Raw genomic sequence first — 286,974 nt, forward strand, 5'->3', positions numbered from 1 at the left:
GAACTTTCTGTTCTCTCCTTTGGAAACCAATTTAGCAGTTCTGTGCACTCAATTCAGCTCCCACTAACAACATAGATAAGGTTAGTAATAGGTGTGAGGCACTGTGCTAAGTGTTTTAAAGACGTTTTCTTTTTTAGACATTTTCTTATTTAATCTTCTTCATAACCCTGAGAGGCAGTGTGGTGAGCACCGTTGATTGCCTACTCTGCATCCAGTCTGCATTTTCTCTTTTTTTTTTTTTTTGCATTTTCTTGAAATCCAAAAATGCATGTAGCTCATGTGACTGAGGGCAGGCCAACCCCATTCTCAGCTGTGGGGGTGGGCTCTGATTGGTCTAAACTTGGTAATCCCATTTCCCTGCCTATGATTGATTCAGGAATTCAGGTCTAAGCCAGTCAGCTCCGGGCATTTTCCAGTGAATGGGTTCTCAGTCCAGTGGTGGGTGTGAGACTTACATTGGACCAATTACACTGAAAGGAAGGAATTTTATTCCATGATTGGGGTGCAGGGGCTCTCTATTGCTCATTGGATATATGATATATGTTGGATATTGCTCATTGGAACAATAAAGCATGTGGCCTCAATTACCATGAGAAGCCAGAAGCCATCTAGTAACCACAAAAGAAACTCAATCCTGACCTGACGGTGGACCCCAGATAAATTGGTCCTTGATGACCAGATTCAGCTTCTGGATTAGTCATTCCTGAGGCCACCCTATCTTGGGCTTTTTGCTGTGTGAGATGATACATTTTCTTACGGTTGACATAACTTTTTGTTCCTTACAGCCAAAAACATCTGACTGATGCATGTAGCTATTTACCTTCATTTTCACTTGAGAAAACTGAACTCAAAAATGTTATGTAATGTAAATGAGTCACTCAGCTGGTAAGTGGCAGATATGGGTATGATTTCCACACTAATGCCTTTAATTAATCACACCAACATGAAGATTACTTTGTGCATCCATGCTCCACCACCCCCATTTCTGCAATGCAACTAATGACAAGAAAAAGAAGAATGACAGCTAATATTTGTTAAATGTCTACTACACCTCAGGTACTGTTCTAAGGACCTCACCTGCATTCATTCTTGCAGTGACTATTATCCCCATTTAACATATGAGAAAACTGAGGCACAGAGGACTTAAGCAACCTGTTCAAGGTCACACAGCTAATGAGGTTGCAACTGTAAACGCTCTTACCTACTTTGCTAAATAGAGAAATGCAGTTTAGTACCAGCTTCAGTTAGCTGAGCCAAGAAACTTGTTGTCACAGTCTCCACCACACTACGCTCAGGCTGCTCCACTTATTTGCAAAGCCAGCTTCATTCCTGTAGGTATTAGCGTTTCCAAGCCTTGGAGCGCAGCAAGGAGGCAAAAACGAATGGCCACTGTTTTTCTGTGTCCATTTATTTCCTGGTTTATTTTTCTTGGTGGCTAACTTTTTCCAGTTTGCTTTTGTATCTGTAATGCCACCCACCTCCTTATGTCATGATTTTAAATGAATTACATTCTTGCAACATTCACCTCCCTTCTTCTGTGTTCCGTCTGAAGCTCAGTAAACCCAGCTGGCAATAGGTTCATCTCCTACTTGTTTCTTCTTGCACATCATTAACTTAGGAGCTGAAAACAATTCTCAGCCTATAGCCAATGTCTAAAGGGTGCTTCCCAGGGGCCCAGCACTGTTCTAAGTGTTGACCGTGACAAGGTCACACAGCAGTACAAAACAGCAAAGATGTGAACCTAGAAAGCTGACTTATCACTCCCTATGGTGGACCCTGGCATTATACTTATTAGGGAAAGAAGAGAAATTTGTATTGTATCAGAGAGCTTTCAAAATACTAGTTAAAGCACACCAGTCCTCTGCTGGGCTCGTCCCGTGTTTGCTGAAGACTCTATCAAGTGAGGACTTAACATTATTCTAACCTGATCTTTCCTACCCTGGCCCTTTGTGTTCAGCCTGATTTCCTCAGCTTAACGTGCTCTTTGGAGCCTTTCTCCTTGGATCTTTTATCCCGCTGGAGCTGGATGAAAGCTGCCAGTCACAGGTGGTTACTGAGCACTTGAAATGCGGCTAGTCTAAATTGAGATGTGCCGTAAGCCTCAAACGCACAGTGGATTTCGAAGACTTAGCCCCAAAAAAGTACGATATCTCATCAATAATGTTTGTATTGATTACAATGGAAATGACAATATTTTGTACATTTTGGGTTAAATCAAATAGGTAGCTGCAATGATTTCACCTGTTTCTTCTTACTTTGTAAATGCAGCGACTAGAAGATTTAAAATGACCTATATGACTTGCATTATGCTTCTATTGGACAGCACCCTTCTAATGCCCTCACCTCCAGGAAGCCTTCCTAAACCACTCCACCACTGTAAGCTCTCTCCCCTTAGATGGGTTCTAACCACAGGTATTTATTTCTCTAGCACCTAAACATCTAAAAGTAGGCAGTGCAGGCCTACGAGGAGGCTTCCCGGTGTCTGGAATCTAGGCTCCTTCTACCTTGTTCTATGCTGTGAATAGAACAAGCATGGTCAGGCATGGTCAGGATGGATGCTCCAACATTCTCCTTTGCAGCCAAAGAAGGACCCTTCCTGCAAAGTGCATACAAAACTGCAGCATCCATCCCATTGGCCAGGACTTGGTCACATGGCTACACTTGCTGCAAAGGAGCCTGGGAAATGCTGCATGGCTTTGTGCCCAGATAGAAACTGGGAGATCCATGCCTTTAAAAGAAAGAAGAGATATGGTGGGGACAACCAGTCATCTCTGTTCCAGCTCCTATGTGCAGTCTCTTTATTTCCTAGCACCAGTCACAATCTGTTATTATTTCAGTTATCGGTTTCCTTTGGGACACGCTCTCTCCTTTAAACACAAGCTCTAAGAGGGCAGAGGCTTGCCAGTCTTTGCAAAGCTGTGTCCCATTGCCCGATGCACTTCTGGGCACAAAGCAGGCATGCAGTAAATGTTTCTCGACTAGATCAATGTTTGTTAAAGCCAAATCATTTCTGGCCGAGCCATCATGTAGGTAATGAGTGGGGGTTATAGCATTTTGCCCACCACAAACTCAGGGTACTAAAAAAAGAATTACACAGATGATTGCTGGGCAGGCAGTTTGGCTGGCAGCACCTCTAATTTCCCTTCAATACTAAACCAGAGTGTGGCCCAGGTGGACAATTTCCAGAAAGAATGAACCTACCTTCGCGTGGCTAGGACCCTTCACCAATCTTATAGACACCTCTTGGAATGTTCCTGGAATTATTGTGACAACCCACTGAGACTCCCAAGCACCACTGCCAAATTCATCTCCCTACATGGCACTTAGCTCCTTTTCAAAAACCTCTCAGTGTTGTCATCGTAGGATCAAATCCAACTCCCATGACTGTCATTCGAGGATTTTCCTCTTTTCTGATTAGCGTCACCTCTCTTAGCACGTAGAGCATTATGGCTGTGGCATCACACAGACCTGGACTCAAATCCTGCCTCCCCTCTGACTAGATCCAAGATCCTGAGTCAATTACTAAACTGCTCTGGCCTCCGTGTTCTCCTCTGTAGAATGGGATAATAATACCCACCTCACAGAGATGTTGGGAGGCTAAGCTAAGACATGATTGTCTTGAACACAATGCAGGGTGTGTACGGCTCCCCACCCAGCACTCAGCAGCGCTGGTGCACTTTGTTCCTTTCGCAGTATTTACCCCTCGGTCTGACTGGGCTGGTGACCACGCCTGAAAGAGGAGCGGCCCATTCTTGCCGATTTTAGCAACAATGAGGAGGGTAACATGGCTCTTTTACTGAGACATATTCGGTGCCAGGCACTTTCAGGACCACATTATGACTTTCACGGTCTCTTCCAACATAAAAAAAAAAATAAAATTATATTTTTTGACAGTGCTGGTATAAAGACAATTTCATTGCTTCTCCTGATACTAAAATAAATGATTTCCATGGGCCCCTGAAAGTATCAGGACATCTAGGCCTCTTGCTTGTTGTGTCTCATGGAAAACTCAGCCTTGGACACTGTCCTAAACACAGTCTCATTTAATTGTCACAACAGTCCCATGGGGCAGGGACAGGATGGAGCAGCTTTTGTGTATAGGATGCATTCCTAAAAACTTAGTATCCTTTTGAACTTACACAATTCACCACCAAGCTGAACCCAAATTGGCAAATGTTTCTATTTCCCCAAGACATCCATGTAGCAGGAACCATCAAATCATATTAAATAGCCTAAGCCTCACCTGCCTCAGACCTAGTCACTTCTGACCGTTCAAGATTCCTGACGCATTTAAATTTTGGAGGGAAGGTGTTTCCAATTTATTGCAAACTGGGTGCACCAAGCAAGTGTCCTCAATATTTGGTCCATCGCGCTATTTCAAATTCACAAAATTCAAATAGTACTACATTACGACAGCTATTTTAGAGTTGAGGCTACAGAGGTTACCCAAGACTGTCCGAGTTCAGAACTCAAGATCTCAGCCACGCCATATCACCTCTCTCTGAGCCTTTGAGTTTTTGCACCCATCTTCTTCCGGCCCTGATGAGCTCTCTCTAATTCTCCCCATTTCTTCCTTGAGGCCAAGCTTCAGTGTCGCCTCCTCCACGCTGCCCACCCTGCCCACCCCAGGCCACAGAGTTCTTTCTCCCTTTCTCAGCTCTCCTCCTATCCCAGAAACAGTGACTCATGATTCTCAAAACCAGATTTGGACTCTTAGCACCTCCCTGCTCCCTGCAGCCCTCCACACCGGTGCTTTTTTTCTTTTCTCTCTCGTTTGGACTTCCCTCTTCCCTCTCACTGTCCATTTGCATTAAAACATATAATAGCAGCTAACATTTTTTGAGGGCTTTGTATACATAAGGAATGCCCCTAGGAAATGGGGACTATTACCCTCATTTTGCAGGCACTGAGAGGTTAAGTGGCTTGTCCCTGATCACACAGGGAGTAAATGACAGAGCTGGGACTAACCGCATACTACCTAGCTTCAGAGCCTACAGTACACTCTAAACCACCTCAGTATGCAAAGGGGGTAGGTGATTGTTTAAAAAAATTCAACCATTACAAACGTGTTTAACTTAAAGTTGAAAAAAAAAACCTCTCTTATGCCACTTCATGTGTGTACGTCACCTCTCTCTCTCTCTCTCTCTCTCTCTACCTGGGTCCAACCAGCAGATGGAAACTGTATGACAATTGGAATAGGGAAAGTTTAACATAAAGTTTGATTAACTACAACAGGGAATGGAGTAAAGAGGGATTGGCTCCTAGGGATGAGATAGAACACCCCAGGAAAAGTCCCTGTATCCCCCAGGGCTGAGATCCAGACCTTATTGGTGAGGCTGTAGATCTTTCTGGAAATCTGCCTTCTGGAACTTGCTGGAAATCCACTCTCTAGGGTGCTGGGGAGAGCTGCTCACAGGAAGGTGTCTCCCAGGAGACTGTCCACTACAAAACATCAGAGGGGGTGTCAGGGGGAGGTTGGTGGCCACCGGGGGCTGCTGGACACCTTGCAACACCCCAAAGAGCTGAACTCTGAAAACGACGTGTTGCTGGAGGCCCGCACTGGAGGGGATGGGAGAGTACAGGAGCTAGAGACAAGTCTGCTATAAAACTGCCCACAGAGGTGTGTTCAGGGAAGCTGCTAGCCTCTGGGTCCTGCCAGCCATGGAGTAGGGCAGGAGCCCGGCCCTTGAGAGGCCGCAAGTGAAGCAGGAGCTAGAGGCACTTTACTCCCAAACCACCCAACGAAGGTGCTGGGCATAGCTGCTGGCTGTTGGCTGCAGCTACACACTGGAGGAACTGGGCACTGGAGAAACATTTAGGCACCTTCCAAGAGCCTGCCCAGTGAGCACAGGGAACCAGGAAGTAAAACCCTTTCCTCCTGAAATGTCTCGCCAGTGCCCTCTACTGGCAAAGTTTCACCAGCGGGCACAGGGAAAATATTGAAAGGGCCCAGACTGATTTTCACAGAGCAGGTAAAAAGGATGAATTTCAATAACTGGCACACACTACGATTAGGATGCTTCCGGTTGCAAGTGACAGACACCCAATTCAAACCTGCTTTTTAAAATGCCATGTGTTTGGGGGAGCGGGACGTACACAGTCTCAAAGTACCACCCCACAGAGTACAAATGATAGAAGATGCTTTTGCAGTGGGTAAGTCTTACATAAACGACCAAATTTAACATCACTCATGATGAGAAAAAAACCAACAGGAAATGGCTTCTGTTGGTAGAGAAACTAGGAGAGACATGACATCACCTAGCGAGTATTCTCCCCCAAGACACTTCACCAGAATGTAATCAGGAGGGAACAATTTTACAAATCAAGTTGGGCTATTCTGCAAAATACCTGTCTGGGGAAGGAAACAACAACCACATCGATGTCATGAAAGGTAAAAAAGGTTGGAGAACAGTTTTAGGTTGAAGACTAAAGAGGTCCAACAACTGAGTCCAACACATGACCTTGAACTGGAGCCAAAAAGAACATTATTAGGACAAGTGGGGCAATTTGCACATGGGCTATATATCAGAAAATAGCATGGTGCTAAGGTCACATTTCTTAAATATGACAATTGTATTGTACTTCTGTAGGGTAATGGCCTTGTTCTTAGGAGATAAATACTGACATATTTAGGGGTGAAGTGTTTGATGAGGTTAGTCACTTTCAGATGATGTGATTCAGCAATACATAAACGATAAATAGGTGATATAGATTAGATATAAATAGATGATAGTGACAGATAGAGAAATAGATACATATAGGTAGAGAACTAAAGAAAATGTAGTAAAAATGGTTTCTTAAAACAGGAGCAGAGAAATTGGCCCACACAACTGAAAAGGGATACACTAGCTTCAGGCATGGTTGGAAACAGTTGCTCAAATAATGTCTCAGGCGTCTGGAAATGTTTCTGTCTCTTATCTCTGCTTTCCTTCAGTTGGTACTCCCAGCTCATCTCCTACCAGCTTGGCAATGCCAGCAGACAGAGAATATCTCATGCCAGGGCTGGTGCTCACTAGACACACTTGGGTGGGTTACATGTTCACCCCTGAATCAGTTATGACCAGCAGGATGGGATTCTCTGATTGGTTAAGCTAGGTCATGTGGCCACCCCAGGAATCTAAGAATGTGATCAACCCCACATAAACCCCATGAGTTAAGAATGAAGGACTCGTCATTTCAAAAGAAATGTGCAAGCATGTTACCAGAAGAAAGGAGAATCAGGGGTGAGCAGGTAAAAAAAACATGTTTACCACATGCATTTTTTTTAACTGCATATACATTCTTTTTTGAAACTCGTGTTTTTCATTCATCAAAATATCATGGACAATTATATCTCAACAAAGCTTGACCCCAAAATAGCCTAGACAAGAACAAAATCATGGACGGTGGAGAAACCTGATAGATTTACCTCAACAAGGTCATCATCAAGGTCAACATCCACAGTGAGAAGCCACGCTGATAATCTGTATCCTTGATTTAATGCAATGAGAATGGCACTTCGTCTGGGGTCTTCCTCCCCAAATCTATCACCCTAGGATTTTCATGAGGAAAACAGGAGACAAATCCCAATGGAGGAACAGGACCAGTACTTCTCAAAACTGTCATCAAAAACAAAGAAAGTCTGAGAAACTATCACCGCCAAGAAGAGCCGAAGGTGACGTGACAAATAAGTGTAATGTGGAATCCTGGATGGGATGCCACAGCTCCAACCATCAAACTCTTAACAGCATCCACAGCAGGAAGGACAAATAGAGCCACTTTCTTCTCAGGCTTGTCTTTCTATCAGGGTGGGAAAGCTTTTCCAGAACTCACCCCCTCCCAGTGGACTTCCCATTATGGTTCATTAGTCAGAGTTGGTTCTCATCCCACCTCATGCCCCAGTCAGTCCTGTTAACGGGGAGCAAAATCATCCTGACCGCCTTAGACCAGCGGTTCTCAGTCCTAGCTGCCTCAGAGAACCACCCAGGCACCTTTTAAGAAACACCGATGCCCAGAACCTACCTTCAACTCAATTTAATTATAAGCTCCGGGAGAGGAGCCCAGGGTACTGGCTTTTTAAAAAAGATAGTTTCCCCAAATGATTCTAATATACAGCCAGGGTTCAGGACAACGGACTTACTCCAGGGGTCAGCAAATTTTTCTACAAAGGTCCAGATAATAAATATTTTGGTTTTATGGGCCACAGGCTTTCTTGCAACTATTCAACTCTGCCTTTGTAGGAGTCAAAACGATACTGTAATGAATGGGTGGGGCTGTGTGCCAATAAAATCTTATTCACAAAGGCAGGTGTCAGGCTGGACTTGACCTGTGAGCTACTAGTTTTCCGCCCTAGGTTCAGACAAATCATGATTCACGCCCTGGAATTGGGCTCATTTCAACCTGCACAAAATTCTGTGAGTAGGAACAAAGGGAAATTGCCTGGGGGAGCCTTAATTATGAACTTCTTGTAGGCAGGGGCAGTGTTTTGTTCATCTGTTTTGTACAGTCTCTAGCACAGGGACTCACAGCTCAGGAAATGTTTATTGGGAAAAAAAATAAAAGAACTAAAGGGAGTGTTTAAGAGCTTGAGGAACATTTTTCTTGAAACATCATTCATGATTAATCTAACCTCTAAAAATGTTTTGGGAAGAAATATGGTCGAAATCAATAAAGTGTCTTTCCTTCTACCTACGGCAGGCAGAATAATGTCCCCAGAGATGTCCACGCCCGCATGCTTAGCAGTTATAAAGACGTTGTGTTACGTGGCGAGGGGGAATTAAGGGTGCAGATGGAATAAGGCTTGTCAATCACATGACCCTGAGATGGGAAGATTATGCTGGATTATCCCAATTGAGCCAATGTAATCGCAAGGGTCTTTATAAGACGACGCAGGAGAATCATAGAAGAAAAAGGAGCTGTGATGATGAAAGCAGAGTTTGAAGTAATGCACTTTGGGAATGGGGAGGCACCACAAACCAAGGACTGTGGGTGGTCTCTAGAAGCTAGAAAAGGCAAGAAAAAAGATCCTCTCTCAGAGCCTCTGGAAAAGAAGGCAGCCTGGGCCCAGGGAGACCTATTTTGGACTCCTCTCTTTCAAGATTGTAAGATAAAAAATGTGTGTTGTTTTCAGACATTAAATTTGTGGCAATGTGCTACAGCAGCAATGGGAAACGAATACACCATTACGGTGTCTAGTTCCTAACAGTGGTCCCCTGTGAGCCACATGGCTGGCATTCGCTCTCACAGGCAGGTCCCTCCCCGGATGATGACAGATGAGACGTAGTGTCAGCTTGAGACTCAAGCATCAAGAGAACTGGGCAGCTCCACTTTTGCACTTTTGGGAGTCTCAGGATACAGTACGTCAAGCTTGGTAGTCCTGCTGGAGAGGCCGTGTAACGAGGACAGGCCCTGAGGCAGCGTGGAGTGGAGAGGGTCCCAGTCTTCCCAGGGTCCCAGTTTAGCCTCCAAATGACGTCAGCCCATCACACTGCAACAGCATGAGAGACCCCAAGCAAGAGAAGCTACGGAACAGCCCAGCGAGCCCGGTTCACCCACAGGACTGGAGGAATAATATAATCACAGGGCTCTTCCAAGCCACTGTCTAATTTTAGTTACCACGTGCTAAGGCCCTGCTGTGATGGGTGCCAGGGAACCATTGTCTCACATCACTGTCATGCATATCATTCCCACTTTCAAGGTGAAGAAACCGAGGACCTGAGAGGTAAGGTACCTGGACCTGCTGGTAGACGGGAGAGCTGGGTTTGAACCTAAGTCTGTGCAACTCCAGAGCCCCAGGTCCTTTGCACTTCCCAGGGCCACCTCTTCTCAAGGCTCATTAGATAAATAAAATTCGAAGGCCTAGGTTGGTCCCCGTCACTTCTTTGGGGACTACTGACTACCACCATGTTGGTTGCAGCAAACTCATAGCTCTGCTCCTGCCCTTTTCCTCCTCTTGTTCTCAAGTCTCATCAGAGAAGCAGGATTACTTACAGTAAATGAAAACCAAGACTTGTACAGGAAGCACAGCCCGATCCATTACAGGGTTATTCTAGCCTGTAATGTACCTGTGCGCTCTCAGACACAGCCAGACTGTCTGGAGAGGGGCTGGGAGGGTTCAAACTACCCTGTGGTGGCTCAGTGGGGTCAAGGCTCAGGAATGCAGAACTGAGGCGGAGCAAAGACCCCTTGCGGGTATGCCTCCGGGTCTCCTGGAACCGACACCCCAGACTGCCCTCAGCTGGGCTGGATCAGATGCCAACAGATGCCCCCATGCGGGGGTGTTTATCTGCAGTCCTGGGGCTTTCCAGAGCCTGCGCTTCATTCCCCCAGGAAGCAGGGAGGCTTCGATGCTGAATCACGCCGCAGCCCTGACCCCAGCTGCCTGGGTTGCCTCAAGATTCAGCCGCTGCTGGGGTCCTTGCACCCTCTAGTGGCCATGAGGAGAAAAGAGCCACTTCTTAGTAGGTCAGCGGAGATTAGGGAGCTGGGTCCTAGCTGGTATTGAAAACTCAGACTCTCCTGTTCCTGCACTATCAGGTAAACAGAAAACACAACTCAGAAGAATGGACAACCCCAGTCCGACAACTCTTTTTTTAAAGAACAATGGCTCTGAATAAACACAGGTGTTTATGGCCTTATCTAATAGATGTGTCCCAGCCACATTAGCTATAAAAAAATCTTGTTTTCTCATTTTTCTTAAAAGACATTTTGTAGAGCAGTTTGAGGTTCACAGCAAACTTGAGGGGAAAGGTACAGAGATTTCTCTTACATCAAAATCATTTTATAAACAAAAATGATACATATTCTTTGATTGAAACAATGCAGAATGTGTTACAACTTTTTTGAACAATTAACATATAATGGCTCATGTATTTTAAGTGTGCGTTTTGATTTTGAATTTTGACACATATATACACTTGTAAAACCATCACCATAATTAAAGCTCCATCACCCTCAAATGTTTCCTGTGTTCTTCCTTCCCACTCTCTCTTCCCTCCTTCCCCTCTGCAAGCAACCACTGACACCTACATCTAGTAAGACGAAAACACACCTGAATTGGCTGCTGGTAGCTGCATGTCTACACCAGGGATTGCTGGGGTTTGGGGACCATTTCTAACCCAATGAAATTCCTGATTGCCTGTGTTCATAAGCTAGGAGATTGTTCTTTCTATAGCTTTTCCAGGGTCCCAGAAATACTAGGTTGTAACATATGAAATTGCCAATATTCAGCTATTTTTGACCCACAGAAAGTCAATTTCATGATTCCACTTAAAATCCAACAATTTACATACTTATTTATTCACTTTCCCAAAGGGATCATCGGAGTTTCCTTCCTGAGTTATTAAGACCCACAGCAAGCAAAAATGATAAAATAAAGAAAAAAAGAGTCACCGCGAACCACTTAAAAGGAAGACGGGCTGGTCCGATGGCTCAGGTGATTGGAGACTCATGCTCCGAACGCTGAAGGCTGCCGGTTCGATTCCCACATGGGCCAGTGGGCTCTTAACCACAGGGTTGCTGATTTGACTCCTCGACTCCCGCAGGGATGGTGGGCTCCGCGCCCAGCAACTAACAACGGCAACTGGACCTGGAGCTGAACTGCGCCCTCTACAACTATGATTGAAAGGACAACTTGATTTGAAAAAATCCTGGAAGTACACACTTGTCATGCAGGGTCTCTGGTCCCGCTCCCCACATAAGAATGCAGGACATGGTGAGGCCAAAAAGGAACACCCAGGAGCCATAGATAGGGGAGTCATACCACTATATTCTCGCTGGCGGCTGGGTTGGAGACACAGGAAGCAGGAGCCACACGATCTGCAATCCACACTCCGCCACATTACGCGCTTGCCAGCCCAGCCACCATCCTCTTGCTAGCCCCCATTTACTGCTAGCGTAGCCACAGCAGTTAGATTAGTGGCCAATGGCTCACTGGTTACAGCTGATGGCCAACTAACCACAGTTGATGGCTATTTACTACCCGAGTGAGCACCTTTCCACATGAGGCCAAGAGCCTGGAAACTGCACTCCTGGCTCTGTCCCCACAACAGTGTTCCCCAGTAAAGTCCTGTTCCCTTTCCCCACTAAAATCTTTAAAAACAAGGAAGACAGAATGATTGCACAAGGAGCCACTGACAAGATGCACTTCATAGTCATTATACGTAACATTGAGTTTTCTTTCCAGGAATCTGGATGAAAAGGGAAACAGAGAGTGTAGGCTTTTTGCCATCAGGTGAAAAGAACTACCGTGTTTCCTCAAAAATAAGATCAAGCTGGACAATCAGCTCTAATACGTCTTTTGGAGCAAAAATTAATATAAGACCCGGTCTTATAAGACCAGGAATATAATATAATGTAGTATGATATGGTATAACATAACATAATACAATATAATATAATACCGGGTCTTATAATAATTTTTGCTCCAAAAGACGCATCAGAGCTGATTGTCCGGCTAGGTCTTATTTTCGGGGAAACACGGTAGTAAAATGTTGGGAGAAAACCTACGCTCAGAACCCTTATGAAGCCCACCGCCCTTTCTGCCCACAGCTACTGGAAAGGGGCGAAGACGTCCCAGGTTGTGACAGACACACCAACCGCTGTTAGCAGTGCAGGCTGGGAGTCCAGCACCACACCCTCTTGTGTGTTCCTGTGATATGGGGGTGGGGATGTGTTGTCTTGGCTCTGGCCACACGTCAGCCGTCTTCACAACAACCGCCAAGGCTGAGCACACTGCATGGCACTTCCCAGGGAGGCATCTGGGCCGGCCAGAGTGACCATGACCGGGACATAAGCTTGGAGGCTGAGCAACCTGGCTGGGCTCTCAGGCATGCTATGTGTGGAGCGGGCCTGGAGACTAAATGTCACCACCACTGCACCATCCGGCGGCTGCCCCCCTTTCAGATGAAAGCTGCAGGTGCCCAGGGCAGGGATGTCTCCTGGCCACACCGCCCAGGCCACACTCCTGGCAGCCCCCAGAAGTTTGTGCAGAGACCAACCTTGAGCTTGGAGAAGCCAAGCTGATTCTTAGGGAAAGACGTGCGTGAAGAGAAGGAGGCCGCCACCCCCATGTGCCCCAGCCTGGTTCTATGTACCACACCTTTGGTCTGGGTCCTGGACCTGCACAAGCCGCGTCTGGGGCTCCGCGTCTGCCCCCGCAAGATGGGGCGGCACTGCCCTCTCGAGGCGGCGGTGAGCATTACAGCTAACTGTCTGCCACATTTCAGGAATGGACCGACCTCACAGGCCCTTATTTCTCTCACCTGCCCCCTAATTCTTCTCTCACTTGCCTTCTGCCTTCTCTGTGAAATTAACTTTAATTGAAAAGATGGGTGGGATCAGAGTTTTTATATTTTGCCAAATAAAAACATCGCTTAGCTGTGCCCTGGGTTTTGCTTTAGCCCATCCTCGCAGCTGACCTCTTTCCCAGGCAGACCCCAATTTACGCACAAGGGATCCTGTCCCTAAGCCAACTTGGGGCCTTTAAAATGGAAAGCTGCCAAGTTTCTGCATAGCTGCCTTTATAGCTAGTATACTGTAGCCATGAAGGACTTTTACAGATTAAACCTCTTCTTGGAGGGTTGGGGACAGATCGGGGAAGATTTCCTTTCCTCTCCCAGCTTCCATAAAGCCACCTGTTCCTGCCAGGCCTTGGGGGCACCAGGGCCTGAGGAAGTGACAGAGACCTAAGAATGAGCAATGACACTGCAGAAACAGCAAGGGGGAGAGTCTGGACGCGTGGTGGGCGGACAGCGCAGAGTAAGGGAGGGAGGCAGACATCACCTCCCAAATGGCCTCAGGTGACCCCATGTTAAAAGTGGACTCGGTCCTGAGGGCGGTGAGTTCTCGGCAGGTGTCCGGCATAATCAGACCTGAAGTTACCAATTCTTACCTGTGATAATTGAGCTTACTCTGTCAGCTGGTGACAACAGGAAGGGGCAGGCAAAACACGGGGCACGGAGGCTGGTGGGGGGTGTTGCCTCCGTCAAAGAAGGGTGGGGTAACGGTGGGAAATCAATCATTGCAGGGCCAAAAGGATAGGATTGAGGTTGGTGCCTGGTCAGGTGTGCAGGGACTGGACGGGTCTGGGATAAGAGGAGGGGCTACACAGAAGGGGGCCATGCCATCCCCAGCCACCAGTGCCACTGAGGAGATGGGAAGATGTCACCTTGAGACCTGTTGGGTTTGCAGGAACCCTGGGGTATCCAAGGGGAGGGCTGTAGGCTGCAGGTGAGAAGAGGAAAGGCCTGAGAGGATCCTGAGGGGCATCAGCTGGACAGGGCATCCTGACAGGGGGCACAGGCGTGGCTGGGGCACTGCTGCAGTACAGGTGGGCAGCAGCCTGAGCATCGGGGTCTGCAGAGAAGCCAGGAAGGTAGGAAGGGGAAAAGTGTCCGGTGGATGTTAGGTCTAGCAACAGGAAACCACTGGTCAATCCGGCAGGGCAGGGGGCCAGGTGTGGGCGTGGATGTGGGTGGAGGCGTGGGTGGCCAATGAGCATGTAGATAACAGGAAGTATAGGTACTGCCCCACCCCCAGGAGTTGCAGAGAGATTCCCACCAAGATGCAAAGCTTGACCTGACAGGAAGGAGCCGGGAAAGATGGGAGCTGACCGATGGATTATGGTTTGTCAGAGCTCAGAAGAGGGTGGGTCCTGTGAAGGGGGGGCTAAGCTACCATGCAGCCATCATTCATTCACCCTCTGCTGAGCACCTACTACGTGCAGCCCTCGGTCTGAGCGCCAACCTGACCTTCCAGGGGGACAGGCGGGCAGAGGGAAGGGCGGTGGGCACCACCTCAGTCCCTTAACACCCCCATGGGGCAGGGGTGGGGTGAGGGAACCCCAGCAGGACACACACGGGTGGGCAAAGGTCACTGAATCGACATTTATTTTGCGGAGGTTCACAGGCGATGGTAGCGGAAGATTTCATTCCGGCACACGGGACACGTGTGCCTCACATCCATCAAGCTGTCCACGCAGAAGGGGAGGAAGCAGCAGCCCAGGGAACATCTGCAGCCTCAGGAGCAACGGGCCGTTGGCTGGGGCCGCAGGGCCCTGGACTGGCCCAGAGTCAAGCCAAACCTGGGCACCCCCATCCTTGGCCCTGCCCGGCCCCCCTCTGCCTGGAGCCAGCCCTTCCCACCCAGCGGGCCCTCCCCCGTTGATACTCAGGGCCCCCACTCACCCAAACATGAAGAGGCCCATGCACATCAGCCAGGTGAGGACCCCCGGGACCCGCGTGGTCTCTGTGACGACATAGTTTCCACAGTACGGACACGAGAAGTGTACGGGGATGGAGGATGCCATGATAGGCATGTCAGTGAGCACAGCTTGCGGGGCAGAGAAGGGGCAGGTCAGACATCACGCCCCCTCCTCCTCCCCGATGTCCACCCCTGGGGGACCCGCCCATGGCCTCCCCCTCTGCAGGTGCCCCGTGCTCCCCTGAGGAGCCCAGGCCATCCAAATGGGCCCCCATGTCCCCTTGCAATGCCTTTCCCACCTACTGCCAGCCTTCAGGGTTCAGGGGCCTTCCTCAGTTAAGACAGCTTGCCCCCTCTGGCCAAGGGACCCAGGAAATTGGGGAGCATGTCTGGGTTTATACTCGATTAAATTTCAATTCAGTGCGTTTTCCAGGACACCCGCGCGTACACACACACACACACACACACACACACACACCCCTTTTGAGTGTTCATTTAACTCAGCCAGAGCTGGTTTCTAACCCGGCAGTTAAAAAGCTCTTGGTAAAGCAGCTGTGTTTAAAAAAAAAAGAAAAAAGAACCAACCGATAACACAAACCACCCCCCAAAAAACCTTCCTGGTGGCATTCTTCTTATCTCTTCCTCTTGTGTTTGTACAGGGGGACCCAAAACAGTGTGATTAGCTCTTTTCTGAGGTGTAGGGTGTGGATGCCCCGGTTTGGCAGAGAACTAAGGAAAGAACTACTTATGGCTAGATGGGGGTGCCCCAACGGCTCCACTGGCCTTTCCAATGGTGAGGATGCCATCTTTATGCTGTCGACTGGGAATGTACGGCCCAAATTGGCAGCTCTCAACCTTCAGAGCGTTCCCGGATTCCTTAGCAAGTTCATTTAAAAATCCCAGAGCCCAGGCCCCATCCCGGGCTGTGTGGTTGGGGGTAGTGGCTTTGTAGAGTAGAGAACAGGATTTTACTCCACAAACATTTCCTGAGCAGCTACTGTGTACCAGCCCCACCCCGTACCAGTGACTTCACTTTGGAGAGAAGTGCTCACAGCCATGGGTACTGGGGGCGGGGGTCCCACAGCTGTGGGGGCAGGGGAGGGCTTCCCAGAGGAGATGCTGTTTGTTTGGGCAGAGTCTCGGCAGATGGTCAGGGCAAGGAGAGGGGCAGGCAGGAACACTCACCTGTGTGAATAAGTTGGGGCCCTGGGACACACACTGGGGAGGTGCTTGAATTCCTGGAGGTGGGGGAGGAGGGGGGGGAGGAGGGGTAAAGGAGAGGGGAAGAGGGGGAGCAGGAGGTTCTTTGGGAGAGAGGAAGGAAAAACACCCTCAGATCTGAAGTCTCACTACATGCCAGGCGCTGAGCTGAGAATGTGGCCAGCCTGGGGGAGACACCCATTTTACAGGAGAGAAAGTCGAGGCGTGGAGGAATGAATCAAACTTCCCGTGGTTGTATAGCTAATAGATGGAGGAGGGAAGAGGCGAACCCAGGCATTTCTAACTCCATAAATTGTCCTAGGATGTAAGACCTTCCTGGAGGCCATGCCAGGGAGTTGAGAATGCAAAAATAGCATGGGGCCCCAAAATCCTTTTTTGTTTTTTAAACTCAAACATTTATTCTGCGCCAAACTCTGAACTAAACACTTTATATCCCTTACTCCATTTACTCTTGCCAAAACACCAAAGAGATATTAATAGCTATGTGGCATTATTTCAATTCTGCAGATGTGGAAAGTAGGCTCAGAGTGGGTAACTAACTTGCCTGAATTCCCCCAGGAAATAAGTATCAGAGTCAAGGATGGAACTTAATATGCCTGTCTGCAGAGCCTGTTATAAGTGTCATGCCTCTTGCCTCTGGTCAGGACGGTTCCAAAAGGGGCGACATTCTATCTACTCCTTCCAGGAAGGACTGTTTGGGTCCCAGGTCGGCTTCCATTCTACCCAACCTAGGCTCCCTCCCGATCTGAAAGGGGCTCCTCACAGTATGTGGACACCCAGCTCTGTCCCTCACCTCCTAGTAGTCAACCCTTGGCTGGCCCTTGGGGACCAGGAGGAGTCCCCACACAGGACCTGTATGCAGGTGGAAGGCTGTTTGGACAAGGAATTCTGGAATCCTGGATCCCCAGAGGGGAGAGGGCAGGATGGGAGCCCCACAGTTTTAATGACAGTCTGGGCGACAGATTGGATCCCTATGTGTTTCATTGGGAACCACGTGGGTGCTTTGCATGGAAATCGGCCCCTGCCAGGAAAAGAGTCTCATGGCTTGAGAGGATCACCTGAGTTCTTCCCTCCCAGTGCCTCCCCCGAGAGTAGGAGCAACCAGAAAACAGGAAGTCCCTCCCCACTTCTCACCCCACAGTCTAGACTCCATGGGACAGGAAGAGGTTTCATATCCATCCAGTACCTCCAGCAACTCCGCTGGGGGCTGCTTTTCGTACCCACTTAACAGATGAAAAAACTGAAGGTCAGAAATTAAGTACCTGGCGCCGGGCTGCCAGCTAGAAACTCATTCTGATCTCACACTGAGTTAGCAACTGCCTGGCCCTATGGCAATCATCTCTGAATCCACTCAACCATCTTTCAGATGAGAAAGACAGATTCCAAGAGATGTGGTGACAGCCAAGCTCACAACAGCATGGCCAGGACCCCCTACCCCACCCCATCTCATTCATCTAGGTGCCTCGAGCCACACAGGGGGGAGGGAGTTGGCTGGGGGAGAGCAAGGCAGGTCATACCTGACATAGGGGAGACATTAACTTTGCTCCATGATTTTCTTGTGACACTCTAAGAGAGGGCACAGGATATCAGAGGCCCCACTTTATCCCCATTGGGTCACATGGTCCCCGGATTGGTGGGGGAAAGCAGGACTTGGTCGGGGTGAGGATTGGAGTCAGCCCCCAACTCAGCAATTCCTCCTTCCTGAAGGTCCTGCCATCGGCCTGTCCCTGGCCTCTCCCAGCCCGCCTACCTGAATGGAGGGACCCTCACCCTGGGGACGGTTCCATCTTGGTACCCTGGAGGTCCTTTGTTCCAGCAACAGTATCCAGGCAGCGTCAGGTTCCAAGCTCTGAGCGGCCAATCGCTTGTCTCCAGGCGTCCTCACTGTGGCCTGGTTGCCTGCAGTCAGGCACTGCTGGGCCTGGCTCAGGTGGCACCGACACTGTGCTGTGTGTCCTCACAATGACCAGTGGGGGTGGGCTTCTCAGGTGCCCAGCTTGAGGACCATTCTCTGCAGAAGGGGGTGGGGCCTCCCAGGTGCCCACCTTGAGGACTTCTGAAGATGGCCCTTCCCTTGTGCAGTGACACACGCGGTGTGTGCGTGGGGTGGAAGCTTGCACCATAGTTCAGACAGAGGGCAGCGTGGGAGAATTGAGCTGGAGCCTTAAAGACATGAATCTGATTAGAGCTAGCGATTCTGCTCGGAGGAATTTATCCTGCTGTATGCAAACGTCACGTCCTCTTATTTAGAAAGGCAGGTAGGTATATGCACATACGTACCCTCATGTCTCTATGTATATTGCATATATATCTATACACATGAGTCTCTACATGTACAGATGTGCAAATGCACGTATATACATGTACACACATGCACAGACACGTACACATGTACCACAGGTGTATGCACACATTTCTCTGTGTGTGTGTGTGTGTGTGTGTGTGTGTGTGTGTGTGTGACAATTCCAGCTGCCTCTCCTGCTGGTTTCACCATGTGACTTTGGGTAAGATCCTCACTTTCAGTAACCTTCCATCCCCTGGCTTACTCATCTGTAAAATGGGAATAATATCTACCTTAGAGGGTTGTTGTGAGAGCAAATGACATGCTCCAGGCGATGGGTTCGGCCAGGTACAGCAAATGAAGCCAGCACTGTCACTGTGCAGTGACTAGGGACCTGAATAGCCCAGAAGAGATGCTCCCAGTTGCAAAGGGCTGCCTCTGTGCCCAGGCTGGCTCCGTGCTTTCCCTGGGGTCACAGCCAGGATTTGCGTGAACAAAGGCATGCAGGAAGGTCTGTGCACTTGACCAGTACACGATATGGCTTCTCATGATGCTGCAAAATGTGGGGAAGGTCCGGGATAGCCCGCTTGTTTATCAGGCTGCTAGAAACCAAAGTTACGGCCAGTCTGTGGGGAAGCAGGGGATTTGGTGGTATTTAGCCGAGTTACAGCTGTGGTATTCTTTCTAGAAATCCATCCCAAAGATAGACTAGCAAAAATATCACAGGACGTAGGCACAGGCTATTCAAGACAGCAGCAAAACTGAAAGAAAATAATACTAGAAGGGAACTTAGACTATCAGGAAGGAAGAAAGAACAATAGCAATAATAAACATCTGGATGGATATCATAGACTGTTCTCTTCTCGAGTTCTTTCAAATGTTTGATTTTTGAAAAATTACAACATTGCCTAAAGTGGTTTTCAAAGTATATACATGTAATATAGATGACAACTATAACATACATAGGAGAGGATAATATAGTGCTAAGTTTTCTGTGTTGTACTTTAAGTAGTAAAATAGTGACCTTGAGTTGTCTATAAAAGAAAAAAAAGAAAGCAGCAAAAGAAGGCGGGGGGGGGGGGAGACATAAGACAAAAATCTCCACATATTACTATGCTGTAGTCTCTCTAGGACATATTGTTAAGAAAAACAGACAAATATATTTCACTACTTTCTGTGTAAGAAAACAGGGAGGGAGCTATATAATTTCCAAGAGGAAATAAAGGCAAGATGAATAAAAAACAAACACAAAATGAAAGTGGTTGCTGTGGGAGGAGACAGGGGTGAAAGCCCTCTCTCAATACACTTTGCTTTATCAGCTTGACTTTGGAACCGTATCATTATTTTTACTAATTAAAAAGGAAGTATGTAAAACAGAAAAAAGCAACACCCCCCAAAAAAAAGGAAAGCAACCGAAAACAAACAAATGTGTTTGTATATCAAGATTTTTTGACACGGGACACAAAGCACGAGACATGAAAGAAAAACTTGAAACATGACTTCCTCCAAGCCGAGAGTACTCAGTCTTTAAAAGACACTGCAGATAAAACAAACGGTATGACACAGGCTGCAAGAAAATACCTGCAATCGGTACGTGTGCCAAAGCACAGGTATCCAAAATATAAAAGAACTTCTTCGACTCAATCATAGTTATTTTTAAAATGCAATATTGAAAGTGAGCAAAAGACCTGAACAGACACTTCATGAAAGGAAACAGGAACGATCAATACAGACATGAAAAGGGGCTCAGCGTCACTAGCCATCTAGGAAATCAATTAAAAGTCAGAGGTACCACTGGTTACATTGTAAAAAAAACAGACAATCTCAAGTGTGGACAAACATATGGAACAACTACCACCTCACACACTGCTGGTGTGAGTGTGAAATGATGCATCACTTTGGAAAACTGTCAATGTCTTATAAAGGCAAACGGACACTCACCGGTGACCAGCAATTCCACTCCCAGATTTTCACCTCTGAGGAATAAAAACGTTTGTCCAGAAGAAGACCCCTATGAGAAAATTCATAACAGCCAAACTTGAGAAACAAAACAAATATTTGTCAACAAGTAAGGGGATAAACAAATTGTGTACATTCATACCAAGGATTATTGCACAGCAATAAAAGGAATCAACTACTGCTGTACTCAGCAAGACGAACACATTCAAAAAAATCATTTTAAGCGAAAGAAACCTGACCGAAAAGAGCACGTCTTTTATGATTCTATTTATTGGAAGTTCTCACACAGGCCACACTGTGAGGTGTGGTGAAAGCGAAGGTACCATCTGCAAAGGGATAGAATCAGCATGCAGGCGGGTGTGCCCGGCATAGCCAGTGCCACTGACATCATGGACACCAAGATTAGTGACACAATCGTTTTTTCAGCTGAGGGGGGGGGGGCGGGAAAGCATCTTGAGGAAGCCCTTTCTGAATTCCCAAAAAGGTGTTGTCTTCCTGGAAAAAAGAAACGCCTGGATCCAGCAGTACCCCTCACTCAGCTGACCTGCTGACCTGATCTCTCTCCAACTCCTTACCAGTACCCATAGCCTCCACACCCCCGTAAGTGTTGGTGTCTGAAAGCCGATGCCTACTGAATTCCCCCAGCGCCTGGCATGGAGGAGGTACTCAATAAATACAGGTTGAATGTGCGAATGAATGAACGAGTGAATGAGTGAACGAACACATGAATGAATGAATGAATGAATGAGTGAATGAATGCTACATTCATCACAGCTTACCCCATTTGGCTTAAAATCTGGCTATCACACCCCAGGACCCAGGGTCCTTGCCTTGTTTAGACTTGAGGTTACACATCTTGGGATAGGGTTCGGAACTGCCTCCTTCTCCGGAGATTTTTGAGAACCACCGTGCCCCCAGCAAAGGGTTGGGATCCTGACTACGGGTCTGAATGGGTCGTTCTGAGTGTGAATGAATGAGGGAGTTGACTGGCGATGCACGCGCTCGGGCGCCGACATCCCGGTCATGGCCACCAGGGGGCAGCACCAGTCAGCCTAGCCTCCTGCCTCTGGGCTCTGCTGGGCTGAGAGGTAGGTCCCCATCCTGGGCAGGGACCTGGGGAGCAGGGTCGCCCCTGCCATCCTCCCCTTAGGATTAGTCTAGTGCCCTTACTCTGCCCTGGGGTTGAGGACCCTTGTCCCACACTGTCTCCCTCAGGCCAAGCTGAAAGAGGTGAGGAGTCATAAGAGGGCTTGAGGTTAGCCCAAGGCCACTCAGCAGGGCTGTGGGGGAGCCAGGTTTGACCCCAGTCCCTCCGCACCCACACACAGGGGCCTTTGGGGGAGCCATGAGACTTGGCTGGGCTCTTCCTGGGCCTCTTCTGTGAGGATGTGTTCTCTACGAGGGTCAGGGCTCCTGGAGGACTGTTTTGTTATTTGTTTTTGACCTTTGTGTCCCCAAAGTAAGGTCTGGTATAGAGGAGGGGGAAGATGATTAAAGTGTGAGCTCTCACTACCAGCTGTGTGACCCCAGGCAGGTGTCTGCACCTCTCTGAGCCTCAGTTGCCTCCTCTGCAAAATGGGTCTAATATGAAAATTCAGTAAGGCAGTTTTACCTTGCTGGCTTCACTCATGCCTACATTCTGTTCGTTCCATCTTGCCCTTGGGCCTTTGCACTTGCTGTTTGTATGCTTGGAATGCTCTTTCCCAAGATACCCCATGGTTCACTTCATTGTCCAACTCTGCGCTCACATGCCACTCCTCATGGACGGCTGCTGTAGACCCCTTGGCAAGAGGAGCCAGCCACACTCTGCTATACCACCGGGTTCAATTTTGACAAGTTACCTCTATCTGGAAGTAACTGGTTCATGTAGGAGTTTACTTGGCCATTGTCTATTGCCCTTAAAACATCAGCTCCACAAGGACAAGGTCCTCGTTGATTTTGTTCACAGCTCTCTCCCCAGTACCCAGCACAATACCTGGGACATAGTAGATGCTCAGTAAAGATTTGTTGTATGAATGAAAGAATGAAACGCTTAGCTCCGTGCCTGGCACATAGAAAGCTTGCAGCAAGTTAGCAATTAATAAGAATAATCATGACAATGATAAATAAGCAGAGTCACAAAAGCCAGGGCAGGGGGTAGGCCATTCCAGGAAAGGAATGAGCCTGGAGTTTTGGCAGCTGAGGGTCCTGGGAAGCCCCCTTGTTCCTCTTGTTCCTTGTTCCTGTGTGACCCTGGGTACTTGACTCACCCTCTCTGGGCTATGCTTTCTTCTCAAGCAATAAGGAAGGAAGCCTGGGCTGCTTAGGGAAAAATGAGATGGGACATTTTCTTCCTTCCTGTTCATCCTGTCTTCCCAAAAGGGCCCAGCTCCCAGGGAGGAGATAAGAAGGAAGAAATCAGTGGAATGAGTTGTAACTGTAATCATTGGGCAAGTGTCTTGGGAGCAGGGCTTGTTGAGGGGCCTGTGGAGGGGCTGGGCTTTCTCCAGAGCCCTCCTTTCCCTCTCCTCCTGCTTCATGTGCATGGGGAGACTGGCGCCCTGGAGCTCTGGGTAGGGACCTGCTGGGTCATACTGGGGTGTCCCCGAACCTCTCTGGGTGGAATTTCCAGCTCTGCCAATCACCCTGTCTGCTTTCTCTTCCTCCCAGCTTGTGGTGAGCTGGGAGCGGGAGGTGTATGAGGCGTGTGGGCTGCTGTAGGCACCCCTACCGCAAGCTCCACTGTTTACTCGGGAAGAGAGAGTGAAGGCGAATTCTCATTTCCTGGGCACCAATGGAGTCCCTCCGAGATGGAGGAGGGTGACAGGGTCACCACTTTTCTGGTAGCTGTCATCTATCCCCTGTCCTCGGAACTCTTGGACAGCCCCCTACCCGCTTGCCTGGGAGAGGAGGGGGTATTATTTCTAGACTGAGAAAGCTGTTGGGACCTGGGGTTTGGGGGGGAACCCAGGAAGCTGTGTGATGGGACAGTGTGTGCTTCTGCATATTGCTATGTGCGTGTGTTTGCACGGGGGGTATGTGTGTTTGGGAGATGGGGGTGGTGTGTGTGTCCATGAAGATCTCAACTGCATGGGGTGTTTGTATGTGACACAGATTTGTATGTGGAGGTATGTGTGTGTGGCCATGCATGTTGGGTGGGCTGTGTGTCTGACTGTGTCCATGTGGGAGGGGTGTGCAGAGGGATACCTGGGTGTGGGGTGTGCTCACACAGTGGGCTCCTGGGTCCATCTTCTCCCCCCTTCAGCCAGTCACTCTTGGACCTCACCCTGAGCAGGTTCCAGCTTCAAGAGCTGCCCAGAGGGACCAGTCCAGGGGGAGGACAGAGGGCAGGACACCCCCTCCACGGGCCTCCCCACTGGGTCCACAGTAGAGTTTTTAGCTCCCTCTCAACTGTAGGATCTTCCAGTGCCATTTTACATGAGGGAAACTGAGTCATCCACCAGGCCCCTCAACCTCGACAAGTCTCTCTACATCCCACAACACTGCTGCAGCCCTATGTCTTCAATGTGTTATTTATTGAGCACCTATTACATGTCAGGCATAGGAAACCAAGCAAGGCAGATGAGGTGCCTACCCGCGGAGCTCACATTTTAGTGGGGGAAGCAGATGCCAGACATGGTCATATGGAAAAAAGGATGAAATGACAATGACGGGGGATGGGACAGACTGATGGGGGGTTACCACCTTTGGTTCAGGGTCAGCAGAGGGGCCCCTCATTTGATGTGTAATGACCAGAAAGAGGCATTCTGGGAAGATGTGGGGGAAGAGTTCCCCCAGATCTGGACACTGGCAGAGTCCAGTCACCTGCCACCTGACCCTTGAGCTTACACAACTAGCTCAACATAGCTGGATGCAGCCCCTCCTCACCCTCCTCACCAAAATCTCTCCAGAAGATGTACAGCGGGCTTCTCAAAATGGTGAAAGAATTAGAAGGGAACAGGAAATGCTGCAGAATACTTGTCTGACCTTGGCAGCAGGGCAAAACCCCCAGAAGTGAGGTAGTGTTTCGTCTCCACATGTATAGGGTGGGGTGCTGCAAGCTGTTTATATGTGGGTGAGTCTTCCTTACACAAGACTGCCCAGCATTTCAGCACCTCCATAACTACGGCCTTTGGTTCACCGTGCCAGGGGTGCCCTCCCGAATCAGTCGGATGACCCTTGAGGCCCTATCACATTCCCAAAATGTCCTCTTGGGGGCAGTAGTACCTGCTTGGGCTGGAGGGAAGATGAGAGATGGCCTTGGAATATGCAGATCTACGGCTTGGAATGCTCTTCCCACCTCTGTCAAGACTCTGCTCTGGCATTTCCGGCCGAAACCCCTCCTGGAAGCTTGGGGGCAGAACCAAAGAAGAGCTTCACTCCAGTTCCCCATTCAGCATTTCTGTGTATTTGGAGAAAATGAGAAAAAGGGCTCTGTAAGAAATGGCTTCACGCACACATGAATGGCTTCACATTCATTTCGTCCATTTGTGTATTCAGTCACTGATTCAAGAATGCTTATAAGTAAGGACTCTGTGCAGGGCTGGGCACTGGACGTAGGAACTGAGTCCAGTGGACAATGTTTTGTGTTCCCAGCGTTATGGTCCACTGCGGAGACCGAATATTAACTGGTAGACAAAACAATGAAAGGGTTACATGAGAACTCTAAGGGCAGCCCAGAGAGTGGAAAGGCTCCTCTAGACAATGGTGTTGAGACTTGAGAGATAAGAAACTCTTTTACCTCTCCCTACTAAATGAACATACTGATTGTGTGATGGCTGGAGCTCCAGCAGCTGTTTTGGCCCATCAGGCAACCTCGAGGCTAGAAGCCAGACTTAAAGGGTGTTGGAACAAGAATATAGGAGACACCAAAGTCTTTGAGGACTATAGATCTGCTGTATCAACCCTAGACATATCAACCCCAGCCTTCTTTTACATGACAGAGATATAAACCTCCAACAGGCATAAGCATCTTATTGGAGTTTTCTTATATTCAGTTAAGTCAAATCTGGTGCTACAGCAGAAGAGTTGGGATTTTATTTACAGAGCAATAAGGAGTTACTGAAGGGTTTTGAGCAGGGGAGAGACATGGTGACAAAGATTCTCTCCTTGACCCAACTTTCGTCACGCTCCTCTGAGCCCTCTGCTTGACTAGACTTGACCTTGGGCTCCTGTCTTTGTCCTTGTAGAGTCCAGTGTTAGCAAGAATCCTGTCAAGTTGGTTTTGCCAGAATCCCTCAATATCTGACCAAATTTCTTATCTCTCAGCAACCCCCAGGTGATGTCTGGTCATCCTGGCATGGCTTCGGCAAGAATCCTGCGAGGCCAATTTAGCCAGAATCGCCTCAACCACTGATGTTTCCTCTTAGTAACCCCTCCCCATCCTGCTCCTGAGCTATGAATTCCCACTTTTCCTTGTTGTATTTGGAGTTGAGTGCAATGTCTCTCCCTTACTGCAAAACGGCACTGCAGTATTCCCTGTACCTATGACGACACTCCCAAACAAACTCTGTCTTACCGTTTTAACAAGTGTCATGAGTAATTTTTTCTTTCACAATGGTTGGATTTTGAAAGTTCATTCTGGCTGCTGTACAGAAAATTGGAGCGTGGTCAGGGAATGAGGGGGAGGCAGAAGGGATGGGTGGTGGCTGCTGTTCCTGAGACATGGTGGGAAGAAATGGGGACAGGTAGGTTGACGGGAGTTACGCTTTGGAGGAAGGAGTCTCCATTTCATCCCTGCTTTAAGCCCTTATCTGGCTGCCATCACTCATAAAGGTGAAGCTCCCTATTTGAGACCCATACATTTCGCCCATTCTGACAATTATCATCTTATCCCACACCCCCTCTCACCTCTGGGCCTTTGCACATACCCTGTGTAATCTCTCTTGGGAATGTCCTTTCCTTTGTTTAACTTCTGATCTTCTGGAAGATCTCAGGTCAATTAGCACTTTCCAGAGAAACCTCTCCTGGCTTCTCCAGCACCGTGACTATCCCTGCTGTGGGTACAGCGGGATTTTATACCATTGTGTGATTAGTGGTTTAACATCAGCCTCCCCTATTAGGCTGTAATACTCCAAGGTGCAGGGCCACCATGGGTTTTGTTTGATCCGGGGCTTGGAATACATATTTGTGCAATTTGGCCGATTGGTAGAAAATTTAGCCCAGATCTCTTCATTAGCTGTTGGCTTAGAGTCTTGCCACTTGGCTAGTGACATTAGATGGGGCTGAGAGGATGGGCTGATGTCACTGGCTGCAGAAGGCTTAACCCTGGCAATTTTGGAGAGAACTCCTCCCTGAGACCAGTCTTGTCTGAAGGACCTGAAGGTGGGACACTCACTGAGTCTTGGAGGCTTATCCAGGCCACCACATGACATCTTGGTTATCTGTTATCACTTATGGGCCTGTCTGCCACTTCACCAGGCTGTGACTCCTCTGGGGTGGGTACTGGGTGGGCACTTATTATTTCTGGGTGCGGAGTGACCAACACAGAGCCTGGCATGGACGACACAACCAGTAAATGACTGCAAACCAGAACTGCACTCAACTCGGGTGTGAAATTCTGAAAGGCTTCAGTTAGTTGAGAAGGACGTTTGGAAGGTGGGGGAAGGAAGGCAAAGGGGCAGCCTTAGCCTCTTTCAGCTGCTATAACAAAAACCATAGACAGGGCAGCTTAAACAACAGAAATGCATTTTTCACAGTTCTGGAGGCTAAGAAGTCCAAGATCAAGGTGATGGCCAGTTCGATTCCCGGTGGAAGGCCCTCTTCCTGCCTTGCAGACAGGTGTCTTCTCACTGTGTCCTCAGTGGTCTCTGCGTGCGTGTGTGCGTGGCGGTGGGGTGGGGTGCGGGGTGGGATGGGGAATGAGGGTGGGCTTGCGCAGAGACCCCAGTACCACCCCAACCCCTGGTCCCTGTGGTCCTAGGACAGTGGCAGGATACCTCCTTTCTCTCCCACCTTTCAATTACTAACCTGAGTCTGGGTCCAGGGCTGTACTCTGTGTTCAGGGGCTGCTCCAGACTTGCTGTGATGGGGTGCGGTGGAGGGTTGCGGGGTGGAAAGGTCACCTCTCTGTGCCTCATTGCCCTTCCTGTAAAATGAGAGCAACATCTTTTATCTCCAGAGACAGAGGACTCAAGGAAGGAGTGGAAATTAAGAATAAAATGAAACAAAAAAAACCAAACCATAAAAGAGAATGAAATCAACAGCGTTCCCTCTTTTGTTTTTTCTTTCTTTGAATTTTCTTGTTTTCCTTTCCTCCCCTTGGTGCTTTGCTTGTTTCCTTCCCTTCTGCCTTTCTCTTTATTCTTTCCTGTCATTCCTTGATCGCTTTCTGCTAAACCGGAGGTGCCCATATGGATTTGGGGGCAAAGGTAAGGTGGGGGCTAGACCCAAGTCGGGGGGTTAGGGGAGGGACTGCACCGGCGCGAAGACCAGATTCTCCGACTTTTCAGGGGAGCTCTCTGCAGCGCAGGCGGTCACTGATCCCCACCCCCGCGCGGGGTGAGGGGCCGCGTTCCCCCAGGCCGTACGTCCCGCCATCCCGCCAGTCCCGGGCGTGACACAAAGGTCCATCCCGGCTGCTCCCGCCCGCGGCTCCCCAGCGGCTCCCCCGCTGTCCCGGGTTCTGGCCCGCGCGGCCCCATTGGCTGGGAGCTCCTGGGGACGTGCCAGGGGCGGGGCCTCAGCGGGCCCTCCCCGCGAACCACGCCCCCCCAGCCCCCCCAATTTCCCTCGCAGTCGGAGTACAGCAGCTGGCAGAGCGGAGCCGGTCGCCAGGTGAGGACCTTCTCCCGGGCACTCAGGCGGGGTGTGGCGGGGTCCCCCTCCGAGACCCGCCAACCACCGGTGTGGGATCTCGGCCACCGCTGCCCCCATTCCACCCCCTGGTGCAGGGTCTGCCCCCTCGCGGGCAGGGGCCTCCGGGCTGGGTCTCTCTGGGCCCCTAGGACACGTCCCGGCCGCTGGGGCCTGTCTGGGGAGAGCGAGTTACTATTCTCCACGGGCGTGGCAGCAGCTGGAGGGACTGGGAGCGGATGTCGGCTGTCACTTCCCGCCTGTTTCTGCGCGCTCGGCAGCTCCCCACTCACTCTTGGCCCCCTCCACTCGCTGTCGCCGGTGAGCTGGCGCGTGGATGGGGTGACTCGCGGTGCGGTGGGGCGAGGCGCCGGGGTGCCTCTCGGGGAGGTGGGGCCAGGCCCGCCGCGCCAGCTGTGGCTTCGGCGGCTGGACCTCGGCCAGGCCCGGCGAGGAGGGGGGGCGCTGGCCTGGCGCCGCGCGATTGGCCGCCTCTGGGGGAGGAGGAGGCGCTGGACGCTCGCCGAGGGTGTTTGCGCGGGGATGGAGGCCCTTAGGCGGAGCAGAAAACTTCGGTTGCCTGCAGCCTCCCTCCCCTCTGGCCTCGCTGGCAGCCAGTTTGCAGGCCGGAAATGCACTGTGTGTTTTTTTTCGAATTTTAAAGAGGAAGGAAGCCCCTGGCCGCCACTGCCTTTCTGGGATTGGAGTGGATGCGTGTATTGGGGTGCAGGGAGCGCGGGTAAGCCCATTCCAGGCAGGGCCTCCGTCTTCCTAGGCGGCGGTGTCTCTCTGCGAAATAGGAGGCCCCGGAGCCTCAGTTTACCCTTCTGTAGACTGTAGACCTTTTCCTATCGTAAAGCGGTGTGTGAGACTAAAAGATGGGTAACCTAGTGTGGGGCGGAAGGTTAGTGACTTACGTTTTTTAGTTGCTCTTTTGATATTTCTCAGTCTCTTCGCTTCCAGTCTTGCCCCTCCAATTCATTCTCCAGGGGGACCTCGTAAAAACAATCGGTTCAAATCAACCCCCATTTTAAAATCGTCCACTGTTGTTCCCATTGTCGTCTAAGTGCCAACATTCTTGCCAGAGCTTTCTCTTCTGTTCCACCGCGATCTTTCCCGCCTCTCTGCCACCTGCCCTCCCTCCCACTGGGCCTGTGCCCGTGCAGGTCCCTCTACCAGGAATGACTTGCCTCCTCCTGAAGTGATCCTACCGGCTCTGCCGGGCCAGGGGCCTCTCCCAACTCCCTCTGCTCCCCTGTTCCCTGGGGTCCTTGATGACCTCGGCTTTTCAGTGTTGGACTGTCTGTCCCCACTCCCCAACTGACTCCCCCAGCCCTTCAAGAGCAAAAAGCAGGGTCTCGGAGCCAGGCTTGGATTAGATACTGGGAGTCGGATGAGCTGATATGGGTCCAGCTTGGCCCATGGCTTGGGATGGGACCGGTTTTTCTTTGTCCTGCCGAGTGGCAAAGTCAGGGGATTTGGTTTATGTCCTATCAGCAGGGACAGGAATGGGAGGGATGATTCTGGATGGCACCGTGCCTGAGAGTTCTACCACGAGCTTGTTGACCCAGCCTACGTCCGGTCTGTCTGCACAACGTCCCTTGGGCTGAGGCGTGGGGAGAGCTGCACCATTACTGTCTCATTTGACAGGTGAGGAAGCGGAGGTGTTGAGCGGTGAGGTCACTTGCCGGGCTCACCGAGGGAGTCAAACATGTCTGCTGCCAGGGCCCAGGAAACGGAGGGGAGGAGGGAATACCCAAGTGCCTGAAATAGGGGTGCAGGGGGTGCAGAGTCGGCTTTAGTTACCAGCAGCGGCTTGGGCCCGCGCCCAGGAGGTGCTCTCAGGACTGAGCGGGGGCAGCACAGGGTCCCTGGTGGGTGAGGTGCTGGGTGATCAACTCTCCGTGGGGCAGGGTTGGGTGCTAATAGGGGGGGTCAGGCGGCAGTGCCAGGGGGCCTGCTTCTGCTTCCTGGCCTGTTGGTTCTGGGGTTTCCGGCCTCTTCCCAGCACTTGGGTGCCTCAGGGGGTGCAAGCAGTTCCGGCTGGGCCGTTCTCAGCCGTGCTCCACCCTCCCCCGCCCAGTTTGTGTTTGTATTTCTCTCTGAGGGGGCCGCTCAGTTGTTTGGTGCTTGCTTGCAGGCCACACCCTGCATCTCTCTCCTTGACTCTCCTGGCTAGACTCTTCCTTTGCCCTTTTCTGGGACTCCCTGCACCCCACTGCTCCCTTTCCCCACCTTCACTCCCTTTATCCTGCCCTCCCCCCCCCCCCTTCCCCTGGAGCCAGGCTCTCTGCCCTACCGCGGAGAGGGAGAGGAATGTGGCTGGAGAGGTCTGTGCAAGCCCTATCTGCCTGGGCTTCATTGGGGACCCCTCTGTCCTGCCTCAGCTGACCTGCCCTGCCCCTTGGCTTTCCTGCCCTCCGTTCTGCTAGGCTGGGACTCAGCTGAGCTGGAGGCCAGGAGGGGAGGGGAAGGGAAAGGTGGGAGGGTGTCTCTGCCTCAGTTTACAGACCAGGAACCTGACTCATCGCAGAGCCTCATCCCCACCCCCCAGTTTCCCTTTCACGCTCTTACACTGGCTGACAGGTGGGCAAGCCTGTCAACCTTCGCTGCTCTGTGTGCTGCTCTGTGTTCAGTGGTCTAGCGGTCATTAGAAAAGCAGACTCTCGAGCCTTACCCCCCCTTCAAAATCAAAATCAGTATTTTATCACCATCCCCAGAGATTCCTGGGCGGATTAAAGTGTGAGAAGAGCTGGCTTAAATCTGTCTATGCAGGCTGATCCACAGCAGATGAATCTAGTTAATGTGTGTAAACGCCTACACAGAGTCAGTAGACAGTAATCCTCACTGCCCGCTTCCCCCATGACTGGTTCTCCAGTGCCCTGTCTCCTTCCCTTTGTGTAGGCTAGGAGTCATCCTGGCCTGCCAGCAGTGGCCTGGCCCAAGGGCTGGGAGGGGTCTGAATGTCATGCCCAGCCCTGGCCTTCCCTAGCCGGAAACCCATGAAAGTCTCAAGACACCCCCACTTTTCAGAGTGAGGAGCTTGGAAATAAAACATAGGCTTGGAGTGTTCTAGCTTAGATGAGAACCATGAAGGCTCCCAACTTGAACCTAGCTTTTGTTCCCTCCTCCTTCCTGCCCTCGAGGATCTGGGTGCTGTCTAGAATGGAGCCTTGTGAAATGAACTGCAAACTCCCTCTCACTAAAGTGTAAATGACTGACAGTCCTGCCAAGGATCCCCTCCCTGGAGTAAGCAGCTGGCTTCTTGTTTTTAGGCAGACGTATCCTTGATGTGGTTGGTGGCTTTGAGTCAGTGGATTGGGTCTTCAGTCCCCAGATATGTGGGGTGGGCCTTGGAGGGGTCGGGAAGGCTGGATCCCGACCCCTCCACTTGGCCTGTGGAAAATTCCCAGCTATTTTGGGCTGAAGCCCCCCTTCACCCTTTCCCAGGATAAAGGCCCTGCTGACACACCCATCCCTGGGGGCAGGCAGGGTGAGAGTTGCTTCCTGGTGCCCCACTCCCCAGGGCCTGGGTTCTCCTCCCCTGGCTGGGTATTCTTCAGAACCTAGGGGTGCTGACTGGGGAAGGGGGAGCATGGCCAGCTGCTCACCTGGGACCACCAGCATTAAAAATGCAGCCCCTCACCCACACTCCCCTCCCCTGCTTGCTTTTTCTCCATAGCTTTTCCACTGTTGGACATACTGTCTGTTTCACCAGTTTGTTTATTAACTGTAGGAGCCAGGCAGGTCACTTGATACTTTGTGCCTCAGTTTTCCCATCAGTGAAATGGGATGAAATGAGCTGAGAGTGTGAAGTGCTGAGAACAGTGTATGGCCCCAATCCGCTGCTCTTGTTGTCCTGGCTGTTGTAGGTTCCCCTCTCCCTGCCCATAAGCTCCTTGAGGGCAGGAATTTTGCTGGGCTGGGTTCCGTTTCCTGTGCATAGTGGATGGCACAGTAACTCTTAGTTGAACAGGAGGCAATATTCTTTAAGGTCCTCTGGGGCCACTGCAGGCACCCAGCGTGCTTGGGGGCAGGGTGCGGCCCCACCTGGCCCACTGGTGTGCACACACAGGCAGTGACAAGCCTGGTCCACAAGCCCATGCATGCGTACACGTGTGTGCGTGTGGTCAGATGCACAGGTTGCTCTCCAGAGCCATGTGTGTATACACACGTGTACACATGTGCAAACACAACCTGTACAGTCCTGTGCACACAGACACAACCACACACGTGTACACCCCTGTACACGGACACACAAACAGCACAGCAGTTACGACGCCTTGGGCATGACATTTGGTCTGAGTTTGCTGCAGGCCTGAGGCCCATCCCAGGTCTGGCCTCAAGTCTCTTGCCAGCCTGAGCTTCAGGCACCTGTTTGCAAACTTCTCCCAGATGTAGGGAGTTGAGTAGTTCAGGGGGGCTAGTCATGGAGGGTGGGCCCTGCCTCCTCCAGGATGCTCCAAGGTCACCCCTGGTGTTGCTGGGAGAGCAGCTGCCTGGTGGAAGCCCAGACTACACCAGTGGGTGGGGCTGGGGCTGCTGAACAACCCCCACCCCCATCTGTGTGTGTGTTGAGGGGCTCACACAGATGGGCCCCAGAGATGGCTCCTGGGTGACTGGCTGTCCCCTCCCCCAGCCGCCTTCCTTACAGCTGGACTTTGACCTGAGCCTCCCCTACACAAAAGCCATTCACTTCCCCTCCCCCTCCCCCTCCCCTCCTCTCCCCCTCCCCTCCCCCTCACCAAGCCCATTGCAGCTTGGGGCGGGCTGGCCTTTGGCCCTGCCTGCTCCAGGCTGCTGCAGCTGCTCACCAGCTCAGATAGGCCATGAGAGGCGGGCGTTTGGTGGTGCGGACTCCTGGGTCTCCCGGGCTGGCACCTCCCTTCTCTCCCCCAGTCACTCGCGCTTTCAGTGCCTCAGTTTCTCCCACTGCCAGGCGAGCGTGACTGTAGCCACCTCCTGCTGGACTGTGCAAGGTGCTGGGCACACCGAGTGCACAGGGAACGCCAGCGGGGACTTCGGGATCTGATGCTGGTTAAGGAGGCTTTGGGTCATCCCCTGGACGGTGGCCAAAACTGCTCTGGGGCAGCCCTCGTGCTGAGCACTAGAGACATAGAGGAACCCCATGCTGCCTTGAGGTTGCTCACTCCGCCAAGTTATGGGCTTCTAATGGCATCTCTCAGGGATTGAGTGTTTTGGAGGCCTGGGGTAGAGAGAGAAGGGAGGCCCCAATTTGGGCCTGCTTCATTAACCCAGGGGGAGATGGGCATGGCAAGGGGCATGGGGACAGACAGACAGACAGACAGATGGGTGTGAAGCTGGCCCTGCCCCTCTTGGCACCCCCTAGTCACTCACCCCTCCATCCGCGGCACCACCAGTCTCCTTGCTGGTCTCCATCACACCTGGCCCGTATCAACATCAGGGCCTTTGCACAGGCTTTTCTCCCCGCCTGGAAGGGCCGCCTTCTGGTTTACAAATGGTTGACTTATTGTTTAGGGCCCAGCTTGTAGCCTCATTACGGAAGCACCCCCACCCTGTTACTTTTTATTTGCTTCTGTGAATTTCGTTTTTTTTTTCTGGTTTGTTTTGTTTTTAAAGATTTTATTGGGGAAGGGGAACAGGACTTTATTGGGGAACAGTGTGTACTTCCAGGACTTTTTTCCAAGTCAAGTTGTTGTCCTTTCAATCTTAGTTGTGGAGGGCGCAGCTCAGCTCCAGGTCCAGTTGCCGTTGTTGCAAGGGGGCGCACCCATCATCCCTTGCAGGAGTTGAACTGGCAACCTTGTGGTTGAGAGCCCACTGGCCCATGTGGGAATTGAACCAGCAGCCTTCGGCGTTAGGAGCTCGGAGCTCCAACCGCCTGAGCCACCGGCTGGCCCTTGTGAACCCTTTTGGCAATCTGTAATAATCTTGTTCGTATATTTATTTACCTGTATATTCTCTGGCTCCAAATTCAGCACAGTGTTTCAAGTCCCATGAACAGGGACGCACCAGGCACAAATTTGTTGAGTGACGTTATGATAACAGTTATGCAACAATCATAGCTGACAGCGCTCACTTGTTCTGGGCAGATCGTGTGCCGAGTGCTCAGCATGTATTATTTCATTTCAACTTTGTGAGGATGACGTGAAGTCAGGACTGTTATCTTCATTTTCCAGATATGGAAACCAAGGTCCAGAGAGGTTAAGCAACTTTCCCAAGATCACACAGCTGGCAAGTGGTGGGATTTGAATATCAGATGTGCCTGACTCCAGAGGAAATTATGGGTAGAAGTGGGGAGGGCAGTTCCCCACCTCACCCTGGTGTCACCAGGCCATTGTGGTTCTACCTGCTGTCCTGGGAGGCCTGCGTAGGGCCCTCCTTTCTCCAGCCCCCTTCCCAGAACCCCATGTGTTGGAACATTCCAGGACTCTATGACCTGTGTTGGTAGGTCATGCTGGAGCCCTGACCCCCAGCAGAGCAGCGGGGGCCTTTTTGAGGTGGGGGCTCCCTGGACTGGCCGTCCTCCCTGGCCGTGGCTGCAGCTGAGAGAAGGGTCAGGAGGTAGGGTACCTGTGTCACGTCCTCCAGAAGGCTGTCCAGCCCTCTCCCTTCCTAGCCAGACAGAACTGAGACCTGACACGGGAGTGCGAGGGGAAGAGGTTTTGTCCTTTGGGGGGAAGAATCAGGCTTTGCTCTTGGGTGGTTTGGGTTGGGGGCAGAGGGGACATTGCTGCGTGATATAGATTGAAAACTCCCTGGGGCCACAGAGTTACTGTAAATGAGGGAAGCAGGGTGGTGAGCTGGGGTTTCAGGCTTGTCAGAGCTGCTAGTTTGTTTTCTTGAGTAGCTGGAAACCTGGATGTTGAGGCAAACTCCTGGGATGTTTAAAAGATAGCTCACGTTTTAAACGTGAAAACCCCGTGTGAGCCACATAAAGCCCATTGGGGCTGCTTCTGTCCCCTCGCGGTGTGAATGTGGCTGAGGTCTGAGGTCAGGCCCCTCCACCTCACCTCGAGTGCCTGAGTGACGCCCACCCGGTGGCCCCCCACTTGCAGGTGGGGAAATTGATCCCAGAGAGAGAAAAGGACGTAGGCAAGGCCTTCTGGCTCTTGGGCTTTGCTCTTTCCTCTTGACCTTGAGCCAAGGCTGTGTTAGAGCAGGCACCTTCATAGTCACATGCTGGGTGTTCGTTGGGCCCAGTGGCCATGTCCTGCTCTTGGCAAAACTGCCAGAGAGGCAGTCTCTGTGGTCTCCAGCCCTGCAGCCGGCTCTGACCACACCCACCCATGATGGTGGGTCACGGAGGAAATTCAATATAGTAGCCAGTGACCCGGATGGGGTGGAAATTCACTTGGAGCACGGATCTGAGTGAGGGGCCTGGTGGAGATACTACCTTTGAAATGCCCTGTCTCTTGGGGTCCTTCAGGCTCTCCCACCAGGCCTCCCTTCTGGATGCAGGCTTGGGACAGCCCCTGGGGATCCGAACTTGGGGTCTGAGCCTCTCTTTGGTTTGTGTCCCGGAGATTCCTGGAGAGACACTGTGTGCTGTTCCCTTTTTCTGCCTCCCCCGCCCCCATAGTGTCTGGCTGTTAGCAGGGGTCAGGAAATGGTCAGTAGCTGCAGTCCGGATCGAGGTAGTTGGCATACAAACACCTCCCTCCCTGCCCCATGCCACCCCTCCCACCCTTTCACAAGGATTTACTAAGTGCCCCCAGGTCTGTGCTGGGCCTTGAGGACATATAGGGGACCAGCGGCGGCGTCCTAGTTATGGGGACAAGCTGGCATTTCCATGCACAGCTGGGATAGGAGGCGGCCCACGGCCACTGCAGAGCCCAGGGGAACACTGACCCAGCAGGGCAAGCCAGCATGTTTGCGGAGACGTGACAGTGACCTCCACGCGGAGTCAGCGGGACTGTGCGTTCCACAGCCCGCGAGACGAATGAGGCTCAGGTGGCAGACTCCCTGATGGGGTGGGGATGCATGCGGGGGCCGTTCCTGCAAGGGGTGACCCCTGAGAACCCCGTCTCTTTCTAGGTCAGCCATGTCATCTGAACCTCCTCCACCACCCCAGCCTCCCACCCACCAGGCTGCGGTCGGGCTGCTGGACACCCAACGTGCCCGTGATCGTTCACCGTCCCCTCTCCGGGGCAATGTGGTCCCCAGCCCGCTGCCCACCCGCCGGACGAGGACCTTCTCTGCGTGAGTCTCAGGCTGGTCGGGGGAGGCTTCTTGAAATAGGTCTCCTGCCCGAGGCCAGAGAGTGTCTGGCCATCTCTGTGCCTCAATGTCCCTGCTGTCAAATGTGGATACTTGGGGTTGGGCTAAGAGTGAGGAACTGGGAAAGTGCCTTGTGAACTCTGGAGGACGGCCCCAGGCCCACTCGAGCCTGCCACGAGCTGGGGGCGAGGGATGGAGGTCACAAGGGTGGGAAATCACTGGGGTCTTAAATCATTGGGCTTTAACCACACATAAGCCTTTTTGCCTGTGAGACCTTGACTTCCTCAGCTGCAAAATGGGGACAGTAGCAGGGGTGTCAACATCCTCCAGAGGCCACACACGGTGCCTGGCAGATGCGGACCTCAGGCCCCATGAATGGAGGCTGCTGCTGCTGTTAATAATTTGTCGTCAGAGATGCTCAGAGAGCTTTTAGTCTAAATTTCTCCTTTCAGACGGGGAAACTGAGGCCCGAGAAAATTTGCCAAGGTCATCCAGAGAGTCACTCTTACTGGGTTGTGTGTGAATAGCTCCGAGTTGTGCAGTGCGCAACCTGTGCAGCTATGCATGGGGGCCCTAGCCAGGACTCCCCGGGCACAGCTGTGGGCAGGGCCTGAGAGGAGCGGGGTGTGCCCCAGGGGAGTGGGTGGCTGTCCTGGAGGGCTGCTGGGGGCCTCTCACACTTTCCCCCTCTATCAGGACGGTGAGGGCCTCACAGGGCCCTGTCTACAAAGGAGTCTGCAAATGCTTCTGTCGATCCAAGGGCCATGGCTTCATCACCCCGGCTGATGGCGGCCCTGATATCTTTCTGCACATCTCTGAGTGAGTCTGGGGCTTGGGTGGCCACTGTCTTTGCTCCTCAGCGTGTGTGTGACTGTGATGGTGCCGGGTACAGGATGTGAGGCCAGGGCGGTGTGACTGTTCAGGGCTGGGGTTGTGAGACTGTACTCGGTGGTGGTGGTGTGTCAGATGCTGCTGGTGACGACGGTCTGCGTGTGCGTGCGCATGTATGTGCGCGTGTGTGTGCGCGTGTATGACGGTCAAGAACCACTAGGATGAGGCTGAGTGCCTGTGCACCTGGTGGATGGGATAGGGGTGCCCCAGTGAATCGGGGGAGCTGTGTTTGACCTTGAGGTGGTTTCCTGCTCTACTTTGGGGGAAGAGGCCTGGTGAAGCTGGGGGCTGCCTGGCCCCTCTGCTCCAGGAAGGAAGTTTGGAGCTGTACCCTTTCTCCGGCCACTTGTTCACTGATGTCCTTCCTTCCTGAGTGTCTGGAAGCCCTTGGAGGGCCCAGGCTGGGGCCCTCACAGCCTCGGACGGGGCTGGAGAACGTGCTGCAGCCGGTGCTTCACTTCCCATCTTCTCGGGAGCCTTCAGCTATTTGGGGACCCGGTCTGGCACCCCCACTCCTACCCCATCCTTTGGCCTCAGCACCCCCTGATCTTTTATTTCAGTCTATAAAGACATCCTGCCCTGCACAGCACACCTGGCATTATATAGAAAGCAAGCACACTTGAAAATAGGGTCCTATCGCATATGTCTGCCGTGATGGGAGAGTCACCCTTTCTTTTCCACCCTCCACCCCCACCCACATCGGGTCTTAAATAGGTCCCCTGTACAGCAGAGACCTGAGGAAGACGCTAAAGCAATGCATTTTATCTATGTATGAACACATATGTGGATGTGTGTAAATGTATTTCCATATTACCTCTTTCCAGAGAGGATTTGTAGTGGCTACAAGGATACACACGGCACCATGACAAAAAATAAGTTAGTAAGGAAAACGGGGGTGGGAGGCAAATATGATGGAGATGCTGAGATGCCTGGTTCCACTGTTAGCAGTGGCTGCACAGTGGTTCCTGAGCTTCCTGGTGGCCAAGTCAAAAAGGGAAGCCCCGTTTGCTATGCAATTCTTCCATCAAGACAAAGCAGTTTCCGGGGCAGCTGCCTGGCCTTGGCCTTCAGGATCTGAAGGGGGATTCCTGGGGTCTCATCAAGCGGGTGTCAAGACGGGTCCCTCACCATCATGGGTGGGATGGTGACTCATGTCCTGTGTGAAGTCAGGGGATCTTCCCAGAGGTGGCCCCAAGGGAGAGAACCCTTCCTGGAACTAGCTTTAAGCACAAAAGGGTCTTTCTCGAAGGCTTACTGGGTTTCTGGGGAACTGAAGAGCAGGTGCAGCCTGGTGTCTGGGACCCTTGGACCAGGGTGGGTGTGCTGTGGGCGCTCAGTAAAACTCTTGCCCTGCCATGTCTCTACTCCTATGTGACCGCCTTGTTTCTCTCTGGCTCAGACTGGCTCTCCCTGCTCGTCTCTCCACCAGGCCCACGGCACCCACGTTTAACGTAGTGTGAGCACCCCTAGACGGCTGAACTCTGTCTCAGCATCAGAGGTCCTAGGGAAGCAGCCGAGTGGGTCACAGGCTTCTCAGCCACAACCGTAGGCTGGGGCCGTGTGGTGGCTCCTTCCGATGGCCAGGCAGCAGGGGCCGTTCCTCTGAAAGGGGTGGCCCTCTGACTAGGAGGGGCTGGTGTCCTGGGAGTGGCATGCCATGGGGCGTTTCTGAGTGCTGTGTCCCCACTCTGCAGTGTGGAAGGGGAGTATGTCCCAGTGGAAGGCGACGAGGTGACCTACAAGATGTGCTCCATCCCGCCCAAGAACGAGAAGCTACAGGCCGTGGAGGTGGTCATCACCCACCTGGCGCCGGGCACCAAGCATGAGACCTGGTCTGGCCACGTCATCAGCTCCTAGGAGAGGCCAGCAGCACCCCTTCTCCTGGGCTTGCGGGAAACTCTGGGGGGAGGAGGAGGCAGGACCAGCCTGGAGATGACGTTCTCCCACCAGAGATACGAGACACCGCTCAGGGGGGGAGCATGGTCCCTTTCATGTATCCCGGAGGGAGGAGTGGGGGCGGGCAGGGTGCTCTCGGTCACCAGCGCAACAGCCTCACTACCTGCAAACTATTAAAAGCATTGACAAAGGGGCGGCCCCTGGCTGGTGGCTGAGTAGAGGGTCCAACTCCATTCCAGTGGGTGGGTCAGGCGGTATTTCTCCAGCTCAGAGTCCCTTGTCCCCATGCCCCTGGAGTTGGAGGCTCAAAATCCCACTGGAGGGTGGTGGTGTGTGTGACATGGATCCTCTGTGTGTCCTGGCATGAATTCCCACCAGGCACCCTTTTCTCGGGTCTTTCCTTGGCCCTGGGCAGAGCAGGCTTTCCTGATTCTCGGCTTGGTTGGTTCCAGGAAAGCTGGCTTCAGGGGATAGGGGCTGGGAGAGCAGGGGTCTTAGGTGCCTTTGCAGCTGTGTTCCGAGCTGAATTCCAACCCTTAGAAGCCTGGTCTTTTCCGTCTGTTTTCAAGTCGAGTGATCATGGCCCAGCAGCCATTTCCTATCCCCTGTCATTTAGGCATTGCAGGTGGTGTGGAAGACGGAAGTGTGGAGAAGGGAGGGGGTTTGTTTAAAAACAGATCTTCTGATCCATCCAGAAAAAAGTGGGGAGCTTGCTTTCTGACAGCCTGGTCAAGTTAAACGTTGAAGGAGACACGCACGTTTGGTGAACAGGTTTTCTTGAAAACAGGTGTGAAGAAATGCTTAGGATTTTTTTTGTTTTTTTTTTAAAATAACTAAAGCTCTCACCCAGAGCCAGCTCTGTTCGTCCCTTGCTGTCAACATTGTGAACCTTTGTAGATAAATGCTTAGGATTTTATTTGCTGTGGTTTGGTTGGGCTTTAGTTGTGATTTAAAAATAGAAATAGCTGGGGAATGTGTTTTGAAATATGTGGCTTATACGTAGAATCCATTTGTCAACGCGTGGAACCAAACCCTTTACAGCTGGCTTTTGGGCAGAGCAGGATGTTCCAAAAGACAGAGGGAATTGGACGCACAGAACAGTACCAGCCTCAGCAGGGGTCTTCATTCCGGGGACGGGTCTGTCTTTCAGCCTGGGCACTGCATCTCAGTCTGGGGACGGCTTCGTTGGAAGCGGGTGGAAGGCGGGAACTATTGTGCCGACGCCTGGTTTAAAACAGGCAAATAAGTGTGTTGGTGATGTGTGTGCAGTGAAGTGAGTTGATCCGCTTTTTCATGGCCTATCTTACCCCTTGGAGGGTCCTTCCCCTCCTGCTTCTGCTGGGTCCAAGGTGGCCTTTCCCCCTCCGGCCTTGGATGTTCCCCAGGTGGCCCCTGAAGGCCTGTTGTGTACAGGCCACGCTTGCAGAGCCACTTCTGCCGAGAGCCTGCGTCTTCGCGCTGCTTCTCCCAGGTGTGCTGACCTTGAAGCCTCTGGGTCCACTCACTAGGTAGAATCCTTTGTAAGTGGCTTTTGCAGGCCTTCCTGGGTGCCCATATCTCCTTCAGTTGATTATTCCAGACCCGCAGGATATTAGAGCTGGAAAGGACGCCCTCCTTACTCAAAAAGTTTACAGAAACTCCTAGAGGCTCTGGGAGGACCTGGGGTGTTGGTGACCGAGGTGGGAGTAGCACCCAGGATCCCTAAATCTAGATCTTTCCTCTCAACACCTTCTGCTCAATAAAGTTTGTTTTGTGCAAGGCCGTGTGTGAGTAAGCTTTTCCTTTAAGCCAGCAGATAAGGGCGTCTCCCCAAAGCAGGCTGACTCAGTCCTCCTTTGCGGCCCAGTGGTTTTGCGGGGTAAGAAACTAGGATTGTCCCTTTCTCCTGACTCATAATCGTCAACGTAGGAAAGCTCAGCCGTAGAATGTGGCTTCGTGACAACAGAAAATGCTTTAGTCACTTGTGGAGGGGTGCCCTGTTGACACGTTTACACTTTGTGCGAGGATGAGCCCTGAGAACAAGGCAATCCAGACGGACGGAAGTTCAGAGCAGGAGACGGCCCGGTTCTTGGTTTCCAGGAGGGTAGGGGGTGGGACGTGCTCTGGGAGGTACTTTGTGTCAGGCTGGTCGCTTCCCGGCCACTGTTTCTTAAGGGAGGTAGGTAATGATTTTTGGTGGTACACAGGCAAACATGTTTATTGTAAGACTACATTGATTTTCAAAGTGTATTAGGAACAATTAGAACCAGCCCATTGAACCTGTTCATGCAGAGGCCACTGTGAGCGGAATTTAGCTCAAAACTATGAGATTTGTGGACGTGCGACACTGAGTATTACACAGGTGGCATGAAGTAGGGCTGGGGAAAACTGCAGGTGCTTCTGGAAAGGAGTGAAGGCGCAGAACGAGGTCCAGATGTGCCAGAGGGGTAGGTGGGAGGGAGCCTGGAGGCCTGGCTGCCCGAGATCTAGGAGCACTTGGGGGAAGAGGAAGAGGAAGCACTTCTTGGAAAGGAAGTGATTCACAGCCCCCTCCACCCGCCTGCCCGAAGCCGCAACATCTGCCCCAGTCTGCAGGCCCCTCTAGTCACTCCGCATCCTGCCGTCACACCTCGTTTCCTCCCTCAGGATCGGGTTCAGGAGGTGCAGAAGGACCTTTCTGGTGGCCTCTCCAGTAGCCATGGCACCTTCCACCCACGTGTCCTCTGCGGAGGCCTAGCCCTTGCAGCTTCCTAAGCCCTGAGTGACCTTGAGTCCAGGGTTAAATAAATACCCGCTCAGTTTCCATCGTGCTGGGGCGGGGCTTGCTTTCTTACCAGCTCCAGGCTGACTCCCACTTGCTTAACACGTAGCCACCATGTTCACGTTTGTGGTGATGGGGTCTTTATCCTGAGAACTCCACAAGGCTGAGGGAATGACAGCTCGTCCTTATCTGTCAAGTAGGGCTGAGTCCGGCCTTACAGGGTTCCTGGGGGTGGGGTGTCCAAAGGGCTTTACTGAAATGAATCACCTATGTCCTAGGGACTGTATCCCATTTGACAGATGAGCGAACTGAGGCTGAGACGAACATCCTAAGTTACACAGCTGGTCAGCCGCAGACTAGGATTGGAATCTTGGCAGACCTGCTGTTTCCTGCCGACGACAGAGCCTGCCGCTCGGGGAGCATCTGTAAGGCACCAGTCAGCGCCTCACACTTGCGTAGCTATTACTCATGCCCCCACCACAGTGCTTGGCTGGGGGAGGTTACGAAATGTCTAAGGAGAGGAGATGGAAGAAATGATGGGAAGGCTGGACTGGGATGAGAAGAAAGTTGCAGGTTGAGGCAATTCTGACAGTGCAGAGGCAAAGAGCGGGGGATGATGGGGCAAGGGGCCCAAGGGTCTGAAGTAGCCGCTGGTAATCCGAAGCTCATGGCCCGGCCTGGCAGCCTGTGCAACGGGACCGTCTCCCATGACAACGGTTAGGACAAGGTGGAGCGAGACTGGTTGTCTTGCTTTGATCCAGGATGTTTGGGAACCAGTGGGGCTGAAGAGTATTGGAAGGGCCTGCACCCTGCAGTCAGCGTGTACAACAGCCTAAAGGCGGACAGAGCATCAGAGAGGCGCAGCCCTAGAAGGGCTGAGATTTCCTTCCAGATCCAAGGTTAGAGCTAAGCTTTCACTTCACCACTCATTTAACAAGGAGGAAACAAGTAATCAAAATGAGAAACAGGAAAGTAAAAGCATTTTAATTTGCTACTTTTCATCTTGAAAGGTCATTACAGTATCATTTGCAAAATTCAACAAGATGCCACCGATGGCACATCTTTGGGACCACTGAAGTGTCAACCGTGTGTGGTAAAGGTGGGCAGGTTTCACCCAACTTGACCCAGAACCAAGACAAGCTGGGGCTCAAGGTTGAGGGGGGGCAGGGTCCTCTGCGATGGAAGCACCTGGTAGATTCAGGTTGGTGGGAGCTGCCAGCAGAGGCCCTGCTGTGGCCTGAAGCAGCACCAGTCTGTGGAGGGTTTGTGGGTCCCAACATTTCCAGATGCTAAAAAGTGACATGTGAACCGTTGCCTTGGAAAGCTGTCTTCCAGTTTCACAAACTTGCAAAATGTGGAAGGGAGGAGAGGGGGTCCCAGGCCCAACCATGGCTGCTCCCAAGCGCTGAGGTGGAGTCTGGTGACAACAGGGTGAACATGCTTACTTGTTAAAAGCTGTTCTGTGAAGTATCCAGACTTTCACCTGATCCCTGAAAAACTCGAGGCGCATGAGGTGCACAGGGCCCTTGGGAAGCCCCGCAGGCCCAGTAACGAGGTTCTTTTGGTGAAGTGATGCCCTAATTAGTGTTCCTGAACCTGGGCTCAGAGCCAGCACCCAGGGAAGGGCTGTGTGCCCATTCTCCACGGGGGCTGTTGAGACTTCCTTCCTCCCATTTTGATGCTTACAGAACCAGCTCTTCGATGTGTAGTGTATATAGAGCTAACCTGCGTGCCAGGCCAGCTGAGATGCAAACTGCTCGGGGTCAGTTCCCTTGGCGGGCCACCTGGCCACAGGCCATGCTGAGCTTGGTGGCTCCTAGCCAAGAAGTGAGGTGGAAAAACAGCACACACGGTCACTTAGCTGAACAGCACCTGATGACCGCAATGCCCTGGGTTCAGAGCCCCCATCAAGCGGATGCTTCGCAGATGCTTCATTTCAGGAAGTGTTTTTAAACTTTTGTCCCAGGTTGGTTATAAATGTCCTGTGGGCCTGTGAGGGTGGGATCTGGGTGGGCCACAAAAGGACTCTTTCAGGCTTGTCAGCAGGGCCTCCCTCCCAGTCCCCGGAGGGGACATCAGGAGAAGAGCTCTTTACAGATCCTGCACGTGTCCTCGGGTGTCGTCACAGTGTAGCCCGTGGTCCTGGGGTCTGTGAAGATCTCATGGTCATTTCCACCCTGTGAAGACATGAAACGGATGCAGCCACTGCTGCTGTAGCCCTGGGGCTGCCAGAGAAATGAGGGACTTGCCATTTGATGGGCAGGGAGGGGCTTTCTTGTTACCTTGTTTCTCTGGAAACTGAGAGACAGTCATCACTGAGAGAGGGTTTATCACCTTCCACTGAACGGCAATTTAGCTGGGAACATGTAATTATGCCAGTGAAAGAACTCATTATGTTCTGCAGAACTGAGGCTTATTTTTTTCTATAAAGAAAGCGAGCATGACAGGTGACAGACTTCTCACTGCCATCGGTTTGTTTTAACCGTGCCCAGACTTTTCTCACAAGTGCCAGGGAGTGTGGCAGGGCTCTGCCCTCGGAACATTCTGTGATGGTGGACCCATTCAGCTCTGAGCGGACAGAGGTCACTGGCCACGTGAATATGGAGCACTCACTGTGTGGCTGGACAGAGAAACGGAATTTGATTTTGATTTAAATGGAAACAGCACACGTGGCTGGTGTCCGGGCCACGGTGAGCCGGGCGGCCCTGGACTGACATCCTGGTTGTACCCCTGACTAGGGGTTGCTGCAGGCAACTCCCCACCTGTAAAGTGGGGGTTACTGGAAGAGAGCATGGGATCTGGGGAAGGCCCCTAGAAAGCAATCACTGTGTCAGCCCCTAATTCGGCTTTCTGGGTGTTTTCACACCTTATTTCACTGGGTGTGCCTCCAGGAATTGTGCTTTTGTGAGGACACGTATGTGGGAGGAGCTGGGCACGCAGCTGGGGGGGGGGGGGTGTCCTGTAACTATGGGTCCCCCGTCCCGCTGGTTCCCAGCACTGCAGGAAAGCCCTTGCTTGTCTTCTTAGGGAATTTCCTGGATTTTCCTCGTAAAATTGGATAAGCAGTCTTCATTCACCATCTTGGAAAAGTCAATTAATTCATTATACCATGAAAATAATTGCTGAGAATGTTTGTTTGTTTTTCCTCAAATATTCTGGAGGAAAAGCTGACATCCTTTTAAAGGGCTGCCTGACACCTGAAATGACTACTGCTCTCATTTTTTAAGAAGAACCCATCCCCCAGCAGACGGCTTCCCCAAGTAGAGGTGAAGTTCCCGTTTTCAGGAGGCACCACTGCAGGGGCCCAAGGTGCAGTGTGAGGACGACGTGACCTTGGCGCTGTGTTCAGGAAAGTCCTTCCCCGAGGCCCACTCAGGAGCCTGTGGAGCGGCCGTCACTCAGAGGCCCTGAGTCTCACGGGCAGCACTACTACCTAATAAACAAGTGAACATGACACCAGTTCTAGTCCTTCTCATTAAAAAAACACCACCACAGAGAAGTATGCTCAAAGGAGAAACCAACGCCTGCGCCGTCCAGAAAAGGCACACATCTGTCTGGGACACATTCACTGCCTGTCACTCACCGACTTAGGAGGGAGGAGTCAGTCATCACCTATGAACCAACCCAACACACCCGGCTGTGCAACCGCTCCCTGCTTGGCATGCTTTCAGCAAAGAGACAGAGGGGGGCCGACAAAAGCACAAACGACAAAGGGCTGCCTTCCAGCTTCATCGGCAGGAAAGGGCTGCAAAGGACAGAAGGGAAGGGAACCTAGAGGGACGACGGTGGAGCCTTTGAGCAGAGACCTGAAGGAAGTGAGGGGACGGGCCACGTCACTGACTACCTGTGGGGAAGGCAGCTCAGCTCTCGAGAACCTGCTGGGTGAGGCTGGAAGGGCAGGCAGCAGCCAGGCCCCAGAGAGCCTCGCAGGTCATAGTAAGGACCTGCGACTTTCTGCGAAGCTACCAGAAAACTGCACCAGTGAGGACACAAAGGCAGAAGCAGAGCGGTTAGGAGGGCCCTGCAGACGGCCAGGGTGCAGCGTGAGGGCAAAGCCACTAGCTGGGGAGAGCAGCCTCAAGCAAAAAGGACTGACAGCTGCCAGGACGTCACATGCAGGGATGGGAGTGGAGCTGAAAGATACCTAACTTTGCATGAGGCTCCATGGTCCTGCTGGGATGGGGTGTGGAGCTGCTGTGTAACTCACCTTCACTTAAGGAAGCCGGGTTGAGGGTCAAAACCTCCCCCTGCTGGGCTGGGCTGTGAGCCCCCTCAGCTCTGCTTGTTTTCAGAGGGCAGCGGAGCTGGCAGAAGTGCACCCCACGCCCCATCAGCCTTTACCATCCTTTCCTTCCTGCCAGGATACCTGGCCTCCTCTTTTGTGACTCTCAAGGCATTGGGGGGGGGGGGGAGATAAGGTGGGGCTCCTTCCTGAGGCTGCACAGAGCTTGCAAACCAGAGTCAGAGCGAGCGACGTGAAGAGAAGAGGAGCTGAAACACTGAGTTAGTGAGAGTGTGGCCTCTAGAATAAAGAGGCCTCAGACAACCAGAAACTTCAGATACTGGACTTGCACGTGCACCAAAGGTTTCCAGACTCTGGCGAGGAAGCTCAGCCTCCTCCAAGACCCAAAACAAAAGCCAGTTCCCGCGAGAAGATCGAGGGAGTGAAGGGGCAAAGGGATGCCTAACCCAGTATTCCGTATTCTGTTAGAGTGTATGTGATGGGCCCACAGGAGAGGCTCAGTGCAAACGGCCCATGAATATTTAAATTCCTCCCAGGCCAAGGCCGGGACGAGAGACAGAAGGCTATCTGCTGTGTTCAGACGGGGCGGGGGTGGAAGGGCTGAGGAACATCTCTCCCCCACCCCAGCTCTGCATACACTGTCACCGCAGTGAGCCCTGACTATTCTGATGCTGGAGACACAGGGGACTGTGTTGAGAGTGTCCCTGTCCTGTGTGCCCTGCTCGCCAGCCTGCCGACTTCCAGGTCTTGGCTGCGTGAACACCGGCCAGAGGCACAGGCAGACTCTCTACAGCTTGGAGTTCAGACTCGTGCTGCTGGTGCACGTTGCCCCGGCATCAGTTTCACAAGCGTTTATCAAATGTCTAGGTAGGATGGCTACAAAACTGAGGGCTCTGCCCTGGGCTGGCGGCAGCTGACAGTCACTGCGGAAGCTTTACAAGTGCTTCAGTTAAAACTGGGGAAAGAAAAGGTACTGGGTCCAGAGACCCAGGATGTCCTCAGAGCTCCTGAGCCACACCAGCCAAGTGCTGCCAGGTGCTCAGCGTCCCCTGTGCCACAGCGGGGCTGGTACATACACTAGGGCACGAGGGCAGGCGCTTGAGTGCAGGGTGTGGCTGCTTTCTTGATGTGTGACAATCAGCTGGGGTCGACACTAGTCACAAACAACTTATCGATTTGAAAATGTATGCCCTTAGATAACTGTACTAAATTTTCCTAAAAGACAGCCAATATTTATGCTTTAAAACAATAAAAACCCTGGCCTGAGGGTCACGAGGGTTTCAAAGCGATCACACGATTCTAATGTACTTCAGGACTGAGAACCAGTGGCTTGGGACCTAGCGATGAACAAGCCTGAGGCGTGATGGAAAGCGAGCTGGCTGGCAGGCCAACGTCCCTCGGGTGACCTTCAAGCTCTGCTGATAGCTCTGGCACAAGCGCCTCATGTATAAATGGGGCTCAGAGCTACATGGGGTGCCTTGGCACGGGAGTGCACCCAAATGCTGATTCTGGGGACTCTGGGAGGCCAGCCACACTCCAAGGGGCCCGAGGCCTGTCTCCCTGAACACAAGAGCTGTGGCTCCTTCCTCAGGGCTTGTCCCCTCAGCCACTGTCCTGTTCTCAGCACCTCTGAGGCCATGGAATCTGGTGTTCAGAAGGGAGGCAGGCAGGTCCGCACGGACCCCAGTGAATACGAGCTGCCTGTGGTCCGGTGAGCACCCTGCCTCCCGCCCTCCCACAGGGGAGCCAGTGGGGGCTCCTCAGCCGGGTTCAGAACCTCTAACCTGGTCCAACCCAAAGGGGAACAGCTGAGTCAGTCCATCAGGGGTTCACAGTCACAAAGGGTTAGAATGTTTTCATGCTGCAAATGCCTTAGAGCCAAGAAGTTTTGGCAACAAGCAGCAGACCCGCAGAAGCGTCTTGCCTGAGAATTCAGAAAGGCTGCAGGCGATGTGGAGGGTGTAGCCCCGGGAAAGCCATGCGGAGCAGTGTGGGGGTGTCTTTCCATGCCCTGGCCCTCTTCTTCCCTGCAGCAAACCAAGACCCCCAGCCCCAGGCTGAACTCAAAGCTGGGTTTTAACAGACCCTGGTTGTTGTGGCTGATGAGAAGGGTGAGGGGGTTTCCAGGATGGACAACTATTTAAAAGTGAGGGCCGACACCTTCCACCCTTTGTGTAACATCAGATCCCAGCAGACGGAGGCTGCGTGGCTGGGAGAGGGGAGGGGTCAGGCAGGCTTCTGAGCCTGGAGTGCCCAGCAGAGAAGTGGCTTTTTAGTGACAGCTCTTAGTTCGGATGCTCTGGAAGCCAGCAAAAACATTTACCAGAGAAAACAGCCTTCAAAATGTCTATCCCCAAATATGAAAAGAGGCTTAAAGCCTGTATTTGAACTGCTCTGTGCCTCAAGTGGCAGGCACTGATATGCTGTTGAAAAGTTTGATAGCTGGACCATTCACTCCCGTTTCCAGGACATCACTGACTAAAAGGATCCGAGTGGAGGACAAAGAATGATGGAGAATGTTGACCAGCGTTAGTTACAACAGCAAAAAAACCACAATCCCAAAGTGCCTCTGCTAGGGGAATGGGTAAATGAGCTATGCCTAAGTGACAGAATGTTCTACGGCCATCCAAACCTTGTTTTCAAAGACTCACTAACGTGGGGGAAATAAAATATATAAGAGAACAAAAGCAGAAAATAAAACAGTGGACGTGCGGGGGGGGGGTGTCCTACATTTGAGACCGTGTCGGTCAGAGAGGAGGCTGGGAGGCACGTCGGCTGTGACTACAAGTGGGTTATACTTCTTTCTTTATACTTTTTCTAATTTTCTACAACGTGTATGCACATGACTTAAGAATCACGGGTGAAAACACTGAATAACATCCATTTTTAAAAAGATTTAGATTTAGAAAAACCACCAACGTGCGGTAATGGCAGTGGTTAGACAGAATAGAAAACCTCTAATTCCCACATGAAGAATTCCCAAAAGAAGCCACTTTCCAATCCTCTCCAGAACCACATTCCTTTCTGTAAAGCCCCACCTGACGCTTCCGACAGCTATTTACACAGAGCAAGACCATCATCAGTTCAGAACACTCGCTTTTCGCCTGAGAACTGTCCTCAGCCTGTAAGAAATGGCACCAACTTGGCAGGACCGAAGACGCTGCTGGCCGTTCCTTCACTCTTGGGTGTAATTTCACGAGCTTACTTTTTCTAGAGATATCGAGTCAAGATAGTGGGTTTTGTCAAAGAATGCATTCAAAGTACTTCTGCATCCAGAGCACAGCCACGAGAGGATATGATTATACACCATTCTGTCATTCAGAAAAAAGGCTGACTGATAAACCACCTGAAAAGCACCACGGTCGCCTGGGAAGCAGAACAGACTCTTTCCCGGGCCACTGGAGGGAGGGTGTGTAGACTGGAAAGCAGACTCATTTAACGGGCAGCTAGTCCGTTCTGGAGCCGCCAGCTCTGTCATTAGCTGTGTGACCTTGGGCAAGTTACTTATCCTTTGGAGTCCCCGTTTTATAATTCTGAACGGAGGACACGACACGTAGCTATACTATCCGGAAGTCCCTTTCATGCAGGAAGACGATGTGGAGAGCCTGCTGAAAGGCAGGTCTACCGGGGATAGACCTCAGCAGAAAAGCAAGCATTCTGGCGTGAACCAGAGAGCGGAGGGATGAAAAGGTCTGGACAGGCAGCACGTACGATGCAACTGCTGGGAGCAGTGGGACGCCTGATGGCCAGGTAACCACCAGGCTGGGCGGCACGTGAGAACAGCAGGAAGGCACAGAGGGCAACAGGAATTTAAAGGGAGACACCGAGGCTGAGGCTGGGCAGCGAGAATGGGTGCAGCACCTCTCCGACCTCCGTGGGGACCCACGTGTCCCAAGTAGAGCCACGATGCCTTTGGGGAAACTCCTCCTATGGATTCCTCCTGCGGTGCTGGACTTGAACAGCGGACCCTGCTGGGTTCAGATTCAGTCCCAGACCAGGGATTTCCGACACCCCCTGGGAGGGCTCCCATGTCCCGTGTGTGATGCCCAGGACTGACACTTCACCTCTTAAGTGTCCCTGGTGCCTGCTCCTGAATTTCAGACTGTGAGACTCCCTGTCTGCCTATCACGAACGACTCCTAACTGGCCAACTGAAATGAATGCCCCTGGGAAACAAAACACTGCGGAAAAATAAAAATGGCCGGGCTCTGAAATGCAGAGAATTTGACAGCACTGGGACAGGTGTTCTGGAAGGCACTTGAGGCGGGTAATATTTAATTCAAAAGCCAACTGAAAGGCTCGATTCTCCACTCAGGTGTCAGGTGTCTGAGCACGGAGGGGACGCGGCCTTAATCACACCCCCCTCGTAGGACAGAAGCATCACTCAGGTTGAGCTGCGCCCGTGGGTAAAGCGTGGGTGGAGGGGAAGAAAGCCCATTCGGCCATTTTCTCCCTGCAAGCCCAAACTGAACAACGAAACTGCAAAATCGCTTCCGTACTCACTGGCATGGTTTTGTCTCCAAAGAAATAAATGGTCTGATAGCCGTCCTTTTCCACATGTCCCAGGCAATACCTCTTGTCCCATCCATCAGGAAAGACATCAATGCTGATCTGGCCTCCTGCCAAGGGGGGAGGGGAAACACAAAAGCTAAAGGTGAAAAGGGGGCTTAATGATGTGTCACTGAAAAAAAAAAAAGTGCAATTTACTCGTCAGCAACGGGCTTGCCACAGACGATGTTTGATACTATACTACTCCAGGGATGGGTGCTAGAAATTCATCCCACGTTGTGTTTTTCCAACATGATGTCACCTACAATCTAAAAAGGGGTATCAGCTCAGGGTGAGAAATGCCTTTGCATTAAAGCTCTGTCAGGCCGGTGGGTTTAAATGAAGCATGCTGGGGGGGAAACAGCTGCTGAGATTCTCATTCAGTTGTGTTCATCTCCAGCTTCAACATACTCTCCGTGGACAATGCCCGGAAGCAGCCGGTCCATCTTGCAGGAAAAATAAAACTCACGGGAGGGGATTTACAGGCAGCTTTCACCGGCAACAACAACTCTTTGAAAGCTTTGTCAGAAAGATGTTCACCTCACTGTTCAAGAATACTTAAGAATCCACCCCTTCATCTATTATACATATTCCCTCTGCAATTCCAGTTTCCCTACAACCAGTATTTATTAGAACTAGTCAAATGAGAGCGCTTTAGGTAGTGATTCATTGGCTCCGAAAGGAGAAATCAGCTTGCTGATTTCCGACAGGCATATTCTACCAAAGAAACGAGCCTGAGATGAGTGTTGCGGGAAGAAGTCTGTCAGCCACTGGAAATATCCACGTGCTGGTCAAGGTTAATAAAAGCTTGGTGAACCCAGGAAAGTCCCTTTTCCTTACTGGGCCTAAGTTTCTTGATTTCTAGAACCAACCCAGCTGGTGTCTAAGTTTCCTTGCCGTCCAAATAGTATATAAACATATACAGTCTAACTTCTCCAAGAGGCTCCCACACCTCTCTGCTATGGAGCTCACTAACGTGTTTGTCTCCTGCCCCAAGGTGTGAGAAGTTCTTACTCTCCACTAAAGCAAGAAGCTCTTGTTTTGACCAGGAGAATTCTGCTAGGTAAGAACTGAGAACCAAGCCCGGTAGCCGAGAAATAAGTCGCTTCCTAGCTGGGCAAATCTCTGCCACGGCTGATCACGTTGGAGCCTGGTTTTCCCCCACAGACTGGGCATAGCCCACAATTTCAAGGACACACCAGCCCACCACCAACTCCTGGCAAAGCTTGAAACCCATTTGGATATACAATACCTATGGAAAACGTGAGGCCTTTCCCTGCAAACTCTTTCCGCAGATCCGCTACAAACTGTTGTCGTATATTTTCTTTCTGAGAAAAACAAAAAAGATACTGATTGTCTATTGCGTTGATGTGTAGAAAGCACACTCCCAACTACGGCTACAAAGCGGCACACCCGATCTTCACAAACCCGGGCCATTTCAGAAGGACTCACTTTATCCAGTTCGTAGAACTCAATCCGTTCCTCTTGGCTGCAGCTTCTTCCAATAGGGGACACATTTAACATCCCATTTCGGAATTCAATGAACGTCCCCCTGGAGAGGGAAACAGGACAGAGGTCCCAGAAACACACTATTTAGTCAGGCAACACTGCAGATGGATAAACAGGCAATTCCAAAGGCAGAGGATGGCGCTCTCTCTGACTCCTCCCTGAAGTCTTACTGCGCCTGCCTGACCTATGTGGGGCCCGTGAGTGCTGCTGAGAAATGTGGGCAAATGCTGATCAAGGTGGGTCTCCATTCTGCCTCTCCAAGTCACTGGGCATCTCATGCTAATTTGGAATTACAGCTGCAAACATTGGTCTCCCTCACTGGATGACAACTTCTCCGATGACAGGACTCTGCCTTCTCTTTTTAAAAAATCCTCCCTTAATGCTTAGTCCAAAGTAAAGATTAAGCTGACCTGGGTTATACGTTACATTTTCGTTTTTTCCTATGGAAAATTTCTAACATAGACGAAAGTAGACGGAAGAGAAAAAGGAATCTTCACGTGCCATCATCCAGCTGCAAGCTGGGTCTGGCCTGTCTCATCCAAACCCCTCGGGGGAACTGATGTGACGAGGGAAGCCCTTGCCCTCTGAGCAGGGGCACATATCCCATCAATTCTGATAGTCTTGAGAGTGCAGCACATCCTGAAGCTTAACGGCCATTTAAAAACCCTTTCTCCCCCTGATCATCCGGGTGTCACATATTAAGTGCAGGGAACTGAGAACAAAATGATAAGTTTTGCAAAGAAACCACTTGTTACCCTCACCACCAAGAAATAGCCACCGAGAAATAGCCGATGTTAGCATATAGGTCCATTTCCTGCCAATCTTTTAACTGTGGGTGTGTATGTACATTACTGTTATTATTATTTTTAAAAGGGAATTGAGATAATAGAATCCAGAGCAAGAGGCAGATCCTCAAATCAAATGCCTGCAGAGGTCAGAAAAATGAGAGCAGTGGCCTGTGAAAGACGGGTGGGGGAGGGGCTGCCTAGCCGACGGCTGCCATGTGGGCACGGGCGCCGCTGCCAGGTCAGATGCAACAGAAGCTAGAAATCTAGATATTTTACAAGGTGAAACCAGACTGTAAATGATAGCAATTAATTCCGATCGAACAACTGTGACCAACCCAACCTAGCTTTGTGTGGGGACTCAGCGTGGGGGCCTCCAGATTGAGACTTCCAGGTGGGGTTTATGTAGCCTTTTTCATCTTGCTGTTTCACAGGCATTTCCCCCACTGACGGCCTCTGAAGGCAGATGGTTTTCCACTTCCATCCTGTGGACACGCTGTTGTTGATATAACCATCCTTCTGCCGCTGGCTTTTACAGAAGGTTTCCAGTGAGCCCTTACTGGGCTTTGGACCTCACTGAGCACCAACCCACCACCATACGACATCACTCCACACTCCAGTGGAGCCGCTCGGTTAAAAGCAAACCCACCTCTTCTTTGGGAGTTTAATTTTCGCAATGTAGCTCAGACAGTAGTTGATTAAATCTTGGATTAGGGCCTCACCCAGCTGACCTTGAATATTCTAGATAAAGAAAATACTGGAGTTACTTGAATCCGTGGGAGGCATATAAATAATGGCTTCACAACAAACCCAGGTCTTAGACCCACTATCAGCTGAGGGTCGCAGCAGCGAGGGTGACATGCTCCACTGCTTTTCCCTCTTTCCCTTTGCTCTCTGGTTGAAAACATTAGGCAAATCAGCAAGGACTCGTCAAAAGCATTTTTTGCTTCATTAGTCAAGATGTTTATATTCATTATTTTTCAAATGCTTCATGGAAGGCCAAAGAGTTTATCGTTGCTGCTTTTATTCAATTAAAGTGTCTACAGATACTGGCAGAAAATGTACTTGTTCCACTCTGGCTTTCTCTTATGTCTGAACAGAATGATCTTAATACTCATAAGAGTGACACAGTCGCTCTAATATACTTGTAGTGAAGCAGCCTGCCCTAGTCTCTGCTCTCAACATAGAAATATTAGATTAAGTATCCTGAAAAGCAATTATACAAATATAGTTAACAATCTGGAATATGTAATAGGCCTATGGTTCGACATTCAAAATGTAAAAACAGGGTGAAGATTCATTTCCACTCCTGCTCCTCTGCTCCCAAATATCCTTCCCCAGATGCACTCAGTGTCAAGCATCTTTTTGGAAAACATTTTCCTAGTGGTATCTAGTAGTTTGGATACTCAAGCACCTACCTGTTTACACAAGAATTTCCCATCTTTGTAAGCTACCAAGCCATTTTCTGGAAACACATAATCGTATTTTTCAACCACTGCAACCAAAACAAAAGAAAACAGAGTGCAATGAACTGAAACGTGTGTTTCTATTTCTTGATTAACAATTAACACCAATAAAACTGCTCAACGCCAACATGAACTGTGAAAGAATACCTTATCTTCATAGAGTGGGGTGCGTGGGAAAAAGCTCCTTATTTTTTTTTTTTTTAAAGGTTCTTAATTACAAATTTAAAAGATGATGACTAGGAAGGAGATCGGAAACTTGGTGATGGGTCATTTCATGTCTGTCGTCAGTCTGGCCGTCTATAAAGATGGGCTCCCCGTGAATTCGCATCACCAGGGTGGGGGAGGAAAATGTGCAGATTTGCAGGCTCTGCTTTCTGAATTAGAATGTGCAGGGGCCAGGCTAAAAATCAGATTTTTTAAAAAAAAGCTCTTCAGGTGATTCTCACATGCAGTCAGATTTGGAAACCCTGCCCATAACGCTAAACGGATTCTCAACCTTTAGGTGCTAAAATGCAGATGCCCAGTGTGTGTACTGGGTGGGTCCCCACCTCTGGATCTCGGCAGGTGATTCTGACACAGGTGGGTCTTCAACCTTCTTGCAGTTGTGAGTGTTTTTTTTGGGGGGGGGCGGGGAAGGGGAGCAGGACTTTATTGGGGAACAGTGTGTACTTCCAGGACTTTTTTTTTTACAAGTCAAGTTGTTGTCCTTTCAATCTTAGTTGTGGAGGGCGCAGCTCAGCTCCAGGTCCAGCTGCCATTGTTAGTTGCAGGGGGCGCAGCCCACCATCCTTTGCGGGAGTCAAACCGGCAACCTTGTGGTTGAGAGGACACGCTCCAACCAACTGAGCCATCTGGCACTGGCCCATGTGGGAATTGAATCGGCAGCCTTTGGCGTTAGGAGCACGGAGCTCCAACCGCCTGAGCCACCAGGCCAGCCCAGTTGTGAATGTTTTGACTGTTGTTTTGGCTCACATGCTCTGAAATGTACGGACACTGTCCTACATTAACACTAAGCCCCTGAGTCTGAGGCAGAAAGAACAATCAAGACGAGGTAAGAGATTTCTGGGCCTCAACGTGCGTCATTATGCGATTTACAGCGTTTCTAGCAGAGCACCTAGAAGGCAAATTAAGTGTAAGGGAGATGGAGAGTTTTAAAGGGAATGCATAAATTACTCTTCTAGGAATGCGTTCAATAAATACAGCCTTATACTGATTTGGACTGTGAGATGCTACATCCAGAACAGTGGTTCTCAACTGGGGGTGATTTTGCCTCTGGAGGACACTTGGGAACGTCTGGAGACATTTTTGATTGTTGCACCCACTGGGGGTGAGGGCGCTACTGGCATCCAGTGGGTGGAGGCCAGGGGTGCTGCTCAACATCCCACAGTGCACGGGACGGCCCCCGACAACAGAATCATCTGGCCCCAAATGAAGCCAACAGCTAATCATAACAGACTATTAGAATTTAGCTTTTAGTTAAAATGCTCACATTAGCCCTTTTTAAAAATCACAGCTATGCTGGAATGTAGTCATGTCCTGGGGCTCACTCGTAGGCTTGCTGTAGCAAGTTTCCGAGGGTACACTCTGCTGAAGATAACAGAAGAATGTAGCCTGTGAAGCATGAAATGTGTGGCTCTGTTCTTTTTCTGTTCTTGAGATAATGTCACTGGCTCACAACCTCAAGATGTCTTAGGGACCTCTCCTTCTGCTCACAGCCACCTGGCCACAGGCAGGCAGCCCCGAACAGGTTGCCACTAGAAGGTGAATAAATCAGATTGCTGACGCTTGCATAAGAACTGACCAATCTGCGACAACATGGATGGACCTTGAGATCATTATGCTAAGCAGACAGAAACAAATCGAGAACCATACGATTTCACTGATCTGTGGGATATAAAACTGAAGGCAACAAAGGAACAAGACAAACAAAGAAACAAAAACTCATAGACATAGACAATAGTTGTGGTTACCAGAGGTTAACGGGGGAGGGGAGTGGTAGATGAGGGTAAAGGGGATCAAATAAATGGTGATGGAAGAACTGACTCTGGGTGGTGAACACACAATGTGATATGTAGATGATGTATTACAGAACTGTACACCTGAAATCTATGTAACTTTACTAACCACTGTCACCCCAATAAACTTTAATTAAAAAACACACACACACACACACAAACTGACCAATCAACACAGCCCACGACACTAAACCCTTTACGCCTGACTTTTGCTCTATAAAACCCCTTGTCTGTAAACCACTGGGGGTTTCAACTTTTTCCAGCACAGGCTGCCCATGCCCCACTGTGTAGTGCTATACAATAAATGCCAATTTCTTTCACTGCACCCGTGTCAGTGTAATTGGCTCTGTAGGGCTGGGTGGACAAACTCTGCTCAGTTACAAAAATGCCAACAGTGGCAAAAAGAATGATCAATTCATCTGTCTTTCTGCCCAGTCTTCTGATAGGCCAGGCACCCTGGCGGCCCTGGGGCTACGAGATGAATAATCCACAGTCTAGCCTTCAAGATAAACTTATAACCAGACAGTCTGCAATACTCAGAGTGCTAACTACACTAGCAGGGCTGGGCATTAGAATCTACTGGCTGTTGTTGCTAAAATCCAGTTCCGAGGCTCTGCAGACCTGTTCAGTCAGACTCTCCAGTGAAGGGCCCAGAGGCATCTCCAGTTTCCTGGGGTTCAGTAAGTGGGGGAAGAGCCCAGGTGACTCATGACTAAGGGAACTCTGGGAAACACAGTGCTAAGGCAACAGACAAGAGGCCCCTAGACCCAGAGGGCACCTCAATGCCTGGGTGACAAGGACAGTTAGGACATGGGGCCCGAGCTGAGACTAGAAGGGCAGTGGATGGGGACAAGAAGTTGTTCCGGAAAAGACACAGACACACAGACACACAGACACGCACACACACACGCACACACACACCCCCTTCTAGGTGAATCGATCCATGTACCTGAGCACCAGGTGCTCCACCAACAACTCCAGCAATTGAGTTACAGGATTAAAAACAGAGGAAAAGTCAAAGGCAGAGAAAATGTTTCCCCCAAGAAGCAGGAAGCCTGCCACATGGGAATGAGGCTTACGGCTGCCGATGCTACTTCATGGCCACAGGTCCCAATACCCTCATAAGAAGTGAATCTTTCCTCAAAAGGTAACTGGCAAAGTGTCGTTTACCATCATTCCCCAGCTGCTCCTGCACCTTCTCGAAGTCCGAGCCGCCTACGACTCCAATTTTGACCTTCTGCCTCAATTTTTGTAGAAAGTCATCCATTTCTTTGGTAATTTTCTGCATTGCAAAGAGGAAAATACAATAGTTATAAGCCATAAAGTAAGCAGGAGACTAAAATCACAACATAATACAACCCTTCCTCATTCAGACGTGCCAATTCCGTTTCTAGGCCCGTAGCTCAGTCCAACTAGTTGAGCTATAATTTGGGGCCATCAACTTCTTACCAGAAAAAAAACTTGTTAAATTTTACTTCTTTTTACCTTATGTAAGACAAATGATAGGTTAACAGCTGTTGTGTACTGGTCCAGCTACTTTTCTATGCATTTATATCCTTGGCTATATGCACGTACAGAAACAGGTCTTACGTTTTGAAACACAAGTAGACTCATTCCATGTCTTGTGCAGTGACTTGCTTTTACAGCATTAAGCTGTGGTCATTCCAAGCCCCGTACACATAGATCGAGTGCATTTCTTTCAAGTACTACACTGTATTCCATTTATGGATTTAAAGTGTTGGGTCGAAAATAAAATAACAATCAGATTAAAGAGGAAGTCCATAGTCGGTTTACCATAATTATACAAAAACAAAGCCTAAAAGGTCACTAGATTTTTTTTAAAATTGAAGTTTATTGGGGCGACAATACTAGATTTTTTCAGTCTCTCCTAAAAGAAATGCTTCTTTCTATAAACAGTGGTTTCAATGGTATAATTTTATGCTCATTAAATTCCAAACTGTGTACTAATTCAAAACAAATTATAAACTAAGATGAAAGGATATCCTTGTAGTAAGACAAATCACAATTAATTTTTGAGTCTGATTTCATTACTTTTAGCCATCTTAACTGTACTTTTACATGGACTATCTTTACAAATGAAGTCAGCAGACATTAAAAACAAAAGCCAAAAAACCACTTAAGTCCATTTCAGTATATAAACATCTAGAGTTCAAGCTTCTCTTTTGCTAAAAAAAATGTTTTAGAGTAATACAATCACATGATTAATAAAATAAAATTGTACAGAGGGACTTAGAGTGCAATCTTTTCTCCATCTTCCCGTGGAATCACGACCTACTACACAAAAACTACAACGGCGCAAGCACCCTCGGTGAGTCAATGACCTTTGTGAAAAGGGGTCTCTGAGTCCCCCAAGAAGTTTACTCAGACGTGATGGGCAGCATGGGAGGAAGTGGGGAAGACTCCTTTGATTGCAAAATATTAAAAATGTAATACTAACAACAATAGAAGCAGCAACACTTCCATCTCCAAACAGAAGCCTAAGGGTAAAATTTATCTTCACTCTTGTGTACACCGCTGAGCTAAATGGTACTGTGGTCAGGAAGAGGCAAATATTTAACAGGAAGTAAGAGCCAGCTGCTTGTGACCACAGCAGAGTATCTAAACTACATCCCATCATAAGAGAGAGAGATCTTTAGAGCAAAATTATTGTGAATAACTCTCTGTGCTGACAATTACAAGGAACTCTTCATAAATCCAAAAAGATCCAAAAACTTGAAATTAAGATGGAAAAAATGTGAAAAATTCACCTTCTGATAAAGCAAACAATTATAAAAGACTTTTTTGGGAAAATTAAGGAAAACTGACTGGAGTAGACAAAGGGTCAACAAAATACCAACTATGGGCCAGAATCAGCCCCGTTGCTTGTCTGTGTGAAGCGTGACTGGCACACAGGCACATCCGCTCACTTCTGGTTACAACATCAGAGTTGAGTGGTTGTGACAGAGACCACATGGCCTGCGAAGCCTCAACTACTTACTATCTGGCCTTTTACAGAGAAACGTTTGCTGGTCTTTGGGTATTAAATACTGGGGAATTGGGGATGGTTTTCTGTGGTGTGATGACGATACTGTGGTTACGATACGCGTCCTAAAGAGATGCCGGCTCAAATATTTAGGGGCGAAATACCGTGATGACTGCAGCTTAGGAAGTGGTACAGCAAAGATGAAAAAACAGAAAGAAGACCAAGTCAATGGCAACCACTGTGGAATTTACGTGGTAGGGATATGGTTATTCTGGGTACTGTTTTTTTCAGTGATTCTGCATGTTTGCAATTTTTCATGATAGAAAGTTGGAAAGCAACTCCCCTAGATTTATGTCTCCCTTTGTGTAGGCTCAACTGTTTTCAGATAGAATGGCATTTCTTGGGAGTGTTTAGTACAACATAATTCTATTAAAACAGCGAAACGGGCCAAGCTCAGGGTTCTATTCTAATTAGAATTTACCTGTTTAGGTTATATCCTGTTTTAGCAGCTGTGAGAAATAATACTTAGTCTTCTGCTTCCTGATGGTATTGTGCTTTTCAATGTTTGAGAATGCACGTATCAAGGAAGGGAAATTTGGAAAATGAATAGATCTGTTGCTAAAATATTTTTATTTTTTACGAAGAGCACCCAGCACATAGAAACAATTCTCTCTTAATTACAGATTTTTTGGAGTGTTAAAATTATTTATTTTCACTGCAATGAATGTCGTGTTTCAAATGTTTGAAGGGAATACACTGTGGGTTGCCTGCTTTTGTTGCTATTTCATGCCTTATGCTTATATAACCTGATTCCGTTTGGGAGTCAGGGCACTTCCCCGAATGACATATCCAGCAAGCAGAATAGCTTCCACCTTAGAACAAGAGTAGAAAATGGTAATCTTAGTAAATAACAATGTGCTGAGGCCCGGCGACAATCGTGAGTCTGTTTCCTTATGCTTAAAATAGTAATAACATCTATCCTACCTGGGATGAAAGAAGAAAGTTTGAAAATGTCCAATCATATTGTGTAAAGAGGCTTGGAATATAAACCCTAGATCATTACAGCCAATGAACCAAATTGAGCAGTTGTTTTTGTAGTAAGTGAGTAAAGTTTTACTGGAACACAGCCACGCTGTGTCTACATATGGTCTATGGCTGCTTTTGCATTAAAGCTGAGTAGTTACTACAGACCTTATGGTTGGCAAAGACAGAAGTATTTGCTATCTGACTCTTTACAAACAATGATTGCTTGGCTCTAGACCACTATGGGTTTTTGACAACCCACAAGTGTGTTTTGATCACTGAATCTGAGTCAAAGGGGACCTTTGGAGAACTTGCAGTTGAATATCTTCACTAGATACATCAAACACGTGGCCCTGAAAGTTAAAATGACGTGTCTAAGGTCACACACATTTGCTGTGGAATTCTGCAGCACACCACTGCTGCCATCCAGCCAAGACTAAGGGAGGTAAAGGATAGAACCTGAAGCTAGTGAGGCCATTTGGGCCCAGTCTCAAGTGCGAATGGCTGATGGTCGGTGACCAGTTTGTGCAAGGGGGAGGTCAGAGGGTGCTTCCTCAAGGGGGAGGTCAGAGGGTGCGTCCTCACGAATGTTGGTCTTAACTGAAACTTGTATGTGCCTGTAGGAAAAAAATCTGGACGTGGGAAGCAAGTTTCCAGGAGTCCTAGGAGGCTCTCAGCAGGCAGCCTGTAACAATCTAAGTCTCCTCAATCACCCCAGCCTATTCTAGGGGCGGGTGAAGAGAGTAATGGAGGCGGCTAATATGTATTAAGTACTACTGAACACAGCCTACTGTGTGCCAGGAGACTTTCAAGAACTTGTTTGATTTCATTCAACCCTCACAAACACCACATGGGAACAGGTAACGTCCCCATTTAAAGTCCTAGATGCTGAGGCTGGGTAACTTGCTCAAGGTCACACAGCTGTCAAGAGGTAAAGCTGAGAACCTACCAGGTCTGTTCCACCTGAAAACCTATGTGAAATCTTCATAACAGGCTACAAAGCACAGCCCATAGGTGCCGGGACTGAGGAGGGCACATGGCTGGTAAGGGGGCTGAGCTGGGGGTCAAACCCAGGGCTTGCAGTGACAGTCCACAACTGCGTTTTCCAACCCAATACAAGTTTCTTGCTCTCAAGAGATTTCCGGCCCTGTTCCATCTCCGAGCACCCTGAGTGATGAGACAGGTAAAGAGTGAACAGGAACGAGCTTAAAAACTAACTGCTTGGCTCTGACCCCCCCCCGCCCCCCCAGCTGTGGGACTAGAACGGCTCCCAGAAGAAACCAGTTATAACGGCTGCAGGCTGACGAGCACCCTACATCCCTGCATAGACAAAAATAAACCTCCAACACACCTTCTCATCGGTGCAGCCGTCGACTCTAGACTCCCCCCCGCCCCCCGCATCTCCTCCGTCGCCGCTTTTTTCCTTAAATAAGCAGAAACCGGCTGCAGCCGTCTACTCCTCCAGCAGCCGCGCGCCCACGACACTGAGGTCTTCCTCTCATCCCTCCAGGTCACCACCCAGTATAGACTTCAGCTCCGCCAGAAAAGGTGGGCGGTGCTTGGCCGCCCCTCCACGCCCACCTTGGGGGGGTCGTTAGCCCCATTTGAGAGCAGCAGGAGGCTCCGCAGCCTTTGCCTCCAGCCTGCCGGGCGTCGCCTACCTGCCGCGGAGCCGTCAGGGTCCCGTCCACGTCGAAGAGGCAGAGCGCTGGGCCGGGCAGAACCATGTCCCCAAATTCCACGCTGCACCCGCTAGGACACGTAGGCTCCTGACACTCGGCCCGGAACTTCCGGGTTCGGCCTCCGTGCGGCAAGGCACGCCGGGAGGAGGAGAAGCCACGCCCACAATGCCTGGGACTGGCGGCCCCTATTCTCACTGGACCACAAATCCCAGAATACAATGCGTCCACTCAGTCCAGTTTCGGCCGAGCATGCGCTCTTAGAGTTCCCGGGTGGCAGGTGGGATTCGCTTACGACCGCTGGCGGCAGAACCATGGTAAGAAGCAGGGTGGTGGGAACGGAGGGAATTGACGCGCTTTTGGGGTCGGAGTCAGGCCTACGGCAGGCAGGCCGACGCCTGGGGTTGTGATTCGGGGAATGCGCGGGAGAGGCCTCCGGGGTGGGTTACGATTTGTTATTCCCGGGCTTCCTGTGCACTCGGGTCACGTGGGTCAACAAGAGCAATAACTAAAACTCACTGTGTATCAAGTTTATCAAGTCCATCAAGTGCATTTGAGGCCTTTGAAACCATTATCTCATTCAGTATGTTCTGAATCCCCATTTCAAAGACGAAGAAACTGAGGCCCAGCGAGGTGGAGTAACTTGTCCAAGGATCCACAGCTAGTGACTTTAGGTGTCAGGATTGGAACCCAGATCTGTTGATTGGCACCCAGATCTGATTCCACAGCCCAAAGCATCTTTCATTGCACTACTCAAGGTGTAGCACTGGGCCCCTAATAAAATCCTCGTGCTTCCGTTTGGTGCCTCCATCCTTCCCTCCTCTTCCATTCCTTCCCCCTCCCCAAACTAGGCTCAGGAAACACCCAGATGACTCTTTAACCCATCTTTAAACACCCAGATGACTCTTAACAAGAGATTCAAAAAGTTATTATGCTATTAGCTCACGAATTTGTTGTCCACAGGACATTGACTGTTTAGTTTCCTGCTTGGGGAAGAGTTCACATCGCCTAATGGTTCCAGCGCCCAGCCCAGAGTAGGCTCTTCCTGGGTATTTGTTGAATGAATGAAGGCTCCATCTCCTTTCCTATACCTGCTTGAACTGCCTGGAGGAAAGAGGGCCAGTGTGAGAGTCAGACTCTGCCCCACTCACTAGCTGTGTGTCTTTGGGTAAATCTCTTACTTCTCTGGGCTTAGTTTCCTCACTGGTAATGTGGAAGTAGTGGTTCCTGTCTCACAAGCTTTTGTGAAGATCACGTGAGGCAAAGCATCTGGGTTTACCTTTCCTCGGGCTTTGGCAGTAGTGGTGACCTTACAGGGTTGGTGGGAGCCTCCGTGTAAGATCTTTGCAGACGTTGGTTGTGTCACGGGCATGGTTGAGTTCTTTGAGAGAAATGGTCTCCTGTCTCCCTTCCAGGCGGTCCTGCTCCGAGCTGTGCCGCGGTGGCCAGGGCCAACCGTGTGGGGAAGGCCACTCTACCGTCTGTGGTATTGCAATGGGCAGGATCCGAGGAGGTGCGTGGGGGGCAGGTCGGCCACCTCGAAGGAGAGACCACCGGGCACAGAGACGGAGAAATTCCACATGGTCTACCGTTTGGATGCCATCAGAGCCTTCGGGTACTTGTCTCAGCTGAAGGTGGCACAGACGGCCCTGACGGTGGTGGCCCTGCCACCTGGCTTCTACTGGTATTCCCAGGGCCTCATGACTCTCAACTCCCTGTGCCTCGCGGGGGGGATAGCTGGCTTCGCCCTGACCATGCTGTGTTGGATGAGCTATTTCTTCCGGAGGCTGGTGGGTATCCTGTACGTGAACGAGTCAGGAACTGTGCTGCGGGTGGCCCACCTGACCTTCTGGGGCTGGCGGCAGGACACATACTGCCCGGTGGCTGATGTCATCCCCCTGGCAGAAACCCAGGACCGGCCCCAGGAGCTATTCGTGCGGATCCAGCAGTACAGTGGGAAGCAAACCTTCTACCTTACCCTGCGCTATGGACGCATTCTGGACAGAGAGCGTTTCACGCAGGTGTTTGGGGTACTGGACACGCGCAACTGAACATCTGGACGCTGGGCTTCCGGGTAGCACTTCCGGGTAGCACTGGGCTGCCTGGGTCTCTGACAGAAGCCTGAGGGTGTGAGTGAGGCTAAAGAAGGAGATCTGGAAGTTGGAGACTTTGCCAGGGCCCCTGGGAACTTGTGTTTTGGGGTGAGGACGTTCCCAAGGTGGATGCTAGTAACCTAGTTTAGGAAAGAGGCCCGTAGTGCAAATTCTTACTGCACTGTCGATGACATTCTGTTAGGTAATGGCCAGAAGTGGCTGTTTAGAGCCAGTTTTTGGAGGAAGCTATGCCAGCTTCCCTCAATACAGGGCAGTGACGTGGGAAGAGAGGTGTGGCCAGGGGAACATAGGACTTGGAGTCAGAAGACTTGGGTTCTGTCCGTTCTCAGCTCCCTGTCCTGGGGCAGGTAAGTCAGTCTCTGAACCTTGGTTTTGCATTTTTTAAATGGAAACTCCGGCCTGTCTTGTGAGATGGGTGTGAGAATAAACAATAAATGTCAAGTGCTTTGCAAACTCAACGGGTGGGAGCAAATATTAAGCGTTAGTTAATTCAGAGGTGATGGTGCAATGGACCCAGCAGCAGACGGGACTTGAGATGAAGCCTCGTGCTGGGTCCTTTCATTCTGCCAGGATGGTAGCTGCACCATGACTGAGGGAACAGTGTCATCCCAGAGAGCACAGCACCCCTGCCGGGACGATGGTCACTACCCAGAGGTCTAGGGGCTTGCACGCCAGACGCCTCTGTGGACTTTGTGTTCCTGGGCCAATTTTTGCCTAAAGAATAGGTTCTCAAGCCCTGGCTCCATGTGCAGAATCACCTGGAGAGCTATTTACAAATAAATCACTCTCCCCAGGTGATGTTCATGTGTAGCCTGGGTCTACAATCGCTGCCCCGAAGTGTCACCACCCTGGGAGATGAGAGCTGGCTTCTCACCAGCCTTGGCATAAAAACCTTCACGTCGATACATGATCGATACAGTACCAGCAGAGGGCACAAAGAGTAAATGCATTATCCCTCCCATTATTCCCGAGCTAAAGTCACAGATCTCCACGTGACAATGGCAGTCGGCTTAGGGCTCCTGCAGTGCACGTGGGGCAGCACTTGGGAGCTGTCCAAAAAAACCCCAAATCAACATCAGCAGAGACAACAAAACTCGCCTGTGTTTAGTCCCTGTAGATTCTGGAAGAAGCTGGGTATCTGTATTTTTATGCTTCCCAGGTAATTCCAAGGCACCCCAAGTTTTGAGGATCCTTGTGTGGGGTTTACCCTTCTTCCCCAAAGCCATGCAGCAGCTTCTCAGCAAAATGGAAGTGGTCTTTAGATTCAGGCGGTGGGGATGTTGGCAATTTCCCCCTTTGACAATTCCAAAATGGTAACCTAACAGAAATACCCAAGCACACATAGGAGGATGTTCACTGAATGTTTCTAATGGCAAAACAAAACAATAGTACAGATGAAACTGGAAGTAAATTAAGTCGACAGTGGGAAACATTCAGTCATTGAAAGTGTCAGTGATGTCACCATGTTTGTCCCTTGTCGACTGCTTTTCCTTCCTGTCTGCTGAGAGAGAACCTTCTGGACTTTGCACCTCGCCATACCCTGGGCTGTGTCTAATTTAGATGCAGGGCGTGGGGTGGTCTGTAGCGTGTCGGTTTTCAAGTGGTAGTTGCTATGGGCCGAATGTTTGTGTCCTCCCTAAAATTCATGTTGAAAGCAGCCCCCCAATGTGATGGTATTTGGAGGTAGGTGGGGCCTTTGGGAGGTGATTAGGGTTAGATGAGGTCATGAGGGTGAGGCCCTCAGGAAGGGATTCGTGTCCTTATAAAGACAGGACAAGATTGCATGCATAAAGGAAGGAAGAGCATGGTAGGACAGAACCAGGAAGAGGCCCTCACCAAGAACCCAACCATGTACTTCAGGCCTCGAGAACTGTGAGACGTAAATGTTTGCAGTTCAGGGGGCCCAATCTGTGGTATCTTGGCCCGAGTTAAGAATCCCGCAGACTGGACTCTAACTGGGGACGTTCATGGTGTACGTGGCTGAGAGCTACTGTCCTTGCTACAGCTGTTACCACAAATGACTTACCTTGTCCCGGAGCCAGGTATCCCACCGCAGCCCATCATTGAATGATTACGTTTAATACACTCCCCAGAATGGATCTGGCAGGTTTAGCTGCTTGTGGGGCCAACCTGGAGTGAATTGCCCAAATAACTAGGGTTGGTGCTTTCCTTGGGCTCCTTTGTGACTCCAGGACTTGAGTTCCCAAATGGAAAACAACAGGTCCCTTTGAACCCCAGGCAGAGTCTAACTTTTATGGCCTTGTTTTGATCCTGCAGTATTCAACTGTAAAATCTTGCCTGATTAGAGTTCCTCAGGTAGGGCCGATACCATCTGCCTCCGCAAGGGAACTGATGGGCAGAAAATCAACTTTTTTATGGAGTATTTGACCTGGAGGTTCTGGCACCTTCCACCCGCCTGCCTTAGGACTGTTGTGTGTAGGGTCTCACACAGATGTTGAGCAGTTCAAATCCACGTTCCAGTTGGAGGCTGGGAGAAAGGCCCTTGAGTGTTGACAACCCCTGTCTTCAATGAGTCCCAGCCTGTGTGCACACACACTCAGCTGTGTACACACGAACACATCAGCTTTCCTCTGTGTGCATTCTGGCTTCTAAGCCTGTGTGATTTGGGGCAGGTTCCCTTAACCTCTCTGAGCTTGTTTCCTCACCTTAAAAACAGGCATAGAAATACCCAGTTCATAGGTGTGCTGGGAAAATTATAAAGCGCCAGTAGAATATGCTTGCGCATTACAGATGCTCAAATGATCAGTAGCGCTCTGTGATCGTTTAAAAACTACATTTAATGGTAGATGCTGCCTTCCAAGTCAGTTGTTTCATAGACATGTTGGACGTCTGAGCTGGAAATCCTGTGATCCAAACCGCATGTTTTACAGGTGAGAAAACTAAGGGTGACTGAGGGCCACTGAGAGCTGGGGGCAGAAGTGAGACAGGAGCCCAGGATCCCCACGTCCGGGTCAGGGACACCAGGAGGGTGAAGGGCCAGCTCACTGCCACGGGTGCTCAGCGAGCATCTTTTCTGTGCCTCCCCACTGAGGTCATCCATTTACCACCTCACTCGACTGAAAGAACCTGATTTAATTGGTCTGGGGGGAGACCCAAGCTTTGGGATTGTTTAAAAAGCTCTCCGGCGGTGACTAAAGTACATCCAGTGTGGAGAGTCTGTCCTGAATGCTTTGGATTTGGTATTTTCCTGTCCCTCTCCATCCATCCCATTGTTGTCCTGGGCAGGCCACCAGCTCATCTTGATTGTGATCAGGTCCCATCCGGCCTCCGTTTGTCGCAGTGAGCACTCAGGACAATCTCTCTATACCACACGTCCAGAGTCTCCCTCTGCTCCGGACCATGGCTGGCTCCATCACTGCACGGAAGGCCCCTCAGATCTGAGGCTGCCGATTTCCCTGGCCTCCCTCCCTTGGTGATCTAGTAATGCCGAACAGTGTAGACATGCCTCCTGCCTTTGTGCCTTCGGTTAGTGACTCTGGCTCTGGAATGCCTTCCCGCCCTCCTCTGCGTCACTGGAGTAACCTTGAAGAGGAAATTTGGGCTCAACTTCCACCCCAACACAGGGCCTGTCCTTTGCGCACGTACAGCATCCAGGGTCTTCCTGCATCCTGGTCCTCACACTGGGTCGCTGTCACCTTTGCCCCACTAGAAGGAGAGCTGAGGGTAAGGCGCATGCCTTGTCCACCCCTATCAGATGGTACGTCCTTGATGAACACTGGTGAAATGAACAGCCTTCACAGTGTTTCCCGAACCCAACGCAGACTTACGCAGGTCACGTGTTCACCACGACACCCTAAGACGTATGTAATTGGTGCTTCATCAGTAGTTGCCAGACAATTACCACCATTTCCAACCAAAAAGGCCACATTCACTCTGTTGTTTCCATTATAAATATATTGTTTCAATTTAACAATACTGATTAACAAGGGAAACACAGTTAATGAAGGGACTTGTGCATATGGGCGTCAGTTACCTTGTGACAAGTTAATTTATCATTTATTGGCACTGTCAACAGGACACTGTAAACAAGATCGTAAGTCGGCAATGCTCCCTAGCGATGGTTTTCTACCACGAGCTGACGATAGATGATAGGTAACTGTTATGCAGTTTTGCATGGTTACTGAGTGTCAGTAAAAATTATAAAAAAAAAACACCCATTTATAATAAAAGGGAGGATGTGCTAAGACTTGCTATTACTGGACCTTGTTTTCTGTAAAAGTGACAAGATTTGCTAGAGACATTTCCTAAACTCTATGGCACGAATGTAGGATGGATTGATTCATTTCCAGTCCGTCAGCCACAGAAGCACTTCTCCCTGGGTTCTGCCCTCGACGGCAACCTGTCCGCTGGGTCCCCTGTGTTTTCACCAACCTCTTCCAAGTTGCTACGACCTTGAGCTCTGCTGAGAATTCTTTTCCTTGAAATTCTTCCAGCTAGGCCCCTACCCCCAAAAGCAGATGTCTTAGGAACTCATTACGCCCTGAGTCAACAAGAACTTGATAAATGGCTTTAAAAGTTTTATGAGAATAACTTCCCTTTGGTAAGGAGTGAATAAATCTGGAAATGATTGACCAGATAAAATGGTGGTTTCATTTCTCTGTGAATTCCCCCGGGGGAAAGAACAAAATATTGGAGCCACTCTCTCCACCAAAGAGCCAAGTTTCTGGTTGTGCCCTGGATTAAAAACCTTCTGGATTCCAGGAACTTTACTGTATATTTGCATCCAGTGCTCAAGTTCTCAGGAGAAAGCATACTCATGTCAGTAAATGAATTATGGTTTGGTTTGCATTTTGCTTGTTTGTTAAATAAGGCCTTGAATTTTGAACGACTGCCTATGGAATCTGGATCCCAAGTGAAGGGTGTGACACTATAAACTGATGTGTCTGCATATGCTGTTCCTTTTCAGCCACACTCTTCCTTGCCTTGTCTGTTTGGTGAACTCCTGCTCATTCTGCAAAACCCTGCTCAAATGTCACTTTTTTCTTGAACCTCCCTTAAGTGGATTGGGGCACTCCCTCCAATTTCCTGATGCTTCATCAAATACCTGCTACAGCACTTGCTGCTCAGCTTTAATTGTTGGCTTAAGTCTGTTGTGCACAGTAGAATGTGAATCCCTTCAGAGCAGGGACCATGTCTTATTTCAGGTCTGTCCCCCTCGTGCTTAGCACTGGGCCTGGGACAGAGCAGGTATTTAATACAAGTTTCATGAATAAATGATTGAATAGGTAAACACAGCAGAACTTTAAAGTAACGGATTAGCACTGACTGCAAGAATGCAAAGTGGATTCAGGGATCTGTCTGTATCTGTCACACATGTTAGTGCCTTTTGTTCTCAACAAAAACAGGTCGATGACCAAGTCTGCTGAAGAGTAGAAACTGAAAAAAAAAATCACTTTGAGATCTCTGGGTGATTAGTTATTAAAAGACCAAAGTGCTGAATGGAGGACCTTGAAATGCCCGTCTCCCGACGGTCAACCAAGGCGCTGGGAGATGAAGTGGCCTTCCTTCTGGACAGAATGCAGCCAGACTTTCTCCATCTCCCCACGAAACAATGCTTTATTGCTGTAGGGCTACCAGACGCCTCAGCCATCTGCACACTCAGGAAAATCTCTAATTTGGAGTGGCAAGGTACAAGGGAACCACCTCAAACCCACAGGCTGCTTTTTTCCATGCGGAGCTCTAGTGCCTTTAATTCATGACGCTTCCCTCGAGGAGAAATCTGGTTTAGCAACTGACGGGTGTGATGGAACAGCAGAGGTCTTCCTAGGGCTGCTCAGAAGGGGAGCAAAGGTGCATGAACCAAATCTAGAGAAAGAGCCTCCTGGGCGAGGGGTCCAAAAGGCAGACCCCAGACGGTTGGGAGACAGGAGGAAGTGACTCTGTTGCCCCAGGCCCTGGGCTCATGCTCCCGGGCGACTGGCTTGTGCTTCTGACCCTTTGGCTCATGTGTGTCCTTGTGTGCCTTCTGCTCAGGCTGCAGCTTTCTTTGCAGAGGACTCAGTTGACATTTAACAGGGGGGAGAGTTTGGGGAATGGAGGAAGGCAAGTAGGAACCATCAGTGATGCATCTGGAGAGTCTACAAGAGCAAATCTCCATCAAGGACAGAATTCACAGTTTAGAGGAACCCCCAGGTGCACGGAGAGGAGTGGTCCAAGGCCTGGCTCAGTCCTAATGTCCCCACTGTCCTGCCTTCACTGAACTGTGCATGAGGCGTGCTCAGAGCTCTGGGAGCCAGGTGAGAGGGGGCCAGCAGGGCTGCTTGCATAGGGCGAGGGAGCCAGCACCCTTGACTACAGAATACGGCACTTGAGAGTGACCCAGGAGACCCAGCCATCAGTCCCAGGAGCAGGCGTCATTCCCTTTACTGGCTTTCAAAGAAATTGTTGGGGTCAAGGGCAGGCAGACATATATGGCCATGACCCTGACGACCCGTCAGGAGACTGTCCGGGGCCCAAACAGACTTTCTGGGTTTAAACCAATGAGACATCATTGGCTCTGCAAGGAGGAAAACCAAAACCAGTCCCTCCCTTCTCTCCCCACAACTCACCAAAAAACGTCCCCTCCCCACACACCACCCTTCCGTTTATGCATTCACCTCTGATACTTTAAGTGAAAACATGAATTAGGCAAACTAATCAATTTGACAACTGTTGAGATCGGGGCTTTTCCAGAGCGTAGTGGAAATGGCTTTGTTACTTGAAGTCGGCTAAGATGTCGCTGAAAATGTTGAGGAACAGGTGTGCGTGGTGATCCCTGAAGACCAGAGTGGGACGGAAACGAATGGACTTGTCCCCACAGCCCCCCAACACCACGCCTGAAAGAAATGGCAGGAAGTCGGTTAGGAGTTGGGCTTAGAGTCAGGGGGTTCGCGTACACATGTCTCTTCCTTCCCTCCCTCCTTCCAAGTTTGAATGCCTGCTGTGCTGCCCCTGAACTAGGTCTAGAGATAGAGAAATCCTGAGCCCAAGTCGTTGCCTTCCAGAAACTTGTGGTGTGGTGAGGAAAGAAAATAACAAGTAAATTACAAAGGGGTGGAAGGTCAGAAGCGTGCACGTGGGGCAGAGCCGTCCCAAAGAGGGAGGGCCCCTTATTTGAAAGGCCGACTTTAACATTGCCTTGCTGGGCGTCCTTGTCTCAGTTGCTTAGCATCTCTGAGCCTCAGTTTTCTCCTTTAATGAGGTGCATCACCCTTGCCCTTCAGGGCGGGTACAGGGGTGCCATAAGATGGCACAAATGAAAGACACCATGCTTGACACATAGTGGGTGCTCTTGTCTCACCACAATATATCCCCCACCCCACCCCAGCTTAAAACTCTTCCATGACTTCCCACAGCTCTTAGGAAAAAAGTCCAGAATTTTGAACCTGATCCACAGGCTGACGTGAGCCGGGAAGTACCTCCAGTCCCATTGGTCCCTTATCACCCTCCATCCTTTTGGATTCTCCAGCCCTTAAGCTCCATCCTACTTCAGCCAATTGCAAATGTTCCTCCCTCTGCCTGGGATGCTTTTCCTGACCTGCACCAGGCCGACCGCTGTCCATCCATCAAGATTTAGGTCAAATGCCATTTCCTCAAGGGGGGGCTCCCCCTCCCTGGGGTCCCACCAAGGGGGGGGGGGTGTGACCCTCATCCACCAGGGGGCGGGCTCCCCCTCCCCGGGGTCCTTCACTGATTTCCTGGACACTTTCCCCAGCTATTGACTCTCTTAGCCCTTTTTCCTCCTTCCTAAGATTCATAACTGCAATCTGTTGTTCACGAAGTCATCTCTTTAACGTCACCCCTTCCTGCTGGACTGTTAGCTCCTTGAAGGAAGGGACACCAAAGTTCTTCATCGTGAGTCTCCCCAGTGTCGGTGTCACTCACCTTCTCAGTGAGTATTTGTCAAATGAATAAATAACTGTATGAGGAAATCCCGCCAGTAACTTTCTCTTCTTTTGAGAAAGAACATTCAGACTGTTTTCAGCCCTGTGTCTCCCCGTCCCCCCACACCAGGGAACGCGGGGTACCGAGGAAACCCAGCTTCCGTTCCTGGCTGCCTTACCTTTGTTTCTGGATATTAAAATGAGTTTGTTCCGTATGGATTCATCTGGGGTGTCAAAGGAGCAGAATGTACCTCGTCCTCTCACTCGGCTGATGAACTGGGGGTACCGGGCCTGCAGTGGGGGAACAAGGCTGGAACTGAAGCCTGTCACCTGTGTACCAGCCAGCTCTGTGGCTGTGGCTCCTCAGACACCCCCCGTGTCCAGCCTTTGGGCCTCTGCATGGACCGCAGGACCACTGTGGGGTTCGGAGCTCTGGCCCTGCAGACATTGAGTTCCGGGTTCAAACCTTGCTCAGCCTCTTTTTCACGGTGCAACTTTGGGTGAGTCACTTAAGTGGATTGTGACTCAGTTTCCTCTTCTGTAAAGTGAAGGATATAAATGCTATTGACCCCAAAGTGCTGTGGTGAGAACTTAGTGAGATGAAGTTTCTCTGTCACGTCCTAAGCCCAGGGCCTGGCACTTGGGAGGCGCTCAGTAGATGTCAGCTACCTTCATTTATCAGCTCTTTTTCTAGAAAAGCGGTGATTCTTCTGGGAGGAAAAAAGCTCACCCTCACTCAAGTCTTGGCGGTTAAGGGCTGTACTGGAATGAATACTGCCCCCCCCCACCCCCAAGTGCATGTCCACCTGGGACCTGCAAATGTGACCTTGTTTGGAATCAGGTCTTTGCTGATGTAATAGGTGTAGATAAGGCCATAATGGAGTGGGGGGGGGGCCCTACGTCCAATGAGGGGCATCCTTATAGGAGGAGAAAAATGACGCAGACACATGACAGAGGGCAGAAGGCCATGTGACAACGAGGCAGAGACAGGAGTGAACGCCAAGGATTGCCAGTAGCCAAGAGGCCTGGGATGGACTCTCCCTCAGAGTCTCCGGAAAGAATCAATGATACCGAAATCTTGATTTCGGATTTCTGGCTTCCAGAATGGTAAGAGAATAAATTCTTGTTTTACGCCACCCAGCAGCCCCAGGAAGCGAATGCAGTCACCCAGAATAGAGGGTCTGGTTCCTCCTCACTCTCCATCGTCCATGCGAAGGACAGTAAATTGGCTTGGATCACCCAAAATAATTTCGGGTACCAGGGGCAGAGATGGGGTGCACGTGTCATTTCGTGACAGCCCTTTGGGAGAAACTGGAGATAAAGTTAGATTCTGGGGATAGTAAAGACCCACGTATACGCCAGGCACTGGACTAGGCACTTACATGCATGACCTTGAATCCTCACTCTACTAGCAAAGGGCCCATGTTGATCGCCACAGATGAGGAAACTGAGGCACGGAAGTCACTCTAGCACTCGCTCTTGCACTTGCTGACTAGCTGGGAACCAATGATTTGAATGCTCTCTCCCAATAGAGTGGAGGCCGAGAACAAGATCTCACTCATGCTTGGGGCCCTTGTCTCTTTCTCTCTCTCTCACATACACACACGCTTAGTAACTGTCAGCTTGATTAATACATGGCCGTGACCTCCCCATCCCCTCCTCACCGTAGGGCTTCGATTGCTGTCTCACCCTTTCTTCCAGCTCATTGTTTTAGGGTGGTCCTACAATCTTACCTCCTTTTTGTGTATAACTTTGTAAGTCCCCTAACTGCTCACCCCCCTTTAAATGAGAACCCACGCTGGGAAACATGGTGGCTACACCCCTTTTCAGGGCCAGGCCTCCTTGATCAGGGACCTTCAAGCTGCCTTGTCCTTCAGGACACTCCCTTGTGACTAAGGACGGGGGCATCAACTGGGACATTTAAGAGAAGCACAGGGACACCCTTCCTGGCATTCTTTCAGCTCTAGGCCTTGCTCTTCTGTGTAGTAAGACATCACTCATGGGTCCCAAGGCCTGTTTCTACTGTTTATTCCTGAGCCACACAGCTGTCTTGCAATCTGTGACACTCCCACTGTTCTCCCACTCGCCTATCAAGGGACACCTCAGATGGTCTGAAGCCTTTTGCTTCTCTTTCGTCCCACTGGTGCCTTCTTTGACTCCCTACCTTGTCCCTTGCCAGGCTGTGAACTCTTGACTGCCTGTCGCTTCTTATCCTGAGAGCCTGGCCTGAGTCTGGCTCACCAAGAAGGCTGCTATCCACGGTCTGTGTGGACCTCGGACCTCGTGGGAAGTCTGCTCCGCTCAACACAGGGAGCAGCCACGTTTGTGACAGCCCAGAACAACCAGCTCCCTCTCAAGCCCCGGCCCCTGCCAGCAGGGCCCAAAGGTCTCCCAGGAAAATAAAGGATACCTATCATTTCTCCTGCCACTGGCCCACAGCAAAGGAGCCCCGCACTGGGAAGGAAAGGCCTGACCCACTGCAGAGGCTTTTTCTAGTGCCTGCCCCTGCCCAACCTCACTTTAAATGCAAATCCAGCCCGAGAAAAAAAAAAAATCCCAACCAGACGGTCTTCACAGCCACACGTAACTCCTTCAGAATATTTGCAATCCGGCAGATCTGGGGTTAAAACCTGGCTCCCATCCCAAGCCTCCCTTTGCTCATCCAGAAAACGAGGAGCGTCACATTTTCCTAATTTCAAATTGTTCTGAGTTAGGGTATCCAGAGAAAATACAGGATGCCCAGGTAAACTGTAATTCTGGATAAACCATCTACAACTTTATAATATAAGTACGTCCCAAATGGTGCACGATATATATTCTTTTATGTTAAAAAAGAAGTCGCTGTTTTTCAAATTAAACTGGGCATCCTGTGTTAAATGATTTGCTGAATTGGGCTGCCCTGCCTGGGGGCGGGGGGGGGGGGTGTCCCTGGAGCTCTGGCCTCTGCACGTCCTGGAGCTGGAGGGATGCCGTGCTGGAGAGCTCAGAAGCTGACCTGGGGGCAGTGGGGCGCTGTGGCTGGGGTCCTGGGAGAGCGGGGGTGGGGCCAGGCCACGTGGGGGGTGGGTACCTGGAGGTCCAGCAGCCCCGTGAGCAGGGCCTTCCCAGCGTGGGCTGCATTATTCAGCAGGTCCTCCCGCTTGATGATGTTGATGACCTCGGCCAGCAGCAGGTTCTTGGATGGGTCCCCCAGCCAGGTGTTGAAGATCCGGTAAGGCTGGAACGAGGCCCGGGGAGGCGGGTTCACACATAGGCACACCCTGAGGGCACCCCCCACTTCTAAGGGAAAGAAACTAACCCAGTGAGCAGCTACTAAGGGCTGGGAGGATAACACATATTATCTCAGTGAATTCTTTCCATTACAACAACCCTACAGGGAAGTATGACTACCATGTTTCCCCGAAAATAAGCCCTAGCCGGACCATCACCTCTAATGCGTCTTTTGGAGCAAAAATTAATATAAGATCTGGTATTATATTATATTATATTATATTATATTATATTATACCCGGTCTTATATTTTATATAAGACCCAGTCTTATTTTAACATAAGACTGGGTCTTATATTAATTTTTGCCCCAAAAGACGCATTAGAGCTCATGGTCTGGCTGTCTTATTTTCTGGGAAACATGGTAGTAATATGACTCTTAGGGAGACTAACTCATCTAAGTGCTGGCAAATCCCTCAGTCCTGGAGAAATCAAGACAGTTGGGCCTTGACTATAATCTTCATTTTATAAAGAAGGAAGCTGAGGATCTGAGAGCGTAAGTGATTTGTCCAGGGAAAACATAGCTCACAGGTGGTGGACTCAGGCCATCAATTGATGGCAGTTTGACCACTCCATTTATTTCTCCATGAATCTATACGTCAACGTGGTAGTACAGTACAGTGGTTAAGAGCATGGGCTCTGGGTTTGAATCCTGGCTTTGTCACTTAACAGGCTGTGTGACCTTGGACAGCTTATTTAACCAATCTGTGCCTGATTCCTCCTTAGTGAAATGGGACAGAAAAAGAACACTGACTTGGTTAGATTGTTGTAAGGATTAAAAATACATGAGGAGTACTTAAAACTGGGCCAGGCACAGAGCAACTGCTCGGTTCACAGCAGCAGCTATGAACAATATGATTATATGTGTACACAGAGGAAACTGAGAAGACTGACAATGGGCTGCTATGAAGGCAGCTCTGCAGAGAGAGCAGGGGTGATCGTAACCATTGGCTAATTAAATTGATGTGAACTGGGCCTTAGAAAACCTCCGTGACACTTGAAAGTGTGCAGCCAGTGCCTGGTTTGTGAGAAGGCAGCAGTTACGAGAAAGCCCGGTTCCTTCGCCTGCCTCCCTCCCCTGCCCTAGAAAGGACAGAAGCGTGGGCTCAGCACTCACAGCATTGGGCCTGAACTCCTCCTTGTGGAAGAAGCCACCTGTCATCATCTTCTTGCTGAAGGTCATCACATCTGCAGGGTCGTCCAAACCCCAGTGCTCATGGGCCCAGAATTTGCCGGTGCAGCCCCCTCCCGTCTGGACCTCATCCACCAAGAAGGCACAGCCGTGCTGGAGAGAGAGGAAGGAGAAATAAACTCCCACCACAACCGACCAACCTCGGACCCCTGAGTCAGCCCAAGAGTCCTTGCTTTCTGAACTGCAAACCAAGCCCACGTTCTTGGGAACAACTAAACAAATCCTTAAGCAGGCAGCTCCCCCAGAGCTGTGTCTAATGTTTCCACCAACTGCTGAGCTGGAACCAAACGGGGACATCGAATATCCCCTGGCCCAAAGCCCAGCAGCACAGTATCTGGCCCAGTCCGAGCGAGCCGACTTAGGGGGGACCGTGGCCCAGCAGTGAGGCCTAGCTAGCCATTTTCCAGACGTCTGTCGCCATGTTTGCCCGCTCTGCTCACCATTGGACTATTATTTACTTAGTATGTGTGTTTAAATCAACTCATGTCATACAACCTTTATCTGTGAACTTGCTGGTTGGATGTGCCGATTGTACGTGCAAGACACATTCAAATGAACATATGATATTAACATCAAGTCTGTTCACTTTGCCTCTGTTGAGTGTGGACCACACTGGGCTGGAAGGTGAGGTGGGGTCTCTAGAAAGAAAAGGATGGGGGCTGAGGCCTTCCCAGGAGTGTCTTGATTACAAAAGTCCCCAAAGAAGGTGACAGGCAGCTGGTTTCTGCACTAAGACGTTAGGGAAGAATTTCCTTCCCTGTCCTCGACCCCAGCTTTGCTACCTGTGAGGCAGACAGGCAGCCTCTGAACATCTGGAAGTTTACAAGTCCCCCAAAGCTAACCCTTTGTTCTGGGAAACCAACTGGAGACAGCCGGTGGCCCCATCCAACCCCGGCCCCATGCACTGACCTTCCTGGAGATGTCTCTCAACTTCCGGAAGAAGTCATCAGACGCGTGGTTGTCTCCGCCCTCCGACTGGATGGGTTCCACGATGATCCCGGCCACCGTCTTCTTCTTTTTCCGGTATTTCACGATCAGATCCTCCACCTGGAATCCAAAGCGGGAAGTGACAATGGCTTACGGCGAGGCCACTGAGCAGCACAGTCCAGGGGACAGGCACGTGGGGTCCCGTGAACCCCGGGAAGTTACATCAAAAACGTGCTCGTGTGCCCTTCCGGGGAAGACTGACATCGCAGCCATGTGTGTGGATGGGAACATGTTCTACTTGGCACTGGTGCCAATCCTTGCGGGGATCCAGACTGATAACTGGGGGCAAATTATTTAACCTTCTGAAGCCTCACGCTCTTGATCTGTAAATGGGGTAACTGACAGCATACCCACCAAGGTCACGGAGCTCAAATCCTAAGGTGAAGAGGGAAAACCATTTTGCCCCCAGCAACAGAATCCTTCCAGTGTCTTACAGGGAACCCCAATATATGGAACAGATCAAAGGAGTGTCTTCCAGTTGAAGGGGAGGCATGGTGACAGGGGCTACACGTCCTCAGTCCCTCCCCTGTCTGAACTGTACCCCCCGTGCTTCCAAAGCAGCCCTGAATTTGGAAACTGGGAAAAGGCTGAAAAACAGTGGACTAAAGGATCCCGTAGAAACACTTTTTCTATGAGCTGCCCCATACTCTGCCCATAAATTCATTTTCTCTTATTCTAGCGTCAATGAAGCTTGCCCCCAAAGAAACTTGACTGATACTGAAATTGGTACTAGAAGTGGGGTGATGGGCGCCAGGTAGCAAAATCAACATGTAATATGGAACATTGGGACAGGAGGCCTCTCTGTCCCTATGTCCCTCTCTGGGAGCGCCACACGGACCCCAAATAAACTCTTTGTTCCTATTCTCCAGCATGAAGTCTTGGGGTGGTGAGGGTAAGGGAATGGGGGTGTGGGGAAGGTATAGAAAGTCCAGGTGTTACCTCTTCTAGGCAGCGGGCCTCTTCTTGTCGGTTCTCCTTCATAAACTCTTCCAGAGGGTATTGCAGCCGTGGAAACGGTGCGATGGGCCAGTCGAAGGAAGGGATATCGATCTTGTGAATAGCTTTGGAGTGTGTGGTCGCTAAGCAGCCTAGGACCCGAAAAACAGAAGCGCAGATGGTTGACATGGGGGAGGAGAGTGGACAGTCTTTGAAAAGGGGACGATGGGCATTTCAGGCCAAGACTTCAAATGCCCAGGGAGGCCTGTTAACCTGCAGAACCCGTTCTTCTAACGTCCTGAAGCCGAAGCAGAACTTGTGAACCTTAGTGTGTGTGTATGTGTGTTCTGCTTTCTGATTCATTGCAGATTAAGCACAGACTTGGAAGACAGAGAGACAAATCCTGGCTTTGCCACTGAATGCCCTTGGAATGTTCCTTCCCTTGCTGAGCCTTGATTTTCCCGCCTGCAAAATGGGAATCATAATCCCCACTCTACAAAGAATGGTGTGGAGTCAACGAAACACCATGGGGAAACTGCAGATATGAGGTCTATGGTAGCCATCAGTAATACTGCTGCTGTTATGCCTCTTAACTGCCGCGTGGGGATCCCAGGGGCCCCCCTTACCCATGGTCCTCCCGTGGAATGCGCCCATGAAGGAGAGGATGCTGTAGTCGGGGCAGCCAGGGGCCTAGAAGCAAGAAATAGCAGTTATCAGTCACAGCTGAGAGGTCCAGGGGACCCTGGGGTCGCCCCGGGAACCTGGAAGAATGCCAAAGTCTTTCAGAAAAACCGGACGTCCCTTTCAGGCCTGAGTTACAAACTGGACTCTGATGTCTATAGCCAGCCAATAGATGTTTTGCCTGCATAGCCCCCCAACATTATTTTTAATCAAGAGATGTCACATCAATATCTGAACTTCTATCTTCTCTCAAGTTCTGCACCCTTTGGGCCCATTGTTCTTGGCCAAGCCTCAAGTCTGGGAGGGCATGCCACCCCAGGGCTCACTGCCCGCCTTTCTCCTTTGCATCACCTGCCCTCACCTGCCGGGCTGCTGGAGCTTTTGAATGTTCAACTCCTGTCTGCAGGCTTTTCCAACTCCTACCCACCTCCTGGCTCGACTGCTCTGGCAAGCAGGTAGGCTAGGTGCTGACCGGTGCATACCTGCCGCCCAAGACGTGAGGCCGTGCTGCGTACCTCGCAGGAAACACCCCACGCTTTTGGACCAGGTCTGCTGGGCCAGAGCAGGAGGGCGGCGGGGAGGACTTGTCCCCGGCCACCGTCCCTGAGTTCAGGAGGGATACCTGAACTTCCAGTCCCCTCCCAGCCCCAAGCACATGGTGCAGCTGCATTGTTTCCTGACCCTCCACCTGGCAAGGAAGTAGACCCGTTTCTAGCTGACTCAGGTAGAACTGCTGGGGATGCAACAGAGACAACCACAGGCAACCCCTAGTCTCTGGGAGGTTGATTTGGTATGTTCTCAGGCTGGCTGGTCTCCACCCTGCCCGAGCCCCCCGGGAAAAGCTCTAAGGCTTCCTCCCACAAACTCCAGCATATCGTCTGGTCACTTTCCTTTGCTAAGGAAACATTTCCTTTGTTCCTTCGTATAAATGTAATAATACACATCATCACCCATCTTTGGCTACAGCCACTAAACAGAAGGAATGAGACCTGAAAATACTGATGGACTAGGATGTCCCTCGATATCAAATGAAAAAGAGGCAGGACATGATCCATTTCTTACATACACGCACAGAATAAATAAAACAATCTCACAACCCATAGGCATCCCATTATAAACATATTAGCAGGATTTCTTCTAGTAATTTCCTGTGTGTTTATTTACAGGGTTGGGGGAGCACAGTGTCCATTTACTTTCCACTATTTCACTACATGATAGCAGGCACTGTCTCCAGGCCAAGAGAACCCCTTCAAACTGTTTTCATGGCAGAATTTTGTGGATGCATGCAGTATGTAATTGAGCTAAGAGACTGTTGATTCCTTTTTTTTTTTTTTTTTAAAGCAGCAGATCTTTCTGTCTAAATCGTAATAGGACCCCTTCATGAAAGTGGGACGGACAGGTCTGCTCTGGTTGTAGCTGGCTGGACAGCTGTAATCTACCCACTTGGTTTTCCCTGTGGTCCCCACCACTGCTGTCCCCCAACAGTGGCCTCCTTGGCGCCCCTGGGAATGACTATACTTAAGTCCTTTTTCCCTATTATTGGATATATAGGTCTTCTCCGATCTTTTTGGTTATTATTACTCTAAATGGCAATGGATGAACACCCTGGTACATACATTTGTGTTGACATTTTGGATTATTCTAGAGAATACATTAAAAGGGGTCAAATTCAGGCGGTTGTCCTGAGAAACTGTTGTCCTGGGTCAGGAAGGGCTCCACTCGGCCTTGGGAACGGACTAGGGTTGCAATGCTTGGGGACCCCTTGCTATGGATTGAATGTTGTGTACCCCAAATTCATATGTTGAGGCTTCAACGCCCACTGTGGTGGCATTTGAACATGGGGCCTTGGGGCGGTGATTAGGATGAGGTCATGAGGGAGGCCTGCATGATGGGATTACTGTTGTTACGAGAAGAGACAAAAGAGCTTGCTTGCTCTCTCTCTCCCAGACATGGGCGAACACATTGAGAAGGCAGCCATCTGCAGCCAGGAATACAGCTTGCCCTGGGGAACCAAATCAGCTGGCACCTCGATCTTGGACTTCCAGACCCCGTAACTGTGAGAAAATACATGTCTGTTGTTTAAGCCCCCCCGATCTATGGTGTTTGTTCTGGCAGCCTGTGCTGAGAAGGACAGAGGGTCAAGTAGCATCAGCCTGAGGGGGGCTGTGGCAGCCCCCTTTTGGAGGAGGTGAAAGGGGACGCTTCACTTACCTGGTTGACCATGCACGTCTCCAGCTCCTCTTTGGAGAAACCTGTTTGACCCCTTTCCTTGTTCTGACAAAACAGAGAACAAAATCTCAGAGACATTGAAGAGCAGGAGGGGCTTCCACTTTCCACTCAAAACTCAAGAATTGCTCTTATGTGTTGATTGAGGAACAGAGTGAAGAAATAAAATAGAGTCACTGTGATCAACCTGCTAAGTGAGTAATGTCAAGTGTGCTGGGGCCTGAGGAAATGATTCTTCTTGTTTTAACTGTCTGGGAACTTAAACTTTTGAACTTCCCAGTCCCGTGTCAAGGCTGGATGTACCTCAAACCCTCAGCATGACTTCAAGAAGAAAATGTTCCGTTATCTAGTCCCCCGGACCTCTGACCATTACCATCTTGGACCAATCCGGGGGCTAAAAATGCAGAACGGATTCTCTTGATCAATGTACTTTTTATTACAAAACTCCCAGACTTTTGTTTCTCCTTCAGAACACTCTGGGTACTGCCCAGTAGTGTTTCCGGTTTGCAAACCTTAAGACCCTTGAATAAATCTTTATTTTATTTCCAGTCAAAGCCTCCTGACTCTGAAGACGTTTGACACAATTGTGACACCAAAGCATGAGACTGTTAATTGTACTTGTGATGAACTAAATAGATGAATAAATACGTAGGTGCATTACTCTTCTATTAGCAACAGTTGGGATCTGCTGAGATGGCATATGTAATTCCAGGTAAAATAGTGTAGATACACTGGGTCAGTTTGGTGCCGAAGCCTAGGTTTTTTGCACCATACCCCACCGGGATGTTTGGAAAGCCCCTACCCCCCACCTGGGCAGTGGCTCTCTCTGGATTTTGAGCCTGATCACTTATGTCCAACACTCTGGCCAGCTGGGGTGAACTGCTGGACAAGATGTGAGTGTGGGGCCAGGTGCTGGGGAGCCTGTGCGTGTGCGTTCATGCCCCAAACCTCACCCGATACCACATGAAGATGGTCTTGAAGGCGTTTTCATTGGAGCAGGAGCCGCAGGCCATGGTGATGAGCTGGGACATCCCTTTAGGAGCCACCTGCAGGGACAGAAACAGCTGCGGGCTCAGCTCCAGCTCGACTCCCCCTCCCCCAGCTGAAGGTGTGCTTCTGTGGGCTGCAAGCTGGGTCTTGGAGGGTGTGAGAGGCAGAGGGAGGCTGGGAGGGAAGCAGGGATATTCCAGAAGCTGTTGGCCTGGGAGAGTGGACTTGGGCTCTTCATGCAGGGGTGGCAGAGAAGCCCAGAAGAAAGCCCTGAGGCTGGAGGGCAGAGAGGAAAACAGGGCAAAGAAAGGCCGAGTCTGTCCCTCCGGATGCACCTGCCACCCCTTGAGACACCCGTGTTTTGCAGGTGGGAAGATGAGGTTCTGAATGATTTTATTCGTGGTAACGACGGAAACCAAAATGTTGTGGCAGGTTGCATGACATATGCAAACCTCCTGTCACGGGACAAATACTAATTTCTCCTGAGTTCCCTTTTTCCTACACATCGTTCCTCAAAAGGAAAAATAAAAATACTCTTCACGAAAGAAACAGCACAAAGAGCAAGCATGAAGGAGAAACACCCCATCCTTAATCGTTACAGATCTCAGTGCTGTCCTGCCTCTGCTGATGCCACCTCCAGAGATCAGAACTGCCTTTCTTTCCCGCAGGTGGAAACACGGGGCTTGAAGTCGGAGGCAGCTTGTTCCCAGGGACTCACCGAGAGCAAAGATTCCTGCAGTTTCTCCACAAAGTTCTCTGGGGGCAGGATTCCCAGGGCAGGTCTGTTGACGAACGTGCTCTGAAAAAAGGCCAGGGGACACACAGTGACTTTGCAGGCCTGACCCAGCTTGCTGCCCACCAACCAAGCTGATGCTGCGATGACAGATTTCCCTGCACTTTTATTAGAGAAATCCACTGGGTCACTCTAGGTTTTAAGAAGTGCCAATGTGTTGGTTAGGAGATAGGTGAAGGGTACATGGGACCTCTTCGCACTATGTTTTGCAACTTCCTGTGAATCTATAAAGAAACCCCATCCAAATGGTAAAAACCAAACCAAACCAAAACAAAACAAAGGACAATAACAAGTACTGACAAGGAACTCTCATTTGCAGGTGGTGGGAACGTAACGGTGGAGGCAGCCTGGCAGTTTCTCATAATGTTTCACATACACACACTCTGTGACCTAGCAGCCCCGCCCCCATTGGGATTTACCTAAGTGAAATGAAAGCATATGTCCACATAAAGATGTGAAGGGACGTGAATGTTTATAGTGGCTTTTATTTTTGTCAAACCTGGAAACATCCCAGATGTCCCTCCACTGGGGAGAGGATAAACAAACTGTGGTACATGCACACCCCGTGTAAAATAGTAAAAAGGAACAACCTACTGACACACACAAGGGCAGGAAGATCATGGAAGAATCTCAAAGTCACGGTGCTGAGTGAAAGAAGCTGGAAATCAAAGGGTTACACACAGCATGGCTGCATTTATACGACTCACTCTGCAAAAGGCAAAACTGCAGGGACAGAAAACAGCTCCTGGTTGCCAGGGGCTGCGGTGGGATTGACTGCAAACGGGCCTGGGAGAATGTTTGGGGTGATGAATTGTACCGTGTCTGGGTTAAAAAAAAAAATGGTGGTAAAAAACACACGACATAAAATTTACCATCTTAACCATTTCTAAGTGTACAGTTCAGTCATGTTAAGCATATTCACACTGTTGTGCAACCATCACCACCATCCATTGCCACGACTGTTTATCTTGCAAAACCGAAACTCTGTATCATAAGACACTAACTCCCCATTTCCCCTCCCCCCAGCCTCTGGCAACCACCATTCCACTTTCTGTCTCTATGATTTAATGACTCTAGGGACCGCATATAAGTGGAATCACGTGTATCTGTCCTTTTGGGCCTGGCTTATTTCATTTAGCACAATGTCTTCCAGGTTCATCTGTGTTGTAGCATCTAATAGAATTTCTTTTCTTTTTAAGGCTACAGAATATTCCATTGTATGGACAGAGTCCATGTTGTTTATCCATTCATCTGTCAATAGACAGATGGCTGCTTCCACTCCTGGGCTCTTATGAATAGTGCTGCTATGAACACGGGTGTGTAACTGTGACCAGATTTTGACAGCGACTCTATGACTGCATTTGGTGAAACTCACATAGCTATACACTACAAAGGATGGATTTTACTGCATATAAGTTATACTTTAAAACATGGAGAAAAGGCATTAAGAGGCAGTGGCAGCTCTACAATTTCTAGATGGAACAGGGCTTATGAGAGAAATCTGAGGAGGAGCTGGCTAAATACCCAGAATGGGCTGAGGAGAAAAGCAGTGTTAGAAAAATTAGGATAAGTAGTGGGGGACGTTAGGCATCCTCACTGTAGAGTTGGGGAAACTGAGGACCAGACAGGTCAAGCAACTTGCCCCAAGTCACACAGACAAGAGGCAGAACCATGACTCAAACCGAGGTTTGTTGCCTTCAGGTTCCATCCTCTGCCAAACAGTGGAGGCGGACTCTGCCTGGTAATGTTCCTGTTATGGAGGACACAAATCTGTGTGGTGCGACCAGGACTCACTGGCTGGCTTGCAGGAGCCGCCACAGGCCATTTCCTTTGGGTCTCCTAAGAAATCAAGCTCCTCATAAGGCTAGAGGCGAACTGCCATGATTGGCAGTGGGTGACGTGGCTCACACTGGGGACGGCGGCGCTGGCTGGCAGCTTGACTGCCTATCTGGGCCCAGGCAAGACCTGTGGGTGATGTTCTTGTTTGACAAAGCGTGACATTAAGAACAGAAGATATCTGGCACATTGGGTAACAGAATCAAATGAGGACAGGTTTCATGAATCCCTGCCATCAGACTCAGCTGCCCAACAGTGCAGCACGAAGGGAACGGCTCTAGTTTAAATGGCTGTGCAACCTGGGGCAAGTTATTTAACCTCTCTGGATTTCAAGGTCCCAAAAGAGGGACCCCCTTCCTGGGTGCTTGTAAGGAGCCAGTGAGATGACAGAGCACGCAGATAAGGCAGGAGCTCAGTCTTGGACAGAGTCATGCAGGTGGAAAGGCCTGGAGGTCAGGGATGGCACGTGTCTTACCTGAGCAGGTGGCTGCCCTCCATCCAGCCTAGGTGCCCCGGAGGACACACTGCATTCCTCACCCATTGCAATGTGACCATGTACATGCAATGCCCAATAATCATTGTATAACTTGTGGACATTAAATGAGGTGGCCCTGGCGACATAAGAAACTGGAACTAGAAACCAGATACTGGATCCAGAAGACTTGGCTTCGATTTTTGCAGCCACGTGAAGTAATTATGTGGGAGTTTCAGGGTGATGTGTTTGGGGCACAAGAGGGTTGATAAGCCCCTTCTCAGGACTTCAGTGACTTGGCAGGAACCTGCCCAGGACAGATAAAATGCCATCACCACCACCTGAGCGCATCTCCAAGTCAAGAATCTGGAAGATTCAATTACTGGTTGCCCAGCTTGACGCCCAGGGTATACCCACTGAGCTTATGACAGTCGGCTGCCACTTCTCTAAGGCTGTGCCAGTCACCCTGCCCTAAATCCGGCCCTCTGCAGCGTGTCAGCACAGACTCACCAGTCTGTGATCTAGACTGTAATCTAGACTGTGGTCTCACCATCAAATCCCGGCACCAGAACAGTGCCCAGCACATAGTAGGTATTCAACCAATAATCAGTGAATCAACAAATGTCAAGAAATAAGGCTGAAGAAACAGGAGGCGTATCACGAAGGGCTTTGCACTTGACGTAGAGGTGTTCAGGATGCATGGGAAGGCAGTGGGTACCAGGAAAAAGGGTCCATGCATCATGCTGTTTGAGGATGGAGGAGATGAGAATGTATATGGGGGGAGGGAGAGTTGGAGAGGGGTTGTTGGGAAAATCCAAGTGGAAGGTGCAGAGCTAGGACTGGTTCTGATTGGTTGAGAGATGAGAGGTGAGCGGGGGAAGGGAGGATGAAGTATGGCGTTCAGGTTCCTGGCAGGACAGGTGGAGGCAGGGACAGGTGGAGGCAGGGCACCCGCCAAAATCAGAATCCTTGGGCCTTGAAGTCATGTTGTTGGGGATGATTTTGCCTCCAGAGGCAGCTGACACTACAAGTATGTGTGACATGTTTGTTGGCACATTTTTTTCAGCACCAAATGCTGAGGCATCTGGGATTTGCACGACGTTTAGAAACAAGGCCAGGCTTTGAATGTAAACCCTCGCGGAGCCTGCACTCCCGAGTCACTCTTAGGCGTCCGCTACTGCAGCCCGAAACTTGTCCACTAGTGGGAGGGAGAAATGTCCCCAAGACCCTCCCAAGCAGGGCACACCCATCAGTAAAGACAGAAATGTGGTTCTTTCCCATTATCTTTCACCGTGCTGGTTAAGAGGGGAGAACATTTAAGGCTGGGAGTTGGTTCTTATCAGGATTAGGCTCTCAGCCCTCCCTGCCTTTCTTAGATTTTTTTGGGGGGATCACACTCCTTGCCATGTGTGCACACATGTCACTCTCTTAGTAAAATGAAAGCTCCCAATGACACTCCATATCGGTGAGGATGTAGAGCGGCGGGAACTCACACACTGCTGGGGGAAGTGGAATCGCACAGCCAGTGTGGAGGCTCACCGTGTGCGCACAGGAGGACGGCCCACAGCTCCACTCCTAGCCTGTGTCCCCTGGCAACGGTGACTGTGTTCCCCAGAAGACAGGTACACGGTTGTTCATAGCAGCAGCCTTCGTAGGAAGTGACCCCAATGGCCAGCAACAGTGGAACGGATAAATTAATTGCAGTGTATTCGCACTGGAACGCTTGACAGCCATGGACTAGATGGTCTCTGACTGCACAAGGACAAACCCCGCCGACGTGTTTTGGGTAAATAAGCCAGACACGACGAAGGGCGCACACTAAGTCCGTTTATGTGCCAACAGAGAATGGAAGAAACACACCTATGCTGTTAGAATAAGGGGCGTGGTCTACCTAACGTGGGCTGGGGGGAGAGTAATGGGGTGAGGGCAGGCTGGGGGGACCATTTGTAATTCCTGTATTCTCATCGGGGGTGAAAAACATCCTACTGTGATGTAGAGAGCACAGTTATATGGCATGCATCTGTCTGTCTATCCATCCATCCATCCATCCATCCATCCATCCATCCATCCATCCATCCAATCTACATCATATCACAACATGTATATATATTATATTAGATAGGTGTGTTGTAGGCACAGTCAGGACCCTAAAGAAGAAGCCACAGCCTCACCCCTGAGACTGTGACTTTGCAGATGTAATTAAGGTTCCTCATCAGTTCAGGTAGGGAGATTATTCTGGATTTTCCGGGTGGGCCTAGCGCAACCCAGGAGCTCTCTGCTACCGTGTTTCCCCGAAAATAAGACCTAGTTGGATCATCAGCTCTAATGCGTCTTTTGGAGCAAAAATTAATATAAAAGACTCAGTATTATATTATATGTAACAGCAGAAACAGAGGAGCGAGACAGACAGAAGGGCTGGACCGGGGCTGCTGGCGTGAAGATGGAGGGCCCAAATGGAAACCGTGAGAATGAAATGAATTCTGCCAACAACCTGAATGAGCCCCACAGTGGATTCTGCCTTATTGCCTCCCACTAAGAGCTGATTTCCGCTTTCTGAGCCCCTAAGCAGAATGCCTGGCTAAGCCTCCTAGTCTTCTGACCCACAAAATCAGTGAGACAGTCAATGGGAGTTGGTTTAAACCACTAAGCTGGTGGTAATAATAGGAAACTCACACGTGGTGGTATTCCAATTTCATGATGGGAGGAACAATTAGGAAAATAATGTCTAAAAAGGCTCCTTACGGGAATGATAACGAATGGTAGTCGAGAAACGCCAGGTTACTTGGGAAGATTCACTGAGGGGTCCACCTAGGATGTCTGCATATCTCCACATGTGTGTTATATTCAGTTCAAGGCTTTCCACCACGCTCAGGATAGAAATGGAAGTCTTCTACTGCAGGGGCTCTCAAATGGGGTGGGACTCTACCCCCCAGGGGACATTTGGCAATGTCCACAGACATTTTCAGTTCTCACAGTTTCGGGGGAGGGGTGGGAACTACTGGCATCAAGTGGGTGGAGACCGGGGAGGCTGCTACACATCCTGCAGTGCACAGGACGGCCCCCACCACAGAGAGTGCTTTGAATCCACTGTCACCAGTGCCGAGGCTGAGAGACCCTGGTCTACGTGGTATCCAAAACTGGAGGCCATCAGGCCTGCTTAGCTCCCTCCCACTCTCTTCTCCTTCTGGGGACCACTCTTCACACCTTCTTCTCCTTCAGCTCTCAGCTCAGACGCCACCTCCCTGGCAACTCTCCCCTGACCCTCAGCCCCTCTCTCACTGGATAGCCCAGCCCCTTTGGGTTTTATTCCCGGCACCTCATCTGGCTAATGTGACCTTGGACAAATATTTAAGCTCTCTGTGCCTGTTTCCTCATCTGTAAAACAGGGATTACCATAGTCCCGGCCTCCTGGACTTGCTAATGTTAGAGCTGTGAAGTACCGAACACAGTGTTTACACAGCAGTCTCCTCTTATCCGCGGTGGATATGCTCCAACACCCCCAGTGGATGCCTGGAACCGCGGATAGTACTGAACCGTATATATATTGTTTCCTACTGTACATACATCCCGATAATAAAGTTTAATCTCTAAATTAGGCACAGTAAGAGACTGACAACAATAACTAATAATAAAATAGGACAATCATAACAACACACTGTTATGTGACTGTGGCATTAGTAAGCAAAATAAGGGCTCCCTGAACACAAGCACCGCGATACTCGCCCATCTGATGACCGAGACAGCTACTGAGTGACCAGTGGGTGGGAAGCGTACAGGGTGGACACTCTGGACAAAGGGACGATTCACATCCCCGGCAGCGTGGAGCGGGATAGCACAAGATTTCACCCTGCTACTCAGAATGGCACACAATTTAAAACTTATGAATTGTTTATTTCTGGAATTTTCCATTTATTATTCTTGGGCTGCAGGTAACTGAAACCACAGACAGTGAGACTGCAGATAAGGGGGGACCACTGTACTCATGAGGCTCTTAATTATTGTCATTACATCATCATTGTCTGATGCCCACACAGCACTGCTTGATGCATTCTGTCACACTTAATATGGCTGCAATTCTCTACTTATGTGTGTCGTTAACTGACTGCCTCCCTGGGAGCAGGGCGGTATGTTTTTGCTCACCAAGGCATCCCAAGCGCTTAGTGCCTAGTATGTGTGCAAACTGTGCATGGAATTAATGAATGGACTGTTTGCAAAGACTGCCCCAGTGAGCCTTTGAATTGCTACGAACACATTTGGTCTTTATATAACCCAGGGGACTTACCGCGTTCTGAGGCTGTTGGATGAGTTTCATGAGAGCAGGATGGCTGTAACCTAGAGACGGAGGGGTATGGTTAGAGACCAGCATCACATCTGAGGGTCCCCGTATCCCTCCCCCATTACCTGACCCCTCCCTCTTTTCCAACCCTGCAATCTCTTCTTATGGCAAGAAGTCCTTTTCTCCTTTGGGGGCAAAAAAAAAAAAAAAAAAAAAAAAAAATTCCTGGGCCCACCCACACCCCCTGGCTCAGAATCTCTCAGGGTGCTGCCCAGAAATCTTCACCAAATTTTCTAGGTGATTCTGGGGTTCAGATCGGAGACCTAGTGGACTAGACAGACACAAGAGGAGGGGAAAGCAAGGTAAAAACAAATTTCAAGACCAGGGCTGGGAGTGCTTCCCCAGGCCGGCGTGATGAACCACAAATGTGGTCCTAGCTTTCTTCCCCAGTGTACAATGATTGAGTCAAATCCCAATAACTGTTTGCTCAGTGACTGAGTGAGTGAACAGTACAACCTGCAGTCTGTGACCAGTGTATCCGGTTCTGCCTTCCCTCACCTGCTTAGTCCTATAGTCCTGCTGGATTTACTGTCCCGTCTAGGCCTGACATTCCATGACAATGGATGGGACGTCTAGGAGGCCCCTTGATTCAGCAGTTGCTCTTCTACGAATCTATCCCACACATCTGTCTAAGGACCAGTGTGCCCATATCTTAATTGTGCCACTCCAATATCTCCAGGATTGAAAGCAACAGTCCATCAGTAGCAGACCAGTTGCTGCAAGGATTTGCACTGAACAGGAAGCCCCGCTGCACATAGTAGGTGCTCAGTAAGTGGAAGCTTTTATTATAAAGGAGGGAGGAACAAGACAGTACTGCGCAGCCACATGTCCTGGCTTCCAAGCACTTGTTTCCGTTTATCGAGCAGCTAGTATGTGCAGGGGTTTCCTGTTCATCATTGCGAATCGTGGCAACAATTCCCACAGGAAGGCCACGTGTGGAGGAGGCACCGAGGTTGGGACACCAGAACGTAAGACCCTAAAGGGAGGTGGCAAGTGTTCGACTCAACAGATTTTAGTTTAATGAATGAATAACGCAGAGATCCAGTGACATGGCAAGGACTCACAGCTGTCACATGTGAGAAAAGGCTCATCAGTGAATCTTAGAGCTGGAAGTAGAACTTGGTGAAAAACTCCTCGTCATCAAGGGTCACCGTTTTTATCATGCATACCTGGTACTTCATTTTGTTTCAAGTCAATTCACTTTTTAATTTAAATAACTTCATTTTGAAAGGAGACTTTCTATCACTATGGTGAGAGGCCCGTGGCTCTGAGCTGGGGGCCTGCTGCCTCCAGAGTAAGATACTAGCAAGTTTAGACAGAGATTAAAGACCCAACGTCACCGAGGGGAGACTTGCTTTTTCCTCGACAGAATAAAAAAGAGTGAACAGACTTGAAAAGCCTCTGTTTTCACTTTGCCTGCTGCAGGAGCACGGACTGGGGTCTGACATGGAGGGAGAGGGTTGTAACAGTCTTTCCCCACTGTCCCCACCCGTCCCCATGCCAATCCAAGTCTGACTGCGCCCAAAGCTGGAAAGTACTCATTACTCAAGGAGGGAAAACGCTGGGGTTTTTTTTCCAACTCTTTTCTGGCCAGAGGTCTTTGAACTCTGGCTCTTTATCAGGCAGCCTGGGTGTTTATGACTTTTCTGCCTCAGTAGATAAGCCAGTTAAGGGAACTCTCATTAAGCCATAGATTCTGTTTGTCTTATTGGCGTCAGAAGGACAGATGAAGGCAAAGCCAGCTCCTCTGATCAGGGAAATCCTCGCCCTGGGCTTTCCATGCGGTGGAACCCACACATTGCAGGGCAGGGCAGCTGTCTGGGAGGCTGCTACCACAGAAGTAAGCGTGGAAGGCCGAAAGTCATTGGCTCAAGTCCTTAGACTTCCTGGACGTGGCAGCAAACCCTACAACCTCTTGAAGCCTGACTTCCCATCAGTAAACTGGGGGTATGTTAAAAGCCCCAACGTTATAGGACTGTTATAGGGATTGCATGCGATAACACGGAAGGCACTTAGCAGTATGCCAGACACATGGTAAATTATAAATAATTATCAGTTAAAAAAAACCATCCCATACTACAGGTATGGGAGAAAAAGTGACCAGAGAGAGAAATTTAGAACTCTAGTCTTTTAACAACTGCTGCCAGTCCGGTCTCCCACACCCCCGTACATACGCTGGCTGGCTAGGGATTTGAACTGAGGGAGCCCTGGGGTGGGTGGGAGGACGTAGGAGTTAGCTGGAAGACACTGGTCCACAGTCCCACGGCTAATAGATGGTGAAGCCAGGATTCAAACCCAGGATAACTCCTGATCCCTTTCACTCCAACACAAAATGGAGACAGGGGTTTGTAAATCTTAGCATCCAAAATGCCTTCAAAGGCCAAGGCATCTCTGGATGATGGGACTGTCCCAAACGAATGAGTCATTCACTCACTGTCTAACTGCATCTTAATGGGAAATAAATAGGTTCCAGGGATTGGGCTGCAAGAAAGCACAGGAGGAGTGGAGACCTAATTTCGGATCTCGGGAGAAAGGCCCCAGGCGGCTGGGGGTGGGGAGCTGCTGATGGGGAACAGAGGACACTCCGTCATCACCCATGAGGGACAGGCTTCACTGGATGCTCAGCCTACAGACAGTGAATGCAGCGAGGAATCCACTGACCAAAGAAACATCAACCGTTCAAGCTGCAAACTGCGGCTGCTGCACGTTCAAACCAGCACTGTGCACGTCTGTGTGCCCTCCTACAGCAGCGAGCCCGCTCTGTGGCAGGGAGGTGAGCCTGGTGAGGCAGAGGCTGGTGGTACCCCACCAGGTCACCTTTACTGGGCAGGCCACCCGTCCCAGCTGCTGTGCCTGTGGATCGTTATGGCTCCAACTGCCTCCTCGTCTGGAAAATTGCCCTTGGTCAATGGAAACTGCTTTACCCAAGAGGTGACATGCCCTTCCTCTGGCAGCTGGCAGGCAATGACTGATTGGAACAGGGGTACAAAAAGTCCAGTCTCTTTGCATCAGTCTGGGACCTACTCCGGGGTGCAATGCCTGCTCAGAAGCCCCCTGGGGGAACAGGCCGTGGTTCGTCTCTGGCTGACAGCTCATCTTTCTTAGCTTCCCCCCTGCCTTTGGCTGTTTCCCTCCCTCCCGTTTCTCCTGAGAGCTATTCCTCTAGAAACTACTTATACAGAATCCCTGCCTCAGGCTCTTCTTCCAGGAAACCCCACCTCAGACAGCTGGCATCGGACACGGTGCTCACCCAGATCCGGGTTCACACGCGGGCTATGCTTCCTCTGCAAGCTGCTAAACCACTCCAAGCTTTGCTTATCTCTCTGAAGAACAGGGATATTAATACATATTTACCTTGTGGGTTTTGGGGAGGAGTAAATGAGAGAAGACACGTAACGTCCCTAGTAATTCACCCTCTATGAACTATGTTCCTTTTCTCTGCCCTTCAGGGAAGTGTCTGGCAACATGCAGGCATGTGTCTGCTGGATGGGACATCTAAAGTCTGGAGAGCCATGATGAAGAGAAAGGAAGTTATGTTCAAGGACTGATTTTTCAGCTCTTACCAATGGGGACAGAGGAGATCTGAGAATAAAGATCCAGCATCCGGTTGCCATCCACATCGACCAGGTAATTGCCTCGGCTCTCTTCATAATTGCAGAAGAAATGCACAGCATCTGCGTTCTTGGGGAAAGAAGAGACTGAGTCAGGCTCCCTGCGACTCCGTACATTCTTAGTGTTTTAGGATTTAGCTTCAGTTGGTGAAATAAACCATGACCTTCCTAGTCCACGGACATATGGAGGGTCTCTGGGTGCTGGCAATCTGGCGTTTCTTGCCCTGGGGGTAATTCCATGGGTGATTTGCTTTATGAAGCTGTGAATTTTTATTTTGTGAAGTTTTCTGTATTTAGTCTATGTATCACAACAAAAAAAGGTCGATCTAAAACTCTCAAGGAGATTCTGATAAGATGTATATGGTAAGACTTAGAGCACCCATTAAGAAAACAAAAAATATATAGCAATAATGAAAGAAATGAAAATGTTACAATGGAAGATACTCACTGCAAAAAAAAAAAAAAAGTAAAAGAGAAACAAATGAGATATGAGACACAGAGAACAAAAAAAAAAAAAGGAAGGTATAAATACAACCATAGCAATAATAACATTAACTGTGGATGGATTAAATAAGCCAATCAAAAATCAAACTGTCAGACTGAATAAAAAGATTCAGCTATAAGCTGTTGACATGTGACCGTCTTTAGATTCAAGAATACAAATAGGTTGAAAGTAAAAGGATGAAAAAAGATATACAATTCTCAGAGCAATCAGAAGAAAGCTGGAATGATTTATACTAATAACAAACCACAAAAAAAAATTTCACTAGAGGTAAAGAGAGACATTTTATGATGACAAAAGGATCAGTCCCTCGAGAAGATATAACAATTATAAACATATAAGCACCTAATAACACAGCCCCCAAATCCATGAAGCAAAAACAGAATTGAAGAGAAAAATACTTCTACAAGAATAGTTGGAGACTTCAATACATGGCTTTCAATAATGGATAGAACAATTAGGTAGAAGATTAACAAGGAAATAGACTTGAACAACACTCTATACCAGCAGATCTCACAAACATCTATAGAACACTCCATCCAACAACGGGAGAGTACGTATTCTTCTCAAGCACATACGGAATGTTTTCCAGGACAGACCATATGCTAAGCTATTAAAAAGGCCCAATAAATTTAAAAGGACTGAAATCACACAAACTATGTTTTCCAACCATGATGCAATGAAATTAGGAATAACAGGAAGAAATTTGGGAAGGTCACCGAAATGTGGGAAAGAAACGACACATAAATGATGAATGAGTCGAAGAAGAAATCACAAGGAAAATGAGAAAAAAAAGGTTCAGAATAAAAGTCAGCTGCATTTTTCTTTTTTCTTTTGGAAAAGAGCCAGCACAAAGTAAGCATCTGTGTCTCTCAGTGAAATTGTAATAGAGAAGCAATGGAAGGAATGCTATCTCATCTCCACTTACTTGAATTATATTCAGCTGTTTCATTAACTCCTGCAGGCAAGAAGAACAAAAGTATTATAGCAAGGACACACTCTTCCAAAGTAGCTTAAAATATTTCATGTCTTCCCAAGTCTTGGAGCTTCCCCCCTTTCATGCCAATAACTTAATAGTTAATTAGCCAACAATATTACAAATATTTTTAAATTGCTTAATATACATTGTTTATTACATGAATATACATGAAACTACTCCTGCCAGTTAAATTACCAGTACAACAGACATATGGGAGATTTAGACACTTGGAAGACAACAATCGAACTAAAATATTTAACAACAAAAAAAATTAAGCTGAAGGCGTTTATGTAGTGGCCATAAAAGCATTGGTTCTTTTTTCATTCAGGAAAAAAAAGGCTTTAATACTCTGTTAGAGAAACAAAATCAACTGAAAATGTAAATGTTCAGAGACCCATTCATAATTATACTCTGAACACTCCAAAAACCACTGTACAGGGGCCGGCCCGGTGGCTCAGGCGGTTGGAGCTCTGTGCTCCTAATGCCGAAGGCTGCCAGTTCGATTCCCACATGGGCCAGTGGGCTCTCAACGACAAGGCTGCTGGTTTGACTTCTCGACTCCTGCGAGGGATGGTGGGCTGCGCCCCCTGCAACTAACAATGGCAACTGGACCTGGAGCTGAATGGCACCCTCCACAACTAAGACTGAAAGGACGACTTGACTTGGAAAAAGTCCTGGAAGTACACACTGTTCCCCAATAAAGTCCTGTTCCCCCTTCCCCAATAAAAGCTTAAAAACAACAACAACAAAAACCCACTGTACAATTCTACATAGAAACTGGGAATAACAAACCAGTTGCTTTCACAGTATAAAGATTTCATTGCTAAAAATGACTCAAAGTAAAATAAACTTTAACATTTAGTCAAAAAATTATATATTTCCACATAAAAATAGAAAATATTAATGACAACAATATAAAAAATTATTCCAAGTATTACACTACTATTAAATTAAAACCCACTGTTCCCCAATAGAAATATTCATGAAAAAGTCTCTCCTTTTGTTAGCAAACACAATAACTACAATTATTTATCAGTAAAAATATTTCTGGATTTATAAAACAGCTGCAATGACAAAAGTGGTATCTTTGAAACTAAAAGAATGACCCTGGATAAAATCTGCAAAATATGCAAAGAAAAAAGATTAATTTGTATTAAAAAGGTTTACACTGTTATTAATATTTTTTAGGGGCAAACATTACAAACAGTATTGCATATCACAACACCGAGTCAAGGTTAGTCAGCCTTCCAAAATGTGTTATATACGGTTTTTGTGGCATCTGTGTGAAGCTCCAACCGCCCTCATCTGATTCATTTGTGTCTCTTCCATCTCACACACTAAAATCTACTCCAGGGATTCAGAACTGCCCAATGCCTCTCAGATGCCATGTTCTGCCACCCTGCATGCCTCTCCACATACCATGCCCCTTGCCTAGAAGAGAATGAATTCCTTTGGCAGACCCCTCCTTTTTATTCTTCAAGGTCAAGTTCAAGGGCATGTGCTAACCAGGTCCTGTGCCATATATCGTTGCCATGTTCTTCCACTGCTGGTGGGATGTTCTGCCCCAGCGCTTGACTCTGGACTCACAGCCAGCATGTGACTTGCTTTGGCCAACAGAATAAGGTGGAAGTGATGGTGGGCCAGAGTGAAGCCTGGGCCTCAAGAGACCCATAGCATGCTCTCCTCTGCAATCCCCATGAGAACAAGCCCAGCCCAGCTTGTTGAAGGAGGAGAGACACATGGAGCAGAGTCAAGTCACTACAGGGACCAGGACAAGCCGAGTCTATACCAACCGATGGTCAGTCATTCCCCAGGCATGGAGATGGGCCCAACAGAGTTGCTTCCCCAACTCCCAGTTAATCCTAGATGCATGAGAAGCAATCTGTAGGCTCCTGAGGTTTTGTGATTATTTGTTGCACAGCGTGATTGTGGCAACAGCTAACTGATACATCTCCTCTAGGCAGCCTTCTTTGACTTCTAAAGGCAGAATGGCTTAGTGTCCCAGATCTCTACTTGTGGACCTTCTGAAAGCAGCTAAGAATACAGTCCCTAAGCTCAGCTGTGTTTTTGCCTCATGGACGTCTTTTGCTCGTTTCTGAAACACATCACTCAGATGTGTTCAACTCACCCGAGATCTGGGCCCTGGGACTTCTGTCTTCATCAAAGGCCCATCATAATCAAATTCAACGTCAACTTTGGCTGCAGCCTGACTGATATGTCTGGATCCTGCAGTGAAAAAAGGTGATAAGAACCCCTGGTGATAGCAGATATAATGAGAATTGTGTCCTAACAAACACCCAATGTCCCCAACAGAGGCAGTACCAGAACCTCAACCCTGTCCGAGCCAGACTGCCCCAGGACACTGGGTCTGGCCAGACTTGGGTACCACAAAAACACTGAAGATTTAAAAGTGGAAAAGCCCAGTGCCAGTGACGGTGGAGGCAAACAGGCATGCTAATGAGCTGCAGGTGGGAGTGTAAGCAGATGCCAGCTTCCTGTTCCTTTTGACCGAGCAATCGCATAGTTTAGGATTCATCCTAAAAAAATAAGTGAGACCAGTGCACGAAGATGGAGGTTTAAAATATTCATGGTCGTACTGTCTCAAACAATAATAAAGAGAGAACAGCCTAAATGTCTAACAATGGAGGGTAGCTGCATTGAGTAATGACATATTCTACCACTGTGTGGACAATGGACTATTATGCATCTGTTAATAGTTTCAAGATAGACACTTTGCATATTTATGGACCTGGAAAGGTACCCACCGTATTAGAATGTGAAAAATCAGATTATAAAAATCATCCAAAGTTTGAAAAAATTTCATCTATAGCCAAACATATATAGAGACCAAAGTGTCTGAGCCTCAGTATTATTGATACTTTGGGCCAGATAATTCTCTGTTGTGGGGGCCCATCTGTGTGTTGTAAGATGTTTAGTTGTATCCCTGGCCTCCACCCACTAGATGTCAGCAGCAAGTCCTCAAATTGTGCATCCAGTTGGAACAATGAAAAATCATTCAGGAGACAATAATCAGATGTCTAAATTCAGGTGGTCCCCACTTACAGACGATTTTTTGTTAAAAAAGAAAAGTTTGGGGCGTAAGTCATATGCTTGAAATTCATTTTACATTTTTTTTGCATAGTAATAACCTTACAGAGGGTGTCTGAGTTCCCAGGCTAACCATTACAAAGCTTTTTAGCTCAGCATGTGGCTGAGACATAAAGGGTAGACTCAACCTAAGTCTCATGGATCCCTGAGTGGAAGGCAGCATTATGAGTGTGAGAGAAGTGTGCAATGATTTACAGCCAGTAACCCCTAGAAATCCCTTTCATGTCCCTGGGGTTCTTTTATTTTCCTGGTACATACTTGGTCGTTTTGAAATGTTAGTTCCACTTACTTCGGTTGCCATAATTGTATCACACTAAGGAATCATTAGACACTTTATATAAATCATACATGTGACCTCATTTCATCCTCACAACCTTTAGGGGGAGTCATTATTGCTTCCATTACATAGGAGAGGAAACGAAAACTCAGAGAGGCAAAGAAACATGCTAGTATCTCTTTCTCTCTGACACACAGACACACAGACAGACAGACAGACAGACACACACACAGAGCTTGCCAAACCATACAAAGCCATGATATTAGAACATATATTTAAATTCATGCTGAATTTTCCACAATTGCTTTGGATATCAAAGAAGGTTTCTGAATTCATTATGTAATGTAATAAATCATGAAGTCCTTTGAATGTCAAGTCCAGTTCAAATCCAACGGCATCCTTATTTTAAGGCATAAAGAAAGCAGCTTTTGCTGTCTTCTGTTTGATCTTATAACGAAAAGAGAATTTCTAAAGAGTTGATTCTATTAGCAGAGAGTTAAGGGTCATGGAACATATTGATCACTTTTTTTTTTTTTTTTTACATTCAACTGGTTCTCTCTTCCTTGGCCAGAACTCAGGGTTACTGGTCAAAGCTGATTCCAGCTAGGCCTGCATAAAACAGGGATGCAATCCTGGATAAAAATAGCCCTTAACTAGTGAAGATCTTGCTTTGTTTCAGTAAAGGGGGAAAGCAGAATATTCAAAATTAGCAAGCGGTCCTCCAAATGAGGACACCTCAGTCCTTCCTTTCTCCAGAAAATGTCTTGACATCACAGTGTCGCAATCAGACTTGTTGGGAATTGGAAAGTGGGAATAATGGGACTGGAAGCAGTTCGCAGTGGGAGCTGCAGCTACGAGGAGGCCAAGACGAGGAGTTAAGTGGGAACTGGGAGTTGAGGTGGGGAGAGGAGGTGGAGAGAAGGTGACAACCGGTCCACCGGGATGGGGATGGCGAAGGACAGGTGCGAGGCAGGTGGGTCTGTTCCAAGAACTTCATCGCTTCCTACCATGTGCCAAGTCTTTGTGGGTGTGGATGGAAGAGGGCCAAGAATGCTGGGCACAGCTCCTGAAAATCAGAGCCTGGTAAGTGTGTTGGCAACTGTGCCATCAGAGAAAGGAAGATGGGGAAGCCAACATGTATTTGGCCCCTCCTGTGTGCCAGGCAGGCCCTACTTAGGCAAACTCTCACCAACTGTTTTAATTAATCCACAACCCACTCATGAGATGGTATTATTTTCCCCATTTTATAGACAATGATCAGAGAGGTTAAGCGACTTTCCCAAGGTCACACTGCTTAATGAGTTGCAAAGCCAGGATTTGAACCCAGGTCTAATACTTCTGCTTTTCCTACTGTGTCTCAATTTTGACTTTTTATAGAGGAAAATAACCAAATACTAATACAACCAAATACCAACACAATACCAAAGACGATATATAATGTCCTCTTAATTCTCTTGATGATGTCATAAACCAGAAGAGAAAAAAAACAAGATTTGAGTGATCGAGGAAGCCTTTTCTGAGATCTCTTACATCAAGTCACAAGAGCAGATGCCCACTTATCGAGCACTTGTGGTGAATGTACCAGGAGCACTTTACAAGGATTTAATCCTCACAACCCCCTAGGAGGTAAATATTCTTATTCCCCTGTTACAGAAGAAGACACGAAAGCTCAGAAAGGTCAATTAACTTGCCCAAAGTCACACAACTGGCTAGTGGCTACGCTGGAAATTTGTCCGTCTGACCTCTCCTTTCCCAGATACTGTGACTGTAACTGATGCTATTTTCGATTTCATCTAGTGTGGATCTTTGAAATGAAACATTTGCAGCAAAACAATTCACTTCTCCGAAAGGCAAATTACTATCAAAAGCACAAGAAAGCAAAAGAAGTTTGAATTAATAGTGAATGATCCAGAATTTTCATTCATGAATAAAACAGCACCCCCAGGAGGCAGGGAGACGCCCTGACACACAGCCCTCTGGGTCCAATAATGATGCTTGCCACCCTCAGTGAGCGCACCATTCCAGAGTCAATTTTTAACTCCAAACTATAAAAATAGCCATCAAACGTTTCTAACGTCCTCTTGATCTTTATATTGAGGGTAATAAATGAATGTAATTTTCCCAAACAGCAAGGATAGGAGCCTGGCCAAAGTCAAGTTCACCTGGAATTGTTTGCTCTCCTCTCTTTTAAACAATCTCATCTAACCCCCAACTATCCACCCCACTTATTTTTTGATAACATGCTCATTGAGGAAAATAGCAATAGGCAACAATGAAAACAGCAAAACACAAACCCCGAATCAAAAAACAAAACCAACCGCCAAACCCATCTAGTTTCAGAACCTAGAGATAACCATTTTGCTGGCTAGTCTGCCAGTCTCTTGTACTCTATTTGTCAATATAAGATGGTGGTGGTGGTGGTGGAATAAAACGATGCCATTGGAACACTGTCTCAGGCCATGAACAGTGTTGAATGGCTTCATTATGTTTAATGGCTTCTCAGCGCTCCGATGGGTAGAGACACACGGAAGCATCTGCACACAGTAGGTGTGCTTCCAGGCTGAGGCTGTTGACCAGGGCGCTCTCCTGCTCTCTCTCACTCCAAGGACGCAGCTGCCATGTGGTGAGCTGCCCTAGGAAGAGGTCCGCGTGGCCTTGAGTCCAGCACACTGACATCAGTGAGCTCGGAAGTGGACCCCCAGCTCTGATAGGGAGCCTCAGAGGAGATCACAACCTCAGCTAACAGATCCACTGCTGCCTCAGGAGATGCCTGGAGCTAGAGCATTCAGTAAGCCGCTCCTGGATTCCTAACCCAAAAAAACTATGAGATGATAAATATGTGTGACTTTCACCTGTTAGGTGTGGGGCTATTTGTTATATGTCACAAGGTAATTAATACAGTGGGTAAGTGTGTGAGTCCCGGAGCCAGACTGGCTCAAAGCCTGGTTCAGCCCCTTGCTAGCTCTGCGCAAGTTATTTAATTTCTTTGAGTCTCAGTTTCCTGTTTTATGGAGTTGTGGCGAGGACTATTGTTAAGTAACAACAGGCAGTGCTCTTTTCTCTGCTATATCCTCCGCACCTAGATCAGCAGCACGCGGCACCGAGTACTGTTATTTCCCCGAAAATAAGACCGGGTCTTATATTTGTTTTTGCTCCAAAAGATGCATTAAAATCAAGCGAGGGCTTATTTTCCGGTTGGGTCTTAGTTTCGGGGAAACACGGTAGGTTGCTCAGCTGTACTACTTCTGGAATGAATGAACCTTCCATGCCCGTGACTCTCCCTCCTACTACTTGGAACACACCAGACCTGCATTGTTCTGGTTTCGGGTTATTTTTAAGGTAATAATGGGTAAGCACTGGTATGCTGCTCTTATAATTAAATAAGACAAAACAAAACCTCGAAACCTACTCATAACCCGGCAGAGCTGTCAAGGTCACGATCAATAAGGAAAGACTGAGAAACTGTCAGAGCAGAGCAGACTAGGGAGATATGACAACGAAATGCAATGTGGAAACCTGGGGTGGATCCTGGCACAGAAAGAGGTATTAAGAGAAAAACTGGTGAAATCCAAAGAGAGGACTGGAGTTTAGTTAATGGTGATGTGCCAAGGTCAGTTTCTTAGTTTGGGACAAGAGCACTCTCGTGATGTAAGATGGTGACAACAGGGGACACTGAGTGGGTGACGGGCATACGGGATCTCTCTAGAATATCTTTGCAATTTCTCTGTACATCTAAAATTGTCCCAAAATAGCACATTTACCTAAAAATAAAGCCTGCTAATACTCCGGGGAGAGGAGTGAACATGCCTGCTTTTTATCCTACCCAGGGCACAAATACTAGCAGTCCACATTTGTCTTCAGCAATTTGTCTTCAGTAGGCAGACGGGACTGACAACAATAAGGGGACACTTCGATGACAGGCAGTGCACTCTCGGAGAACTGGGGGCAGACTGAGAGCACAGGCTGTCTGAAGGGAGGCTACTGCTAGCCTCTCCCTCTCCTGGAAGCACCCAGAGGAGGGCTAACTCAGCGTTTGGAGACAGACTCACTTGCATTCGGGTGGCTGTGGGATCTTGGGCAAATGACTTTGCTTCTCTGAGCCTCAGTTGTTCCACCTGTAAAATGGGATTCACTCCTACCTTCCTTGTGGGACGACCAGGAGGGAGGTCTCTTGTAGGGTGCTCACTAATGAATCTTACTTGGCTAAGTCGCCTGAACGCAGTGAGACAGACAGAAATGGGAGCATCTGAGAGAGACTGCAGGACACAATGAGCCGGTGCTGCTGGCCGGCTGGGTGCGCGGTGTGAGGAGGTGGGGGGGGGTGGCCACTTCCTGTCCAGTGCCCATGAAGCACAGTTGGCTTTCACATCAATTACAAGGACTTTTGTTGCTTTTTTGTTTATTGGCAGCAGCTCAAGCTATGTGTTTTGCCCGACGGTCCCTAAGGGGATAGCCTGGGTCCTTCTAGCTGGGACCACCATCTCCATGCAAGTGTGGCTCCAGGAGGGATCAGCTCCCTGCCCACTGCAGAGCTGTCCGCCTGGGGTCAGAAGCATGTGACAGAGATGGGGGAAGGGGAAGGGGTGGTGATGAGGCCCGTTTTATGGGGAATGGTGGGACAGCCCCAGAAGCACTGACTGGCCAGTCTATTTATCCCCAAGGACTCACTGGAATCCCTAGTCTGGATTATAGCTAATGCTAGGACCAGTTCTTGCCACGACCCCCAGGGCTTACCTGGTACAAACAGGCGATAGTTGTGCTGGAAGCTGCAGACCAGCCTCTGGGTGAGCAACATGGAGGCCATGGCCCCCTCCTTCAGGAATAGAGACCCCCGTCACACACTCCTGCCCTGAAAGAACCAGAAATGCCGAGTTAGGCCAGTGAAGACCACTTCCCCTCGGACCCAGGATCCCGCCCCCCACCAGATAGTGGAGAAGGTTCTTCTGACATTAAACCCTTTGCTTTCCACTGAATATACACTTCAAATCAAAGCCCATTCATGTGCATTTTCATTTGACCTTGACGATACCCCAGGGTCAAAAAACAAACAAACAAAAAACCCAAAAAAACGGAGCCACTTTAAAATGGAGCTGAAGCTGCCCGGCCAGAGGGACTGCCTTGCATGTCTTATGCCTCCAATCTTGGAATGTTACAATAGGACAAAATAAACTTTGGACTGGGACTAAAGCAAACTTTTTTCCCAAAAAAACTCGCTTGCAAAGATAACAAAAAGCAGAGATGACTCCCGGACTGAAAATTAAAGACATTGTGTAGAATTAATGTCAGTATGTTACTGCGCCAATAGAAAGGCCTTGCTTCTACTGATGTAATGGCTCCCCTTCCCCTTCTCATAAATACCATCACCTTTGTCTCCTAATCGGGACAGTATGTGGGCTTCTGCCTGAATCAGTGCGTCCTGAATAGCTGTTCTTATTGATCTCAAATAAATGCTGTTTGCCTCTCACTTTGAAAGCCTTTTCATTTTTAAGTTAACACCAAGTAGGATGATTACGCCCATTTTCTAGATGAAAAAAGAGAGGGGAGAGAATTGGCTTGAGGTCCCTCTGTAGGCAAGCTCAGTGCATCCTCCACCTGGGACAAGCAAAGCCAGTCTGTGTTCTGCACAACGGAAGGACCGAGACGGAGGAAACGTCAGAGCAGACATCAGTGTGGGAAGCTGCCCTCTTTGCCCTCTTGCCACACAGAACATTGTTGGGCTGTCTGGGAATCCTGTGGACCCAGGAGAGTATCTGGTGGCTCATTTTTTTGGGGGAAGGTGTCCATCTCCAGCACTACCAACCATCCCGAGTTTGCTCAAGACAGACAGTTCCCGGGAGGTGGGACTTTCTGTTTTGAAACTGGAAGAGTCCAGGGAAACTGGACAGGCGCTCTACACAGCAACAGGGAGTCACGGTCCCTATTTCAGAGATGAACAGATGGAAGCTCAGAGGGATTATGGTGTTTGCTCTTGGTCACAGGATAACTTGGGATTGTGTGACCCCCGAAGCCATTGCTTTCATTCATTACAACATACCAATTAATTCAGCGAATAACTAACTATAGTAGATACGGGGCTTGATGAATGCAAATGATCTATTTCAGAGAGGAAATTTTATGGCTCTTCACTAGAGGATATATTGTTGAGAAAAGCATGGGCTTGGAAAAGTGTGACCACAAATTAACTGAGAAAACATACTCTTTTCTTGATTTTTTTTTTCATCTATTCCAGAATATCTAAGTCAATGCAAGCCTGTTAATTTAGCAGCACAGTAACTATACGGAGAGAGCAGTTGCTGTCTCTCACTTAAAACCATTTGTCTCAAATGGGAGCACTTAAGATGCCACACAATCCAATTTCCATGAAAGTGTTTTTAAAAATGGGAGAATCTCAGAGAACTCACATATTAATATCTGAACGCTCTGCAAAGGGGAGAGTCACACCTGCACACTTTCAATTACAAAATGTCACACTGTGAAATATATTGGTGACATTTTAATGGCCCGCAGTTGAAATCCACCTTATAACAAAACCTGATCTCTATCACACGTGAACTCTCAGCATAATGTATTTCCAACATCAGCAGCGTTAACGTCTTTTGTTCATTTTCCCTAGTCTATTAATTCCATCAACAAAAATTAATTAGGCTCCTGTTACGGGCCAGGCACTGCATTATTTAGCTACAGGAGAACCGAAGATGGATACAACGCTTCTGTCTTTCCAAAGCTCCTAATTTAGCAATGGAGAAATGAAGGGGGAAATGTACTACCGTGCTTCCCCGAAAATAAGACCTAGCCGGACAATCAGCTCTAATGCACGTTTTGGAGCAAAAATTAATATAAGACCTGGTCTTATTTTACTATAATATAAGACTGGGTATTATAATATGATATAATACAATATAATATAATACTGGGTCTTATATAAGACCGGGTCTTACATAATATAAGACAATGTCTTATATTAATGTTTGCTCCAAAAGATGCGTTAGAGCTGATTGTCCGGCTAGGTCTTATTTTCGGGGAAACACAGTAGGCTGCTTCATCCGTCGTGTCAATAAATTCTTCAAATAACCCGGCAAGATATGTACGGTCTATAAAAATTTTCCAGTTCACTGTCAACAACTACTTCTGTATAAGACAAAATGGAACAACAGAATCATGAGTATCTGCTGGTATGAGCCAGGAGCCATGGGAACACAGAGAGATTAATTCTGGCGGCGCTGCGATGACAGTAATGTGTTACCTGAGACGCACCTTGGAAGCCTGGGAGGTTTACTTAACATATTTCTTGGAAATCAACTTGCTTTTGAAAATTTAAATAAAGTGCATTTCCTGGAAACTTTTCCAATCACCACCCAACCACCCTACCTCAAAGTTTCATTTGCCACAAACAAAGGTGATGGGGGATAAAATACGGTATAAAGTCGAAGCAGGTTATGAAACTAATAGCTGGGTCTAGTTGACGGTCCAAGGTTTCGGGCCTGAGCTCAGCTCTCTCCCTGCTGGAATGGGAGACGGCGGTGAAAGGCAGGCTAGCATCAAACAGGGACTTTTTTCCATGACATGATCAGAACTGAAAGAGAAATTTAAATCAACTAATAATTAAGTAGCAAAGAGACCATCCATGTGCGTGGCAAGTGAAGGTAATTTCTGTTTTTCAGGCGTGCAATGGACCTGCAAATGCTGCTTCTTACTGTGGGTCTCGGTCAGAACAAGAGGATCCAACCCGATAGCCAGTTCTCCACCAATTCTCCAGTTGGCCCTTCTCCCCATCATTCTTCCTTCAATTAAAATGCTAATTCGTTTCTATACTCCCTCTTATCAGCATTGAGCGTCTGGAGGTGGGATGGGATGGGTGGATGCAACGTTTAAATCCACAAGGTGAGAGGATTCAGGTGAAAGGGCAAAAAATTAATATATTAAAAAAATCCTCTCACGTTGCTCTGGAGGGAAGATGAATAATGGTCAGAAAAGGATCAGAAAGGGCAAAAAATAAATATGTTACAAAATCCTTCCATGTTGTTCTGGAGATGAATAATGGTTGGAAAATCAGCCACTGTTTTTTGTTCACTTACTACATGCTGCCTATTGTTCACGCACTACGTGCCATGTACCTTCCACATGTAATTTCAGTCTCCTGTTGTGTTTGCCTTGTATGACAGGCTTGGAAGGTTAAGGGGCTTCTCCAAGGTCTCAGAACTAGTGATCTGGCTGGGAGCTCTGCACCTCTGACAGGGCCCCACCCAGACCATCTGCCCCCCCCCCCCCCCGCCCTCCCACCGGTGTATCTGGGCATAGGAGAAGCTCCTGAGGCGAGTTGAGAACTAACCATCATAAGGGGTGGATGGTGGACCCTACACGGCCCTCAAGTCCCTGGAAAGGGTCCTTATTTTGAAAGTTAAGATTTCAAAGATACAGGGAGAAAGAAGCCATGTTGGCCATTTCAGGAAGTGGTACGCACAGTGTTGAATATGAACCCAGCCTCTTTTACCTCCTGTGTGACCTCAGGCATATTAAGTAACCTCTCTGTGCCTCAGCTTCCTCATCTGTAAAATGGGGAGAGTACCAATTGAACCTACCTCGTGGGCTAGCAGAGGGTGGTGAGCTGAGACTTGCGACTTGGGGCACTGCTGTATCCCCAGCCCCAGAACAGTTTGCCTGGCTGCAAACAATCATTGAATAAATAGTAAACGCTCCACAGACATCCTATGAAGATGGTGTCTGACCCATCTCTCTGCTATGCTGCCCTGGGAACACGAAAGCTTTGCATGCATCGTTGGCTAGAAATGGACCCACCAGACCTCTCTGGGGAACCACAGATGCACTCTCTCATTCTCCTATCTGCTCTAGAGGCTGAGACAAAAGTGCTGCCAGAGGCTGGGGACATTCCTTTCCAGTCTGAAGTCCCAGGCGTTGGCTTTTCTGCAGACTCAATGGGACACAATGACACACTCAGCCAAGTAGGCCTCTGTTGTCAAGGCCAGGGGTCGCCATGGCAACCAATAAAGACAGAGCCCTGGGCCTCTGCAGATGGCTAACAGGGCCCCATTCTTAGGGCTGTGATGATGGCACATTGGAACAGAGGCTTCTTCTTGGCCCCGGCTTCCCCCCTCTATCCCAGCTCCTGCAGCCTCCCCTGGCTCTCTCTGCAGCCCAGCCCCAGCCCTCCCTTCCCTGCATTGCTAATTTCCTAGTCTCTGCCTTTTGGGGCATCATACAATCATTGGTTAATTGTATAAGGGGCGAGGAATACTGTCCTTGGAAAAAGGCAAGTGTTGATTTCTAAGAAGGATGGAGGATGTAGTTGAGAAAGTCACATGCGGCAGAAATTGGGTACAAATGTGCCATATGTTAGCTTGATGACTCTGGGCAAGTTGTTCAACTCATCAGGGCCTCAGTTTCCTCATCTGTCAAATGGGAAGAATGAAACCCACCCACGAGGTCACGAGGCACTCAGTTTGGTTAGGGCCAACTGAAGAACATACACAGGACAGAGAAGGTCATTGCAGGCCATAACCTCACCTTCCAAAGAACCCTCTACCATGTAGGGAAGGCATTTCTTCTAGGGCCTGTGGGACTGGGAAGGGCTATTTGCATATGTGGTGGCCCTGCTATGAGCCTGAACTTCCAGGTTCCACGAGAGAGGAGCTGGTCTGCCCCGACCTGGTCCATCCTCACCCACCTGTGTCCCAGTTTGCCCTGCCTCCTCTGCCCCCACCTGCCAGGCTCCATCAGGGAGAATGAGGGGAACTTAAATCACACGTGCAGGGAGGATGAACACAGCGCTGCCATAAGACAAGTAGCCCCCCTAGTCTGTGAACAAAGTGAAGGAGGAAAAGAACAGACAAGCCTTGCAATGCAGGCCCTCTGAATGTTCTGGGGTAGGAAAGAATTAGGAAAGAAGCATCTGTGAACAAATGAGCTAGTTTTGGATTCCCAACCCTACGAGAGAGGAAGAGTGAAAGGCCAGTGTCTGCTTTAGGAAACGCGCTTATGACAATGCGGATAAGCTACCCCAGGCCAAAGCCACAGACCGTCCGGCCTTTAAAATTGGCGAGTTCAGTTACAAACCTTTACGGAGCACCTGTGCCAAGCCCTGTGACTACCATGCTGAAGGAAATGAACTTGCATCCCCGTGGGAGGGCCAACAACAAACAAACAAGTAAGAGCAGACTGATTGGAAGAGATACGTGTCCTGTTCAGAGAACACAAATCATTTTAAGGACTCCAGGAACTGAAAAGTATGCGAATACCAGTGTATAGCAAAGGCACCATTTTTTTCCTTCCAGATCTGCATGGTGGGCAACTCGGAAACCCCATGTTGGTGATTAGTGCTAGGGTTTCCGCCTGACAGTATCCTACCGTCCCTGGGAAATACCTTAACATTTCAGTAATTCAAAGGATCTTTCATTTATGCGTGTATGTAGTGATCTGCTATGATTTAATGAATGAACACCTACTGCATCAAGGCTTAACACACACTTTCATCCAATCCTTGAAGGCAAATACTACTATTCCCATTTTTCAGGTGAGGCGATAGGCCCAGAGAGGTTTTGCCACTTGCACAAGGACACACAGCTGGAGAGAGTGGCGCTAAGTTAGGGCCTTCTGGGCTTGAAGACCAAGATCTGGGCACATTCTAGGTTGGTGGCTTTGGTCCATACCCAGAAACCTCCTCAAACAACTCAGACCAGCACATGTCTCTTTTCCAGGAACAAAGAACTTCAAGTTAACACTGTCTGTGGTTTTTTGGCCACGTGCTCACTCCTGGTGGCCTATAATGGCTCTAACAGCAATTCCAACCTTAGCTCACACTTGGCACTTCTACACCCCAACTCTTGTCCCCGCTGTCCCTTCCAGGGTGCAGAGGCCCAAATTCCACGTGGAGCCCTGTCCCACCCAATGGAATTTGAGGTCCTCTGGGTGGAAGAATTGGCATTGTTCTGGCTCCACAGTACGTAGGACAGCTCCAGGTAACGGACAATGCTTGCTGGGTGTTTTAAACATTAATCTGTGAGAAAGAGTTTGCCAATTCTTTCTTGTTTCTCAATTCTTCCAGCAAACTCTTTAAACATTTTGGTGCACGAGAGCTAGCAAAGGGGCGGTCCAAGAATATAACAATGAAAAAGCACCCCGATTCATCACCTTCTGGAAAAAACACAAAGAACTATTCCAGCCAAACAGGGAGACTCACCCTGCGTTGGACGTGGCCATGATGGCCGTCAGTCACATGACCCTGGGCAAACAGTCAGACCTTCTGGATGGCACTTGTGCGTCAATTTGTAAAATCATCATGCCCAGCCCTACCTCCCCATCTGGTGACTTGTTTTTCCCTGAGACATAAACTGTAATCTGTCCACTTGAGAGCGCTCAGCTCTTCCCGAGGGACACCAGAGGGCAGATGGCTGGAGCTGTGAACCGTGCCGCTGACAGTGCCTCATTTAGCTTGTTTAGCGAAAGGAGTGGGGTCCAGAGGACAAACTGTGGTACCAGAGAAAGAGCTGGGCCGTGAACCTGGAGAGGAGGGCCGATCACAGGATGCTGGTGATTACTGAGCATCAGTCATGGCAAGACTCCCATTGCTTCCTTAATGTTCTGTCCGCCCAGAGACAAATATCTGGAGTAAATAAAATTCTGACGGACTCCTGGTTGGCGTCCTCTGTGAAAGGGAAGCATCAGGCATCTAAATCTCTCTGGTTCCTCCACTCGCATCAGCAGGCATTCTCTACCTCCCTCACCTGTGACAAAACGGCCTCCATTTTATGACTTTTTGACTCTTTTTGGGGAAAACAAACGTTCTAACTAAAAAATAAAGAAAACTCTGAAATGATACTCTGAGATATGCATAAAAAAGCCAGCCATCCTTCAGGAGAAAAGATAAGGATTGAGGGAACAGGTCAAGGGCTTTATATTTAAACCATTTTATTTTTGCACATAACAAGGTGACCCAGTCGCTTGCTTGGACATTCCCTGTCTCCCCACTACGCCCTGGATAAAGGCCAGCTGCTTGGCTGGCCACACAGCACCCCCACATGTACCTCCTGCGTTCCCCTGCCCTCTTTCCTGCCTCCAGTTCATTGCTCATGTGGTAACGTCTGTTGGAATGTCCTTTCTGCCCCCACCTTCTGTTTATATTCCCTTAACTCTTGTGGACCTTTGCATAGTGCACTTCCGGCCACCTCCTCCAAGAAGGCTTCCTGACTCTCAACTCAGGGTTAGATGCCACTCATCTGTATTTCTCCAGCAATCTATCTTTTTTAAATCATTTTCAAACACACGGGATAAACCTGACTATACCTACCCCCTAGTTTCAACTGCCAACACTTATTGTGTTTAGATTATGCATAAATTTATATCTTTTCCAGTTCATCTGCAATGTGACAATCTGTTCACATCTGTCTCTCCCTTTAGAACGTGAAATTCATTCATTCACTCATTCATTCACTCATTCATGGATTGATCCATTGCCAGCACTATGTCCTGATGGCCTACAGCCTGAAGACACACAACACCGAATCCTAAGGCCCCAGGTGGGGCTGGTGGGACCAGACAGCATAGTCTCTGCATTCTGTTCAGGTGGATGAGATACACCACAACTCAGTAAACATGCGAAATCATTTCACATCGTGATGAGGGTCATCAGCGTAACTTGAGCGTGACCGAATCGTCTTGGCACCCCCAGCATCTAGCACCACACATCACATGTAGAGAAGACACCAAAACTGAGCTACACCCCCGGAGCTCAATGCTCTGACCACAGGGTCCCACAGAGGCAGCCTGGGTTCTGTGGTCACTATGGCCACAATCGTTTTCTTTCCTCCCCCTTGGAAGGGAGACAGGAGGACCAATAGCCAACCTTACAGAACTGAGACCACCTCCCTTCTGAAGCCAGCTCTCAGGGTGACTTGTCAAGTGTGTGAACATCTGGCTGGCAGACCCAAGAGCCATGAGTGGATTCAGAAATACTCCCTGCCTGGGTTCTCTCTTGATCACTCTGAGGAGCCATAATGTATGTAATGCGTAAGGGGCGAAAGCAACGCAAAACAAACAAACAAAATACAAGAGGCTGGTTCCAGCCCTCTGGGGCAGGTCTGGGAGGCTCAGCTGAGCTTGTGCATTTGTGGGCTCCACAAAACAGCCGTGTGTTTCCTCGGAGGTCTTAACAGAACACCTGAGTGACTGGTCTGCGGGGGAGTTATGGAGGCAGTCCTGAGGGGAAGCAGCGGGATGAGGCGGGTTCTACCCTATTCCACCCCTGTCCCCCACATTGAGATCTCTGGAGCACTCATTTAGGGGCCACTTGCCAGAGGCAGGGGCTGACCCAGGGGCCAGCCCCAGGAAGCAAACCAGTGCTGGGTGCCGAAGAGAAAGATCTTCCAGGTTTATCCATGGAGGGGCTGATGGGATTATAAGAATGAGAAAAATAGCAACACTGACAACAAACATTTACTGATCACTTACTTTGGGCCAAACTCCGTTTTAAGCTTTTACATTAATAGTGCGTTTAATTTTCAGAACAACCTTCTGAAGTAGTTACTAGTATCATCCTCTCTTACAAAAAAGAAAAGGAAATGGAAGCACAGAGAGGTTAAGTGACTTGGCCAACAACACACAGCCATGAAGTACTTGAGCCAGGATACAAACCCAGGCCAGCTCTAGATCCTTTACACCACAGTAAAGAGTGAAAGTCAAAGCAGAAATGTTTCCTCTAGAGGCACAGACTTTCGAGTTATCCTTGGTAATTTCACAATAATGGTGAATGGGGACAAAGGGGCAGCGGGCTTAATGTGGGTTTTGGCTTGGGCTGGCATCTGGCGTTGTGTCTGTTTTCTCAGTTGGAAAATGGGTCTGATACAACTCCCTTGTTCCCAGGCTGCTCTGAGGATTAAATGAGACAATCCATGTACAAAACTAGTGCCAGCACAGAGTGGGCACTCAAAAACTTTTAAACCTACAGAAAAGTCACAAGCATAGCTCAACAACCACCCATAAGCCTAGAACCACCAATTGTTAATACTCTGCCATATTTGTTGTCAATCTACCATCCATCCATCCATCCATCCATCCATCCATCCATCCATCCATCATCTATCTTCTGAATTATTTGAGTTAGTTGTCAACGCTGTGATATTTCAGCCTTAAACCCTCCAGCCTGTATCTTCTAAGAATGACATTCTCCTATATGACCTCCATACAAATTATCTGAGATACAAGGTACTTCATGCTTAGGAAATTTATCATTGATATCATTCTATTATCTAATATAGAGTCTATGTTTGAATTCCCTTGCTTGTCCCCAAAACGTCTTGTGTGGCTGTTTTTGGTTCCCCAGATTCAGACTCCCCCCGCGGATCACTCACCGCATTCATCTGCACAGCGCTTTTGTCTCTTTGAACCCTGGAACCATTTCTCAGCCCCTGTGCCATTTACGACACAGACATTGTAAGAGTCCAGGCCAGTCACTCTGCATGTATTTCATCTTTATCTATATTTTTCTTTAGGTCCTCGTAAAACAAACTGCAGCTCATTAGAGAAAAGAGACAGAGGACTGGAGGGTACATGACACCAGAGGTACAAGGTCTTTGGGGCAGGAGAGGACGGTGTATAGCAGCAGCTCTGCTCAGGTGACAGTTACAGATCTCCTGGAAGCAGTGACAGATAATGTTGAAATGAGATTAGAGTTTTGGCAGGTGGACCCAGGGGAAGGGCCATGGCAGACAGAGGTCATGGTGTAAGGGACAAAGAGTGGCATACCGGAGGAAGGGCAAGTCGCAGCAACAAGTGAGAGTGAGGGAACCACACCAAGTGACCAGGGTCTGTTCCTACTTGGACCGGAACCTTCCTGAGGGTGGTTCTCATCTCTGGATCTGTCCTCTCCCTCAAGGTACCCAGGGTGTGCCCAGCCCACAATCAGCAATCACCCAGAGTGACCAGCCACCAAGTCTCTTAAATACGCAGTGACAGGCGATTCCCTCCCAGGGCTGACGTGGCTACCAGCTCTCACACGCCAACTGCAGGATCTTACATGGCAAGTCATCAGGATGTGAGTATCTTGCCCTCCCAACGTAAGTTCGCTTTTTAAACCCACCCCTTCTTGCTGCCTCTCGGGGCACGGGCTGCTTCCATGAAACAATTCAAAACAAACTTCTAATTGACCAAAGGAAAAGATGCACGAGGAAGCCGTCGCTATCCTGTTTCCTTCCAACTGCTCTTAGCATAAGCCACCCAGGTTGTCAAGCAAGAGATTCTCACTGCAGGTGTTCCAGTCATGCCCCCCCCTTGACCGAGTCTTCCATTCCCCTGAGTTTCAAAGAGAAAGAGGTGTGTGTACTATTTTAGCTCTTAGAATGGAAAGGAAAGATTTATTTTGGCGCTGGAGTAAAAATGCCTTTTCAAGGTGACTTCACTTCATTTCCTGGGCCAGAAGACACATGTGTGACAAAAGCAAATTCCTTATCTATCATTTGCATACCCATTTCTGTTTCTTTTGTTCCCCTTTTGAAGGGGCTCAGCCCGCTGTGTTCTTTCCACAAAGCATCTTTGAAAAATCTGTCATGTATGACTGAGTCCTTCAGACCAAAAACAACACAGGCACACCTGCACACTTAACATCACAAATAACAGCCCCTGGCACCCATTGAGACACACCTCCACATGCCAGCAGATATATGCAAATACACGAGGACACACACACACACACACCCCTGCACTCACAGTGCTTCGTTGTCAGGGTCCCACAGCGCGCCTGGCTCCGTCTGCTTAAAAAGCCTTGTCTATGCCTTTCTACAGAGTCCCAGAGACACGACTGGCTGGCCCATCCTAAGAGATGCGCCAGGGCCCAGCTCCCCATCAGGAAGATGCTCCGGACTTCCACGCGGTTCCCCAAAACATGGGCTCAGGTACAGAGGGAGGAAAAGACTCCTTGGAAGCAAAGCAGCTTTGGGAAAATGATGCGCTCGGCTAGTTCCCAGCAACTGTCAGAGGCAGAGGGATGGAGGGGAGATGAAGGAGGGGGGCAGGAGAGAGAGAGAGAGAGAGAGAGAGAGAGAGAGAGAGAGAGAGAGAGAGAGAGAGAGATTGATTTTCGGGCAGAAACAGAAAGGAAAAATTCACACAGAAACAAAGAGAACGAAACAGAAAAAGAGAGATAAACAGAGAGAAAAACAGAACATGGATTTCTCAAAAAGCTGATTCAAGCCCAGCTTACTTTAAGACGGAGAGATGATCTGGGACCCTTTTGAACAGGCCATCTGCCCACCCTTTCTTCTTCCAGGGGCCTCTTCCTACATTTTTCTCTAAAGAGGCTCAGGAATGGCTGCCGTTACAAAGCAGAGAGCCGAGGCTTTAGATTCCTAAATGCCTTCCCCAGGACTCTGGTGGTGGTGGTGGTGCTGTTGGCGGCAGCAGATCCAGCCTACGCTGGCCACAGCCATGAACTCGTCCTCAAGACCTCTGGGGGCAGACGGCAGCTCTGACTATAACAACCCACCTGCCACCTTGGGGGGCTTGGGGAATTGATTACTCTAGCCCCCCCATTGTGGCTCCCCCACTATAACCCAAGCTGGGGTCAATGCCTGTCCACAGGGGGCCCAGAAGAGGAAGTGGGAATGGGGGGGGAGGGGACACACAGAGCTTTTGGTCACATGCAGCTCATCAGTTGCCATGACGACGGCCAGGGGGTGGAGGCACCCAGCCTGGAGGCTGCAAGAGAGACAGGAGGTTCTAAATCACCATGACAGCGCTTCAGTTGAGCTATTACGCTGTCGCTGTGGCAACCAATGAAATCAAGTCACAGAGAAAATGTATGATTATTACAAGCCAGATAGCGGCCAAGCAGGCACAGGAATCAGCGCGTTAGGGCAACTCAACCTGAACTCTGGCAGGGAGAAATGCCAACCCCCAGCCCCAACTCTGGAAGAAAAAGGCCAAAGGAGATTCTATAGGTCTGTTGATGCTACAGCATGGGAACCTGGGAGGATCTCCTGGCCAGATGAGGAGTAAATATTAGGTGAAACCACATGAAATCGCCCACATTTGACCACTGGAAAGCATTCCCCAGGAATTTGTTATGGAAATTTCCAATACACAGCAAAGTTGGATCTGACAGTAAACATCTGCATATTCACCGCCTGGCTTCTGCCCTTCACATTTGAACCAGGCTTGATTGCTCACAAACCTACCCCTCTATCCATCCACTGATGCTATTTTTTGACTCATTTCAAGGTAAATTGCAGACATCAGTACCCTTCCCTCTCAAACACCACAGCCTGCGTAAAATTAAGTATTTGATCATTTTTGAACAAAAATAGCAATGTCATGTGGTTCAATCTAAATAGAATAAAATCTAGATTTGTTTGCCATCCATTTGTCCATCTATCCATCCATCCACCCACCTACCCACCCATCCCCATCCATCCATCCATCCATGCAGCTGTCCTTCCGTCCATCCATATGTCCATCCATCCACCCACCTACCCACCCGTCCCCATCCATCTATCCATCCATCCATGCAGCTGTCCTTCCGTCCATCCATATGTCCATCCATCCACCCACCCTACCGTCACTGCATCGCTGGGAGATCTCATGAGCTCCCATGATTTCCATGAATGACTCGCCATCCCTGAACCTTCCTCCCTGATTCAGTAGAGACCCCCAATAGGACATCCTGCATATTAAGCTCAGTATCTTCTCAGCTAAAACCATCGTTTTCCTGTCACTCCACATATTCCCTTTCTCACGTTCAGCAGCTCAGTAAACAGAACCATTTGTCTATCCATTCGTTCAAGACAGAAACCTAAGCCCCATCCTTGGTTACTCCACTCCCACGCTCCAGGATTTTTCTCCCACACTAGCTCGCCTTCTTCCTCTCCGATCTCTTTCTTGTCCTAGATTCAGACACCCATCACTTCTTAGCTGGACAGCTGCCCAATCTCCTGACTGGTCTCTCAACTGCCATCTCACCCTCCCTCTGCTTTCTCCACACGGACTTATTATCATGACACACCTGGCCATGTTGATGGTGTCGGGGAACTGGCACCTCATACATGGCCTGTGGGGGTGTAAATGGATACCAATATCTAACCTAAACGGCTAAGCACATTTCGGTACACACATAATACAGAATAACATTCACCCAATAAAAAGAACGGTGCAGTGCTTTATGTACTGATATAAGAAAGGGTTTAGTGTATTAAGTTAAAGAGGTTGGCAAGCAACATGTATGATGCAATGTCTCCTGTGTGTCTCCTATACTTGGGTATCAAGTTGGGTTGAGACATAAGTGGGTACCAAGGTGTCCTGGGAACGTGGCTTTATGAGCTGCCTCTTCTCCGTCACAAGTGCCAACACCAGCTTTCCACCAGGCTGGGGAACAGGAGAAGCCCAGGAATGCCTTCCAAATCTTCCTAGCTAATACACAGCACAGCATTACCGTGTTTCCCCGAAAACAAGACCGGGTCTTATATTAAGCTTTGCTCCAAAAGACGCATTAGGGCTTCTGTTCAGGGAATGTCCTCCTGAAAAATCATGCTAGGGCTTATTTTCCGGGTGGGTCTTATTTTCAGGGAAACAGGGCAAGGTCAGCCCCGCAGGCTGCAGGGGTGATTGAGGTGTTGGTCTTCTCGCTTGTTCAGAGCGTGACTGTGGAAGCTGTTTAACCAGAGGGTGAAGCAAAAACTGAAATACACCTTGGAGGCAGACAAGTTTCAGGAAAGCACGACAGGGCTGACAAGAAAATGCCTGGTTTCAGCTCCTGTTTAGACCTCAAACAGCTCCTGGGCCTTAGTCTCCCCAGCTCTCTGCGGGGCTGACTATATCTCTCAGGGTCATTGTGAAGGTCAAATGTGGCCATGGCGGTGAAAAGAGCATGCCCAGTCATCTTGCTAAACAAAGGAGAGTTATTGTTATTTATTCATCTTTAGGGTCTGCTCAGCCCACTTCCGAATACCAAACACCCCAGCACATGTAACAGAATCTAGAATCTTTCTTTTAGTCTGAGCACCTATTTGGTCCAAGCACTGAGCTACGCACTTCCCACATGTGATCCCATTTAAGCCTCAAGACAACCTTTTGTGGTAGTGATTCTTGTTCCCATTTTACAGATGAGAAAGCTGAACACAGGAAGGTTACAGGATTTCCCTAACAGCACGAGGTTGATGCCACCCAGACAATCCTCTAATCTTTCTTACTGCAAAGTCCTGCTCTTCCCATTGCTTAATCATGCTGACTTCTTAAATCAGACCTTTAGACCAGGGCTACCAAAAAGAAATATAAATGTGAGTCACATATACGATTAACATTTTTTCTAGTGGCCATGTTAAAAAAGGGAACCGATGAAATTAATGTTAGTTAGGTGTGTGTGCTATTTAATGGGATATACCCAAAATATCACGTCAACACGTCATCAATATAAAAACTAATTAATAAAATTTTAGTAATTTTTTTTTTTTGGTCATACCATGCCTTCAAACTTTGATATGTATTTGATGTTTATAGCACCTTTCAGTTCAGACTAGCTTACATTTCGGTGCTTAGTAGCCACGTGGGGCTTATTGGAGAATGCAGCTTAGGGGGGTAATGAGATATCTATCTATCTATCTCCAGAATGAGTCAAAACCTTAAATAATGATATTGACCGCCATTTATTGAGAACCTGCTGTATGTTTGGTCCTGTTCTGTTTCACATATATTAACTCCATCTACTTGCAAGACCCTGGGAAGTGGGTGCTGTTAGGAGCTGCAGAAGAGAAAAATGAAGCTCAGGTAGTTCTGGCAAAGGGCCCTAGAGCATAGAGCTAATCCCCTGAGGAGCTGTAGTTTGAACCGAAGTTCATCCAGAAACCTGGCCCCTCAAACAGTCACCGAAGCTGGATCTCCTGTTACAATGTTAGTCACATGAGTCTGTAAAATTTAAACTCCCGAGGAAAGGATTTGACTCGTGGCACTTTAATTTTAAACAATCTGATGAATCAATACAGAAGATCAAATAAGCATTGGTTAAAAAGTAAGCAGCTCACTCTGAACTTTGTACCAGCGTGGGACCTCAAGAACTGACAATAAACTGGGCAATGAACGCACCTCCCCGCCGGCGTCCCTCCTCTTGTCTTGGTGGGAAGTGAACGAGACAGACCGATCAAATTCAGGGTCCCACCCCCTCAGAGCAGCTCCCAGGTGGACACAAGGGTGGCTTCATTCTTTTATGGGGTCTGTGGGGGAAGGCCAGCTGGCTCCAGCTTTCTCCTCCCACACAGGCAAAATACGGTCACTGATTTCAATGAGGACATGTGCGTCCTGGCTATGTTCTCTTGGGGATGCGATGGTGGTGGGGATCTTATGACTGGTTCTGGATAATCCTGTTCAAAGCCTGAGAATTACATGCTCTGAGGTGGCCAATATCCCCGACTCCTGGCTACAGTGCATCGGAGTGCAGTTCAGCCAGCTTTTTGGTTCCCTAATTGTGGCTGCTACTCAGAAATGCAGGCTTCTCTTTGCCTCTTGCAAACTAGCATAAACGTCAACCAGGCTTTAGCGCTGACGTCTTGAACATGGTCACAATGACGTGGTCATCAGTTTGAGGATGAAACCAGAGAAGGGAGGAAGAAATGGAACTCTAATCTGCCTCTAAAACACGTTTCTCATTCATCTGCTTCTTTCCCTCATTTCCATCAGCTTCTACAGACCAGCACGGTCATCTCTCCACAAGACTACTGCGCGGACAGTCACCTTCCTGCTTCCACAGCCTTAGCTTGTCACTCTTCAAGTCAGAGTTGGTTCCCAGTGTGTCATGGGGCCTCTGAGGCTCTGCCCAAGCCACCCCTGCCTGCTCAGCTCTCCTAACGCAGGTCATGCCACTCTGCATTTTGCTCACTCTCTCTGGCCATTCCAGCCTCTGACTCCTGGAAGCACAGAGCTCTGTGGCCTCAGGGCATTTGCACTGGCCATGCCTCTAGGTCTCAAACATCACATGTTCCCTCTTCAGAGAAGCTTTTTTTTTTTCTTTCTAACTGCACGGAAATACATTTATCCTGCTATCATTTCTTCCGCTTCCCTGTGTTGTTTCTTTCCACTTATCACAGTTTGCACTTACACATTTCTTTGTGTAATTTCTTAATGCACGCCTTCCATGCTAGTCCCCATTCCCCAGAGATGAAGTGCGTCCCTAGCAGATAGCACAGTGCCTGGCACGCACGATGGCACATTCAATTTCAGTGGAATGAATTTGTACTATTCCCATTTTACAGATGGCACAACTGAGGGCTTGGCAGAGAAGACACTTCCCCAAATGACACAACTATAAAAAAATTTACTGACATCCTATTGTGTGCCTAGTCTGAACCCAAAGGGTTTATTTTGTATTTATTTATTTTATGCACTAGGGGCCAAGGGTTTCACAGCCTCAAAGGACTGAGAGCCCCAACCGAACCCAAAGGGTTTAGAGGCTCTACTGAAACATGGGGCCCATTCGCTAGCACCCAGCTATACTCAAGAAATAGCATCATTTGCCACAGGGACAATGAAGCCCTCCTTTTCTCCTAACTCCTCTGTGAAATTGAGGGTGTGTATTTGGTCTGGAGTCAATTTCCTCTCTTTGAAATGACACCCACAAAGAAAAACCCACCCACCCACCCACCGTTGAGTCACGCTCCTTGCATTGCTGATTTCAGGTCTGAGGGTCAGAACATCACGCCCGGCTCTCTCTCCAGACAGGCAATGCTAGAGGGTAGCTGGGTCCACCCCTCTCTGAAAGCAATGTAGCCACCAGGACTCAACAGATATTAAATATCTGAACCCCAAATCACTCCACCTCTAGAAACTTAGCTAGGGCAAGCGATCTTTATCTAGGACGTCAAGGAAGGATCTCTGTGCTCAGAGATGTTTGGAGAAGCGTCAATTAGAAGAATGGACGGCTGAGAACAACATCACCAACCAACAGTAGCTCCAATGAGCTGTGCTACAACTTAATTATTTACCCAAAAAATGATGTACCAAGGCAGGGAAGTGATTTTTGAAGCAATATAATGAGAGAGAAAAGGCCATAAAATTTTATAGATAGCCTGGCTTTAATTTCGTAGAGGCACAGAAACAAAGCCATAAACCAATACGTGAGAAAGGAAGGCTGGGAAGAAATGTATTTCCTGTTCAGCACTGTTTTATCTTGGGTACGGGGCTATGGGGTGGCAGATTCCTTTTTGCTACCTTTCTCTATTTCGTGAACCAACGCTCATGACCTACATTACTAATTTATTCAAATGTTTGGAGCAAAGAGGCCTCTCCAGCTTTCTTGCATAAGATACAGCTGATCTTTGAACAACACGGGTTTGAACTATGCAAGTCCACTTAGACGGAGATTTTTTTCCCCATACTGTACATTTATTTTTCTCTTCCTTATGATTTTAATAATATGTTCTTTTCTTTAGCTTCCTTTATTGGAAGAATACAGTATATAATACATATGACATACAGAATATGTGTTAATCGACTGTTTTATGTTATTGGTCAGGTTTCTGGTCAGCAGTAGGCTGTTAGTGGTTAAGTTTTGGAGGAGGCAGAAGTGATATGTGGATTTCCAACCACACGGGGGTTGGCGTCCCTAACCCCTGGGTTGTGCAAGGGTCCTATCCCCTGATTCTTTGTGGCTCCGTTGTAACAGAGAGAAACTACAACAGGAGTGAATTCAACCTCAGTTGAGGGCAGCTGAATATGTCCAGATACTTAATTATAGGAAAACAACTATTAAGCAACTTAGGGCATTCACAGAGAGCCCAGAAGCTCTGGAAAAACTGGTCTGTGCTGGATTGGGTTTCCTAAGGTGTGCAAAGAGGAGGTAAGCTCCCAAATGGACTGCAAAAAGCACATGTAGTGTCCTGGCACGGTGCCAGGTCCAAGTGGCTTCCAATCCTCAAAAGGAAGGACTTAAACGTTGAAAATAGGTCAACACAGGGAGTTTAGCGCATTTGCAGTCCACACAAGGTGACAGCGCAACTTCCCGGCTCATCCTGAGCCAGGGGAGGCGAGGGGGAAGCTTAGAGTCAGGAAGTCTAGAATTTCTGCAAGGCCAGGGAAGAGGCCATTCTGAGGCTTTGCTGCTCTGGGAGTTCAAATTCTAGTCCAGGGGTCTGCAAACTATGGCCAGCAGCCTGATGTGGTAAATAACGATGTATTATATTATAACATGGCTACACGTATTCATTTATGACTGCGGAGGCAGCTTTGAAGTGCCCACAATGGAAGAGTCGAGTAGCTGTACCCACATAGAAGACAATATTTACCATCTGGCCCTTTCCAGAAGAAGTTTGCTGAACTTGGATCTGGGTGTGCCAAGCCTGGAAACCACAGGTCGGTCCTACGTTTCTAACGACAAACTGGCGATCCATGTCACCCCATTTCAACAAGCGTTCAAGTTTTAGAGGAAGTCTGCATACCCTGGTTTGGAAAAGCCACTGTTGGCATCAGAAACCATCTCCTTTTCCTGAGACCACTGGCCAACACCAAAGGTCTGTGCTTCTCCAGAGTCAGCATGTACCGTCTGCCTGGTTTTTCTGTAGCTACTGACTTTCCCCCCTTGGAATGATACTGCTTTTTAACAGAAAGGAATTTAAGCGAAAAGTTTTACATCACTATTCTGTCTGAACAGCAGTATCATTTGCTATCACTAGAAGGTTCCCCCTAAAAACAACACAGTGACCACAGAGCTGTGTTGGGCGACGTTCCCTGAATTCTGACATCCCCACAAGGCTCTAAGCCACTCTACCCTCCCAGGTACCCTCTCTCGCGCATCCATCCCATCTAATCCATCAGGAGATCCTGCTGGCTCCATCTTAGAAACAGATCCTGAGTCGGCCACTTCCCCCACCTCACCCATTGCGACTCCTATCCAAGCCTCCGGGGCCTTTCTTGCAGTCTGTATGTAATCAGCACAGGAGCCAGAGTGGACCACACAGAAGTCAGATCAGATCGCATCAGTCCTCACTCTGCTCAAACCCTCCAGTGGCCCCACACTGGGAAAAAGCCAAAGCCATGGCAGTGGCCTTCGGGAAGCCCAGGACGACACCGCCACCCTCCACCTCTCTGTCCTGTCACCTCTCCTGTCTGCCCACCACCTCCCCGTCTGCTACAGCCATACTGGCCCTCTGCTGCTCCTCAAAGATGCCAGGGGAACTCACCCCAAAAGCTCTGCTCTTGCCCTTTCCACTGCCCCCAAAATCTCTTCCCCAGAGAATCATGGGTCTCCTTTCCTGTCTCCCTTGCCTTCCGATTTTAAGTGGCACCCTGGCCTTCCTGGCCCCTTTCCCTTCTCTGCTTAACGTGTGTCACCACTTTGCTTCCCTGAAAAAGTTGTCTGTCTTCCTCACACCCCCAGAAGAACCCGTGCTCCGTGAGTACAGAGTTTTGTGTCTATTTTGATTGTTGATATATGCGAAATGACGCAGCGGCTGTTATTCTAATTTTACAAAAGGGAAACTGAGGCACGGACAAAATGAGAGAGAAATGACCAGAGCGGGCTGATTTTGGCTCAATAACTAAGAAAGCCCCTTGCGTTGGCGTGGCTTCACCTCCACAGGCTGGGCGTCTTCTCATCTACGACACAGGACAGGAGCCTCAAGCATCCGGGAAGGGGCTTGGTTAGATCAGACCAGCTTGGACATTCCTCCTGGCCCAGGTTCTGAGACTCTGTGCACAGACTGTCCACTTCCCTGGGCCCACTGCCCTGCCCATAGTAACTGAGCTGGTGTCTCAGGGGCAAGCTGCTCTGTCCAGCTAGCTGCACAGATGACTGTTCAGTGTCTCTCTACTCACCACGAGTACTATTTGTTTTGAGACTTAGATCATTCCACCCCAGGGAAGACTTCTCCCCATTTCACAGATGAGAAAACCAAGGCAAAGAAAGCTGAAGGGCCCGTGGGTGAGTCAGGCTTTATCTACACTCCCTGTGCTGATTTCCAGATATCAATAATACTCTGAATCATCCTGGGATGCTATAATAGTGCCATTTTGCAGATGGGGAAACTGAGGCTCAGCAAAGGTTATGTTATGGAACAACCCATCCCCACTCTTGTAGCAAGTAAGTGTCTCTCTGGCTGCTTAGTTTTTCTGCGGAATCACGAGCACGGTGCTACAGGGTGATTCTACAGAGGTGGAGAACTGCGATCTTTACAATCATTTGGCGCCTGCAGAAAATGAAGACTACAGCAAGATGCCAGCCTCTTATCACAGCCAGGATGAACCATCTGCCTCTCATTCTGGGTTTTGAATAGAAATCTCTGAGGAGTTCTCCTTCCTCTCACCATGCCAACTCAAGTCTTGTAGACTCAACAACTTTCCCCTGAAACCATGTGGCATTAACACACCACCCTCCCTTCCAAAGGACATCCCCAGGCAAAGCTCGGACTCTTTGTTTCACAGACTCAGAACAAAAAGCTGAGCTCATGGGGATACCGGTGCTGGTCAGACAGGGATGGATCCAGTGTCCCTGGCACAGCGGCTTCCCCAGAACACGGCCTGCTGGGTCCTGTGTTCAAGTGACACACATTGCAAAGGGGAAGGAGGTCAGCACATGGCAATGTGTGGGTGGGGAACGGAGTACGGGGCAGAGTTCCCCAAACTGGAACTCACGACGCCTTAAATTAGAACTCAGGGGTTAGGTAGGACATGGCAGCCTTCCAGAGTTTCCTTTTCTTTCTGTTTCCTTCCCTGCCCGTGAGTCCCTGCCCCGACACAGCCCAAAGCCAGATTCCCACCATTCCACCAGAACGCAAGCCCTTCTTTTAGCAAAGTGGCAGTTGCCACCGGGACTCTCAAATTAAAGACTTCCAGAGCTGGATCAAAACATTGGAGAGCTTGTCCAACTCTCCCATATAACAGAGTGGAAAAGCGAGGCTCAGAGGAGACAAGCAATGCGTCTGATGTCTCTTCAGAGGCTCCGGGCAAGGAATAGGATTCCATTTCTTGAAGGTCTACGACGAGCCTTGACAACCAAAATCTCACAATGAATTCTGTGAGGCAGGAGCTACTATCCCGCCCATTCTCCAATATGAGGGAACTGAGGCTCAGGGTCACGTGGCTCGCCCAACACACATAGGTAGACAGCATCCACTGTGCCACCAGATTCTACGGCCTCAAACTGCATTGCCCTGGAGATAATATTAGACAGCATATAAAAGACATTTATTTTAATGGTAATCCTTTTATGTTCACGTATATTAAGGAAAAAAACCACGTTACTATTAATGCACGGATATGATAGCTTAGGAAAATAAAGTTCAGTGGACGGCATGTCAGTTTTCAGGGACTGATGTCGTACGATCATTAGCAAGATGTCACCACTGGGGGAGACGGGGCTAAGGGCACCTGGAATCTCAGTATTGTTTGTCACCACTGGGAGTGAATCTACAGCGATCTCAAAATAAAATGTTTACTTGAAAAAAAAAAAACAACGGGCAAAATGAAACAAAGAAATCCTTCTCAAAAAATTTGGGAATTAAATATACACCAAACCTCAGGAACTTCTCCAAAAGTGAATCCAACTAATGTATTCACGCATTCATTCAACAAACACTGATCACACGTTCACTTTATGCCAGACCCTGGGATGATGGTGGGGACACAGAAAGTCCATGCAAGAGCTCTGTCCTCATGGGATTCACAGTCTAGTGCTGGTGACAGAGAATTACAACAGAGCGTGGTAAACCCAGGAGAGGCAGCCCCAGGCAACTTCCCCAAAGAAAGGTGGGCAACCGGCCTGGAGTGTCAAAAGGGCATCTATGCCACACCCTAAGGGGCTGACTCTGTGGGCCAGACTTGAACTTTTCATTGTGTAAGATGGAAATTTCAGCTGCATATAGTCTTGAGGCAGTTATTTAACCTCTATGCCTCAGTTGCCTCACTTGTAAAATGTTGATGAGAACAGGACCTACCTTGAAGGTTAAACAATAATACAGGTAAAGTGCTCAGGACAGAATCCAGTGCCCCTTTGTTCCCTGTTGAAAGCAGACCCTGAGTAGCAGCCCTTCCATTATCGGTATTGCTTGCAGGGTCTACCCCTGAAAGCAAATGTGGCAGCCTCGTGTACGGACGTCCCTGAGCCTGCAGCTGGCCTTCTCATTCAAGGTGGGGTGCAGGATGCAGCCCCAGATGAACCTTGGTAAAGACGCTTTCAGCAACCCCAGCACCTGTAAGGGGAGCGCACCCCATTTTATAAGTGTCTCTGGATTACAGATTACTAGTCCGGGTGAAATTCAGTTGCAATGTACTATCTCCTACAACATAGCACTGGAACCTTCAAAGGTCTGAACCAAGCAAATCTCTCCTTAATCATATTGGGGGCAGCGTTTATTCTGTGGGACAGGCAACACCCCGACACACAGGGCAAGAGGTTTGCACTGTTTTCTCATTCCCTTGAGATAAACGTGCAGAGAGGCCACCTGGACGAATGCAGTGACCTTTGGCACACCGTGGCAAAGGTGAGCAACAAGCGCATGGATCTACTCCTGTTCTCCATTCCCAGAGGAAGGGAAAAAACATAACATGACAAGCAGTGGGAGTTTCAGGCCCCTATGAGGGGGGTTTTCCTCTTCACCCCCCTATCAACGCAGAGGTGAATTCACAGTATTGAAAATGCCCTGAGTGGTTCCAGAACGGTGAGTTTTTAAAATCTACCGTGAGCCAAACATCACAGGGTCAGCTGTGCCCTCCTTACTAATGTTACGTAAGGCATTTTACTGACTCCAGTGTGGCGCCTAGGTCCTGCCACCCCAGCCGAATAAAACCCCAGAAACCCAGTAAGAACCAATCACCAGAGACAAGGTGTTAGAGATATGCTCCCCAACAGACCCTTCTTCTGAAAACGTTAGAAACTGAGTATAGAAAAGGCAGGTGCTTACGTGGGTAGGGAGCCCTCACCAGAGCCCGACCGTGCTGGCACTCTGATCCAGACTTACAGCTTCCAGGATGATGCAACATAAATTCCTGTTATTTAAGCCACCCAGTCTATAGTAGTTTGCTAGGACAGTGTGAGCAGACGGAGATAAACTCCAAACTGCCAACAACCCAAACGTCCACCAGCAGTGGAGTCAGTAAGTAAATCATAACCTATTCACCCAATGGACTACCATTCATCCAGGAAAATGAATGGACCAAGTACGGAGCTAAATTGCACAGATGTTACAGTCTGCAAAGGAAGCGCGACACAAAAGTATACAGTGAAGGAGACCAGGCACGACCAATCTGTACGGAAGGACGCATTCTCAGGTAGTACACCTGTGACTACAAAGAGAGCAAGCGAAGGTGTCTGTGCGAGACGGACGGGATGACGTGGGGATGCGGTAATAATGCAGAAAGGCACAGGAATGCGGGATGTGACGTACAGCGCAGGGAATCTAGGCAGAACTATGGTAGTAACAACAATATATGGTGTTGGGTGGGTGCTAGACTAACTGGGGTATCACTATGGAAGTTATATGTCTAATCACTATGCTGAACCCCTGAAATGAATATAATATTGTATGTCAACTGTAATGGAAAAATAAAAAAATATTTTTTAAAAAAAGGGCATGGGAGGGCGGGGTCTGCTGTTTCTGGCTCTACTCTAAACCTGGTTGGCGGTTATCGGTTAGCTTCGCGAAAAATCACTGAGCTGTTCTTTTTTTGTTTTGTGTGTGTTTCTCTAGGCATGCTATATTTTATAAGAAAATGGTTTACAGAAAGCATTAGGAAAAATACACACATATCTTTCGATGTAGCAGTTCCACTCCTAGGAATTTATCCTATGGAAATACCTGCATGTGTGAAATGACTATGGACATGGTTGTCAGTTGATGCTTCCTTTGTGATGGGAAAATATTGAAAACAGCCTAGAGACCCATCGACAGGGGAGTGGTTGGATCAATTAAGTGCCTTACACAATGGAATACTCTGCAGCCATGAAAAGGGATAAGAAAATACCTCTGTGATATATTAAGGATGAAAAACAAAGTGCCAAACTGAGACCATTTAAAAAATACAGAGCTACCTCTCGGGAGAGGAAGGGGCCCAGGAGATGGGGATAAGGGAGGAAATTTTACTTTTCTCTGTAAACCCAGTTGTACTGTTTGTTTTACCATGTACTGCTCCACCTGTTCAGGAAATAAATTATCATTAAAAAGCAGAATCAGTACATACATATAGACGGAGTGAAAAAGACATGGAAGGGAAGGAGGAGGGAGTCCAATTCTTTGGACTTGGAGGCTCCCAGCGAAACCTATGTTTGAAGAGTTGGGTTTGGAGCTGGCCAAGTTCAAGTTCAGCTTCTGGGGCTCTTCCTATCTCTGTGACCTTGGCCAAGAAACTTAAAACTCTCTGATTCTGTGTCCTCATCCACAAAAGAGGACCTGCCCACCTGGGTTATTGAGAGCATTAAATGAGCTCTTCCTAATAGCACTCAGTGGCTTGCAGGTAGAAAGCATTCGACTGTGCTTGCTCTTATCCAATCTAAACACCTCCAATGTGATGCTGCCATTTTACAGAGGAGAAACCTGAGGTCCAGGAGTCACCATCTCTAGGGCACCCAGCAATACATCTGCTTTCCAAATATGGGACTTTTTCCTTGACTCCATGGGAGCGGCTGGGAAACAGACCCCAAGCCAAGCCCATAGCAGGACGTCGAGGGGTTGTACAGGGTCAAGTCCGATCAATTCCTGCAAATGATTTCAGGTGTGTGGGGGGGTGGCTGCTGTTGGAAGGAAGCACTTTGGACTTTCTCCACCTACCACTGATTTCATTCAGCATTTCTGACTTTTTGACCCTGTTTTCTCATTCGCTGTGGCAGCTGGTCCTCCCAGACTCTGTTGTGATGGTCAAGGGATAAGACAGTGTTATTCCCATTGATTGATGAGTAAACTGAGCCCAGGGGAGGCAGTCATCCCTTTGGAGTCTCTATTTCCCTTCTCTGCAATCTGATCAGTCTTTTCTCCTCCAGTTGTTGTGAGCAATGAGATGAGTAAATATACAAAAACGCCCCTCGGAACAGCCGTAATACCCACCGAACACTCGGCAAATACAGCTGCCATTATTTATGGATGATTGTCACTAGGGAGGTGGAGCCTGAGTTGAAATTGCACCCAGTGTCTACCATTGCCTCTCCTTCTCCTCCTTTTTTCAAACAAAATTTACTATTATTCCCTTTTTAAAGACGGGGATGGGACACTGAGAGATAAAGTGGCTGTGGCCTGAGGCCCTCGGGCCGGTGGAAGCCCAGTTCAGCTCCAGTCAGTCTGACCCCAAAAGCCACAGGGATGCTGGTGGAACGACTCCTCATGGCCGGGACAGAGGCTCGGCCAGTTGCGATGAGGCCTCAGAGTCCTGTCTCCTGGTCCCAGGAAGCTCAACGGCCTGAATTTCAGCCACTGGCAACTTCCAGCAGGACCACAACCATGGGTGTCTTTGCCCCCCTGGGGACATTTGGCAATGTTTGGAGACGGTTTTAGGAGTTGTCACTAGAGGGGGTGGCAACTGGAGTCTAATGGGTATAGGGCAGGGATGATGTCAACCACCCTTCCTAACAGCGCATAGGGCGGCGGCCTCCACAAAATGCGGCTATCCAGCCCCAAAGGTCAACAGTGCCAAGGACGAGAAACCCTGCTCGAGATCTGTCTCTAATCGGATGCCTACCCCACAACAAACCTCGTTCAAGTATAAAGAAACTGAGGCTCAGAGAGAGGTGACTGACTTGCTTAAGGTCCCCCAGCCAGCGGTAGCCAGGAGTCGACTTTTGACTGCGCTGTCTCTCTGGGAAGACATCAGCTTTGTCTCCAAGTGCCGGCCGACTGTTCATTGCCTAGGCCCTTGGCAGATTACCTCTAGGGCGGGTTATCCATTTTACCTAAAAGCACAACCTCCCTACTGTTTTAGAGATGACTTTGCACTAGTAATCATAAGCATTGTTTTTATTTACTGTGTGCTATGCTCTTTATGAGGATTAACTCATTTTACCCTTGAGGACACTGAGGGAACCGAGTCACAGAAAGGGTAATAATTTCCCCAAGATCACACACTAAGTAGCAGGTTTGGGCTCTAGATCCAGATAAGGGGTCAGAGACCAATCTCTCAACCCCGATGCACTACGGTTCCCCCTCATGCTCTCAACATTCACCTTGAACTTCGTTCCTGCTCTAAATTGAAGTACGACAGGCCAGAGTTCCAGCTCTTGTCTGGTCTGATGCCTCAGGAAAAGAAGCCGTGCTCTGAGCAGGGATGGGAGATTGCTGCAGGGAGCTCGGGGCCAAAGGGAATGTCCAGGTACCAACAGGAAAGAGGCCCTGGAGGAAGGGGATGTGACTTCCTGGGACCCTGATCAAAGTTCCTGGAGCAAACCCCGCTATGCAACGGAGGCTCCTGCAGCAGTCTTGGCTCCAGCACATTGCAAACAATCTTATTTGCTATTCTGGGTTGATTTGGATTTTGGCAAGCCTACACCTGGCGGTGGGCTCAATAAAAAGATCACCTGGGGGTAAACTCCCAGGAATGGATCCTATAAGGTGGCCTGTTGGGGGAAGGCACTGAGTTCCAGCTCTGCCCATTCCTAGCTATGTGACATTGGCAGAGCCTTGGCACCTCTCTGACAAGTGGGGACAGCAGCCCCCAGCAGTCTGGGTTGTAAATGAGAGGACTGGAGGTAGTGTCCGGGACCCCGGTACACCACAAGCCCTGGAGAGGCTATGACCAGCTTTGCAACCTATTGGCTGGGTGACCTTGAACAAGCCTCTTCCCCTCTTTGCGCCTCTGTTTGCTTAACTGTCAAAGGAAAGGGCAGGATCTTTGATCTAGAAGCCCTCTGAGGTCTTAGGGCTCTGGACTGGGCCATTTCTCTCGCCCCAGGGCTGACCTCTTTGGGCATCCAGGAGACACTCCATACTCCAGGTCAAGGGCGCAGCTCCAAAGAGCAAGCTCCCCACCACCACCTGGCTTGCCAGAGGAGAGCTGCTCTCAGACCCCCCCAGGTCACCGACATCCTGTCCCTCAGTCCAGCTTCATGAAAACAACAAAGCCAACACTATCTCCAGCCCAGAGGATGGTTCCTGCAGCATCCATCTCCCTTAGCCAAACACCTAGAGAATTCCATTGAGCAATGACCATAGGAGCTGGGGGGGCATGGGGAAGCCCCAGGGTGCAAATTGGGGCCCTTATCTCTGCATGGACACCCCCTTCTCCAGGAGAGGGGTTGGACTGCCTCAGGGGAGAATATTCTGAACACAGCCCTTTGTGTGTGTGGGGGGGGGTGGGGGGTGGGGGTGGGGATGTCCCTGTTGGTTCTGCTGCCTGAGAGGCTATCTCTGCTGTCAGAGTTTGGAGGCTCTTAGAAGGGTCTCTAGGCTTAGGCCCCCAGCTTTAAGGGCTTCAGTCTTACTAAAACTTACTCTTCCTCGAGTCCTAGTCTCTGGCCAGGGTGAGGAAAGGTGGGATGGAATTAGGTAGAGCAGCGAGGTGGGGGAGTACAGTTGGGGAAGGATGGAATGGGAGAGGTGGGGTGTTAATGGAATGGGACTTGTGTGAAAGGATTAGATAGGGGTGGAGGGGGGGTGACTCGGTGTGGACGGGTATCCAGACCCTTGCCCAGTTTCTGAGGCTAAAAGTCCCTCATTTTACATCTTTACTGGAGGAAGGGGGGAAATCTCCAAAATGCCTTTAGTGTGATGGTGTCTGAGGCAACCATGCCTTTCTTATGGGTGGGGGGAAGGGGAGGGAATCACCTCTAAAGGCAAAACACCAGAGTCTGGTTTCTGAGGAGGGGGAAGCAGGGGGGTGACATGCAGTCTCTCGGCCCTGGGAGCTCCGTGCCTTAAGGAGAGAGAGGCTTATTTCCCAGGATATCTGACGGCCTCCATTTTCCATGGTGGGAGCACACCTTATGTGTGAGCTGAGAAGACCCCCACCATTCCGAAGGGAGGGTGGGGAGATGAAATCCAAACATAGTTTTTAGGGAGGGGGAAAGGACGCGGATCTCCACAGATATAAGGGGGGGTCATAGATACCTGGGGAGGCTGGACCCCACTTTTGGGTGGCACATTTCATTTCAAGGGGTAAATTAGGGAGGGGAAGCCTATCCCTAGAGCATAGGGTCAAGAGGAAGGACCCATTTTGAAGGAAAAAGAAAGCTATTTGCTCTCTGGGGCGGGTGGGAGGTCCTCTCTTTTCGGGGAAGGGGACCCAGGACTCCGGAGGCGGAGGGCCGCGTTTCCGGGAGAAGATGCTCGGTGTTTGCTCCCTGGGGTTAGAGCCGAAGCGCCCGCCCCACGCCCCCCGGCGCTTCGCACTTACCTCCAGGCCCCGGCTCGGAGGTGTGCGGGCTCGGATCTGCTGGGGCCGCGACTGGAAGGATCCGCGCCCTGCGCTCTGGTTGCGCCCGGCGTCTGCCCGGCTTCCCCCAGCGACTCGCGGGGCGCCCAAGCTCCGCCGAGCCGCGCCGGCCAATCAGCGCTGCCGGCCGCGGCCCTCGCTCACGCAGCAGCCAATAAGCGCGCCCGCCATGGGCCACCGCCCCCAGCGGGAGGGGGAAGGCGGGGCGGGGGCAGAGTCCGGCCTCCCCCTGCGCAGCAGTCGGGGTCCTGGAGGAGGAAACGGGAGGGCGGGGAGCGAGGATTGAGGCAGTGGAAGAGGAGGCCGAGGACCTCCATCAATCAAGGCCGAGGGGAGTCTATGTGATGCGGGTGGGGTGAGGAGCCCGTCTTTAAATGGGGGGCGGCCCTATTGGGCTCTATTGGTTGATTTAACTTAGACCTTAATTACTCCCTATCGGTTTTCTGGACCCTTGGGGTTACGGGTGAGTGTAGCTGTCCCAACTGCACCCCATGCCCCAGAATCCGGGTTCCGGAACCCTAGAGTCAAAGTCAGACAATGTTTCTTATGAAAAGGAGGGGAAAGCGCATCATGCCCTGCCCTCCTTTATCCCCCAATGCAGGCGCTCAGGGCCCTCACGCTCCGCCCTCCTGAGCTGCCATTCACTTAACACCTCCTGGCCCACCAGCTCCGGAAGACAAATATCTTGTGCATCGTGGGTGCAAAGAGCACTGGACTAGGAGTCCATGGCTCCTTCTGCAAAATCTAGGGCAGGTCGCTCCACCTCCCGGATTCTCAATGGTAAACAGAGACAATAGCAATAGTACCTCCTTCATGGGCGTAAATGATATTGGAGATGTGATGAAGGTGCTTTAATAAAAATTAAAATGCTGTCTGAAAACTAGTTAATATTAAAGTATGAATGACTGATAGCCCCTGTAGCTTTCTACAAATATTTGGAAAGAGGATACATTCATTCAGTAGTAAAATCAAAGACAGGCGAGACTGCCCATCAGTGTAACCACGTGTTCATAATGGAGATGCCAGACCTTAAAAGGCCAAGAAAGACTACAGCTTGGTTTTCCCCACTAAGCCTTATCAGGTAACTATTTCCTTAGTCGGCTAGAATCTTGCAGAACTCTAAGGTCCCTCCTTCTCTCCTTCCAGGAATCCAGGCTGCCTTATTCCTGATTAGGCAAAGAGGACTGTAGTCCTAGGAATTAAGAAATTAGGATAAATATAATGCAAACAAATAAATAAAAACTACCAGCAAACCACCTGCCCCACTAGTGTGGTCTATGACTGTTCGGGTCAAACAGAAACAATCAACAAGAATGAATAATTGAAAGGAACAGACAGAAAATACAATGGATCCACCGTTCTGCTGAAACCTTGCGAGCTTCAGGAATCTCTTTGGTATGTTAATCCTGTCACCTCGCTTGCAGAACAGTTCAGTCACATGAAAATTATATAGGAAGTTGAAATTTCAGTGTGCAGAAATAAAATTTATTTTGAAACACAGCCATACCCACTTACTTATGCATCATCGATGGCTGTTTTTTGGGAATATAATGGAAGAGCTGAGTAGTTGTGACTGAGACGGTAAAGTCAAAACTATTTACCATCTGGCCTTTTTAGAAAAAGTTTGCCAAGCCCTCGTCAAAGGCAATTAGGGGAAACAAAGTGTGTGGAGTCATCATTCATCTGTTCATTCATTCAACTACATATTGAGGCTCCACTGTGGGTTAGGCCCTGGTCCTGGGCATTTGGGGGGTGGGGGTGGGGCTGCACTGTTTCTGGTTAAGGAGGGGTGTGAGAGGGCTATTTAGAGCCAGGTGCTTTGCCAGCTGACGCTCAAATAGCTTCATTGTGATACCTGTGAAGAAAACTGTCAGCAGGGTGAGAAAGCCTTTCTTCGCTTGCATTTTCTGCAGTTCCACAGTTTTCCTATGGGGCTGCTCAGGGCTGCAATTGTGTCAAGGGATGTGGAGGATGTTTTCCAGAGGCTGGCTGAGGCCCAAGATGGGGGCTCCTTCCAGAGGCGCAGCTCTGACTGGGAGGGCTCCCACTGCACCTCCAGAGAGGAAAAATGAGGGCGATGGGAGTGTGAGGCTCTCAGGGCGCCAGTAATGAGAGCAGGAAAGACCCTTAGAGATCAGCACCCTTTTGTACAGAAGAGGAAGATGAGGCCCAGAGACAAAGATGGACTTGCCCAGAGCCAGGATAGAATGTGTGACTTATTTCCTAGGTCTGTGTTTTCCATACTCCCTGCTCTCAAAATAATAAAGGGATATCATAGAGGGCATTTGGGTGTGATGGAAAGGGGACCAGCTTGGGACCTGATATTCCCGTTTCACCTCTCAGTGGCCAGGTGACATTGAACAAGTCTTTTACCCCCTCTCAGCCTCTGTATTTTCACCTGTAAACTGGATAACTAAAGTATCTGCCACAATATCCATATGTAAAAAATTGAAGTTGGACCCTTATCTCATACCATGTGCAAAATTAACTCATAATGGATCAAAGACCTAAATATAAAATTTAAAACTATAAAACTCTTAGAAGAAAACACAGAGGTAAATCTTCATGATCTTTGGCAATGGTTTCTTAAGTGTGATGCCAAAAACATAAGAAACAAAAAGAAAAAATAAATTGGAATTCATCAAAATTAAAAACTTTTGAGCATCAAAGGATACAATCAAGAATGAAAAGACTGGGGTGGCCTGTTAGCTCAGTCGGGTAGAGCCTGGTGCTAATAACACCAAGGTTGCCAGTTTGATCCCCACATGGGCCACTATGAGCTGCGCCCTCCTTAAAATAAACAAACAAACAAGCAATAAGATAGAAAATATCCTAACTGATAAAGGATACCTGTTTCAATCCACAGCCAACATAATCCATCGAAGAATGACACAATAAAGGCATTAAAATGGCCATTATCTTAAAAAAAAAAAAAAAAGAATGAAAAGACAACCCACCTAAGGGGGGAAAATATTTAGAAGTTATATATCAGAAAAGAGTCTAGTATCCAGAATATATAAAGAACTCTTACAATTCAACAACAAAAAGACAAACAACCCAATTTAAAAATGGGCAAAGGATTTGAATGGATATTTCTTTTTTTTTTTTTTTTTTTTTGAACGGATATTTCTGCAAAGAAGAAATACAAATGGCCAACAAACATGAAGGGATGTTCAACATCATTAGTCATTAGGGAAATGCAAATCAAAACCACAACAAGGTAGCATCATTTCACACTCACTGGGTGGCCATAATAAAAAAGAAAAACAGGAAAATAATAAGTGTTGACAAGGACGTGGAGATCCTGGAACCCTCATATATTGCTGATGGGAATGTAAAATGGTGCAGCCACTATGGGAAACGGTTTAGTAGTTCCTCCGTAAGTTTAACATAAAATTACCATAGGACCCAGCAACTTGACTCCTCGGTAGGCAGATACCTAAAAGAATTGAAAATGGGTGTTCAAACGAAAAATTGTATATGAATGTTCATAGTAGCACTACAATAGCCAAAAAGTGGAAACAATCCAAATGTCCCTCAATGGATGAATGAACAGACGAATTGTGGTATGTCCACGTGATGGAATATTATTCAGTCAGACAAAGGAATGAAGGACTGATACATGCTACAACATGGATGAATCTTAAAAACAAAAGTCCACATACCATATCATTCCATTTACCCGTATATGAAATATCTAGAGTAGGTAAATCCATAGAGACAGAAAGCAGATTGGTCCCACCCCATGGAGCCCCCATTCTAGTGTTGGGAGACAGCGTGTAAAAAACGTTAACATATAACGAAGGAAGCTCATTTCTGACAGTAAGTGCTCTGAGGGAAATGAGAAACAGGATGATGTGAGTGGATACATCAGCCATGATTGTCAAGGGGTCGCCTGGAAAGCGGTGACATTTAAGCTGAGGTTTGAATGCTAAGAGGGAGCCTAGATGAGATTTCCTCATGCTCATTCCCATGTGTTTGTTCCTTGCGCTGGGCTCCTCGAAGACCCAGGGTTTGCCTCCAGCTTTCCTTACCTAAATGGCCCCAGTAAGATGGGGACAGCAGTGTGCCATGCCTGACAGAAGCAGCTGTTATATCTGACACGTCCCAGACATGTTACAGCTATATATTCTGCTGTCATTTGGATGACTGAGTCCTTCAGAGCTGCCAATCCAAAAGAGACACGGCAGTGCAGTTCCCCTTCCTGCTCAGGACACACTGAAACGACAGGGGTACTGTGTCATCCCCTAGTGCCACTCCCATGCCCTGCACGGCTTCCCAGAGGCAGAAAAATGCAGAAGGCAGCCCCTGACAACAATTTTCCTGCTCAAAATGTGACTAGGGCTGAGGTTGAGAAACCCTGCATTAGATAATGCAGTTCCAAGAATGTGGAGAGAGATTAATACATACTAGCTCCCTTCCTCCTGTGGCTAGAGGTGCCCTCATATTCACCCCAATTCTTCTTGTCAATACATGCCAGGGCATCTCAGGGGTTCAGATGGAGGGGCGTAGTTTCCACTATCGTCTCCAGTGCTGGAGAACACAGCACAGATCTCTGTCTTTTCAGAGATCTGTGAAAACTTTGTTGGCATGTCTGAGATCTCGGAGGACAGTACTTGGCATACAGTAGGTGCTCTATTAATACTAATTAATGACACTGCAGGTAAAGGGCAGTGTTAAGCGGGATCCTGAGGGAGAGTGCTGACTTCTCTCACCCCTCCCTGGGGGAGCGCTTGGCCCTAGGAGCTGTCCAGCAACTCCCTGCTGAAACTTCACAGAGGAGGAAAAAACCCAAACTGAGCTAAAACTCTTCCTCCAGGACCAGCAAACCCACAGCCCTTTCTCCCCCTCATGCTCCTCTCCTCTTCACAGACAACAGAAGATAAAACCAGGAGACAGTGGGGCGCAGAGGTGGTATCTTCAAACTGTGGAGTTCCAGAAATCTGGGTTCCTATCCTAGCTGTGATCATTATGAGTCGTGCGACTTTATACCGCTGCCTTAAGCTCTCCAAGCCTCAGTTCCTCATCTATAAAATGGGGATGATGTTGATAATACCCGGGGGATTTCTCTCGTGAGTGTTAAATGGGAAAAGTGTCGGTAGAGCATGTAGGAAGTACTCCACAAATATTAGCTATTACAATGACCATTACAATCATCACTCTCATAGCGTAGTTTCCTCCGGAAACAGACCCTGAGACAAGGATGCGAGTGCTTCATCTGGGAAGTGCTCCCAGGAGACTCCAGTTGGGGAGTGGGGAGTGAGATAGGGAAGGAAAGCAGATAATGAAGTGATCGCTGTGGGCAACTGGAGCTGCATTCCACTGGGGAAGGCTGGGAGTCAGCATGGAGCATCACTTCAGGGGCGAGGGAGCTGGGGTCTTTATACACCAGCTACTAGTTCTTGGTCAAGAGAGAAGCTTTGCCTGGAAGGCACCAGACCTCACATGGCTCCTGGGAACAGCTCCTGGGATGGATTCACCAGGGCGCTAGTCGCAGACAGGCCGTTGCTCCCCAGCTGTGTGACTTTGGGGCTGTCACTGACTCTGGGCCTCAGCTTTGTAAATGGAGATATGATAGCTTATCCTTGCTGACTGCTGAGAAGATTAAGGGAGCTTGTGCGTGTAGCCTGGGCAATCAATGCCCAAGCCACGTAATGCCCCCAACCTCCTTAGGAGGCCCACTGACGGCATCAAAGCTGCTTTCATTGAAATATCCTTCATTCTCCTCTGTAATTGCGGGAAGATGACAGCCCTCTCCTCATGCCACTTTCCTATGTGTCACTGAGGGCCTGACATCGGCCAGGACATTTGGGTCCTAAGCAGGCGGTGGGGACATGACTCTGGGCTGCCTGGGCCCCTCCTTGTTTCTGTGATACAACACAGTAAGCTGAGCTGGGCAGTCGTGTGAGAACAAAATAAATGCCTTTGGGATCAGAAGTCCTTAGAGGCTACAGTGGAAACCACTGGCTTCAAGTCAGACCCACCTGGGTCCCCACACAGGCCTGCAGCTCACAGGCTGTGGGACCCTTGGGGTCCCTACTCCTCTCTGATCCTCAGTTCCCTTGCCCATAAAAGAAGGTGATACTGAGAGACATGTCTGTCCAACGAGGACAGACAATTTAGTTTGACCCTGATTTCTGAGCACTTACCCTAACTCGTGGACTGGGCTCATCCCAGGGTCCCAGGATCCTCACCATTAAGGACCCCAAAGTCACATAATCACATGTGGATCCCATGAGACAGGTCCTGTGAAAGAGCTTTATAAACATAGAATGCGGCACAAGTGTTAGAAATGATGGTTGCCTAGCCCGGGGGTGAACAACTGGGCACAACTGGCCATGTCTGGAGACAGTTTGGGTTGTCACACCTGGGAGGAGGAGGGAGATGCTACTGGTATCTAGTGTGTAGAGGCCGAGGACACTGCTGAACATCTAAGCACACAGGACAGTCCCACAACAAAGAATTATCGGACCCAAAATGTTAATAGTGCCGAGGCTGAGAACCCCTGCTCTAGTAGAAGTCCTCTAGGCTGACAAGACTCATCTTGGGCAAGTTTAAACCTGAGTCTCAGTTTCTTCATCTGTACAATGGGGATACGAATAATAGTCCTTACCCCGTAGGGTTGTGGTGGGGTTTATAAGAGATGACCTGTGTAAAGCGTTCTGCCCAGGGCTGTACACACAGCCAGAAAAATAGCAAGAGTGGGAGGGCCCTCTCCGCATCTCTTGATTTCAGTTTTGACTCTTCCCTGAGGTGGCTGCCCTCCCCCGGGAACATCCAGGTGTGTGTTGTCATGGAAACCTTTAAGGACTGGCACACTTAAGAGCTTGATGGATATTTTTCTCCCTAAAATAACCTATCCTGTCAGTTAAGTAACACTTAGATGAAGTGGTTAGGCAAGTGTGATTGTTCTACCATCATTAACTATTGAGAAAGGCGCCTGCTGGAAGAGTTTCCATTTCTCCCAGACAGGCCGTTAATGGAAATGCAACAGCCAATAATCACTAATAGTGACGATGATGGTGGTGGTGGAGCTCTCCCCTGAGTCAAGTTACGAGGACTGACGATTAAGTTCGTGAACTTGCTGCAACAATGTTGCTAACCTTTTTTGATATCAGAGGGATTATTCATGATGAATTTATACCAACTGGACAAACAGCTAACCAAGTTCACTATTTGAAAGTGCTGAAAAGGCTGCGTGAAAACGTTAGACGACCTGAACTTTTCGGCAACAATTCACAGCTCTTGCATCACGACAATGCACCAGCTCACAGGGCACTGTCTGTGAGGGAGTTTTCAGCCAGTAAACAAATAACTGTATTGGAACACCCTCCCTACTCACCTAGTCTGGCCCCCAGTGACTGCTTTCTTTACCTGAAGATAAAGGAAGTATTGAAAGGAAGACATTTTGATGACATTCAGGATATCAAGCTCTGATGGCAATTCCAGAAAAAAGAGTTCCAAAATTGCTTTGACGGGTGGACTAGGCACTGGCGTCGGTGCATAGCTTCCCAAGGGGAGCACTTCGAAGGTGATATTCAGCAATGAAGCATATAGCACTTTATCTAGGATGAGTTTGCAGACTTAATTGTCCAACCTCGTGGTTTGCATGCATCATCAAGTATAACCTTGAGAGGTAAGTGCTAGCAGTGTGCCCATTTTACAGACATGGATACTGAGGCTCAGATAGGTAAGTGTTGGGGCTGGTTAGAGCACCGTTCAGACACCAGGCACCATGCTCTAACCACCAAGCTTTATTGCTTCTCAGGAACCTCCAGTGGAAGATGGGGGAGAAGGCTCAGTTCCTTTTGTCCCTGGCCCCAACATTCAAACCATCAGCTCCAGGCTCTCTTCTTGGTGAGCTCTGAAGCTAGAAACTCCACCACCTGCCCACGGAGCCCATTTCTGAGCTTGGCTCCCTCCTGGTCCAGACACTCCTGTCCCAAACAAATGCTCCTGCATGACTCCGATGTCCATTGCTTCGTAAAGTCTAAGGCAGAATCACGGTTCAGCCCTGGCATGTCAAACCCTTTGATCTATCCCAGGACAATGACACAGCATGGTCTCCAATACACACAGCTCCTCCCTGCCTTCAAATCAACAGTCCCTACCTTGGGCAGGGGGTAATGGAAAGAATGCTAGCTCCAGAGTCAGACTGACCTGGGTGTAGACTCCGCCATTGTTACTTCCAAGTCCTGTGACCTCAGATAGTCTACAGTACGCGTCTCAAGCCTCAGCTTACCCATCTCTAAAATGGGCACAGGTCTGGTGTGCTGATAGATGAAATCAATGGTAGGCGCTTTACAAACGTGGGTTTGATTTGAATTAGGGTGTGGGGCCAGCTGGGTGCTGGTGGCTCTCAAAGCTAGTGTACCACTGTATAACCTACAGCAGGTTAGTTAGGGTCCCCCAAGTCACTGGGGACCCACACTTTGGAGCCGCTGCCAGTGGCTAAGGGGACTGATGACTACGCCCTGGATTCCTTGTTGCATTTCTGCTGTCATTCCTGAGGCTGAAGCACGCCCTCATGGCAAGAGCCCTTCCACGAGCCTGCCCCAAGGTAAGGTACCCTGCCCTACCACCTCAAGCCTTGGAACCTGTGGGAGGAGAAACCATCCAGGTACCACTGGTGTCATAAACTGCCACACTTTGGGAAGCAAAGTGTTAAAGCAAAGAAGGGGTCATCAGGAGAATGCCCCTTGGTGGAGGGGTGCTGGTGGCTCTTAAGTTATGTGTTGTCAGAAGACACAGTCACCGAAGCCAGAAAGCTGGGTGTCACCCTCAGCCTCCTCCTTTTCCTGTGCCACCCAACCCCCAAGTGACTCAGGAACAAATCTCAGTGCTCACATTCATTCAGGTGGGCAAGAAAATGAACAGATCGGGGTGGACTGGAAGCTGGGTGGGAGCTGGCACTCAAGGCTGTCAGCTGTGACTGAGAACGCCGTGTGGCTGGCAGGCTTGCCTCCTCCCTCCCACATCATTCAGCCTCCGAGACACCCCTGATAAGCCCACCTTTGGGGAATCCCACCCTGTGGGGTCCCGTCTCTGAGAGTGGGCTGGACTTCGTGACTCACTTCTAAAGGACTGAAGATGACAAAAGTGATGGATGTCATGTCTGAGACCAGGTTACAAAACATCGACTGTCGTGTTGGTACCCTCTCTGCTCTTCTCCTGGGCCTGCTCTGATAAGGCTGCTGTCACATCACCAGCCACCCTCTGCACAGCCCCATAGGACAGGGGTTGGGCTGCAATCTAACAAGCTCTCCGGTGACACTGCTGCTGCTGGCCCAGCGACTGCACTGAAGAGGGAGGTTGTGATGTGTCATTCCTGATTAAGGGCACACACTCGGGTTGGGTAGACCTGAGTTCAAATGCTGGCTCTTCCATGGACCTGCCAGATGGCCCTGGACAAATGACATAGCCTTTCTGAGCCTCAGTCTCCTCATCTGTGAAATGGTGAGACTCCTCTCTTCACAGAGCTACTCTGAAGATATTTGCTGATCCGTGTAAGACGCCTTGGGACATTTTCCATAGATTTTAGAAAGTGTCCTAACAGTTTTTTGGTTTGGGAGCATTTCCATGATTTATAAGGCTTCACTGCCACCTTGTTGGATTGCAGTATTGACCCCCACCCAGTACTGAGTCAGAACCTGCAATCTGGCAAGACCCTGAGCGACTTGTGGGCACAGTCATTGGAGAAGTACTGGGGGGCCATGGCAAACCACTATTTGTTGGTTTTATCGCTTCTTTCCCGCAAAGGCTTGAACAACCAAGTTCCCTCCTTGGTTTATATATTACCCCAAAAATATTAGAATGTGTCCAAAGAGAATTGAGTCCAATGGCCTGGGTTAATTCCCCAGCAGAACATCTCAATGGGTTGACAATTTTGAAATACTGCTGCTAAACGCGCACTTAGGCTCAAGCAAAGCCATAAATCACGGTGATAAGGGTGCATTTGATTCTGAGAAGTTCACAATCTGACGATGCTGCGAATTACAGTGGATGAAGGTTAATTCCAGGCTCTACTCAGAGGAAGCTTTTAGGCCGAGTGGTTTAGATTCAAAAGCATTCATCCTAATGCGCCAGGTGAAAGGCATGAGAACTCTGTTGCTTGGTGCCAAATTACATTTATGGGCTTGTCCCCTGGAGTGCTAGGAAAATGCCACCGTGAGTGCTGACATACTGCCAGTGGAGGCCTCTGTCTAGCGGGGTTTTCTTTTGAAGACTCATTATTAACATATCCCGTAGTGCTCTGTGACTCTGCTCAATTACAGCAAGTCTGTCAGGGGCGGTTTTTGTGTAGAAACCTTGGAAAATGGGAATAGTTCAAAGGCTATGATTCTTAGAACCACTGTGCACACAAGTCCCCTGGGGCCTTGTCAAAAACGCACATTCTGACTCAGGTCTGGCCTGGGACTGCTGCCGCGGTTCTAATAAGCACCCAGGTGAGGTCGCCATCACTGATGCCGGTGGGAATGTAGGGTGTGCATAGGAATGAGGGACAGCCAGCCGTGGGCTCCGAGCCTGACTCTGCCACTTGGTGGCTGTGTGATGCTGGGCAAGTTGCTAAACCTCTCTGAACTTCAGATTTCTCATAAGTAAAATGGGGCTCACTTTTGCCTTTTAGGGTCTTTATTAGATTTAGGGATAATGTGTGTAGATTTTCTCCCCACTCCCAGAGGGGAGTGGTGGGACTTTGTCCCGAGTCGTCTTCACTGCAGGTTCAGCCAAGACATATTTTCCTTTTCTCAGGTAGCTAATGCTCTTCTTCTAGGTCAGGGTTTCTCAACTTTGGCACTATTAATATTTGGGGCTGGATCATTCTCAGTTGTGGGGGGCTTTCCTGTGCACGGTAGGATGTTTAGCAGCACCCACCTCCTTGAGTTGTAACAACCAAAGATGTTCGCAAATGTGGCCCAGTGTCCCTGAGGAAAAACCGTTTTGGCAGTAATTCGTATTAGTGATTCATTCAATATACGCCGAGTACCTACACTGAGCAAGACCACATGCCAGGAATATAGTGATATTAAGACAAACAAGGTCCTTGACCTTATGGAGATCTTTGCTCTTTAGAGGCTCAGTCTTCTCAACTGTTAAATGGGTATAACCTGGTTGCTGACCTAGAGTTGTTGGGAAAAATGAAATGAGTTAAGACTTGCAAATACCTGGCCCCTACTGTCCAGATAAGCCATTGACTGCAGGTATGATGAGCCTGGGAAATGGACCTGGGTGCTTGAGGAGAAGTGAGAGTGGGCAGGGACAGCGGGAGCTGTCCAGGAAGTAGCCGGACTGTGAGGGCCAGTGGGGACGGGCCACACCAGGCCCTGGAGGAAAGCACGCAGAAGCAAGGTGGGGGGAAGGGTGCTGCAGGGAGGGCCAAGAGCAGCAGGTAGATGGGACCCAAACTGGAGAGAAGGAGGGAGAGAGTGGGAGAGGGGTGTGGAGCGACAGGGAGGGTGGCAATAGGAGAGACACAGAGAAAGATAACAAGACAGACAAGGTACAGGCACTCGTGACCCCACATGGAGTGGGAGGCGGAGGGGAGGCAGGGAACCAGCCCCAGCTGAGCACGAGAAACAAACGCCCACAAGGCAGATCCTCACAGGAACGCGGGTCAGCCACGTAAGACCCAAAAAAGCAGCTCTGTGTCTGTTCTGAGCGTACCTGATTTTAGTTAGCGAACAAAGGCCACTAGGCAGGTGACTTCCTGCCTCCTCCTCCCATGGGCCCTGGTTGTCACCACACCAGGGGGCCAGGGACAGAGCACCCACAGCCTTGAAGGAAATGAGGCTTCTGTGTGTTGCTTTGTGTGGCTCTACACAGCAACTGTGGCGACAATACTACACCCATTTGCGAGCCGTTAGCAGAGGAGAGCAGTCATGTTCTCTGGCTGATACTGGGAGGCAGCGACAGACTCCAGAAAACCGTCTTGGGTCATATAAGGTCCATCTGCCACATTTTAAAAGTAATATCTCAAGCACATCAGTCCAAGAGCCTCTGATTTTATTGGAACTGATTTACAAGAATAGTCAAGGAGACGTGCTTGCAGACGCGATGGGTGACGTTACTGGTTCCACAAAGATCTTCCAGAGCTCCTGCAGCGAACAGAGAAAGGCGAGATTCCCCAGGTTCACAAACGAGGCTTCATACTTTCATAAAGGGATGTATTAGGTTGGTGCAAAAGTAACTGCGGTTTAAAAGGTTAAAATTACTTTTGCACCAACCTGATAATTAGCGAGAGAACAAATGACATGTGGGCCATGGGCAACATGCAAACCACGTGGGGGCTTCCTCTGATCTCCGTCACTCTCGGCTGTTCTTTCTGCTTCATTGTGGCAGAGAAGCTGGATGGAGAAGTCCCGGCATTCATCCAGGAGGCATCAGGACACCATCCAATCAAAAGGGACCAGAATGGCAGCCAGTCGCCACAATTTCTCCATTTGGGGACGTCTTTAGCGTCATGTACCGTGGCTGCTGAATTTAGAAGTAGCTGCCTTTTTTGGCCTCTTAATAATGCTGGCAGGTGGAGACGGTACAAAAACATGCCAGATTCTTAGTGAAAGCTTCGTGTCCTCACTAGCAGAAGTAGCCTGTTTGCTACCTACTGGAAGGCTGACGGGCAGGGAGGCTGCCCAGAGAGGGTGGGGCAGTAAACAAGGGAAAGCTATACAGTGAAGGAGGCTCATAGGAAAAAAACCAGAATCATTTGAAATGTGTTGGAGGAGAGAGCTACAGATACCCTGGATGGACAGAAAGACACACAGGGGGTCCTAGAGCAAAGAAAGCCTGAAACATGGCTGGAGGCACAAATGTCAACACTGACGCTGTCCTCCTACTTTGAGCACACCACGAGACGGCAGGGGCCTTTGGAAAAGACAGTAATGCTGGGAAAATGGAAGGCAGCAGGAAAAGAGGGAGCCCACGGATGAGACGGACGGAGTCCATAAGAGAGCGATGGGCAGCAGTCTGCAGGCGCTGCACCCAGCCCGGGGCTGTGAGGACGTCGCTTATCCTGACTCCATGGCACAGAGCACACCCACCTCCTCACACACGGGAGCCATACAAAGCCAGTGCTGTGCTCGCTTTGGGCACGGGATGGGAGCGTGGGACAGAGGGCCCTGTGGTACTCTCCTCCTGAGAACCAGGCCCAGGGCTCCACAGACACAGAGAAAGGGCGGCCACAGACAAAAGGTAAAGACAACAAGACGTGAATTCCCGTCCTTTCCACTTCTACGAATCCAGCTCCTGGTCATGTTAAGGGATTTTTAAGGGTAATTTTGACTTTTCAAATTTTCCCCAAGTGCTGGGTTTAAAAACAGTAATAGGAAGTGACGTGGCTGTAAGATTAAGTCCCAGTTCTGCCCTTTCCCGGCCAGCTGCCTTACTGGGGCGTTGACTGAGACGGTGGATGAGAACTAGGCCTGGCGCTTGGCACAGGCACCATTATTAGGGTGGTTCCTCAGAGGCCTGATATGATGGGCTTCCATCGTTCAGGGTCCTAAGGGTCACCAGTCATCAGACAAACCCCCCGAGTCTGAGAGGCCAGCACATTTCCGCAGAGATGTGACCATCAGCACCAGAAGTCCCTGCATCGAGAGCTGCAACCCAACCAAGTACCCCACTCACTTCCTGCTTCCAGAACCTTCTGTCCTGTCCTGCTTCCTCTGAGCCTGCACTGCCCACAGGAAAAGAATGAGCTATAAAGTCGACAGTCGCCAGGCAGGCCCACCCCCAGACACGGTGAGATCCCACCACAGGTTTCGTTAAGGAGAGCCCTTTGCCAGGGAGTCAATAGCATCACGGCGGAGCCACCAGAGGCCCAGACGGGGCCGCACCTACCAGCTGCTGGATGCGCTCGTACGCGAGGCGCTGTGGGAAGGAGGCCTCCACTGGCTCCACAGCGAAGCGCAGCTGGCCGTCCTCGAGCCTCTCCAGCTGGTACAGGGAGGAGCGGAAGTGGTCGTAGGCTTCGCACGTGACGTCCAGGTGACTCAGCGTGAAGTTCAGCCTGCAAACAAGCAGCCGACACACGCCCCATCATGGGGAAAGGCCTGGCCGTTGCCCACTGCTTGACTTCCTGCCGTCTCCAATCTCACTCATGCTGCGGGGTGGGAGTCAGCGAGTGCCTCCTGTGTGTTTAGCCTCTGACCGTGCTTCCTTCCTGATGTGTAGGGCAGCTTGGGAGGTGGAAGTGGGCACCACCTCCCCTTTACGGATATGGAAACTGAGGCTCAGAGAGGTGAAGCCACACGCCTACGGTAACACCACTGCCCCCGGAGCTACAAATTGGTACAAGGGCTGCCTGCAGACCACACCTGAGGCCAGGGCTGTGTGTGGGGGCCTGCTCACTGCCCCCTGCACCAGCACAGACATGGCACGCGGCTGGGCCATGACCATGAATGCAATGAACGGCAGAGGAAAAGGCAGAGGCCTCGGGGAGCTTGGTAATGGAGAGAACGCTGCTGGGAAGCTGGTGGGGTTGGGGACACTTCAGAGGGGGTGACTTCAGAGCTGAGTCCTCACAGAGCAGCCCCAGCCCGGCCACTTGCACCTTTCCACACCCTGAATCTGCCACACGATTTAACACGTTGCGTATGGCGGGGTTTAAATCCCTCGTGAAGATTCTCGTGATCCGTATGCAACGTGTTAACGTGAAATTCAAACTCTTCACCTCTTTCCATTTTCTTTCCAAAATCTTTTATCATGAAAAGTTTCAAAGATACAAAAGGAGCGAGAACAGTCTGATGAATTGCCCAGCTTCAACCACTGTCAACTCACGGATACTCTGTCACCTCTGTCCCCCACCCCACTAGATTATTAAAAAGCAAAAGCCAGACTCCTGCCATAAATACGTCATGTGTATCTTGAAAAGATCAAGGCTCTTTTCACCTAAAAGCAAATTTAATAATTCTTTATCATAAAGTATCCAGTCAGTGTTCAACTTTTCCTGACTTTTCGATGTTTTCCTTTATAGTCTGTAAGAGCAGAATCCAATGGAGGCTCCCATGCTGCCATCGGTCATGTGTACCGTGAAGGAAGTCCCAGACATTATCGGCATAAACGCATAGGCCTGTTGGATGGCTTTGTACAGCACTGTGATCGCTTCCACAGGGCGAATTTCTAGATGCTGAATTGCTGGGTCACTAAAGCACGTTCAGTTTTATGGGTTTTGCTCCACATGCCAAACTGCCTTCAGAAAAGTGTGGACTAGCCTAAAAGCCCGTGTCTAGCACTGCGCCTGTCGCGAGATGGACACTCCATCAGTGGGAGCCCTCACGCTGTAGGATACTCAAACAGGAATGTCCTAGAGGGGCTATGTCTGCATCAGGGAGAGGACAGAGACCTGCGGGACCAGCGGGACAGGTGGCATCCTGGAGGGAACGTTCAGGAAGAGGAGAGGCCCTCGACAGACTGTGGTGGCCCCACACGTCAGCTCTGGTGTACGGCCTGCACTCAAATACTTTGCCTCCTCAGGGATTAGCTGTGGCCCAGAAAGTTCCCTGATGTCTCTTGGCCTTCTGCTCGTCATCTGAGAAAGGGGGATGGGGCTGGTGTGTGGGTGAAATGAGGCCATGTGTGCAAAGGACCTGAAACGGGTGCTCACGAATTGAGTGACGAGGATGACACTGATGACAGCATGTGTGAAAGGTACGAGTCTAGCTCTGGGGATGCCAGCACAGCCCCCCGCTGCAAAGCTCACCTTTTCTCCACGGAGAGAATGGCTGTGCAGGCGTTTTTCAATTTGTGAGCGAGTCGGCAAAGTGTTTTAAATAGGGCATCCGTTAAGTCGTCGTCATAAAACACTGCAGGGAGGAAACACAGCATTAGGGGCAAACGTGCAGAGAGCAGAGAAATCTCTTCCTCAGAGGACCCTCAGGGACACTGTGCACTGAGTCCTTAGAAACATGGCAGCAACAGTTAGAATGAACAGTGCACGTAGGTGTGGCAGGATGTCCTGGAAAGATGCTTCTAAAACACAGAGAATTCCGTGGAGGGGCAGGGACGCGTGCTGGGCTACACATGACGGGGACACAGCAGTGAGCAAAGGCTATTCTTACCTTCGGCCGCGAGCAGTATGGTGGTGTGGTTGTACAGGTCGGAGATGTCCTCTTCTGACCAGCTGAAGAGGACGTCAGGATCTGGGAAAGAAGGAAAAAGGTCGTTTTGTGCTCCCTCCTTTCTCTGTGGGCCACGGCCTCTCACTGAGACCAACTGAAAGAGGCAGTGGGCACTGCCAGGCATCCCTGAATCCCAGGGTCCCCGCTTTAGGGACACGGCTGCTGGAAGGAGACCCACAGGGAAAGAGGTGCCCTTTCTGTCAGGGGGTGGCTGCAGCCAGCGAGGGGCACATGGGTTCTGGCCTTACCTGCTGTCTCGGCCGGTAGCATGTGAAACGTGCGTCCTTGGTTCCTGCCCCCTGTACTTGCTGTGTAACCCCGAGAAAGGGGCTTCACCTCTCTGGGTTTCAGTTTTGTACGAGAATGGGCATAAGAATGGTTCCCTCACAAGATGGCTGGGGAGGTGACAGAACCTAAAGTATGCTACATGCTTAGCAAGTGACAGGTACCCAACAAGCAATGATTTTTCCTCGCCTGACAGCTCACAGGGGAAAATTTTTATACACAGAAAGAGCAAGCATGCATGCGGGTCTGAAATAGTTTGTGTCAAGAATTTAGAAAACCCTCCCACACGGGGCTCTGACCCACGTGGCTGACTCCCTGCTGTGGGCAGAGGACAGTGCGCCCAGTGGGACTCGCAGGAAAACGGTTGAAGCCCTGGAGTCCGACGGACTTGGGTTCACACCCTGACCCTGCCAAGTGCCGGCTGAGGGACCTGCGCAGGCACTAACCTGAGCGTCCGTCTTCACTCATTATTCAGGGGTTACTGCACCGACTGTGCAGTGACACTGGGAGGTCTGACAACAGAGTGAAGGGAAGGTGCCCAGCACGCTGGCTCTTGGGATGCCAACCCGGGCTCCAAGAATGACACCTGTCACTCTTCAGCCAACAGAGAGGACTTGTGGTGAGCCATGGACCGTGGCAGCAGCCAGACTCTTCTGTCAGTTAAGGCCATGAGGCCGATGGCCTTGAGGTATTACTGGGAACCACTGAATCAAAAGGGACGTGAGAGGAAGACACGCACCTGTGCAGAGGTCGTCTTTCAGCCAGTCCAGTTCTCTGACCTTCACTACACCACCTGGAAAAACACACACAGAATTCCCCAAACTCTATAAACGATTAGGGAGAAAAGAATACTTTTATACTATACTCCCAAATCGATCCATCCATCCATCCATCCTCTCACCCATCTTTCCCCTCCCTCCCTCCCTCCTTCCTGTTCACCCATCTTCCCACTCATCCATATACATCCTGTCTTCTTTCCTTCCATCCATCGATCCCACATTTTCTGAGTGCTAAGTATTAGTCCCTGTGCCAGACACAGGGAACACAAAGATTTAGGAGACACGTGCCCAGCCTTGGGAAGCTGCAGCCGAGGACAGGCTAGGAAGTTAGCAGACACCGGCAAGGCTGCATGGTCAGGGCAATATTCATGGGATGTACCAGGCATACAGGAGAGAGGGGTTCTTGTGTCAGACAGGGGTGTCAGGGAAGGCTCAGAAAAGGCGATTCACGCCTGCCCCTTCCCTCTGACCCTGCTGACCGGGCATTCGTCACTCAACTCAGCAGCGGGCATCAAACAGACAGGGTCCCTCACGTCATGGAACGTGTGGTCTAGCAGGGTGGCAGACACCAATCCACTAGCTGCACAAACAAATGTCAAATGCAATGGTTCAAGGTGTCATGAGTGTCGGCTGGGGGACTGTGACTCCTCTGGATTCTGGAGACCTGAGCATAATCAGGGCGAGAGGACCCTTCTGGGCAGAAGGAACAGCAAGTACACAGGCCCCAAGGGGAGGGGAGCCTCCAAGGCTTGGATGGCTGGAGTGGAGGCGCGCCTGAGGGGGAGGGCCTACAGGCCCTGCAGGATTCAGGACAAGCACCGGAGTCGGAGAGTAATGGGACACCTCAAAAAGGTCTGGTGAGCTCGAGTGACCTGGAAAAAGTGCCCCAAAGCTGCGGGGTGGAGGAAGGTCTGGACAGGCGGTCCAGTGAGGAGTCAGCTGCTGGCATCTATCATGTAAGTGCATTCCTGCAGGTGGTGCAGGCACCTGACCATCCAGCAGATGGGCAGACAGGGGAGGCATTCTGGGCAGGGGAGAGCAGGTGGAATGAGCCCTTGGCTCGCTGGATGCAGGGCTGGATGGCAGGACTATCAGGAGAGGAGGCAGGAAAAGCAGGCAGGGGCCAGACCAGGAGGTTTGGGAGCCAAAGGAAGAACTTGACTTTACCTCTGAAGGGGTCAGTCTTTCATCTAGAAAGGGCCCTCTGGACGCTACGTGGAGGGCAGCTTGGGCAGGTCAGACAAGGAGTGGGGTGACCAGGTAGTGGGCCACTGCGATGTCCAGGGGGCAGAGAGCTGAAGTAGGACGTGGCGGTGAGTGTTGGAAGGGGGAGATGAAGCAAGGACAGTGATCTAGGGTCTGAAGCGCCGTGAAGCTAAGACTGTGTCTGCTCCCTGCATTCACCTGGATATAACGGGACGCAGGCAGAACCCCGTGTGCCAGGGTTATGGTCCTGGGTGTTTGTCCCACCTGCCAAACAAAGATACCTCCCTCCCAGGCAGAAGACATGCCGGGCCTCACCTCCAGAGGCAGTCAGGTGGCTGTTGAGGGCAACGTTTCGCTGGCACATGGCCAAGAGATCTGCACCGACATCTGGAATGAGAGAAGGGCATGCCACAAAGCGCCAGCATGACGACACTTTTCTCCCTGCGTTCACGCCTGGAGAGAGCTGGGGTCAGCAGCATGACTGCAGAAACGTGCAAAACTAAAACTAAAGTGTCTCTTGTGTGTTTTACTGCCAAAATTAAATATGGTCAACTTAAGGCTTTTTAATGATCTTTTCTTTAAATAAGAGATGATTATCCCGGTGGGGACAGACCGTGTGTGCACTCCAGAAGGAAGGGGTGAGGGCACCCCTTTTATATATTTTTGGAGTCCATGAAACATGTACTTCTCCCAGCCCATCTGAGTGTTTCTAACAACCCCTTGAGCCAGGATCGTGGATCCCGTTTCACAGATGAAAGACTTGAGCAAAGTCGCACAACTAGTAAGAGCAAAGGCTGGGATGTGGATCCTGGCGCCTCTGACTCCAAATCTAAGCTTGCTCTTTGACCCCCCAGAAACCTGACGAGAGTCAGCAGGGCGTTTGGATGTGATCAATCGGTAAGCAGAGCAGATTCAGACAGGCTGGGGCACGCTCTCCTGCATGTGGCGCACGTCACTGCCGTCTGTAGCTACCCCAAGCTGCCTGCTGGTTCTGACCAGGTGTGGTTTCCTAGCATTTCAGCAGAAATGAGCCCCAGGGCAGTAAATCCTTGCTGGGAGTGTAGGAGAGTGCTTCGCCAAAAATTAATTTTCAGTTAGGAAAATGTACGTGTGGAAGGTAGAGAGTCTTGTTAATGACATCGCCTGGCCCACTGTGGCTGTGGATGCGCCACCCCACCCACTGCAGACTCCCAGGGGACGAGACCATTGTCTCCATCCAAGGGACCACACAGAGTTTGGTCAAGGGCCAGTGGGGAGCTCCCTGCTCACTGGGGGGACACACCTGTCTCTTTTCCTGGGCCACTGGGTGAAGACAATATTGATGGTGTGTGTCTGACAGCACACAACTGGTTCGGAAGTTTTTAAGCCTCTATGATAGTTTTGGTCAAAACAGACCTTGCGTGAGAGTCTAAAATATGAAACAGATAAAAGAGGGGAAGCTGGCTGTGGGGGTGGGAGACCTGGATGGAGCCTTGGGCTACTCCCCCACCCCCTTGCCACATTATGACCTTGGCTAGACATCTGACCTTAGCCTCAGTCTGCGCACTTGGACAAAGGGATGGTAAAACGCTTCCTGGCGACAGACAAGCTCCCTGTGAAGTGACAATCAGATGCTCATGGATGTGAAAGGCTGTAGTAACTAACGTACCATCCAAACACAAGCTCGCTTCTTCACGCTGGTAACTCTCAAGGATGACACACAATTGCATCCTGCTACTAGCGCTAGGCACTGAGTATGGTTCTCCGGCATCGCATTATGGCTTGACACTTAGAAGTGTTTACTGGCAACCTGCACGGAACGGTCAAGGAGCAGCCAATAGGGGGGCAGCCTGCAGAGTCCTGACCAGTGGTTAACTCAGGGTATCTGAAAAGTACGGGATGCCCTCATCACAGGCAACCCCTGGGTTCCCCTTTGCTATCTCAGCAGCAAAAGACCTGGGCCATGAAAACATGAAGTAGGAATCAACAAATTGCAAACCATACCGGCAGATACCATTTTCAACTAGCAGATATTAAAGATTTAAAATTTAATAATACTTACTTAATGAGATACTCCTCTCTTAAAAACGGGTACACTCTTTCTAAAAACGCACATTGGCAAGCCTGGGGTTGAGTTGAAAGTACTGCACTAGTCAATTTGCTGGTTTTCATCAAGTACAGTTATGTATGTTATCACTGAAGGGAGCTGGTAAAGGGTAGATGGTACTTTCTGTAATATTTTAGCAATTTCTCTATGACTCTAACATTATTTCAAAATTAAAAAATAAATCAGTTGGCAATATGTAGTAAAAGCTTAAGAAAGGTCACACACTTCTAGTCTAAGGAATAACAGACAATGATGCACAAAGGTGCTCACTGCTGTGCAATTGATAAATGCAAAAAACAAACAAACAAACAAAAAAACCACAACAAAAAACACCCCCAAAACATGGGAACAACCAAAATGCCCAGCAAAAGGAAAATGGAAAAAAAAAAAAAAAAAGATGATACTATCTGGACATTGAAATCGTATTTGTAAATAATTTTTTATGACATGGAAAAATACTCCCAAAAATGTTGTTCAACAGTTTTGGCAAGATACAGATATACATACATACATACACACATGGTTTGATTTCAGATTATTGTTTGGGAGTCTGTACACACAAAGGGGAAGGAAAAAGATTATCAAAGAAATACACAGTTAAAAGATAGATTCTAAAACTTAAGCTCCCTAAGGATAGCAACCTGACCTGTTTTATTCACTCCTGGATCCCCTACATCCAGAACCATGTCTGCACATTGTAGGTGCTCAATAAACTGCAATGGTTGGCTGAATTGGGGTGTTATAAAATTATGAGTAATTTCTATTTGCTGTTCTACATGTTTTCCACTAAGAGTAAGCAAGGTTTCTATAATTAGAGAATTGGGGAGGGAAAAATAACAAACTTGTTTTTAAGCCTTATAAAAGGTATGTCCTCGTAGTTTTCTGAGATGTCTGCTCTTTGGTAGATGAGTGAGCAAAGGTTCCGGCAGAGCTGCTGGCACCTTCTTAAGTGGACATGGTCCTGCACCTGCTGGGTTCTGCTGCCCGTGAGGACATGGTGTTGCTGGGACATTCTGACATTATGGAGAAAACCAGGGCAACAGGATGGCAAAATCCCTAGCAGCCAATATCCCACTTCCAGTGTCACTCCCTCACTCTTTTACAGTCAGGACATGCTGTGAGATGGTGGGCGTTACCTGTACAATACACCGTCTGTGCCACAGTGGCTGCGACGATGCTGGCTAGCCCCGTGCCAGCCCCGAGCTCCAGTACGGTGCAGCCCTGGAAGAGGTCCCACTGGAACAGGATGTAGTCAGCCAGGAACAGGGCACCCCGCCACACCTGGAGGGAGACGGACAAGGAAGGACCGAAAATGTGAGGCTCAGGAAAGTCCCTTCAGGGCCATGGGGAGTGGACAGGACCTACCCACCTGCTTGCCAACATCTTCCAGGGGCGTGGCCATGGTGTGTTCTGGACAGGATGGAAACCAAAAGAGAAAGGGCCACTGTGAAAATGGGGATGGAGAGAACACAGACAGATGGGGCACACGGCGACCTGCACACACAGTGGGCACTAGAGTCAGGCGTCTAAAGAGCAGCAGAAACACAGGACATGCTCCCAGTTGGGAGGGACATTTGAGCGTCACTCACAGGCCAGGCACCAGGACTCACTGTCTCAGGTAACTGGGTCTCTGTGCCCCACAGTCTGAAGACTAGGGTCACAACAGGTCTTGGCCCAATTTAATCAAACACACACCCCCACACCTCCATTTTTTACGTTCAGTAACTACATATTACAATTGTCATGTTTATATTGTTCTGACCAACTGCACACTGATAATAATCACAACTCATTTCAAAATCTTTTCTTATACTTAGAACCACATGAGAAGTTAACAAAATAAACTTTGAGTTTATATCCTTTTTTAGGTGAAGAGAAGTATAAGGAATGTTCTCAAGCACAAAACAGGTTAGGATAAAATCTGGTGGTGGCAGCTGGGGGAAGAGACTAGAAATGTGAGATCAAGGAGAAAAAGGAACAATGGCCAATATTTTTGCCGTGAAATGGGACTGAGCTCTTGTAACTTTTAAGCAAGATGACGATGGCTGTCAAATTAACACACAACACACGCATAGCTGAGTAGCCTCCCATGCTCCCTGGTCTGGCAAACATCAAATCACAAGCTGCTCACGACGAAACAGGAGCAGGGACCGAGGGACTGAGGGAAGGGAGAGGGTAGCAAGGTAGGAAGCAGCATGGGTCGGGCTACCATGTTCCCCTCCGGGAGGGTCTGCCCCAGGAGGGGACGTGGGCAGCCTGGACATCCCTTGTTTGTTTTTGGTCCCCTCGAGCACTCAAGGTATGAGCATCTCCCTGTGCAGAGATGAGCATTTAGATGAGTGCCACCCTTACAACTGGGGTCCAGAACATAAGCCAGCCGCTCTGTCTGGTGCTCAGCGGAAGCTGCAGCTCTCTGGCCCCAGTGTGAGTTGAGAACTGGCTGTGTGCAGTCCTCTTGGGGACCCAGGCCACCACGCTCAGGGTTTCTCCAGGATAAATCTGACCTGAGATTCTAAGTCGTGCAGACTTAGATTCTGATTCCTGAATAAAAGGTAAGAAATAATTGCCCACCAGCATCCTGGCTGGATTTGACACTGAGATTTGGAAGAACTCACTTTTAGTAAAGTACGCTTTCAGGAGAACTTCAGATTGCCAAAGCCCAAAACATACCCATTTGGTTTGAAAGTGGAACAAAAATGAGACTGGGAATGGGCAGGTGGGGAGCCCACAGACCAGCCCTTTGCTATGGGACTTTGTTCTTAACATGCAGGATGGTGAATCCCAGAGCGTGAAACACTCATTGTGGAATAACCAAGTCTGCCCCTCCCCTCCTCAGGGAGTCCAAGTGAGAGTTGAGAGTGAAATGAGCCATCATCAACCCCTGAGAAAAAAACTTTGCAATGTTCTGATCACGTGACATGGAAAACACAGGCTGTTGTGCCAGACAGATCTGGGGGTGAATCATGGCTCTGTCACTGACTAGCTGTGCAACCTTGGGCAAGTTCCTCAATGTCTCTGAGCCTCAGTTCTCTCCTCAGTGAAGCGGGAATACTCATCCTTGGAAAGGCCATGAGGACCAGGGGTAATCCATGGAAAGCATGGGATACAGTTCTGGTGGGAATCCACCAGAGAAATCTAGAACACAGCCTGCCTGGTATGTGCAGGCACCCAGTAACTGCTAAACACGTGGGTGGACAGACATCAGAGCTGCTGTTCTGTCTGTTTTGAGTGTCCCAATGGACCCCATGCTCCCAACCCAAGCCAGTGCCCAGGTTTACCTGGGACCTTAGGCACCATCAGAGACCCTGGATCTCAATGAACAGACTCAAGCCAGAGCTCCTCTCCCCCAGATGAGCAGTGCTGGGGGTGGCAAGAGTCCCAGCTATGGCGACGGGCCACATGGATTCAGAACCTTCCTCACCGCCAAGCTGCATGACCTTGGGCTTGTCAATTCCTCATCTGTACCCACCTCAGAGCAGACTGTGAAGACTACGAGATTGATGTAGATAAAATATCAGAGCATGACAGGTGTTTAACCAGAACTGAATCACCTCCTGCCCTGGCTCCTTCCATTTCGAGGGATTTAAAATCCTGGCGTCACCAAACCCCTCTGCTCCACCCCTATGCCCGGGTGGGGGACAGTCTTGATCCCGCCTGCAGAAGCCTCTTGCCCACACCCCTTTTGCTACTTCCTTACCAGCCCTTCCCCACCTGGCTCCTCGGTCCTAGCTCCCGCCCCATTTGATCAGCCACAAGACTCCTGCAGATTAATTCTGGGTCTACCTCCCTGTCCCCCACCACACTCGCTCCAGAATCTCTCATGGCTCCCTGCTGCCAGTCAGGCTGGCCGAGTGTTCCACACCCTCTAACCCCGAGCCACTCGCTGAGCTGGGTCAGGACATGGACGTGGGAGGCAGCAGCAGCAAGGCGTCCTGGAGGAGGTGAGGGCTAATGGCTACAAGACCCTGACCTGGGCTTGAACACACAGCCGATGCTCAAACACACGACACTGCTGCCTTGGGGACAGGCGAGCCTTTATTTACCTATTTTGATGACATCACAGGTGCTGCCCTCTTGTGCTTCGTCTCCCAGGATGTCACCTTCTTCCTGCATTAGAATCATGGGATGTACCTTGTCTCTCGGAGGCCCTGCTGGCTTGGGGTCAGAGGCAGCCCGGGGTCTTCTCACGACATCCAAATCCCCATCCTCGTCCAGAGGAGCTCCCACCCACTCCTGGCCGGTGGAGTCAGCGCTGGCCTGGAGGGAGAAGCCCTCACTGCTGCCGCCACTCCCAGGAGGGGACCCGGAGCTGCCCATCCCAGCAGGAGTCTCTTCTGTGGGAACATCTCCGCGATCACCACCCTCAGCCCCTGAGTCTGTCTGAGAGTCTTGGTTCCACAGAAACTTGAACTGCGACAGGAAAACTGAAAGGCAAGACAAAATGTAAAAGAATATTTCTAGCTGTCTTCTTGTTCCCTTCCCCTTCTTCTTTCAGAAAATTTGATTTCCACCCGGAAAAGGTTTTAAAGGCCAGGTGGAGACGTACTAACACCAGCAGAAAAGGCCTGTTGGATTCAGCCGTGACACTGGGGCCACCAAACAAAACAGTCACAATCACCACCAAGAGCAGCTACCATGTGATGAGCATCTACAGTGTAGATACTCAGCCCACATTATCTCATGCCATCCCCACAGTCGCTATGAAGATAGCAGTAGCGGCTCCATTTTACAGATATGGAAACTGAGGCTTAGAAGTTAAGGGAGCTGAGAAGGTCATACAGCTTTGAATGTGGCTGCTGCTCAACTCCTAAAAGCTGATGCCCTTCTCACTACACTTGTTTCCTTTCTGAAGGTCTGGAGGACGGGACAAGGACACCAAGTGCTCCTTACCATCTGGTGGCCAGAAAGTCACTGGGACAAGTTTCAGTAAGAGTATGTGTGCCAGGACAGGTGGGCTGCAGGTGGGAGGTGCAAGGACTTGAGCGGCCAATCCTAGGCTGGAGTCCTCCATCTCTCCAGGCCGTGTGACCCTGAGTAAGTCACTTATCTGTTCTTAGCCTCAGTTTCCAGAATCCAGGAATCCAAACTGAGACACGAGGGAAAGGGGTGTTATTAGTCAGTCACACCAGAATACCAAGCTAAAACAGGATGATCGGAGCTGGGAAGGGCGGCCAGGGAGGGCCTGTCTGAGATGGCACCTGAGGAGCCAGGACTAAGAGGGAAGAATGTTCTGAGCAGAGTGAACAGCAAAAACAAAGGCACTGAAGGAGGAAGGTATGTGCCTGTGCCTTGTGTAAGGGACGGAGAGGTGCAGAAAGTGGCCGCAGAGCAGAGAGGGACAGGGAGATAAGTGTGGACACACAGCGAGGGGCTGGGTTGGCTGGGCCTCGCAGGCCAACTGAGGAGTCTGCTTTTAGTCTAAGAGCAAGGGGTAGACACTGGAGGGTCTAAATCAGGGCAGAGATGCGGTTTGCATTTTCAAGAGATCCCCTTGGCTTCTGGGGAGATGAGTGGGGGAGAGAACAGGGAGAAAAGACAGGGAGCCCTGTGGGAGTAGCTAGAGGCAGCCAACAAGGGATGAAGGGGGCTTCACTGGGATAGGGGCAGAGGGGACGGAGGGAAGCGGGCAGATGGAACCTCAGTGCCCTGTCTCCCCTACTGGACACGGGGCTCCCTGAGGCAGACCTCATTCACTTTGTATCCCCAGCATGAAGTCCTAGGCCTGGCACACAAAACGGGTGCTCAGGAACGCGCAGTTTACGCAATGAAAGAAGCAGTGTGCGCAATCCAGAACAGGTCAGCACACCGGTCTTCCCCGTCTTCCCCCCACCCCTCCCAACCCCCAATGAGTATGAGAAACCACGAAACAAAATGGTCACCAGGAGGTGCTGGGCCCATGTGCACGCGACAGGACCTTACCGGGCTGCCCCATGCCATTCAGCCTCACCATGAGGTGTCTCTGGCTCGGGGTGCAGAGGTGGATGTCTGACAGCACAGTGTCGCTTCTGAAGGTGACCTCCTCCATGGCTGGTAGGGGAGCCTGCCACCATGACCGCGGCTCCACGTTAGTCATGGGACAGCAGCACCTGACAGGTGAGAAGATGTCCTCAGTATAGCAGGTACCAAAGGTTGACAGGTGGGAACTAGCTCTGTATCACGGTGGGGACAGAGCCCCAGAGAGCAGTTTCCAGGCTCTCGGCCTCACGTGGAAAGGTGCTGGCTCGGGTGGTAGATGGTCATCAGCTGTGACTAGTTGGCCGTCAGCTGTGACCTGTTAGCCATTGGCCACTGATGTAACTGCCATCGCTGACCCAGCAAGGGCGGAGGGCAGTTAGCACGGGGGTTTCGGATCCCGTGTCTCCAGCCGCCAGCGAGACTACAGTGGTGTGACTCCCCTACCTATGGCTCCGTGGGTGTTGCTTTTTGGCCTCACCGTGTCCTGCGTTCTTTTGGGGGGAGCGGGAGCAGAGACCCCCCATGACAATCACCGGGGGGGGGGGGGGGGGGGAGGGTTAGTGCTTCCCTTCTGCTCTCTTTCCATTTTTCCTAAAGGAGAAAGTCTCCCAACCTGGGCGAGGGAAACAAATCCCGCTACAACTGTTATTATTCTGCTTACACTGTGTTCCTTTTCACAGCGGTCTTTTATTTATGGCAAAGACTCGGAATTTCCATTTATAGTGATACAGATTTTTTTTCCCCCCTTTTTATTTTTTCCGACTTTACTATGACAGTTTTCAAACAGACAATTAAGTTGAGGGTCCAGCACATACCGCTCAGCCTCACTCAATGAGCAACACTGTCCTATGCGCTCGCTCTGTGTGAGGCTGACAGTGAGACGTTGGGCTGCAAGTCCGTGGGAGCCGGGATTTCAAGATAGGGCTCGGTGCCAGGAGGGCCCCTGAATCCTACCCTATCCCGCCGCCGCCCCCAAAACCTTACCCGCCACCGGCCGCAACCCTGAGTCCTACCCGCCCTCTTACCGCGAGGTTCAGGCGGCCGCCATGTTGGGCGGCCTGCGCAGGCGCGGCTCCACCTCCTCTGCGTGCGTCCGCCCGCACCGCCCTGTGGCCACGCCTATCTGGGAGGGTCGCGCATGCGTACAGGGATCGCCGGCTGACACGTGCAGGTTTAGCTCTGGGTTCGCTGGAGGTTCAAGGGCGGTGCTGGCTTAGGGACAGGCCTCACCTGCCCGGGTTTGCTGGGGTGGCCGGCCCGGGTGGGACCAGTCTGCGCGGGAGGGACCGTTAGATAACTCGCCCTAGGTCCCTCAGCTACTAAGTGGTGAGGCTTGGATTCAAACCGGGTAATCGGGCTCTAGAGCCAGGGCTGTCATTCAGCCGCCTACCGTTTATTGACGTTGTCATCCGCGCTCCTTTAGACGTGCAGCCTGGGCGGTAGCTGTCTGCTCAGCCCGATAGACTTTCTCTTAATAAAATAGACTTTCTTAAGCTTTCCGAACTTGCCTGACGGTGCGTGTTCCTTTATCGGCTGACCTATCAGTGGTTACTGTTGATAAAGCACGAGGGTTGGTAGGATGACCGAGCAATGCAGATTTTCTTTCTTTCTTTCTTTCTTTCCTTCCTTCCTTCCTTCCTTCCTCCCTCCCTCCCTCCCTCCCTCCCTCCCTCCCTCCCTCCCTCCCTCCTTCCTTCCTTCCTTCCTTTCGGAAGCAGATTGTGTTTCCTGAACTCCCTAGGACAGTACCTGGAGAGCCAGCTGGCCATCTTGGGGACACCGTTGTAGTCTTGGTCCAGTTGTCTCCAGAGGATATCGCTGTTGGAAGGGCACGGAGGAAGGTGGTTCTCTATATCCTGAGTCTCTGTTATTTATAAGCCACTCCGCTGGCCTCTCCGCCTTTAAGTTCTGCATCCGTACAATCACCCCTGAGGCTCAGAGAGGGGAGAAGTGCCTTATTCAAAGTAACCCAGCTCCTGAGTGGCAGAGCTGGTGTGGGGACAGAGCCCCAGAGAGCAGTTTCCAGGCTCTCGGCCTCACGTGGAAAGGTGCTGGCTCAGGTAGTAAATGTCCATCAGCTGTGGCTAGTTGGCCGTCAGCTGAACCCGGGAGCCATTGGCCACTGATATAACTGCTGGGACTATGCTAGCAGAAAAATGGGGGCTAGCAAGAAGATGGTGGCTGAGCCTGCAAGCGGCGGAGTGAGGGTTGCGAATAGTGTGGCTCCTGCTTCCTGTGTCTCCAACACAGCGCCAGAGAGAATATAGTGGTGTGACTCCCCTACCTATGGCTCCGTGGGTGTTCCTTTTTGGCCTCACCATGTCCTGCGTTCTTGTGTGGGGAGCGGGAGCAGAGACCCCGCATGACACCCTGCCTGACGACCATGATCAATAACCATCCCGCCTCCTCTCCCTCCTACTCGCCTCCCACCACTCTCGCTCAACGCTCCTTCCTTTCCCCCAAACACGTAAACCTGTTCCCACCTCAGGGCCTTTGCACCTACTGTCACCTGCCTGGCCTTCTGTTTCCCCACATAGCAGCTTCCTCCTTTGGGTCTCAGCTCAATGCCACCTCTTCCAAGAGGCCCTTCCTGACTGTCCTTCTGAGGGTAGTAGCATCTCTCCCGGCCACAATCTGTCTCATGAGCCTGTTTTATTTTCTTCATGATACTGATTAGTATTAGAATTTCTCGTATGTATTATTGGTTCACGTCTTTATCGCCTGCTTCCATGTGAGTTAGTGAGGGCAGGGATCTTGTCATCCATCCCCACTAACGTGTCCCCAGACCGAATTGCAGTTCTTGACACGTAGGTGTTTGATAAATATTTATTGAAAAAGTGAGATTCTTTTCAACTATGCTGTCAGTTCCTTGAGCACATGCGTGTTTTCTTTTGTTATTTGTTTTTGTTCCTCTAACAGGATTTCTCAGTATCAACACTATTGACATGTGGGACTGGGTCATCCTTTGTCGTGGGACCGTCCTGTGCACTGTAGGATATTTAACAATATCCCTGACCCCCACCCACTGGATGCCAGTAGCACCCACCCCCGGTTAGTTGTGACAACCCAAAATATCTCTAAACATCGCCAAATGTGTCAGATGGGAAGGGGGAGGGGAATCGCTCTAAGTGAGAAGCCCTGCCTTGCAGCGTTTGACCCAGTGCAGGGCTCCCAGAGGACTGAAAAACAAATGTTTTTGGACAGCTTAATCAAGTCCTGCCTGTGACGCAGTTCCACCATATGACCAGCAGGTGACAGCAAAGACCAACTTTTCATTAGTGCGGGTACTCTCACTTGGTGAAAACTTTCCTTTCTTTTCCCCAGCTTCCTCACTGTTTTTGCAACCTGTCCCGTCACCCCCGTGGGACCTTGTGAGCAATCTGCTCAGCTTGCACTTTCCCAGACACACAGAAAGGAAGCAGCAGCCACGTCCCTACCCAAGTGCAGACAGAAAGCCAAGTGGTGTAAGTATTGGCAGGAGTGGAAAGAAACCCTCCTTGGAATCAGGCAGATCTGAATTTCAGTTCCCTTTCTCTCCTTGTGGCCTCACCAGCTAGCTTACCCTCGCTGGGTCATGCACAGTAACCATACTGCAGTTAGCCATGAACCTGCTCAGAAAAGCTGTGATAAAGGATGGAGCACTGTTTTGGAGTGAGGAAGATGCCACCAGCTTGCTGTGCACCTTGTGCAACTCTCCTAACCTCTCTGGTCCTCCGTTCCTTAACAAAGAAGAAGACTGATCCTAAGGGCGGGGGAGAGGATGAAATGAAGTCAGAGCAGGCGCCCGGAGGATCGCATTCTATACTGTTCTGTTTCTGATCGAGGGGTTGTTTCTGTTATTTCGTGGGTTCTGCACTCCCTTGGCCTCTTTCAGCCCAGATGGACACACATGTATGGATACACGGCACACAGCACATGTACTCAGATGAAAGCCAGGCCCAGAGCTCAGTCCCACGGTGGCTCTCAGGTCGCCCCCTGGCCTCTACTGGTAGCCTTTGAGGAACAGGAGGGCACAGTCCACCAAGACGGGTCCATGAGGCCACAGGCCAGCCTCCCTACCACCACGACCAGGCATCCAGGCTCAGAGAACCTGGGTCTACTTCCTTCTCAGGCTGAGCACACGGGCTCCTGCCAGGAAGGCCACTCCGGTGAGCAGCTCAGCGATGAAACTGATCCAGCCCAGGGCCAGGGACCAGGTGAAATGCATGTCCACCTGGCCCAGGAGAGCCTTCTCCTCCAGGAGAAACAGCGCCTCAGGGGAGGCAGTGCTGAATAGGCGATCTAGATGGTGATGCCGGCAAGGGTGACCTGGGCTGCCGGGAAGCAGAGGACAGTAGATCAACCCCCTGGCACTGACCTGCTCGCCCAGCCCAGCCACGCTGGCCTCTCCCGACACATGTGCTCCTTCCCACCCCAGGGCCTTTGCCCACACTGTTCTCTCTGCCCGATGCACCCTCCTTTCTTTTCCTTTTCTCTTGCCATCAGTCATTCCTATCCCTTCCTGCATCTGTCATGTCAGTACATGTGCTGCCTGGCGTGGTGTGTGCCATGTATCCATACATGTGTGTCCGTCTGGGCTGAAAGAGGCCGAGGGAGTGCAGAACCCACGAAATAACAGAAACAACCCCTCGATCAGAAACAGAACAGTATAGAATGCGATCCTCCGGGCACCTGCTCTGACTTCATTTCATCCTCTCCCCCGCCCTTTGGATTAAGTCTTCTTCTTTGTTAAGGAACGGAGGACCAGAGAGGTTAGGAGAGTTGCACAAGGTGCACAGCAAGCTGGTGGCATCTTCCTCACTCCAAAACAGTGCTCCATCCTTTATCACAGCTTTTCTGAGCAGGTTCATGGCTAACTGCAGTATGGTTACTGTGCATGACCCAGCGAGGGTAAGCTAGCTGGTGAGGCCACAAGGAGAGAAAGGGAACTGAAATTCAGATCTGCCTGATTCCAAGGAGGGTTTCTTTCCACTCCTGCCAACGCCTACACCACTTGGCTTTCTGTCTGCACTTGGGTAGGGACGTGGCTGCTGTTTCCTTTCTGTGTGTCTGGGAAAGTGCAAGCTGAGCAGATTGCTCACAAGGTCCCACGGGGGTGATGGGACAGGTTGCAAAAACAGTGAGGAAGCTGGGGAAAAGAAAGGAAAGTTTTCACCAAGTGAGAGTACCCGCACTAATGAAAAGTTGGTCTTTGCTGTCACCTGCTGGTCATATGGTGGAACTGCGTCACAGGCAGGACTTGATTAAGCTGTCCAAAAACATTTGTTTTTCAGTCCTCTGGGAGCCCTGCACTGGGTCAAACGCTGCAAGGCAGGGCTTCTCACTTGGAGCGATTCCCCTCCCCCTTCCCATCTGACACATTTGGCGATGTTTAGAGATATTTGGGTTGTTACAACTAACCGGGGGTGGGTGCTACTGGCATCCAGTGGGTGGAGGCCAGGGATATTGTTAAATATCCTACAGCGCACAGGACGGTCCCACGACAAAGGATTACCCAGTCCCACATGTCAATAGTGTTGATACTGAGAAATGCTGTTAGAGGAACAAAAACAAATAACAAAAGAAAACACGCATGTGCTCAAGGAACTGATAGCACAGTTGAAAAGAATCTCACTCGTTCAATAAATATTTATCAAACACCTGTGTGTCAAGAACTGCAATTCGGTCTGGAGACACGTTAGTGGGGATGGATGACAAGATCCCTGCCCTCACTAACTTACATGGAAACAGGCGATAAATACGTGAACCAATCATACATACGAGAAATTCCTATGCTAATTAGTATCATGAAGAAAATAAAACAGGCTCATGAGACGGATTGTGGCCGGGAGAGATGCTACTACCCTCCGAAGGACAGTCAGGAAGGGACTCTTAGAAGAGGTGGCATTGAGCTGAGACCCAAAGGAGGAAGCTGCTATGTGGGGAAACAGAAGGCCAGGCAGGTGACAGTAGGTGCAAAGGCCCTGAGGTGGGAACAGGTTTACGTGTTTGGAGGAGAGGAAGGAGCGTTGAGGGAGAATGGTGGGAGGCGAGTAGGAGGGAGAGGAGGCGGGATGGTTGTCATGCAGGGTGTCATGCGGGGTCTCAGCTCCCGCTCCCCACATAAGAACGCAGGACATGGTGAGGCCAAAAAGGAACACCCACGGAGCCATAGGTAGGGGAGTCATACCACTATAGTCTCGATGGCGGCTGGGTTGGAGACACAGGATGTAAGATCCACACAGCCCGCAATGTGCTGTCCGCTTCTCTGCCAACCTAATGTGCTAACTGCAATCCGCGCTTGCTAGCTCAGCCAAGGCAGCTATATCAGTGGCTAATGGCTAACCGGTAACAACTGGAGGCCAGTTAGTCACAACTGATGACCATCTACTACCGGAGCCAGCACCTTTCCACGTGAGGCCGAGAGCTTGGAAACTGCTCTCTGGGACTGTGTCCCCACACTTGGGTCTCAGGGTGAGCCCAATAAAATCAGAACCTCAAAAGTGGGCCTGGGCACTGGTATTTTGCCAACGTCCCCCAGGTGATGTGTTTACCACTCCATTCATCCATTCACATATTCAGTCATTCAACAACTACTTATTTGATGGAAGTCTGATGTGCCAGGTGCTGTTTGGGGCACTGGGGATTTAACAGTGAATGCAAGTGACAAAAATGCCCTCAAGAAGCTGAGCTGACATGTGTGTGTGCACGTGTGTGTGTGAGACAGACATTACACATTGGAAACATAGGGTATGTTACCTGGGAGGAAGTCCTATAAAGGACTGGAGAAGGGGGCAGGGCTCCGTGTGGGGAGCATGAATTATGCAGCGACTATAATGTCCCATCGGGTCCTAGGCTGAGCAGAACTTGAGAGACCAGTACCTCTTGGCGGTAATTTCACGCTGATCAATCAATTCCATGAGTATGTTCTGGGCTTTCCTGTAGGGTCAGAGTGAAGACCCCTCCCTGGAGGCGGGGTCTTCACTCAGGCTCCACCTCCCACTCTAACTTTGGTGACTTTTGCTGGAGACAAATCTCAGAGCTGAACGGGAACTTGGGCCTTGCGAGGGGAATCGGGAAGTTTGAAGAGCAGGCACTGTTACCTCCGTGTTACAGATGAGGAGCTGGAAGCGCCAGAAGGAAAGGACTGGCTCTGGGGTACTCGGCAGGTAAGAGAACCAGGCCTTCGTGTCATCACCCCCTCTTCCGCCCTCTGACATCCCACCTGCTCTCTCCCTCCTCTGAGAGTCAATGCCTGGATTTAATTTATAGTGAAAACGGGGCAATCGTGGTCTTTGCTTCTCCTCTCAGTGAAGTTCACTTGTCATTTCCAGCACACAGCACCCTGCAGCTGGGACCCTGATATTAGGCCTCCGTGAATGTCAGAGAAAGACTTACAATCTCTGCCTTGTTCCAACAACAGCCTGCGCTTTTTCAAATATTTACAAGTTAGGGCTTCTCTGGAGCAGATGGAGGATGGGCGGCGATGGCGGAGGTAGGGGAAGAGAGAGAATGAGAGATGAAGACACACGCTGACACACACACACACACACACACACACACACACACACACACACACACGAGAGGCCCAGAGAGACCAGAGAAGTATATAAATACAATAAAAGAGACAGAGCTACAGATGAAGGTAGAGGAAGAGGGGGCTGGAAGGAAGGCAGAGGATGACAGAGAAGAGAGAAGAGCTGCCTACAGAGAGAAAGAAGAGAGGGAAATGGGAAGAAAGAAGCAACAAGAGACAGAGGAAGAGGCTGAAGGAGATTCAGAAAAATGTGGACGGAAGGGGATAGAATCTGAGAAAGAGAGAATAGAGAGAGCAAAAGGTGAGAGACAGAACTGAAAAAGCAGAGACAGAGGAATGAGTTGGTGGAAGAAATCCTCAGAGTCAGAGAGAGCGGGGGACAGAATGGCCATCCTGTGTGGACTTTCCTGGGACTGCAGATGCTGCCCAGGGTGACAGTTCTGGGCACTGTTTAGGGGGCAGCGAGTGGGGTCTCTCAGGACAGGGCCCTGGGTGCCTTGCATAGTTGAGGGACATTCTGAGGGCAGGGATGACTTCCTGGTGGGTAAAGATAGCATACTGGTCCCTTTCCTAGGAGCACACTGGCCTGGGGGGCCATGGGCATTGTGTGGGCAAGTCTTGCCTCAGTTTCCTTATCTGTAAAATGGGGACAATATTTCATCTCTCACTTTTCCTCTGCATTATCTTCAGAAAAGGGTGCTCAGAACCCTCCAATGGCTCCAATCTTACCTGGAGTGAAAGTTGAAACCTCACAATGACCTATGAGGCCCTCCAATGCTCAAACGTCCCCCGCTGTTTCTAGGAGGCATTTCCCCAGAGCTCAGGCACAAGTCATTGTCATCTACTGTTTCCAGAAGCCTCCTGGGAGCACTGTTCAGGATGGGTCACCTGGCACACATGCTTTCTCACACAGCACAGCACTTTAGAGTTTGCAAAGCAGGTTTATTGCTACTGTTCTTCAAGGAGGGGCATCCACCCCATTCCCACTGATGGGAGCTCAATTCAGCCAACAATGTATCTGAGGTCATTGGCCAGCAGTGAGGCTTAAACCCAGTCTTCTGGTTGCCAAGCCAAGCCACGTGCTTCTGCCTCCCCATCCGCCATCTTTGGGGTGTGAAGACCCCTCATGGCTCTGATGGTGGTTCTGGTGCTGAGGCCGCTGGGCTGGGGATGCCCGGGTTTCACTCACATGCAGCCCTTTCATCAGCAACCACATTAAATAGTATTGCCACTGCAGTGCGTGAGGACCTCTTTCTGCCAGGATGACATGGGGATTCTGTCAGAACATCAGCATTCGTTCCATATTTATTTCTATTTCCTCAATTAGAAATGCTTAATTTAACGGAATACTGGGCGTCTCAGAGGAGGAACAAGCATATGATGACGCATAAAATATTTAGGCATGGGAAGAGCCGACGACCCGTCCCCTTCCACCATGTTCCTTCGTGAGGTTTGCTCTCTCCGGCACCCCCAGGGTTGTGGGGTCCTTGCCTGGATGCAGTAGCCTCAGGGAATCCAGGACGCGAGCCCACAACTCTCTTGTCATTGTCAGAGCTGGTGTTGCTTTTTCTCACTGCCTGGGCTTGTCTTGCTTCTGCACAGCTCCAGCCCCAGCTGAGGACCCACCACCAGATTCTGCAGGGAGGGAGCTTTCCGATGATTCCAGACCCCTGACTTCCAGTTGCACCACCTGACGCTGAGTGGATCAGAGACTAGCTCTCTGCACCAAACCCTGCCTACATGGTGGGCAAAATAAATGTCACTGTGCTAAGTCACTCAGTTTGGGCGTGGTTTGTTAGCAGCACTAATGGGACAGTGAGGCTGTGGAATGTTATGTTTACAGTGTCTGCCCATCTCCTGTTGGGCCTCACCATGTCCCCTCACATGCTCATGGCTTTCTACCACAAGCACCCATGACCCTCTGCCTGAGGGCATTCTTTGGCCTCGGGCGTCTGCTGGGCTAATACTGAGACAGGCTGGAAGTGCTGGGCAGCTAAGACCCCCTTGGAACAGCCTCCATCCACAAGGGATGGAGCTTTTAGGCACTTTGGCTCCCTTGCCTTCATGTGGGACCACCTTAGGTGTGCTTAATGACAGATTCTGTTGGTGGGATGGCGAATGAGGCAACCCAAAAAGTGTTCTTGGAGGAGGAAGAAGAAGAAACAGGAGTAACTGCATTTTAATTTGATTTGCAAAGTGCCGACCTGTTTGCAAACCCGTTTCCCGCCGTTATCTCATTAGATGCTTGGAGCGCGTCTGTAGAACAAGAACAGTCATTTCTATCTCCAGGAGAGGAAAAGAGATTTGTTGGTAATGGTGATGCCACTACTTGAACCACCCACCTCCTAATTCTTTAAACTCCGTGGATTTTTTTTCATTCTCCTGAACTGAGTTCTCTGGCCACAGATTCCCACAGAAGGAACCACCCGTTGCTGGAATTTTCCAGAACTCCAATTTCAAAGGATTATGAAGTGATGCCAATTAAATCACAGGTCTTGGTTTGGAAAATGGGATCACTGAGCTGATACCCCAGAGAGTCAGCTCAGTGTTTCTTAGACCAGAGCATGAAACGGAGGTGGTCAGCACCCCTGAGCTCCCATGGCGTCTCCATCCTGGCCTCTCAGCTCAGCAAAGCAACAGCAACAAAGGAAATGATGAGAAGCTGGAAGCAAAACTGGCAGGAAGCAGGAACCTCAGCTGGATTAGCAAGTGACCAGAAGTAAGTCATCAAACGATCTGATGAAAGGAAGGAGATCATTCAGGGAGAGTTGAAACACAGACGCGTAAGTGGTAAGAGACCTAAAGTGAGGGATCAAAGACCACTTCAGAATCACAGCTTAGCTGCCCTGGGAGCTGCTTCAGCTGGTTAATCAAGGGCTGTAGGAAGTCAGGGCAGGGGTGCGCTGACACAGCACGGCTTCACCTTCAAGCCAGGAGGCAGAGGCTTCAGAGGTGGAGAACTCAGCGGTGACAGATTGGACCTTAGATAACAGCCATTGTCTTTTTTTTTTTAAATTCATATGTTGAAATAATTATAGATACACAAACAATTCAAAAATAGTGCACAGAGTCTTGTGAACCCATCTCTCAGCCTCCCCCAGCTTCCCCCAGAATGTTACCTGAATGGACTCATTCAGTATGTAACCTCTTGAGACTGGCTTTTCTTTACTCAGCAGCATACCTGCGAGATCCTTCCAGGTTGTCACCTGTACCACGGGCTCATTGTTTGCATTCCCTCCTAGCATTCCACAGCGTGGATGCAGTACAGTTTGTTTGTCTGTTCACCCACTGAAGGACCTTTGAGTGGTTTCTGTTTTTAGCAATATGGCCACTGTTTTCACTGACTGGTACGTGGGCTTGAATGGGGAGGCCTCCCAAAAATGTCCCTAAGGAACACACTGTTACATTTGACGAAAGGGTGTTGATTGATAGATATTAAGTCAGCTGTGCTATTCTTTATAAGAGTCTGCAAGAAGAACTTCTCTCATGCCTCAGGGGCAGAAAAGCAATGCTTCTCTTCAAACTTTAGTAGGTTTTTATCCAAGGGAACTGGGGAATCTCGTCACTTACGAAGTTTCTCTTTTTGCTTTGGCAACCAGGAGGCTGAGGTTGGGGCCAAAACAAGAGTGAGGGAGCAGGAAGGCGGGAGAGCTCAAATGCCTTTGCTAGATGTTGGTACCTAGAAGGTCAGAACTGTCCATCTTTGTATCCCAAGCACAAGGCAAGGTACAGGGGAGTTGTGCCCAATTATGCTGAGCCCACCCTTATTCTACTGGGGTTCCCTCCCGGGGAGCAGTGGATGCTCTAACCAATGGATCCAGCTAAGACCACAGGACGGTGGAAAGACCATGAGCATGCATGAATGAGACAGCAGAAGGGAGGTGAACCTTCCCTGACAGGTAGAGGGCTAACAGGAACCCAGATTTCAGATTTCACAGAAGAGGAAAAAAATTCTGGGGCCCATGGTTTGTTACCCATTCTTTATCTTGCTAAGTAAGTGCATCAATTAAACAACCACCCAAGCAGACACACACAAACCCACATAAAAAAGACAATCACTACCATTTCCTGTCATGATGATGTTATGTGCTCACAGGCACACACAAACACTCACAGAAAGGAAATATTTTGGAATCAAAGGTTGAACTTTGAGTTGAATATATGTGGACTTATTTTTCTCAGTTCATGTACTTTCAGATCATGCGTCCTTAATATGAATGAAAATTGACTTTTATTAAAAAAAGGGGAGATGCTTTATTTCTTACAACACTAGTTCCTCCACTTACAATGTAAAATGCAAGCAGTTTGCATTGTCAAACCCATCAATTAAAGCAAAACTAACCATAGTCTATGGATGTGTAGATGTTTTATGTACATATAGACGCAGTGAATTTTAGCTCACTTCCCTCTGTGTCGGGAAAGAGAATAAAAGGTGTGTATACGAGTAAGATTTCATCTCTGCTCAGAAAATTGGCTCTTGAGGGGGTGAAAAAATATCTTGGCTATTACTGTAGTTTTGGTTCTCCAAAGGACTATGCCACATAAATAGACAGTTTACCCGTGCTATTAAAATTTCAGGGGTGGGAGTGGAAATGAAGAAAAAATACTAAAGGCTATTTGGGAGTCGTGAAGCATGGCTGTGGATCTGTGTGGCTTGGGGTCGGCATTTGGGAATTGGTGACCTCAACTGCAGATCACAATGTAAGTGCCGCCAGAGCTCGAGAAGCGTGTGCCATAAATGTTGGCGTTTGCCATGTGTCAGGCACGCTGCCAAGCCCTTCAAATGCATCGTTTCACACCTCAAAGCAGACCCTTGCATTGCACCCTTTTTACGACCAGGGAAATCGAGGGGCGGAGATGATAAGTCATATGAACAGTCAGGGGCCCACTATTGGTAAGAGCCAGGGCTTGGATCAAACTCGGGCCATCTGACTTACTTATCTGAAGATCAGGGTTTTTTCTGGAGGTCTTCCTGCAGCAGCTCTGGGAAGGTTGCATTTCCCCTTCCTCATGAAATTTAAAAAGCCTGGCCAAATGTTCTGGCCAAAATCTCCTTCCTGGGATCCCTATTACCCAGCCCAGGAATAATTTCCATGGCTCCAGCAAGTCCAGATGTTGGAGGTCAAAAGAGTGAGCCTCGGGCCCATCAAAAAAGGCATGGTGGGCGTCCCACACCCAGCAATTAAGATTGGATTCTCCGCTGGGAACGTGCCCCATGGCTTCCGGATGAAAGTCTGTCGCTAATTAAAGAACCATGACAGTGGCTTGCTGCTCCATGTTGCTTTGCAGGGAGGCATGCAAGGACCCACCTGGGAAGACACCGATGCCATCCTTTGTGAGCAGGAGTGAAAGTTTGGCTCTTCAAAAGCAATGGGAATGCATTTCAGGACAAAGAATGTCACCACCATGGAGCCCGGATCTGGTCTAAAGTTCTCGTTCAATCCCCTTAAAGGAACCCTGGCTGACATATACTGTCCTTCCTTACTTCTCATCCTCACACAGCTGCCCAGATGATGTTTTTGATGCACAGATCATGACACGTCTCAGCTCAAAAATCCCTGGAGAGCTCCCCCCTTGCCCACAGCAATGGTTGCCATCACTTGGGCCACACAATCCTTTGACACACGTATGGTAAGGGGCCTGAGAACACATACGTGCAGCAACCATGGTCTATGGACTAGACGGTTATCCAAATGGGTCTTACACATGTAACTCTATGGAATGTGTAGAGACATCTCCCCTGGGTTCAGTGGGCTGTGCTTTCCTCTGGTTCCTCCAGCTAACTGTGGAAATAAACAAAGACCAACCAAAGGAGAATAAATAAAAGCTTGTCAAGATGCAGTCATGGTGGCCGACTCTCTTGTGTCTTGGCAGAGGCTCAAAGGCAGGCAGAGAGCAGGGAAAGCTTTGTAGGAGAAAAAAAGAAAAGAGTTCTGGTCTGTCCTGATTGGAGGCTGTTGGCCTGGGAAAGATGGACATGGGTTGCCTCGAAGTGGAGCAGCCTGTGTGATTGATTAGGGTGATTGATTGGTCCTAAGTTGGCAAAGGGACAAAAATTAGGGATGCTGTCAGTTACTGGTCAAGTCCTGGCCATTTGGTGCCAGTTGTTACAAAGGTTTGGCTTCCTGGACTGGTTTCTACAGCGGGACTTACAGATAGTGAGCTGGCTTCCTGGGCTGGTTACTGCACATAATGGGTTGGTTTCCCAGGCTGGTTGCTGTAGGTTGTGGGTTCTATTGTTATATAAGCATATGGTCCGGCCATTGTCTGTTTGTATATTCAGTTTCTCATAATGAATCTAAAATACAGAACAATCACATGAAACTCTTGGCTCTTAATTTATAAATGTATATGTTGCCTGTTTTATATTTACTTATCAGTTTGCAATGAGTTAGGAATTCCTATAATAGGTGCACTATTTGTGTTAAATATCATCGAGATATAAAATTGTTTATAAGGACTCTATGCATTTATGGATGTTTATTTCTGCATCTAACTATTTTATATATTTTGAGCATTTCTTTGTGAAATCAAGGGTTTGACAATTTTAAGAAAGGTAAAAATACGTAAGAAGTCGTGGAGCCATAGATGATGTGTTAATAAATCAGAAGACAGATCATGTCACTCAGAGATTCTCAAACTGTGGTCCCAGGACCAGCAGTGTCAGAATCACCTGGGAGTTTGTTAGAAATGCAATTCTCAGGTCCCACCCAGACCTACTGGAATCTCTGGGTGTTGCTGGCAAGCGTGAGAATTTGAAGACCATCAAATTACACGAACACATCAGAATGCAAGTGGACAACAATAGATATTGATAGCGAACATTGAAGAAAGAGAAAAACAGAAAGAGAAAGGAAAGGTGCAGCACGGGCCTAATTAAATAAACGAGAGAAGCATCTGACACAAATAGTCCCCACATTGGTACCACGGTGGAATTACACCCTGCAGAGCCCATATGTCAAGGCTGATCATCGTAACGTAAGACACTGAGAAAAGTAACCACCTAGAAATGGATAGTCATGTTTTTATTTATATGAGTTCAGACAATTAAGTTTGCGAACTCATCCTATAGCAAGTGCTACATACCTCATTGCTTAATATCGCAATAGTCACCTTTGAAGTCCTCCCCTTGGGAAGCTATGCACCGATGCCAGCACCTAGTCCACCCTTCAAAGCAATGTTGGAACTCTTTTTCTGGAATGGCCATCAGAGCTGTCGGTGTATTACCCTTGATGTCCTGAATGTCATCACAATGTCTTCCTTTCAATATTTCCTTTTTCTTTGGGTAAAGAAGTCATTGGGGGCCAGATCAGGTGAGCAGGGAGGGTGTTCCAATACAGTTATTTGTTTGCTGGCTATAAACTCCCTCACAGACAGGGCCGTGTGAGCTGGTGCATAGTCATGATTCAAGAGCCATGAACTGTTGGCAGAAAGTTCAGGTCGTCTAACTTTTTCATGCAGTCTTTTCAGCACTTCCAAATAGTAAACTTGGTTTACTGTTCGTCTGGTTGGTACAAATTCATAATGAATAATCCCTCTGATACCAAAAAAGGTTAACAACATCATTGCAACAAGTTTGCCAACTTAATTGTCTGAACCCGTAGCTATAAGAACAAAGAATGTTTTGTTCCATGCAGCTGTTTCTCAAATGTCTAGACTTGATTGGGCCGAACAAAGTGCAACTTCATTTAAATGCATCGCTGACCTTACCATAACTTTGATAGCAATGTGTTTTCTCAGATAATTTTCACTAAAATTACTGCCACAAAATTTCTGAACATCGAAATGGGGGTCCTCAGGGCAAGATGGTCTGCAGGATAAAATCTAAACTTGTCTGCAGGAGCTGTCCGTGTGTTTCGTGATCTAGCCGTCTGTAACAGGTTGATTTTCCACCAATCCTGCAGGCCATGTGTGATCATATATCAAATTGCTCCATGTTCTTGCATGTGTTGTTTCCTGTATTGGTGAACTCTTGTGTATCTGTTAAGACTCCATTCAAACATCACCTCCTCTGGGAAACCTCTCCCCAATTTCCCCAGGAAGCTTCAGTTTTATTCAGTTTTAAGCTGGTTTATTTACCCTCCTCCCATGGCACCCAGGACACATCTCCGTCATGGCTGGTACCCACACGGGGCTGGAATTACATCTGCTTCTAGACAGTGAACTCCTTGAGTGGGGGAACCATGTTTTTTCCTTTTTCTGTGTGCGCAGGACCTAGCTTAATGCCTGGCTCATAGTTAATGTTCAACAAATATTTACTATTTATTTGCTGCTTAGAGAAATTGTGCTTGTTATTTATCAGAAAGGTTTGCTTAACTGTTAAGTCATAAAACAAGCATTAGAGGGTACATCCTTTGCAGCCCACCTATGTGAAGTTGTTTGCAATGCCATTGACCAATAAAATGAGAAAATAGGGCCAAAACTATTGGAAACAGAAAAAAAAAGATAAAATCATAGAGAAGAAAAGAGAAAAATTAATCAACAAATCCTAGACCGATACCATTGTGATAGTTGAACTTGGCATTTAATTTCGAGCTTCCCGGCAGTCTACACAAAAAGGAAAATAATGGGCTATATAAGTTGGTTTAACCAATAAATAATAGTAGTTCATCAAGAGAGATGAGTGGTTTCCTCCCAGGAATTTACTATACAGGTTCCTATACAATGGGCATCAGCAAAGTGTTGCATTACTCTAGTAGTTACAAAGAATGTTTATTTGTTCATTCTTCAAATATTCCCTGAGATATATTCTATCCTAGACACTGTATGTGCTGGATTACAGAGACGAATAAAACTCATGGAAATATGGTCACTGTATGGTGTAATTCCACTGCAGTACGTTCTAGAGGAGGAGAGCGATAAACCGACTCCTACAATATAGTGGGATCAGTTCTGTGTTCAAGGGGGAGATCAAGAGGCATTGGGAACCCAATGCAGAAGCCTGGGCTGCAGGTGAGCAGGGAAGGCTTTCAGGAGGAGGTGACATCTGAGCTGAGTTTTGAAGGAAGAGTTCTGTTGGCTACACAAAGAAGTAGGTGGAGAAGGGGTAGACAGGGCTGTCCTGGCAGTGTGAGCATCACGTGCAAGGGTTGGAGAAATGCAGGTGCAAGGGATTGGATTGAATGCTTGTGTCTCCCCAAATTTATAAAAGAGACCCCAGAGAGTTCTCTTGCCTTCTCTCTGCCTTGTGAGGACAAAATGAGAAGACAGCAGTCTGCCGCCAGGAAGAGGTCTCTCACCAGAACCTGACCGGGCTGGCACCCTCATCTCCAATCCGTGAGAAACAAATTCCCCTTGTTTATAAGCCACACTGTCTATGGTGCTTTGTTACAGCGGCCCAAATGGACGAAGACTGGTGCATTGCAGAAATTACTAGCATTTTGGTAAGACTGGAGCACGTAGGGGGGGGGGGGGCAAGAGGTAAAATTTATGAGGAGAGCAAACAAGTGAAGGATCCAAGAGGACCTTGGATTTGGGGTTCTGTAGGGCAGAAAATGGGGAGCTATGAAAGAATTTTAAATGGGGGGAGTAAAGCAGTTTAAGTTATACATTTAAAAGATGCACTAATTCTCCTTACGTCGCTCCTCTTTGGTCCCCCCACCAGGGCTCAGCTTTGCTATGCAGTCAGCTGGCAGTGGCCCTAATTTCTTTGCGATGAGGCCGAGCACGCTGAAAACATTAAAGCCTGAACTGACATCAATTATGCTGAAAGGGGGAAAAAATTAATTAAAAGTTTTCTAAGGGTTCCATTCTGTATTCTTCTCTACTCTCATGTTATCAGTAGTGCTGCCTTTTCTCCAGGCTTGGAGTTATTACAGTACAACATTTTCATGTTGCTTGTAGGGTAATTATGTCAAATATATGGGAGCTGATAAGCGGCAGTTTGTATTCTTATGTGATTAATCTCCATACATTCTGGCATTTCAATCTGGCCTCAGAACACTGGGTTTGTGAAACTCTGGTGTAGAAGGAGCGTGTGGGGGAAGAGGCAGGAAGATTGGGGAGTTGATGCTATGTGGTTCTGGTTGGAAATACCCCTGTTCCCCTAAAGAACCACCAACTGTCCTCATCTGGTCGCCAAGGCTCATTCAGCTGGGTGCTTCTGAAAGTGTGGCCCTCACACACTTACGTGAGACTCACCTGGGATTCTTGTGTACAAGGCACAATCCTGCTCCCTTCCCCCAACCCACGAATCAGCATTGTAAGACCTCCAGCCCAGAAAACTGCTTTTTCAACCACCCGCTGCCCTCCCCCCCTCATTCTTACATACTTGAAATTTTTGAATGGCGGGTCCAGAGCACAATGAATGGATTCCGTGCTTTGGAAACCCCAACCCAAATATGAAAATGGTGTTGAAGGGAGCAGCAGACTTCCAGATTAAATCTAGCATGGATGACTAGGAAAGATCGTAGCTTCCCCTTGTCTGGATTTCTTTAAAAATATGAAATAGATGAGATTGGTTTATTGCTACCCAGGGATAAGACAAGGCATCTCTTGGAGAAAGAGAAAACAAAATTTTAGTAAAGATTCTGGACAAAAAATTTGGGAAAGTGCCCTGTCATTGAAAGTGCCCTATCATTGCAGCGGGGGGAACACGGTGGGGAAGGGGATAGGGTGCTGTTTTCACATCCTCTTTAGACAAGGGACTCCTGACCTGGGCCGTCCCCCAACATCTCCACCAGGAAGGTGAGCGCAGATGACTTCTGCTGGGCAATGCTATCATCCTGCTGTATTTCAACCTAATATTCGGGACGTTTTCCCGACCACCATGGTGTCCTGTGTGGTGAGGTCCACGTCAGGCCATTGCCGCATATCTTCAAGTCATCTCCATGGAGACCAGCTCCCCATCCCTCCAAAATCTGGCCTCCTGGGTCGCGCAGAATTCCAGAACCTTCCCAGTTCCCAACGCTTCTGCCAAGTTAACTTGGGCAAACTCCAGTCACCCCCTACATTGATAGGCAAGAAATATTGTGGCCCATGTTAAGTTCTCTTTGGTCTGTGATTTATTGATGGAGAGTATGAAATTTTCATTAAAACAGACTGCCGTTTCTCACTCATTTGTCACATTTTTAATTTATATTTTAAAACATTAATAAAACCGACAATTTTTTTTTGAAATGTCAGCTATATTTAAGATGTGGGCCTGGGAGAACGGGGCTTCCTGTTGCAGCAGAGGGAGTTGTTGTTCAAGAAAGCAATCTTCTGTTGACAGAGAGACTTCTCTCCCTGAATCCCGTGGTCAGCGTAATTGTCTCTGGTCTCTTAATAAACGTTGTTGTTTACAAAGTACTTTCATGTTCTTTATCCTGAGCTATTATCCTGGGATGGTCCCGGTTGATGTCTGCGGTCCTGGCATTATTAGTAATGTCCCTTTCACTGTTCCAGTTTGTATGACAACTTGTATGCTGTTCCCAGTCCAAGATTGCAAGGGCTTTTGAGCTAGACATAACTGGTTCAAGTTCTTGATAACCTCATGACCTTTCCTAAGCCTGTCTTCTCACGTGTAAAGTGGGCATAGTAATAGCACCAGCTTCGTGATATTGTTATAAGTTTGGATGAGATAATATAACATGCCCCGTACAGTGCCTGGCATACAGCAAGTGATTAATACGTACGATGGCCAGGTAGAGAATCTGGAAGCAGAGTTGCAACATGAGACCTACTTACCCAGAGCATCTGCCTGTGGCCCCTGTGACTGCTTTGTCTGTGTCAGGGCTCTTTTTCTCTCAACCTCTGCCTCCTACAAGAAGGTTCTGGGCACTGGGCAAAGCTTCCTCCACCCGCCTCACTCATGCTCCCAGCCACCCACTACCAGATTCCCTTCTCACAGGGAAAAGACACCTGGATCTCGTTGCGTTCGAGATCCCATCTCAGAATTCTGGATCGTATCAGCCAGGAGGATCCCAGCAAAACTGGCCCAGGGATTCTCAAACATTTGCTTTCCCCATATGCAAGGTGGACTTTCTTCACACGTGTGACACGCTCCCAGGAAGTGACCCAAACTGTGACAAAAACGTCCCAAATTGAAAGAGAATGGAAGTAACTATGAAAAAGATCACAAATATATTTTAATATATGGATATATCTATTTGATAAATATGTATTGAGCTGTTCCTTATATTCCTTATATTCCGGGCACTTGGCTGGGTACTGAGGATTATAGTGATAAACGTCTTTTCAAAGTTACAAATACATATATTATAAATGATATAATTTTAAAATATAGCACAAATTTCTCTATTATATTAAAATTATACACCCACAGAGTGAAGTACAAAGAACATAAAAACACTACACACAGGTATTGTGCACTAGGTTAATACAATCATGTATGGTCCCAAATTCCAGAGATACAGTAGAGTATGCAATGAGCTGTCTCTCCTGCCTCAGGTCCCTGCCCACTGGGTCTTTTCCCAGACACACCGGTACCACCGGACACCCCGGCACCACCGGACACACCAGAACCACCAGTTCTTTGCCTTCACCTCCAGAGCAAATGTGTTTATATATTTTTCCCCCTCTACCTTTCTTTTTTACTTTTTCCTCTCCTCTCCTCTCCTCTCCTCTCCTCTCCTCTCCTCTCCTCTCCTCTCCTCTCCTCTCCTCTCCTCTCCTCTCCTCTCCTCTCCTCTTCTCCTCTTTCTTCCTTCTTTCTTCACAAAGGGGAGCAAAAAGTAGTGTTCTATGCTTGCTTTTTATACTTATCTTGGAGATTTTTCCATATCAGCACACAAAAATCTTTCTTGTTCTTTTTACAGCTGCCTTTTGATAGCGGTGTGGATGGCAATGGTAAATTATTAACCGTAAATTACCATGGAAAAATTCTGCAGGGCTTCGTTGTAACAGAACGAAGTTCCTGGTATAGAATCAAACAGAGAAAAAGGAAAAAAACAACCACAAAAAACGGATTGTCGTTTAGCAGGTACATTATCATGTTTATGTGAAGTTGAATCTCCATGTATAGAGAGATACCTCTAAGAATTGAGAAGAATGTTCATTAAATATTGGTATCAGTGTCTTCGTCCATTTGGGTGACTATAATAAAAATACCATAGACTGAGTGGATTATAAACAACTCCATTGCTCATAGTTCTGGAGGCTGGAAACCCAATGCCAAGCTGTCAATCGCATGAGGGCTGCTTCTTGGTTCAGAGAAAAATAACAAAATGGGTTATCAGAGGTGAAAGAGTTAGGATTCAGGATCTATTCCAACCCATTCATCCTATTTTCATGTTTTTGCCATAACGACCATGAGGACTTGAGAGGGGAAAGGACTTGCCCAAGGTCCTACGTAAGAGCCAGAAGTAAAACCTGGGTATTATTATTCATAGCTCTGGGTTTCTTTTTGGCATGGGTTCCACACACCGCAAGAAACACATAAAAGATGGCAGGCTATCATGTGGAAACCTTCCTCTTTACTTGACCTCATGAGAATTCTGCAGGAACCCAAATTTGCGGGTGATGTCCCCACGATGATGGGGTCAGTGCAATGCTGCCTGCATCACAGAACTCATAAGAGTGGTGCCTACAGTTGGGACAGTTTTTTCCTTGACAAATAATATATTTCATTTATTTCCCACAATCTTCTCACATTATTTCAATATTATTAATACTCGCCAAACATATTAAAAAAGTAATAAACTGGCCATTATGATTGTGCTATGGACGCCAAGCTGCAATTATTCATTACATTTCAATTATTAACTCCACTTCAAATGTCTTTCAGCAAAGATTGCAGAAAGAAAAAAAAAATCCCTATGAAACTCTGTACTCTGGCAACCCATGTTTCACTCTGACTTGATGTTTCTCTGATTTATCTGCTATCTCAGGGCTGGATGAATCAAATAATAACAAACAATCTTCCTCCCTACTTAAAAAGAATCACCATCAACAACTTCTAAATATACAGAGCTTTTAAACCGTTTCTAGTGCCTTAGTATGTATGATTGCATTTTACTTAAATACAATGCTAGCGAAGAGTGCACGTCTAATATGACCCCCGATTTACTGAGTGGGCACACTGAGGCACTAACAAGCTCAAGGATGACATAGAGCAGACACCTACCGTGTTTCCCTGGAAATAAGACCAGGTCTTAGATTAAGCTTTGCTCCAAAAGATGCATTAGGGCTTATGTGCAGGGGATGTCATCCTGAAAAATCATGCTAAGGCTTATTTTCCAATTAGGTCTTATTTTCGGGGAAACATGGTAGATGGTGAGACTTCCTATTGTCTAGTCTTCCTCCAACAACACCCCTTCCTGCAACAACATCTTAGCACCAACCCCAATTCCAAGCTAAATCCTAACCTGAGGATGAAGTCCATCACTGAAGATGAGGGAGATGGTGAGGACAATGGGAGCAGCTGTTTGCTGAACTTACACACTCCTAAGTGCTGGACACACGTTACCTTGCCTAATCTTCCCAAGAACCCAATGGGGAGTGACCATCATAACTCCATTCTATGGGAAAGCTGGGAGACTCACCAAAGCCAGTATCTAGCAGTACAGCCATAACAATGGCCACAGTAACAGTGATGGTGATGACCATGGTTTTATGAACCCAATGTTAGCCAGAGGCCAAGCACAGTGCTGTGCACATTGCAGGCACCATCTCTTCAATCCTCACCACAACCCCAGGCCACAGCTTTTCTTCTCTCCTCCATTTTTTTATAGAGAGAATTATTTTGCCATGGATTGCTTGTAAACAAGAAAGGTGTTTAAACCTGTGTTCCTTTCATCCTCTTTTAATAATATATTAAACACAAAGTTTTTTGTGTTTCTTTAAAAACAAGTATTCCATTTTGTCAAATTGCATCCCAAGTCTGGAGAAAGCCCTAACGTCAAGTCCAACCAACAATGAATAAAAAAGGTCATAAAGCCTGCGAAGTGCTGAGTACAAGGATTCTTACTGAGAGCATTCCTGGGAACATTCCAGTCAGAGAAATGACACACTTCATGCTTAAATTTAATGCTTAAAGTCGAATTTATAAACATTATTTTTTATGGGGGTGAAAAAGATAAATGTGTCTTATTGGTTTCTTCTGTTATTATGTTTTTTTTCTTTTTAAAGATTTTATTAAAAATATAGCTATCATACAACATTCTATTAGTTTCAGGGATACACCATAGTCATTCAACATTTTTATACCTAAAGAAGTGATCAACATGATAAGTCCAGCAACCATCTGACAGCGTATTGTGCTACCACAATATTATTGACTATATTTCCTATGCACAATATTATTGACTATATTTCCTATTACATCCTCGTCACTTATTTGTTTTATACCTGGAAATTTGGACCTCTTATTCCCCTTCACCTTTCCCCACTTTTTAAGTTTTTAAATTACAGTTGACATTCAACATTATTTTATATTAATTTCAGATCCATAGCATAGTGGTTAGACATTTATATAATTTAAGAAGTGATCTCCCTGACTAGTCTAGTACCCACCTGGCGCTATATATACATAGTTATTACCATATTATTGACTATGCTCCCCATGTGCTTTGCTGGGTAGAGCACCCTTGGTTGTAGGTTCTTGCTTTGCATCATATTGAATATTTTGTGCCAATCCCTTCTGGCCTGCAGAGTTTCTGTTGAGGAATCAGCTGACAATCTTATGGGAGCTCCCTTATAAGTTACCAGTTGTCTTTCTCTTTCTGCTTTTAGAATTCTCTCTTTGTCTTTAACCCTAGCATTTTTAATTATAATGTGCCTTGGTATTGGCCTCTTTGGGTTCATCTTGTTTGGGACTCTGCTCTTCCTGGGCTTGTGTATCTATTTCCTTTGTCAGGTTATGAAAGTTTTCTGTCATTATTTCTTCAAACAGGTTCTCAATCCTTTGCTGTCTCTCTTCTCCGTCTGGTACCCCTATGATGCGAAGATTGCTTGATATTGTCTCAGAGCTTTCTTAAACTATCCTCATTTTTTTGGATTATTTTTGTTTGTTTGTTTTTGCTATTCTGCTTGGGTGTTTTCTGCTACTTTGTCTTTTAAATTGCTGATTTCATCCTCTGCTCCATCTAGTCTGCTGGTGATTCCTTCTAGTGTATTCGTCATTTCAATTACTGTATTCTTCACTTCTGATAGTTTCTTTTTTGTGGTTTCTATGTCCTTTTTTATACTTTCTATCTCTTTGTTGAGGTTCTCACTAAGTTCCTTGTGCATCCTTAAAACCATTGTTTCGAACTTTGTATGTGGTAGGTTGCTTGCTTCCATTTTGTTTCATTTTTTTCCTAGAGTTTTCTCCTGTTCTTTCATTTGGGCATATTTCTTTGTTTCCTCATTTTGGCTGCTTCTCTGTATTTGTATGTATTAGGTAGATCTGCTATGTCTCCCAGTCTTGGCCAGGTGGCCTTATGTAGTAGGTGCCCTGTGGGGCCCTGGGGCACAGCCTCCCTGGTCACCCTCTCCACGTGCTCCAGGAGTGTCCCTTGTGTGAGTTGTATGTGCCCTCCTGTTACAGTTGAGCCTTGATTGCTATTGGCACATCAGTGTGTGGGACTGACCCTCAGGCTGGTTGGCTGTGGGGTTTGGCCATGTCCAGAGCTTGTGGGCTGCTCCGTGGGAGGCTTACCCTACTGAGCGGGATTTGCCCCAGTGGCCCTGGTGCCTGTTGAACCCATCCTTTGTGTATGCTGCTTGTGGGGCTAATTGGGTGGTGCTCTGCTGTGGTCTGAAGTCAATTTCCAAGTATGTTGGTTCTGGGGCCTCTTGGGAGGGGCTCTGGTGCAGGCCCAGGTCACCCACTGCCTGTGCCTGTCTGGGGACTACCTGGTAGGAGCTACAAAGTGATCTGTGGTTGTTCACTGCCTGTGCTAATCCTGGAAGTGTATGGGAGAGGCCACGCTGCAAACTGAGGATGGCTGCCACCAGTACCTGGCCTGGGGTAGTTCCGCAAACAGCCAGGACACCCCGAGGCCTGCTGCCCCCTGCCAGCTCCCTTAAGGTGATAAAGCTCCCTCCACTGATAAGCTTTGTGCAGTATGCAAGTTGGGTGAGGCAGGGCCTCAGGGAGTCACCAGGTTATTGTAAATTCTGGTTTGGTGTCAGTGCTGAGCCTGGAGCTACTCAGCAAATGTCTCAGACCACACGGAGGCCAGTAGCTACCTGCCTGGGGCCTGTGGACTAAGATAGTTTTCCAAGACCAGAAGCAATGCTGGCTGGCGGGGCTGGCTGTTCTCAGACAAAGTGCCTCAGGCATTGGGGGAGTTGGGCGGGGTGAAATCTCAGTGACCAGCAGGGTGGAGCCGCAGAGCTCACCAGGCCAATCAGATTCAGATCTGGCCATAAGCTTAGGGGGCGGGCTCAACACAGAAAAGATGGAGCCCTCCTGCAGGCTGCACAAGAAGAGGAAACCTCACTGAGAAAGTGACGACTGTCCTGCAGCTTTTGCCCCAAAGCCACACACCTCAGTCTGCCCCCCCCTGCCTCTGTATGCTTCGGACGCCCCTTGAGTCACCTTCCGATCGCCAGCGCCCAGGATGAGTGCCTGTGAGCAAGTGAGCCTGTGTGCGGGCCAGTTAAGGGGACGTCTGGGTGTTCCACAGCCTTCTGTCCCACCTGGATGGTCGGAATCCCCACTGTTTGTCACAGCCAGTTGTTGTGGGGGCTCCTCTTCCCAGACTAGTACTCTGGGCTGGGGAACCTGGAGCGGGGCTGGTGTCCCTCACTCCTCCTGGGGAAACCTCCGTGGCTGACATAATCCTTCCTAATTCTCAACCCCCACTCGGAGGATTGGGGCCGCCCTGTTTTGCAGCCCTGTTTTGCGCCCCCAAAATTAATAATTTGGTTGTAATTTTAATGTGTTCGTGGAAGGAAGCAGGCACATTATATATCTACTCCACCATCATGGGTCTCTCTCTCCCGCTCACCTCCATTTTTAAAACAAGGGTCCTAAAGTCAGTACCAGCTTGCCCACCTCGCCCACCTTGCCCACCTCCACCTCCAACACACCTACCAAACACGTAAGCATGTTATCCTATCCCTCCCAAAGGGAAAATAGTGATGGGAGCAAAACAGAGGAACTTCTATAAATATAGATGCCTTAGCAATACCCATTCTCAGGAATTTGGCCCAAGATTCACCCTCCAAGCAGTACTATGCCCTCTATGCTAACATTTTTAGATCTCTCACATTTTTCCTATGGGATAAATGATACCTATACAGGACATGAGGAATTCCATTTTTAAAAAATAAGCAAATTGTATTCAATTTTAATGGTGGTCATTATGGGCTGGTTTGTCTCTGGTGCTTATGCAAGGATTGTGGTCCCCTCTGAAGAGTTCCATTTGCACAGATGAATTGTCTGCATCCCTGTCTGGTATGTCCCCCTCCCAGTCAGCAGACTGTGAAGCCTTGTCCCCATCTGGGCAGCGTTCGATGATATAGCACTTTGGTCTTTAAAATATGCACAATAAATATTTTAGATTTGCTGATGAATGCCTTGCCTCACTACCAGGCTGCCAAGCTTGCAGGGACAGGAGGAGGAAGCGGTCAAGCCAATCTCAAAATAAGAGATACTTTAGTTTTCACAAAGAGACGCTGGGTGCCAGACAGGTAGAGAGGCTTTCGGGGTCCAATATCACTGTAGCAGGGCTTTCCAGAATGCCTGACTGCCTCCTTCTCCTGGAAGGGTGACACCCTCCTAGGCTGATTCTCTTTCGAGTAGGTACTTTGTACTCCATTCATGCAACAATTTCAAGTTTCCATGAAGCATCCAGTGAGATCGTTAATGCTATGGACCAAATTGTGCCACTCACCTGCTTAAAACATTCCAGAGTTTTCTGTCACACTTAGAACACCTCTTGTTCACAATATTCCATCCACATGGGCCTTTGCTCATCTTCTGTACACACACAAAGCATGTCTCTGTCTCAGGACTTTTGTACTTGCTACTCTCTCTTCCCAGAATGTTCTGCTTCTACGTCTTCCCACAGCTGGCTCTTTGGTCATCTATGAGATTTCGGATAGAATATGCTTGGGAATCTAATCTAAGGTAGCCCTTCATTTCCACCACTGTCCCTCCCGTTACCTTATTTTATTCGCACTCATCACTATTTCAACTTGTTCGTTTTGTTGATTTACGTGTGCTGTGGTTGTTTGTCATGTCTCATAAAGGTAGGAACTTGATGCTGTTTGTTCGTCACTGTCTCCTTATTGTCTAGAATGTAGCCCATCACACTGTCAGTGCTCAGAACACATCTTTTGACAGAATGAGTGATTATTTCATGAGCACTATCCCTGGGCGTGATGTGTGCTGGGTGCTGAGAATACAGCACTAAATGAAACACATCTGGCTCCTTTCTTTTTTCTTTTTTTTTTAAATTAAAGTTTATTGGGGTGACAATTGTTAGTAAAGTTACATAGATTTCAGGTGTACAATTCTGTAATACATCATCTATGTATCACATTGTGTGTTCATCACCCAGTCAGTTCTCCTTCCATCACCATATATTTGATCCCCTTTACCCTCATCTACCACCCCCCTCCCCCCTTACCCTCTGGTAACCACTAAACTATTGTCTGTGTCTATGAGTTTTTGTTTCTTCATTTGTTTGTTTTGTTGTTGTTTTCAGTTCTATATTCCACATATCAGTGAAATCATATGGTTCTCGATTTTTTCTGTCTGACTTATTTCACTTAGCATAATAATCTCAAGATCCACCCATGTTGTTGCAAATGGTACTATTTCATCTTTTCTTATGACAGAACAGTATTCCGTGGTGTATCTACATCTGGTTCCTTTTAATGGACCACTTTACATTCTAGTAAGGTCTTTGGTCTTTGACCTTGTAGGGGCTCGAATAACCAGCTTTCAGGCAGACACACCCAGACAGGGGTAACCCGTGTCTAATTTTGGTCATAATACTAGGGTCAGATCCTGAAGTCTTAGAGGTTTCAGTGTTGGAAGAGTTTTTCGGGATCATGACATCTAAACCTCCCTATTTACAAGTTCCAGAGAGAGAGGACGTGAGTTGGACAAGTTCACACACGGGTTGGAAGCAGAACGAGAATGGAAATGCAGGTCTTCTGATTCCAGGAATTTTGTTGGTTCAATTTCATCGTCTTAACACCCAGGTCTGGATTCTGAAACATTCTGGTTTGACCGAGGAGCCTACATCTGGTTTCAAAAGAAAAATATTTACACTAGCACATTCCCATCATGCCTATCAAACCAATATATAATCGATGTGTTGACGCTGAACCCTCTGTCGAATCCCAAAAGGTCTGTTCTTAAGGGGTGCGTGAGCCAGGTAAGAATTCCCATTAGCTCTTCCACAAACTATCTATCTCTCCTTGCTGTCTTTCGATAATTTCCAATGCCTACCTTGTAATAGGAAGCAAAAACAGCTACTAGGCAGGCTATGAATCCAGCTTGGTCCCTCATAGAGATGAAGCAAGTTCCCTCTCATTGGAGATGTAGCTGTCAAGAGAATAGTGTCCATTTTCAGCTCACAGAGTATTCTACAGCCCTTTCCATTAAATATCTGATTTACAGCATTTCCGGTATCTCATGGACTATTCAATTGAATGTTACATTGATCATTTCACTGAATTTTCCTTTGATCGTTTCACTGGAAGTTGCACCTCTCTCTTCAGCAGGAATTAGTCTCAGACGGGCTTCCCGAGATTGGGGAGGTTAAATAAACAGGAGGTTGAGAGGCCCTTTACTCAATTATCTTCCTGTGGCAGGATCCCTTCAGTGCTGGCTCCTGAAGGAAAAACAGCCTGGCTGCCTCTTGGGCTGCCTCTCAGAGCAGTCCCAAACTTGGTCATAAAAGGCAGTACTTGATTTCCTGGCTGAAACACTTCTTTTCTCAGTGTCCTGAGGAGGGAGTTCAAATGGGATAAGCTATGTCTTGTGGTTTTAGGCATTAATGAATATGAGAAACTAAATTATTGAATTTTGCAATGCAAATGATATTTTGAACACAAATTCCTTATTTCTGAATGCTAAGGACTCATAAAGAATGTTAATGGTTTATGAATTAGGCCATTAGCATGCAATTTGTGATTCAAACAGCACATCAGCACCATGTAATAAGTAACTATGTAAAGAGCAGTGTTGTCTAAGTTTTCAAAATATTTTGCTTGCTGCGGTAGAAAGTTCTCAAAGGTTCCAGGGGCCCACTCTTTCTTCCTTCCTCCCCTCCCCCATTCCCCTTCCGTTGGCTGACTACCTTAGCCATTAACCCTACCCTTCCCAATCCTTTCCCAGATTTGATTGTGGAAGCTGGAAGAGTCTGAAGAACTAATTTAGACGAGAACTAATGTAGGCTTCACCTTAGAATCATCTGGGGAGCTTGTGAAGCTCCCCATTCCCAAGCCGCACTGCCCTTGGACTATATCAGGATTGCTGGGGGTGGGTTCTGGGGCATCGGTACTTTTTAAAGTTCCCCTTTACAAATTCTAATGTTCATAGGGGGCTCAGGACCTTTAGGAGAGCCCAAGAGTTCTAAAATTTTAGCGAGCGTGAGCACCAACACAGAAGTTAATTGTAAATGGAGGTTCCTGGGTGCCTCTTCCCAGTTGTTCCGATTCAGTTCATCGGGAGCAGACTCCTGGTCCCCCTCTCCACGTGGTATTCTGTGCTTTTCAAGAAACACCCCTTCCTGTTTTCCCGCAGTCACCTTGCTTCTTCCAGTGATGGGCAGATCCAGCTCCAGGGATGGATTCACTTTCTCGTGCCCAGATCTCTGACCCGAGGCCACCGACCCAGAGAGCCTTTGGGAATCCTGGTCAGAATCATTTGGGGCCAGGGGTGCTCGACGTTTAGCTCCAGGGATGTGAGTGTGATCCTAGCCTGAAATAGGAAGTTAGGGACACAGGCAAAAAAGCAGCCTTCTTCCAAGTGCAGCATTTCTTCTCTCCCCACATTGATTGAATCTTTGGCTGTCCTTGCTCTCACCCTGGCCAGCTGCCGTCTCTTCCAGGCAGCAGAGATGCTGGGGGTGCTGCTGTTTTACACAAGTGTTCTGGAAGCGCTCATCTGAGAGTCTCCCTGCCCCCTTGCAAGTTCTCCTTTTCCTCCCAGAAACCCTGGCCTAGGAGACCCTCAATAGCAATGGTCTCTCTCTCTCAGTTCTAATGAATGTCGGCAGGCCAGGGATGCCTGCAGCAGCCATTTTCCCGGAGATGGTGAACAAAAGCACTCTTCAAATTGAGGCAGGCAGCTAGAAGCAGGAATTGTGTCTCCGACATGTCTGGACATGCCTGGTAACATTCCTGTATGTCCCCCCAGAGACCTCCCCTACACGCCCAAACCTTTCCTTTATCTACCATTCCCATCAATCACTACGAGGAAGGGAAGGATACCAAATACCTGCCCACATTCGACTGTTGCTTTACGCCTGCGAAGCAAGGCTTGCAACGACCTTCATTCCACCTTAGCCTTATTATACCATCATTATAATACCATAGATGTGCCTGGAAGTTCATTAATGTCATTAAACAGACTGAATTTTTTTAATAACATTTTTTATTAGTTTCAGGTACACAAAACAATGTAATACTTAGATATTTACCATTTATATCCTTCACAGTGTCAACCCCCCTGCCCCATCCACTATCCCATTGACGTCACACAGCCGTAACATTTCCACTGTCTCTATTCCTAATGCTGTACTCTGCTTCTTGTAACTATATATGTATATATAAACTTGTAGTTGACATTCATTATTGTTCAGCCTCTGCTTCAGGTGTACAGTGCAGTGATCAGGCATCTACATCATCCCTGAGGTGGTCTCCCTAATGAGACAAGTGTCCATCTGACACCCCACAACATCTTTACAACATTATTGATTACATTCCCCAAATTGACTTTCGTATCCCCGTGGCAATCTTGTGGTTACTGACTGTTTTCTAATCCCCTCACCTTCCCCCTTATCCACCCCCCCCCCCATCTAGCAACCCTCAGTTTTTCCTCTATGTCTCTGAGACTGTTTCTGGTGAGTTCATTCATTTATTCTTTTCTTTAGATTCCACATGTAAGTGAGATCATATGGTATTTGTCTTTCTCTGTCTGACTTATTTCACTTAATATAATGTTCTCTAGGTCCATCCATGTTGTTGCAAATGGTAAGATTTCTTTCTTCTTTATGGCTGCGTAATACTCCATTGTATAAATGTACCACAGTTTCTTAATCCAGTTGTCTACTGATGGGCATGTCGGTTGTTTCCATGTCTTGGCTATTGTGTATAGTGCTGCAGTAAACATAGGGGTGCATAAATTTTCTTGAATTAGAGTTTTGGATTTCTCTGGATAGATACCTAGGAGTGGAATTGCTGGGTCATAAGGTAGTTCCATTTTCAGCTTTTTGAGATACCTCCATACTGTTTTCCATAGTGGCTGCACCAATCTGCAATCCCACCAACAGTGCACAAGCGTTCCCTTTTCTCTACATCTGCGCCAGCACTTGTTGTTTGTTGATTTATTGATGATAGCCATTTTGCCTGGGGTGAGGTGGTATCTCATTTTGGTTTTTATTTGCATTTCTCTAATGATTAGTGAGGTTGAGCATTTTTTCATGTCTATTGGCCATCCGTACGTCCTCTTTAGAGAAATATCTCTTCATGTGCTCTGCCCATTTTTAAATTGGGTTGCTTGTTCTTTTGGTGTCGAGCTGAATGAGTGTTTTATACATTTGGGATATTAACCCCTTATCAGATGTATCATTTTGACAGTTATCTTCTCCCATTCAGCAGATCTGAGTTCTTGAAAATGCTGGCGATGGGGTGACTCAGGGGAGGTTGGGGGGCCTAGAGGGCTGTGGAGCTCCCGTCTCGCCATGTACTTTGGTGGCTCCACGCGTGAATGTCTTTACATTTTGCCTCCAAATACAACCCTGTGGTGAGGACCCTTAACCCGATTTCTGGCTCAGAGCCCTCCATTTCCTGCTCTGAGCAGAGTACCTGAGACGTTCTGCCCCAGCCTTTGGGACGAATCTATTTATAGCTGCCATCATTAACTCTCCATGGCGGGGCCCCAGAGCCTCGCCTGTTCCCCCCACTCCTCCCGCACAAGTTGACTTCACAGGGTTTTCTGAGCGTTCTTTGTAATATTAGTTAACATGTACAGGAAAGCCCCAAGGTCATGTTCCACTCTTGGCACCCTTCACTTTAGATTTGAGAAATCCCCTAAAACTCTCATTAGCAGAGGCTGCCTCACACCTATGAAACTTTAAAAATACCTGGCTAATCAGCCACTTTGCACACCTCCACGTGGGCAGAGAGCCTTTCCTTTCCTCCTCATCCCCCTCCTGGCATCACATCCACGCAGACACGAGCTGTCAAAATCTGGCTTCCTATGGTATTTAAAATAAAATGAAGGGAACTTCTCATCTGAAACCAGCAACCACGCAAAGAGAAACTGGGAGAGAGAAGCAGAAAGTGGAGCAGGGAAATGGCATTCTAGCAGACCCTCCTTGCTCTGATTCATTTTTGACTAGGATCGGATCGTTAGAATTCAAAGGGATATGGACCATAATAAGAAGAAAACAAAATCACCACTTACTGGGCGCTGACCACATGCTAGGCACCATAGAAACTACTCAATTACAGTGTCTCTGAACCCATCCAAAACCCTGAAAAGTAGACCCCAGTTTGCCTATTAGGAAATTGATGCTAAAATGGGTCAAGGGGTATTCTCAAGGTGGTCCAGCCAGGACCCTCACCAATGTCTGCCTGTATGATCTGTGCTCCAGCCATCTCCCATGTGACTTGTAAGTTTCCCCGATGGACCACTCACTCGTTAGACCATGTAGATAGACCTACTCTGGGACTTGTCCTGTTACCTGTTCTTCACCCAGAGATAAAGTCTATCATTATTCTGCAGCGACACTGGTGAACTTGTGACTTCCACCACAGTGTCACCAGAATTATCTGCAGGTGTTTATCAAATGTACAGCTTCCTGAACCCCAGCTAAGCAGTACTGATGTGGGACCTCTAAGGGGAACCCTGAGAATCTGGTCTCACGGAGCATCTCCAGGTGACTGTTTCACGTGGATGTTTGCAAACCACTGTTCTGTGTCTATGCAGGTTTGCAAGGAGGATACAGAGGTAAGCTCCTTGTGAGCCAGGCATGTCCTCTGTGGGAAGCAGAATGCGCCCTTTTCAGCAGACTCTCTAAAAATAGGCAACATTGGGGTGGAGAGAAACTTCCCGGTCCGTGAGCTGAATCAGTCTGTTCTAACAGGCACCCAGTACTCAGTTCTGGAAACAAAGGTCAATGGCCCAGAAAGATGTCAATTTGTGAGACTCACAAGAATCAATGTCTTGACATTAAAATGGTAGGAGATGCCACTGGCAATGTGGGAAGCTAGGATCCCAGATGTTGAACTGGTAGAATAGGGAAAGGGAGGTGATGGAATTCAGAGGAAGCTTCTCTACTTGGGTAAAAGGAAGGGACTTGGAAAAACAACTCAGATATGGAAATGACCATGGGGAAGAAGTCTGTTCAATCAGCCCAGCCAGAAGGAAGCAGGCGAACAGGGAGAGGGTATGACCCAGAACGAAGACCACGCCATGAGGGAAGCTGGCATGACTGACATTGTCTTGCAGAAAAGACTCAAAGAGAAGCATTATCTGAGAAGTCCACAGTCTCTACAGAATAGCGACCATATGCCAGGCATTGTGTTATGTGCTAGGGTTTCCGAGAAAATAAGACACAATCTCTGCCCTGACAGCTCACAGTCTGGTCAAAGAACAGACTTACAGAGAAGCATGACATGGTATAATAAGCACTGTGCTGCAGAGAAGACGGGAAAGTGCGATGAGAGTGCAGGGAACGGCATCTAACTCAGTGGAGGTAAGTCAAGAAAGGCTTCTAGGAGGAGGTGATGTCCGAGCTGGTTCTTTTCCAATTGGAGTTGGGCTGGGAGAAAAAAAGCAGGACAGATACAAAGCCATCGCAAGATGGTAGAAATGAGGCTTTTAGACATTTCTAGCCTCATTCCCAAATTGGCTTGGGTACTGGGACAAGACTACTGCTATGTGTTTGGGACGCAGAAGGCAGGAGGAAGAATCCTCAGTGGACCCACACGAGAGGAAACTGAGAACGCAGAGTAATTCAAATACTGCAAATTGTAGTTATTACCTAATGACATTGATGGCACATTCTACAGCACTCAGAAGAGAGTAATGGTGGGCAAAAATGGTCCGCAAAGATGTGTCATGTGGAATTTGAGTGAGGGGCTAGTTTTTATATTGGTCAGAGTGTGCTGACCAGAAGACAGTGGGGTCTGTGAAATGTTGGTCAGTGTAGCTGAACCCACTGTCTTCTTGGATGTTGAGGTCCCAGGACTCGTTGACTTGAGGATGGGTTAGTATTATAAGGCACATAGAACCAGCATGTCCCAAATAGCCCTTCCTTGAGCAATGATTTCCTAAGGGGTCAAGGTTTCTTTGCGCATAGAAGACAATATAGATGAGCTACATACTTGGCTCATGGCATTTGATCAAAATAATCTTCCTGTTCCAATGTGACTGTCTAACCCTTTCCATTTATGTCTATTCCATCAGGACCTTTAGAAGAGGTGCCTTCCTTAATAATATGCACTTAAAATTACAGAAGTGTGATAAATGAAATCAAGTCTACCATATTGAGTGAGAATAAAAGATGGGTATTCAGATGGCTATCATGTTTAATCTTAATAGACTTTCCAATGTAATTTGAGCCATATGTAGAAACTATAGAGCGGGTTCTCAATCTATAGACATCTAGAAGGTCCATGGAACCCCTAAAAGTGTTTATAGGATTTTGAGTATATATACATATACAGTTCCCCCAACCCTGTGGGAATGGATCCATTGCTGTAAACACATTCTCAAAGGTGTAAGTCTCACATACCCGCGTGCACGCATGGACACACACACACACACACGTGTTGTCGTAGATTTAGAGGATGGGATTGAGTTAGGCATTTGATGTTGGCAGCCTGACAATGCCTGTAGTTTGGTTTCTGTCCAAAATGAATTATTTTCTTCAGAATCAGGTATTGAAGGCATCTCAGCTAAACCAGGGTTATTTTTCCAGTTCCTTTTGGGGAAGTGGGATTTGATGAGTTACAATGAAGGTGAGTAAGGGTCAGCATCATGCTATGTCCAAAAATTACACAGACAAGTCTGATAATTGCCCCATTGGGAGGAGGTCCATAGAGACACCTCTGTCACCAGAGTTTGGCAGGGTGTCCTAACGGAACTGCTTCTGTATAGGAAATAGAATTAAGTGTATAGGAATTGAAATGCAAAACATTTGCTCTGCATTGGCTTGAACTGAAAGGGTCCTTTATGTGTGTCTGGTACCCAAGTACACGTTGATGTTGGTGGCCAACACATTTGGCGTTTGCCCACTTGGTATTTGTAAAAGCGGAGGCATTTCCATTTTGCAAACAACCCACAGATACATTAAATAACCCATTTCATGATGGACATCTGGACTCTTCCAACCTGCCAAAAGTGGATGGGCTCACTGCTGCCTTCCAGCTTTATGGTGGGGAACGGCTCCCTTCAAATGGAAAAGCCATCTCTCTGCAACAGTGTGGCAGGTTGGGGTCTCATCTGTCCAAATGCAGCACACACGTTTATTTGGATGTTAGTGATGAACTAACCACCACTGGCCGCATATGCAGTATCTCACACACCTGGGTAGAAACAATCCTTGCTCATTAAAGCAACATTGTCAAGTGGCCTGACACCTGATTTTCCTACTAATCATCTGAATGGTGGCTAACCTCAAGAGATGAGATACATAGGTAGGTAGGAATATTTGGAGGCATTCTTAAATTTAGTATTTTATGAAAAAGATAAGGACAGGCTTGGCTGAACATTCCATAACCCACCCTGCGCAGTGGAAAGCAGAAGTAATTTTTTTATGGAGTTAGCGCAAGCATCGTTTCCAGTCCTCCCTAAGGAGATGACAAAGTCCTTGGTCAGGTGTGCGTAGGATAACGCGTTCCAACTTGCTGAAGTCTATGCTTCACGTCTTGTCCATCTTTTGTGTGTGCTAAGCCCGTCCTGGCCAGTGTTTGGACGGGAGCTTCCTGGGAAGGCTGAGTGTTGGAGTTCGCCACCTAGTGGCCACATGGCTAAGCGCGTTCCCATCTTGTCATCCCAGACTGGGGCTGGAATAACAGATTCTTCTAAGTCATTACAGTGCCAGAGCTCAAATATCAATGTTTGCTTCCACAGTTTTAGCTCAGATAGAAAGGTTTAAACAGAAAGAAGGAAAATACTGGGATACTTATAACTGATGACTGTTTGACCTCATTCCATTTAATGCGCACTACACAAACAAAAAGCAAAACTGGGAGAAAAGAAAGGGGGTTCTTTTCAGAGGCTGACAGTGCAAAGAAAGTGTGTGTGTGTGTGTGTGTGTGTGTGTGTGTGTGTGTGTGTGTTTGCTTGAAAGCATGCATCAAAAGTCACAGAGGTAAACACTTTGTAATTGCAATTAAGTTTCCAAGTCTCCTCCTATGTAAATATTTTTGTGTGTGTACAAATGAGTGACCTCCCAATGTATGCATATAAAATCATGAAATTAGGATGAGAAAGATGGTGTTCAGTACCTACTATGTGCTTGGACCTGTGCTGGGTAGTTTGCATATGTTATTCATTAGAGTGCTTATGACTCAGGCTTACTAGGTACTTTAAAGTCTGTACAGCCCAGTCTGTACCCAGTACCCGAAAACCCTCTACAGTGATGCTTCTCAAACTATCTACGGAAAAGGACTTGCTTTTCAATTTATTTTCTGCATCCACAGACCAATTATTTTATTTACTTTTTTTTTTTTTTTTTTTTTTAAAGATTTTATTGGGGAAGGGGAACAGGACTTTATTGGGGAACAATGGTCAAATTGTTGTCCTTTCAATCTTAGTTGTGGAGGGTTCTGTTCGGCTTCAAGTTGTTGTTCTTTCAGTCTTAGTTGTGGAGGGCACAGCTCAGCTCCAGGTCCAGTTGCCGTTGCTAGTTGCAGGGGGCACAGCCCACCATCCCTTGCGGGAGTCGAACCGGCAACCTTGTGGTTGAGAGGACGCGCTCCAACCAACTGAGCCATCCGGGAGCTCAGCGGCAGCTCAGCTCAAGGTGCTGTGTTCAATTTTAGTTGCAGGGGGCAGAGCCCACCATCCCTTGCGGGACTTGAGGAATTGAACTGGCAACCTTGTGGTTGAGAGCCCCGCGCTCCAACCAACAACTGAGCCATCCGGGAGGCAGCTCAGCTCAAGGTGCCGTGTTCAATCTTAATTGCAGGGGGCAGAGCCCACCATCCCTTGCGGGACTCGAGGAATTGAACTGGCAACCTTGTGGTTGAGAGCCCACTGGCCCATGTGGGAATAGAACTGGCAGCCTTCGGAGTTAGGAGCACGGAGCTCTAACCGCCTGAGCCACCGGGCCGGCCCCTATTTTATTTACTTTTTAAATGTTACTAGAAAAAAAAATCAAATAAAATATCCAAATTACAAGCCCAAATGTATTTATCTTCATTATTATTAGAGTCGACAGATATGAAAATTACGGTGTCAAATTCCTATACATTTTCTAAATGCTTACTCTCAATTTCCATATTTACTCCGCTACAAACAAGTAACAATGCGTAGGCCGGGGTTGGTCCACAGACCACACGTTGAGCAGAACTGACAGACACATTTTTGCCAGGCATCATCCAGTTTCTGAGCTTCTCCCATAAATGGGACTACCTGCCTCACCAGGCAGCTCGTTCCATTGCTGGCCAGCTCTGACGACCAGATTCCGCGTCTCTGTATTCACTGGCCAGGTTTCTACCTCTGACCCACATTCAGCAAGACTCAACTCTTCTCTTTCCCATGACGGTTTTTTGAATATATGAGGATAACTGCTTTCTGTCCCGGGTCTCACCTCTCCTCTGCTGGTCCACACACTCGAGTTTGCAATAGCCCACAAAGAAGTCCAGCTTTCAGGACTGATTGCAACTGAGGGCAGTAATGGACGCCTCCACCCCATTGGCTGGCTTCCCTGACTCCTCCACGGGCAGGAAAGAGCAAGGTGATGGCTCCGAATGCAGACATTGCTTGGCCAGGTGTACAGTGGGCAAGGGCGTTTTGGAGTTCAAAGGCAGGCAACCAGGCATCCCTCTCTCATGTGCTTTGCTTCCATCGCGTTGCTACAGTGTAAAAGGGGCAAGGCTGCCTGATTGCACCAGAGCGTTTAAAATGGCACCCTGTTTTCTTGTATAAACTGGAAGGTCACTGTTCTAAGTTCATGTACCATGGGGCTGGCCAGACATGGGAAGATTCATTGACGCATATGCACGTTTGAAGGATGGGGCAGAGAACGTGCCTAGGATTCAGGCGGAAGCCAGGAGTCCTCCTGGCAGCAACTTGGTGGAGGTGACCTCGCTAGTGGCAATTTCGTACTTGGATTTTCATTTGCTCTGCCTCTTGCCTTATGATGTTGTTTCAATTACTCAACATCACTGGGCATTGATTTCCTTCTCTGGGAAAAAAAAATAATGGAGCTAAAAGAACTTACAGGGTGGCTATGAAAATGAAATGCTTTAATAAGATAGTATACACAATGCACTTTGAACCCCTCTTCACCTTGTAAATCAATGCTTAGGATGATTTTGATTTTCACATAGTTCCGCTGGCTTGTGACTTCCCAGGGAACTTTGAGAAGAGGTGTTTGGAAAGGCTGTGGCTATCCCTGGAATTTCTCACCAAAACCATGAAATAGCATCACAATGACGTTTACACCCCGAAAAACTTAGAATATAGAGAGTGTGGTCTGACCAGCTAGATGCACAAAGTGGGTGATTCTAAAGTTGTCCTTTCTGTTCATTCAGCCCCAACACACATTACTTTGCCGTGGACGTGGTGGTCACTGCTGTGGCTAATGGTTGCTGGGGCTCATTGTCACCTGAAAACATCACAATCTTGATTCAGATTTCTGCCAGCCGAAACATCCAAGTAGCTTTTGGTTCTGTTTTCCTCAGCATATCCCCTCCTTCTGTAGCTGGATGCTGTTCCTTGGGGAATTGAGTGTGGAATCTAATGTGTATTTCCTACTCAAATTTTATCTCAGATTTGGCCCACTGCTTTCAAATATCTTAATTAGGTTTGAATAGAGATGTTATCTAGTCCAGTGTCTTACACACATTTTTTTTTTTTAAGCCATAAAACTCATGTGAAATCCAAGAAGTTATAGAGATGGCAGTGGAACTTTCTGGAAGGGGACGAGGGCAGGGTCATGTCCACTGGACTTCCCCAGCAGCTACTGGAGTCCTTTAGCTGTAACTATGCTTCTTTAGCCTGACTCTGTTATTTTACCACTGGAGCAACTGAGGCCAAGAGAGTGAGTACGTGACAGTTGTCTAACATGACGCAGCAAATTGATTGCATGCCTGGGTCTATTTCATCTCTATTAGGGAAATGGAAAATGGAATATCACCTTTCCTTGGGCCCGGGGTCTATCCGTTTTGGAGATTTATCTATGAACATGGGGTCAGAGGCAGACTTTGAAAGGTGAGCCTTTAATCACGTCACAGAGTTGATCCCTCGTGGGTCAAGTGGGTTCCTATAGCATGTGTTCATGGCGCATGAACCCCCTGTCCACTTTTGTATACGTGCCATGCTGGGCACTGTACCAGGGTTCCGGGAACAATGCTGCACGGAGAAATGGCTTGAGTTGGGATCTCATTGCATGGTGGTGTTTTCTGAGGTGTTTATTTCTTAATCATAAAGGTCTTCTGACTAGAGACCCAGAAGGTTTCCTGCTTCCCAGCATGCTTGCTGTCTCATAGGCAGTTAGCAAAGGGAGCAAATACGGAGCTAACATTTAGCAAAGATTTATCCTATTCCACACAGAATGCCTTGGGGGCTTTATATCAATCAATTCATACCACCTTTACAACCATTCTTTGAGGTAGGTCATTGTAGTAGTGATTTTGTAACCATTTCATATGTATATGAAAATAATACATATGTTCTTTACATATTTCATATTTCAGAGAGAGAGAGAGAGAGAGAGAGAGAGAGAGAGAGAGAGAGAGAGAGAAGTGAAGTAGCTGTCCAAACTCATTTAGCTTGTAAGCAACAGAGGCAGGCAGGATTTGAACTCAGAAATTCTAGTTCTTAAACTATGTGTTTAATCCTAATGCTAGGACCTAAGGGTCCCGGAAAATGTTTTCATTTCCTTTAGAAACAGAAGGAACAAGTGGACTTTCAGTTTAAAGAAAATGCCTTACTGTATAATGTTAGTGCCTTTGCCTTTATAGTAACACAGTCACAAAATACGTTGTTTAATATTTTTATGGGGGGGCCTACGACACTCACAGTGGGGCCTAGCACGCACAAGCAGGGCTCCAGGTAGAAGTCACCACCCCACACTGCAGAACGTGAAGCTGGGGTTCAGAGACTTGCATTCTCATGTCCCAGTTTCCTCCCACACAGCAGACAGAGCCTGCAGCCGCCCACACTGAGGGCTGTGAACTCCAAGGGCAGTGGCTTTTGTCATTGCTATTTCCCAGGACATAGCAGAAAGGTTCTGTTTCAGAGATCCTTTCAGGAGGCATGAAGAAACATGCCAACTCCAGCTCAAAACTAGAAAAATTCCAGGGGGCACCAGGTGGTGAGATTTTGGGGGAGGGAAGCAAGCACCCATGGCTACCGTTCCCCCTCTACAATCTGGAAAAGCAGGAAGAAAGCAGTGAGCTAGCGGGGCTGCAGTTAACAGAAGCTTGGAGCTGAGCAAGCATTACCCATATTCAGGGTCTTTGTTTTTCTCAAGAAAGAAAAAAAAAAGGATTCTCGGCCCACACTCCAGCCCAGCTGTCTACAGTGATAAATGATGGGCCTTTCTTTAAATTTCCTTTCTGCTCAGCGTGAGGACTGCCCAGTGTGGATATGCACTCGACGTGGATAAATGGGTTTGGCAAGCCCACCAGACTGTCCACGTGGCAACAGATGGTCCCGCTCAAAGCTTTTGTTGTGCTAATGTTGGAACTCGCTGCTACCTGAAGCAGTTATCATTTCATAAACAATGATGCTGCCACTGCCCTCTGGATACATGGTCCTTTATTCTTCGCAGGGCCCACCATAGGTGCTGACAGCTTCATGGTGGTGAGAATGGAACCCCCAGTCACTCAGCCGAGGAGGCGGTCAGAGAGGGAAACTTAGCGGGATGGAGACAGGGATGTGAAGATGAGATTGGCCTTCTGTGTGTGTGCTATACAGACGTCTCAGTGCCTGCCCTGAACTGCAAGACAAACTGGTCTCTTGGGATCTTTACTTTGGCATAGATTCACTTTATAATCCCTTTGTAGAAACTATAGTAATGAACAGATAAGGAAGAGATTAAGATTTTGCAAGTACCTACTATTTGAAAAGCACTATAATAACTTATTATTATTATTACTATTATATAATTATTGTTGGTAGTAGTAATGAATAACTTTTAAAAAGGAGCTTCTTACATTCCAGGCACTGTGCTGAGGCTTTTACGTACATTTGCTTAATGATAATTGTTTCAAGAGACTTATGACGGAACGAAGCAGGGGTGTGCTGGTAAACCAGGTCTCCAAAGTGGGGCAGTGCTGGGCAGAACTCTGCTTTTTAATGTTTGCTGATTCCTGTGGTGTAGAGACTCCCACCATGGCCAATTTTAAGCTACCAAGAATTTATCAACCTGTTCGCAAAACCCCTGAATATTTAACCATCAGCCCTCCCAAGACAGTGCAAGACAATTCCAGCACGTCCCTGAAACTGAGGCACCGAAAGGTTGTTTGCCCAGGATGACCCTGCTATTAAAGGACAGAGCCGAGATGTCCACGCAAGGACATGGTCTCCCACCGTCTCTTCCTTGGCCCACCGTACTCCTCTAAGGCCATGGCCCGTTAGCTACTGCCATCCACAGGACAACTCTAGGAAGCAGGCACTGCAGGGACCTCAGAATTTCAGCAGTTATGACACTTCCTCAGCGTCCCGCACCTACTGAGTGCCGGGACCGGAACTGAGACTTGGTCTGTCTGAGCCCGCAGACGAGGTGCTGGCCCCAATTACTGTGCTTCCGGTGCCAGCCAATAAGAGCACATTTTTAAAAGCTGGAATGAATATTTTTCACATCTTAGTTTTTTTTTTCTGAGGTGGAGAACCTCAGAAACAGATGATAAATATCCCAAAGAAATCCATATGTACTGGTGGGATTTCAGGCCTAGGACATCGTGGGTGACATTTTGGTGGACCTTACTGGGTTCCACAAATCTCACCACAGGAGAAATTATAGAGGGACATCACCCAACCAAAGTGCTTCCGGTGAAAGCAAAGAGCGGTTTCAACAGATATTCTCAGTAAAATTACCTTGTTTTCTCCCTAAAAGATTCCAGAAGCTTCACCAGCGCATATAAGAGTCACTGTTGCCAAAAGACTGAGATTCTAGGATCTGGGACAACCCACTCTGAACTGTGTGACCTCCTCTGTGACCAAAGAACAGAAATTGCTAGAGAGAAGAATAGTGAAATCCAGGGAGGTGAGCCCAGCACATAGTAAAATGTGTTCCCAGTGGATATCTGTATCTCTCACTAAGTCATGGACTCCTGTAGCCTCGTTAATACATGGTAAATATGGAATGAATGAATGCAGACGATGTTATTAAGAAGAGTCAAAAAACAGATCAGAAATTGAACTGCCATGTACAAGATACAGAGGTATAGGAAGTCCATTTTTATAAGGACTTTTTGAGAAGGAAGGAGAGCAAAATACATTTCATCATCTGTGAGTTCAGGGTGATTTTCAATTGAGTTTACAATGAAAACATTATTTTGCTTATGCTAATATAATTATGTTCATAGTGAAAGGATACAAATTTCTTTCCACCACTAAAACCAAAGCATTGTTTTATATGTTTGATTCTCTGTCATTCATTCATACTATGGGCACCTCGGATAAAGAGTAATTTTTGATACTTGTTTAAATGTATCTGCAAATACTTTGCTAAGTCTTAAAGGGATCCTCCTGCACAAACCTCTCTGATTATTTGAGCCTTTTTTCTTTCTTGGAGGAGTGAAACATTTCCCCACCGTAAAGCCCACAGTTTGGTTGGTTTTGCTACTTTTGCTTTGTTTCTCCAATCCCGACTGTGGGAAAAGATGCATTTTTCTAAGCATCAAATCTGCAACTGAAACACTTCCTCCCCAATATGCTGAACTACTGTTACAGATACGCAGTGAGTCTGGAGTGAAGAGGAGGGAGTGGGGTTGCTAGAAACGAGGCCCTGCCCACGCTGACAGTTCAGATGATGGGGGCCACACGTCACAGGTACTATCAGCAAGTAGCAGGCTACGCGGCTGGCTTGTGAGTTATTGCCATGGTCACCAGATCGCCTTTGTGTAGCATCCTGCATGTGTAGGTGATAAATCTTAGGGACCCAAGGGGACGAACTGGGGGCTTCTCTCCTCTGGCCCATTATTTTTCTCCTACATCATTTCAAAAAGTGCAGGTCTAGACTTTTTTCCTTTTTTTTCCTTTTTTTGGTTCATGGTTGTTTTCTTCAGCTCCATGCCACGTTTTGTTCTGCATGGTCAATTTTTACAACTGAGCATGTTTTTAGAGCCTAACCCAATAGAAGAGGAAGAGAACAAGCCAATATATGCAAACGTCCCATAGAGGCAGTGTAGTTCCTGCTGGCAAAGGAAGCAGAAGGGGAAGAAACGGACATCTGCTAAGACCCGACTTTGGGCCAATGTTTATGCTTTGTTGTACAAAGATTAAAACATGCCCTGGTGGTCACGTGCATGTACACTGTCACTCAGGGGTCCTGGGTTCAGATTCCCGCCCCTCTTCTTGCAGTTGGGCGCCTTGGCCAAATGATTTGATTTCTTCACCTGTAAAATGGGCCTACTATTAATCTCTACCTCATGCAATTAATCATTTTTAAAGACACAAGGAAGTGGCGTTTAGTACATTCAGAAGGTTATGCAACAATCCCTTCTATTTAGCTCCAAAATATGTCGATCACCACAATAGGAAATCATCATGGATGGTTCCAAATCCCATTAAGCAGCCCCTCCCCATTTTCTCCTGCCCCAGCCCCTGCCAGCCACTACTCGCCTTTCTGTCTCTATGGATTTACTTCTGGCCATTTCATATAAACAGAATCCTGCAACGTAACCTTTTGTGTCTAGCTTCTTTTGCTTAGCTATGTAATGTTTTCAAGGTTCACACACATTGTAGCCAATATAAGTATTTCATTCTTTCTTATGACTGAGTAATATTTCATTAAATGGATATACCACAGTTTGTTTAGTCACCCATTAATGGCTATTTGAGTTTCTCCATCTTGCAGCTGTTGGGAACATTCATGGGTAAGTATTCAAATCCTTCTCAATTCCTTTGAGTATAAACAGTCCATTCTCATTGTTTGCTGGAGTCACGTTCCATAGAGTGGCAGCACAGGATGAATGCGCAGGTGCTAAGCCCTTGCTCCTAGGGGAATTATATAGATATATAGCACATAGATTGTAATCTGAAATCCTAAAACTAATTTCTCTTGGGAGATTTTATTTTCCTTGCTTTACAAAAGAAAACATGAGGTTCAGAAATGTTAGGTGACTTGTCTGAAGCCACCCTGGTAACCTCATCCCACGGGTTCCAGAGCTGGAACTTCTTACTGTACGTGACACTGCCCCTACGGTCTCCATCCTCTGGTCATCTCTGCAGGAGAGCTGAAACGAGGGGACACAGCTGTCACCTTGTTTGTCCTCAGCAGAGAATATGCCAGAATTGGGCAACTCCAGTTTTTGCCACCATGTGCATATCTGCAAATGACCCCCAAATTGCCACAAGTATTGATTTGGGGGGTACAAATAAATTTTCATGAATAGGTGGATTTGCCAGTACAGAATCCATGTGAAACTGGAGCGGAATTGCTGGGTTCTATGGTAATTCTGTATGTGGCTTTCCAAAACAGTTGCCTCATTTTATAACCTCATAGGTTATATGACAGGTGAGTTAATATTTGCAGGGCAGTACCTGGCGAATAGTGTTATTTAGGACAGTAGTTATTTATTGTTAATTAAATTAATTAAACAGGTCTCGCTGCCTGTGTTAGCTGCCAAGCTCAATTCTTTCTTATTCACGGGAGAAGCGCTCACAAATGCTGTAGGTAAGGTAGGGCCACTCATGGATCTGATATGAAACAGGTAGTCATTCCTCTCCCAGATGAAAACCGCACTCAACCAGAGGGGACCCTTCCTTTGTTTTCATATTTGCATGTGTAGACCTGGTACCCCGCGCCCCCACTCGTCATCGACTCAAGAATTCAATCTCTTGTCTATTAAAAAATTAATCATTTTCTTGACAATGCATTAACACAGGTTCATTGCACAAATCTGGGGGAACACAGATAATTACAACAAAGATAATATGTAGTCACTGTAATCCCACACTGTTCCCTTCTGTTGCACTTCGTTTCTCTGTTTTATGCAATTAAAACCATAATATGTGTGCAGTTTTGTAGCTTGTATTTTCCACTTAACGTTATATTAGCATGTAATTTCGTATCACTAAATGTCTTCAAAATCCTGATTTCTAAATAAGGCCTGGAGTTAGTTCCATTGTGTCCTTGTACCAAACTTTCAGTCTTCTCCCACTGCTGGATATTATCTCTATTATTATAAACTACCCAGTAATGAAAACCTTTGTGCATAACGGTGTATATAAATCCACGGTGATTTCCAAATCCTTGATTGCAATGGAATTCCTGAATCAAAGATGTATATTTTAATACCTTTACCTAGCACTACTTCCTCAGAGATTATTTCGCTTTTTCATTTTTCTAAATGCTTTTATTTTATTTCACCTGGTCTAGCCCAGGTTTCTTTGTTATAGTCATATTTGATACATGCCTTGTTGTTTTTTTTCAAACAACTCTCAATTTGCCATTCTACACTCACTAGTGAAATTAATTGATTCATGCCTCTCTTCCCCACTGGACTATAACTCCACGAGAGTAGGAACTGAATCCACTCATTTTTATGGATTTTAGCATCCGGTGAAGTCCGGCACACAGTATCTGCTCAGGAGATACCAGAGGTACAAATGCATAAGTCTCCCCATTGGGTTTTTATCAACGTTCACGCCCACTGTTGCTGTACAAAAATCTATGTTTATCAGTCTCAGCACCTTCACTTACCCCCGAATACGGCAAGAAAATGATGATTAGAAAACTAAAGTGATTGTAACCGATAAAAATTGAGGTCCAATTATTTTCTTTTGCGTTCCTTTCTTGTTTGTTTCCGCCCTGGATTTCATTAAGCAGTCAGTACAGTAGGGTTCTTGAGCTGGCTCACAGCGATTTTTGTCTTTCTTTAATTACGAGGAACATTACAATTTTTCCTATTCTTATTTATTATTTACTAGTTCTGGGTACATAATAAGTCATGTCCTTTGCCCAGTTTATGTAACACAAATCCAGTGCTCATTTACTGAGGGTCTACATATTGACCCCCCATATCCTCCCTGATGTTTTTACCACCTTTAATACATTTCATTCAAGGCTCCCATGCATAGGGAAAACATAATTTCATATGCTGTTAGCATGGGGGAAGTGTATCAATCCTCATTTCATTTCTCAGATATCCATTTCACAGTGCTGGGGCATCTCAGGGAAGTCTGGTGGTGCTGTCCAAGCCTGTAAGTCTAACTCCTGGGACTGACATGGAAAAAGAAAGCTGGCAGAAACCAGCAGCTGACTACCTCCCATTCTTGTGTATCAGACTCTGATTTGACCTGGGTTCAAATCCCAGCTACACCCCCTGCAAGCTGTCTGACTCCAGAGAGGAATTTAGTCCTTTGTTTTCCTTACTGGTAAAATGCAGAATAGTACTACGCAACTCCTAGGTTGTTATGGGGAATTAAATTTGACAAGATAGGAAGAGAGAGAAAGAGCTAGAAAGATAGGAGGGAGGAAGGGTTGGGAAAAGGGCATTTCCCCCCTTTTCATTAGTGTGCCTTGTATCGGAACACTTTCTCTTTGCTCAACGAGTGTTTCCTCACTTCCAGGGCAGTCCATAATCCATCACTGTTGTCTTTCTTTGGAAACGGTTATGAGGATTTTAACAACCTCCATTCTGTTTGCTGGAAGCTGGTGGAAGAACTCTCCTTATCTCCAATATTAGAACTTGTAGAAAATCAATCCAAGGGTACGACATCCTTCACCATCATACTTGGTAATAAAGTCTAACTAGAAAAGGTACAGACACTTCACGTGTCTGGTGTATTTTGCCAACATGAAAGTCAACCCTGCATATCCAAGAGTGACTCCCCTCACTGACTGGAGCGTGAACGAGAGGGCACCAGCTCTCATTAACAATGAAATCTTCCCCAGCATCTTCTAACCTGAAAAACTGACCATATAGGGAGAGAAAACCCAGGATGTGCCTGAATTGTATTTTCTTTTTTTCTTTTCCTTTCCCATCTTTAAGAAACATGCCATAAAGTCAATCCCGGCAGAAGGTCTTGCAGTCCTGAGCCTTTTATAAATGACATTTGTCCAATAGTCTGATTTACTAAGCATGATTGAAAAAAACAATCAGGCCGCAAGTGATGTTCAGAAGGGGAAAAAAACAACAACAACAAAAGCATTAAGAAACGAGACAGCTTTCCAAGGCTATGAAAACTTATCCAAAACGAAATATATCACTCAAATATTTACAAAATTGCCGGTGCAATTCAGCCTTCTCAGTAGCAACAATTTTTATGTCCTAAAGAGAGTTTGTATCTAGAGGTAATTGTGTTCTGCCGTAGTTCGTAAGCCTGGGCATTTACGCTGGCAATTCCAGATTTATAGGAATAGAAAAAAATTTCCGTGCATGATATACTGTACAAATTGTATGTAATAACCACAATAAAAAATTTCATTAGGCCTGCTATCACCAACCACCAATTCCCTGGGGAGAATTTATGTGCAAACTTCCGTTCCGTTTACCATCTGGGATGTTCTCTGGAGGATGGGTAGCCCCGGGTTCCTCAGAAAAGACTAGAGGGCACACACATAGGCTCTCCTCTTACCTTTGGGACCAGCATTTTAGAAGAAGCCCCTTTGTGTCTGGAGGAGCAGAAATCAGCAGATACCCCTCCATGGATCTGTGCACACACACACACACACACACACACACACACACACGCACACACACCTCTCCCAATTGTCCTTCAATTTCGCAGCCCGAGTCCTACTGTATATTTTATGCAGCCCATCACTGAGATGCGGATGCAGATTTCCATAGTTATAGGACAGGAGGCAGAAATGGAAAAGACAAATTGGGTCATCTTATAGTTTGCAGCTGTGAAATCCATTTCAAAATTGCAGGCTCGCAGGCCTGAGAGTCTTTCCTGGACTCCATGGAGATAGAATCGTGGTGTCACCGAGGAAGAGCATTCAGGCCTGGCAGTGCTTCTGGACGTGGAGCACATGTCCTCGCAAACCGTCCTCTTTATGACAAGAGCTTCTGTGCATGTGCTGAAAGCAGTGACACCCTGGGTCTTGCCTTTGGTAAGCAACTAGGAAATTGAATACCTCACCACCACTCTGTACAATGGGAGTCACATCTAATAAGAAGGGTCTCCTCTCCCTGCATCCCGCTCCAGTCCCCTCTCTGGGCTCTGCCTGTGTCCTACTGACAGGCACATGCCTGTGTCCCCATGATGGGGTAGGCACGGCTCCGAGGTCACCTTAATGGCTTCAAGAACGAGGCGGACACAAGGAGGGGTGGTGAGCACAGGTGCTTTAGAAAGCATTTGGGAAATCTCTGATGGATTCTGTATTGCTGGTCGCCTCAATACTTGTTTAAATTTACCTACTAGGTGCCAGTCCCTACACTTATGACCTTGCACACGGCCCTCATTTAATCCTAACAACCCCACATGGTAGATCTGATTGCCCCACTTTAAAAATCAGAAAAACAAAAGTTCAGGCGATTAAAAGACTTTCTCCTAAAGATGGCAGGGCACACTGCTAGGCAGTAAGCATACAGATACAGACAAGACAGTCTCCACTGGCTATGACAATATAGGTAGGACAGGGCATCACTAAAATTAGAACGCGACACACTATTATTTATAGTTCCTATCGGCACAACACTGCTTAGTGCCAGGTTCTCTAACGGGAACATTTCATCCCGTTTCAATCTTAATCCTCGCAAGTCCATACAGCAGTACGTATCTCTATTTTGCAAATGACTAAGACTGGAAACACTTTGGCCTCTTATCAAAGGTTACGGAGCTTAGAAAGGGGAAAAAAATCATGACGTCATGATCCACCCGCTTCCCACCCCCCAACCCAGTTCAAGCCGCTGCTGTTCACAATCTTAGCTGTAGAGGGCGCAGCTTCAGCATTAGGAGGGCGGCGCTCCCACCACCTGCGCCACCAGCCGGCCCACACTCCTGGTTAATTAGGATGCGTCAAGAAGACTTGAGAACAGTGCAAAAACAGTATCTCCTTTTAAGAAGAGCTAAGATTGACACATGCAGCAAAGATGGCCAAGGTTCTGGCATCAGATGGTAGAGGTTCCAATCTGAGCCCTGCTGTGTGACATCATGCAAGTTCCTTAACTTCTGTGGATTTCATTTCCTGTCTGTAAAATGAACTTAAAGAAAGCATCCATCTAGGATACTTGTTGTGTGTGTCACATGTACATTTCTAACACATCAAGGAGACTAGTATTTAAAGATCTAGCTAAAGAAAAAATTGGGTTTCCACTTGAAGCCCTGAAATATGATGTCTGAGGGACTAGAAACAGAGGCCAACATAGTTTTCTCAAAAGTGCAGCCACATACAGTGGTGCCTCGGTTTTCGAAAGTAATCCATTCTTGAAGACCGTTCGAGTTCTGAAACGTTGGAAAACAGCCGATGGCTAGGCCTCAGGATCTTGCACTCAGCAGAAGCCGTGTTTCATGTTCGACTTCCGAAGCGTGTTCGAAAACCAAAGCATTTACTTCCGGGTTTATGGCGTTCGTAAACCAAATTGTTCGTCAATGGAGACATTCAAAAACCGAGGTACTACTGTACAAGGTTTGTTTACCAGGGGTCTTAGCACTCACGGTGCATAATGAGAAGATTTCTTTGAATGCAGAATATGGTTCAGTTCTGCAATAATTTCCTCAGTACCCACCACTGTGCAAGAATCAGTGTTTGACACTAGAAATAAAATAAAGACACCCTGCTCCTCTCCCTTTTAATGGAGCTGATGTTCAAGTGGGGAGGGCAGACACTTGCCTGAGTCACCGTCCAGCCCAAGACAGCACACGCATGGCTGCAGGAAAGTCCAGAGTGGACTTGGAATGAATGGTCACTGTGCAGTCCAGCATAACACTGGGGGGCAGAGGAGGGGAAGTAGGGTGAAGGCTGGGACCCAAATGTAAAGTTGGAAATGTATATTGGACGTAAAACTTGCAAGGCACGGAAGGCCATGCTGAGAGCTTTTCAACTTTATTCTGTAGGTGACTATGGCCAAAAACCTATATAACTTGCTTCATCCACTGTGTTTAGGGAGAATACAGTAGTACCTCGGTTTTCGAACGTCTCCGTGGACGAACATTTCGGTTTACACACACTGTAAACTCGGAAGTCAATGCTTCGGTTTTCTAACACGTCAAACATGTCACTCTCCTTCCGCTGAGTGCAAGATCCTGAGGCCTAGCTGTCGGCTAGTTTCAGAACACAAACGTTCTTCTGGAATGGATTACGTTAGAAAACCGAGGTACCACTGTATTAGTTAAGATTCTTTCATTGAAAATAACAAGAAACTTAGCAAAAAAAAAACAAACAAAAAAAAAACACCCAATTTTTTAAAGGAAGTTACTGGTTAGTGTCACAAGAAATCAAGAATATTCTGAATGCTTAAATAATATCATCATGAATGTGTGCCCCTCCAGATTTCAGCTCTTGCTTCTTAGGGTACGGTCTATTCTCAGCAGGGCTCTTCCCAAGTGACAGTAAAAATGGCCACCAGGACCTCTAGGCTTATGTCCTACCTGCTTAATGTGTGCCCCTGTGTAAAGAGAGAGCTTCTTTCTTAAATGAAGATTTATTATCATTTCCCTGGCTGGGATCATTTGCCTATTTTTGAGCCAGTAATTGAAAACAGGACAGAATGTTTGGCCGGGATGGGGCTATGTAATCACCTCTGAAATGGCGAAGGAGAGGCAGTTAGTCCGTCACTGTTCTCCCAACCTACTCCTCTCCACCTTTCAAAACTCTTTCAAGTCAACCAACCACAGTCAAAGGGGGAGTGGAAAACTCACTTTGAAGACTATGAAATTCACTGCATAACAATTTTTACTAGTAAGCTAAAATACCTTGCTGTAATCTGCCGATGACCCTATAGTTATGTAATATTTAAATACCGGTATTAAATTTGGAAATAATGTTCATGTCTGCTCAAGCCACTGGTGGCATGTAATTAAGAAATGGGGTGGAAATGTATGTATACCAAGTTTTTCTTTTGTCAAGTATCCTGTAAGGACCCTTAGTACTCCCTGTCAGGGCCCACACTGCTGTCCATCAAGGCAGTATTTCCTGTCAGAGTTCAGCGTTTTCCTTTGAGATGCTACATCATAAGGACCCATAGGGAAATTATAAAATGGTGCCTCGTCCTGAACACTCTTTACTGCCATCTCCTGGAAATTGTTGTAATAACTATACAAACATAACGACCAGGGGGTGAACGAGACCCAACCAGGCTACCCCGGACCTATTTCTGGTGGCCAGGGAAGGTGACCCCACACCATCACTGCCGCTCACCCAGCATGTGCCTGGCTACCTGTCGGATACCCCAGTCCCTGACTCTGACTACAAATCCAGTTGGCCTACAATGTTTCTCCTGAGAGCTCAGCCCCTTGTCAGAGTCCAGGGCCCTGAAAGGCAGTCTGTCCTTGGCACTGAATGAATGAATGAATGAATGAAGAATGATTTGAAAAACGAATGCCAGAGGAGTGAGTATGATTGAGCTGGTGCACAGTGTGTCCTTTTGAAGGACTGAGCGGGCAGTGACGTCTCGGGCAGACCAGGTTCACCACTCCACAGAATCTCAGCTTCATTTCCATGTGTGTTCGCTTCTGCCCAGCTCTTCCACTATTTTCATCTTAGCTTCCGAGATTCCTTAACTAGCTTTCTTGAGGCTTGGGCCCCCTGGCTACACTCCTGAACCTCTACAAAAAAAGAGCTCTGGTCAGCACTGGACCCTCAGTGCTGGTGGCTGTATGCTGCCCCTCTCTGGCACCAGGCGGTACTACAAGCTTGCTCCAGAAAGCGCATCCTACCTTTAACCCTTTACGTGCATAACTGGTGTCACACCAACAAATTCAAGATGAGGACTTCAGGAATAATGGAGGACCATGGTTGGGGGGATAAGCCAGCCTCCTGATGCCCAGGCCTGGACTGCAGGTGACGAACAAAATCAATCAATAAAAGCTAACATTCATGGAACATTCACTCTTTGAAAGACTTGTGATAAAAATGTCACATACTTGGTCCCACACAGGCCTCCCAACAAACCTATGAGGTACCATTATTGTTCCCAATTTACAGATGAGAAAATGGTAGTTTAGAGAGGTTAAATGAGTCTGTGGAGAACATGCCTTTAAAAATGGGCAGTGCCCAGACTCAAACCTCGCCTTTTCTGGCCCAAAGCACCGGAGCTTTTTCACAGGCTGCCCTACCCGACGGGCCATGGACTCACTAACATAGAACTCTTCCTGAACCATGTCCATTTGGGGTCTGTCTCATGGCGAACATTCTGATACAGAAAGCAACCAGAAAATTAAAGAGAAAAATCACAGGGCTTTTTGGTCTTTAGTTTCAGCAGCCGTCAAATATGGTTACCAGATTTTTCCAGCATGAAAGAAGACAGATGGATTCAAACTCCTAATATTTCAAGAGAGTTGTCAAAAGGAGTATCGTCTGGCTTGATAAGATAGTATTTGTATTTGATTGTTTACTTTTTTTATTATTATTACTAGAAAGAGACTCCAGAACTGTCCTATCTCTGGGCTATTTACAGTGCATCAAGACCTTTCCTGTCTCTGTCAGGTGAGGCTGATACCTGACTCTCCTCTCCAAGACGGACACCAACCAACTAGCTGCAGGCTTCCAACCTCAGCCAACCACTCCATCTGCTGTAAATAAATCTACTCCAGCCCTTTCAAAAACATGCTTCCTTCTACTGTTCTACTGAGTAAAGAGAAGAAGAAGGAGAAAAAAGAGGAAGAGAAGAAAGAGGAGGAGACACCTTCTCTTTCGCAGTTCTCAGACCACTGAGGTCGTCTGACACTGTGAGGCCAGCTGACCCCAGGTGCATGCCGCATGGGGGAAGGGTAGGTACCAGAACAAAGTTGGGTTTCCATTGAGAAGTGGGGGGATACTGTCCACCACAGGCTCTGACCTGAGAGAGTGCACAGTGCTCAGTGATAACTATTGCAATCACCCAAGGAAGAAGGGTGTGAGGAGACATTTACACTTCAAACAAAAAGCTTGCAATAATTCCACAGGATCATAAAAGGCCTTAATGGCTACGATTCACAGAATGTCCAGTCCATCTCAGGAGCAGGGCTGGGGAGGTCCTTGCATGCCAATGAGCGTGTAATTAGAGCCACAAAGCAGAAAGATGGTGCAGTGACTTCCTGGCTCGGCTGTGAGAGGGGAGAAAACCCCAAAGAATGATCTAGAAATGCCTAGGTCACTGTGAGCTGCGAGTGTAGGTCCACAGTGAGTCAAGCCTGTCTGGGTTTTAGGCCCCTATGGCTCTTAGTTCCTTACCTTCACCCATCCAATCTTCTCATTCATTCATTCAATCATTAATTCACCCCCCTTCATGGAGTTCCATTCAGCTAGTGATTGTTCAAAGTACTGGGAATACCAAGATAAATAAATAGATAGTGTTGTTGGTTCTCTCTCTCTCTCTCTCTCTCTCTCTCTCTCTCTCTCTCTCTCTTCCTCCCCCCCACCCCCTTTTCTGCACCTGAAAATAGAAAAATTAACATCAACCTCACTGCATTGTGGAGAGGATTCAATGAGATCATTCAAGCACAGCACACATCGGAGTATTGCAAACAGTAGGTGCTCAATACAGGCTTGCCGTTGTGACGATTATTATTGTTATGATTCATAGCATTAATATAATGATGATTAATAGGTCGTGCCCCTAGCCCTCATGGAGCTCACAAATCTCAATTTAATATTACAGGAAAATATCCATGACTAGACTATTTGAAATTGCAATCAATAGTGCTGTCTTTTCTGGGGTAATTAAAATTTAAGTAAAAGCTGCCATTTACTGAGGAACTACTCTCTGCCAGTCTCTGTGGAAGGAGCTTGGCAGTAATATTTCATTTAACCCTTTGAACCAGCCCAGTGGTAAGAGTTTATCCTCATTTAAAGATGAGAAAATAAAGCACTTAAGCCCCCAGCCTAAAATTTGTACATTTCTCCCTCCAACTTTGCATGTTTTTCGTCTCTTATATTTGAGAGGTAAAGTTTTTTCCCTCTTCCCTTCCAAATATATCTTTGTTATCTATGGATAGACACATATGTCCACTTTCTGGTTTTTTTCCCTTGTGAACCAAAAAACATTGTGAAAACACCATTATGTTGAATGGTAAAATTCTATAAATTCCTCGCTAATTATACACTCACATTGGGAAGGTCAAGATTGGCGAATATTTCCTTGAAGGAGACATTCCTATCTTTAAAATAATAGCAACCCCTATCACAAAATGCAGAGTATTGATATTCCAGAAAGTACTTTTAGACTGTTACCACTTGAAGAAGATAAATTGGATCTCTAAGGACTAAACTTTCCAACTTCCTGTGGGAACTGTATTATTGCAAATCTTCCAACCCTACAGGTTCCTGGCGACATTCACTCTAACAGAATATCTACCAGGAGTCAAGTGGATGGATGCAATGGCTTGTCAAAACTCCTACCTCTTGGGCCGGCCCAGTGGCTCAGGCAGTTAGAGCTCCATGCTCCTAACTCCGAAGGCTGCTGGTTCGATTCCCACATGGGCCAGTGGGCTCTCAACCACAAGGTTGCCACTTCAATTCCTTGAGTCCCGCAAGGGATGATGGGTTCCGCCCCCTGCAACTAAGATTGAACACACACCTTGAGCTGAGCTGCCTCCCGGATGGCTCAGTTGGTTGGAGTGCGTCCTCTCAACCACAAGGTTGCTGGTTCAACTCCCACAAGGGATGGTGGGCTGCATCCCCTGCAACTAGCAACGGCAACTGGACCTGGAGCTGAGCTGCGCCCTCCACAACTAAGACTGAAAGGACAACAACTTGAAGCTGAACGTCACCCTCTACAACTAAGATTGAAAGGACAACAACTTGACTTGGAGAAAAGTCCTGGAAGTACACACTGTTCCCCAATAAAGTCCTGTTAAAAAACACACAAAAAAACCCTCCTACCTCTTGCACTTTTCTGGCAGCCTGTTGAGTACATGATATTATTTGGGTGGTGTGAGCCCCGACATTTCACTTCCCTACATACAATTAATTTATAATAGCTTAGTCTGGGTTTCAGACAGAAGTGTGTCCTCTGAGATGACCATAAGGGAATTCAAAATGCTCAGACGTCGCTCCTTACTCCAGTCAGCTGCATATGGGCTAGCAGGGCATTCCACAGATAGTTCAAAGTCAGCCCATGCAAGTCTGAGGCCCCAGCTCCCCGGGCACACCTAACTTGACCTCTGATATTTCCGTGAAGCAACAGTATTATCCTCTCCGTCCCCCAAAGCAGAGACCTGGGAAACATACTTGCCTCCCCCCCTTTACCCCCCAAAACCCAAGTCTGATCAATTTCATCAGACTTGCTGGCTTTATCAAGGCCTGGAAGGTGCAGGGAAAGGATCCAGAGGAATTTCTTTGCCATGGACATAGACGTTTTAGCTTGCAAAATAAATTTTAAAAAAGTTGATTAAGAAATGAAAACAGCCTAAATAGGAAGTAAGGATGTAGCCAGAGAGTCTTACATGCTGGACGTTAACTAAGAATGACAGAGATGAATTCCAGTATTAAAAGTGTCATGGGGGGGGGGTAAGCCAGGGCTCAGGTGACACGTGACAGCAATTGTGAACACTGTGTTGTCAGTCTCATCGCTGGGCATTGGTGACGCTGTAGTGTGAGTTAGGGCTCTCTCCCTGTGTCCCCAGGGCCCCTGGACTTACCCTGATCTTGGCGTTTAACAGAGATTTTAGGTGTCTGTTTACTGCCTGTCTCCCCAAGACTGAGCTGCCTGACGGTAGGCGATGTATGTAGTAATGCCTTCCTGCACAGTTTCCAACACTAGTCACTTAGTAGGTGTACTGGTTTCCCAGGGTGCCGTAACAAATTATCACCTACTGGGTGGCTTAAAAACAACAGACATGTATTCTTTCACAGTTCTGGAGTTCAGTTGTCCTAAATCAAGCTGTTGGCAAGTCCCAGCGCCCTCCAAAGACCCTAGGGAATAACACTACTGCCTCTTCTAGATTCTGGGGGCTGCTGGCATTCCTTGGCTTGTGGCAGCGTCACTCCAATCTCTGCCTCTGTCTTCACATGGCCTCTTCCCTGTATCTCCGTGTGTGTCCTCTGTGTCCTCTCCTCTGACAAGGACATCCGTCCCTGCAATCATTGGATTAAAGCCCACCCTAAATCCACTACAAAATCATCTTGAGATTTTTAATGAAATCTGCAAAGACCCCCTTCCAAATAAGATCAGATTCTGGAGTTCTGGGTAGTCATGAATTTTTTTGGGGAATGCTATTCCACCTGCTCTGGCAGGTATACAGTGAATAATAGCTGTTACAATTATTCCATGATCCCTTTGCCTAGTCAGATTCCTTCTTTATATACACACGTTGGGCCATGACCCCTCTTCCCAGAACATTTCTTTCTGTTTGTAATTTACCCTGATCCCTCTGCTCATATCTGTGTCGCTCACTAGACGACACACTTCATGGGGGTAGGGGCAATTGTGCGTCTCATTCATCATTTTATTCCCAGTCCTACAATGCCCCTCATGTGGTGAACACTCAATAAATACCTGTTGAATGAATGAATGAATGAGCGAATGAATGGGCACTGACCGAAACACGCTGTATGTAGTTCCTACCCTGAGCTAGGCGGTCTCAAACAGGCCCACGAGGCTCTTGGTACAGAGCCAGCCACCACACATGGACCAGCTGGCTCGCTCTGGGACTGGCTGAGTTTGTTTAATCACATTATACAGTGTGCGTGTTTTACATGATCAATATATGTCACCCTAAGTGAACATGTCACCCAGCCTAATGGCTTCTGCAGAAACAGTTTATTGGGGTTGGCATTCTCCTTTTTAGATGCCTGCTCCAGCAAGGGCAGTGACAATGGGCCCAGGCCCCTTGGTGTCATTTGCCTCCTTGGTGCTATTTTGTGGTAAATGAAATATGACAAGAGAGTGGCTTACAGTAATTACAGTAATTGACTGTAGAGAGACCATGATTATGTCGTTAGCTTCTCTCTGGGTAACATGTCGTGATTGTGGCCATATCTCACTGATTTGGGGACCATCAAAATTGCATGAAGGGACAACCAGGATGGCCTGTCCTGCCTCCCGCTCTCCACTGTACCCGGGTTTTCTTATCCTAATGTCTTACAAGCAAGGGCTGGAGTCAGAAGACCTGGGTGCTGCCTGACTATCTGTTACGGTGTAACCGTTGGTAAATCTTTTTAATTCATGCATCTCTGATCTTCCTCTCTCAGGGACAGTGGTGTGGGAGAGTTGGGAATAACCCCTTCTCTACCATGATGGTTAATTATATGTGTCAACAGAGTGGTGAATAAAACACCCGGCCACCAGTCCTGCCATCATGGACCTCATTAACCTAAAAGACATTACTGCATGATTATAAATTATAATAAAGGCTATGGCAGAAAAAACAAGGTGCTCTAATAGAGAACATGGAGAATGTCATGTTACATCTTAACTCAGACAGAACAGCCAGGAGAGTTCTCTCTGAGGAGGTAACATTCAAGCTGAGACGTAAAGGCTAAGAAGTGAAAAGTTGTACAGAAACATTGAGGAGGGGGCATTCCAGGCAAATCCACACAATCGCACAGGGACCAAGGAGAGAACGAGCTCGGCTTGTGTGAGGGACTGAAGGAGAGCCCATGTGGGTGGAGAGCAGCACAGGAAGGAGAGACCACCGCGAGACGGGCTTCGTGTATCAGCTAGCTTTGGCACAATGCCACGTAACAAACAGCCACAAACTGCGGTGACATACAACAATATGTCTGATGCACATGGAACAGGGGTCAGCTCAGGGATCAACTGTTAAGTTTTTTTCCACACGTCTCTCAGCCTCCAGCAGCCTCACCCAGACATGTTCTCATGACAGAGACAAGCAAGCATGAACCCATGCAATGCCCATGGAAGCGTGGGCTCAGAACTGTCGCACCATCACTTTATTAGCCAGGGCAAGTCATGTGGCTGAGCTCAGAGTCGGAATGGGAGGGTACTACCAAACTACATTGTTAAAAGGCCTGCATATCAGGTGGGAAGAACTGGGGCCATTTTTTCAATTTTCCACAATTAGAGGCACATGTGATAGAAACCAGTTCAATTAAGTCCTTGAAGGCTAATACATGCAGGTTAGGTTTTATTCTAAGGACTATAGTCCTTAGCTGGAAACTCCTCAGCTGACCATTTATTGAGCATGTGACCTTGGGCAAATCACGTGCCCGCCTGAATATTAGTTTCCTCATCTATAAAGTGTGTGTGTGGTGGAGATGAGGGAGGGGTTGGCTCTTGAGTAAGATACTCAAACCCTCTGAACCTTGTACTGTTTATGTATAAACATGAGTCAACGATACACACCTCTTAGGATTATTGTGAGAATTAAATGAGATAATAAATGTGAAAGTGCTTTGTAAACTGTGAAATGCTCTCCATTCATCATTGTGTGTAGTATTTACTGCAAAAGGCTGCAAAGTCAGTAACAGGACTGACATTTCATCGGAGAGGAAGAGGAAGCTGGAACTTGGGGAGGAGACGGGGAGCCAGGAGTGAAAGCCTCATCTGTCTGATTTCAAAGCCCCAAGCCTTCAATTAACTGTAAATTAAATAAGTTGCTTCCCCATGTGAGGAATTGGCTGGGGAGCGGCTTTAACAGAGATTACTGGCATTGCAGGAGGTGATGGGCGTGATTTAGACCTTTTTCAGCAGCTGCTGAGCTCAGCAATAGTTTCTTATCCGGCCGGCCAGTGGCCAACAGCTAATTCACCAGGGGCCATCCCAGCTCATTGGTTCATCAATAACCCATTATCTCTGCCATTGTAAATATCTCGAAAGGAATGTGACTTTCCGGGAGGAATACCCAAGCACACCGGGGCTGCAGCCTCTTCATAGAGCCTGGATCCTGGGGAAAGAAACATGCCTTCTTCTGGCTTCCCATGGCAGAATGTTACAAATTCCTCTGCAGTCCTTGACAAGGGGGAACTGGCTGGAACAGTCTGAAGACAGGGTCCTTCCATAAAGAATGTCATATTTGCCACTCACAGGACACTGGGGGGATGAGAACCATGGTGTCACAAAGTGATGGCATCCATACCCTGGACCACAGAGCAGGAGAGAGCTGGGTGCACAACCCTTGTGTGAACCGCTGGTTCTCAGCACTTGTCTGATTTCCATCTGGAGTCAAGCCCAGAGATGTGGGGTTTTGTTTGAACCCAGAGATCCTGCAGTTCTGATGCAGAGCCAGGTTCGGGGCCACGGATGAAAGGCACTGTTTTCATTTAACAAACACAACTTCAGCACCTGGTGTGAGCCAGACCCTCCCGTTGAGTGCAAAGACAGAGACAAATAAAACACAGCCCCTGACCTCGAGGCTCTCACAGGTCAGTCATAAAGATGAACACACTGACAACTGTGGTGATATGTGAGAAGGAATAAAATGAGCTTACCCCCAACAAGACGCGCCCGACGATATAAAGGCTGCCCGTTGGTGCTCTGCTTCTCCCGCATGTCTCCAAACCACTCAGCTTCCATTTTCATTATCTGCTTTCCTCATTACAGCTTTGCTTCATCCCTCACACCTGGCTCCATGGTTCTGACCATGGGCTCTCACCTTGACAGCAATTTGGAAATTTCCACTCTAAAGTTTCACGCTGGCTCATTGGGAAAGACATTCTGCCCGGTCACAATCAATACAGAAGAATGTTCTAGCAGCACGCTCCCTACACCTTCTGCTATGCGTGGAGAAAGTTCTAGCCACCCGTGGCCTCTCACGCACGTGGGAGTACATGTCATGGGCGCACAACAGAGGAGGTGGTTCATTCTGCTCTCCCTGGATGTGTCTGAACAAAAAGAGGGTTATGGACCTGAGGAGAAGCATTTCCAGGAGGCCGAGAGGGGTTGGTGATAATGACCCACTTTATGAGTTAAAAAGAGGCTTTGTGGCAGCTGAGTTAGAGGGGAATTTGGGAGGCGGGGCTGAAAATTTTCTTTGGAAGTAAATGGGTTTCCATCCTACACATTCGGAGTTCTCGGGAAACCAGGTTCTTTGCAACTTTTTTCACGCTTGCCTTCTGTTTAGATGCCATGCGGGCACCAGGCAGAGGAGGGCACTGCGCAGATGCAAAGCTCACACCAAACTGGAGAGGTCACTGAAGGCATTTTTTTTAACCCCTGTTGGGTTTCCACGTGATGCAAAGCGCAAGTACAGCGATGCTTGTTGCAATGACTTTGTAAAGTAAAAAGTTGGAAGGAAACTGTTGAAAGCAGATAGATTAAAATGCGCTGTATTTATAGAAGGAACTAGTACCCAGCAATTGCTGAATGCAGCATGAGTTATCCTGGAGAGCCGGAATTTGAAAATGGATTTCAGGAAGGGTACCTGTACCCCTGATGTCACTCACAGAGGCAGAGTCTAGGCGTGTGTAGGCACCTTGATATTTGTTAATTACTTTGCAAGCTGATGTCATCTGGTCGCCACCATAGGGATGGGGGGATGCACACAGCTCCCGGTTGCACAAAGATAGCCTGCATGCGAGCTTCCTGACAGGTCTTGTACGGCAGGAAGTAAAGCAGAGGGATTGACTTTCTGAGCTGTTGGAGCTGGAGAAAGTTCAATACGTCAGCTGTCAGCACCGGGTCCCTTGCAGGCTCAGGAATTTCAATTTCAAAGTACAAGAGATTGAAGTCTTGAAACACAAGATCATCAAACACTAATGATTCCCGAATTCTGCTGGGGGCGAGGAAGCAGGTGAGAAGAGTAGCTTTCCAAAGAGTGCGGGTGGGTGGAGAGCCCCTCTCCTCCCCCTGCATTAATTCTGCAGGCGTGGACAGGACAGGGAGCTTGGCTGGGAGGGGACGGGCCACCTAAGGGAAGGGGCAGAGAGTCCAAACTCCCCCTCGCATCTCCACTGCTCCCTTGCCAAATAGGTCAATCTCCAAAGAGAGGACAGAATCACTGGAAAGGGGATTCTGTGACCGACCCACTGTGGGAACAAAGCCCGAGATGCGGAGAAAGAACAAAACCGTATTTCCCAAGGTGGGTTTGCCAGGCAGTAGACCTGTGCTACACTAAGCATCGGCCTCAGGCGTTAATTTTCTAAAGATCAGGTGGGCACTCCTCGCTCTCAGAACAATCCCCTGGCTGCCTGCTGTCCCTCCCAAATGCCCCTGGTTTATTTCACACAATATGGTGTTTCTGAAATCCATCCTTGTTGCAAAGTGTTTGTTCTTCGTTATTGTTGAGTAGACAGAAGAGTCCACATTACACGATTTAATTTACTGTGTCTTCCCGAAAATAAATCCTACCCTGAAAATAAGCCCCACTTAGGATCTCAGCCAGGCGGACGCATTTAGTACGTTATGACGATGTTCCAGAAGAAGATGACATGACTGGAATTGAATACATGTGGATTGTTGTGCATGAAAAAAATAAGACATCCCCTGAAAATAAGCCCTAATGGAGCAAAAATTAATATAAGACCCGGTATTATTTTCGGGGAAACATGGTAGGTGAAGTTCATAAGCAGGGAAAATTATGGTGACAGAAATCAGAAAGGCACTTCCTCTCGTCTGGGACACAGAAGGTAGCTAGTGACTGGAAAGCATCAAGATGGAACTTTCTGGGGTGATAAAAATATTTTCTGTAGCGATCTGGGTGGTGGTTATACCCAGATACGTAATACATATGGAAAATGGTATCAAGATGTACAATTAAGATTTGTGCGTTTACTCTGCAGAAATTTTACCTTAAGAAAAAGTGTCCTGGCTTGGACAATAGGTGTTTGTCACGGTCATGCTAGTCTTAGGAGACTAAAAACCAAAAACCTGAGCAGACATCATACTTCCTAGCTGTTTCTTCAGCCCAGAGGGTGGAGTGTTTCCCATTCTCTATTTCATGGGCTGTGCGTTGCTTCCAGGAGAAAGGATTTTGCATTTTCTCCTTTAGGGCAAAGCATGTGATGGTAGAAGCTGTCCTGTTGCCATGGGCTCCTAATCTTTTCCTGAAGACTGAGAAGAAGCTTCGGGAGCCTAGTTTGCCTCCGGCTCAAGCTCTGAGAGTAGAGTGCTGTCCCCGCGCTATCACTTGGCCAAACACCTATCTGATACCTCCTAACCTTCACCCATATGACAAGCTGACACTTCCCAGATCAAAAGCTTAAACGGCTGTTTAAACGGTCATAATAGTAAGTTTCAGTGGAAGTTGAGGTCACTTGAGTGTTAAAAGACACCAGCCCTTCCATTTCTATATCCCATCTTCTCCTACCTGTGTGGAAGGCAGGGGCCATCCACCCAGAATTTTCAGGGAAACCCTGGTATTGGGATGAGACAGATGTGACTGTCAAGAGAAAGGAACTGCCTATGTCCCAGACTTTGCAACCGGCCACAGAAGGAAAACGATTAGGGACTTCCCAATTCAAGAAAGAGAGATGAACACAGAAGGAAGGCAGGACAGGCACACTGTACATACAGCAGCAGAGGAGGAGAGGGTAAAAGATGAGACCCATTAAAGAAGTTGAATCAGGAAGAGAACTCCAGATTCAAAGCAGCCCAGAATGTCTGCCTCCATTTCAGGCTGGGAGTCAGCTAAGTTAGTTAAAGAAAGTCAACCTTAGGCATCGGGAAAATTCAATTTTCATCACCGGTCCTGATGACATTTCAATAGGGAGCTACACCTTCAGGGAGAAAATATTCTCTACGGAAGAAGGCAAGATAAGGAAACGAGTTAAAAGTTCTTTTTGCTGCTATGCAAATATTCTCCATAACACTAACAAAATAAATATATTTCTGTGAGATACCCAGTGTTCTCCGTCACGGGTTTATGTGTGTCGGTTTCTCTTTGCTCTTTGCCTGTAAATTGAACACTCTGTGGCTGAAATTTTAAAGCCATTTTCTCCCAATGGGAAAGCCAGTGTTGGATGTACAAAGTCCTAGAGAGGGACAGAGGTGGCAACTCTGTGTCCACAAATCTGGAGGAACTGAAACTATCAGGCCAAAGTCTCATAGAGATGAATGAATGTGTAAATGTCACTTTATCCACATCCTCCTACCCAGGTAGATAAAGAGACTACAGCCAAGAAAAAAAAGGATAGTAAAAGGTCATCCAATCTAGGACGATATCTGATTATCCATCATCCGTTCTTGCAAACTTTCCATCATCCATTCTTGAACATGAGTCAATAGCAGAGGAAATATCTGAGAGACCGCCCCTAGGTCAATGTCAGGTTTTGAGCCAACCACTCAGGATGGACTGAGATTTCCTATTACACCATAGCCCTGTGGTGAAAACAGAAACTTGGGCGTGAGACAGACCTGCATGGAATCACAGCTCTGTAACTTCCCTCTCTGCGTTTCAGCCTCCTCATTCTAAAGTGGAAATAACAATGCCCTTACCTGTCAAGCGATGGTGATTGTAAAGCAGATGCCACACTCCACACAGTGCCAGGAACACAGAAAGTGCTTGTTATGTGTTACCCATTGTATTCGTTTCCTATGGCTGCTCTGACCAATGACCATTAACTTAGTGGCTTAAAACAGCACAAACTTATCATCTGGCAGTTCTGGGGGTCAAAGGTCTGTCGTGAAATTCACTTGGCTGAAATCAAGGCGCTGGCAGGGCCGTGGTCCTTCTAGAGGATCTGAGGGAAAATCAAGTTCTTTGTCTTTTTCAGCTTCCAGAGGCACCTGTATTCCTTAGCGTGTGGCTCTTTCCTCCAAATTCAAAGCCAGCAGTGTAGCATCTTCAAATCTCTCTCCCTCCACCCTCACCCCCACCCCCCTCCCTGCCTCACCTCCAGTTCCATCATCACATTTCCTTCCTGTCTCTTAGAAGGACCCTTGTGATCACAACGGGCCAACACGGACGATCCAGGATAATCTCCCCATCTCGGCATCCGTAACTGAATCGCATCTCCTAAGTCCCTTTTGCCACATAAAATAACAAATTCACAGTCTCCAGAGATTAGAATGATGACATATTTGAGAGGTGGGGAGGGCATTATTCAGCCTATTACCGCTATTATTATTTTACTGGGTTGTTGACTTTACCCAAGCAGTACTACTCAAGAAATCTGGGTTCAATAAGGTAGGATTATTTTTTCCAATTTTCTGTTATTTTAAAATTTCATTTCTGTCTTTCATTGATTGATTCCTTTTTAAGTCTATTGGTGTGCCACCTAAAACAGACCCGCATACTGCTAGGTAGCCACGTGTAACACATATAACCCACAGTGGAGGGAAAGGTTCGTGGTCCGTCATCCTTGACTCTCAAGCTCCTCACATTAGGGGAGAGCAGTCAGGTGATATATAAAAGTATGGTTATGAGGCGATGGAAATAAAGCAGACTGGTGCAAGAAGAGCAGCTGAGAAAGGCCGTCAGAAATTTCAAAACCAAGAGAGAGTTCTTGTCAAGAACCAATCATTTGGTCACAAATAATTTGAAGTGCCCCATGGTCACCTGATCCCTTAGTTGGCCTAAAGGAGTTTCGAATAAAGGACTGTAATAACACCTCACTGCCATCCACTCCACATGGAGCTGGGGAAGAGAAAATTCATTCTGCGAGAAAGTTTTTCTGACATTCTCTCTCACCGTTCTATTTTCAGCCTTTGCATCAGTCACCTCTTCCAAAGATAATTTCCCCTGGACAGCCTCAAACTAGAAAAAAGCGATTACATTTTGCTGGGGTTCGTTTTTCCCGGAGTGGGTCTGCACTCTCACCTCCATTTTCATATTTCGGTTCAGAGGTGTGAGCCATCTAACCTTTTCAAAGAAAAGAAAAATCTATACCATTAGCAGCATCCAACCATAAAAGCAACCCTAAGGTTTGGAATCCAGGGAACAAATAAGCTTACTTCCTTTGGAAAAGGGTGTGGCCATTCTTTTTTCCATAAAAGGTCAGATAGTAAACAATTTAGACGTTACAGGACTTATGCCTTCAGCTCTGGGTGTGTGGCCTGAAAGCAGCCATAGACAATACGTTAACAAAAAGGGGAGACTGCGTTGCAATAAAATTTTATTTACAAAAACAGGCAGCCTATGGTTTTGGGCTGCTGGCTATTGTTCGCCAGTTCCTACTTTAAACTCTTTTAACACTTGGGGTGAGAAGAAGAGACGGAGAGAAGAGGAGACACAGGCTGAAGAGGAACTGGGACATTCAGTGGCCTCCACAGGAGCCACAAGAAGTGAGTGAAAAAGTGGACAGATTTCCTTCTTATCGTCTGAGCTCAGAGCTGGCCCCAGGCAGCCTTATAAAGCAGGAGCATCTTGCCTCTGCCTCGTGGTTCAGCTTTCCCGGAAGTCATGGAGTTTTACATGCAGAAGACCCCAACGTTGACTTTCCACCCTCCGTGAAGAACCCTCCCTCCATCAGGTGGCCGCTCAGCCACAATTTGGATGCCATCAGTGACAGGAGGTCTCACAGTTCCAGGAGGTGGCTTACTCCAGCCAGTGGGATATGCCACCGAAGAAAGGGCAAAAGGAAACAGAAATCTGGGTGTGTAACTGTTCACCTTGTCACTTGACCCAGTCACTTAACCTGGACACCTCAACTTTTTCACCAACTTAGTCCTAAGCAAATATCTTAACCATGATTATTTCCCCCCAAAGAACTAGTCTATATGCAATTCCTATCAAGGAAAAAAACAAAAAGCTAAGTCATTTTCAGAATTTGACAAAGTGATTCTAATACTCATATGCAATTTTAAAAGACCACTCATTGCTGGGATGAGGGAAACCGAAGGTTAGTCCTACTAGGTATCAAGAACTAAAATAAACCTTGACTATTTCTAGCTTTAATTGAATCTCAGACGCCACTGATTATAAGATACATTCTATTTTACATACTATAAAGAGAGGAAAAAATGCTACGGTATTTCACTGATAGTAAAACACATCACAATTTCGGAGATAGTAAAATGTGGGGGTGGAAAGTACATCTCAGAATCAATGACATATAGTAAAAACAGTGTAGAAGCCAAATAAAGTTAGATTCCTCCTTCCCACCATATAAAAAGTTATCTTCTGAATGAATTAAAGGCCTATAAGCAAAAAGAAAATCTTTAAAGTATTTTGTAGGGGTGAAAAATACAATATCTAAAGGAAAGCTCAAAGACAAGCCACAGTTGGGAGAAGATATTTGCAAGACATAAAACCAAAAGTGGATTCGTTTCCAGAATATAAAGGAAGTCCTACAGATCAATAAGAAAAGATGAACAACCCAACATGAGAAGAGGCAATTCACACAGGAGGAATCCTGAGTGGCCAGTAAATTTGTGAAATAGAGCTCATCCCGCTCTCTAAGCAGAAAAATGCAGATTACAACAAGATACCTACCCATCAGAGTAGCAAGGTAATATTAGAGGTCATGGCAAGGATGTGTAAAAACATAGGCTTTGCTGCCGGTAGGAATATAAACTACACAGCACTCAGAGATAGATTTAGCAATGCCTGAAATATTTGAAGATGGCCGTTGGCTACATCTCTACATCTAGTGCTTCTAGAAACACATTCTAGAGAAGCTCCTGATCACACCCATTTGGAATCAGGTAAAAAGATGCTGGATGTTAGCATTGTTTGACACATGGAAAAGTTGGAATCAACCTAACTCTCCACCAATGAGTAAGTAAATACGTTACGTTCTAACAGTGACATCCTATGCAGCCATTAAAAGGAGTGAATTAAATCTGTTTAGTGGCAGTGAGTGCACAACAACGTGAACATACATCCCGGCACTGAACTGTACACGTAAAATGATTAAAATGGCAAATTTATGTTATATATATTTTACCACAATAGAAAATATCTAAAGACGTCAATGATCCATGGAGAAACGACTGAAAAGGAAAAGAAAAGATGAGATGGAAAATAAAAGACGAGTTTGTAGTGGCAGAGAGTAAGGAAGTGTTACTGGATAATAGTGTTGTCGGTTTGGTGTTGACCTTGCCTTGTGGTGTGAGACGTAACGCCGCGGTGTGACGTGATAACTGGGGAGACCCAGGTGACGGGTATGCAGCTGCTCTCCACACTATCTTCTCAACTTTTCTGCAAATGTAAAATTATTCCAAAATAAAAACTAATTCAAAGAATGAATGTGAATAAGCTGGAAAGGAACGCATATAGTACGATTCCATTTATGTAAAGCACTCAAAAATACCATTTATTGTTAATGAGTATTTAACAATACTTGAGGTTTACTCAAGTAGTGAAAATATAAAAGCAAAAAAAAAAAAAAGATGAAAGCAGGGTAAAACAAAACAAGCTGAAGATACTGTCTTTGAGGGAGAAGGAGGGAATTGAAATGGAGTATAATGATTATAGACAATAATATTGTGCTATAATGATGTAATGTGATAAATATTGCTTCAATGGCAGTCATATTACAATATATAAATGTATCAAAGTAACACACTGCACACCTTAAATTTACAAACTAACATGTTAAACTTATGAGGTTAAAAAATGTTGCTCAACTATCTAATGGATGAACCTTTCCAAATGCAAACTAAAACAAGAAGAAAACTTAAAACACTGAATCAAGTGTTGGTGATGCTGTAGAAAAAAGTGCAGTTTCAAACACTGTTGAAAGAAATCTAAGTGAGGATAATCACGTTGGAAGCTTCTTTGGCAGAAGCCTTTCCTCCTGTAGGTGTCTCTCCCAGGGAGCCACTTTCACAGGCAGGCAAGAAGACCGGATACGGAAGCTAGCTGAGTCATTAGAACAGCAAAAAATTGAAGGTCCATCAATACTGGAATGGACACATCTACGTGACAGAATGCAATTCAGCAGTTAAAAGGAATAAACCAAACATATGCTCCTAAGTGTAGACAGATCTCAGAAATTCAATGCCAAGTTTAAGAACAATCCTTGCAGTATGACACAATTTATTTAGGAACATGGACACAAACAACAAACAACACTGTGCATTTACTATGGGGGTGTGTAATGTGTGCAGATGTATTTAAAGAAAGATCTGGAAGGATATGCACTAAACTCAAACAGTAGTTACCTCAGCGCATAGGGGAGAAGACCAGGATTAGAAGCGGTAGCCAATTGGACACCCCTTTTAACGTATTAATTTTTTTAAAAGAATTATTCATATACTATTCTATAAATTAAAATAAATTTAATTAAAAAAATGGTCATGATATATTAAAAGAATAACCATTACAAAACCACAAAAACTAACGTCAAAAAATATGTTAATAGTTGTCCACATTTTTTGGTGGGTATTTATTATTCTAGTCGCTGTACTTTTATGAATATATAAAATATTCTAGAATTTTAAAAAATATATATTTAAAACACCAAAAGGGTTTTAAAAAAAAAGTACAAATTCCAGAACCTAGAGGTTTGACTCTTAGGCGTGATACCTACTGACTATGTAATTTTTCAGCGTTTCCTCATCAGTTAAATTGGGGAAATCATAATTGCCATATTGTGGTATATCATTATACAGATTGAATGAACTGATACAGGTCAGTTCTTAGCCTAGTGGCAAGTAATACACACACACACACACACACACACACACACACACACACACACACACACTATGTACCAGCCGGTAAACTTATTTTCAATCCTCTCCAAAGTACTGTGATTCCTGGAGTGCGGTTTTCTCTCTTCCTTTCCTGCCTCCCCTCTCTTGCCTCCTCCTATGCATTCGTCTCAATGACAATTTCTAGAGAACATTTATTTATGCCTTCATTTAATAAATATACATTGAGTTACTCCTATGTACACAGCCACCTTCTGGAAACAAAGGTAATGGAGCAAAGCTATAACAGATATGAACACGCCTCTCATGAAAGAAGCAGTGTGGAGGGGCACAGCTCCTCCTGGGGTAAAGAATGCTTTCCTAGGGTGGGGGAGAGCTGAGCCGAGCTTTGAGCAATGAGTAGACAGTCTCTAGGTGAAAAAAGTTTAGAAAGGTGAACAAGACCGAGAACTTGGGGATTGCTGAAATGTAGTGTGTCCTTGGAAGAGGACATCGCAGGACAGAGTTCTCCAGGAATCAAAAATGGATTGAAAGCCAGAGCCAGATCACAGAAGATCTCGAATGCCAGGCTGAAATATTTTTAATTTGATCCTAAGAGTGAGGGAGGCCTCTTAAGGATTCAAACAAAGGAGGGACCTGGTCAGATTACGCATGACAATGTGGCATACATTAAGGCTGCAGGTTGAGAAGTGGATGGTTATGTTAACAACTTCATGGCCAGGGACCAAACATGTTTCTTTACCTAATAACCCGTCCCCCAATCATTCCCATGAGGAAGCAGGACATGTGAGAAACAGAGAATGAGACTTATCTTGATCAACAGCTGCACAGATCTCCATGGTGGAGACTGGGTTGGACAGTAGGCATGTCTCCGGCATGATTAGGTCCTCAGCGCTTGCCGGCCCTATGGACTCAGGAGGAAGGAAGCATAACAAGATGGCCAATCCACTCCAACGGGCCAGACACGGGCAGGGTAAAGGGATGCAGCCTGGATGCATGGACATTGACAGCATCCCCCAGTGAAGTAAGGTCCATCGTGTATCCTGGACTTCTCCAAGCATTCTTCCATTTTTAAAGACTTGGGAGTGGGGACAGACGCATGAGGTCGGCCGAGGCAGTCTTGGTGTGTAGAGAAGGGGGTCTTCCTCTCCCCTACTGGAATGAACCCAGCTATGAAGCATCAGGTTTTAGGAAAGGTTGGGGTTGCTCTTCACAGAAACCACAGACTTACCCCGCTAGGACCCCCTTTTTCAAGTGTCCTCTAGACCTTTTCCGTACAACCCTGGGACACCGAGAACAAGAAACATCACAGCTTCCAGGAAAAACGCAAACAATTATCTATTGCTTTACAACCAAAGGGAGATGAACCTCCAAACAGAAAGCCCAGGGGTGGGGGAAAGATTTCCAAATCAAAGATGCCAACCGCCTCCCTCCATCCAAGATCCCTCTGCCATTTGCACTAACTCGAGAGTATTCACCTGCCTTGCAATCCTCGCCACCTGCTTTTCTCTCCCATCAGCACCAAGCCAAGCCTTTCTCCAAAGCCCACTCCTACCTTTGCTTTTGCATCTTTTTTTTTTTAAACTACTCTGATTATGGTTATTTTATCTGGGGTCACTGCTCAGTCAACTGTTAAATAAATTGCAAATTCTACAAAACACAGCCAGCAGAGTCATTTCTAACTGTAATGCCACAACTTGCAGCAGAATTACATCTGGCTACAATACTCTTCATATGCATAAATTATACCGCCTCTGATTATCTTAAAGAAAATTCAGCCATTAAACTTATTTTATGGGCACAGAACCAGAGGCGTGCCGGAAAGAATCAGTATATCCTAAAGTCACAGAGAAAGGAGAGAGAAACAAAACATAATTGGCAAACCTCACCCGCCCGCAATTCTGTCTAATCGGCTCCATCTCTCCTGATTTTCCATCACCTCCCACCACTGACATACACACCACAGCAGGAGAAAGCAGTTGGGGACGGAGGGGGCGGGGAGGAAGGAGGTGGTGGCATCGGGGCTGCATGTGGTTAGCACAGATTAAGGATGTTTCCCCACTCCGCATGTGCCCCCCGAGGGGAAAAGGCATTCTGGGTGTACATCAACAGGAAACTCAGATTTAGCACAGACAAAAATCGAAACCCTGCCCAGGAGGATGGAGAGATTGGCTTCGAAACTGATGCAGAGTCGCTTTGCAATGAGACCAAAATGTTGCGTTGTCCCTTATTCTGCACAGTTGCCTTTCCTGGCCACATTGTTTTCACAGTAACAAGAAAAATAAGAGCAGTGATTAAGTGCTTCCTACTGAGTGCTTCTTATGTGTCTTAAATGTCCCATTTAATCCGAAGAACAAGGTGGGGATAGGAATTTCTATCGTCAGTCTTTTATACACGAAGAAATTGCGGCACAGAGAAATTAAGTTAGTTTGACGAGGATGTGCGTTGAGGAAATGGTAAAGCTGGGACTCGAACCCAGGGAGTCTGATTTCAGAGCTTTTGAGGTTGACGACCGTGCTGTTCTACTTCCATCGAGCCTGTTAGGACGCTAAGGATTCTGAGACACTACCGGAGCTGTAAGTATAACCATACCCCTCAATCCTCAATGTTTTTTCTTTTTCTTTTTTTCTGGAATTTGAGATTGGGGTTCAGCTAACCTCAGCTGAGCCAATCAGATTTTGGTCTTGGAAATTTGGGATGAGACACCCGACCTAATCAGGTGGCGGTGGGTGCCATTTCGAGACCATCATGATGGGTTGTTTACTTGCTCAGGAAGAGAAACAGCCCATTTTCTAGAAAGGAGAATAAAGCAGATGAAATAAATATGAAAATAATTATGATGGGGAGAGAGAGAGAGAGAGAGAGAGAGAGAGAGAGAGAGAGAGAGAGAGAGAGATCCAGTTCCCAGAGTCAGTAGTTCTCAGTAAAACATGGTGGCACTTCCTGCCCCTTCAGTTCTGTGTCCATGGGAGCCCCTAATTCTTGATGACAATGGGGTTTACTGAAGCTCCCTCAGTGGGCTTTGTACAACCAAGGCAATCTCGAACAAGTGCTTCCTGTGTGCCAGGCAATGCTTGATGGCATTGACTTGTGTAATTCTCAGAAAACTCCACAAAGTTATATTCATCCTCTCATTACTCCCATTTCCAAGATAAACTTCAGAGAGATGACGCAACTCACCTAAATTCACCTCGTGGCAAAGTCTGAACTTGAACCCACACAGTTAGACACCAAAGTCTGCTCTCTTAAACTCTACGTTTAGCATAATAAATCTCAAGATCCAGCCATGTTGTTGCAAATGGCATTATTTCATCTTTTCTTATGGCAAAATAGTATTCCATTGTGTATATATGAGATTATTATGCTCAGGTAAATAAATCAGACAGAAAAAGTAGAGACCCATATGATTTCACTGATATGTGGGCTATAAAACTGAAAACAACAAAAGAACAAGACAAACAAATGAAGAAACAAAAACTCATAGACACAGACAATAGTTTAGTGGTTACCAGAGGGTAAGGGGGTGGGGTGGGGGGTGGTAGGTGAGGGTAAAGGGGATCAAATATATGGTGATGGAAGGAGAAGGGACTCTAGGTGGTGAACACACAATGGGATATATATTAATAGATGAAGTATTACAGAATTGTACACCTGAAACCTATGTAACTTTACTAACAATTGTCACCCCAATAAACTTTAATTAAAAGAAAATTAAAACAAAAACCTCCACCTTTCCCTTTTCCTGCCATTTTTCCTGCTTTGCAAAAGGAACAGCTGTCCTTGTTTCATGCCTGTTAGTTTCCTTACCCACTGCTCCCGCCTATTCCCTGCCTTTACTCCCACCTTTCTCTGTCTCTATCTCTCTCCGTCTCTATCTCTCTCCCACTCTTCAGGAATATTAAAGATGATAAATGTAAGTTGAAAACATGCAGTTTTTTGTGAGACAGTAGATTTTATCCCTTTTGGTAAAGACAGACACGACCGTTTATAAACTCTGACACTGCTCTGATGGAATGAAATCGGGCCTTTTCAACCCACCTCATGGTGGACAGCTTATCGCCCCCTTTTCTGACCTCTCGTATGTGATTTAGGAGGAAATTGGGTCAGGAGGGGGAACCCTCTAGTGGGTGATTAGAAAAACTCTCTCTCAAATTCTGTAAGCAGAGGATTAGATTTTATCAACACTCATCCACGTCCTCCGTGTGCTTCACTCCAGGGAGTGAGTCCTGGGTGAGGGAAGGCTAAGACTGTCAATTTGTTAGTTGAAAACAGTTTTAAAATCCATTTCTCCCTGTGAAATGTGTCAGCCACAGAGAAGTTTCTCTCTGCTTTGACGTTGCTGTGTGTACATCATTTAAAATAACAATGAAAGATGCCCCAGACGGGACGTGGGTGTTCTTCCAAGGGGCTAACGTGAAGTGGGAAGGCCTGACTCTTACTTATTTTTCACTGTGTGATCACGTTCTTGCCCTCCCTGGTCCCCATCCCAACTTGACAATGGATTTCCCTTTGCAAAACGTGAGCATGGTGGTTCATTTTATGTGTCCACTTGACTGGGCTAGGAATGCCCAGAGACCTGGGTGTATCTGTGAGGGTGTTTCTCCTCAAAGAGATTGGGATTTTAATTGGTTGACTAAGAAAAGAAGATGGTCCTCACCAGTCCTCATCATCCAACCCATTGGAAACCTGGCTAGAAGGAAAACGAGGAAGACAGGGGAGTTTGCTCTCCCTGCTGAAGCTGAGACACCCATCTCCTCCTGGTCTCAGGCACTGGCGCACCTATTCTTGGGTCTTCAGACTCAGACTGAATATACCACCAGCTTTCCTGGTTCTCTAGTTTGCAGACAGCAAATTGTGGGACTTCTAAGCCTCCATATTCGTGTGAGCCAATTCCCATTGTAAATCGCCTCTTATCCATCTCCATATATACATACTATGGGTTCTGTTTCCTGGAGAAGCTAATCCAGCGTGTTCCTGAAAATACTTAGGTCATGTCTGTCTATTTTCCTACGAACAATCCCAATGGCATTCCTTAAGAAGGGCTTAGGTATCTAGTTATCCCAAGATGGGGGAGGGGTGTCTTTGAGTTGCTTAACGTGTGTTTGCACTGAAAGGGTCCACTGAGATGCTCATCACAGCTGAATACTCCAAGGACAACAATAACTGTGTGGCCAGACACAGTCTTAGATGTTTTACATGAATAGCAACTTCCAGAACAGGAAGAAACAGTCAAACCAACAGCCGATTATAAATGTATGTGAAACCCAAAGACTGACTCTGTGCGGGGTGTCACGATATTTCTTAAATCTCCTTGGAGCCCACAGAGAATCAGCCTTCAAGAGGTGTCCCATGTACCTCTTTCTCTTTCTTCTTCTTTCACTTATCCATGCAGGACATACCAAAGCCACAGGACCTTCACTCCTGGGAGAAGGTCCTTCCTAAGAATGGCTTCTACAATCCTCGATGAGCGTATAATCGGTCTTTCAGAGGCTTCACCGTGCAGATTCTACTAGCAAAGCAGGTTTCACCTCCTTAGACTTGACCGCCTCACACAGCCTGAGCTCATGCGTTCTAATGCTAAAATATCCCTCCTGCTCTCTATCAATTTGTACATTTTTCATGGACACATGAGTAGGTACCATTCACATCCGTCTTTTTCACAGAGGAGGAAACTGAGGCTCAGAGGACTTATTCAAAGTCCCAGAGCTAAAAGGGAACAGTTTCTGTTTGAATCCAGGCTGTGGGAGTCTAAGGCAAAACAACTGGCAGCATCATAGTCATCTAGTCACTGTACATTAAGGACCTACTATGTGCTAGCCTTTGTGTCAGAAATAACAATGATTCATTTTTTAAAAATGGTCCTGTCCTTGAAAGTGTTTGTGGACTGATGGAAGAGTCAGGCAACCACAGGACAACTGATCTTGAACGTCTAGTAAATGAAGAACAAATGAACGAAGGAATGAATGAATGAATGAATGAATGAGTGAGTGAACGAACTCTGCAACAGGAATGTGTTCAAGATGCAATGAGCGTACAGAGGAAGGAAGCTAGCACTGGCCACATATGAGGGCTCAGTAAATGCTATTTCCTTTTCTCCCTCCACAGACTGGATGAGGCTTGACCTACTTTCTCAAGGTCACAGGTACACCAAGCGTCTCACCTGCCACTGCAGGACTCTTGCCTGTGTGTACTACTCTCTCTGCTCAGTATTGAAAAAGCTGTGGGGTCGTCTGCTTCCCAACTAATGCTGAAGAAGAGCCAAAGCCAATCCCTGGGAAGCATCTCTACCTACAGAGGGTTTGCCTTTGAACTGGAGGCGTCAAGGAAATAAGCAGCCACGACTCTCCTTAAGGAACCGGTGAGAGCAGCCATGCTGATGGGTGTGACCGTCACACAATGGGGATGAGCAGGGTCAGTCCAGCACTGAGTGTGAGGACAAGGGGAGCTGTGGAGCCTGCAGGTGACAGCACAGGATGAAGCCCTGCTGGCAGCAGGTGGGCCCCATGCCGGCCAAAGCTCAGTTCAGGTGGGTGGGAGAGAAGAGGGACCTCAGGCTTTGCAGAATCACCTGCCTCTCACAGGTGCTCTTTTTCTCACTTGTATAGGTAGGAATAGAGTGACCAGAGTATTAGCTCTGCTTCCGGCCCCACACCCGTCCTCTCTGCTCATGTCCCCAGGGTTCTATAAGCTTTTGAGGACAGCAGGTGAGTACGGGAGGCCAAAGGCCCACTCTAGTCCCTTATTTCATTCTCTTCTCTTTGAATATCTGCAGACACACATACATTCTCCTAGACCCCATCAGCAGCATCAAACTGGTCTTCCTGCTTCTACAACCCCTTCCCTAAAGAACTGCATACACAGATCTCTTTAACACCCTCCCTATTTAGGATCTGTCCACGGCTTCCCACAAACCTCAGGCTAACACCCTAGCCTTTTAAGATGGTTTACCCTTTTTCCTTCCTCTGACTGCCTCACCAGACACGTCTCCCCTGCCCCACCTGAACTTTAAACTCCAGGCCCAAGTGAACTACATTTTGTTCCCCTAAACTTTTCCTTCCGTCCGCATCAACCAAACCTTCTGATTTCTTCTCCACCTCTCAGCTCTGCCTACACAAACCTCCCTTCCCTGCTTACCCTTACACATCCTTATGGTGTCAGCAATGAGAGGTCACCTCTTTCAAGAAGGCCCCCTTATATCCCCAACTGAATTACCAGCACACTCATTAAAGTATTCAGCAGCTTGTCGGATCATTAGCAGGTGACTTATTTATTTCTGCCAAGTCAAGGGCAGGGACCAACGAGGTGTTGCTCATTGTCTCATCTTATCACATTTATTCACAATCCTCCATTCACTCGATAACTATTTGTCATTTACTGTGTATCAGAAACTGTTCTAGGGACAAAGAATACGGAGGTGACGAAGACAGACATGGCCTCAGTAGGCCCTCAATAAATATCTGTTCAATGAATACATCCACTGGAGCTTTTAGAAAACATCTACGCTAATCTTCTCCTGGTTCAGATGGAAAATCAAAACTCAGCAAATAGGGACCATGAGCACAGGTCCATGGGACATGGCTGCCTCCAGAATTCAGGCCCCCTGACTCCAGGGCTATGACTTTTTCCTTAGCACCAGGCTCTTCCTTAGCGGGACGTGGGAAGGGAGGCCTGGCTGACTGCAGTGACCGGGTGTGATTACTCCATTGATGGTTCTAGGCATCTCCTGCTGTGCGTTTCCACATGACTGACTGCATGAGTGACCTTGAGCAAATCACTTACTCCTGCCATGTCTCGTTTTTTTTCATCGACAGAGCACAGTCTCATGTGAAGATCAAAGTATGTCATGACTAGAAATGCTGTTGAAAAGAAGAAAAGGAAATCACGTTTTCTGAATCCTGTTTGGGCAACGCACACTAACTTAAAGCAAAATCACCCAACACTCAAATCACCCAAGCACTGAATCCATTACTATCTTCCACTGCCTGCCATCTTTGGAGAGAAGGTGTCATGATAGATGGTTAGGTTGGACTTGGAGTCAGATAGCAAAAAATTCATATCCCGACTCTGCTCCTTCCAAGATGTGCGATTTCCTCACTTTTCATCCCCCTACATCCCAATCTCTTCACGAGGAAATAATACTTAGGATGGTAGGTTGCTGTGAGATTACATATACAAAGAACTTAGCACAGTGTCTGGTACTATGGAGAAATCAATTCACCTTGACTGTCCATTCGATCATTCATTCATTCAATAGTTACTTAGCGCTTATTATGTGTGAGAAACTGTTCTGGGCATGAGCAATACAAAGGTGCAATCTAAGGGAGCGAGACAGACACCTTCTCTGCTCCTAAGTGACTTGTCCTCTACCGAGGGGAGCAAATACTACACAATTAATCCCACAAAGTAGTGTACATTTACAGTGTGCTCAGTGCTGGAGGAGAAATACAATGAGTTAGGAGAATACAGAATTGGATATATTGTAGACTTTGCATGTTTTACAGAGAAATAAATGGCACCTTCTTTAAAATAACACAGCAATATAAATGTACAAGGAAGGTCAACATGGGCAGGTAAGAAAGTAAAGAAAAAATAATAACTTTATTAAACACCTTCTACAGAGCAGGCACTGAGCTAAGCACATTAAATAATTATCTTATTTAATACTCCCATCTATCCCACCAGGTGATATTATCATCACTTTTTGGAGGAGAAAACTGAATCTCACTACACATGCAGTTTTTCCATGGTCGTGTGGCCTGTCTGTGATAGCGTCACAATTAAGACCCAAATCTGTTGCTTTTTAATATCCCAGGCTCTATAACTCAGAAACACATAAAGTTTATTTGAAATATAACGAAGCAATCAACCTGGCTGGAGCAGATGATACTTTTAGGGAAATAGTAATTGGAGAGAGAATGCTGAAAGCAAGGTACTGAGGGCCAGCCTGTGAAAGTCAGGCTAAGGGGTCTGAGTTGTCCTACCGGGAACTGAGAACCAGTGAAGGCTTTTGCTGGCGAGGATCCAGTGGCCCCATTTCATATCATAGATATGGCCTGATGACTAACCTCTGAAACTAAGCAAATGTGAAAACGGTTAAATAAGAAATTGAGAGCATCTGATTGGTCATGAGGATTCTACAATACCAATCGTTTTTCACCTTTAATGTAGGCCGCTGGACTCAGCTATATGTCCCTAGGTAAGGTCCTTCCTGCAGATAAGAACTTTTAGACAAGTAAGAGCAAGCCTTGCCCGGAATATCTGAAGGCTGGTTGATTAGTCATTGAGTTCTGGGCTTTGTAACCTCCCTGGACAATGACACGTCACTATGGTAGACACGAGCTCACCTAAGGCTCTGAAAGCTGCGGCTGTGCCAGAAATTTTGGGCATGATATATATGACTTTTAATTTGCAAGAAGTATATGTGCTTGTGCATGTGTAATGTGTTGGGGAAGGATTTACAGTTCAGAATTCCAGGCTGAGAAACAGTGTGAATTGCTGTGCATAAATCTACTCAGGAACCATTTCCAACGGGACCAACAAGTGATTTTATTATATTTTTGTTCTCACCGAAGCACTAGTCGTCAGCCAAAAGTTAGTGCCCAAGAAAGGATGGAGGTGCAGAGAGAACATTTAATGAGAACCAGCTATATAAAAAACTCTGTCCTTGGTACTAATGTCTACATTGCCCAATTAAGCAAGTCACTGTATGATGTGGGTATTTATTTGCACACAGAAGCTCTCTCTGGCATGCTGGGAAAGAAAAGTCCTTTTCTTTGTCTTTAAACATGAACAAAGGCAGGTTGCCCCAGTAGCTGCTGACAGCCATGACTCAGCCTGAGGAAGAACTGAGAATGAATAGAATGGAGAAAACGGGGAAATCGGGGTCCTCAGTGGCATGGGTCAGCATCTGAATCACCTGACCTTCTTCTTGACTCCCAGTGAGGGGAGATGATAATGTTTGACCCAGTTTCAGTCTGCTTTCTGTTACTTGCAACTCAAAGCATCCTTCTAATGCAAGAGATAAATAGCATGAAATGATCCCATGGTTTGACCTTTATCAAGACTCGTTGCCAGGGGAATCCCTTCCCCCAGTTGTGACAACTAAATATGTCTCCACCTATTGCCAACTGTCCCTGGGGGGATAAAATCGCCCCCCCCCCCATGGGGAACCACTGATCAAGACCAAACTTCTAGGCCTTTATCAGTTGTATCACCTAGAGCAATAATATCCTTAATCCATCAGACAATAACAAGCATCTATGTGGCACTTGGTCTCCGTGCAGGAAAGGCAAGTTTGCAATTATGGTTCTCACTCCCAGCACGATCCTTATAATTATCAAAGGAAGATGCAATCATGTCACTTGCGTCTGCTAAAACTAAATGTGGTTATGGGCTTGGGATCATTTTACAAATTGCAAGGCATCTGAAAAGCTACAAAGTATGTGGTAATGATAAGAGGGCTTTATAAAGTGCCAACTACTTTTGAAATGATAAAGTGGCTTACACAAAAGGAGGTGTAAACCATGAAAGGGTTTGTACACTTTCAAGTACTGTGAAAAGGTACAGTACCTTATAAACTGTAAAAGCGATTGTAAAATATGTTTACAAACTAAAAAGTGCTTTGTGAAATCTGTAGTACTCTGTAAACTACAAAAAAGATTTAGGATGAAAACACTTTAAATGGGTGTTACTCAGAGAGAAAACGGCTCCAGACATTTTACAAAGATCTTCAACTTAAAAATAAAAGTGCTCTATTTTTTTTTAGCACCAAGAAAGACAAAAAAATAAAAAATGAAGTGAATTAGCCAGAACTTTCCTTTCCCAAAGCATTTATTTAGTTCTTTCATTAATTTATTTTTATAGCAGAGGACTCATAATCCACCTATTGGAAGACTGCTTTTGTATTGGTTCATTTGGAAAAGATCCCGCTCTAAAATTTACTGGAATATGAGATTGATAAACACTAATCAATCAGTTTTGGCAAGCACGGCTAAAGCTTCCAAATTTCTGAAGATAGATATTTGGGTGATAATTCTCATTTGGAACTTTGAAACAGCTCCCAAGACTCAATTGTACATTTTTTGTCTCAGCGGGGTGGGGGAGGGAGATGTGTACCCAGTGGTAAGCCGTAGTAATGATGTTTTGGGAATCTGGCATTTGTCAAGAAGACCCCATACACACACACCATCTCCACCACCAGCACCAGTACCACCACCACTGGCATCAACATGGAAGAAAAGACCAAGCAAAGCTGTTGGAGCATTTTCATAGCCTAAGTGAATTGTTTCAGGAGCAGATCAGCCCAGAACAATGGCCTATTCAATCTGGAAGGGTCCTTAGAAAGTACCCAATTTTGTGAATTTCAAAGTATATTCCGTTAAGCCCTTAAGTTCTATAGAGTGACTTAGGGGTCCCGGGGAGGTGGGGAAAAATGAGAAAAAGAGAAGCAACTTTGCTTTGACTGGAGCACTTCCTCTTGAATCTGTATATACAATGCAATTTTATGTAAAAGTGTGTCTGCAATGAAGTCTTTTGCAGAAATACTTGTAAAGAAAAAGTTTCTTGTCCAAACCAGCCATTTGACAGATGGGGAAAGTGAGGCCCAGAATGGTTACCTGTTTTGTCAAAGGCGACACAGGTTGGGAAAGAAGTGAAGCTGGAGTCTGGGCCCCTACCTCGAGGGCCAGTGTCTTCTCCAAAGCTGTTATCATTGACCAGCAAGCCTTTCCTAGAGACAGTGAAGAACCATGCTTTCACAGACCTTGCCAGGCGCATTTTATTGATCAACTGGTGTCTTTGTGGTTGCCAAAGGTTTTCTTTCCTCTTTCTGTTCCCCTTCTGTGTCTGAAGGCAAATTTGTCTCGGACATGCATGACATCCCACAGAAACGTTCAGAATCCATTAAAAGGCACGCGTCCATATTTGGGGGTTCTTCTTGAAATTTGGAACCCAGAGAGGAAAGGAAGTTTGTGTCCCTGGGAGAAAAGTAAGAAGAGCAGTACACTGCCAGATCTGTGCAGCCTCCCAGGGTCTGCGTCAGCACCCCCCGCACCCCCAACACCAGTGGTTTTCATCTTGTTTCTGTGGCATTCTGTCAGCAAGCCAGAAGACATTTTAAATGGGACTGCTGTCTTCCCACCAATCCAGTGACAGATATGAACGAATAATATAAATTCTCTAGCCATTCCTTGGCATTTATTTCAATGTAAGTGTATTTTTTCCCCAAGTATAAAGCCCAATAGTAATTTATCAAGAGACAAATCATGTTTTCTTGGCAGTGAAGTCTGCAAAATTCCCATTTTTAAGGCCTTAAATCTCCCTATTTTGACAGGAGTAAGAAAGCATTAGAAGCTTTGATTTAGCTGGATCATACAAAATAGTTTCTCATAATTATCCTTTTGGATGATATATGCATGTCTTTTCCCCCTTCTTATTAAACCCGAGGTCTCCATTTTTCACCCAGCTGTATTACTAAATTAAATTGCCTTTTGTTGTATTCAAGTTAAACACTTTGCCGAAAGCTTTTCTTGCTCAGGAAAATAACATTTACCCAATATGTGCCTATGTTTTACTGTTTGAATTTACTGCTCACAATTGTTTAGTTTGCCGGGTAATTTGAGGATATTGTTTGTTTTAATAGGAATAATGAATCACTATAATTTAGTATAGTATCTTGGAGTACAGTGTCAAGGAGGAGACAGGAGACATTGAAGACCCGTCACACAGAGAAAGTGATTTTTCCCACTGCAAAAGCAGATGGGGTGAAGGTTAGAAGAAGACATCAACAGCTGTGAAGACATTCTCCAGTCTTGCCTGCTTTTCCTCAAGTAGAAAACAAGCCTCAAACAGGGTGGATGTGGGTTGAACTTGCCCTCTTTGCTCCCAACCAAGTTTTCTTAGACATTCTTAATGAGATCCCTCCTTCCCCAGCCTCCACTCAACAGTTCGTGTTTGGTTCTAAAGTCTTTTTGAATAGGGACTTGCAGTCCAGAGTTCAAGTGCAGACACTGCTACTCCCTCAGGACAGGAGTTAGTCATTTCTCAAGTTTTCAGTATCCCAACTATAACCTAGGAGGGAAAGTGTCTGCTCCACTCAGCTCACAGGGTTCTTGTGAGAACTGAAATGAAGCGACATTTATGCATCAAATGTCAATGTAGATTGCCTCCACATCAAATAAGCCCAGGGGAGAGAAGAGGGCCTCCCCTGAAGCCTCAGTTTCTTTGCCTGTAAACAGAAGGGGCTAACCTAGATGGTTTCACTTTTCTTCCAGATCTGATCTCTTGGCCAGCATGACTGCACAGACTCCTTCAGGAAGGAGGTGGGTCAGCCATCTTTGTCATTTCTATCTCCATTCAATGCTGAGAATATATGATCAGCATTTTCAGAATATGGGAAACCGATCACGTTGTCTCAAAGATGTACCACCCATCTACTGCATGAGGGTAAAAAGAGCTTCTTGGTATTATTTGGTTTTCTTGCTTTCTTTTTGGTATTGAAGTCAGATGCATCTAGGTTCAAATATCAGCTCTGCCACCTACTAGCTGATGAAATTGGGTTCAGTTCCTTAACCCTCTGAGGTTGAACATACTCTATCTTAAAAGAGGTCTGGACTTTGTAAGATCCCCAGACCTAGGGGGTCAAGTTTAAACTATACTCTCTGAATCCATGTTAGTATGGATTCAGATACTAACTCTCCTCCCTATGAGATGTGAAATTCCATCTCTTTTTTGCCTGTCTGTAAAAGGGACGGTCACTCAATGAATCCACACGGTCTTAATACCAAAGATGTCTGCTTGGTGTGTAGAACATACAATCTTAGGTAGTGGTCAAGAGAAAGGGCTTGGTCTTTTAAAAAGAAAATCAAATATTGAATCTTGGGTTTATTACACTTAGTGAGGGCAGGACATCTCAAGTCCTTGACTCCACTGTCTTATTTCTAAAAAATTATAACTCATACCTACCGCATAGACTACTGTGTGAATTAAATGATGTAAAGTCTACAGTTCACCTATCACAGTGTAGCCCCCTAGTAGAGTCTCAATAAATGTTCACCAGTAACATGAGAAGCAGAGACATGTAGCAATTTACATTGGACTTTGGAGTCAGAAAGGATTGAATCTAAATTTCAGCACCGGCATAAGTCTTAGACAAATAACTCGGTATTACTTCTTTTTTCAAACTAAAAAAAAAAAAAAGAAGAGGATTGTAGGCTTGTCATGTACATTTTTAAAGACTAAATATGGTAACACAAAACAAATGCTTATAATGGGCCAGCTAAAGACTCTGTGATATCCCCTTCTTGCCCAGCAGGCAAAGGGGGTTAAAGCTGCCAAGTCTGGGTCAGAAGCAGAGAGAATGACTCACCTACAATGGCAGAGAGTGAGGCCTGAGGGCAAAAATTGAGGTCACTTCCTGAGGGAGTGTCAGGCCAAGCCATAGCAGCATTTTTTTCAGTACATTAGAAGGCAGAAAATCAATGATCAGATACTTTGACATAAAGAAGCTAGAAAAAGAAGAGGAAATTAAATGCAAAATAAGCAAAAGAAATGAAAGAGAAGAAAATATTAATCAATAAAATAGAAGAGATTTAAAAATGAAGAAAATTAACAGTCCCAAATTTATCTTTTAAAAAGATTAATAAAAATTGATAAGCCCCAAGCAAGAATGATCGAGAATAGAGAGAGAAAAAAAAAGAGCAATATCAGTAATGAAAGAGAAGACACGACTACAGAGCCTACAGATATTAAAAGCATGATAAGACACAAGTAATCTTGTGTCTGTAAGTTTGCTATTTTACATGATATGAACACATTTCCTGAAAGATACAAATAACCAAAATTGACTTAAGAAGACATTTTGAAGTTGAGTAGTACTTTACTACGACAGAAGTTGAATTCGTAACTTAAATAACCTTCCCACAAATAAAACTCAGGCCCCAGATGACCTCATGGTGAATCATAGCTAACCTTTAAGGAAGAAATAATACCAGCTCAACAAAAACTTTTTTTCAGAACATAGAGGAAGAGGGAACAATTCTTGTCTTCTTTTATGATGTGAACATAATTTTAATCCCAAAATTTCATGAAGACATCAAAACAGAAAAAAAGATTACACGCTAATATTACTTATGAACATAAAGGCAGAAATTCCTGACTAAATATCAGCAAATTAAATCCAGCACTATTTAAAAAGTATAACATATCGTAATTAAGTGAGGTTTATTCTAGGACTTCAGGGTTGATTTAACATGTGAAAAATAATTAACATAACATATCATGTTAACAAAATTATGGAGAAAAGTTATATGAACCTCTTAACAGATACAGAAAAGTGTTTAATAAAATTCATCGTCCATTGATAAAAATTCTCAGCAAACTAGAACTACAAGGGAATTTCTTCTGTCTGATAAAAGGCGAGTAACAACTACAAACACATACACACACACACACACACAAATTCTTAGTGTGAACATCATTCTTAATGGTGAAATATTGAACCCTTTCCTCCTATTTCATTATACAGAAGGTCTTATCCAGTACAATATACATGGAAGAAATATTGGAAAGGACAGCATAAAAGTATTTTAGTCACAGATGACATGATTACTTACAAGGAAATCCTAAGGAATCTACCAAAACCAAGCAAACAAAATAATAATCTCTACAAGCCCACAGATTTCAAGGTCAGTATGCAAAAAGTTATATTTCACAGACTGCCAACACAAATTTGGAAAATATTTTTAAATTCTATGAATTAATAACATCAAAAACTGAACTTCAACAGTTATCTTACTTCACACATAGTTTAAAGCAAATCATACATCTAAACATATTAGCTAAAACTATGCAATTTCTAGATAAAAACAAAAAAGACGACCATTAATAGCCTAAGGATAAAGAATTTAGAGACAACAGAAAATCCCTAATCGTAGGAGAAAAAAGAATCAGTTGGGATTCATCAAAATTAAAAACTTCTCATATTAAAGACAGTATTAAAAATAGAAAGCAGCAAGCCAAGAACTTTGAGAAAATATTTGCAACACATACAGCGGAAAAAGGAGTTGTATCCATAATATATAAAGAACTGTAACTTCATAACTAAAAGACAACACAATTTTTTGATGGACAAAAGACTTAAGTGGACACTTCACAAAACAAGATATATGAAGCACATGAAAAGCTCAACATATTAACCATCAGGGATGTACAAATTAATACCACAATGAGATATCATTCTATATCCACTGTAACGGAAAGGCTGACAATACTAAGTGTTGGCAAGAATGACGATACTTCATGAAATTCTCATGTGTTACTGCTTATCATTTTATTGCTTGTGTAGGGGAAGGGGGTATATGGGAAATCGCCGTACCTTTCTCTCAAACTACTCTAAAACAATGACGTCTTTTTAACATACTATGAATAAATACAGAAAAGCAAATTTGAAGTACAGATAAAAGCATCTTACTCTAAAACGATACATGACCAAAAAAAGTTCCTCCAGAAGAGGGAGAAAAACAAAGCATAAAATTTAAATAGTAATCAAAGACCCACCTTTAAAAATTACACCAGATCCAGTCAATTTTCAGGTCACTTCGTTTTTCCCCTTAAAAATGCACATAAATTTCACATTCTGCTCCATACTGTACACAGTTGATCAAACAGTTTGACTAACTGTAAAATGATTTTTAAATTGTTCGATTCCATCTGCAGTTACTTGTGCTTTTGGAAGACGTGTTGTACTTACTCCTTGCATAATCTTGGGTATACCGCCCATTATCCTCAGGGACAACTGTCATCATGGACACACAGCCTCAGCATCGTCATGATGAAACACAGGCAACCTGGGAAACTGAAGCCCGTTTAGCTTTGCCGAGACCCTGCCAATTTCCCCAGACGGGCTTCCTAGTCTCCACATCATGAAATACGTGTGCTGGGCATGTAAACTACCCCTGCAAGACATGGCTAACAGGGTGGGATCGTGCCCCAATTTATCCTAAGAAATGAATGTCGAAAGCAACCCTATACCAGCACATTTTTTAAATGGAATAACTTCCCAGAATGTCAGGGGAAGAGGCATCTATTGGCTCTCACAGCATTACACACTGGTTAAGTCCCACCTTCCACATCTCACTGGCAGGCTGGGTCAACGTCTGGGAAAGGTGTTTGTTCCATGCTGTGTGTGGTATTGTCCATGCATGCGTTTGTGGACAAACGTCAGATTGTGTTTGCCCTGTGCAATGGAGGAATGCATGCGTGTGCACGGAGCGTGCATCCATGTACATCTGTGTGTGTGTGCACATTTTACGTATGTGTGTGCGTGTGATATGTGTGTGTATGCTTGTGTGCACGTGCATGTGTGTTTGTAATGGGTGCTCAGGAGGCATGGAAACAGATGCTCACTTATTCTACAGGGCTTGACAGGGTGCTTGCGTTTTCTCCCATCGTGATCTATCTCTCACAGATCTCTCAGCTGCTGTGACCCTCCCTGTGCCCTGAGGCTGACAGATAAGTCCCCTCAGGGCATATTTTACAGCCTCTATAAAAGCGGTGGACGAACCTGCACCAAACTGCAGGAAAAATGGACTCCTGTCAACAAGCCGGCCGGTGGTTTCCACAAGCCGATAAGCTGACACTCAGGGATGTGGACCTAAAATCAGCAGATTTTTATATTTCGCGATGTGTTTAGGCTCTGTCAGTGTCTCCTCACCCCTTTGTTCTTGATGTTCTATTACGCTCGCGATCAGTTCTGACAGCCTAAACCGAACTTGATCCGGACAGTTTACTCTTTAAATGAATGATCCTTACATCTCCTGACATCCCTTCCATTCTCCCTGAAATGTACTCTTCAACATCTGGCAGCACCAGTTGTAACTGCCAGAACTTCCTTAATTCAATAATCAAAACAGGTGCCAAGAAGCAAATCTATGACTGTTAATTTTTCAAATCCTGCTCTTCCTTCCCATCTACCTAAATTGTTTGCAAATGAATGTCAGCTGCTTGGAGGCTATGGGCTCCCACGTCAGAAACAGAAAAAAGAAGAAAAATCCACACCTTGATACTCAGAAAGAATATTTTAAAACCTCTTCTTGAAGTGCAGCTTGGCTTTATTTTAGTCTTTGTTTAGAATGAACAAAGGTTAGGCGGGCTCAGAGGGGAAGTCCTTTTTTATTTTCTAAGACTGTGATTCTCAGAGCATGCTAAAAAAAAAAAAAAAAAAAAAAAAATGCCCGGCATTAGAATTACCCAGAAATCTTTTATATCATAGAATTCCAAGCCCCAACACAAATGTACTGAATCAAAACTTGGGGCAAGAGAGCAAAACATATGCATATTTATCCAGCTCCCTGGATAAGTCTAGGCCTAGTAAAATTTGGGATTGACTGACCTAATAATTTTTACCCAAAAGAAACAAACAAACAAAAAATCAAACTGGGGTCACTTACAAAAGGCAATTCAATTTAGCCTCCCCTTCTCTCCCCCTTTGAGGAATATAAAACAGTAAGTGAGTTGCTTTCAAATTAGAAGTGGGGGCCATAAAACTTTATTTAGTAAAGACTTAAATAAATCCTGAAAAATAAATTTCCAGTTTTATTTTATGTCCAGTTAGAGTGAAAGAGAATGATGGGAAATAGTGAAGGGGGGGGATTAGCTTTTTTGGTAATTTCTATGTACAGTCACTGTTCTAAGCATCTCACATGGGTTATCCTGTTTTATCCAACGAAGGCAGAGAATGATAGGATAGAGAGATAAAACCTAGAAAGAGAGAGAAGGGTGGGGAGAAATAGAGATACAAAGAGAGGATGCGATAAACAGGATAAACAGATATATGAGGGGGAGGCACAGAAACAGACAGAGAAACAGAAATACAGAAAAATACACAGTGATACCCAGAAAGATACAGGGAGAAATCAAGAGCCATAGCAATCCAGAGAGTGACAGTACAAAGAAATGCTGTATTAGTCAACTCGAGCTGCCATAAAAATGTGCCACAGACTTGGCAGCTTAAACAACAGACATTTGTATTCTCACAGTTCTGGAGGCTGGAAGTCTGAGATCCAGGTGTTAACAGGGTTGGTTTCTTCCTCTCTCCTCATCTTATAGTGTCTATCTTCTCCCTGTGTCTTCAGATCATCTTCCCTCTGTTCCTATTTATACCCAAATTCCCTCTACTTATAAGGACACTAGTTACGTTGGGTTAGGATCAACCCTAATGACCTCATGTTAACTTCATTACCTCTATAAAGATGCTCTCTCCAATTGTCACCTTCTGAGGTCCTGAGGGTTAGACTTCAATGTATGGACTTAGGAGGGACAGATTTCAGCCCATGACAAAATACTGAGACAAAGGAAAGGACAGAGTAAATTAAGAGATCCAGGTAAGTCTACTAGAAGAGGGAAAGACTAAAGGAAGGCAAAAATAAAAGGAGAATTCTTGAATAAATTTTGAAGTCACTTTTAGTTGGGGTCCCACTCTTTTGTCTGCTTAAGCAAAAGATTTCAGAGTCTTATTCAGGGCTCATAAAGTCATATTTAGCTGATTAATTATTTGTTGTTCACAGATTTCCATCAACTCTCATATTCCTTGATTCCATCAAGATCCAACCACCTGCCATTCTATTATTCCAATTTATGCTTCTCAGTTTAATTTATCAGGGGAAAAACTTTATCTGACCATCAAACTATACATATACATATCACTGACCCCTGGTGGCAACTCACTTAAATTACAAGCATAGTATTTTAAGGGATTCATCCTAACTTTATAACTGCAAAGTTTAATGTCTAATTGTTCAGTAATTTTGCTTCAAGATAATCCTAAGGAACTCCCTGCTATTTTGACGTTACCTCCAAGTTGTAATATTTTCTAATGATTTATAAGAGATATCCTATAGTGTCATATACTATAAATGTTTAGGATATTCTTGGCCACACTGTGTAAATGAGCCATTGAGATCATACTATTAGAAATCCTCCAGGGTAGAGGAAAAGAAAAGGTGTCCTGTTTTCCATATCCTGGGCTTGGAGGAAGATTAACAGTAACCACAAACCTAAGGAACTTCCCAGATGCCTAAACATGGGGTTGGAATACTGGGTGAAAGACAAAGTATAGTGCAGTAACTCTCAGATACTAGTATGAACAAGAATTTCCTGGGGGAGTTTACTAAAAATACAGATTTCTGGTAGAGATTTTTAATCAGTAAATCCAAGGCAGAGTGCACTAATCTGCATTTTTTACTAGAAATCCCAGGCATTTGACACAAGTGGTCCATCAAATCAAATGTTAAGAAATAGAAGAATGCTGAGGATGTTGAGAAATAGAAAAGTTGTGGGGTCAGTCAAACCTGGATTCTGACAGTTACATCCTATGTCTCCCTACCTTCTGATCGGTTCCTCATCTGCATAATGGGATACAAATACAGCCCAAAGGCTTGTTGCAAAGATTATATAAAACTATGGAAAATGAAGCGTTAACACAAAGACACACAATAAATTCTAGGCCCTCCAGAGTTCTAACATATAAATACAACTGCTCACTCCAACTTCCATCTAATAAGACATTTTACTTATTTAAAATGTATAATAAAATCACCAGAACTTCAAGCTCCATAGACACAAAAGAACTCATGGGGGGAATTTTCAAAGACTAGAGTCTACTTTCCCAGTCTATTTTTTTTTTTTTTGCCTGTTCCACAGAATTTTTTTTTTTTAAATTTTATTAGTTTCAGGTGCACAAGACAAAGCAATACTTAGACATTTATCATTTACATCCCTCACACTGTGTGAACCCCTCTCCTCCCAGCCACTATCCCTCTGACATCGCACAGAGCCATTACATACTTTCCCAGTCTTTGAGTGGTCTGAGCCATCGCCACCCGCAATCAAACACCCACACGTGAAACTACCTGGGTACTCAGGCAGGCTGGATGCCCTCTGCTGTTCATTACCCCCGCTGTCCATGATTTATTTCTTTGTATCCTCAGTCAGCCTTTGGGAATCCCCTGCTGATCTCCCTGTTGGACTACAATGTAATGTATTCATTTTTGCTTAAAACTCACTGCACGTATGGTTTTCTTCTATAAAAGCAGTGCTGCACACATGGAATTCTATCCAACAGTCCTCCAAAGTACAAAGTTCAGAATGGTGGGGAGGGACTTTCGGAGAAATGTCCTGACCCTCGAGGTCTGAGTTCAGGTATTTAGGAGACAGCAGTCTTTAGGAGAGGCTACAGTAGATTGGTGCTGTCTCATTTGAGTCACCAATTGTTGGGAAAATTCACCAATGACCTACTGCTACTCTCATGACCTTGCGTAGCTCTTGATAATACCACTTCTATTATCATTCTTACTACTGTTGTTGTTACACTGGTAATAACTTAATAGCAAGAAGCATCATCTAAAAAATAATAGTTAACATTCATATGTGCTTCCTATATGTCAGGCGCTGCGTTCACTGTGTTGTCAATCTTCTCTCATCATATTCTAAAAATAAATGTAGGAACGACTTCCCATTGTCCCCATTTCACTGATAAATGATGGGTGCCTTGATCACAGGTCACAGCCATGGCAGAGCAGTGCTGGCACCCAGGCCAGGTGTGGGCCTGACTCCAAGGGCAGTGTCCATCCCACACAGCCTGGGATCCCCAACTTTGAGTATGAGAACCCCCATCACATTAAAATCAAGTAGACCCTCAGGTAGTACTTAGTTGCATTTTTAGTGTCTGTGGATTGAGAAAATGCATAGTTGCAGCAAAGTGACGAGGAATTCTGCAAATGTTTAAATGACTTTGCATTTGGCTAATCGCAGCAACACCTGCATACAGATATCCACGTGGCATATTTTGCTGGAGCTAAACCAACACTGAAATGACAATGCGTGTGACAGATGAACGCAGGGAAATGTTTCAGTAAAGCCAAGGCCCCTCAAAACCTGCTGCTTTCAGTGTTAAATGAGCTCAAAGACACCATAGCCAGAAACGGACTTCAGGATTCGGTTAATTCAATTCTCATGTTGCCAGTAAAGAAAAATGGAACTGGGGGGATTAAAAGACCTGTCCAAGACCCCATAGTAAATTAAAGGCAGAGCCAGCTGGTCTCCTAATTCCTAATTTAACACTCTTTCCAGTCTAACACAGTTTGTCAAATCTTTAGGTTATATTTTAGTCCTAACTATCCAGTTTCCTCACCCGTACGATTCCACAGAATCATTGTATAACTCCAAGCAAGGGTCAGTAAGCCACAGCCTTTACAAAACAGATGGTGGCCAAATCCAGTCCACAACCTGTTTGTTTTGAAAATAAAATTTTATTGGAACACTGCCTTATCCATCTTTTGCAAATCGACTATGGGTGCTTTCCCACTACAATGGCAGAGTTGGGGAATTACAACAGAGACCACATGGCCTGCAAAGCTGAAAAGATTTTATATCTGGCGCTGTACCGAAAACGTTTGCTGACCAATGATTTAAGATGCTTTGGGAAATTTGCCTTGGCATCACCTCATCCCCCAGCTAATACTGTAGAACATTCTGGGGTTTTGTTGCATTCGATACTTACAACAGATCGAATTACAGAAAAGTTAGGTGAGATGGGTCAAGAATGATAAAATGATAAAAGTAAAGTTTCTGAGAATGGGAAGGGAGGCATTCTCATGCTGCCAGAATCCCCTGCAGGGAACTTGGAGGCTGTTGGGAAGCCATCAGCCCCTCTGGGAGAAAGTTATCTCCTCTCCATTCCCGGCGCATCTCCATAACTGTACTATTAAGCAAATATTTATGCTCTGTCAGTTGCACCACCTGAAATGACAACCATTGATGTTTAAATAGTGAGAGTGGGAATGAAAATTACAGGACCCTATACTCCTACAATACCAAGATTTGGCCAGGGTTCATCGAAAGTGAGCCCTGGGAGAATCGCACGTGAAAAAAGCCCTTGACTTGGAGTCAAAGACTTAATGTAGATTCTCCAGCACACCCATCCCTTGGCTGTGTGACCTTGGCTGAGCCACTCGGCCCCTCTGAGATTTCCCGTCTGTGCTGTCACCTCCTGAAACACAGGCTAACTCACTTCAGCTCTCCCAAGCTTCCCGTGCTCAACTCTTCCTCGTCTTTTAAATCTCAGCTCAACTGTCACCTCCTCAGAGAGGTCCTCACTGCCCCCCACCCCGATCCCCCCGCCTCCACCCACCGGCTATCATCTCACACCATCCATTGTTCCATCTGCTGACACTTCCGTATTTACTTGTTCGTTCATGGTTTTCGCGTCTGCCTTCCCCCACCTACATGCTTAGGTCCTCGCAGACAAGGACATTTTCTGTTATAGGCACCCCGGTCCCAGAGCTTAAAAACATGCCTGGAATATAGTAGGCATTCAAAGAATACTTGCTGAATGAGTACATGAATGAATTCATGTGTTAATGAATTCACGGGGCTCTCAGAAGATAATGATTTTTTACTGTTATATGGACGCAACCTACAAATTATGATTTTTATCCCAGTGCCCCCCTGAGAACTGACTATGCCTCCCCAAGCCAAAAGAGAACAAATTCTGAATTAAAATATTCACTAGTTCTTAAATATGACAATAAAAATACTGTTCATCTACTATATTTGTTCCCTTCCGATGCTACAGAGAATTCTGAAAGTACAACTCATGAATACATATGTTCATAGGCTTGTTATTACACACACACGTACTCTGGCTTTAGCCCACACAATTACAGTAAATTACCTGCCTCTTATCCCTAAGCATAGAGGAGCTAATTGATGGCAAAAGTCTTCCCCCAGCTTGAACACAAATGAATCAGTCCTCACATATAACCTGATTTGTAGAATGCGAGATAAGTGGGGGCTGCAAGTCAAGCTTCACAGCTCTGTGTTTCCGTTCAGAATTCCTAGAATGGACTGAGCTCTTCCGTCTCCCATCCCACCAGGCTTTGCAAGTGTCTCCTCTGTTTGCATGTGTCCCCCAAGCCCTGCTCCACTTCTAACTCTTAACTCATTTATTCCATTTTAGCTAATGGTCTAGTCGTCAGAAAGCTTTTTCTGACCTCCACCCCCAAACCGGGTCGGATCTCTCATTATGCACAATTTACCTGCCTACCGTGGTTCAAAATAACAAGGAATTTAACAGCTTATGTAACCCAAACATGGGCTGAAGTCTCCCTGCCCCTCACCCCATGTATTTGTTTACATTTGCCTGGATCCCCAATACTATAAGCGATGAGAGCCCAAATTTCTTTCTTTCAATTTCTGAGGATTTTAGGGACCACTTTGTCATGCTTCTCTCTGCTTTTCCCCATGCACAATCTTGAAGACCCACACACTATTCTCTTCTGCATGTATCCTACACAAATGACAGCCTTTCCTCTGGCGACACCTTACCAGCATTCCACGCTAGCTCTTGGCATGAGCTACGGAAGCCATGGGGGGGGGGGTGCAGGGACGGTCTGTTGATCCCCATTTCTGTTAATGGCAACAAGCAAACCAACTCACTGTCCCCACCCTCTCCTGCCCCTTCTCTCTCTTGTCTTGGCACTAACAGAAATTCTTCCTTTACAAGAATGGCAGGTCTTCCTATTCTTACGTCCTCTGTGCCCTAAACCAGAGCCGTCAAGGTTATTTTCTGAGCAAATACGGTGCTCATTACTTTTTTTAATTAAAAAACTCCTTTCAGAGTCCGCTTTGCCCTGGGATCTTCATAGTTGTTACCAGAAAATGATGGACAAAGATATTATTTGTGAGGGAGGCCGTGAGCACTCGAGGGTGGTTGGCAAGAGACACACACAAGACGCCCTTGCCTTCCAAAACTTACATCAATCCTAAAGTTCCTGCAGTTATCATCCTCTGGCTTTGTCAATATCTCAGATCCACATGGGTTAAGTTAACCTCCCTTAGCTTCTGAGAGTCTGACTGGTCCCATTTCTGCTCACCAGCTAAGATTCTGGAATCAGTTCCAATGTGTGTGTGTGTGTGTGTGTGTGTGTGGTGGGGAGAGGGTTCCCCACCACCACCAAGCAATTTTCAGACTTTTTTTGTAGGACACCAGTTGGGTGTCCTACAATTCAAATCATTTCTGACACCTACCTGGAGATACCACCAGATCTCACAGGTTAAGGGCTTAGAGGACAAGGCTGCCCCACCCCCACCGCCCCAGATAGCAGCCCAGGTGGTCACCTGTGCTTCTCATCAGCTGGCTCTCCATGGGAGTTTCCAAAGACCCCCATTTTGGGGTTTGATTAATTTGCTAGAGCAGCTAACAAAACTCAGAAACATTTTACTTACTAGATTACTGTTGTTGTTTTTTATAAAAGGATATAACTCAGGAACAAGCCAGATGGAAGAGATGCAGAGGACAAGGTGTGGAGAAAGGGCACGGTTTCCATCCCCCCGCCAGGCGCACCACTCTTCCTAAATGCTCACCAACCCGGAAGCTCTCTGAACCCAGTCCTTTGGGCTTTTATGTAGGTTGCATGACGTAGGCACAGGGGACTACTGGCCATTGGTGATTGGACGCAATCTCCAGCCCTTCCTCCTCCCCAGAGGTGGGGTGGGGTGGGGTGGGAGGTACTGAAAGTTCCCATCCTCAAATCACCTAATTGGCTCCACTGACACCAGCCCCCAACCTGAGGTGTGATCCCAAAGTCACCCAATTAACATAACAAAAGACACCTCTGTTCCCTCTCCTCACTTAGGGAATTCCAAAGGTTTTAGGAACTCTGTGCCAGAAAGGGGACAAAGGCCAAAACATATATTTATTATAAATCACAATTGCACAGCCTCAGTTTCCTCATTCGTCCAATGGGGATGATGATGGCAACCTTAGGAGGACAACATTCCGTCTCCTTTTCTCACAGACCTCATTCTGTTCTTCTGCACAAAAAAGACAGATGTTAAAACGGTGCAGTTGGAATTGGTTCCCAGTGCCAGGAAAGGTCAGGTGCCAAGTTGGAACTGACGGTTTTTTTCCTTTGCAAGTTCTTTGACGGGGTGGGGCAGGGTGTACCCACTCAGAGCCCAGGAACCTGGAGACCATACGTGAAAAGGCAAAGATCCTAGGGGGCCCGGACCCTTAGAAGAACCAGAGATCCCTGCAGCTAGCAAAGGGCCCTGCTCCCATTTTCTCTCTGGCATGTGATTTGAGCAGGAATGCAGGCTGCCGTCTTCTCCATCAGAATCCATTCACCCATTGCTAAGTCTGAAAAGCATGTCTTTAACCTTCAATTTTAGGTAGCAGCTTGACCCTCCCTCCTTGCTCGCGTAGTACAACTTTTTTTTCTGCTTTTTGAAAGAACTGAATGGTGACCACGCTAACTAGGGTTATGGCTCCTGTAGCCCACCTGGAGAGCCGAGAAAGAGCATTTGAGTCTCCTGCCACCTTCCAAACCACCAGCATCCACAGGATTTCTGCACCATGGCTGTCCCTCAGGAACCAGTCTTTCCGCCTGAAGCATAATTTATTAATCTCACTGCTTTGGCGGGGTCATTTATCAAAATTCCCTCAACAGTTCAATTAGGAGCGGCCTGCCTCCCAAATTGGGGTTGGTTTTCTCATCTCCCCTGGCCAGCTTGCGGTCTGCATGGCTGCCCTGACCACACTTGGTTTGGGGAGTGCTGGATGAAATAAATCATACCTCCTACTTATCGACTTCTCACTGCATGAAAACACAGCCAAGGAGATGGGGCAGATAAATGTTTTCCCTTTTCCTCCGCACCTAATTGTTGCTCCTACAGAAACGAAGGCTGGGACTTCATCCTTCAGCCCACAGTCACCCTAACAGCCCTGTTTCCCAGCTCTACACCCCCCTTGGGGAGCGACGGGGGTAGGGAGACCTTCCTCCTGGCTCAAGCCCTCATCATTTCTCTTCATGTCTCTCACCTCCATTTCTCCCCCTCGAACCCGATTTCCATATGGCGGTCAGAGGAAGGATTCCAAAATGCAATATGATGTCACACAGCTCTCCTGCTTAAAACCATCAATGGCTCCCCACTGCCCTGATGAGAAAAACCAAACTCCTAAACATGGCGGTCAACGCCCTTTGGAGTCTAAGCCCCACAATATCCTCAGTTCCGAGAACAATGTGTGGCCCATGGGAACATTTGCAGACTGAGAAAACCTGGCCCTGTTCTGTCCCCACTCTCCCCTCCTCTTTCCTTCTGTTTCCCATTTTATTCTCAGCAACACCAACTGTTGCTGAGAATAAAATAATCCCTCCCACCAACCATACCCGTTCTCACCTACTGCCCCCTTTTTATAAATGTAACCTCTGTTAGGAAAAAAAGAAAGAAAGGTAATAGGCCCCAAATGGAGTCACGTATGCTGAGCCCCGTGTCACTAAACCGAGACTTACACACAGTGTGTGCCCTCCTAGAAATGGAAGCGACCCGGCCACAACAAATGCACTTTTTGCCACTATAAACAACTTCCTTGTTCCCATTCCCTCTGCCTACAAAATCTCCCATCGTACACAGTTCCTTGGCGCTCCTTTCTATCTGCTAGATGGGATGCTTTCTGATCATGGATCTCTGAATCAAGACAATACAATTTTTAAATTTTACTCCGTTGAATTTTGTTTTTAACACCTCCCTGCCCGAAGCGTGCTATCCCCCTCTCCAGCTTCTCCCTTAATTCCTAGTCGTCCCCTCCTGTTGGAAGCTTTCCCTAAACATTCCTCCCCCAGCACCCACCACCATGCTGACCTTGAGACCCCTCATTCCACGACACGCTGAGAAGAGCGTGACAACACAGGACTGCAACCAGCTTGAGGACAGGAACCCCCTGGGTCTTACCTATTTCTGTGCCCCTGCACTGACGTGCAGTCCTGAGCTCCACTGCGGGCCTCCAACCCACGCGGTGCCCCCGCACGACTTCTCCGTGTCCCTTAGTTGCTATTGCAACGCTCTCCTTCTGAAGAAATGGTCAACGAGACGAGTTTCCTCTCACACGACATGGACTGATATTCTCCTCCAAAGGGCAGCCTGGGTCCTTCTATGGCATCGATTTCTTTCTCAGAACAAGTATACAGTGTTTTCCCCAGAAAGCTAAAACCCTTAAAAATGTCCCCCTGCCTCTCCACCAACAGTCATGAGTGGTGTCAGATTTGTTTCACTGTCCTCCTTCCTCGGCATGAATATTCACTCATTCACTCCACCATCCCCTGGGGTTCAGAGCCCTCGGTTCTTTTTCCAAAAATGCTACTGATTAGCCCTCTAGGAAATCTGGATGTCAGCTGCAAAGGTGGCTACACCCTTCCCCAGCAGGCTTCAGTGACAGTCCTTTAAACGGACCTCTAGATGATTTGTCCCCAAATCCTCACCGAGCACATGAAGCCCTCATAATACTCAATACTTCCATGCTGTGTGCATAGTTCCTTCACTCTTTCAATAATTATTTATTAAATGCTCCCCAAGTAAGACATTGGCCTTGACTATGGGAAACCAGCAATTAAAACCAAACACACCAAACACAGGTGTGGATTCCTGGGCTCCCCTGCTGATGAACTGGCTGAAATCCTTGGTCTAAGCATCTCTTCACCAGTCCTGACTCCTTCAGTCTGTGGACCAGTTCAGATTCTTTGACCTGGCCCTACGCAGACAGCGTGCCTATGCTTGAACTATATTCCCACCCACTCTGCTTCACTTCGCCCACTCCATCTGGACTGGCCCCATTACCCCACTTTGCCAGTGCCCGTGATTGTGCCAGTGAGAAGAGGCCAAATGCCCAAGGAATTACTACATGAATTCACCGTAATTAAGAAACGGGCTGTGCATTTTGTTTTGACATCTCTGTGTTTTCTGCTGGAGGGCGGAGGCCAACCATATCTGTCTTACCCCCCAGCAGAGCCTAGCATGGCACAAGCAGGTCTTCACGAAAGATGTTCTGCATGAAAAAATAAGCAAAGGAATGAGGCCCTGTATTCTGGGAACCTCAGCCCCAGCCTGACTCGGACACGTTTCTTCTCAGTGAGAGTTTCTTCCATTTTGACCCTGAGAGCAAAGATTCCCCACATCTATCTTCTTTGCAGAGCGAGCAGTAGCGCTCGTGTGAGCAGTGGTGGCCTGTGTGTTGGCAATGCCCCTCGGTGTTGATGGACTTCCACAGTAATTCAACATTATTATGTGTCAAATATAATTTATGGTTTAATACAATGCCTGTTTTATAACTGCATTATTGGTATATATTTACATCTGAAAAAAAATAAATCACAGGGAAAATTTCCACTCTGAAGGACTTCAGCTGGGATTAAATACCGAGCCAACCATGGCTGTGTTTTCTCAAGCTGAAATCAGGGCAGCTCCAGGCCTCAAAATACCAAAATCAGTTAATTGCTTCCTGATTGTACCCATGTTGGCAACCTATCTGCCATCTTTCTATCATAAATTCCGTGAACGTGCACTGAGCATCTACCCTCTGCCTTAAAGAATTAAGGAACCCTGATATCTCTGATGCCCGAAAGAAATACCCAAAATATTATCAAAATGGTGTCATACCACTCATATGCTTCTGTTAGCTAGGTGTTGTTGTTGCTGTTTATTCACTTGTATTTTAGCCAAAAATTTTTCAGGGCAACTTTTCTGTGGACTAAAGATAGATCTATATCACTTTAATGCATATATTTCATGCATGTACTGTGGTTTATAAAATTCCCTGCCCCACTCAAGGGCATTTTAGGTTGGTTCTCATTTTTTATTATAAACAACACTGCAAAGAACATCTTTGGACAACCACAGGCACACTTGTGCAGTTTTTATTTCATTGAGGAAAATCCCTAAATAAATTTCAGGGTCAAAGAGTGAAAAAACAAATTTTAATTGGAAAAAAAAAGAACGTACCCTCCAGCAACCTTGACTGACACAAAAACTTCTATTCGACATGACACTTACTCAGACGTCACCTCCTCTATAAAGCCCTCCTTGATTTCCCCACTGCTGCACGATTGACAGAATTAATCACTATTACCATTCAGCTACCTCCTTGTCTTATAAGTCTTTTTGGTACAAGTATTACATTGTGGTGTAAATTAGTTTACACATCTGTCCACACCATTGGATTACGGTCCAACAGGGCAGGTGTGCTGTGTCCTGTTCATCTCTGTGAACCCAAAGTCTGACACTTAATACGTGGTATATACATATGCATTGAATCGAAACGCTCTTAGGGAATTACTGAAAGAGCGACCAAATTTTAAGCCTTTAATTCATGGCTTTATAGGTTTTCTTAAGGAAAACCCTAGGAGAAGTCACTAAAAGATTTTAAACAGGGACAATTTGTGTGTGTGTGTGTGAGATAATCAGTTGAATTAACGCTTCATTTCCTTCTCATCTCTTCCCTCTACTTCTCTCCCTCTCACCAGAGGTGCCTTGGAGAACTAGTTGTCTGACCTCTTGATAGGAGGCCATCGGCCATGGAAGGGCTCCCAGCGTAGCCCTTCGTCACAGTCCCTCAGATGGTACATCACAGAGCTGCTTGTGTGGGTGGTGCCGTCCCAAAACTCCTCCCAGGTCCTGGCAGCAGGCAGTCAGAGTTCCCCTTGGCCTCCAGCATGGGTAATAGCAGTGTGACCTTGACGCACCTTTCGCCCTCTGACCTCTCCCTCCCATAGCCAATCCATCACTAAGAACCCTTGAGATAATCTTAAAACTGCTCAAAGCCACCCATGTCTCTTTAACTCCGCTGCTACCTTCCCAGTCAGGCTGCCATCATCCCTCACTTGGACGTCTTTGATGGGCTCTTAAGTGATCTCCCTGAGTCCCTGCTCCCCCGCCAATCAGTTTCTCACAATAGAATCAGAATCAACTTAGAAAGAAGAATGAGAGCAGATGGGAGGAGATGGAAGGGGACAGAAAGAGAAAGGAGGGGACAGGAGAGGGTGGGAGGGGAAGAAAAGGCGCAGGAGGAAAGACAAAAGCAGTAGGGTTGACAAAAGAATTTTAAAATGTAGCTGTGTACATGCATTTTTGTTTTTTCTCTCCGTTTACTCTATTTAACCTAATACATGTTCCCTGTGACGAAACGTGCCACTGTGTTGGGCAGTGCATTTGCTTGTTTATCTTTCAGGAAATCGCTAGTATAACTTAGCTTAACCATTTTAGATGTCTTTATTTACTAAAAACATCCACCTTTAGAATTGTCTTGATCCTAGTTTTTAGAATAGAAGTGTTCCCAGAAAATTACCTGCAAGTGAACCCATTTTCCCATTAACTTCCTTTATGAAAGTGAAGAGGAATTCCCAAGTGGGGGTGGAGAAGCCTTCAAAAGACTGAATTGAAACCCTTTATCAAGGAGGGGGTTTGTGTAAGGGACAAACGTGTGATGCAAAGCTCATTCTTTTTTCCAGGATGGTTCCGAGCTGTCTGTGGGTGTTTCGCTTCCCTCTGTGACCTAATGTCAGTAGCAATGACCGGGTTCCAGGAAAGCAGGACAGGCCTAGTTCTACAGCAACAGAATTTGAAGGATAGCTTTTCTGAACTGGTTCTGGGGGTTCTGGAATTAGCCCTTTAACCTAATTAGATTTAAAGACAGTAAGGACTCTATTTCCAGTAGTAGAGAGAACTCTGAGAGTCCAAGAAGTTAAAGGTTATAAAGATACGCCAAATTTCTGCATTGGCTACTTCTAATCAACCACTGATAAGAAGTAACGAGTTAGATTACTCTGTATGTGATACTTTCAAACGTTTTTGGAAAACTAACATAATGACATGATACGATATGACACGATATGATATATGACATGATATGATAGATATGAGACATGATATATGAGATATGATATGATATGATGTCATTATATTAGTTAGTTGCTCCTATTGTCACTGGATAAAGTGGAGAAAGAAAAAAAAGAGCTGAGGAATTCCAATTCAGGGAACGTGTGTCAGAATGGATACTTAAGGGAGTGGGGTTATGGTGGAAGGAAGGTAAAATTGGATGAGGCTGGACTGACTGACATGGGCTCCCTAAGTAGAGATTCTGCAGCATATCTGGCTGCTATTCAAGCTGCTCTACCACGTGGACCACGTGGACCGTAAGATCCAGCAGGTCCAATGGTGCGTGAGTGGCCGTGGCAGACAGGGATGCTATTGGCCGTCCGTGGCAGCCCCACCGGTGAATCGCAGTGAAGGCCTTTAGGATTGGGAGCAAGGCCTGCCATCAACTGCAGATAACTCTTGTCCTTTGGAGAAGCAGCAATATCCTGTTTCTCTGTTTTTCTAGAGAATGCTAACCAATACAGGTGTTTCGCTTTCCTTTGTGACCTAACGTCAAAAGCAATGGTTCCAGGAAACCACAGCAGGTCTGGTCTGGTCATTCCACTCAATATGCCAGAGGTTAGAGACATGAAAAGAACTAGGATTCATACATAAATAGTGGCCATGTAAGGTCTAGATTCCAGGAGGCAGAACTCTGGAGAACATGAAATAGATACTGAAGTCACAAAGTCAAGTTCATGGAGAAAAGAAAAGCAAGCAGGTATCTGATAGGATGAGCCAGTTTCAGGGGTCTGGGGCTGGGCTGCACCACCAAAAACTCTCCACATTCTGATCTAGGGTCAATTCTCTTCCTTCTAGAAAGAAATGCACTGTGTTAGTTCAGGCTGTTAAAACAAAAATACCATAGGCTGGGTGGCTTAACCAACAGAAATTGACTTTCTCACTGGGTGCTAACAGATCCATCTCTGGTAAGAACCCACTTCCTGGTTCACCAGTGACTGTCGCGTTGTGTTGTCACATGGTGAAGAGCAGAGAGACAGCAAGCAAGCTCTCAGGTTTCTTTTTATAAGACCACTCATCCCATTCAAAGGGTTCCACCCTCAGAACCGAATCACCTCCGAGGCCTATATCTCCTCATCACATTGACCATTAGGATTTCAACATATGAATTGAGTAGGACGCAAGCAGGTAGACCATAACATTCATTTAGCCAAAAACATCATAAAAGGTTTCTAGCTTCCCTTTAACAGTCTCATCTAGTAAAAACCATACTATATCTTTGGACATGTAGTCAATGGCTTACCCTCCTTAAAATCACCACGAAGACAGCCTTTCTTCTCTGTCCCAAATGTTCACTGCTATCACTTAAACCCATTTTATTACTTTTTACGACCATAAATTAGTGCAGTTCAAACATACCACCTTATTTTGGGACAATATATATTAAAAAAAAAATCTTCCGTTGGGAAAAGTGCAGGGTTTGATCATTTTAACAGTGCCTTTCCTTTAATGTCACAAGTCAAATTTTACGCAGAATCCTGGAATTTTGGAGTCAGGAAAGACTGGAGGCATCATGTGATACAACACCATGCTTTTTCCAATGAGGACACAAGATCAGAGATGTTGAAGGGCAGCTTCAGGGACACACAGCATTAGCATAAGAGAGACTCCCAAGTATCCTCGTAGCATAGCACTGATTTTTCTCCTTTGTCTCATCTTGTCGATAGATGTATAATTGCCATCACTAATTGAAAAAGGCATCAGTCTCATTTTATGATGAAAAAGGACAGAACGGAAACTCATTGTCACAGCACAATTTATGAGGTCGTTGTTAGGTTCATTACTTGAAGATCAGTGGATGTAATTAGTGACCCAAATCCAAGTAGATAAAACAGTTAGGCCCTTGTTTAAAATCTTGTCTTAAAATTGAGTAATTTACTCTAGCTCTCGACATTGTGCCTTTGAGGGTCATATTTAATGATCAGACATCCCAGTGTGAGGTGACCCCAGGAGAACAAAGAGAGGAAATTGCACTCTAACTAATTCCCTCATGATGTGGCATTTTCTCACCCACTCTGCACATTTTACGAGCTGTTAATAACGATTCCTGTATTTAATATTTGGCACTATCCAAAATGCTTCTCGATATACAACTCATGCCTGGTACGCGGCACTTCATCAATAAACGTTGGTTGAAACTCTTCACATGATATTATCTGAGTAACGTCTCATTCCATCTAAACAGCAACTTTACGTGGTGGTAAATAGGGGGAACGTCAAATTCCCCATTTTGCATGAAAGCATGGATTAAAGACTCTTTGGATTCTTAAACCTTGGTTCTCAGATTTCAGTTCTTGGCTTCTAGTCTCTTTTCCTCGTTTTCTCCTGGGTAGTGGGGTTGAGTTCAAGCCATTGAATTTCAGAAGAAAAAAAAAAAAGTGGAACAAAACTTTCTCCAAAAGAAGAAAAAAAGGAAAGAGGAGGAGGAGGGGAAGGGGAAGGGGAAGGAGAAGAAGAACTCATAACTCTTGCATCTAATGTCCTTCTACACAATGGAAAACTTTTCAAAATAATTTTGAGGGTCAAGCTGTCCATAAGGGAAGCACCTGACATGATCTCTCCCAAAACAATCCATGTGCAAGACTGAAAACGAATTCCTTAGACATGATAAAAAGACCCTGCGGGGGGGGGGGGGAGAGTTACAAATTCATAACATTTCTGAACTGGAAGAGAATTGAGGACCTAGAAGGAGTTCTAGTCTTCTCAGAGGTGAGAACCCTGAGGTCCAGAGAAGGTCAGTGACTTTGAAAAGTCACACAGTGAGTTAGTTTCTTGGGACATTCTTTTTTTAATACACCATCTCTGTTTCTCCTCTGCCTCAGATGTCTGTCTAGGTCAGCATTTCTCAACCTTGGCAATTGCCATTGGAGGCCAGATCATATCTACTTGAGAGGGGCTGTCCTGTGCACTGTGGGGTATTAGCAGCATCCCTGATTTCTACTAATTAGATGCCGGTGGCACTCCCCCCCCCCCCCCCCCGTTGGAACAACAAAACCAGACATTGTCAAGTGTCCCTTGGTCAGGGGCAGGGCGGTGGGGGGTGACCAGAGGACCTAAAAATGGGAAAACAGAAACCAACTCAAGTTGATAAATAAGAACGGTACTTAAACAGGAAACTCCGGGGCACCCGTTTACAGCAAAAGAGTAGAGAGGGTTCCAAGTACATAGATGGGGCGAACAGGTAGGGGGAGGGTTTAGGAGGCGAAACTAGTCTTTATATACTTTATAGCTCTGTCTTCTGTATGTTTTAAGTGTGTTATGTTAAATTGCTGATATACGCTTCTGTTGGCTGCCCAATCCCTTCGAACTCCCAGAAGGTGGAACCCACAGTCTATTCTCCACCCTCATAGCCACCCCAGTGATGGGTACATAGTAAGTACCCCATACTCAATGTGTACTGAGAGTGAGAGGTAAATTCATTAGGGATGTCATGTCACACATGTCTAGTCAACTGTAATTGGGTCTGGTTTGCCTGCAGGGGCCTCACATTTATTGTAGCTATTATTTTGTGTCTGCCTGTGAAATGTCAGCCTGAAATGCCTCTTGCAAGTTCCTTTTCATAGAATGATAGCCTTCATAAGAGGTCACATTGTACCCGGTGATTATTCTTTACGGGAACTCTTCTAAATAATATGCTTCATAGCCCTTGCCTGAACGCAGGTGGCTGACAGATATTGTGTTTTTACCCGTGTAGGTAAATGTATGAAACGCAGGTAAATAATGAGGGTCCTCAACAGAGGACCCTCCTTGAGAGTCACACCCATTTTTGGACCCCAGAAACAGGAGGCGGAAAGCGGCTAAACAGCAGGGCAGTGCTGGAGTCTGGCTTGAATTCTGAACCTGCCATTTACTGGCTAGCTGATAGGAGATAAATACACTTCTCAGCCTCAGTTATCTCATCTATACAATGGGGAGAACAATATTACTTGGCACACAGTAAGTGCTCAAGTGCTAGTTGCATGTTTCATTTGCAGAAAGGATGCAGCCTGTGATTTAAGATACTGACTCTCCTCTGAGCATGTTCTGAAATGAAAGGTTTATACATCTCTCAATTCTAACTTACAGCATAAAGTGGAGGGAGAGTGTGCACTAAAAAGAAATGGCTAATGAGGCAGTCTCTTCATAGAAAAAGTATTATAATTGGTGCAACACCCCTGCCCCCCAAATAAAATAAAGATGGTGAAGCCTAGCTATTCTATTTATTAATTGTGTGGCCTTAGGAAGGATACTGAATCTCTCCGATCTCCAGTGTTCTCACTTTTAAATGGAGGATACAAATATCGACTTCACAGGGACGAAATGAGGATTCAAGAAGGGCGCACCATGAGGCACAGAAAACAGTGTCAGGTAAATAGGAGCGTCTCACCCAGGAACAGCCCTGCCTCTTATGTGAGATGGAACAAGTTACTCACATCTCTGAGCCTCAGTTCTCTGAAAGGGAAGCATCTCTACCTGGCAAGTGTATAGATTGGCGGGGCGGGCGGGGGGGGGATGAGACATAAATAGATACTCAGATGGAGATAAAGAGATGAAAAAAGACATAGCCATAGATAGATGATAGATAGATAGATAGATAGATAGATAGATAGACAGACAGACAGACAGATAGCTAGAGATACAGATATAGAGGTAGATATCCATAGAGAGAGAGAGATAGGTACATATAGATAGCCATAGAGAAATAGATAGATACACATACATACATACATACATAATCTATCTCTGTGTAACGAATTATTGTGAAACTTAGTGGCATCAAACAGTAATCATTTGTTTCCTCCACCTCTGTGGGTTGGAATTCTGAGTGCAGGACAGCTGGGTCTCTCTGCCTCAAGGTCCCTCACAAGGCTTCAGGCAATTGTTGGTCCGGGCTGTAGTCTCCTCCGAATGCTCACCTGAGGGACGAATCACTTCCAAACTCTCTACCATGGTGCTGCCAGGATACAGCCCCTTATGGATGGTTGGACTGAGGCCCTCAATTCCTCACTGCCGGTTAGCCAGAGCCCACCCTCAGTTTCCAGCCACACAGGCCTCCCCACAGGGCAGCTCACAACCTGGCAGGTTGCTTCCATCAGAGTGGACACGTGAGAGACAATGAGATTGTGTTCAAGTTGGAAGCCACAATCCCTGTGAAACCTATTAGAAGTAGCATCCTATAGTTTCTGCCATATTCTCCTGGTTAGAAGTAAGTCTTTAGGTCAAGTCTACATGCAAAGGGAGAAGGCTGCACAAGGGTTTGAATACCAGGTGGGGGAGGTCACTGGAGACAAAGGCTGCCTACCGCTACACCAGGAAACATGAAAAAAGCCTTCACTACTCAAGCAAGTCCATTGAGCTCATCTGTTAACAGGACACAGCTCGTGCTTCTGTATCTTCCCATTTTAATTGCATATTTTATTTTTGTTCCCACCCAGGCTTGTTTCCTATGGCTTTGGGGTGGAATGGGTGAGATAGGATTGGGAAAGTGTGCACAGCAGGGAGTGAAGGAGGTCAGTGAGCTTTGGATGAGAACAAGGGAGAGGGGAGCCCTCAGGTGTCCGCATAACACCCCAGCATTTCACACGGCATATTTCCTCCATGCACAGCTGGAGTCACCACTTCGGAAAATTAAATTTCATAGAAAGTTGTCCATGGTTCCGCTTTCCTCTCTCTATGGAAGCAAAAGATGGAAAGATCTCTGACTTCTCACAACTGTTGAATCCTTTTCAGGCAAGATTTTGGAGGACGCCTGAGTCCCCTCTCTAGAGAGGTTCCCAAATGCAAGGCCTTAGTCCCAGGGATGGAAACATAGCATAGAGAATACAGTCAATAATGTTGTACAATGAGGTCTAGTGCCACATGGGTACTAAACTAATCAGGGGATCACTGCACGAATTATACAAATGTCTAACCACCATGCTGTGTGCCTGAAACTAATATAAAATAATATTGAACGTCAACTGTAACTGACAAAAATACTTTTAAAAAAGCAGCTGAAGTGAAATGAGGTTAAAAGCTTTTGAGAGCAAAATGAGAAAATATCCACACGATTTGTATAAACGGGAAATATAGACACACATAGAGAGAGAGACAAGAAAATAGACAGAAATGAGATGCTTTCCAGAAATTAGGGGGTTACTTTCCAGAGGGAACTGTCTCCCAGCGAAGAGAGGATTTAGTACCCTGACCCTGCCATCAACCCTGTTCAATGGATTCCTCCATTATGTTATTGAAATGCTCATAAAATAAAGGTTAGCCCCACCCTAAGGATATCATCTACCTTTTCCAAACCAGACTATTAAGTTCTACCAGAAAGAATGTGTGTAATGTGGCTCGCCTGAAGTTAAGCTCATTTAAAAATCTAGACTACCATGGAGAAAGTTCCCCACGCTCAGATAAGGTTAATGAATTTCAATCTCAACAATGAGCTTGCCTCCAAAGTTTCTGAAATAATTAGCTCTGGGAAGGGCATCATTGATTCATTCAATGCATTGGGTCCTGTCCCCAGCCCTTATCCCAATACTTGGGATGTTTGAAAATTGAGAAACAAAATGAGGAGTGTGTATTAACTGTCTCAGTTCTAAGCAATTGAAAGGTAAGTATCCATACGCATTCAAAGATATGTATGCAACCATTTTGCCCAATGCAGAGAGGATTGAAGAGTTTTATCTTTAGGCTTTGTGTATAGCCAATGTGCTTATCAGCCCAGCACCCCTTCCTCTTGGTAACTCTTCTTTCAGGAACCACACTTTGGAAATTCGACATTGTCCTAAGGAAGCTGTTTATCATGGTGTCCTTCTCTGCCCTTCACCCATTAGGAGATGGTCATATGACTCTAACCGACCAATCAGAGGACTCCCTCCAGACAGTTTGTATCGAGAAAGCCCATGACTCAGGCCAATTAGAGGCTTCCTTAAAATTCGTTATATGGATACTGTGGGGAGAAAGATCTCCTTTCCTTTTGGATTTTGAGCCAGGAGGGTGTAAGATTATAGCTGCCAGTGACCCTTTCTTACCACCATGTGAGGAGAGGCTGCCTGAGAATATAACCACAGGGCACGTAAGTGAAAACAACAGGGCTCCACGAACATTGCTTATACCCCCATGTTCGGCCCCAGACTTAGCAGCTAAGGGGCAAGTTCTCTTGCTTTCTTTCTTAAGCTAGTTTGAGTTAGATTTCTGTCACTGGCAATCCAAAGCATCCTGACCGGGACTATGATAATATTGGAGCTATGACTAAGTGTTAATTCCTGGGGAGACCAAGACAAACGCCATAACACACGCCCTCAAAGAGCTCTCAGTCAAGGATTTATGGCCAGAGGTTTAAAACGTGAACATTGGAATCAAAAAGACCTGAACTTGGCATTAATTTACTGGATTGGAATAACTGGGATCTCTGAATATGAACAATATATTAAATAATGGTGTTGTATCAATATTAAAAAAAAAAAAAAGACCTGAGCTTGAATTCCAGTTTCACCATGTCCTACCGAAGACAACAAACATTTAGTATCTGCAGTTTCCGGGGATCAAGAGTCTGGGTGCAGGGGCCGGCCCAGTGGCTCAGGCGTTTAGAGCTCCATGCTCCTAACTCCAAAGGCTGCTGGTTCAATTCCCACATGGGCCAGTGGGCTCTCAACCACAAGGTTGCCGGTTCAACTCCTGGACTCCCGCAAGGGATGGTGGTCTCCGCCCCCTACAAGTAAGATTGAACACAGCATCTTGAGCTGGGCTGCCTCCCAGATGGCTCAGTTGGTTGGAGTGCGTCCTCTCAACCACAAGGTTGCCGGTTGGAGTCCCGCAAGGGATGGTGGGCTGTGCCCTCTGCAACTAGAAACAGGAACTGGACCTGGAGCTGAGCTGCGCCCTCCACAACTAAGACTGAAAGGACAACAACTTGAAGCTGAATGGCACCCTCCACAACTAAGATTGAAAGGACAACAACTTGACTTGGAAAAAAAGCCTAGAAGTACACACTGTTCCCCAATAAAGTCCTGTTCCCCTCCCCCAATAAAATCTTTAAAAAAAAAAAAAGAGTCTGGGTGCAGCTTATCTGGCTGCCTCTGGTTTGAGATCTCTCACGCAATTGCCCTTAAGGGGTTGCCTGGGACCTGTCATCTGAAAGCCTGACTGGGGCTGGAATCCTCGTTTAAGCCCACTCGCCTGCCAGTTGGCAAGAGGCTCCAGTTCCTTGCCACATGGGTCTCTCCATGGAGCCGCTCACGACACAGAGACCAGTTTCTCCCTGAGTGATCCGAGAGAGTGGGTGTAACCAACATGGAGACTGTAATGTCTTCCATAACCTGACCTTGGAAGTAACGTCACCACTTCTGCTGAATGCTGGTGGTCACACACATCAACCTCGGTGCAACCGAAGAGGGCACTCTCCAGTGTGTGACATCAGAGGCTGGCTTTATACCTCTCTTCATTGCCCAAATAGCCACACAGCTGACAGTCTGAAATGAACAAACAGCAAATGAAAATGGCATTTGAAAACGGCAATAAGTACTCCTTTCACTAGGAAGGAGTGTTCTGCTTAATAATGTACGTATCGGTGCATCCCAAGGAATTGTATTAAATGCCTTAGAGTGTGCTCACACTCCGCCCCATTATGGCATCTGCAAAAGGTATTGACAAAATCACCATCGCTGGCACTGGCTATCAGCAGAGTTTCAGAGGTCCAGGGGGCCTTGAAATCTAAATCCTCATGGTGCCTAGAGGGAAGGACTCTGGTTTTGAGAAGTCTGTATCCCTTATTATTCACAGACTCTGTACCATCTGACGCCATCCCAGCTCTCCAGCTCCAGTGCCCACCCGTGTCCACGGGAACCCTATGGCCAGCACAATTCCGAAACACTGTCTCCCAAGAACAGTCGTCACCAGTGACGGGGGTTCACAAGGAGTGGGCAGCTGTGCCTCAACACAGTGACCTCAGACACGGACATTTCATCAAATCCCTGACTTTGTGGATGAGGTTGGCCAAAAGAAAGAGATGTAAATTGAGTTTGTGTCATACTAAAATTGAGGAAGTACAACAGGAACGCTCTTTCTGCCTTGGATTTCTTATGACCTCCTGTCTGTTATCCAAACTGCAGCCAGATAAATTGTTCTGCAACCTAAGTCCACTCGTGTCACTCTCCTGCTTTAAAACACTTCGGAGATGTCCCGTTGCTTCTAGGGGCACGTCTGAAGGACTTTGCTAGAAGCACCAAACTCTGGGTCTGACACTTCTCTCCCTCGTCTGGGTGACAGTGACCACGACTCTCCTGAGGTGCCAAGTTCCTTTCACCTCAGGACCTGCTGTGTCTCCTTCTGCTGGATGGCGCATCCCCTCCTCGCCCCACCTCTTCACCCTCATTTCTCCAAACCCCCATGTTACTCCTTCCATCATAGCTTACATTTCTCCTTCAGCGCCCCTGTAACAATAGCAATCAAGCATTTCATTGTATTATTCATTATTTATTATCTGTTCCCCACTGTTAAACTACAGGCGCCATGAGAGCAGGGACTGTATTTGTCTTGCCCCACTGCCCTTTACAGAAAAAGTTTGCTGACCCCCGGGCTAAATTTCAGTGTTTCTCAAGAGGTGAAATGGGTACCATGAAAACAATACATGCATTTCCTCCCATATCTGTCCCACGTCCATCAGGATGACGTAGATGGGAAAGGAGGCTGTATCTTAGAAACTTCAGGAACTTGAGGTGTGTAGGGGTTGAGTGGGAGCTGGGCCCTGGCGGGGAGGGTGTCACTGTTGACCAAGCTGCAGTTGGCACTAAATATAATGAGCCAATACACTGAGGCATAAGTGACTACAAATACAACTGTGATAACTAGTGGTGACAACATTCAAGGTCAAGGTCAGAGGATGAACTCTGGCCTCCTCACAAGAGCCTTGGCTTCTTGTCATTCTTGGTCTTAATCGGCTATAATGGATCTGTCTCCTTCCAGGGCTGGTGGGCCCACGATGTGCTGTGATTGATGTTCTGTGTCATCTCAGCCATTTGTTTTTCACTAAATGGACAAGCGCTCATTGATGTCCATGAAAGAATTCATCGATGTGCAAAGTGTCAACCCAATGGGTCAAGGTACACCAAGAGGCAGTTAAATCTGAGAGCTCAGCTAAGCATCAGGGGTCTGGGGAATGGCAGAGTGTCCAGCGTGGGGGAGGCTGGACAGAGCTGGCAGGGACACTGACGCACACAGACCAACCGACCGCTGAGTATCAAAGACGTCCAGCACAGCGCTGGTCAACAGTAGCCCTAACCTACGGCCATGTCTCTAAAAATAAAATCTGTGGCTTGCCAGACTTAGTTGTCACAGAGTGTATAATAAACTTGGATTTCTGGAGCCATCACATAAGCTACTGAACCAGAAACTCTTGGGAAATCTGGAAACCAGTATTTTTAACAAAGACCCTGAGTGATTTTTGTGCCCCTGAGAACTTGGAATCTGTTGAACTAAGACCACACTGCTTCTTTCTGCTTCAGTTTATACTACATAGACCCCCAGGCAATAGTCCAGGAAGGGGGAAGATGTGAGTAAACACTTCTCTTTGGAACTTGGGAGGAAATGCTGGGATCAACTCACACTAGAGAAGACAGATTTGCTTAGGGACTTCACTTGAAAAGCCACAGCCTGTTCAAGTGAGCTGGTCTGGCCCTGTGATGGGTCTACTCAAAATCATTACTTTAATGATTGCACCAACGCTGAGTCAGTGATAGTCTTTCCTAAGAGGGAGAAGGGACCCAAGTGGGAGAAGTAACATGTCCAAGATTAAACAGCTGGAAAGTGGCTAAGCTGGAATTCAAATGCAGGGCTATCAATCGCAAATCAAGGATTCGCCTCATTGTCTCTCAGCTGTCTTCCTACAAAGAAAGCATTTACTCTTTCCTTCCTTCCTTCTTTGCTTCTTTCCTTCCTCCCTCCCTTCCTTCCTTCCTTCTTCCTTCACTAGGGGGTCAACAGAGTATGTCAGCTCTGGTCATTCAGAAGCAGACCCTGAACCAAGGTTTCAAATGCAATTGATTCATTAGGGAAAGGATCCAGGAGAAACTGATAGGGGTCGGAAAAATTAGAACAGAGAAAGGAAAGGAACCAATCAAAGAGTAGTTGCAGTGAAGTTCCAAATTCAGCCTGAAACCGTGGCCATCTCTGGCCAAAAATGTATCCCCAGCCCTTGAGGCAAAGGCACTACATTTTGTACTTTCCCACCATCACTGGCAGCAGCATTAGGGTGAGGGGTGAAGTTCCCAGACACATCCAGCTTTCAGAATGGAATCTTGGGAAACTCTAGCATCCAAGGGCATTTCTCGGAAAGTCAATAAATTTGGAGATATTCCACAATTTCCAGTCTAATGGTCTTGTCCCAGCCTTTGCATGAGTTCACATTGATGTCCAGGGCCCCCAGAATGTTGGCATATGTCGTAGGACTGTGGATTGTAATAACGCAGAGAAAGCTTATGGGTCAACAAGGGCAGCTTTTGTCACCACACACACTTTCTCGTTCCTTTGCCAAGGATATGGTGCTTACCTCAACACAGAAATGTGTGATGCTCCATTTTCATACAAATTTGCCTGGTGTTCTTTCTTCAGTCTAGCTCTAGCTCATTTTTAAAAGATATTCTTACTGATTCCCCATAACCTTCTTGCTTCTAATCATGTATAGCCCTAATGGGGACCTGCTTTTTCCTCTGGTTTGGAAAAATATTCAACTTGGAATTGTCAAAGATAAAATGCACCAGACGACTAAGGAGGTGATTTTATTCAGACGTCTGCAATAGGGAGAACACTCATTAATGAGACTGTCTCCGTGGAAAGGAAGGGAGCCTGGAATTTATAGAGGTAGGCAGTCAAGGAAATCATTTACAGATCTCATGGGAACCACGAAAAAGGATGGAGACTGTCTTATCTGAGTCAATGAGGAAAGTGGAGGTGGATCTGATCTTGGAATCTACAAGAGAGAGGTGGTCCTTTATGGTTAGCCACTTCCCCGGAAAACAAGAGGGTGAGTGCATTTCCTAAGACACACTGTTTTTGAGGGGGAGTACAGGGCTTGGGTAAAGTCTGACGCTGTCAGGATCTTCACAAACATGATGCAGAAATTAGCCCCCCGAAAGTTGGAAATGGTTACCAAAACCCTTGAGGGGCCCTTTGCCATGGATGTTCAATCCAGAAAATATTAACATCTAAATCTCCAAAGTACTGCTGTACATTGAGAGAGGGGATCCCTGTAACCCAGACAGACCTGAGCCAAAACTCTCTCCTTTGAGAAGAGTTAGACTCATCACTTGATTTTTTTCCCCCCCTGGAGACTCTTGTCTTCATAAGGATGACCTCCCCACATTTCAACGGCTTTGAGTTTCGCTTTTACTGGTCCACCTGGAGCTATAGAAGACCGTGGCGAAAGGGAAAGAAGGCCAGGGCAGTAAGAGAGAAACCCTGTGTGAAAGGCCAAAAATGGCCATCATGCAAAACTACCACCCACTGGAGTTAGGCTGCCATGAATTTGGACTTTGACTTCCTAAGCAGAACCCTTGACCACTTATGTATGGCAGGTCAGTATATCGATTCAGCAATCTGGACAAGGAGGGCAGTGTCTGAGCCATCGGTAGAGTAAAATCCAAGGAAAGAAATCAAATGTAGTTTGGTATAACAGCCACACATGGCCACCTCTCGACTTGCGAAGAATTAGGTCTCCAGGCCGGTCTTCATCCTCCTGTTTCTTTTCCTCCCTCTAATTGCCTCTTTCTCTCGCCCCTTCAGGACCACAAACTTAGCTTCTTACTTACAGCAGCAGACATTTGTTTAGCATTCTAGAGTTTTGCCAAGCTTTCATCATTCTTTATCCTCATGGCAAAGAAGTCCACTCTGTCTCTTGTGAATGAAGAAGCCAGGAATGGACAGCGACCTGCCCGGTGTCATACAGCGGGTAAGTGGCTGAGCGAGAGAAGCCCAGGGCTCCTGAATGGCATTCCTGAGATCCTTTCTCCTCTCTGCCATGTTCGTCCCTTGAGGTATTTGCATGAATAAGTGGGGCTTAGGAACGGAAACAATTTCGCCCCTAAATGTGGGCTTAAGCTACTCCTCCAGGGATGTATTCAATTATTTCACTGCTGTGTGCGATGTCAGAGGGTTAGTGGATGGGGGGAGGGGGGTTGTCACTGTGTGAGGGATATGAATGATAAGTATCTAACTAGTACATTGTTTTGTGCGTCTGAAACTAATAAAAAAATGTTTGTTTGTTTTTTTAAAAAAACTAGTAAAACCAAAAACAAACAAACAAATAATTATTTCACCTCTGGGAACACAGAAGGTGCCATCAGGGTTTTCAGGGTTTTCTAGCCAGGAATAATGCTCTTATATGGAAAGGATGATGCCTGTGGAGAAAACTCCTTTCTGTTTTTCCCAAAGCTTAAAGAGGGGAAAAAAAACTTTCAATTTTGTTTTCCTTTAAATAGCCATGAGAATTGGGAACTCCAGATAACCAATCAGTTATTTGTTAGTGGAATTTTCCCAGTAAGGAGAGAGTATTTAGACCTAAAATGTATACATTTCTTCCAAAATGTCATTCAACATCTATCTCTTTCCCAGATAGTGACAAAAGCCCCATGTTCCTGTCAAAATGCCAGCTTTCAGCACCAGCCTTAATAATAAAAGCCAGATCCAAACTCCAACAGAGAAACTGCAAATTTGCCAGCAAAGAGTCTAGCATCTCATTTTATTTTAAGATACCAGGCTCATTTTTTTATTTCTTTCCTGTTTTCTCTTTTATTAAAAAAATAATAATCATCAGTTTCTTTCTTTCAGTTGAAATTTTTTTCCTGAGAGCCTGTCACAAATACACATTTTTTTTTTCTTTCCTAAAATATGATTGTTTGGATGTTTCAGAACTAATTTGATAAAAAGAATCCCCACATACACGTCACTGGCAATTCTAATTTTGCTAAAGCTGTTAGGAATTGCGTGGTACTAAATAATAAACAGAACATAAAAATAGACAGTGGTGGTTGCCAGAGGGTAAGGGTGGGGGGTGGGGGGTGGGAGATGAGGGTAAGGGGGATAGAATATATGGTGATGGAAGGAGAACTGACTCTGGGTGATGAACACACAATGGGATTTATAGATGATGTAATACAGAATTGTACACCTGAAATCTATGTAATTTTACTAACAATTGTCACCTCAATAAATTAAAAAAAAAAAAATAGACAGAGAATTGCAATTACTTATTTTTTGATTTGAGATAGAGATCCGTTTTCTCCCTGATTTTTCTTTCATCTTCCTCACCACCCCCACCCCCACTTACATCTAGGGGGCAGGGGGAGCTTACAGTCCAATAATACAGCCAGGTTACGCCATAAGTAGTTATTAATATTAGTAAGATAAAGATCGATGCCTCTTGTATTTGTACCTCCCTGAAGAAACTCTGAGCATCGCGACAATGAGCGTCACTGGCCTGAATCCTAGACAAGGCATGAGGAAAAATGAGGACCCTGGAGGGGTGGGGATACAAAAGAAAGGAGATGAGAGATTAGGGGGGGAAATGGACATCTGTAAAGGACTTACTGGCAGGTTCCTAAGTACCAGGCGCTGTCCTAAGTGCTTTACGCAAGTTATCCCATTTTAACCTCACAAAAAAACATATGGAGATGGGTATTAATACCATCTCCATTTTGCAGATGGGAAACTGAGAGTGATAGAGGGTAAGTGACTTGCCCAAGTTGCCCCGCCATCAGTGACAGAGCCAGGAATCCAACCTGCACCACCTGACTGGAGCCGGAGCACAAGCTCTAAAGAGTCCAGAATGCTCCAGAACATTCTGGGCCTTGTTGCATTCTCAGAGACGTTTGTTCTCCCTGTCCTGGGACAGCCCTCCTAGCCCCACCAGGGTTCCGGAAATCCACGTGCTCTGGAGAGATGGCGGAACCATGGTAAGAGATGTCCTGTCCCCGCGCCTTGCCCCATCAGAAGCTGATGAACTGCCATCTCTAGGAATGTGGAGACAGCAGCTCTCCCTGTGGCTGTTTTGTCACAGGGGCTTGCTGTCCTGTTTCTTCATAATTCTGCATCTTCGTGGCATCCAAGTGTTAATTGCTTGACACCAGAAATCCTGCAACTGTTGCCAGGTCACCTCCTCAGCCCCTTCCCACCATCATACAGAACCCACACAGCAATCCCAACCTCCAGATAGCTCCTATCTGGGCCAGTCTGTGGTTCCTTTGACCCAGCCCCAGACTCATTCCTTTCCTACCAAACACACTCCTACCTAGTATAGAAAACATGGTATCGTGTGTTTATAATGTCCGCCAGCAACCACGCTCTGCAGTTCACAAGCACTGTTTCATTCAATGCCCCCAACCCCCTTTGAGGTGGGGACTGTCATTATCGGTCACCCTTTACAGATGGGGAAGCGGACCAGAGAGGAAGTGACCCTGGGGCTAAGGGACAGCAGAGTCCGTTTTCTTACCTCTGTGCTCAGTGGTTACAGGGCTGTTGGTAACAATAAAGGAGCAAGCTGGGTCTTTGGTATTTTGGAGAAGAGGGGGTAAAAAATCCCTAAATTAAATCAACTCTGCTAGCAGGTAGGCTCTAGAAGGGCTGGGGACTGTCTCAGGCGCCTAGCACAGGGTTAGCACACAGCAGATGCTCAATAAAGGGTTCTGAATGGTTTGTACACTCACTTGGTTCCTTTCCTCTTTCCACAAACATATGATGGGGCAGGCCCTGATCTAGGAGCTGGGTTTCCAAAGAGGAACATACATGTTTTCATCCCATAAGGAATTCAGCGTCCAATGGAAAAGACAGGCGTATCCAGTACAGTTTCTAAGCTAGAAGGCAGCCCAGAGCGATGGACACACACAGGTTATCACTACATTGGGCACCTGGCAATAAGAATAGCACAGGTCTCTAATTCAAGCTTTGACAACAAAGGTTGTCATCCCCCCCCAGGGAAGTTTATCCTTCTTTTCTCGTGGATTGAGGGGCAAAAAGCGACTCCAGGAATTCTGAATCTGCAGGAACCTGCATCCCAGGTTATGGTACAGAATGGCCGTGCACGTCGAACTTAATGAACTTGGTGGATTGCTATTTACAGGCAGCCAAGAATTATTCAATGGCTGCAGAAGGTGGCAGCTGATAACCAGCCCTGGCTTCTCAGACTGTGAGTGTAAGTCAGGGCTTTGCCACCCCCCCAATTACATAAGAATGGGCAAATCAGCATAAATGGTGAGTAGATACACAGGAGCCCTGGATCCTTCTGTTTCATTAAGTAGCTGCATTCGAAGAATGTAGCCTAGGCCACAGGCCATCAACTCCTGGAATATGGAGGACAGAGCGGGGAGAGGGGATCCCCACTTTGCAAATTACTGGAGTGGGGAGAAGCTCCCTTGTTTGGGAGGGGGCAAAAGATGTGCTCAGTAGTGTGGTGGGTCCCGATTTCCCCCTTATGATCAGCCTTGGATTCAGACATCCCTTGATTCAGATGTCCATTCACTCAGCCATCCAATGCACAGTCATGCTTTCCGAGTGCCTCCTGTGTTCCACTCACTGTTCTCTGTGCCGAGGACACAGCCTTTGGAGCTTACATTCTGTTGGGGGAGACGGGCAATAAAAATAAACACACACACACACTAGCAAGACCAGTAGGTAGTGAAATGCCCCACGTAGGTAATTAAACATAACAATGGCTGTGCTAGACTTAACGAGGGGATCAGTTGGTAAATTGTATGTCTAACCAGTATGCGTACACCTGAAACTTAACATATTAAACGTCAACTGTAACTGAAAAATAAAAATTAGAAAATAACAAAAAATAGGCCGGCCCGGTGGCTCAGGCGGTGGGAGCTCCATGCTCCTAACTCTGAAGGCTACCGGTTCGATTCCCACATGGGCCAGTGGGCTCTCAACCACAAGGTTGCCGGTTCAACTCCTCAAGTCCCGCAAGGGATGGTGGGCTGTGCCCCCTGCAACTAAGATTGAACATGGCACCTTGAGCTGAGCTCCCAGATGGCTCAGTTGGTTGGAGCGTGTCCTCTCAACCACAAGGTTGCCGGTTGGACTCCCGCAAGGGATGGTGGGCTGTGCCCCCTGCAACTAGCAACAGCAATTAGGAGGGTGCTGAGCTGCACCCTCCACAACTAAGATTGAAAGGACAACAACTTGACTTGGAAAAAGTCCTGGAAGTACACACTGTTCCCCAATAAAGTCCTGTCCCCCTTTCCCAATAATATTTTTAAAAACAAAAAAAAAATAACCAGAAATAATCGACGGATGATGTGGTGGGGGACACAGGAAGAGAATGGGGTGCCACGCTGGTTTGGGAGTTGAGGGAGGGCTCTTTGAGGGGGTGACATGTGAGATGAGAGGCTGTCCTCCAGACCTGCAGACCCGCATGGACTGACTGCATGTGGCCACTCAAAATACAGCCAGTCTGAATTGAGGTTGCCATCAGTGTAGAAGCTACAGGGAATTTCGAAGACCTAGTAGGAAGGAGAGCATGTAGAACAGCACATCAACATTTTTTTAACATTGATCAGATGTTGAGATGATACTTGGGATAACTGGGGTGAAAGAGAATATATCGCTAAAATGTATTTCCTCTTTCTTTTCCTGCTACAAAATCTATACGTGCCTATGTGGCACACATTCATGGGTTACATCATATTTCCACTGGACAGAGCTGCTCCAGACAGAAAGAAAAACAAATGCAAAGGTTCAAAGTGCTAGAACAATGGAAAGCGTCTTTATCGTGGGTTGTGCCACTTGCTGGCTGTGTGAACTTGGGAGGTTCCTGCACCCTTGGTGGTGAGACAAGTCTCTTTATCCCTTTCCTCCTGTGGGCGTTGAAAGGAATGAGCAGGAATGAATTGACATTAAGGATTTTGTCTTACCTGCCATGGGGTAATGAGATAGAGTGGGTGTGTTGGTGGTCATGGAGCTGCCCCGCCCTTCTGGACAGTCAGTGTCTCAAATCAGCTATTTCTGGGCCATCAGCCCCTTTTCCCCTTGGCTCCTGGGGGTGGTATGTCCCCTCCACCCACCCCAGCACCCAGCTGCCAGGATCAGCCCTGTGCTCATTCCCTGGGCCCTGCCTCTGATATGCACCCCCTTTTTTCAGCTGCGGTGGCTCTTTCTAGACGTGAGCTCACTGAACGAGACAAAAGCCAATTTTCCTCGCTCCAACTTAGGAGATTTTACTGTTGTATCGATGTCTGGCTGGGAACTGAATGAGCTTATCCAGCCTCGCTTGAAATTGGCTGTTCGGAACCAGCTGATAGAAGGAAAAAAAGGACATTTCTATGGGGAGACTTCAGGGGGATATCTCTCCTTCACACCGAGGCGGGGACAGGGGACAGATGCCTTCCGTGGTTGCTTTTGGACTCAGAATTGCCTCTATGAGGTCTCCCCTTCTTATCTGCTTGAGAGTCTGGTGCTGTGGCAGTCGGCAAAACGGAGAGATAATATTAACAACTGAAAGGGTTTTTGGGAGCTGTGAAAGAGATGATTGGAGGTGCTTCATGAGCAATAGGTACTCAATGCATTGTATTTTTATTTTATTTTATCATTATCGGCTTCACTTCCTCGGGCGTGGGAGGAAGGGGAGACCCATAATTCTTCTCGCCAGCATCATGGGCCCTCGTGGCTGAAGACAACTCGGTAGGTTCTGCCCCAAGCCCCGTTCTTCAGACAGAAATTATCAATGGCCACCAGTCTCCAAAGGCTTTCTCTGGGGAGGACACCCTCTCCTGGGCTTTATAGATGCTATCTATTTATTTTCCCCTTTAACAGAAGGGGAAACTAAGGCTCAGAGATCAGAACTCTTGACAAGTTCCCATGACCAGCAAGCTGGCAAAACCAGGACTCCAAAACAAGCACGCTAAACATTCCCTTCTTACCTCCCAGCATCATCCCAGAACGGCAGGTTGTCCTCTGCTTAAAGCCTCCGGTGACGGCAAACTCACTACCTCACAAGACATTTATTAGTTGGCATTTACTGAATAGGACGGGGTGCCCCACACTGTTCCAAGGGCTCCTTCATATTAACGCAACCAACCCAGACTCCACTCATGGGAGGCGGGTGCCATTATTGTCCCACTTCCCAAGTGAGAGATCTTGGTTCACGAACTTGTCCACAAGCTAATCCATGACACACCAGGACCTGCTCTAACTGATGGCCAAGTCCAGACCATAACCACTGCACTCTCTTGTCCCTTAGGAACTGTACAACCTGTATGTCTACAGGGACCCACGAGAGTCCAGTGGATGCACTAGCACACTCATCCCTGTGTCCAGCAGCCATGGTGAGTGGACACCTCCGGCCCTCTCCATTCAGTAGAGGCTACCTCCAAGGCCTAGAGCGGGAAGGGTATGCTTCCTACGGCTGCCATCCTGAAGCTGCCGCAGACCCTCTGTAGACAAGAAAAACCCCAGCCTAGAACAAAAGCAGTCTGCGAACGATCCATCAGCATTCCTTAAGTAGGCCAGGCTGCTCCATTCACAATCGCCTCCTACCATATGTGATAAGCTGTGACGTATGGTGTTCATTTACTCCTCTGTTCCCACAGAAATATGGCGGGCACAATCAATTTCCCTGTTTGTTCTCTGACCCACTGTTCCTGGGTTAAGTAGCCTGCTTTGTCTACATTTGTCAGTTGATACAAGCGTCTCCCTGCCATGGGTACCACTATTGATGAACATCGTCAGAATATGGAGTCTTGAATAATGTATAAAAGGATTCGACATGCAAAGTCTCCCTAGGAAGGGGAGGGGATGGGAGGGTGGGTGGGGGGAGACAGAGTGTGATATGTTTTCTCTGTTGGAGCGCCTTCATTTACAAAGCATATTTGTCAAGTCTTTTGCTAAGAGTAATGCCACAGAGCAGCCTGCCATCATTCTTGTTAATGGGACTGTCTGTGTGTTACAGTAAACAGCTATAACTCTTCTATTTGAGCCATTGTGCAGCAGGCGGAGTTTTTACAGCATCCAATTAAGGGTGTCTCCAATTTGCTAGCCGGGATCAGGAGAGCCGTGACTCAGCCATCAGGCACCCCAGGTTCTGTGGAGGCATCTCAGGGAGGGCTGCGCTGCCCTTCCTCAATCGGACAAGGGAATCTGGAGCCCGGCTCCAGTCCAGCACAAACTAACTGTCCTTTAAAGAACACCACATCACGCCTGCTGAGTATTCAAAGATGTCAGCTTGGTAGTAGAAGCTTTTCTCAGACTCTTATAGAGACGGGAGAACACAGGAGCTCTGGAACAGGTCTACATGCACTCTAGTCTCAACTCAGCTACGTACCGTATTTCCCCGAAAATGAGACCTAGCTGGACCATCAGCTCTAATGCGTCTTTTGGAGCAAAAATTAATATATGACCCGGTATTATATTATATTATATTATATTATATTATATTATATTATATTATATTATATTATACCCGGTATTATATTATATTATATTATATTATATTATATTATATTATATTATATTATATTATATTATATTATATTATACCTGGTCTTATATTAAAATAAGACTGGGTCTTATATTAATTTTTGCTCCAAAAGACACATTAGAGCTGATGGTCCGGCTAGGTCTTATTTTCTGGAAAACACGATAGCTGTGTGACCTTGGGCAAGTTCCTTAACTTCTCTGAACCTTAGTCTCAAATGTATAAACCGGGACAAATCGTAGCATATACTTTATAGGGTTGTTTTGAGAATCAAATGAGACCATGTGATACAGAATAAGCCACCACCACCACCATCATTTTCTGGCCATGTCTCATTCCTCACCTGTCTGTGCCTAGTTGATCAGCATCCATTTTTCATGTTGCCTCTCAAATCCCACCTGCTGATAACTACAGGCAACAGGGACTGACCATTAATAATCCAAATGGGGAGGGAGCTACTGCGAACCGGGTCCACGCATCACTCTCATAACTGTTCTATGGGGTAAACTTTACTTCCCCATTTTACAGATGAGAACATTGAGGCTTGGAGAGTTTCAGTGGCTTCCTGAGGGCTCAGAGCCCCAACGTGACTGGATGAGGACTAGACAACAGGCCTGCCTGGAACCAGAGCCCGTGCTCTCCCCATCTCTCAGATCTCAGTGTCCCCAGGGCCAGGCCTGCCCTTCTGGCACTAATTACAGCCTTTAATGATTGTCCTTTCCCATCTATCAGGACCATGGAAGATTATGAACTTCTCAGCACCACATTAGAATGTCTCCTTTTTATTCTATCACTCTTTTATTTATTTTTTTTTAAATGTCTAAGATGCCAAGACCCTGAGCTATCACTCAACCCGTTCTTCCACATTTTATGGGCTGGGAAGCGAACACCTTGTTTCACAAGCTCACCCACGGCCACCAGCAGAGGCTGTGGCAAAAGCAGGATTAGAATCTGGATCCTCTGGTTTGTAATTCACCTGAAACATGCTGAGAGGTGATCTTTACAAAGATGCTTACTTGTCTGTGTTGGGTTTTGTGGTTTGGTAGACAAGGATTAGAAAGTCTTAAATCATTTCCTCCTGTCCAATTTCCATCCCTTCCACTGCAGTCACTTCCTCCTTGTTGCTTTTTCCAGAGAGATCGAGAATGGCTGGTGCCTTCCTTCAGAGGAAATCTTTCACGTTCACTCACTCAGTCCCCAGCAAACTGTCTGAGCGTCAACTATGTGCCCCATCTCTTGCCTGGGAGCTGAGGAGTTGGTGATGGACAGGATATGATCTTTGTTTGCAGGGTCTCCATGGTGTATTTGGGAACAAAGGACAGTAACCAGATATGTACAACACAGAGGGATGCATGCTGCAACCGCCACCACCGAACCACCACTGACAACACACAGCAAACGCCTCATTTTGTGTTGTGTTCTTTTAAGTGTTACGAATGAATGAACCCACTGACTCCTCAAAACCAGAAACAAGTGGTTTATCATTCCTTTTATCGGATGAAAAAAGTAATGCACAGAAAAGCTTTTAAAATGTTTCTTAGTTAATGGAAGTACATGCAAAATGCAATAGGGCCATAAAAGAGTTTTTTTTTAATGTGAGAGATTTCCAGAAAGACCTGGTCATGTTGGAGATGATTCCTTTTAAAAACGGAAGGGTTTGCCAAGAAAATGGTTGAGTCATGGGAGTGGAAGCCTAGACAGCAGATAAGAAAGTTCTGAGACACTCGGGCACTGAAGAGCGTGATTTATTTGGGGAATTACTGGTATCTATCTCTACACGGCTGATGCCAAATGTTTTAGGAGACAGTGCTTCAAAGCAGGGACAAGCCAAAGGCGTCTCCCAACTTCTCCTTCCTTGGGGCCATTTGTCCTTTCAGCAATTTTACTGAGCACTCACTCTGTGCCAGGCTCTGAAGTGACAGAGGTAAGTAAGACCCAGCCTCTGCCTGCAAAGAGCTCCCAGTCTGGGAGGTGGTGGGAAGCAGATTATTCTAAGGATGGCATTGCAAATGCAGTGCTTGATGTACACCTGGTGCACTATGGGGGTACAGGTGAGAAGCAATGACATCAGGACAACCCACACAATGGGGTACGCTGCTGATGTTCATAGAGTCTGACCAGGAGTAAGCCACGTTTGAGGTCAAGAGGCGACAGAAGAAATGGCAGAACAGGACACAGCATGAAAAAAGGCATATGGGGAAGAAGACCTGCTGTGTGCAGCAAACCTTGGCTGGTACAATAGCCACCCCCCCTCCCCCTTCACTCTTGTTCGGGTATCTGCCAACAAGGTGCTCAGGGAGGACACTTCCAGCCCCGAAAAATGAATTACGATTGGTCTGGACCATGGAGGTCATGCCATGGGGTCCAGTGTTAACCAATGGGGGAGCTTCTGGGGTAAATATTCTGCCCCTAAAAATGAAATAAGCAAGGGGGAAAGTCCCCTTCCTTCCTGTGGAGGAGAGGATACCTGAAGCGGTCCAGGTTTCTTACAAGGATGAAGAGACCAGTTGGGAGGGAAACAGCGCTACCCTAAGAAGGTAGAGCAGAAAGATGGGAAGAATCCACACCCTTGTTGAGGTCATAGGGCTTCCAAGCGAACCAGCTCTAGAACTGTCTGCCTGTGGACATTTTATTATGTGAGACATTAAAGAGCTGTGTGTTTCAGGCCTCTGTTGGTTTGAATCATCTCTTCCTTGCAGCACCAAGTGTGATGTCTATGAGAAACCTTAAGCAACAAAGTGTGGCTTAGGCATCAGGAATTGGGGCCGGTCGGGGTGGGAAGGTAGGCCTGGTGTGAGGGAAATTCACACATTCAAGAAAAGTTTTCTCACAAGGTCAGCAGAGAGAATGAGAGAGAAAGGTGGGGGGCATATGGGGCTGCAGGAAATGAAGGTTTAATGTTTGTGTAAATTGAAAGAAGGAATCTACTTGGAAATGAGAAAAAGCAAGATTAAAATGGAAAACACGGCCCCAAAGCTATTAATACCCAACAGATCCAAATTGAAAAATAAAAGCGATGGGTGAAGCATATAGTTCTCAAAATGAATTCATGTCATAAACCATTAACATCAGCTCTACCTTATTACCTGTAATTCCGGAGAGAGGGGCTGCAAGCAGTGTGGGGCCCACAAATCAGGGAGGGAGAGCTCTGCTCCCAGGCCAGCCCAGTTCCCTCCACCCTGCTCCAAGCAGCCTCCTCGCACCCCTCTCTTAGGCCCAGCAAGACCCCAAGCGAATCTTGTCCCGAGAGAGATCTTAAGCACCAGTCAAAGTTACTGCCAAAAGGTTCCGACATCAAGAGAACGCTTGGTAAAATCATTACATATTTCTTTCCTCTTTCATGCATCTTCCCAAAAGCCCTCCCAAATTGCCCTCTCTGCGCTAATGGATATTAATCAATGTTGATGAGAAATGTGTCAGCTCTGATCTACCGTTAGGTCTCAGTCAATAAATGTCATGTAAACCTGGGCCACACGCAGGGGAGGTGGGGGGCTGGTATGGTCTAGAATGTCCCTGACCATCCCCAAGGCCGACCACGGCCAGCACCCACACACATCGCCACTTCAGAACCCCTTCACGTCTGGCGTATCACAGTATGTTGTGGTAATAACTGCTTGTGCTTTGGACACAGACACAGATTCAAGTCTTAGCTCTGCCACTTACGGTAGCTGCCATCTGACCTTAGGCGAGGTCTTAGGATCACTGACTTTCAGCTTCCTGGTCCACAGTCAGCGTAAGCAAGCCGGCGTCTCCTGGGGAGGAAGTCAGAAGTTGTATGTGAGTGTCTAGACCAGTATGTGGCAGGTAACAGAAGCTCAATAAATGTTCAGTTTCCGCCATTTGTCTCCGTAACCATTCTGGCCTCTTCTGAGCTTGTTCTTCCTGCTCTAGAAAGGATTTGGGGGTATGTGAGGCTCTAGAGAAGAGATTTGATCCTAGCATGTGGCCAGTTTCCATCCTTGAAAGTTTAGGTCCTTTGAGTACTGGGAGGGTCTCTTGTAGAGAAGCATCTCCTGGGATATTGATAACCATGTGTTGTCTATACAGGAGACTCATGGGGGACCCTCAGAATATTCCAGAATATTCTAACTACCAAAGGCTGACCCTTTCTCAGCACCCACATCCACCACTCTATTCACCCAGTGAGTAACTGCAGAGTACTCTTCAGTTGGGAAGAATCTCCCTTAAGCAGTCTATCTTCAAAATATAACTAAAACCCCTTTCCTACAATTAAGCTAGTCCAAGCCACCTCTTGCTTCATGTGGACTACTAATCAGCTCTTGGGTCGGCCTTTCCCCCACTCCATTTCATCACCACACAGCAGCCAGAGCCATACTTGGTCAACCCTCTGCTCAAGACTCATCCATAGTTTTCCTCCGTTTCACTGGAAACCCAGAATCCTTCATTGGCCCTCAATTTCTTGTATAATCTCACCCAATCTTCTCTCTTGCTATGCATTTCTCTCTTTGAGTGCATTTCTTAGCCTAAGTTGCAGTTTCCTCACCTGTGACATAAAGATGATACTGACTAAGGCTGATGGACGATTCAAGGGGATAAAGCACAGAAGTCACCTTGTACCAAGCTAGACTTCTCACCTACGTTCTAGGATCTTTGAAAAGCAGCTCCTTACCCAGCAGATGAGCTCTGTTTACTATACATGTATACTCTCTTCTCTTCTCAAATGGGCTCTCTTGACACCCCATTTTCCCTTGTTTCTGCCAACCATGCTCCTCAACACACACAAACACACACACACCCCTACTAGACAGCCTACATGCTAGATTAGCTCCAGGAGAGTTAAGATGAGCTTAAACACTTTGCCATTAGTGGCAAATTAGTGTTCCCTGCACAGAGCTACAGATCATATTAATAGGCTGCCACAACCCCCAAAGTTCCTGCTTGTTCTCCAAGAAGTCTTCTCCCTCTCGGACCCCGGCCTTCTTCCACAAGCCCACCCTCAGTCCAAGCTGCCCTCACCAGCTGGCCCCACCTTATCCGCCAGGATACAGAACCACGGCCATCTGGGCTCCCTGGAGGAACCATCATGAAGGTCCATGCATCTCTCTTCCCTCGTCCTGAGCCTTAATGCCTGACTTGGGGGCCCAGAGTTCATAAAATGCCTCACACAAGCCACAGTTCATTGATCGTCACTCTTCAGGTTGGAAGACCTTTTTCATTCTTTTTACAACCTCCCCACCCGATACGAAGTCCAGTCTCTTCTTGCAGGGGACTCTTCATGTTCATTGGATCCATTTCAGCTTTCGGGATGTGACAGCATTCCTATCAGACATTCCTCTAGATTCAGCATCTCTATCACTAGGTAAACACCTAATTGATGTTCATGGCTCGTGTCATCTCACATTACACTAGCTAGCTTATGTTGTCGTGACATGAGGAGATTTTAGGAGGTGATGTTTATTATACTACTGGCTTTGAAAGTGGAGGAAGGGGTCATGAGCCGAGGAATGCAGAAGCCTCTAGAAGCCAGAAAAAGCAGGAAAATGGATTTCCTCCTAGAGTGTCCACAAGGGACGCAGCCCCGCCAACAGCCTGATTTCATTTTAGCCCAGTAAGGCCATTTTAGACTTCTGACCTCTAAACTATAAGATAATCGATTTGTGTTGTTTTAAGCCACTACGTTTGCAGTCATTTGTTACAGCAGCTGTAGGATACTGATACTGTCTTGTTTTCAAACCCATTCTAATGTAGTTCTAACCTTTTTTCCTAAAGTTCCTCCAGCCTGTCTTACATGTTGGTTTCCTTTTGTCTTTCCATTTATTCCCAGAGAGTCATCAAGATTCAATCCCCAAGTTGTCGTAATAATAATCACAACACATTTTACGCTAGATACTGGGTTTTACGTGAATTATCTACTTGAATCCTGACAATTATTCTCCCTTGTGATTAATGATTATCTCACCTCACAGATGGGGAAATTGTGGTATCAAGTCCCAAAGTTGGTTAGTGCTTAGATTCCTGGTCTACCAGACTCTAAGCATTGTGGTGTAACCGCGAGGCTGTGTAACTCTGTGCTGTGTCCCCACCTGCTTGCTCTCCTTCCTACCTCCTATGGCTGCTCACCTCTCAACTTGGCAGATAGCAATGTACTTCTGTTACGCGGAGACCTGAGTGCTTTTTTATGCTGGTTCAGATTTCACAGATGGTGAGATGACAGAGCAGATAACTTCCCAGCATCTCGGTTTGCAGTAGGGATACCATGGAAACAGGTGAGAACTGCATGACTTGTTCTGTTTTGACTCTATTTTAATTTGGATGGATGGCTATGAATCAGTGCTTCACATCCAACATCAACCAAAACCCTTTGGGGCAACCACTAGGGATTTAGAGAGGTGAAGGGACTTCCCCAAGGTCACCAAATCGGGCAGAGGCTGACAAGGGAATTGAAGTCAGGTATTCCTGGCTGCAAAGCTTCCTTGCTTTATGCCTTTTGTATAATGTGCTATCACTGACATTGGACTTCCACTTGTAACGGTAGCTCTCAAACTGGCAGTTGAGAAACCAGCTGCACCCCATGGGAAGCTTTTAAGAGTATGGATTCCTTTGACCCATCTCTGAGACTTTGATTCTGTTTTGTCTGGATCAGTGCCTGGGAATATGGAGTTTTTGTTATTTTTGTTGTAGTTTTAAACTTCTCAGTTGATTACAGCCAGTTTCAGGAAACACACAGAGGCAAGAACACATTGTATATTCTTGCAAAGGTGGAATATGCATGTGTGTTCCCTCTGCCTCCATAGCAAATAAAATCGGCAAGTCTCTTCTTGGAAGATCTGGGAGGAGAGTTCGTCCCTGATACAGAGGATTTGAATAACTCAGATGAAGGTGGGATGGAATCAGACACAGCCACGGCGGACAGATGTTCTGGGTACACTCTCCTTCCCAGGAAGTTCTCTGGAAACAAGTGGAAAGCCCACAAAACCTGGTTACAGTGTCTTCTCTGAGCCTCTTTTCACCTCCAGGATAAAAGGAGCCATTAAAGCATTTACCCATTGTCATCATTCTAAAGAGCTGGTGAGACGTTGCATGTGCTAGTAATGCCCTTTTAGTCTTCTTTTAAATCTCATCATCACTAGGATTGTTGCAATAATCCAAGTATTTCAGGAGCTTACACATGAAGCCCCCCCTCCATAATCTGACTTCCAATGCGTGACACCAGTCTGGAGACTTCCCTAGCTCGTGGCGTCTTTCCTATCTTTCCATTTCCATTCCAGAAAGTCAAACCTGTTGCACTTTAAGGTCAGGCATCCCATGCCAACAGCACACAGACCAGCTCTTTCTGTAGGTGTGTGCCAGCCGGGCTCCCAGCATCCTCCCTCAGCTGTCGGAACAACTCTCCCTGTCAAAACTTTCTGAGAAGAGTCATTAGTTTCAGAGACACAGGAAAGGAAGGATGTTTTGCCTGGGGCATCTCTTTGAAAAGGTCTAACTTTCTAAAATGGTAAGTAAGCCAGACTTCTTTTCTGGGGGTGTACGGAGGGCAGAAGCAACTCAGCCAGGCTATCACCTCTGGGAGTCAGCTGGTGTGTGAGACATCATTACTTTCCCAAGTCTCCTTCCCTTCCCCCACTGTGCTCTGTAGTGCAGGCTGCACAGCTCTGATTACACCAGCAACCACCGCGCTGAGGTTTTTTATTACGTGGTAAAGATGGAGAAAAGAAAAAAAAAAAATCCAGAACACTAGCTGGCGGGGGGAAAAAACCCTCCTGCCTTCAGATAAAGGCGCAAATTATTTTATAAGCGTCTGAAGCAGCAAAGCTTGTGAAAGGTGAACGTGCCATTCAACACCACTCCTAATCTTCCGTTTGCAGTGCCCACGTTTCTGAGGCAGCTCGTGGAGATGCCAATATGATCCGGGGAAGGAAGATTAGGCCTAACAAGATATGACAGAAAGTCTTAGGTCAGCTGTGACAACCTGAGTGCAGAT

General features: G+C 47.3%; 6 protein-coding genes and 1 long non-coding RNA gene across 28 annotated transcripts; 3 read left to right on the forward strand and 4 right to left on the reverse strand.

Moving 5' to 3' along the window:
- Positions 1–14,850: 14,850 nt before the first annotated feature.
- LITAFD (LITAF domain containing) lies at positions 14,851–29,477 on the reverse strand. 10 transcript variants are annotated; one of them, XM_088801254.1, is made up of 6 exons: positions 27,590–28,137; positions 24,848–25,022; positions 18,172–20,693; positions 16,366–16,418; positions 15,165–15,309; positions 14,851–14,989 (listed from the first exon to the last, which is right to left on the reverse strand). In XM_088801254.1, the coding sequence occupies exons 3-6, from the start codon at positions 18,186–18,188 to the stop codon at positions 14,881–14,883; spliced, it is 324 nt and encodes a 107-aa protein (XP_088657380.1). In that variant the 5' UTR covers positions 18,189–20,693; positions 24,848–25,022; positions 27,590–28,137; the 3' UTR covers positions 14,851–14,880. The 10 variants fall into 10 exon arrangements, 4 of the variants coding, with proteins under 4 accessions (XP_088657380.1, XP_088657381.1, XP_088657378.1 ...); XM_088801255.1 differs by having other exon boundaries at positions 15,165–15,225; positions 16,366–16,484; XM_088801252.1 differs by having other exon boundaries at positions 16,366–16,484.
- CARHSP1 (calcium regulated heat stable protein 1) lies at positions 28,298–41,161 on the forward strand. Of its 4 annotated transcripts, none has more exons than XM_074322687.2 (4): positions 28,298–28,396; positions 36,434–36,598; positions 37,313–37,435; positions 39,202–41,161. In XM_074322687.2, exons 2-4 carry the CDS (start codon positions 36,441–36,443, stop codon positions 39,362–39,364), a joined length of 444 nt encoding a protein of 147 aa, XP_074178788.1. In that variant the 5' UTR covers positions 28,298–28,396; positions 36,434–36,440; the 3' UTR covers positions 39,365–41,161. The 4 variants fall into 4 exon arrangements, with proteins under 4 accessions (XP_074178788.1, XP_074178790.1, XP_019609665.2 ...); XM_074322689.2 differs by lacking the exon at positions 28,298–28,396 and adding an exon at positions 28,699–28,735; XM_019754106.3 differs by lacking the exon at positions 28,298–28,396 and adding an exon at positions 28,996–29,153.
- Positions 41,162–43,106: 1,945 nt separating this feature from the next.
- On the reverse strand, positions 43,107–62,533 carry PMM2 (phosphomannomutase 2). The gene is made up of 8 exons (XM_019754101.3): positions 62,376–62,533; positions 57,879–57,990; positions 54,646–54,722; positions 53,877–53,968; positions 52,386–52,485; positions 52,186–52,261; positions 50,889–51,004; positions 43,107–44,320 (listed from the first exon to the last, which is right to left on the reverse strand). The coding sequence occupies exons 1-8, from the start codon at positions 62,439–62,441 to the stop codon at positions 44,219–44,221; spliced, it is 741 nt and encodes a 246-aa protein (XP_019609660.2). The 5' UTR covers positions 62,442–62,533; the 3' UTR covers positions 43,107–44,218.
- A 19-nt stretch (positions 62,534–62,552) lies between these two features.
- On the forward strand, positions 62,553–75,246 carry TMEM186 (transmembrane protein 186). Of its 2 annotated transcripts, XR_012493094.2 has the most exons (3): positions 62,553–62,710; positions 63,809–64,854; positions 74,570–75,246. XR_012493094.2 is itself a non-coding variant. In XM_019754104.3 (2 exons), the coding sequence occupies exons 1-2, from the start codon at positions 62,615–62,617 to the stop codon at positions 64,442–64,444; spliced, it is 732 nt and encodes a 243-aa protein (XP_019609663.3). In that variant the 5' UTR covers positions 62,553–62,614; the 3' UTR covers positions 64,445–64,965. The 2 variants fall into 2 exon arrangements, 1 of the variants encoding a protein (XP_019609663.3); XM_019754104.3 differs by lacking the exon at positions 74,570–75,246 and having other exon boundaries at positions 63,809–64,965.
- Positions 68,405–132,028, reverse strand: ABAT (4-aminobutyrate aminotransferase). 3 transcript variants are annotated; one of them, XM_019754096.3, is made up of 16 exons: positions 131,873–132,028; positions 103,319–103,433; positions 97,328–97,425; positions 95,149–95,178; positions 93,671–93,788; positions 90,054–90,103; positions 83,389–83,469; positions 82,634–82,726; positions 81,666–81,728; positions 79,400–79,463; positions 78,777–78,925; positions 77,760–77,897; positions 76,776–76,943; positions 75,461–75,607; positions 72,570–72,681; positions 68,405–71,343 (listed from the first exon to the last, which is right to left on the reverse strand). In XM_019754096.3, exons 2-16 carry the CDS (start codon positions 103,386–103,388, stop codon positions 71,222–71,224), a joined length of 1,503 nt encoding a protein of 500 aa, XP_019609655.1. In that variant the 5' UTR covers positions 103,389–103,433; positions 131,873–132,028; the 3' UTR covers positions 68,405–71,221. The 3 variants fall into 3 exon arrangements, with proteins under 3 accessions (XP_019609655.1, XP_019609656.1, XP_019609658.1); XM_019754097.3 differs by lacking the exon at positions 131,873–132,028 and adding an exon at positions 114,792–115,170; XM_019754099.3 differs by lacking the exon at positions 131,873–132,028 and adding an exon at positions 114,299–114,553.
- Positions 132,029–143,893: 11,865 nt separating this feature from the next.
- Positions 143,894–159,454, reverse strand: METTL22 (methyltransferase 22, Kin17 lysine). Of its 7 annotated transcripts, none has more exons than XM_074322638.2 (12): positions 159,366–159,406; positions 158,305–158,471; positions 157,276–157,471; positions 156,429–156,809; positions 153,755–153,795; positions 153,522–153,666; positions 150,615–150,686; positions 149,054–149,107; positions 147,970–148,050; positions 147,612–147,714; positions 145,751–145,919; positions 143,894–144,006 (listed from the first exon to the last, which is right to left on the reverse strand). In XM_074322638.2, exons 3-12 carry the CDS (start codon positions 157,394–157,396, stop codon positions 143,941–143,943), a joined length of 1,233 nt encoding a protein of 410 aa, XP_074178739.2. In that variant the 5' UTR covers positions 157,397–157,471; positions 158,305–158,471; positions 159,366–159,406; the 3' UTR covers positions 143,894–143,940. The 7 variants fall into 7 exon arrangements, with proteins under 7 accessions (XP_074178739.2, XP_088657377.1, XP_019609691.3 ...); XM_088801251.1 differs by lacking the exon at positions 159,366–159,406 and adding an exon at positions 159,156–159,271 and having other exon boundaries at positions 150,615–150,752; XM_019754132.3 differs by lacking the exon at positions 157,276–157,471 and having other exon boundaries at positions 159,366–159,454.
- Positions 159,455–165,186: 5,732 nt separating this feature from the next.
- On the forward strand, positions 165,187–167,631 carry LOC148756835 (uncharacterized). Its single transcript, XR_016022672.1, has 2 exons — positions 165,187–165,488; positions 167,459–167,631. It is a non-coding gene; the product is annotated as an uncharacterized LOC148756835 (long non-coding RNA).
- The last annotated feature ends 119,343 nt before the right edge of the window (positions 167,632–286,974 follow it).

Source organism: Rhinolophus sinicus, chromosome 10 (genome assembly GCF_057876585.1).
Source record: "Rhinolophus sinicus isolate RSI-liver-muscle chromosome 10, RSI-T2T, whole genome shotgun sequence".
Classification (NCBI taxonomy): Eukaryota; Metazoa; Chordata; class Mammalia; order Chiroptera; family Rhinolophidae; genus Rhinolophus; species Rhinolophus sinicus.

What these genes read in the sequence shown, in the direction of transcription:
- LITAFD (XM_088801252.1), bottom strand. An exon ending in GCCCCAACTTATTCACACAG is followed by an intron (nt 15,310 to 16,365) that starts GTGAGTGTTCCT and finishes CTGCCCCGCAAG; the next exon opens with CTGTGCTCACTGACATGCCT. An exon ending in ATGGGCCTCTTCATGTTTGG is followed by an intron (nt 14,990 to 15,164) that starts GTGAGTGGGGGC and finishes CTGAGGCTGCAG; the next exon opens with ATGTTCCCTGGGCTGCTGCT.
- CARHSP1 (XM_019754106.3), top strand. Translation starts at nt 29,125, where the DNA reads ATGCGTGTATTGGGGTGCAGGGAGCGCGG. An exon ending in TTGGGGTGCAGGGAGCGCGG is followed by an intron (nt 29,154 to 36,433) that starts GTAAGCCCATTC and finishes GTCTCTTTCTAG; the next exon opens with GTCAGCCATGTCATCTGAAC. An exon ending in ATCTTTCTGCACATCTCTGA is followed by an intron (nt 37,436 to 39,201) that starts GTGAGTCTGGGG and finishes CCCACTCTGCAG; the next exon opens with TGTGGAAGGGGAGTATGTCC.
- PMM2 (XM_019754101.3), bottom strand. Translation starts at nt 62,441, where the DNA reads ATGGTTCTGCCCGGCCCAGCGCTCTGCCTCTTCGACGTGGACGGGACC. An exon ending in ATTAAACTCCCAAAGAAGAG is followed by an intron (nt 52,486 to 53,876) that starts GTGGGTTTGCTT and finishes TTCCCTCTCCAG; the next exon opens with GGGGACGTTCATTGAATTCC. An exon ending in TTGGAGACAAAACCATGCCA is followed by an intron (nt 44,321 to 50,888) that starts GTGAGTACGGAA and finishes ATGTCTTCACAG; the next exon opens with GGTGGAAATGACCATGAGAT.
- TMEM186 (XM_019754104.3), top strand. Translation starts at nt 62,615, where the DNA reads ATGCGTCCACTCAGTCCAGTTTCGGCCGAGCATGCGCTCTTAGAGTTC. An exon ending in CCGCTGGCGGCAGAACCATG is followed by an intron (nt 62,711 to 63,808) that starts GTAAGAAGCAGG and finishes TCTCCCTTCCAG; the next exon opens with GCGGTCCTGCTCCGAGCTGT.
- ABAT (XM_019754096.3), bottom strand. Translation starts at nt 103,388, where the DNA reads ATGGCCTCCATGTTGCTCACCCAGAGGCTGGTCTGCAGCTTCCAGCAC. An exon ending in TCCAACAGCCTCAGAACGCG is followed by an intron (nt 83,470 to 90,053) that starts GTAAGTCCCCTG and finishes GCCTTTTTTCAG; the next exon opens with AGCACGTTCGTCAACAGACC. An exon ending in TGCAGGAATCTTTGCTCTCG is followed by an intron (nt 82,727 to 83,388) that starts GTGAGTCCCTGG and finishes CTGTCCCTGCAG; the next exon opens with GTGGCTCCTAAAGGGATGTC.
- METTL22 (XM_074322635.2), bottom strand. Translation starts at nt 158,458, where the DNA reads ATGACTAACGTGGAGCCGCGGTCATGGTGGCAGGCTCCCCTACCAGCC. An exon ending in TGGAAGATGTTGGCAAGCAG is followed by an intron (nt 153,667 to 153,754) that starts GTGGGTAGGTCC and finishes GTCTCCCTCCAG; the next exon opens with GTGTGGCGGGGTGCCCTGTT. An exon ending in ATTCTCTCCGTGGAGAAAAG is followed by an intron (nt 145,920 to 147,611) that starts GTGAGCTTTGCA and finishes GCTTGTTTGCAG; the next exon opens with GCTGAACTTCACGCTGAGTC.